At 47.8% G+C, this 288,358-nt stretch overlaps 4 protein-coding genes across 7 annotated transcripts in view; 2 read left to right on the forward strand and 2 right to left on the reverse strand.

Annotated features, from left to right (window-relative positions):
- Positions 1-8,342: 8,342 nt before the first annotated feature.
- On the reverse strand, positions 8,343-90,649 carry LOC147099003 (chondroadherin-like protein). The gene is made up of 5 exons (XM_085969523.1): positions 90,290-90,649; positions 63,548-63,724; positions 50,577-52,256; positions 22,775-22,941; positions 8,343-14,701 (listed from the first exon to the last, which is right to left on the reverse strand). Exons 2-5 carry the CDS (start codon positions 63,722-63,724, stop codon positions 14,458-14,460), a joined length of 2,268 nt encoding a protein of 755 aa, XP_085825649.1. The 5' UTR covers positions 90,290-90,649; the 3' UTR covers positions 8,343-14,457.
- A 9,165-nt stretch (positions 90,650-99,814) lies between these two features.
- Positions 99,815-171,551, forward strand: LOC147099004 (uncharacterized). The gene is made up of 4 exons (XM_085969524.1): positions 99,815-99,961; positions 151,675-152,128; positions 154,291-154,898; positions 162,713-171,551. The coding sequence occupies exons 2-4, from the start codon at positions 151,678-151,680 to the stop codon at positions 163,586-163,588; spliced, it is 1,935 nt and encodes a 644-aa protein (XP_085825650.1). The 5' UTR covers positions 99,815-99,961; positions 151,675-151,677; the 3' UTR covers positions 163,589-171,551.
- Positions 171,552-180,026: 8,475 nt separating this feature from the next.
- Positions 180,027-235,549, reverse strand: rangap1b (Ran GTPase activating protein 1b). Of its 2 annotated transcripts, XM_085969525.1 has the most exons (16): positions 235,389-235,541; positions 226,783-226,904; positions 224,067-224,194; positions 220,609-220,668; positions 216,917-217,096; positions 215,467-215,601; positions 211,795-211,953; positions 211,501-211,614; positions 209,692-209,791; positions 206,096-206,180; positions 196,354-196,543; positions 192,945-193,055; positions 191,251-191,353; positions 190,170-190,258; positions 185,421-185,542; positions 180,027-182,795 (listed from the first exon to the last, which is right to left on the reverse strand). In XM_085969525.1, the coding sequence occupies exons 2-16, from the start codon at positions 226,892-226,894 to the stop codon at positions 182,726-182,728; spliced, it is 1,758 nt and encodes a 585-aa protein (XP_085825651.1). In that variant the 5' UTR covers positions 226,895-226,904; positions 235,389-235,541; the 3' UTR covers positions 180,027-182,725. The 2 variants fall into 2 exon arrangements, with proteins under 2 accessions (XP_085825651.1, XP_085825652.1); XM_085969526.1 differs by lacking the exon at positions 192,945-193,055 and having other exon boundaries at positions 235,389-235,549.
- Positions 235,550-237,790: 2,241 nt separating this feature from the next.
- Positions 237,791-288,358, forward strand: part of zc3h7bb (zinc finger CCCH-type containing 7Bb) — an 82,590-nt gene continuing 32,022 nt past the window's right edge. The window contains exons 1-12 of one of the 3 annotated variants that reach the window (XM_085969529.1): positions 237,791-238,042; positions 247,578-247,683; positions 256,619-256,658; positions 260,391-260,588; positions 262,452-262,610; positions 270,189-270,269; positions 271,880-271,936; positions 273,759-273,801; positions 278,231-278,490; positions 282,253-282,502; positions 284,985-285,040; positions 287,501-287,660. In XM_085969529.1, coding sequence (XP_085825655.1) covers positions 247,610-247,683; positions 256,619-256,658; positions 260,391-260,588; positions 262,452-262,610; positions 270,189-270,269; positions 271,880-271,936; positions 273,759-273,801; positions 278,231-278,490; positions 282,253-282,502; positions 284,985-285,040; positions 287,501-287,660 — 1,378 coding nt within the window. In that variant the 5' untranslated portion in view covers positions 237,791-238,042; positions 247,578-247,609. Of the gene's footprint in view, positions 238,043-240,415; positions 240,633-247,577; positions 247,684-256,618; positions 256,659-260,390; positions 260,589-262,451; positions 262,611-270,188; positions 270,270-271,879; positions 271,937-273,758; positions 273,802-278,230; positions 278,491-282,231; positions 282,503-284,984; positions 285,041-287,500; positions 287,661-288,358 lie in introns of those variants that run through there. The other 2 variants (XM_085969527.1, XM_085969528.1) reach the window with 2 other exon arrangements.

Raw genomic sequence — 288,358 nt, forward strand, 5'->3', positions numbered from 1 at the left:
TGCTGGAGTTTGGGGCGGACCCAATGGTGTGGACAGGGCCCCTCTGTGGTTGTGGTCTAGCTCAGTGTATGGGGGTGATTTTATCAATGGGGACGTGATGGAGGCGGGACTGCTGCTTGTCGGGTTTTAGTCCCGCCTCCATCGACGTCCAGCCAGCCCACGCTATTTTCCCCCAATTGACCTTGTGAAGCCCGCCCAGCGGGCTCAGCAGGCCAATTAAGGGAAAGCCAGTTACTGGTGACGTCAGCGAGTGACGTTTCATCTGTCAAGATTTTTTGACCGATGAATTGTCATCGTTTGACAGCTCTGTGAAGCTGTCAAACACTGACAATCTGTCTTCTAAGTTGAGTCCTTTACTCAAGACTCAATTAGAAAGCCTTCCTGAGCAGAAAGCAGAAGGCTGCTGCATTTGAGAATGCAGCGGCCGTTCTGCTTTCTCTGCCGGTGAGCTGAGGGACTCCTGAGACCCGAAGGGATGAAACCTGGGTAAGTAAAGCTTTTAAAACACTTAAGACTCACCTCACACACTTACCGCTGCACACATGCACTCATCACCTCACCTGCACACCGGACATCTCGGCCCCTTCGACACCCGGAGACCCACGGCAAGGTTCAGAGCCCTCGGGAAGCCCGCAATTTAGGGCTCAAAATAGGGATTATCCAAAAAACTGTCGGTTAACTACCTGTTAACAGGCAGTTAATCGGCACTAATCCCCTTCCCGCCTCCAGGAGGCGGCTCCCAGCGCGGGTCGGTTACCCGCCTCTTGGGAAAATGGCACGGGGGCGGGTTGGGGGCAGGATGGGTACCCGCCCCCAGATTCTGCCATTTTCCTGGCAGTCCCGCCTGCATACCTGCCTCCCCAGGGCTGGCAAAATCGCCCCCCTATATTTTAGGATATCCAGTGTTGCTGCGAGATTTTGGCTGTCCTGGGTCAGAATTTTTAGATGTCTATCCCCCTCGTGCTGAGCAATGGGTGCCTTTCACCTCAGTCATTTCAGTCTTTGCCGGGGCGCGTGCTGTGAGTTTTAAAATGACTGAGATTTCCCCGGTTTATTTGTCTGGATTTTTTTTGCATAAGTAATGAACTGTTTTATCTTATCTGTAAAAATATATCAAACCTTTAAAAGAAAACATGCAGTTTATTTCAGAAATGGGAGGAGGCAGGCTAGTACCTTTTCATTTCAACTTTCCAGCATCTGCAGTATTTTACTGTTGTATGAGGCAACTACAGCATTAAAGAGGAAGGAAAGTCTTAAGGGGGGAGCTGGCTTTTTGTTCAAAATACTTGCCTGTTTTATAGAAAAAATTTCAATTGAGTCACTAACATGGAGACCCTTAAGATTCCTTGAAGGGAAAAATGCCATTAAGGAGATAAAGGGATCTGAACAACAACAGCAAAAAACTTGTATTTGTATAGCATAAGAACATAAGAATTAGGAGCAGGAGGTGGCCATACGGCCCCTCGAGCCTGTTCCGCCATTCAATAAGGTCATGGATGATCATTGACCACAAGTATTTCCCGCCCGATCTCCATATCTCTTGATCCCCCCTAAAGTCCAAAAATCTATCGATCTCAGCCTTGAATATACTCAACGACTCAGCATCCACCACCCTTTGGGGTAGAGATTGCCAAAGATTCACAACCCTCCGAGTGAAGAAATTCCTCCTCATCTAAGTCTTAAATGGCTGACCCCTTATCAACATAAGAACATAAGAAATAGGAGCAGGAGCAGGCCAATCGGCCCCTCGAGCTGCTCCGCCATTCAATAAGATCATGGCTGATCTGATCCTAACCGCCAATCCACTATCACAGAACCATCTCCTGAATCTAACAGAATTAGACACACGAAATAGCAGCAGGATCAGGCTACACGGCCCCTTGGGCCCGCTCCACTACCCACAGGGCCATGTCCGATCCGAACCTAGACTCATGTCCAAATTCCTGCCCGCTCCCCGTAACCCTTAATTCCCTTCTAGCAAACTGTCTATTTCTGTTTTAAATTTATGTAATGATGTAGCTTCTACAGCTTTTTGGGGCAGCATATTCCATGGACCTACCACCCTCTGAGTGAAGTAGTTCCTCCTCATCTCAGTTTTGAAAGAGCAGCCCCTTATTCTAAGACTATGCCCCCTAGTTCTAGTTTCACCCATCATCGGGAACATCCTCCCCGCACCCACCCGATCCAACCCCTTCACAATCTTATATGTTTCAATAAGATCGCCTCTCATTCTTCTGAACTCCAATGAGTAGAGTCCCAATCTACTCAACCTCTCCTCATATGTCCATCCCCTCATCCCCGGGATTAACCGAGTGAACCTTCTTTGTACTGACTCGAGAGCAAGTATGTCTTTTCTTAAGTATGGACACCAAAACTGTATGCCAAATCTCTGCCCACTTACTTAGCCTGTCTATGTCCCCTTGCAGGTTTTTTATGTCCTCCTCACTCACTACTTTCCGTCCCATCTTTGTATCATCTGCAAACTTTGATATGTTACACTCGGTCCCCTCCTCCAAATCGTTAATATAGATTGTAAAGAGTTGGGGACCCAGCACTGACCCCTGTGGAACACCACTAGTTAATGATTGCCAGTCTGAGAATGAACCATTTATCCCAACTCTCTGCCTTCTGTTAGATAGCCAATCCTCTAGCCATGCCAGAATATTACCCCCAATCCCGTGATTTTTTATCTTAAGCAATAATCTTTTGTGTGGCACCTTGTCAAATGCCTTTTGGAAGTCTAAATACACTACATCCACTGGTTCCCCTTTATCCACCCTATATGTTACTTCCTCAAAGAACTCCAGCAAATTTGTCAAACATGACTTCCCCTTCATAAAACCATGCTGACTTTGTCCTATTAAATTATGATTATCCAAATGTCCTGTTACTGTCTCCTTAATAATGGACTCCAAAATTTTACCTACCACAGATGTTAGGCTAACCGGTCTATAGTTTCCAGCCTTCTGTCTACTGCCCTTTTTAAATAAGGGTGTTACATTAGCAGTTTTCCAGTCTGCCGGGACCTTTGCTGAGTCCAGGGAGTTTTGGAAAATTATTACCAATGCATCCACAATCCCTACCGCCACTTCCCTCAAGACCCTAGGATGTAAGCCATCAGGTCCAGGTGATTTATCTGCCTTGAGTCCCATTATTTTACTGAGTACCACTTCCTTAGTGATTTTGATCATGTTTAGCTCCTCCCCCCCTATAGCCCCCTGTTTGTCCAGTGTTGGGATATTCTTAGTGTCTTCTACTGTAAAGACTGATACAAAATATTCATTCAGTGTTTTTGCCATCTCCATGTTCCCCACCATTAATTTCCTGGTCTCATCCTCTAAGGGACCAACATTTACTTTAGCCACCCTTTTTCTTTTTATATAACTATAAAAACTCTTACTATCTGTTTTTATATTTTTTGCTAATTTACTTTCATAATCTATCTTCCCTTTCTTAATCAATCTTTTTGTTATTTTTTGCTGTCTTTTAAAGTTTTCCCAATCCTCTATCCTCCCACTAGATTTGGCTACCTTATATGCCCTTGTTTTTAGTCGAATACTATCCTTAATTTCTTTACTTAGCCACGGATGGCTGTCTTTTCTTTTACACCCTTTTCTTCTCAGTGGAATATATATTTTTTGGAAGTTGTAAAATAACTCCTTAAATGTACACCACTGATCATGTATCGTCTTACCCTTTAATCTATTTTCCCAATCCACTCTACTTAATTCCGCTCTCATACCTTCATAGTCTCCTTTATTCAAGCTTAGCACGCTTGTTTGAGATCCAACCTTCTCACCCTCTAATTGAATATGGAATTCAACCATGTTATGGTCACTCATTCCAAGGGGATCCTTTACTAGGACATTTTTAATTAATCCTGTCTCGTTACACAGGACCAGATCTAAGGTTGCTTGCCCCCTGGTCGGTTCAGTTACATACTGCTCAAGAAACCCATCCCTAATACACTCAATGAACTCATCCTCAAGGCAGCCCTGCCCAATTTGATTTGTCCAATTAATATGATAGTTAAAATCCCCCATAATTATAGATGTTCCCTTATTACAAGCCTCAACTATTTCCTGATTGATACTCCGTCCAACAGAGTTGCAACTGTTCGGAGGCCTATAGACTACGCCCACTAGTGTTTTTTTCCCCTTATTATACCTTACCGCCACCCAAACTGTTTCATTATCCTGATCTTTTGACCCAATATCATTTCTCTGTATTACAGTGATTCCTTCCTTTATTAACATAGCCACCCCACCTCCCCTTCCTTCCTGCCTGTCCTTCCTGATCGTTAAATAACCTGGTATGTTTAATTCCCAGGCATTGTCACCCTGCAGCCATGTTTCTGTAATGGCCACAAGATCATACCCATATGTAGCTATTTGTGCCATTAACTCGTCTATTTTGTTACGAATGCTACGTGCATTCAGATAGAGAACTTTCAAATATGTTTTGTGACACTTAGTTCCTGCTTTTGCCCTTTTTATTACTTTACCTTTTACTCCAAACCTTCTGCCCCTTCCTGACACGCTCTGGTTTTTAATTTCCCCACTGCTACCTAAGTCTATGACCTTCTCTGTTGTCATTTTTATCCTGAGACTATGCCCCCTAGTTCTAGACACTCCAGCCAGGGGGAAACAACCTCTCAGCATCTACCCTGTCAATCCCCCTCAGCATCTTATATGTTTCAATGAGATCACCTCTCATTCTTCTAAACACCAGAGAGTATCGGCCCATTCTACACAATCTCTCTTCATAGGACAGCCCTCTCATGAGGAGAGATTGAGTAGATTGGGCCCATACGCCCCAAGACGCTTCACAGGAGCAATCATCAAACAATATTTAATACCAAGCCACATTAGGATCGGACGAAGGGTCATCAGCCAGAAATGTTGACTCTGTTTCTCTCTCCGCAGACGCTGCCTGACCTGCTGAGTATTTCCAGCATTTTCTGTTTTTATTTCAGATTTCCAGCAACCGCAGTATTTTGCTTTTGTCTGAATAATATATAACTCGTTATGGAACACTCAGCAGCATTTATTCAATATTTAACCTTTGTAAGTGCAGTGTTTTGTTTAAAGCTACACAATAATATATTGGTAAGAGGACCTGGGAGCCTTGTGCAGGTCAAGCACATTCTCTTACTGTTAGCTTAGTCCCATTAGCCGTGTGCTGTCAACGGCAGCACTTCAATGGCAGCGATGGCAAAGATTTTGTTCTTTAAATGTTCTTTAAGAGCAGGGAGGTTATGCTAGAACTGTATAAAACACTAGTTAGGCCGCAGCTGGAGTACTGCGTGCAGTTCTGGTCACCATAAACCAAAGTTTCCTGTATATAAAATTATGAGGGGCCTAGATAGAGTGGATAGGAAGGACCTATTTCCCTTAGCAGAGAGGTCAATAACCAGGGGGCACAGATTTAAAGTAATTGGTGGAAGGATTAGAGGGGAGTTGAGGGGAACTTTTTTCACCCAGAGGGTGGTGGGGGTCTGGAACTCACTGCCTGAAAGGGTGGTAGAGGCAGAAACCCTCATCACATTTAAAAAGTACTTGGGTATGCACTTGAAGTGCGGCAACCTACAGGCTACGGACCAAGAGCTGGAAAGTGGGATTAGGCTGGATAGCTCTTTGTCAGCCGGCACAGACATGATGGGTGGAATGGCCTCCTTCTGTGCTGTAAATTTCTATGATTCTATGGGCTGGATTTTGCCAATGGGGACGCGTTGGGGGCGGGACTGCTGGTTGTCGGGTTTCAGTCCCGCCCCCAACGATGTCCGGCCAACCTGCGCTATTTTCCCTTGATTGACCTTGTTAAGCCCGCCCTGTGGGCTTAGCCGGCCAATTAAGGGAAAGCTGGTGATAGAGGACGTCAGCGTATGACGTTTCATCTGTCAAATTTTTGACAGATGAATTGTCAGCGTTTGACAGCTTTGAGAAGCTGTCAAACACTGACAATCTCTGTTCTATGGTGAGCCCTTGCACGGAAGGCTCACCAAAACCTTTTTCATCTGAGAATGCAGCAGCCATTTTGTCACCTCTGCCATTGAGATGAGGCACCTCTGCATCCCCAAGAGTTGAAGCCTGCAGGAAGAAGCAAAGGTAAGTAAACTTTTTCTAACACTTTACACTCACCACTCATACTTGCCTCTCCACACTTGCACCCATCACTCACCTCCACAGCAGACTTTTCGACCCCTCTCACCCCCGCAGACTCACTGCTCGCCTCGCTGACCCTGGCGGGGTTTCCCGATGTCAGGAAGCCCGCACTTGGAGGGGTAAAATGGGGATAAGCCTCTTAACTGCCTGTTAACTACCTGTTAACAGGCAGTTAATTGGCTGTAATCTTCTTCCTGCCTCCCGGGAAGCTGGCACGGAGGCGAGTTGGGAGCGGGTTCGGTACCCGCTCCCAGTTTCTGCCATTTTCCCGGCAGTCCCGCCTCCCCAGGGCTGGCAAAACCCCCCCCTACGATTCTAAATGTTCCCTTTTCTCTTCTCCGCTCCTGAAGGCGCTGGCTCACACCAGTGGTCTGGCGGAGCAGGCTGGAGGGTCCGAATGGCCTACTCCTGCTCCTATTTCTTATGTGCACCCACTGAGCCTGAACACTATGGCCGCAAATTTAATAGCGCTGAGGGGGGCGGGATTGGGGGTGGGACTGCTGTCAAAATCGCAAAGATTGACAGCAGGTAGGAAACCCGCTGTTAACCCACCTCCACGCGAGTCTCCCAGGTGTCGGGTCTGTCAGCGGAGAACTGACCCGACACCAAGCGGCGGGGGAGACAATTCTGGTACTTAAATGACTTGTTAAGAGCCAATTTAAGAGAATTTTGAGGCTTACTTGTAATTTTACCTTCTGCTCCACTGGTTACCCGCTGTTCGGGGAACACGCCAAGCTCAACCTGATGCTCTGAGGTTTGTGAAAAGCTGACAGCTGCAGAAGTGGTGTCAAGGATGCCATGTTGCAGATGGTGAGTTTCAGAGCACTGAAAATGTTGGTTACTGCATTTTTAATACATGCCGGCTCTCTGCTAGAGCACTTCAGCGAGTCCCACTCCCCCCGCCCTTTCCCCGTAGCCCTGCAAATTGTTTTCCTTCAGGTACTTATCCAATTCCCTTTTGAAAGCCACGATTGAGTCTGCCTCCACCGCCCTTTCAGGCAGCGCATTCCAGATCCTAACCACTCGCTGCGTTAAAAAAAGTTTTTCCTCCTTCCTAAAGCACGGCGGACCAGAATTGGACACAATAGCCCCAGTTGAGGTCGAACCAGTGTTTTTATACAGGTTCGTCGTAACTTCGAATTCTTCAACTTAGTGGGTGCTCTCTCCTACCACCTGCTGGTTGAGAATGACCATGACAAGAACAACCGGCCGGCCTCCAGCTCACTCGGCACAAACAAGCTGCGGGTGGCACAGTGCCGGATCTCGAGATCCCTTGTCGTCAACTCGATCAGGAGGGGAGCCATTTTAAAAGTTGTGTGAAGCACAGTGTTGTGTTTGATTTTTTTTTTATAATATCTTTTCACACAATGTTTCAATGCTCTAGCATAAGAACACAATTCAATTCAATTTTATTTGCCATATGTAACCAGTACAAGTACAATTACAATGGAATGCTTACTCCCCGTAGGGACGCGTCAGCTATTCATACAGCGCCGCGTTCAGAAAGTCAATACAATGGCTTCCAGTGGCAGTGGGAGCACGATGTCCCTCAGCCGCTCCGTCCTCCTCGTCACCGCGGCCTCCTCCTCACTGTTGCCGGCTCCAAGTGGTGGCCTGCTTTCCTACTCACGATCCGACCTCTGGCTGCCATGCATGGCTCCCCTCCTCCCAGTCGGACTGCGAGCTTCCCGCCATGGAGCTGCCGGCCGACGTGCTGCAGCGGGACGTCGTGGCTGCTGCTGCTGCTCGTTGCGCTGCGCTGCCTCCGCCCGACTCACCGAACACATCGTCGGGATGTGAATGCTCAGGTCACTGCGGCCTCCTCCTCACCGTCACCGGCTCCACGGTCCGACGGCCCGGGGCCCGCTTCTCCCTCTCACGGTTCGGCCTCTGGCCGCCATGCTCGGCTCCCCTCCTCCCAGCCGGAATGCCTTCCCGCCGAGGAGCTGCCGGCCGACGTGCTCCAGCGGGTCGTCGTGGCTGCTGCTTGCCGCGCTGCGCTGCCTCTGCCCGACTCGCCGAACACTTCGCTCCGGTTGCAGGAGCAAGCGGCGAGAGCTGGCCGCCCGAATCAGGGAGAGCGCGCTCAGCACCGGACCGTCTCGGGCGCCATCTTGAACACAAAACATAACTGAGAAAAAAATACTCTGAATAAAGAAAATCGAAAGACTATGCAGGCAGGATATGAAGCAATGGTATGCTTTTTTTCTTTTATTCTGTGTATACCAAGTACGATTACAGTAGGGTCTAGATTAAAGAAACACCTGACCCCAGGATGAAACTCACATTTTACAGAGACCCGGATCCAAAGTATAACGTCTCTCGGTTCACCAGTTCTGTGTTCCGTTGGGATGAAGAGGGTTACTAACTCTGGTTGGGCATGTTCCTGGAGGATTCAGCACATGAGCTCCCAGTAAATCAGCCTTTTCCCCTCTAACCAATAATTTTGTAATTAATAAATGTAAGTGTTGAAAGAAATTGGTTTAAAAAAAAACTCATAATTTTTTTAATACACCTCGGAATTTTCTCCCGAGCTGCTCGCAACAGTGTCCTGGAGATTAATCTTCCATTCCCGGAGACTCCAGGCCAATCCTGGAGGGTTGGCAACCCAATGAAACATGTTAACATCTAACAGGACTAGACAGACTAGATGCAGGGAGGATGTTCCCGATGGCCGGGGGAGTCCAGAACCAGGGGTCTCAGTCTAAGGATAAGGGGTAAGCCATTTAGGACAGAGACGAGGAGGAATTTCTTCACCCAGAGAGTGGTGAACCTGTGGAATTCTCTACCACACAAGGCAGTTGAGGCCAATTCATTAAATATATTCAAGAAGGAGTTGGATATATTTCTTAAGGCTAAAGGGATCAAGGGATATGGGGAGAAAGCAGGGACAGGGTACTGAATTTGGATGATCAGCCATGATCTCATTAAATGGCGGAGCAGACTCGAGGGGCCGAATGGCCTACTCCTGCTCCTATCTTCTATGTTTCTATGTTAAAATGTACAGCATATACATATATTTTATAAAACGTCATAGAGACCTAACCCTAGCTTTCCCCCCAATCCACTCCACAAATGTTATTCCTCCAATTTTCTCCCCTCCCAAAGGCATTGATTCTGTTCAGGGGTGCAGTACGCAGGTGGTGGTGGTGGAACCTATCACCCCCCTGTGCTCGCTGACCTACATTGGCTCCTGGTTAAGCAACGCCTCGATTTTTAAATTCTCATCTTTGTTTTCAAATCCCTCCGTGCCCTCGCCCTCTCCCTATTTCTGTAATCTCCTCCAGCTCTACAATCCTCCAAGAAATCTTCGCTCCTCTAATTCTGACCTCTTGAGCATCCCTGATTTTAATCGCTCCACCATTGGCGGCCGTGCCTTCGGCTGTCTAGGCCCTAAGCTCTGGAAGTCCCTTCCTGAACCTCTCCGCCTCTCTACATTACAACAGTGACTACACTGCAAGAGTACTTCATTGGCTGTAAAGCGCTTTGGGACATCCTGAGGTCATAAAAGGCGCTGTAGAAATGTTAGTCTTTCTTCTTTCTGCCTCCTCCTCCTTTAAGATGCCTTAAAACCTGCCTCTTTTGGTCACCTGCCTTATATATCTCAAGAACATAAGAATTAGGAGCAGGAGTCGGCCATACAGCCCCTCGAGCCTGCTCCACCATTCAATAAGATCATGGCTGATCTTCGACCTCATCTCCACTTTCCCGCCCGATCCCCATATCCCTTGATTCCCCTAGAGTCCAAAAATCTATCGATCTCGGCCTTGAATATACTCAACGACTGAGCATCCACAGCCCTTTGGGGCAGAGAATTCTAAAGATTCACAACCCTCCGAGTGAAGAAATTCATCTTCATCCCAGTCCTAAATAGCTGACCCCTTATCCTGAGACTATGCCCCCTAGTTCTAGACTCTCCAGCCAGGGGAAACAGCCTCTCAGCATCTCCTTACATGGCTCGGTGTCAAATTTTGTTTGATAACACTCCTGTGAAGCGCCTTGGGACGCTAAAGGGCGCTATATGTGTGTCAGCTGTGGCTCAGTGGGCAGCACCCTCGCCTCTGAGTCAGAAGGCCAGGGTTCAAGTCCCACTCCAGGGACTTGAGCACAAAAATCTACACTGATACTCCTGTGCAGTACTGAGGGAGTGCTGCACTGTCAGAGGAGCCGTCTTTTGAATGAGACGTTAAACCGAGGCCCTATCTGCTCTCTCAGGTGGATGTAAAAGATCCCGTGGCACTATTTCGAAGAAGAGCAGGGGGGAGTTCTCCCCGGTGTCCTGGGGCCAATATTTATCCCTCAACCAACAGATTATCTGGTCATTATCACATTGCTGTTTGTGGGAGCTTGCTGTGCGCAAATTGGCTGCCACATTTCCTACATTACAACAGTGACTGCACTTCATTGGCTGTAAAGCGCTTTGGAACGTCCGGTGGTCGTGAAAGGCACGATAGAAATGCAAGTCTTTTTTTACATATAAATTCAAGTTGTTGTTGTCCATGTGGGTCAGGTCCACATTAGACTGGGCATTTACCAAATGAGCTATTGGAGAGGATTGTATATAGAATATTGTAATATTGACTTCTTACATTCCAGCAAATAAACCCTCAAAATTCGATGACCCACCTGTAAGGTAAGGTTGTATTCACTACAATTTAGAAGATTAAGGGGTGATTTGATCGAAGTCTTCAAGATATTAAAGGGAACAGATAGAGAGAAACTATTTCCGCTGGTTGGGGAGTCTAGGACTAGGGGACATAGCCTAAAAATTAGAGCCAGACCTTTCAGGAGTGAAATTAGGAAACACTTCTACACACAAAGGGTGGTAGAAGTTTGGAACTCTCTTCCGCAAATGGCAATTGATGCTGGATCAATTATTAATCTGAGATTGATAGATTTTTGTTAACCAAAGGTATTAAGGGATATGGGCCAAAGGCGGGTATACGGAGTTAGGTCACAGATCGGCCATGATCGCACTGAATGGCGGAACAGGCTCGAGGGGCTGAATGGCCTCCTCCTGTTCCTATGTTTCCTATTCCACAGATGACTGGGCAGGTTTACACACAATTTCCTCATTACTGGCAGTGATAAGAAGGAAAGGAAGAATGTCCCTTTCACATCCTCAAGATATCCCACAGATGTTTCACAGCCACCTTTGACGTGTAGTCACTGTTGTACGGTAGGCAAATGATTTTTTTCTAACAGCAGCCCTGCCTTCAAACAGCAATAGGTTCAAATTTCTTGAGTGTCGAGGAGCAGTCCCATCAGGCATTGTGGAGTTTGGGAGATTTGATTGGAATGAGCTGCTGACTGTTTCACACGCTATACAATGCACACAGAGCATGTGAGGGAGCTGGAGGGAGGAGACTGGGGGTAAGAGTCGGGGGCGATTTTAACCCTACTCGCTCAGGAGGAAGCTGGCGGGTGGAGCAGTTAAAATCGCCCTGGCTCGTACCCGTCCGAAAGCCGCCACGATCGCAACATCTGCAATTTTAATGCAGCAAGGACCCGCGCCCGGAGCCAACGGGGTCCTTCTTTACATGCGCATGTTGCGGCCCGCTGACATCGTTGAGACCCGAGTGTAATTTTAACTCAGGCCTGAGCGCGGAATCGGGGCCTAAAGAGTGGGGAGCTAGAGGCTGGGAGCCAAAGAAAGGGGGAAGTGAGAGACTGGGAGCTGGAGGGAGGCGAGACTGGGAAATTAGAAAGGAGATGGGGATGAATTGGAGCCAGAAAAAGAGGCGAGCAGGAGACCAGGAGCAGATTGGGGAGGGGGATACTGGGAGCAGGAGAGCAGGAGCAGGCCAGGTGTATTCCAAAGTGATTTAGCAAGACGGTCCATTGAAAAGCCCCAAGTTAGGAGAAAGAGGGACCGGAGGTGGCTTCCAGCAGAGTAACTTTGATCTTAAGATCAGCTGAATCTCACAGCTGATTAAGTATACTTAAAATGTGTTCCTGACCCGAGCTCACTGTCAGGGAGGATTCAACCTGCCTCAACCTGACCCGACCATACTATCGGACAGAACACAACCCAGCTCAACCCAACCCCACAATCAGGCATTACCCAACTCGTCCCAACCAGGTCATCAGAGGAAACCCAACCTGGCCCAACCCAACCCAAAGGGGATCAAGGGATATGGGGAGAAGGCAGGGACAGGGTACTGAGTTTGGATGATCAGCCATGATCTCATTAAATGGCGGAGCAGGCTCGAGGGGCCGAATGGCCTACTCCTGCTCCTATCTTCTATGTTTCTAACCCCACAATCAGGCAGAACCCAACCCAACCCAACACATCCGAAATTAACCTCGCAATCTAGACAGTACCCCATCTGACTCGACCCAACCCCACGATCAGGCAGAACCCAACCCAACCCAACTCTGCTGTCAGCCGGAAATATTAGCAGAGCAGCTATTTCAGCATCAGGGGATCTCGCTGACAGGAACTTGTCCTGTTGAAAGTCTCAGCATTTCGAGCGCCAATAGGATCAGCTTCTGTTGGGAAGAGAACCTAGTGCTGGAAAAGCTGATCTTGCAACTGATCCTTTGGCCTTTGTACCTGAGATTGAGATTGGGTCCAGTTCTTAACAGATCGGGGACACATTTTCCGCACAGCTGTGAGACTCGGATAATCTGTTAGCTGATTGGTCAAAATTGCTCCCTGGATGCCTCTGTCCCGCATTGCTGTGTATGAGAAAGGACCATTTGGCCCAGTGAAGATCAGCACACTGCTACCTTAACTCTGCCAGTATACCATCCATTTTGAACACTCCTAGCTGCCCTCCAGACAATATTTCCCCCTCCTGAGACTTAACAAGGATGTCCTCTGCCCTCTACATAAGCAAACGCTCAGAGATGCTGACACATGCAATTGGCAGAGCGCTTCCTTTAGAATGTTGAACTCTACTTGCTACAATGAATGTTGGGCCTGATGTCAATGCTACTTTTCCTTAACGGCTTCAGCAGCTTGAGGACTCTCCCCTGGAGGTGGGAGCTCACTGCGCACAGCAAGTAGTTTGAGGGTGGGAAGACATTTTTGTAGGTTTAAGCTTAAATGATGTTTCAAATCCTTTGAAAAATATCAGACATGCCGGCTTTGGTACTCTGCAGCCAGCGAGGAAACAAAGTTGGGGCTTATTTGCAGGTATGTTTTTTCAGTGGGTTGATGCAGTACATTGGCACTTCAATGCATCGTGCCACTGAGTGGTAGAGGGTAGGCTTGTCATCACAATTCCTTGTATGGCGAATTCCTGATCTCAGCTGAGCCATCAGGGAGCAGCAAGGAGCAGAGGTCTGAGGGGCAAAGGCCAACAAGCAGAGGGCAAAGGCCAATGAGCGGAGGTCAGAGGGCAAAGGCCAATGAGCAGAGGGCAATGGTCAGAGGGCAAAGGCCAATGAGCAGAGGACAAGTGAAAGGGTGGGGAAAGGTTTAGCGTCACTCAACTCTTCTCTTCTTTTCGAAACCTCCATGCTGGCTGGGGTTAGGTTCCTGCTGTCACCCCTCCCAGCCTGGCTATGAAACATGGGTGCAGGTGGAAAGGGAGGGCAATAGAAAAATATTTTTGCAGAAATGTCCAATAGAGGTCCCCTTGTGCCAAGCTGCTACATAAGTGTCATTGAACCTATATACAGATTAACGACATCCTGAGTGCAGTATCTCCAAATGTGTAATGTAAGTGGGTTCTGGGGAAGGGATTGTTAATGGGGTAATTATCGGGGTTCATAAAGAAGGATCATATAACCGTGTGTAGCAATATTGCAGATATGTTTGTTATGGTTGTCTCCATTCAGAATGTTGGCCTAAGCTTCTTTTCGATTGGAAGAAATCTTGGCAGACGCATTTACAACATAAATGCATTTACACGTAGAGACCGGAGGGATTCTTGCCCCCAGCTGACTTTTAAAGAAAGGTCCTGATCACTGCCGCCCTTTATACGTGGGATATAATGGTAAGACTCCTCTCTTTATAGGGATCTTGCTGGTGCTGTGACTCCCTCTTCAAAAGGAAAGAGTCATTCCGTAACCCGAAATAACCAGAGCCTAGAAATTACTGTTGTCACTATTATCAACTGTTCATTTCAAGCAAGGTCAAGCCTCCTTTAAAATACCAGACAGGAATGGCATACAAACTCATGAAATATTCATCCACTATTACAGCGACCATAATTTCTAAACTCAGAACAGCTGGAAATAAACACAAACCATTTTTTAAAACACAGTTAGCCCCCATCCCCACCCCTGCCCCACTCTGTTCAGCTCAGTCCGTCACTCAGTAGATTGCCAGGTCTGAGAAAGTCTATTGCGATTTGTTCTTTATATTCTTCTTCTCTGCTCTGTGTTGTGGCTTTGCTTTTTTCTTGTTGGCCTTTTTGTTCTCGACACTCTTCGGGCTCGCTTTACTTTTGCTCGACGCGCTTTTGCTTTTCTCAGGGAGGTTACCTTTGCAGTTCTTAAAAGGGGCGTCTTTCACATTCTGTCCCGTAACGTTTTTCGGGAGGTCGCAGACGGCCGTGACCTTCAGGTTGGTACTTTCGATCCACCTTTCAACGATAAATTATGTCAATGAAACAAAGCCACTGAATAAAATAAACACCAAGACAGGTGACAGTACATCTCTCTCACACAGTGGGACGCCATAAAAGAAAGACTTGCATTTTTTATAGCACCTTTCACGAACTCAGGAGACGTCCCAAAGCGCTTTACAGCCAATGAAGCACTTATTGAAGTGCAATCGCTGTTGTAATGTCGGAAACACGGCAGCCAATTTGCGCACAGCAAGCTCCCACAAACAGCAATGTGTTAATGACCAGATCATCTGTTTTAGAGATGTTGGTTGAGCGAGAAATATTGGCCAGGACACCGGGGATAACTCCCCTGCTCTTCTTTGAAATACTGCCATGGCATCTTCTACATCCACCCGAGAGAGCAGACGGGGCCTCGGTTTAACGCCTCATCCAAAAGACGGCACCTCTGACAGTGTAGCACTCCCTCAGCACTGCACTGGATTGTCAGCCTGGATTTTTGTGCTCCAGTCTCTGGAGTGGGACTTGAACCCACAACCTTTTGACTCAGAGGCGAGAGTGCTGCCCACTGAGTCACAGCGTTAGCCCAGAGGCCTGCAAGGTCAAATCCGAACCATAAGAGACTTTGGACCTCACCTGCTTGCTCTCCTTGGGTGCCTGTTTTGATGGACCTTTTTAAAAAAGAAATAATCTTGAAAGTGCTGACTCTTGTTGGGGTACAGATCCACAGGTACCCCAACTCCTCACCGAGGAAGCTTGGAAAGTGGTATGTCCATGGGATATTCAACACTGGAGCATCACGTCCAGAACCAATCATGTCCACACACATGCACGCACGCACCCAAGCAGGGGTCAGCATATACAAAAGCAGGAAGCATGGTTTCCCCTTTCTTGGCCCGCAGACACTGAGTCCAATTATAACAACCACTGAACCACCACAACTGAGATAAAGTTAATTCAGCACAGACCAAGGTTGGAACCCATCACCCCCTGTGCTCGCTGACCTACATTGGCTCCCGGTTAAGCAACGCCTCGATTTTAAAATTCTCACCCTTGTTTTCAAATCCCTCCGTGGCCTCGCCCCGTCCCTATCTCTGTAAGCTCCTCCAGCCCTACAATCCTCCGAGATATCTGCGCTCTTCCAATTCTGGCCTCTTGAGCATCCCTGATGTTAATCACTCCGCTATTGGCGGCCGTGCCTTCAGCTGCCTGGGTCCTAAGCTCTGGAATTCCCTCCCTAAAACTCTCCGCCACTCTACCTCTCATTCTTCCTTTAAGACGCTCCTTAAAACCTACCTCTTTGACCAAGCCTGCCCTGATATCTCCTTACGTGGCTCGGTGTCAAATTTTGTTTGATAATAGCTCCTGTGAAGTGCTTTGGGACGTTTTACTAGGTTAAAGGCGCTATATAAATGCAAGTTGTTGTTGAACCTGGAGCCTACCTAATATGCCTGGATTTGTACAAACACACGTGTACCCACTGCGCCACAGGAGAACACCCAAACTTGCATTTTATATTTACTGGTAAGTTATCTTTGTGGTGATAAATAATTAAAGAACAGTTAACAAAGTCCCTTCTACACGTGTCAATGATGTGCCTGGCAGCCATCACCATAGAAGAACATCACTGCTCTATCAGTGTCAGGTTTCATTTCCCACACCCGCTATGGTTATTACGACCTCTCTAAGTGAGACTGCTAATTCATTTCCAATTTAGGCCAGAATTGTTAGGTCCTTTGGGGAAAAATTGGGTTGATTTGCGCTAATGGGGCAAATCCCCTGGCGCCGGGGCACGGCGCCGCTAATGCCACCCATAAAATTCAGCAGGAGGTTAGCGGCGGCGGTAGCCGGTAGTGCCCCATGGCGCTGTGCTGCCGGCGATGACATAATCGCTGGCGGCACAGAGCTCCGCTCGCGCCCTGGCCGTAAACTTCCCTTGCGCCCCCTGACCTATCGCCGTACGATATTTCCGACAGGGTCAGGGTGACGTTTTTTGCAGCGGCGCGGCGGTAGTTAAATGGACAGGTGTCGGGCGGCCATTTTTATTTTGGCCGACTGCCAGCGCCTGCCCCCTTCCCCTTTTTTTCTCGGGGTGCCGGCCGCGATCGCTCGGCCCGGGACTCCTCTTGAGTGCCGGGCTTGTTTTCACGGCACCCCGCTCCCCGGTGGTCCCACAGGGCCCCGGTGCGCGCAGCGCTAGGCCCCTCCCCTTTAATCAGGGGAGGGAGGCCTGCGATGACGCGGCGCTACGTTCCGACGCGCGTGGCGCTGTTGCACGTAGCGCCCCAAGAAGGAGGTGGCGTGCTTCCATTAACGCCCTACCTCCTGCTTGGGGTGTTTGATGTGCCTCAATAAATCTGAGACTCAATGTTAGCGGAACAAAACAAGGCTTTTATTAACTTAGAAGGTAACACACAGTGGAGAGGTGTCTTCCATCCAGAGGTCTGCAGTACTGGATGTGAGGCACGCTGAGCCTGCTTACATAGAGGCCAGGTATGGGCGGAGCCCTACACACAATACAATACAAGGTGAGGAAACGGAACTGAGGTAAGGGAAATGAAACTGAAACTAAACCACAGTCACAGGCACAATCACACAGAGAATACAGATGAGTGATGAATGGCATATTTCATCACATTCACCCCTTCTATAGATTTAGTCTGTTCGGGGGTTTGATAGTCCTCTGTGACCGACGTGGCTGTTGTGGTGCCGCGGGTGTCGGCTGGGTGTCCCCGGTGGCCTCCTGGGTCTCTGCCGGGGGCGCCGCCAGGGTTGTTGAAGGGGTAGTTGGTGGGGGTACCGTTGGTCGATGTTCTTACGGGGGTGATGAAAGAGTAGTGGGTGGGTAAGAGTTGCTGTGATCGTTGTTGCTGCTGTTGTCGTGGTTGTTGTCGTTACCGGCTGGGGCGACGTCTTTTATGGACACGGTGTCCTCCCTTCCGTCGGCGTGCCGGACATACGCGTATTGGGGGTTGGCGTGGAGTAGGTGCACTGACTCCACGAGAGGGTCCGTCTTGTGGCCCCTCACATGCCTTCGCACGAATACCGGACCTGGGGTGGAGAGCCATGACGGCATGGATACGCCTGAGGTGGATTTCCGGGGAAAGACAAACATTCGTTCATGAGGCGTGGCATTAGTGGCAGTACACAATAGCGACCGTATCGAATGGAGCACATCTGAGAGGACTTCCTGCCAGCGGGAGATAGGGAGGCCCTTGGTCCTTAGAGCTAGAGTGACTGCTTTCCATACTGTCCCGTTCTCTCGCTCCACTTGACCGTTACCCCGGGGGTTGTAGCTGGTGGTACGGCTCGTGGCGATCCCCCTGGACAGCATGTACTGGCGTAGCTCTTCACTCATGAAGGACGCCCCCCTATCCGTATGGATGTAGCTCGGCATACCGAACAGGCAGAACAGGCTGTTGAGGCATTTAATGACCGTGGCGCTGGTCATGTCTGGGCAGGGGAAGGCGAATGGGAAACGGGAGTATTCATCCACAATGTTCAGGAAGTAAACATTGCGGTCGACGGACGGGAGGGGGCCCTTGAAGTCTAAGCTGAGCCACTCAAAGGGCCGTGTAGCTTTGATTAAGTGGGCTCTATCTGGGCGGTAGAACCGAGGCTTGCACTCAGCGCAAGTGCGGCAGTTCCTGGTCAGAGACCGAACTTCCTCAATCGAGTAGGGTAAGTTACGGGACTTTATGAAGTGGAACAGCCGTGTGGCCCCTGGGTGGCAGAGGTCGTTGTGGAGGGTCTGTAGCCGATCCCCGGTGGCGCTGGCACACATCCCTCGTGAGAGGGCGTCGGGGGATTCGTTAAGGGCCCCTGGCCGGTAAATGATGTCATACTCGAAGGTGGAGAGCTCGATCCGCCACCTGAGAATCTTATCATTTTTGATCTTCCCCTTCTGTTTATTATTAAACATAAACGCTACCGACCGCTGGTCGGTATGTAGGGTGAAGCGTTTGCCGGCTAGGTAGTGGCGCCAGTGGCGCACTGTCTCCACGATGGCTTGGGCCTCCTTTTCCACGGAGGAGTGTCTGATCTCGGGCCCTTGGAGGGTCCTCGAGAAGAAAGCTACGGGCCACCCCGCCTGGTTGAGGGTGGCCGCCAAGGCAAAGTCAGACGCATCACTTTCCACTTGAAAGGGAGTGTTCTCGTCCACTGCCTGTAGCGTGGCCCGCTCAATATCCCGCTTAATGCTTTTGAAGGCGGCGTGGGCCTCAGCAGAGAGTGGAAAAGAGGATGCTTTCAAGAGGGGGCGGGCTTTGTCGGAGTAGTTGGGGACCCATTGGGAATAATAAGAAAATAACCCCAAGCACCTTTTCAGGGCTTTGGGAGTGTTGGGCAGGGGCAGCTCCCGTAGGGGGCGCAATCGGTCGGGGTCTGGTCCGATTTCCCCATTCTCCACCACGCTGCCTAGTATGCAGAGGCGCGTGGTGTTGTAAACGCACTTGTCCTCGTTGTAAGTGAGGTTGCGTTTTTGTGCAGTTTTCAGGAACCCCTCGAGGTTCGAGTCGTGATCCTGCTGGTTGTGACCGCAGATGGTGACGTTGTCGAGGTAGGGGAAGGTTGCCTGCAAGTGGTGGTCATCGACCATGCGGTCCATCTCCCTCTGGAAGACCGAGACCCCATTCGTCACCCCAAAGGGGACTCTGAGGAATTGGTAGAGGCGTCCGTTCGCCTCGAAGGCGGTGTACGGGCGGTCCTCTGGTCTGATAGGGAGCTGGTGGTACGCTGACTTGAGGCCGATGGTGGAGAACACCCGGTATTGGGCGATTTGGTTCACCATTTCTGATATGCGGGGTAGCGGGTAGGCGTCTAGTTGGGTGTACCTGTTGATCGTTTGGCTATAGTCGATCACCATCCGTTCCTTCTCGCTACCCCTTACCACCACCACTTGGGCGCGCCACGGGCTGTTGCTGCATTCAATAATGCGCTCCTTCAGGAGCCTGTCTACCTCGGTCGCGATAAACCGCCTGTCCTCCCAGCTGTACCTCCTGCTTTTGGTCGCTATTGGCCGGCAGTTAGGGGTAAGGTTCGTGAATAGCGAAGGCGGCTTTACCTTCAGGGTAGCCAGACCGCACACTGTGAGGGGCGGCTGGGACCCACCGTAATTGAGCGTGATGCTTTGGTGGTGGCACTGGAAATCCAGGCCCAAGATCACGCTCGCACATAGATTCTTCATGATTAGTACTTTAAAATTATCGTATACAGTTCCGTTAACAGACAATTGTACCGTGCAGTAACCCATAATGGTCGATGTCTGGGTTTTATCAGCCATAGAGATGGTACCCCGAGTAGGGACCACCGTTAGGGAGAGTTGTTGTGCTAGTTCAGGGTGGATAAAACTCTCCGTGCTTCCACTGTCAATTAAACATTTAACCCCGCACCCGTTTACCTCGATGTCCACCATTGATTTGGATAGCGGGTGCGGCCTGGTCTGGTCCACTGTGACCGATGCCACTGTAGGGCCCTGATCGAGACAAGATGGCGTCCACGCTGTCTGCTCACAAGATGGCGGACCCCACGAGGTCGGGCAAGATGGCGTCCAAGATGGCCGCTCCCACGGCGCACACGCGGCGGTGGCGGGTTTTCCGGCGGGGTTCCCTCTGCACACCTTCCCGAAGTGCCCCTTCTTACCGCACTTAAAGCAGGTGGTGCCTTTCGCCGGGCACAGGTTTCTGGTGTGCTTCGACTGCCCGCAGAAGTAGCAGTTGGGTCCCCGATGCGTCGCGGCTGTCGTAGGGCTTCTGGGGGGAGAGCGGGGCCCCGACGGTGTCGGGCTGCCGGGCGGGGAAGATGCCTTCCAAGATGGCGGCGCCCTTGGTGCACACGTGGCGGCGTGGGCGGCGCGGGCTGAAGAGTAGGCGTCCGAGTTTCTCTGGGCCACATCCAGGGATCACGCTGTGTCCACAGCCTGTTTCAGGTCCAATCCCGTTTTTTCCAGCAGTCTCTGCCGGATGTAAGTGGAGCTGAGGCCTGTGATGAAGGCATCGCAAACAAGCTCATCAGTGTACACTGCGGCTTTTACGTCTTGGCACTTGCAGTCTTTGCCAAGCGTTTTCAGGGTGACTAGGAACTCATCCAGCGATTCCCCAGGTCGCTGTGCGCGAGTAGCGAGCAGATGCCTAGCATACACCTCATTCGTAGGCTGCTGGTAATGCGCCTTTAAGATGTCGCAGGCGGCCGGGTACGTGTCGGCGTCTTGGATGAGGGGGTAAACCCTGTGGCTTACCCAATTCCGCAGGATTCCGAGTTTCATACTTTCAGCGTCCGTAGCGCCTGTGACGGCTGCGGAATTGTCCAGGAAGAATTCCATACACATAAACCAGTGTCCGAAGCGTGCCGATGCGTCCGAAGCATGCTGGTCCAAATCCAAATGTTCGGGTTTCAAGAGTTGATCCATTGTGTTGAAAAGTAAGTTAATAAAATTGATGAGCCTCAATAAATCCGAGACTCAATGTTAGCGGAACAAAACAAGGCTTTTATTAACTTAGAAGGTAACACACAGTGGAGAGGTGTCTTCCATCCAGAGGTCTGCAGTACTGGATGTGAGGCACGCTGAGCCTGCTTACATAGGGGCCAGGTATGGGCGGAGCCCTACACACAATACAATACAAGGTGAGGAAACGGAACTGAGGTAAGGGAAATGAAACTGAAACTAAACCACAGTCACAGGCACAATCACACAGAGAATACAGATGAGTGATGAATGGCATATTTCATCACAGTGCTATAACTCAATTTCCGGCGGAGGGGTGCTAACTTTTTCGGGGCGCTAAAATTAGCACCCCAGCGAAGTTAGCGCCCTAAAAGGGGCACCACCCAATTGTTCCCCCTTTATGTTCTGTAATTTCACCCACTAGAAACTGGATTGAGATGGGCCCAAGCCCATTTCACCCAGGGCCTTGACTGCCAGCAGGGAGCAGAGACTGTCATCCCATCAGGTCTGGTCTGGATTCAAACTTAGTTCTCAGAGCTAAAAGGCCCGTGCGCCAACCCTTGGTATTAATCAGTCCCCTTCTCGCCTTTACATCACTTACTGTCCTTCCTGCAGTTTTCCTTTTCTCTGTGTCTCAATGGCTCACATAGCCCTGGTTGAGAGTGCAGTCACTCGTTGTGCAACTGATTCCCGGGAAGGGAGTCAGCTCCTGATCGCTTCCCAGTACTCCTGCTGCAAAGTGGATGTGTGCAGAGGAGAGGATTGGGCTCAGCGGTGATGCCCTGCATAGTCAAATAGCCTCCCACCACATACTGTCTGGGTTTACATATGAAGACTGGCCACTAGGGCAGGGTTCCAGAGAACTTCTGCCCCTGCAAAACTGTAGGAACATAGGAACAGGAGGAGGCCATTCAGCCCCTCGAGCCTGTTCTGTCATTCCATTCGATCATGGCTGATCTGTACCTTAACTCTACCTGTGTAGTGTATGTACCTTGAAGAAGGAACTATATTCTGCAGCCCCTGTATACTGCAGTACCAGTAGTGACCACCCCTGTATATAAGCCTGTGTAGTAACTTTGTATAGTAGTTCCAGTTTTGTCTCCATTCAGTAAACACCTGTTATAACCAACTTCTGCAGTCCGTGTCTCAATTACACACGGACGTTACAACCTGCCTTGGTTCCATATCACTTAATACCCTTGTCCAACAAAAATCTCAGTTTTGAAATTGTCAATTGACCCCCGCCCCCCCAGCCTCAACAGCTTTTTGGGGGAGAGAGTTCCAGATTTCCACTACCCTTTGTGTGAAGAAGTGCTTCCTGACATCACCCCTGAACGGCCTGGCTCTAATTTTAAGGTTATGCCCCTTGTTTTGGACTCCCCCCACCAGAGGAAATAGTTTCTCCCTATCTACCCTATCAACTCCTTTTAATCATCTGAAAAACACCTCAGTTTATCCAGGCACTTTAAAGTGAGGAGGAGAGAAAACTGAGGGAATCACCAAAAAATGTTGGAATTGCGAACAGGCCTAGTTGAGCAGACAGTATGATTCTTGGATCGAAATTGGATGCCTTGCCAGCGTTCTAAGAGACAAACCACAATCAGTGAAAGTCACAACCTTGTTACAGATGCTTGTTAAGAGGCTTTTACCTGCGGAGGTGAAGGAGCGGGCAGTCACAGTCCCAAGGGTTGTTGGAGAGGTCGATGGTGTGCAGGTTGGTGAATTGTTTCAGGGTGGGAATGTAGCTCAGCTTGTTATTCTCCAGGTAGAGGCTCTGTAGCCCAGCATTCAGTCCGTCAAAGGCCCCGTCAGAGATCTGCCGTGAGAAACCAACAGCCCAGTATTACAAGAAAAACAAAAAAGAAAGACTTGCATTTATATAGCACCTTTTACGACCACCCAAAGCGCTTTACAGCCAATGAAGTACTTTTTTTGAAGTGCTGTCACTGTTGTAATGTAGGAAACGCAGCAGCCAATTTGCGCACAGCAAGCTCCCACAAACAGCAATGTGATAATTGACATGAATCAGTCATTCATGATAATACTGAGTGGCCTACGGGTGGCGCTGTCCAGGGAGAGTATAAATACTCGGGCACGGGCCCAGCTTGCGCAGGACATTCTCAACAGGAACTAGTGAAGGACACAACTAGACCTCCATGTTGTAAAACAGTTGATTAAAGCTTTGTTTAACGCTTAGACCAAGTGCCTAGTAGTTTTCTTACGTCAATAATGACCAGATAATCTGTTTTAGTGATGTTGATTGAGGGATAAATATTGGCCAGGACACCGGAGAGAACTCCCCTGCTCTTCCTCGAAATAGTGCCGTGAGATTTTTTGCATCCACCTGAGAGAGCAGACGGGGCCTCGGTTTAACGTCTCATCCGAAAGACGGATAACTTTTAACAACAATAACTTTTATCATGACCTCTGCTCCAATTTTTTCGGACAGCAGGTGCTGGTAATGGTTCTGCTGTTGCCAATTCCAGCTCCTCTAGACCCAACTTTGGTCTCTTTACTTGTTCCATTACCACCCCCTTTTGCCTTGCACCATCATCCCTTTTAATCTCTCCTTCCTTCTACCCTATCACAGTCCTTCCCTGTTGTTCCTTCCTCCCCTCCTCCCTTTCCCTGCCTCTGTACTTGCTTAAGAACTTAAGAAATAGGAGCAGGAGTCGGCCATACGGCCCCTCGAGCCTGCTCCGCCATTCAATGAGATCATGGCTGATCTTCGAGCTCAACTCCACTTTCCCGCACAATCTCCATATCCCTTGATTCCCCATTGTAATGATCAATAACATGTCATTCTATAGTGGACACTAGGTGGAGCCGTAGAGCTGTATATAGCTGTATGTATAAGACTACACTACCCAGCTGTATGTATATTAAGACTACATTACCCATGAGGCACTAGGCTACCCACAAGGCAGCAGTCAAGATGGAGGCCTCTACAGATACTGTACCTAGTCCACATGTGCTCAATAAAGTAACTAGCAAAAGCTAGCTGTGTTCATAATAAGAATGTCTATTAATTAATGAACATAAGATGGTACCAGGATGGTGAAGATCTGCTGAAAATTGTGAAAAGCGACATGGAGAATTTGAAGCCACCAGAGCATTTGAAACTCACAGGAAACATCGACTACAATTGGCAGACTTTTAAACAACAATTCGAGCTCTACATTGCAGCCATCGGATTCGGTACGAAGCCAGATGCAAGGAAGATAGCGTTGCTGCTTACGGTTGCAGGCCCACAGGCAATAGAGGTATTTAATACATTTGTATTTAATCCAGAGGAGAACAGAGAAAAATTAGAAGATGTGCTAAAAAAATTTGATGCACATTGCTCTCCCAAAAAGAATGAGACCTATAAAAGATACATCTTCTGTTCTCGGACACAGCAGCAAAATGAGACTTTTGATAGCTTTATCACTGATCTGAAACTGAAAGCACAGACATGTAATTTCTCTGAGCTGAAATCATCCATGATTCGTGACCAGATTGTGTTTGGTATTCATGATAAAAAAGTCAGGGAACGTCTGTTGAGAGAAACCGAACTAAATTTGGAAAATGCGGTGAAAATATGCCAAGCCAGTGAGCTAGCTCGAAAGCACGTGAAGACTTTCAGTGAAATCAATAATGATGCGATTGTAATGAGTGATAATGCTGCTGTCGGTGCTGTGTCCTACGAGGGGAAGAAACGTGGGCAGAACAGAAATGAAAAGCAGTCGGAGGATGAAATTTTTAATTGTAAACGCTGTGGTTACAAACACCAGTTAAGACAATGCCCAGCGTTTGGAAAAATGTGCACAAAGTGTAATGGAAAGAATCACTTTGCCAAACAATGCTTTTCAAAAGTAAAAACTAAGAAAGGGCAACGAGTTAATATAATTGAGGACACTGATTTAAGTGAGACATTTTTTGTACGAATGGTGTCATGTGACGATATCAAAAAGGATACAGAAAATGTGCAGCCCTCAGAAATGGACAATGCTGAACATAACGTCAGTGCAGTAAAAGAGGACAAATGGATGATCCCACTGCAGATAAATGGAGCATTAGCTACATTGAAACTGGACACTGGGGCAAAAGCAAACTTAATCAGTATGAGTGACATAAAAAATATGAAAGAAAAGCCCAAAATACAGAAACAGTCAGTACTACTGAAGAACTATAATGGACAGAAAATAGATAGCTTAGGTGTATGCAGACTTAAAGTGACAGTCAAAGACAAAGTGCATCATCCCATGTTTTCTGTTGTGGCTGAAAGACTTGATTCGATACTAGGTGACAAAGCTTGTGAAGGCTTAGAACTGGTCAAGAGAGTCTACCGTATAAACTGTGCCATAAGCAGACTAGATGACTCAGGTGATGAAGCAGAGAGCCCATCAAGGATGAAAAGGCCAAAGGGTACCCATGTCTTCAAAAAGCCTAGTTTCTCCAAGAAGAAAGAAAAAGACTTGAAGGTCAAAGAGAAGCCAAAGGAAGAAAAGCACAAAGAGGAAAAACACAAGGAGAAAATGTCCAAAGATATAACCGCAGCAGATGTTGTTAAGCAGTGGAAAGAGAAAAAGAAAAAGAAGAAGCCTGCACCAGAGCAGGAAGCAGGCCAATCTTTGGTGTTCCATTAGCCGAGGCTGCTGAGAGGACTATGCTGTATGATGGGATCCAGCTGCCAGCAGTTTTTCGAGAGTGCATTGACTACATTGAGAGTTATGGCATGAAGAGTGAAGGAAACACTGAAACCCTCTCCAAGCAAAGATCGCAAGGAGACCTCGATCTATACAAGAGCAGATTGATGACAATGCCGCAGCTGCATCTTGTCATTCACCGCCAGAACAATCTCATGAAGACACATCAGACTTACCCGTGTTGAGAAGATCCACATGTGAAGTAAAAAAGCCCGATAGACTTAATCTTTGAGTACAATGTAAAGCTTTGAAAATGTGTTGACTGTTTTGAAAATGTTTATGTTTATAGAGCACTAACAAAAGTGTTACTGATATTATCTTTGTTGTTTTCTTGAAAGTTGATTGATATTGATTTTGTTAAACCTCAAAGAAAGGGGGATGTAATGATCAATAACATGTCATTCTATAGTGAACACTAGGTGGAGCCGTACAGCTGTGTAGAGCTGTATATATAAGACTACAGTACCCAGCTGTATGTATATTAAGACTACATTACCCATGAGGCACTAGGCTACCCACAAGGCAGCAGTCAAGATGGAGGCCTCTACAGATACTGTACCTAGTCCACATGTGCTCAATAAAAGTGTCTAGCAAAAGCTAGCTGTGTTCATAATAAGAATGTCTATTAATTAATGAACATAAGACCCATGAGTCCAAAAATCTATCGATCTCAGCCTTGAATATACTCAACGACTCAGCATCCACAGCCCTCTGGGGTAGAGAATTCCAAACCTGTTACATCTGTGGCTTTTTCCAGTTCTGACGAAAGGTCATCGACCTGAAACATTAACTCTGACTCTCCACAGATGCTGCCTGACCTGCTGAGTATTTCCGGCATTTTCTGCTTTTATTTCAGATTTCCAGCATCCGCAGTATTTTGCTTTTGTAACTTTGATTCTTTTTTGGGATGTGGGCATTGCTGACATTTACTGCCCATCCCTAGCTGTCCTGAGAAGGTGGTGATTCAACTGACTGGCTTGCTAGTCCACTTCAGAGAGCAGCTAAGAGTCAATGGAGATGTTGGTGTGGGACTGGATTTATAGAATGTCTTGAATGTAGGAAAACGTCCCAAGGCCCTTCACAGGAGAGCAATCAGACAGAAATTAACACTGAACAAAAGAAGGCGATATTAGGAGGGGTGACTAAAAGATTGGCCAAAGAGGTAGGTTTTAAGGCGGGTCTTAAAGGAGGAGCAAGAGGCAGAGAGGTTTAGGGAGGGAATTCCAGAGCTTAGGGCCCAGGCAGCTGAAGACACGGCTTCCAGTGGTAGAGTGAAAGGAATGGGGGATGGACAAGAAGCCAGAGTTGGAGGAGGGTTGGAGGGCTGCAGGGGGTTACAGAGGTAGGTCGGGCTGAGGTTATGCAGGCGTTTGAACATGAGGATGAGAATTTTAAAATGGTGGCATTGGTGGATGGGAGTCAGTGTAGGCCAGCGAGCACAGGGGTGTTGGACGAATGGGACTTGGTGCGGGATAGGAAACAGTCGGCAGAGTGTGAATGTAAAAGGTATGATCAGTAAGTTCGCAGATGACACGAAAATTGGTGGGGTGGTAAATAGCGAGGAGGGAAGCCTCAGGCTACAGGATGATATAGATGGGTTGGTCAGATGGGCGGAACAGTGGCAAATGGAATTTAACCCTGAAAAGTGTGAGGTGATGCATTTTGGACGGACTAACAAGGCAAGGGAATACACAATGAATGGTAAGACCCTAGGAAAGACAGAGGATCAGAGGGACCTTGGTGTGCATGTACATAGATCCCTGAAGGCAGCAGAACAGGTGGATAAGGTGGTTAAAAAGGCATATGGGATACTTGCCTTCATTAGCCAAGGCATAGAATATAAGAGCAGGGAGGTTATGATGGAGCTGTACAAAACGCTGGTAAGGCCACAGCTGGAATACTGTGTGCAGTTCTGGTCGCCACACTATAGGAAGGATGTGATTGCTTTGGAGAGGGTGCAGAGGAGATTTACCAGGATGTTACCTGGGCTGGAGCGCTTCAGCTATGAAGAAAGACTGGACAGGCTGGGGTTGTTTTCCTTGGAGCAGAGAAGGCTGAGGGGGGACCTGATTGAGGTGTACAAAATTATGAGGGGCATAGATAGGGTAGATAGAAAGGAACTTTCCCCCTTAGTAGAGGGGTCAATAACAAGGGGGCATAGATTCAAGGTAAGGGGCAGGAGGTTTAGAGGGGATTTGAGGAAGAACTTTTTCACCCAGAGGGTGGTTGGAATCTAGAACTCACTGCCTGAAAGGGTGGTAGAGGCAGGAACCCTCACAACATTCAAGAAGCATTTAGATGAGCACTTGAAACGCCATAGCACACAAGGCTACGGACCAAGCGCTGGAAAATGGGATTAGAATAGACAGGGCTTGATGGCCGGCGCGGACGCGATGGGCCGAAGGGCCTCTTTCTGTGCTGTATAACTCTATGACTCTATGGCCTAGAAATTGGGTATAGCCCCGCTTGGGGCGTTAGAATTGCCGCAGCGCAAAGTTTATAGCCAGACGCAACTTATCGCCACCTGGCGCGATATTGGGTTGCATCGCCCCTAAAGGTGATTGAGGCGCGAATTCAGGCATTACACGGGACTCCTAAGGCGCTAAACTTCCGGCGCAACCCAATATCGGAGCGGACGGCGCAGCGCAGGTGCTCTCAATTGCCGATGACCACGAGACTTCCAGGCACCGGCCGGCTCTTAAAGGGGTGGGTCAGTCAGCTTCAGCATCCACACTCTGCGCCTTGTAGGCCTCAGAATCGGCGCAGGCCCTTCTCTGGCGCTAAAAACTTGGACCAGATGGAGAAGGTGAGACAGAGAGCAGAGCGCTTCACCAATGAGGCTCTGGAGCAATTGGTGGCCGCAGTGGAGCGCCGGAGAGCTGTTCTCTACCCAGACAATGGCAGGAGGCCGAATCATAAGGACTACCGACGAGCTTGGAGGGATGTATGCCAGAGGGTCAACTCCAGCAGCATGGTGACCAGGAGCCCTGTCCAATGCAGAAAGAAATTCAACGCCCTCACTCGGGTCGTGAGGGTGAGTGTTGTTTCTGCAAACTTCTGCATCCCTTCATTTGCACCTGACTTTATGGCTACAGGGTGGGCTGTGCCCCATTGGCCATCTGCCAGCAAGCACCCATGGCCCTTTCTGGGCACACACATGCACATTTGACTCAAGGCGTCATGTAAGGGCTCTTGCACCATGGGGGGCATGAGATGATCACTCAGGGCATCATGTAAGGGCTCTTCCACCATGGGGGGCATGAGATGATCACTCAGGGCATCATGTAACATAACTTCCCCCTCCTTTCCCCTGCAGTCCAAGCTGGCGAGGATTCGCAAAGACCAGTTTTGCAACGGTGGAGGACCTCCACAAGTGGTCACTCTCACAGATCTCGAGGAGAGAGTCCACCAGATTCTTGGAGGACGTCTGAGTGGTCCTGTAACCACTGCAGCTGCCGACCCCATTGTCGACAGCGATGGTAAGGTTCTCACCTTTTACAACTGTCTCCTTCCACTTGTTCCCCCCGCCAGCATAGAAACATAGAAGATAGGAGCAGGAGTAGGCCATTCGGCCTTTCGAGCCTGCTCCGCCATTCAATGAGATCATGGCTGATCATTGAAATTCAGTACCCTGCCCCTGCCTTCTCCCCATATCCCTTGATCCCTTTAGCCTTAAGAAATATATCCAACTCTTTCTTGAATATATTTAATGAACTGGCCTCTGTGGCAGAGAATTCCACAGGTTCACCACTCTCTGGGTGAAGAAATTCCTCCTCATTTCAGTCCTAAATGTCCTACCCCTGGTTCTGGACTCCCTGACCATCGGGAACATCCTTCCAGCATCTAGTCTGTCCAGGCCTGACAGAATTTTATAGGTTTCGATGAGATCCCCTCTCAATCTTCTAAACTCCAGTGAGTATAAGCCCAATCGACACAATCTCTCCTCATACGTCATTCCTGCCATCCCAGGTATCAGCCTGGTGAATCTTCGCTGCACTCCTTCCATGGCAAGAACATCCTTCCTCAGATAAGGCGACCAAAACTGCACACAATACTCAAGGTGCGGTCTCACCAAGGCCCTGTACAACTGTGGCAAGACATCCTTGTTCCTGTACTCGAACCCTCTTGCTACGAAGGCCAACATACCATTTGCCTTCTTAAACGCCTGCTGCACCTGCATGCTTACCTTCAGCGACTGGTGCACAAGAACACCCAGGTCTCTTTGCACTTCCCCTTCTCCCAATCTATTGCCATTCAAATAATAATGTGCCTTCCTGTTTTTGCCACCAAAGTGGATAACCTCACATTTATCCACATTATAGTGCATTTGCCATGTTTCTGCCCAATCACCCAACCTGTCCAAATCGTGCTGGAGTTTCATGACATCCTCCTCGCAGCATACCCTCCCACCCAGCTTTGTGTCGTCTGCAAATTTGGAGATATTACATCCAATTCCCTCGTCCAGATCATTAATATATATTGTGAACAGCTGGGGTCCTAGGACCGATCCTTGCGGTACCCCACTAGTCACTGCCTGCCACTCGGAAAACGACCCGTTTATTCCAACTCTTTGCTTTCTGACCACCAACCAGTTCTCTATCCAAGTCAATACCTTGCCCTCAATCCCATGTGCCTTAATTTTGCACGCTAATCTCTTATGCGGGACCTTATCGAAAGCCTTCTGAAAGTCCAAATACACCACATCCACTGGTTCTCCCTTATCTATTTTACCAGTTACATCCTCAAAAAATTCCAGTAGATTAGTCAAGCATGATTTACCTTTTGTAAATCCATGTTGACTTTGTCCGATCCTGTCACTGCTTTCCAAGTGCTCTGCTATTACATGTTTTATAATGGACTCTAGCATTTTCCCCACTACCGATGTCAGGCTTACCGGTCTATAATTCCCCGCTTTTTCTCTGCCATCTTTTTTGAATAGTGGGGTAACATTAGCTACCCTCCAATCCATGGGTACTGTTCCAGAGTCTATCGAGTTCTGGAAGATGACCAGCAATGCATCTACTATTTCTAGGGCCACTTCCTTAAGTACCCTGGGATGTAGATTATCAGGCCCTGGGGATTTATCGGCTTTCAGTCCCATCAATTTTCCAAACACCATTTCCCTACAAATACTGATTTCTTTCAGTTCCACCCTTTCATCAGACCCTATGTTCCCCGGTATTTCTGGGAGGTTATTTGTGTCCTCCTTTGTGATGACAGAACCAAAATATGTATTTAGTTGGTCTGCCATTTCTTTGTTCCCCATTATAAATTCCCCCGATTCTGACTGCAAGGGACCTACGCTTGACTTCACCAATCTTTTTCTCTTCACACATATCTATAAAAGCTTTTACAGTCAGTTTTTATGTTCCCTGCTAACTTACTCTATTCTATTTTCCCTTTCTTAATTAATCCCTTTGTCCTCCTTTGTTGAATCCTGAACTGCTCCCAATCATCAGGATTATTGCTTTTTCTGGCCAATTTGTATGTCCTCTCCTTGGATCTTATGCTATCCCTAATTTCCCTTGTTACCCTCAGTTGAGTCACCTTTTTTGTTTTATTTTTGTGCCAAACTGGGATGAACAAATTCTGTAGTTCATCCATTTGGTCTTTGAATGTTTGCCATTGCCTATCCACCGTCACCTCTTTGAGGGCCATTCCGCAATCAATCCTACCCAACACGCTCCTCAGACCATCGTAGTTTCCTTTATTTAAATTGAGGACCCTTGTTTCTGAGTCAACTACTTCATTCTCCATCTTAATGAAGAATTCGATCATATTATGATCGCTCCGACCCAAGGGGCCTCGTACAACAAGATTGCTAATTAATCCTTTCTCGTTACATAATACCCAGTCTAAGATGGCCTGATCTCTGGTTGGTTCCTCGACATATTGGTCCAGGAAACCATCCCGTAAACACTCCAGAAATTCCTCCTCCACAGTATTGTTACCAATTTGGTTAGCCCAATGTATATGTAGATTAAAGTCACCCATGATGACTGCTGTGCCCTTATTGCATGCTTCTTTAATTTCCCTTTTAATGCCATCCCCAACCTCCGCCTTACTGTTTGGAGGTCTATATACCACTCCCACTAACGTTTTTTTCCCCTTAGTATTTCTCAATTCTACCCATACAGATTCCACATCATCAGAGCTAATATCCTTCATTACAATTGCGTTAATCCCTTCTTTAACCAGTAATGCTACCCCACCTCCCTTTCCTTTTTGCCTATCTTTCCTGAATATCGAATACCCCTGGATGTTGAGTTCCCAGTCTTGGCCATCCTTGAGCCACGTTTCCGTAATCCCAACCAAATCATATTCGTTTACCTCTATTTGCGCAGCCAATTCATCCACCTTATTACAAATGCTCCTCGTATTAAGACACAAAGCCTTCAGGCTTGTTTTTTTAATGCTCTTTGACCTATTAGAATGATTATTTACTGTGGCCATGTTTGATTTAAACCGTTGATTTCTCTGACTGCCACTTTTGTTTTTCTCCTTCCTATCTTTTGCTTTTATCCTTGTTTCCCTTTCCTCTGTCTCCCTGCTCAGGTTCCCAACCCCCTTCCATTTTAGTTTAAACCCTCCCCCACAGCACTAGCAAACAAACCCCCTAGGCATGCTTTCTCACTGTGGACCCATGTCATAGCCTTGCCGCAATCTGGCATCCCTTGCTGCCAAGCTGTCCTTTTGCTAAAGCCACTCTTCCACCTCCCTGCTTTCAGATGCTGCATCACCAGCTCGGGAGCCGGGCCCTCAAGCTGCCAGTGCCAGTGCCTCTGAAGGCTCAATGAGAAAATTACTGTCCAACAGAAGGTCAGCAACTCTCTCCAGCAACGATCAGAATGGCCAACCCAAATGGCTGCAGCTTTTATACTAGTGCTGTCCCCTTTAAATAGCGCCCCCCGAGTCCGAGAAGGGCCTGGGAATGCTCCATCCAACTGTCACTAATAGCGCCAGGCGGAACGGTTGCGGGCACCACCGAATATCCGGTCCGGGGCGCCAAAAAGGCGTTGCACACTGAAATGACGTCATGATCTGCCTGCGCCCGCGGGCGCGCGCAAAGTGTTAGCGCCGGCGCTAAAAGGATACTCAATATGGGAGGTGGCGCTATATTCACTGCGCCTGCCCGAAAATTGGGTAACGCCCCAATTCTCGGGCTCTTTAGGCGCTAATCGCTGGCGCTACCAACCGAATTTCTAGGCCTATGACTCTATGTTGGATGAGCTGAAATTTATGGAGAGTGGAAGGTGTGGTAAACCACTGTTTGTATTCCACTGTGTACATGCCTGGACATGCCTCGGCTGACTCCTCCCACAAGTCCTAGTATAAAGGTGACTGCTCCCCAGCCCCTTTGTATTCTGGACCGGTCGACCACTCGAGGCAGACCTTCATTCTTTTGTTAATAAAAGCCTTTAGTTACCCTCTTAACTCTGTCTTTTATGAGTAATTGATAGCGCATCAATTTTATTAACAAAATTTTTATAATGGAGAAGATCCTCACACCAGCATGCCTGGACTTAGATCATCAGGAGGCGGACTCATCCACCAAGTTTACTCACTGGCTTAAGTGTTTCGAAAAATTCCTGACCGCCTCCGCAGCAATCAAATCGGACGAGGACAAACTGGATGTCCTGACCTCCAAAGTGAACCACCGAGTGTACTCGGTCATCCAAGACGCGACCTCGTACGCGGACGCTATCAAGCTCCTCAAGGACCAGTACACGCGCCCAGTGAACGAAGTGTACGCCAGGCACCTTCTGGGGAGTCGTAAACAACAACCTGGGGAATCGACCGTGGAATACCTTCAGGCACTGTCTGTGCTTGGCCGGGCCTGTGGTTGTAAGGATGTAAAGGCCGCCGTGTACACAGAGGAACTTATCCGGGACGCTTTTGTAGCGGGCCACAGCGACTGTTGGAGCAGAGTGACCTCGACCTCAACAAGGCCTCTGAACTCGCACTATCATTGGATGCAGCCTACCGGGGCATGGATGCCTACTCCTCTGCACCGTGGACGCCGCGGGGAATGACAGCCTGGGACACGGTAGGACCGCCTCATAGCGCCGTGCCACCCCAGCCACACCCCAGCAACGGCCCAACTACCGCAGCAGTGTCCCAAGGCCAGACAGCAGTGCCCCAAGGCCAGAAATGCTACTTCTGTGGCCAGGCAAAACACCCCAGAGTGCGCTGCCCGGCGAAAAACGCGATCTGCTCGGGCTGCGGGAAGAAGGGACACTACGCTAATGTCTGCAGGGCCAAAGCCACCCCGAACACCAGCAGCGCCGCGTGTGGGCCATGCGGGCCGCCATCTTGGGCCTCCCCGGCCATGTGTGAACCACCGGTACAGCAGCCATTTTGGACGCCTCCAGCCACATGGGAATCATGGACGCCGCCATCTTGGATGACAGCCGGAACGCAGCAGGCCCCCAACACCGCCTCATCTGATACCCGCAGTGACACACCGACCCCTACGCTGGCATCCGTTACACTGGACCAAGCGAGACCGCACCAGCTGGCCAGTTCCACAATGGACATTAAGGTAAATGGCCACGATACAACCTGCCTTTTTGACTCTGGGAGCACGGAGAGCTTCATCCACCCCGACACGGTGCGGCGTTGCTCTCTCCCAGTCCTGCCTGCGCACCAGCGGATTTCTATGGCCTCCGAGTCCCAGTCGGCGGACATCGGCGGCTACTGCGTAGTGACACTCGTAGTAGACGGGACCGTGTACGATCATTTTAAACTTCTGGTCCTGCCCGACCTCTGCGCTGCCGTCCTGCTGGGGTTAAATTTTCAGTGCCACCTTAAAAGTGTTACGATGGCGTACGGTGGACCCCTACCCCCACTCACAGTCCGCAGCCAGCAGCTCCCAAATTGCCCGCCGCGCACCAGGTGCAACCTCTCCACACTCAGAGTCACCCCCCCCCCCCCACTGTTTGCTAACCTCACCCCCGACTGTAAGCCCATCGCCACAAAGAGCAGGCGATACAGTGCCGGGGACAGGGTTTTCATTAAAACCGAAGTGGAGCGGCTCCTGAAGGAAGGGATTATTGAGGGCAGCACCAGCCCCTGGCGAGCCCAGGTTGTGGTCGTTAAGACCGGCGAGAAGCAGCGCCTGGTCATCGACTACAGCCAGACAATAAATCGCTACACCCTGCTGGACGCCTACCCACTCCCCCGCATAGCTGATATGGTCAACCAGATCGCGCAGTACCGCGTCTTCTCGACCATTGACCTGAAATCAGCGTACCACCAGCTCCCTATCCGCCCTGAGGACCGCCAGTATACTGCCTTTGAGGCAAACGGCCGCCTCTATCACTTCCTTAGGGTTCCCTTTGGCGTCACCAACGGGGTCTCCGTCTTCCAAAGGGAGATGGACCGGATGGTAGATCAAAATGCGTTGCAGGCCACTTTCCCATATCTGGACAATGTGACCATCTGCGGCCGTGACTTGCAGGACCATGATGCAAACCTCGAAAAATTCCTCCGCACCGCCCAACTCCTGAACCTGACATATAACAAGGAGAAGTGCATATTCCGCACAAACCGCCTCGCCATCCTTGGCTGTGTTGTGGAACACGGAGTCATCGGCCCCGACCCCGACCGGATGCGTCCCCTTATGGAACCCCCACTGCCTCAAGGCCCTGAAGAGGTGCCTAGGGTTTTTCTCCTATTATGCCCAGTGGGTCCCCTACTATGCGGACAAGGCCCATCCGCTGATCAAGTCCACCTCTTTTCCCTTGACGGCAGAGGCCCGCTTAGCCTTCCACCATATCAAGGAAGACATTGCCAAAGCCACCATGCACGCAGTGGACGAATCCATCCCCTTCCAGGTGGAAAGCAACGCGTCCGACTTTGTCCTGGCCGCTACCCTCAATCAGGCGGGGAGACCCGTGGCCTTCTTTTCACGAACCCTCCAAGGCCCAGAGACCAGACACTCCGCTGTTGAGAAGGAGGCCCAGGCGATTGTGGAGGCTGTGCGTCATTGGAGGCACTACCTGGCCGGAAAACGATTTACCCTGCTCACTGACCAACGTTCAGTTGCTTTCATGTTTAACAACAAGCAGAGGGGCAAAATCAAAAATGACAAGACCTTGAGGTGGAGAATCGAACTTTCCACCTACAATTACGAGATCTTGTACCGGCCCGGGAAGCTCAATGAACCCCCGGATGCGCTATCGCGTGGCACCTGCGCCAGCGCGCAGATCGATAGACTGCGGGCCCTCCACAATGACCTCTGCCACCCGGGGGTCACCAGGTTCTTCCACTTCATCAAGGCCCGCAACCTGCCTTACTCTATTGAGGAGGTCAGGACCATGACCAGGAACTGCCAAGTCTGCGCTGAGTGCAAACCGCACTTTTATAGACCAGACAGGGCCCACCTGATAAAAGCCACTCGCCCCTTCGAGCGCCTGAGCATTGATTTTAAAGGGCCTCTCCCCTCCTCCGACCGCAATGTGTACTTCCTCAATATTATTGATGAGTACTCCCGTTTCCCGTTCGCCATCCCCTGCCCGGACATGACCAGTGCCACGGTCATTAAATGTCTGAACGACCTCTTCACCCTGTTCGGTTTCCCCAGCTATATCCATAGCGACCGGGGCTCATCGTTTATGAGTGACGAACTCCGTCAGTACCTGCTAACTAGGGGTATTGCCACAAGCAGGACCACCAGTTACAACCCCCGGGGGAACGGACAGGTGGAAAGAGAAAATGCGACAGCTTGGAAGGCCGCCCTGCTAGCCTTAAAGTCTAAGGGCCTTCCAACCTCCCGCTGGCAGGATGTGCTCCCCGATGCGCTCCACTCTACTCGGTCACTGCTCTGCACTGCCACTAACGCCACCCCTCATGAGAAAATGTTTGTCTTCCCAAGGAAGTCCACATTGGGGACATCGCTACCGCCATGGCTGACGTCCCCAGGGCCGGTCCTACTGAGAAGGCACGTGAGGACCCATAAAACGGACCCCCTGGTCGAGAGGGTCGACCTCCTCCACGCCAACCCCCAGTATGCTTACATTGCATACCCGGACGGGCGGGAGGACACAGTCTCCATAAGAGACCTTGCACCCTCGGGGGCCGCAGTAACCCACTACTCACTACCACCCCCCCCCACGATCCGATATCCAGCCCCGGCAGACGGCAGGCCTGGGCCCAGCCACCCGCTCGACATCTACGAGGACGACACGCCTGTGCCACAGCCTACGCGGGACTCGACGCCGGAAGCTCCACTACCCCTGCCGTCGCCACGCTGATCACAGCGGCAGACAAGACCTCCGGAGAGACTCCAATACACTAACTTTTAATACACTTCACCCCGCCGGACTCAATTTTAAACAAGGGGTGAATGTGGTAAACCACTGTTTGTATTCCACTGTGTACATGCCTGGACATGCCTCGGCTGACTCCTCCCACAAGTCCTAGTATAAAGGTGACTGCTCCCCAGCCCCTTTGTATTCTGGACCGGTCGACCACTCGAGGCAGACCTTCATTCTTTTGTTAATAAAAGCCTTTAGTTACCCTCTTAACTCTCAGTCTTTTATGAGTAATTGATAGCGCATCAGAAGGCCAGCTAGTAGAGCATTCGAATAGTTGAGTCTGGAGGTGGCAAAGGCATGAACAAGGGCTTCAGCAGCGGCTGGGCTAAGGCAGGGGCGGAGACAGGCGATATTATGGAAGGGCAAGTAGGCGGTCTTTGTGATGGAGAGGATATGAGGTCCCAAAGCTCAGCACTGGGTCAAATTGGATACCAAGGTTGCAAACAAGCTAAGACAGTGGCTGAGGAGGGAGATGGAATCAGGAGCAAGGGTGCGGAGTTTGTGCTGGGGGCCAGAGGTGATGGTTTCAGTCCTCCCAGTGTTTAACTGGAGAAAACTGTGGTTTTCCAGGACTGAGGAAGGATGTTCTTGCCATGGAGGGAGTGCAGCGAAGATTCACCAGGCTGATACCTGGGATGGCAGGAATGACGTATGAGGAGAGATTGGGTCGATTGGGCTTATATTCGCTAGAGTTTAGAAGAATGAGAGGGGATCTCATTGAAACTTATAAAATTCTAACAGGACTAGACAGACTAGATGCAGGAAGGATGTTCCCGATGGTCGGGGAGTCCAGAACCAGGGGTCACAGTCTAAGGATAAGGGGTAAGCCATTTAGGACAGAGATGAGGAGGAATTTCTTTACCCAGAGAGTGGTGAACCTGTGGAATTCTCTACCACAAAAGGCAGTTGAGGCCAATTCATTAAATAGATTCAAGAAGGAGTTAGATATATTTCTTAAGGCTAAAGGGATCAAGGGATATGGGGAGAAAGCAGGGACAGGGTACTGAATTTGGATGATCAGCCATGATCTCATTGAATGGCGGAGCATGCTCGAGGGGCCGAATGGCCTACACCTGCTCCTATCTTCTATGTTTCTATGTTACTATGACTGGATATCGGACGAGCAGCCTGAGAGCACAAAAGCATTGGCGGGGTCGATAGAGGTGGGGAGAGGCAGAGCATCTTTGGATGATGTCACCAAAGGACTGGGGTTTGACCCCAACGTTGACTCTATTTTCTCTCCATGGATGTTGCCTGGCCTGCTGAGTTTTTCCAGCATTTTCTGTTGTTATTTCGGATTTCCAGCATCTGCAGTATTTTGCTATCGAACAAATATAATTACAGGACTGCAGTGTGTGCACAGAGTGTCAAGTGGGTTCTTTTGAGGAAAAAGTATCTCTTAACGGCAATAGCCGATTACCCACCCTCCCGGGGGGGAAACACATTCACTCCCCCAATGCCAACCATCCTTTACACGCCGTTTTAGTTATGAAGGACTGTAAATTATAAGAAAAATAAAATGATTGGCCTTCTCCCATGACCAGAAGTGCAGTTTAACTGTAAAAATGACCCCACCATGCCTGACCAGGCTATTCACTGTGTTAATAGAGAAGACAATATTCTCTGCCTCTCAGTAATCTGCCGGCATATATAGAAGGAGAAATTCCTTTCATTCATCAAAAAATAATGTATCATTTTGACGTCTGCACAGAACTGGTTCAAACTCCTCCAGTCTGGGTCTCAGCTACACAGTAGGCTGCCTTCACTCCGCCCAGCTGTCAATCATCTCTCCTGCGTCCGTTCTTTCCCCCCCCCACTTCTATCTAAAACACGGTGGGCACGGAGAGGGTAGTTATATAAACTTCCTTCAAGCTGAGAAATTAAAGCTGACACATTAAGCTCACAGTGTGCATTACTCTGTACTAACACAGTGAATAGACTGGTCAGGCACGGTGGGGTCGTTTTACAGTTAAACTGCCCTTCCTGTCATGGGAGAAGGCCAATCATTTTATTTTCCTATAATTCATAGTCCTTCGTGACTAAAACGGCATGAAAAGGATGGTTGGCATGGGAACTGGCAGTGGCAGCGGCCATTTAAACTCAAAACAGGAAGGGGAGAAAAAAAAAGACATTAAAGAAATAAAGTGCTGGTTCTGGGAGTGTAATGCAACACTCGGCCCAAGTGCCAGTATAATCTCTGCTCGTGTTCCTGCCCCTTGACTCTAATACGGTTCCGAATGCAGTCTGTGGCCGTCCTTTACCTGGTCAGGATCGCATTGCTGTTTGTGGGAGCTTGCTGTGCACTACATTGGCAGCCACGCTTCCCACATTACAACAGTGACTGCACTTCAAAAGTACTTCATCGGCTGTGAAGCGCTTTGGGACGTCCTGAGTTTGTGCGAGAGGCGCTATCGAAATGCAAGTTCTGCATTTATATATAATAAATGCTGCATCTCCTGAATGCTGAAAGATACAGACCAGAAGGAGGCCATTCGGCCCATCGGGCCTGTGCCAGCTCTTTGAAAGAGCTCTCCAATTAGTTCCACTCCCCCCCCCCTGCTCTTTCCCCACAGCCCTGCAATTTTTTTCCTTTTCAAATATTTATCCAATTCCTTTTTGAAAGTTACTGTTGAATCTGCTTCCACCGCCCTTTCAGGCAGCGCGTTCCAGATCACAACAACTCGCTGCGTAAAAAAATGTTTCTGCATGTTGCCTCTGGTTCTTTCACCAATCGCCTTAAATCTGTGTCCTATGGTTACCGAACCTTTTGCCACTGGAAACAGTTTCTTCTTCTTTACTCTATCAAAACCCTTCAAGATTTTGAACACCTCTATTAAATCTCTCCTTAACCTTTGTGTGTATGTAACCTGTACCACCTTAAGAGACTACCTTAAGAGATGGACTACTTTCTCTTGGCTACTGTATATTGTAGTACCGGTGGTGACCACACCGGTATATAAACTCTGTGTAGTAATTTGCTAAGCAGTTCAGCCCTGACCTTCGATTAGTAAAGACCTGTTTAAGTTATTCTTGTTGTCTGTGTCCAGTGATTTAGAATAAGCATATCTGGAACACTCAGACTCAACAGTGGCGATGAGTCCGATCTTACCCTGCGGCAGTTTTGCATCCAAGACTACCCTTTCACTATTTACATGTTTATAAAAGACTTTTGGGTTCCCTTTTATGATACCCACTAATGTATTCTCATACACTCTCTTTGCCCATTTTATTTCATTTTTCAGTTTTCCCTTGTACTTTTTGTATTCTGCTTGATTCTCTACTGTATTATAAACCCAATATTTATCATAAGCTTCCAGTTTTCTGTTACATCTCTAGATCTTTAGTCATCCAGGGCGCTCTAGCTTTGGATGCCTTTCTTTTCCCTTTGTGAGAATGTGTCTAGTCTGTGCCTGAACTACCTCCTCTTTAAAGGCCCCCCATTGCTCATTTACTCTTTTACCTGCCAACCTTTGATTCCAATCCACCTGGACCAGATCCCTTTTCAACTCACTGAAATTAGCCCACCTCCAGTTGAATATTTTCACATTTGATTTTTCCTTGCTCTTTTCCATAACTACTCTGAACCTGATGATATTATGATCACTGTTCCCCAAATGCTCTCCCACTGAAACACGCTCCACTTGCCCCACTTCATTCCCCAGAACTAGATCCAGCACTGCTTCCTTCCTCATTGGGTTGGAAACAAACTGATCAAGAAAGGTCTCTTGTACACATTTCAGGAATTCCTCCCCCTCTTTGCCCTTTACACTACTGTATTAGTTTCCCAATTTATATTAGGATAATTGAAGTCCCCCATTATCACTACTCTAAAGTTCTTGGGCTAAAAATTGAGGGCGCTAACTTCGCCGGGGCGCTACTTTTAGCGCCCCAGAAAAATTAGCACCCCCGCGCTGGAACTTGAGTGGTTGCGCCCCAAGGGGGAAGCGGGGTGCTACTGGAAGCACCCTGCATCCCTCTTGGGGTGCTGCGAGTCAATATTGCGCTGTTATGTGCCGCAGCGCCACACGCTGTGGCATGTCGTGCCGCGGTATTGCAGGCCTTCCTCCCCTTCTTAAAGGGGAGGGGCCTTGTGCAGCATGACCTGGGGCCCAGCTGGACCCCCGGGGATCGGGAGTGCAGGCAAAAGAGCCCGGCACTCAAGGGAAGTGCCAGGCTCTTGGAGCGCAGCCAGCACTCCGTGGGGGGGGGGGGGGGTGGGGGGCATTTCAGGAGGTCTGGGACGGGAGCGGAGGCAGGTGCTGGCAGGCGGCCAGCAACAAAAATGGCCGCCCCGCACCTCGCCTTTAAATTGCGCCTCCCCAGCCGCAGGTACACCCCCCTGACCCCATCGGACATAGCGTCCGGCGGTAAGTCAGGGGGCGCTCCCAAAGATCGTGGCTGGGGCGTGAGTGGGGCACTGCTCACGCCAATGACATAATCGACAGCAGCACAGCACCGCAGGGCGCTACCGGTTAGCGCCACCACTAACCTCCCACTGAATTTTGCGGGAGACGTGGGCAGTGCCGCGCGCCCGGGCGCTAGTTGATTTGCGTCCCGTTGGCGCCCTTTTAAGGCGCTAACGGGAGGCGCAACCAACTGAATTTTTCCCCCCTTGTATCTATCTGTAATTTGCCTGCAAATTTGCTCCTCTATCTCCTTCCTACTATTCAGTGGCCTATAGTATACACCCAGCAGCATAATAGCTCCTATATTGTTCCTTACTTCTAACCAAATAGATTCTGTCTTTGACCCCCCTCAAGTACATATTTTCTTTCTAGTGCTCAACAGTCTCATTGATCAATATTTCCATTGCCCTCCTTTGCCTTCCTTACCTTTCCCCAATACATTGTAGCCAGTAATAATAAGCACCCAATCCTCCCCTGGTTTGAGCCAGCTCTCCGTTAGTGCCACTCTATCATAATCCCATCTGGCTACTTTTCCCTGCAGCTCACCAACCTTAAATACCACGCTCCGGGCATTTACACACATGCACTCTAAACCCATCTTAGTCTGCCTCGCATTTCCCCCTGTCTGGTCCCTCCTATTTCTGAACTACCCTTTATTCTAATATACTGATTGTCTCGCCCAGTTCTCTGTGCACCTTGTATCTCCTCCCGCTGCCACACTAGTTTAAACCAAAGGCATCAAGGGGTATGGGGAGAGAGCGGGAGTATGGTATTGAGATAGAGGATCAGCTATGATCATATTGAATGGCGGAGCAGGCTCGAAGGGCCTACTCCTGCTCCTATTTTTCTGTTTCTAATCCTCCCCCACAGCACTAGTTAACCTTCCTGTGGGAACATTGGTCCCAGTCCTGTTTGAGGGGGAAATAAATTCAGAATACTCTGTTGTTTATTTAATTTTTTCCGACGTCCTCCTTTCTTTACAAGTGCTGATGTCACTAATGTCCTTTAGGGAAGGAAATCTGCCGTCCTTACCCGGTCTGGCCTATATGTGACTCCAGACCCACAGCAATGTGGTTGACTCTTAACTGCCCTCTGAAATGGCCTAGCAAGCCACTCAGTTATCCGCTACAAAAAACTGCAGCGATTCAAGAAGGTGGCTCACCACCGCCTTCTCAAGGGCAATTAGGGATGGGCCATAAATAAGTAGTGGACAGGGGAATGTCTATGGATGTTATTTATACGGGCGTCCAGAAAGCATTTGATAATGTCCCACATAAGAGACTGTTATCTAAGGTAGAAGCTCACGGAATTGAGGGCAAATTATTGACCTGGTTCGGAAATTGGCTGAGCGGCAGGAGACAGAGAGTAGGGATAATGGGCAGGATGTGACTAGTGGTGTTCCGCAGGGACCTGTGTTGGGGCCTCAACTATTCACAATATTTATTAACGACTTAGATGATGGCATAGAAAGTTATATATCCAAATTTGCCGATGACACAAAGATAGGCGGCATTGTAGGCAGTGTAGATGAAAGCATAAAATTACAAAGGGATATTGACGGATTAAGTGAATGGGCAGAACTGTGGCAAATGGATTTCAATGTTGGCAAATGTGAGGTCATCCACTTTGGACCTAAAAAGGATAAAACAGGGTACTTTCTAAATGGTGAAAGGCTAAAAACAGTGGGAGACCAAAGAGACTTGGGGGGTCCAGGTACATAAATCATTAAAATGTCATGAACAGGTACAGAAAATAATCAAAAAGGCTAATGGGATGTTGGCCTTTATATCCAGAGGACTAGAGTACAGGGGGTAGAAGTTATGCTGCAGCTATACAAAACCCTGGATAGACCACACCTGGAGCACTGTGAGCAGTTCTGGGCACCGCCCCTTAGGAAGGATATATTGGCCTTAGAGGGAGTGCAGCGTAGGTTTACCAGAATGATACCCGGACTCCATAGGTTAAATTATGAGGAGAGATTACACAAACTAGGGTTGTATTCCCATGAATTTAGAATATTGGCCAGGACACCGGAGATAACTCCCCTGCTCTTCTTCAAAATAGTGCCATAAGATCTTTTCCCTGAGAGGGCAGACGGGGCCTCGGTTTAACATCTCACCCGAAAGACGGCACCTCCGACAGTGCAGCACTCCCTCAGCACTGCACTGGAGTGTCAGCCTGGATTTTTGTGCTCAAGTCTCTGGAGTGGGACTCGAACCCACAACCTTCTGACTCAGAGGCAAGAGTGCTGCCCACTGAGCCATGGCCGACACTATGGGCTGGATTTTGCCAATGGGGAGCTTTTGGAGGTGGGACTCCCACTTGTCGGGTTTTAGTCCCGCCTCCATCGACTTCTGGCCAACCCACGCTATGTTCCCTAGATTGACCTTGTTAAGCGGGCTCAGCATACCAATTAAGAGGAAGCCGGTTGCAGAGAATATCAACGTTTGACAGCTCTGTGAAGCTGTCAAACACTGACATTCTCTGTAGTTTGATGAGTTTTTGAATTCAAGACTCATCAAGCCTCTTTCTTTAGCAGAAATTAGATGGTTGTTGCATTGGAAAATGCAGCAGCCATCTGTTATTTCTACCGCGGAGATGCGAGACTCTCCGCATACCCACCGATTGAAGCCTGCAGGAAGAAACAAAGGTAAGTAGACTTTTTCTAACACTTTCCACTTACCTCACATACTCACCTCTCCACACTTGCACCCATCACTTACCTTCACACGCACTTTTGCACCTCTCCGACCCCCACAGACCCACTGCTCGCCTCGGTGACCCTGGCGGGGTTCGCAGCCTTCGGGAAGCCCACACTTGTGTGGGTAAAATGGGGATAATCCGCTTATCTGCCTGTTAACTACCTGTTAACAGGCAGTTAAGTGGCTGTAACCCCCTTCCCGCCTCCAGGGGACAGGACCTGGCACGGGTTGACTTCCCGCCTCCTGGCAAGATGGCACGGAGGCGGGTTGGGGGCGGGATGGGCACCCGCCCCCAGATTCTGCCATTTTCCCAGCAGTCCCACCTCCAAACCCACCTCCCCAGGGCTGGCAAGATCGCCCCCTATGATTCTAAGATTCTATGATTCTATGAAATAAAAAGAAAGGAAAAAGACTTGCATTTCTTGAGTGCTAACCACTGAGCCACGGCTGACACTTAAACTTAGTAAAACATCCCAAGGCACTTCACAGGAGCGATTATCAAACACATTTTAACACCGAGCCAAATAAGGAGATATTAACACAGCGGATCAAAAGCTTGGCCAATGCGGTAAGGTTTATGTAGTGTATGTACCCGTCTACCTTTAAGGGAACTATTGAATGTAACCGTTCACCTTTAAGAAGACTACTTTCGGTGTGGCACTATTTGTTTGGCTTCTGTATACTGTAATACCGATAGTGACCACACCAGTATATAAGTGTTGAGGCAGGATTGCTGGGGCAAATTCGCCCGGACCTTCGAATAGTAAAGACCTGTTTGTTTGTTACTTCTGAAGTCTGTGTATTTATTAACTGCACAACCCACAGACTTTACAGTGGCGACGAGTCCGATCGTACCCTGCGGCAAGACTACCAAAGCAAGAAGAGCGTCGAAGAGAGACAACCGCCCTCGTCGTGCTACCAAAAGAAAACACGAGGCTGCAACAACAGAAAGCAGGAAGACTAACAACAAAAGCTGTATCAGCAACAGGCACTGACTACCCTTCTGCCACGGTGCGGAGTGAGCCGACCAGCAAGAAACAAGGCGGCCGAAGAGACTGTGAGTAGGGGAAGGTGTAGAAGTATCCGGAGGATAAGGGCAGAGCACTCGACCTCGGTCGAGGGGGAGCTGTGCCGGCCAAAAGTCGGGTCCAACGGCGTCGGGTGACAGCCGGACCGCGATCGGCGGGAAAAATCCGGGCAGCGACCGCAGCCACGAAGTGCTGAGCCTGCGAGTAGGCGCGGGAAGAGAAACCCAGCCGCAGCCGGGGAGGGAAACACCGGTCTGCGAGAGGGCTGGGGAGGCGAGCGGGAACCGTGCGGGTGAGAGCCGGGTGCGGAGAGAGAGACTGCGAGGAGCCAGTCCAGCGGCTGAGCTGTTCTCCACCAACGGGGTGCTCAGAGCCGGCAAAACCGAACGTGCGGGAGTGGGAGAGAGACACAGCCGAAAACGGGGTGAGAGACTGCGCGAGAGCCAGTCCAGCGGCTGAACTGTCCTCCGTTAACGGGGTGTACCCAGCGCCGGTAGAGCCGTGCGGGCGGGAGGAAAAGACAGAGCCGAGTAAGGGGAGCTGTGCGGAAGCCAGCCCAGCGGCTGAACCTGTCCGCTGTGGGGAAAGCGTACCCCTTCCACCAGGGAAGAAACGCGGGAAGCCGCCATTAGGCGGGGAAGACGATTGAAGTGGGCGGGGCGAGAAGGAAAGAGCGGGAAACCGCCATTTTCGCGGGAAAACCGCCATCTTAGAAATAAACAAATAAATAAGAATACTTGAAGAAATACTTGTGTTGTACCCAAGGAAAGAAAGATGCCTAAGCGGGCGGACATCAACGAGTTCAATCCGGAGATAGAAGACTGGGCCACGTGCGTAGAACGTATTGAGATACATTGTAAGGCTAACAAAATAGCTAAGGAGGAAAAAGCTTTAACCTTACTTAACATGATGGGTGCGAAAACATTCGGGGTGTTGAAGAATCTTCTCTCACCAGCTAAACCGGCAGATCAGACTTTCGATGATATTGTAGCAGTGCTGAAGGATCACTTGAACCCCACACCGTTGATGCTGGCTGAACGATTCAAATTCTACGCAAGAACGCAGAGGAAAGACGAAAGCAATGCGGAATACTTGGTCGAACTGCGTAGGATAGCGAAATACTGCCAGTTTGGAGGGAACCTGACAGAGGCACTGCGTGACAAGTTCGTATGCGGATTGTCCAAAGAAGGAACGCAGAAGCGACTACTGGAAGAAAATGACCTCACACTGGACAGGGCTGTCCTCATAGCTGCATCGCATGAAGCCACAGCGAAAGGAACGGCGGAAATGCAGCTAAAGGCGGCGGCACTAGGGGTGGACCAAATTACTTCGAGCACAACAAAATGCTACCGTTGTGGGAAGACAACACACGACCAGAATCAATGCTGGGGTAAAAACCAAGAATGCAGGAAATGTGGCAAGATCGGGCACATAGCTAAGGTATGCCGGTCAGGAGCAACATACAACAATAAGAAGTCGCCACAAAAATGGTACGGAAAGGTACAAGAGGTGACTAAGAAGAGTCTGAGGGAACAGAAGTCGGTCTCACACTCCAAATGCAAAGGACTGGACAGTCTGAGAATTCACAACGTGAGCAATGAAGCTGACCGACAAACTATCTGGATAACGCTACAGATTGCAAAGGTCCAAGTAAAAACGGAAGTGGACACCGGATCGGCGTTGACGGTCATGAATAAGCATGACTATAAGAAATTTTTCAAGCATATTCCACTACGGGATACGGAACTAGTACTACAGACATACACGGGGCACAAAGTATTCCCCATCGGTATGATAGAAGTCAAGGTGAGATACAAGGATAAAGATCATCACCGGTTGGACCTGTATGTATTGCCTGAGGGAGGACCACCACTTCTGGGACGGGAGTGGATCCGAAAAATAAAATTGGACTGGCAGTCACTAAACACCATGATGGTGGATTCCGAAAAAGAGGATGTCAAACCTGAACGGTTGTCCAGAATATTGGACGAAGCTAAGGAGGTATTCCAGCAAGGACTGGGAACACTGCGAGGTATTAAAGCAAAGGTTAAGATTGCAGAAAATGCAAGCCCAAAGTTTTTTAAGGCCAGATCAGTACCTTACGCAATACGACCAGCTGTGGAGGCAGAACTGGAAGAACTTGAACTATCAGGGGTTCTGTCAAAAGTGGACTGGAGTGAGTGGGCCACGCCCATTGTTCCCGTCATGAAGTCCTCACCGAGTAATAAGCCAGGGGGACCGGGGAAGGTCCGTATCTGCGGAGATTTCAAGATTACTGTGAATCCGGTGCTTCACACGGTACAATACCCGCTTCCGCGGATTGAAGATATCTTTGCTTCGTTGGCTGGAGGGAAACATTTCACGAAAATAGATCTGGCTCAAGCATATCTACAGATGGAGGTCGAGGAAGAGTCACGCCAGTACCTCACCATCAACACTCACAGAGGCTTGTATCGCTACAATAGACTGGTCTTTGGGGTAGCTTCGGCGCCAGCAATTTGGCAGAGGGCCATGGAACAGGTGTTACAAGGAATTCCAAGCACGCAGTGCTACTTAGATGACATTTTAATCACGGGAAAAGATGAGGAAGAACACCTCACGAATTTGAAACTGGTACTCACCAGGTTGAAGGAGTATGGCCTTCGGGTTAATCGCAAGAAGTGTGAGTTCTTCCAAAAACGGATCTCACACTGCGGTCATGTCATTGACCGAGAGGGACTGCATAAGTCACCCGAAAAGATAGAAGCGGTCGTGAAGGCCCCCGCTCCAGGAAACGTATCACAGTTAAGATCATTCTTGGGGTTGATTAATTACTATCACAAGTTTCTGCCAAATTTATCCACGGCACTGCATCCGCTGAATGACCTGTTGCGGAAAGAAACACCATGGAAGTGGAGTGAAGAATGCAAAAAGGCTTTTCGCAGAAGCAAGGAGTTGATTACCTCTGAAGAAGTGTTGGCTCATTTCAACCCAGCATTACCCCTTCGTCTAGCTTGCGATGCTTCCCCGTACGGAATTGGGGCAGTACTCTCGCACAGGCTACCAAATGGCTCGGAAAGGCCAGTGGCTTTCGCGTCCCGATCATTGACACCCGCGGAGCGAAATTACGCCCAAATAGATAGGGAGGCCCTCAGTCTTGTGTGGGGCGTGAAGAAATTCAACCATTACCTACAATGTAAAAAGTTCACATTGCTGACAGACCACCAGCCGTTGGTGTCCATATTCAACCCAAATAAGGCCGTTTCCACCATGACAGCACAAAGGTTACAAAGGTGGTCCGTGTTACTTGGGGCACACCAATACGAAATTGAGTACAAAAGGTCTAAACAGCATGGAAATGCTGATGGGTTGTCACGCTTGCCATTGCCGATGGTAGAAGAAGCGAGTATAGTGGACCCAGTAGAGTTGTTCCACTCATCCATAGTGGAGTGTCTACCGATAACAAACTCAATGATTGAGAATGAGACAAGGAATGACCCGACTCTTTCACGAGTCTATGATGTAACGGTGGAGGGATGGCCAGCACAGAGCGAACCAACACTGCAAGCATTTGCACAGAGGAAAGAACAACTGTCAGTGTGTCGAGGAACCCTGATGTGTGGATCTAGAGTGGTGATTCCACCCAAACTCCAAAAGAAGGTGCTAAAGGAGCTGCACGAAGGACATCTGGGGGGAGTAAAGATGAAAAATCTAGCAAGAGCGTTTGTGTGGTGGCCAGGCATTGATGGAGACATAGAGGAGATCACGAAGAACTGCCTAGGATGTCAGAGGGTTCAGAACGCGCCACCCCAGGCTCCTCTGCATCCATGGGAGTGGCCCTCATCGCCTTGGCAAAGAGTACACATCAACTTTGCTGGTCCATTTATGGACTCGATGTTTCTAATAGCGGTGGATGCCCACTCCAAGTGGCCGGAAGTAATTAAGATGACCACCACCACGACGGAAAAAACCATCACAGTGTTAAGGACTATGTTTGCTCGGAATGGCCTGCCGGAACAGATCTGTTCTGATAATGGACCACAATTTGTGTCCGAAGAATTCAAGAAATTCTTAAAGAGCAATGGGGTTAAACATTACACGTCAGCCCCATACCATCCCGCCTCCAATGGATTGGCTGAAAGGTTTGTCCAGACCTTCAAGAAGGCCGTAAAGGCCATGAGTAATGAAAATATAAGTCTGCAACATAAGGTGGATAGCTTTTTGTTGGCATACCGAAATGCAACACATGCGGTCACAAATCAAACTCCCGCAATGATGTTCTGTAATAGACGCCTAAGATGCCGGCTGGATTTACTAAAACCAAACGTCAGAAGAGACGTAGAGAACCGGCAATTCCAGGGCATGAATGACAGGGTCACTAGATCTTTCCAGATCGGTCAACGAGTTTTGGCCCGGGACTACCGTACTGAGAAATGGCAGCCTGGAACTATTGGGAAAAGGCTGGGGCCATTGATGTACACCGTGGACATTGGAGACAATATAATAAGGCGCCATGTTGACCAAATCATAGGGTCCGCCACCAATGGGCAACCGACTTCACCACCTTCTCCGGGTAATGTTGAAACTGAGATACCCAGAACACCTACTTCCGATCTAGTGATACTGGAGTCAGCTGAACCTGACACGGCTTTTCAAGCCGAATCGACCTTGCCAGAAGCACCTCCTAGCCCGCCTGAAATGACGACACCACTGCGGCGTTATCCGGACAGAATCCGGAAACCCCCGGAAAGACTGAATCTATGAACTGTTTTACATAAACCTGTATATATGTTAGAATGTATGTTCACTATGGACTTAGTAAGTAATAAGCTAAAAAGGGAGGATTGTAGTGTATGTACCCGTCTACCTTTAAGGGAACTATTGAATGTAACCGTTCACCTTTAAGAGGACTACTTTCGGTGTGGCACTATTTGTTTGGCTTCTGTATACTGTAATACCGATAGTGACCACACCAGTATATAAGTGTTGAGGCAGGATTGCTGGGGCAGATTCGCCCGGACCTTCGAATAGTAAAGACCTGTTTGTTTGTTACTTCTGAAGTCTGTGTATTTATTAACTGCACAACCCACAGACTTTACAGTTTAAGGAGCGCCTTAAAGGAGGAGAGAGAGGCAGAGAGGTTTGGGGAGAGAATTCCAGAGCTTAGGGCCGAGGCAGCTGCTCTCAGAGCAAAGGCCAGGCACATTTAATCACGAAGATATCAGGGGAACAAATTTGGGGAATTTCAAGCCAACTCCAAATGAACATAAGTCAACAACACAAAATGGACCTTGCAGTTGGATCTTAAAAGCACCAAAACTATGTCTTACCTTCTCCAAACCCATGTCGTTCAACCATAAATGTTGGAGAGACGCTGCCACTGGAAGGAAGGCATCATCGCCTATCTGTTTAATGGGATTTTTAGATAGTTTCAGTTCATCCAAAATAGGCATCCTCATTAGAGCAATGGTGGGAACTGCTGTCAGTTTATTCTCATCCAAGAACAGCTTCTGGAGGTCCCCGATGGGGTGTAGAGCTGTTGGGGAAATGTAGGTGATGTTGCTGCCTGTCAGGTAGAGCCACCGCAGCTTCTCTGCCCCTTCCATGTTGTCGTCGGTCAATCGGGGAATGGGATTGTACTCCAAGTGAAGGGCAAAGAGGTTGGGCAGCAGCCTGAATGTTCCCTTGGGTATGAATGATAACTTGTTGTAGTCTAAGTACAGGTAAGTCAGGTCAGGCAGCCCCTCAAAGATTACTGGCTGGAGGCTCGATAGCTCGTTACCAGACAGATACAGGTAGATGAGCTTCTTCAAGCCACGGAAGGCCCCGGCGTGTATGTCATGAATTCTGCAGTTCTGCAGGTGAAGAGAAACAAGATTTTTCATATCTGGGAACGAGCCCCTAGGGACTAAGTAGAAGTCATTGTAGCGCATATCAAGAAGACGGGCGTCTGTGGGGAAACCCTTCGGGATCTTGCGCAGACCCTTGCCCTCACAGCTGGAATGTTGTAAGTCATGCTTGCAGTCGCAGTGCTCTGGGCATGGTAGGTTTTCTTGATTATTTTCTTCAGGCTTGTTCTCCAGCTTGGGCTCCTCCTCATCTTCATAGTCTGACGGGCGGCTTTCACACCTCAGATCACTTGGCCGCAGAGAATCCAACCTCTCCCCTCGAAATACACTTGGTGCGCTGCAGAACACCTCTGCTCTGGGTCTCGTGTAGTTGGCCATCCATTCCCTAAATGGTCTCATGTAACAGTTGCACTGGATTGGATTCCCTGTCAAATTGATCATTCTCAAGTTCTCAAGCCCTTCCAGGGGCTGCATAATCCGGAGCTGGTTGTAACGGAAATCAATAATCGATAGCGTCGGGCTGTGGACGAAAGCTGCAAGAGACACTTCCTGAAGGGCCATATTGTCCATGGTCAGATGCTTCAGTGAACGCATCCGGAAAGATTCTTCTCCAATGTACGTCAGAGGATTCCTGCCAAGATCTAGTCTGGCCACATTGATGAGCCTCGACAAGGCTTCGGTTGGCAAATACTGAAGTTCATTGCGGTCGAGACTCAGTCTCTTTAGCGTCCAGAGCCCAGCGAAGGCCTCGTCTGCAATATTGTTGAGCATGTTTTTGGACATGCGCAGATATTTAATTTGCTGGAGGCCTTGGAAGACCAAGGGAGGCAAGTAGACCAGTAGATTTCCTTCCAGGTTTAAGAAGTTTAAGAATCCCAGCTGGCCAAAAGCGCCGGGTTTGATCTCCTCAATCCTGTTGTTATCAATGATGAGCTGTTGGAGGGACATCAGCCCATCAAAGGTCTCCTGGTAGATGAATTCTATGTTATTTAACCCTAAATTGAGGTAGATCACCTGACCAAGGCCACGGAAGGCACCTTCTGCAAGATGGTTAATCTTACATTTCTGTAGATTTAAATGAGTAAGATAGGGAATAGGAAGGAAAGCTCCATTTGCAATGACGTTGAGGTTGTTCCCTCTGATATCAAGCTTCTTAGTACCCTGCAATAGAGATGTTAACACAGAAGTGTCATCTAGATTTGCAGACATTTGTTTAATTTTTCTCTAGTATTGCCCTTACATAGTGTCAATGTCCCATACTCGTTCCCCGCCAAAAGGATAGACTTGACGCTTACAGCTGCTCCTCTGTGAGGTTTATGTAAGTGGCTCAGAGTGACTGGCCCTCAATTCCACCCCTCCCCCCGCCAAATCTGAATTAATGATCAGAGTCTATACTAAAGGATGCTATGAGAGTGTAAGGATGGCACAGATGATTTGTGCTTCAGTATAGGAAAAACAGTTGCAAAATTTGCTGATGACACAAACCTAAGAGGTTTGGCAAACAGCGAGGGGGACTGGAAAGGGCTGAGTTTCCTGGGGCTTATGGAAATAAGCACAACATGTGGGTAGGGCACATAAATAGCGCTGTGCCTGACATCAGTACTCTGCCCCCGAATTTCGACTCGGGCCTAATCTGCATCTCCTGGGAATGACATAGGAGGTCGCTGAAGCCTCCGATTGGATGCTGTGATAATGAGCACATTGATGTAAAATGACTACTGAGCACTTGGCTTGAGTATAAAACAAGGCTCAGTAGTCATTTTACATCAATTTAATCAAATTGTTTCAAAACATGGAGGGTCTAGTTGTCTTTCACTAGTTCCTGTTTACAAAATGTCCTTGGGCAAGCTGGGCCCACGCCCGAGTATTTACACTCCTTGGACGGCGCCACCAGCTGGCCGTCCAGTGTTATTTCATGAGTCATTTCTTCATGATGATGAGATTCATAACACACATAATCTAGGCTGACACTCCCAGTGCAGTGCTGAGGGAGCGCTGCACTGTCGGAGGCGCCGTCTTTCGGATGGGACTTTAAATCGAAACCCTGTCTGCCTTCTCGGGTGGACGTAAAAGATCCCACGGCACTATTTCGAAGAAGAGCTGGGGAATTCTCCCCAGTGTCCTGGCCAATATCTATCCCTCAACCAACATCACTAAAAAGTACAAAAGCAAAACACTGCGGATGCTGGAGACCTGAAATAAAAGCAGAAAATGCTGAAAATACTCAGCAGGTCAGGCAACATCTGTGGGGAGAGAAACAGAGTTAACGTTTTGGGTTTGACGAAAGGTCAGCGACCTGAAACATTGACTCTGTTTCTCTCTCTACAGATGCTGCCTGACCTGCTGAGGGTTTCCAGCATTTTCTGTAATTACTTCACTAAAAAGTATATGATTACAGACTATTTATAGCACAGAAACAGGCTATTCAGCCCAACTCCACAGGAGCCTCCTCCCACCCCTATTCATCTCACCCTATCAGCATATCCTTCTATTCCTTTCTCCCTCATGTGTTTATCCAGCTTCCCCTTAAATGCATCTATGCTATTCCCCTCAACCACTCCTTGTGGTGGTGAGTTCCACATTCTAACCACCCTCTGGGTCAAGGACAAACCAGTGAATAATATAATGTCATTATCGCATTGCTGTTTGTGGGAACTTGCTGTGCGCAAATTGGCTGCCGCGTTTCCTACATTACAACAGTGACTACCCTTTAAAAAATACTTCATTGACTGTAAGTTGATTTGGGACGTCCTGCGGTCATGAAAGGCGCTATAGAAATGCAAGTCTTTCTTTTTAACCCAGGTAATAAAAGTGCATCTGTATCTTGGGTAAGTCAGTAGAAGCCAAAGGCAGGTGTTTGCTGCTCCCTGACAACCATGGAGGACATGGTGTATTGATTCACTCTGGCAAAGAAGGCATCCGTCACCGGGTGGCTGCACCTATGCCCTGCCGACTAACCCCAAACCCTCCAGTGGGGTACTTGACTATTCCAACGCACTCCTGGCCGGCCTCCCACATTCCACCCTACGTAAACAGAGGTCATCCAAAACTCGGCTGCCCGTGTCCTAACTCGCACCAAGTCCCGTTCGCCCGTCTCCCCTGCGCTCGCTGACCTACATTGGCTCCCGGTTAAGCAGCGCCTCAATTTCAAAATTCTCATCCTTGTGTTCAAATCCCTCCATGGCTTCGCCCCTCCCTATCTCTGCAATCTCCTTCAGCCCCACAACCCCCCGAGATATCTGCGCTCCTCTAATTCGGCCCTCTTGAGATCCCTGATTATAATCGCCCATCCATTGGTGGCCGTGCCTTCTGTTGCCCGGGCCCTAAGTTCTGGAATTCCCTGCCTAAACCTGTCCGCCTCGCTACCTCTCTTTCCTCCTTTAAGACATTCCTTAAAACCTACCTCTTTGACCAAGCTTTTGGTCACCCGCCCTAATTTATCCTTATGTGGATCGGTGTCATATTTTTTGTCTTAAAATACTCCTGTACTACAGTTCAGAGGGATCTGGGGGTCCTTGTGCATGAAACACAAAAAGTTAGCATGCAGGTACAGCAAGTAATCAGGAAGGCAAATGGAATGTTGGCCTTTATTTCAAGGGGGTTGGAGTATAAAAGCAGGGAAGTCCTGCTACAACTGTACAGGGTGTTGGTGAGACCACACCTTGAGTACTGCGTACAGTTTTGTTCTCCTTATTTAAGGAAGGATATACTTGCATTGGAGGCAGTTCAGAGATGATTCACACGGTTAATTCCAGAGATGAGGGGGTTGACTTATGAAGAAAGGTTGAGCAGGTGGGGCCTATACTCATTGGAATTTAGAAGAATGAGAGGTGATCTTATTGAAACATATAAGATACTGAGGGGGCTCGACAAGGTAGATGCAGAGAGGATGTTTCCCCTCGTGGGGGAATCTAGAACGCGGGGGCACAGTTTCAGAATAAAGGGTCGCCCTTTTAGAACTGAGATGAGGAGGAATTTCTTCTCTCAGAGGGTCGTAAATCTGTGGAATTCTCTGCCACAGAGAGCCGTGGAGGCTGGGTCATTAAATACATTTAAGGTGGAGATAGACAGATTTTTGCAAGATAAGGGAGTGAAGGGTTATGGGGAGCGGGCGGGGAAGTATCTTTGAGCCTAAGACCAGCCGTGATCTTATTGAATGGCGGAGCAGGCTCGAGGGGCCAAGTGGTCTATTCCTGCTCCTATTTCTTATGTTACATAGAAACATAGAAGATAGCAGGAGTAGGCCATTCGGCCCCTTGAGCCTGCTCCGCCATTCAATGAGATCATGGCTGATCATCCAAACCCTGTCCCTGCCTTCTCCCCATATCCCTTGATCCCTTTAGCCTTAAGAAATATATCTAACTCCTTCTTGAATATATTTAATGAATTGGCCTCAACTGCCTTCTGTGGTAGAGAATTCCACAGGTTCACCATTCTCTGGGTGAAGAAATTCCTCCTCATCTCTGTCCTAAATGGCTTACCCCGTATCTTTAGAATGTGACCCCTGGTTCTGGACTCCCCCGCCATCGGGAACATCCTTCCTGCATCTAGCCTGTCTAGTCCGGTTAGAATTTTATAAGTTTCAATGAGATCCCCTCTCATTCTTCTAAACTCCAGCGAGTATAAGCCCAATCGACCCAATCGCTCCTCATACGTCATTCCTGCCATCCCAGGTATCAGCCTGGTGAATCTTCGCTGCACTCCCTCCATGGCAAGAACATCCTTCCTCAGATAAGGTGACCAAAACTGCACACAATACTCAAGGTGTGGTCTCACCAAGGCCCTGTACAACTGCAGCAAGACATCCTTGTTCCTGTACTGTTCTTATGTTTTACTACATTAAAGGTGCTATATAAATACAAGTTGTTGTTTTTGATGTTGGGGTAGAAATTGAGTGCCGTGGTAATCACTGGCACAGGACCTCAGTGATTCCAGATCCTCTCCCAGCAGGTGGCGCAACTCACTGGAACCAAAACTTTCCCTATCCCTTTAAGGTCCAGAATAGATAGCCATGGTTACATAGAATTCCCTCGGATTTACAGCACAGAAACAGGCCATTCGTCCCAACTGGTCCGTGCCGGTGTTTATGCTCCACACCAGCCTCCTCCCACCCATGCTTCATCTCACCCTACCTACCAGCATATCCTGCTATTCCTTTTCCCCCCTCATGTACTTAATGGCCACAAAGCAGTGAGGTTTTCTCAGTGACCAAAGTTCTTGTACCTCAGAATTCTTGCTGGCTCAGACCCCAAAAGCTCTTGTTTTTTTTTTAGCCAGTGCCCCTGTTAGGAATGTGAAGAAATGCGTGGGGGGGGTGGGGGTGGAGTCAGCCAGCATTTGGGAGGGGAACCACCCGCACACCGAGGAGTGAAGGGGAAGAACGGATGACAACGTGCATGTTATTTGAAAGTGGTCCAAGAAGGGTTCAATAAACTAAGCAAAGGTATTGTGAATTGGACCAAACCGCGAGGGAACCTTTAAACTATGTTTTAAGGAGGAATGATATTTAGTTTATTGGGCAGGAAGGTTCCTCCAGGGCTCATGACCAAGATGAAATGGTAGAAACATAGAAATATAGGAGCAGGAGTCGGCCATTCGGCCCTTCGAGCCTGCTCCGCCATTCAATATGATCATGGCTGATCCTCTATCGCAATACAGGAAACTTTGGTTTATCCGGAGGTTGTATGTCCGGAAACCTCGATATACCGGCAGAAATCAGGAGCCGTTTTGTTAGGTTTTTTTTCTTCTCGTGGCTTTGTTATCAACAGTCGGGCTCTGGAAAGTCTCTCTGAAGCTGTTGCTAAGCTACAGAGATGCTTCCAAGGTACGGGCTGACTGTTTACAAGCTGTTGCTAAGCAACAGTGTTTGTTGTCAGATACGGAGATGAAAACCTCCGTATGCTTCAACATTAACTTTGTATGTCCAGCAGTTTTGATAGATCGGCAACAGCTCGGTCCCGTCGGTGCCGGATATAACAAAGTTTCCTGTACCATATTCCTGCTCTCTCCCCATACCCCTTGATGCCTTTGGGTCTAGAAATCTATCTATCTCCTTCTTAAATATATTCAGTGACTTGGCCTCCACAGCCTTCTGTGGTAGAGACTTCCACAGGTTCACCCCCCTCTGAGTGAAGAAATTTCTCCTCATCTCAGTCCTAAATGTCCTACCCCGTATCCTGAGACTGTGACTCCTCGTTCTAGACCCCACAGCCAGGGGAAACATCCTCCCTGCATCCAGTCTGTCCAGCCCTGTCAGAATTTTATACGTTTCAATGAGAACCCCTCTCATTCTTCTAAACTCTAGTGAATACAGGCCTAGTCGACCCAATCTCTCCTCATACGACAGTCCTGCCATCCCAGGAATCAGTCTGGTGAACCTTCGCTGCACTCCTCTATGACAAGTGTATCCTTTCTTAGGTAAGGAGACCAAAGCTGCACACAGTACTCCAGGTGTGGTCTCACCAAGGCCCTGTATAACTGTAGTAAGACATCCTTGCTCCTGTACTCAAATCCTCTTGCAATGAAGGCCAACATACCATTTGCCTTCCTAACTGCTTGCTGCACCTGCATGTTTGGTGGCACAGTGGCATAGTGGTTAGCACTGTTGCCTCACAGCGCCAGGGACCTGGGTTCAAATCCGGCCTCGGGTGACTGTCTGTGTGGAGTTTGCACATTCTCCCCGTGTTTGCGTGGGTTTTCTCTGGGTGCTCTGGTTTCCTCCCACAGTCCAAAGATGTGCGGGTTAGGTTGATTGGCCATGATAAAAATTGACCCTTAGTGTTAGGGGGGATTAAATACGTGGGGTTACGGGGTTACGGGGATAGGGCTTGGGTGGGATGGCTGTCGGTGTAGGGACCGGGTGCTAGGGTTTGGATGATCAGCCATGATCTCGTTGAATGGCGGAGCAGGCTCAAAGGGCCGAATGGCCTACTCCTGCTCCTATCTTCTATGTTTCTATGTTTGCTTTCAGTGACAGGTGTAATATTCCGGGGACATGGAACTTAATTGGGCACCAGGAAGCTACTGAGTGTAGGAGGCACGAACAGGAAATTGTACAACCACTTGGTATCTAACATCAGCGCCCTGTGTGATAATGGGGTGATTGACGATGGTTACTGTCAACCACCACAACAGCAGGCTCAGACTTGCTGTATGCAAATAAAGTTAAAGATGCAGTGAATTGAAAAAAACCCCAGAAAATGCTGGAAATACTCAGCTGGTCAGGCAGCATCTGTGAAGAGAGAAACAGAGTTAACGGTTCAGGTCGATGACCCTTCGTCAGAACTGGAAACAGCTGGAGATGGAGCAGGTTTTTAAGCGAGTGCAGGGGCAGGGAGAGCGGGGAGGGGAGGAAAGAACAAAAGGGAGGGTCTGTGATAGGGTGGAAGGCAGGAGAGATTAAATGACAAAAGGGATGATGGTGCAAGGCAAAAGGAGATGGTAATGGGACAGGTTAAGAAACAAAAGATGGCTCTAGATGAAGTGTAAATGGCACTGGCAGAGTGAAAGACAGCTGCCATGTGAGAGAGAAAAAAATGGGAAAAAAATAGGGGCCGAGGTTATGGTCTGAAATTGTAGAACTCGATGTTGAGTCCAGAAGGCTGTAAAGTGCCTAATCGAAAGATGAGGTGCTGTTCCTCGAGCTTACGTTGAGCTTCATTGGAACAGTGCAAGAGGCCAAGGACGGAGAGGTCAGAGTGGGAGTGGAGCGGAGAATTAAAGTGACAGGCGACCGGAAGCTCGGGGTCACCCTTACGGACTGAATGGAGGTGTTCCGCAAAGCGGTCACCCAATCTGCGTTTGGTCTCCCCAATGTAGAGGAGACCGCATCGAGAGCGGCGAACACAGTATACTAAATTGCAAGAAGTACAAGTAAATCGCTGTTTCACCTGGAAGGGGTGTTTGGGGCCCTGGAATTGAAAAGTCTGATTTGATTTAAAACAAGACTTCACCATTAGCAGCCGTGCTTTCAGCTGCCTGGGCCCCGAAGCTCTGGAATTCCCTCCCGAAACCTCTTCAAATGGCCTCTTCCTGTGTGGTAAAATTCTGTGGTTTTGCACCCATATGTATAATAAATTTATAAAATATATGTATGAGTGCACTCCTATATGTATAAAAGCCTCCTAAAATGTGAATGTACTGTCTTGAGAAAGCAATAAAAATTATATTTAAAGAAAGATCTTGCTTTTATATAAAGTTGTTTAAATAAAGTCATGGGCTCAGAGAAAAGAAAAAAGGATATATAAGGTAAATGATATGGAAAAGTAAAATCAGAAAACTATTTCTGTTTAAACTGTGACACTAGTACAAGGGGCAGAGGTTCAAACTGGTAAATGGCAAATTTTGGACTGGTACAACAACAACTTGCATTTATATAGTGCCTTTAAGATAGTAAAATGTCCCAAGGTGCCTCACAGGAGTGTTATCAAACAAAATTTGACACCGAGCCACATAAGGAGAAATTAGGGCAAATGACCAAACGCTCGGTCAAAGAGGTAGGTTTTAAGGAGCGTCTTAGAAACATAGAAACATTAAAAAATAGGAGCAGGAGTAGGCCATTCGGCCCTTCGAGCCTGCTCCGCCATTCAATATGATCATGGCTGATCCTCAATCTCAATACCATATTCCCGCTCTCTCCCCATACCCTTTGATGCCTTTTGTGTCTAGAAATCCATCTATCTCCTTCTTAAATATATTCAGTGACTTGGCCTCCACAGTCTTCTGTGGTAGAGAATTCCACAGGTTCACCACCCTCTGAGTGAAGAAATTTCTCCTCATCTCAGTCCTAAATGTCCTACCCCGTATCCTGAGATTGTAACCCCTCGTTCTAGACCCCCCAGCCAGGGGAAACATCCTCCCTACATCCAGTCTGTCCAGCCCTGTCAGAATTTTATACATTTCAATGAGATCCCCTCTCATTCTTCTAAACTCGAGTGAATACAGGCCTAGTCGACCCAATCTCTCCTCATACGACAGACCTGCCATCCCAGAAATCAGTCTGGTGAACCTTCGCTGCACTCCCTCTATGGCAAGTATATCCTTTCTTAGGTAAGGAGACCAAAACTGCACACAGTCTTAAAGGAGGAGAGCGAGGTAGAGAGGCGGAGAGGTTTAGGGAGGGAAGTCCAGAGCTTGGGGCCTTGGCAGCTGAAGGCACGGCCGCCAATGGTGGAGCGATTAAAACCATGCTCAAGAGGCCAGAATTAGAGGAGCGAAGATATCTCAAGAGGTGGGGTTGTAGGGCTGGATGTTCATCTTAACAGAGAGAGAGTGGACAATAGATGGGATGGACTTGTGGGAGTGGAAACCAACCCCCCCCAAATCATTAACTAACAATTGCATGCTGTGCCAGGGAACTGTACACTCTTCCTGAAGGGATCAGGAGCTAAAATGGGCCAGATCTGTATCTGTCTTGTGATCCTGGGAACGTAGAACATTCTGCATAAAATGTACTGTCCGGATGTGTTACATTAACCCAACGCAGACCTTTCAATCTGAGAAATGTTTTCTGAGGCCCAGGAATTAACCAAGTGCCAATGGTTTCAGGATAATGCAGAGGGCTGCTTGCAGGCTCCAGAAGCTTGAAGATATCACCCCCTACAAAAGACCCCAGTAAACGAAGTAATGAGCTACATGTGTGTTTATTAAAAAAGTGCAGCTAATTGTTCGGAAACCCGGGTTTCGAAAAGGTCAGAACCAGTTAAGGTCTGGGAGTCTTTCCTCCTACATTGTGCTCTTTTGAAATGAGCTTTTTCCTGAACACCCGCCTCTGTTGAAAGCTGAGTGCTCCCAGCAGGAACTGAGAGCCAAGCTCTGTCTGCCCCCAGTCCACAGCAGGTAACTCAATGAACTGCACCCAGCACCTCGAACTAAGTGGCCAACCATAAACCACTGCAGCTTCTGCCAAGTCACAGACTGGCTAACCATGGTTTGCTCTTGGGATTTTACCTGGGATTTATAACGCCAATCAGAAGATACTGTAACAAGATAAATACAGATGAGAATGGACCATTGAGTCTATCTAGAAAAAACCCCTACAAAAAACCCCTACACTCTCCAGGGAACTGTACGCTCTTCCTGAAGGGATCAGGAGCTAAAATAGGCCAGATCTGTATCTATCTTATGAGATAGAGGATCGAAGGGAGAGAGAGAGAGGATCAAAGGGGGAAGGATCAGAAGGGAGGGGGAATGAGGTCAGGAAATTGGAGGGGGAGAGAACTCATGGGGTAAAGAGCACGGATAGCACAGTGAGAATGGAGGAAGAACGTGATCCAGGTCTAAAGGAAGGGTGATGAGAGTGAGAATGTGATCCAGTTGGTAAGACGGATCACGTTCTTCCAGCCCCACCCCCCTTTACACTCGCACCACGGTTTCCCTCTCCACCCCCTAGACCTGGTTGATTTCTCCGAAAGCTCGGTGCGTGTGTAGCAAGTGACATCATTAGACTGGACGAAATCCGGAAGTCACGAGACTCACTATTCACTTCATACCCAATAAACCTGTTAACAATCCGTGACCCACATGCAATGCCCCATCTATGGAGGGGGAGGTCAGGAACTCATTGGGGGGAGAAGGTCAGGAACCCAGGGTGGTGGGGGGGGGAGGAACTTGGCAGGGGGAGAAGGTCAGGAACCGGGAGCGGGGGGGAAGAAGGTCGGGAACTCGGATGGGGGGGGCAGAAGGAGGTCAGGAATTTGAGCGGGGGAGGAGGTCAGGAACTCGGTGAGAGGGGGAGGTCAGGCACTTGCGGGGAGGGAAGGTTAGGGTCAGGAACTTGTTGGAGAGGGAAAAGGGCAGAAACTCAGGGGGTTGGAGGAAGGTGAGCCCTGCCTGTTATCTGTGAGCTCTGTTCTGTCTTGAGCCTGGCAGTCAGAATGGCTCAAATTACACTTTGCAAAGTAATTGATTACTTAGGCAGGCAGCATCTAATTACACATTCCAGAAAAACAGCTGGGTGTGGCTTGTCCTCCAAGGGGACCAATCAGAAATCAGCTCTTGTCCTCCAAGGTGACCAATCAGAAATCTGGTGTTGGAAATAAACACAACCATTTTTGTGCTCAAGTCCCTGGAGTGGGACTTGAACCCACAATCTTCTGACTCAGAGACGTGTATGCTACCTACTGAGGTACGGCTGACACCATGGAAAGCTCAAGTCTGTTCTCACAACTCGGGGCCCGGACAGCAACATGGCTCTTTTTTTTTATTCATTGATGGGATGTGGGTGTCGCTGGCTAGGCCTGCATTTAGTGCCCATCCCTAATTGCCCTTGAGAAGATGGTGGTGAGCCGCCTTTTTGAACCGCTGCAGTCCATATGGTGTAGGTACACCCACAATGCTGTTAGGAAGGGAGTTCCAGGATTTTGGCCCAGCGACAGTGAAGGAACGGCGATACAGGTCCAAGTCAGGATGGTGTGTGGCTTGGAGGGGAACTTGTAGGTGGTGATGTTCCCGTGCGTCTGCTGCCCTTGTCCTCTCTGAACTGCTGCCAGCACTTCAATATCTCCTGTCTGTTTTGGTGACCAGAACTGGAAACAGTACTCCAGGTGCAGTCTGATCTGACCACTGTACTGTTTGACCATGACTTCTCTAACTTGTACTGTGCTGTGTTGATGTTTTGGCAACGTAGTTTATCCAAAACTCTGCTGTCCATATCCTAACTCGCACCAAGTCCTGTTCACCCATCACCCCTGTGCTCGCTGACCTACATTGGCTCCCGGTCCGGCAGCGCCTCGATTTCAAAATTCTCATCCTTGTTTTCAAATCCCTCCATGGCCTCTTCCCCTCCCTATCTCTGTAACCTCCTCAAGCCCCACAACCCTTCGAGATCTCTGCGCTCCTCCAATTCCGGCCTCTTGCGCGTCCCTGATTATAATCGCTCCACCATTGGTGGCCGAGGCCCTAAGCTCTGGGATTCCCTCCCTAAACCTCTCCGCCTCTCTTTCCTCCTTTAAGATGCTCCTTAAAACCTACCTCTTTGACCAAGCTTTTGGTCACCTGCCCTAATATCTCCTTATGTGGCTCGGAGTCAAATTTTGTTTGAAAACACTCCTGTGAATTGCCTTGGGACGTTTCATGACATTAAAGGCGCTATATAAATGCAGGCTGTTGTTATGTCTGTTGTGCCAATTCAAACACGGACAAATACCAACCATTCATATTTATTCAGGAAGGTTTGGCATTTTTCCCCCCACAACATTTCTACCCCTCTTCTCCCGAAGGCGCTGATTCATATGAACGTATGAAGGCCGATGACCTTTCATGATGAAAGGCAATTGTGTTTCTCTCTCCACATGTGCTGCCTGACCTGCTGAATGTTTGCAGCATTTTCTGTTTTCCTTTCAGGCTAAGATACTCCGTCCCATCTCCTGGTCACTACAGCCTGGCAGCTGTAACTAGCAGTGGAGCTGCGAAGCCTGGTGTTAACTTGGAGTGAGTGCCGTCACCGTACCAACCTCTGGTATGGTGATGGGGACCTCTGTCAGCTGTTTCCTCACGCAGGTCACCACGCGCTGGATGTTGTCGCAGATGCAGTAAGGCGGGCAGGCCACGGAACCGGCCACAAGAGCAGTGAAGACAGTTACCAGGAGCCAGTGTGTACGGGCTTGGGCCTGGCTGGACGGTGAGAGCATCTGCAAAAAGGAAAACCATCACACCGTGAACCTCAATCAGACACTTGCGTTGAGAAAGAATCATTAGAAAATAGGAAAGAAAAAAATCACTGTCACTTGGTCATGGAGGCCAGGGACATGCCCAGGTTAGGAACATAGGAACAGGAGGAGGCCATTCAGCCCCTCGAGCCTGTTCCACCATTCAATATCATGGCGGATCTGTGGCCTAACTCCATATACCCGCCTTTGGCCCATATCCTTTAATACATTTGGTTTACAAAAATTGATCCATCTCAGATTTAAAGTGAACAATTGACCCAACATCAATTGCCGTTTGCGGAAGAGAGTTCCAAACTTCGACCACCCTTTGTGTGTAGAAGTGTTTCCTAACTTCACTCCTGAAAGGTCTGGCTCTAATTTTTAGACTGTGCCCCCCTAGTCCTAGTCTCTGTAGTGTATGTACCTTTAAGAGAGAACTACTTTTACAGCTCCTGTATACTGTAGTACCGGCAGTGACCACACCTGTATATAAGCCTTGAGCATGCCTCTGTACCCCAGTCTTGAGACTATCCTACTCCAGTAAACACCTGTTGATTGTTAAGTTACAGCATCCGTGTAGTTATTGAAAAACATCATACTCTCAGAATCACGGATCTAACAGTGGCGACGAGTGTCGATTCGAATCTACCTGCAACTCTGCATTTCCCTTCGAGGATTCGCTCCGGGAGGGCGGTGGAAGAAAGTCGTGGCCAGAAGCACGGGCGTCGACCACGAGCAACCGCCCAGTCGTCCGGCAGAGAGTGAACATCGCAGGAGAGGCTGTGGAGAGCCGGGCTTGGTTCCCCAGCCACGACGATCAGCAACAGACTGACGACAGGTACAGCGCAGACCCTTCCCGGACAGCGGCGGCTGGAGCCGACCGACGGCAGAGAAAAAGCCGAGCAGCGTCGACGGGGTAAGATAGAGGGTGAAGCGCACAGGGCGCAGCCGGGGGTTGAAAACCGAGCGGCGTCGAGGAAAAACAAAACGGAGAGAGAGAGGGTAAAGCAGCAGCTGGGTTCAGGACCGAGCGGCGGAAACGGGAAAGGCGCACAGAAAAAAAAAAAAACGCGCAGAGCACAGCCAGGGCTCAAAGGCTGAACAGTGTCCGCGGGGAGAAGAAGGGAGAGCGCGTGAAACGCCATTGAGCCGCGGAGAAGAAGGAAGAGCGCGGGAGACGCTATTTTTAGAAGCCGCAGCGGAGAAGAAGGGCGAGCGCAGGAAGAAAGGAAAGCGCGGGAGACGCCATTTTGTGCCAGCGGAGAAGAAGGGAGAGCGCGGGAGACGCCATTTTTGACAGTTAAATCACACCCAGGGATGCCGAAGAGTGGCAGTATCTCTACGTTCGACAATGAAGTCGAAGATTGGGCGACATATGTGGAACGTATTGAGGTGTACTGCTAGGACGTGAATGGATCCGGAAGATACAATTAGATTGGCATTCCATACAGGCACTGAAGGTTGAGGCCAAAAAGGATGACGACATCACACCTGGACGACTGTCAAAAATGCTAACTGACGCAAAAGAAGTGTTCCAGGAGGGACTCGGAACACTAAAAGGCATAACAGCAATGATTAAAATAGAGGAAAATGCAAGCCCAAAGTTTCTGAAGGCCAGACCAGTGCCTTATGCGATCAGACCAGCCGTCGAAGCAGAGCTGGAAGGGTTGGAACGTTCAGGAGTACTGTCCAAAGTAGACTGGAGTGAGTGGGCTACACCCATCGTTCCTGTAATGAAGAGGTCGTTGAGTAATACGAAAGGGGAACCAAAGAAGGTCTGCATCTGTGGGGATTTTAAGGTGACAGTGAACCCAGTCCTTCACACGGTACAATATCCGCTTCCACGAATTGAGGATATTTTCGCCTCGCTATCTGGAGGTAAATGCTTCACCAAAATTGATCTAGCCCAGGCGTACTTGCAAATGGAGGTAGAAGAAGCCTTGAAACAATACCTCACGATCAACACTCATAAAGGTCTCTACCAATACAACCGGCTGGTGTTCGGGGTAGCATCGGCTCCGGCTATTTGGCAAAGGGCGATGGATCAAGTCCTGCAAGGGATTCCAGGGACCCAGTGTTATTTGGACGACATCCTGGTCACGGGTGAAAATGACAGTGATCACCTCGCCAACCTGGAGAAGGTGCTCACTAGATTAAAGGAATATGGGCTACGAGCTAATCGCCACAAGTGCGAGTTTTTCCAGAAGCAGATCTCGTATTGTGGCCACGTTATCAATGAAGAGGGGTTACATAAGTCCCCTGAAAAGATTGAGGCAGTAGTCAAGGCTCCAGCACCGGAAAATGTGTCACAACTGAGGTCGTTCCTCGGGCTGGTAAACTACTACCATAAGTTCTTACCAAATTTGTCTACGGTATTACACCCACTGAACACCCTATTGCAAACAGGGGTACCATGGAAGTGGAATGACGAACGTAAACGAGCTTTCCAGAAGTGCAAAGAATTGATCACATCAAAAGAGGTGTTGGCCCATTTCAACCTAGCACTACCAATTCGTTTGGCATGTGATGCATCACCCTATGGTATTGGAGCGGTGCTGTCGCACAAATTCCCAGACGGGTTGGAGAGGCCAGTAGCCTTTGCGTCTCGGTCACTAACCTCAGCCGAGCGCAAGTACGCCCAGATTGACAGGGAGACCCTCAGCCTAGTATGGGGAGTAAAAAAATTCAACCACTATCTGCATGGGCAGAAGTTCACCTTGCTGACTGACCACCAATCACTTGTCTCCATCTTTAATCCAAAGAAGGGCGTTCCAGTGATGACTGCACAACGATTACAAAGATGGTCCCTGTTTCTAGGGGCGAATCAATATGAAATAGAATATAAAGGCACGAAACAGCATGGAAACGCTGATGGGCTATCACGCCTGCCACTGCCTACTGTGGAGGAAGCACCAGCAGTGGACCCTATCGAGATATTTTATTCGTCAATAATTGAACGATTGCCAGTAACGAACGCGGATATAGAGAAGGAGACCCGCAATGATCCGACGCTGTCTCGGGTATATGATTTGACGGTGAAGGGATGGCCAACACATGGCGACTCACTGTTGCCAGCATTCTCATCCAGAAGAGAACAGCTGTCAGTATGCCAGGGGACAGTGATGTGTGGATCCAGAGTGGTGATTCCACCCAAGTTAAGGGAGAGAGTGCTAAATGAGCTTCATGAAGGTAATCTGGGAGGAGTGAAAATGAAAAGCCTTGCTAGGGCTTATGTGTGGTGGCCGGGAATCGATCAACAAATCGAGGACCTAACCAAGAGCTGCTCAGGATGCCAGAAGGTCCAAAATGCACCACCACATGCCCCTCTACACCCATGGGAATGGCCCTCCTCTCCATGGCAACGGGTGCATATTGATTTTGCTGGTCCATTCATGGACTCAATGTTCTTAATAGTAGTGGATGCGCACTCGAAATGGCCTGAGGTGATAAAAATGTCCTCAACCACTACAGAGAAAATGATTGCAGTCCTATTTGCCAGGAACGGCTTGCCAGAGCAGATTTGCTCTGATAATGGACCACAGTTTGTGTCCGAAGAGTTTCGGAAATTTATGAGAAGGAATGGGGTAAGGCATTACACATCCACCCCGTATCATCCAGCCACAAATGGATTGGCTGAGAGGTTCGTACAAACCTTTAAAAAGGCGATAAAGGCCATGTGCGACGATGAAATTCCACTACAGCATAAGGTGGACAATTTCTTATTAGCCTACAGAAATGCGACACATGCAGTTACCAACCAGACCCCGGCCATGATGTTCTTTAACCGAAGGTTGAGATCTCGTCTGGATTTGCTCAGACCAAATGTGCGAAGAAATGTTGAGGATAAACAATTCCAGCACATCAATGAGAAGCCGACAAGGAGCTTCAACGTAGGACAACCAGTCTTGGCCCGTGACAACCGAACAGAGAAATGGCAACCCGGAACGATATGCACAAGGCAGGGGCCATTAATGTACACAGTGGATGTCGGGGAGAACATTGTGAGACGCCACGTCGATCAGATCTTAGCGTCACAGGAACGAGTCAACCCCATGTCTCACGTACCTGGAGATGAACCCGACATACCGGTAGCATTTACCTCAGAACCAGTAGCAGTGGAAACCGATGAACTAACCGACGAAAAGGGGCCAGAATCGCCTCCGCACCAAGAACAAGAACCTCAGGAAAGACGCTATCCCGAAAGGATCAGGAAGCCGCCCCAAAGACTGAGGCCTAGAAATGGACTATTGTTGTTTAATGTACATGTTAAAGTGTTAATTGTTATTTGAATATTATGGGTACTGCTAATCTAAAAGGGGAGGAATTGTAGTGTATGTACCTTTAAGAGAGAACTACTTTTACAGCTCCTGTATACTGTAGTACCGGCAGTGACCACACCTGTATATAAGCCTTGAGCATGCCTCTGTACCCCAGTCTTGAGACTATCCTACTCCAGTAAACACCTGTTGATGGTTAAGTTACAGCATCCGTGTAGTTATTGAAAAACATCATACTCTCAGAATCACGGATCTAACAGTCTCCCCAACCAGCGGAAATAGTTTCTCTCTATCTACCCTATCAGTTTCCCCTTAAAATCTTGAAAACTTTGATCAAATCGCCCCTTAACCTTCTGAATTCCAGGGAATACAACCCGAGCTTGTGTAACCTCTCACTGTGTGGTTCAATCACTGTGCTCATTGGCTGACCTTCGTTGAGCAGTGATAGGGACACTATCATCACCCTAAACTCCTACTGCTTTAAGGAAAAGAGATAAATTAAGCAGAATTCCCTCTCTTTATACAAAAAGCAAAATACTGCGGATGCTTGAAATCTGAAATAAAAACAGAAAATGCTGGAAACACTCTGCAGGTCAGGCAGCATCTGTGGAGAGAGAGAAACAGAGTTAACGTTTCAGGTCGATGACCCTTCGTCAGAACTGGAAAAAGTTAGAGATGTAACAGACTTTTAAGTAAGTGCAGGGGCAGGGAAAGGGGGGAGGGGGGAAAGAACAAAAGGGAAGGTCTGTGATAGGGTGGAAGGCAGGAGAGATTAAGAGACAAAGGGGATGATGGTGCAAGGTGAACTCTCTCTTTATCCCTTATTGGGAGTCCATGTTGGGTGAAGACAGCTTGACTGTGATGCCCTCCATGTTCAAAGAGTTTGCAGATACTCACTGCCCAGGCTCTACCACTGACCTTGGTGGCTCTGGCGTAGGGAAGGGAAGATCAGCCAATGTTCCTGTTCTTGATTGCTACATAATGATCCCTACTGGGACGTGCTAGAAATTGCACGTGCATGGACACTGGGTGGGGACAAGGTGGATCTCAGTTGTGATGCCCTCTATAGTTGGACAGCCTGCTGATGCTGTCAAGCCTCACACATGAATAATTGATACTTGAGCATAATACCTGAGGCATTCTATATATAACCCACCTGAGCCCCTCAATTAGATTCCAGCCTGTAACTCACTCCCGGGTATCCATTATTTATATATAAACCACCCAAACCTATCGATTAGATTCTAGCCTGTAACTCACTCCTAGGTATGCATTATTATTCTATATATAACCCCCCCCTGAACCCTTCGATTAGATTCCAGCCTGTAACTCATTCCCAGGTATCCATTAATCTATATATAAACCACCCTGAACCCTTCGATTAGATTCCAGCCTGTAATTCATTCCCAGGTATCTGTAATTCTATATATAAACCCCCCCCCCCCGAACCCCTCGATTAGATTCCGGCCTGTAACTCACTCCTGGGTATCTCTTATTCTATATATAAACCCCCGAACCCTTCAATTAGATTCTAGCCTGTAACTCACTCCCAGGTATTCATTATTCTATATATAATCCACTGAACACCTCGATTAGATTCCAGCCTGTAACTCACCCCTGGGTATCCATTAATCTATCTATAAACCACCCGAACCCTTTGATTAGATTCCAGCCTGTAACTCATTCCCAGGTATCCATTATTCTATATATAAACCACCCCTGAATTCCTTGATTAGATTCCAGCCTGTAACTCACTCCTGGGTGTCTGTAATTCTTTCTATATATAAACCATCTGAATCACTTTGTCCTTGTGAGCTCCTGTTTATGGTTTAGATGTCACTGCATCAGTAGCCAAGACCCACATGTCAGCAAGTGTTGTAACTATACTTAAGCAGCTCTTAACAAGACTGGTAATGGATGTCAGCACTCAGGTCTCAATGAGGAGGTCCTAAATTCCGTGTTGCATTAACCGATCCCAGGTGGGGCAGCAGATTGGCGTCAAAGCCCTTGGGTTTGGCGAGGCAAAATACCAGCCAGAGTTCCTGTGACTCGCATTGGGAATTTTACGCTTCTATTGGGAATGTCACACTCCTATTGGGAATTTCACACTCCTATTGGGAATGTCACACTCTTATTGGGAAGTTTTCACTCGCATTTTGAAGTTACTGCTTGTGGACATCAGGTGAAGATCGGAGTGGGCAAGGCCTTGCTGCACAATGGTCAGATAGCCTGTTGACATCAGGCTTGGATATTCCTCTATCATCCAACCCCAAATTAGGTGGGATAGCAGTGGAAAACGCAGGATCGTGGGGCCTAACACTATATTCCTGACAAACCACTGGGGAGGTGAGACCTGACAAGCTGCCCAATCTTTCTTCTATCGCCAACCTGTTAACCTTCGGCAGCCCTCAGGCAGCGACAGGAAGCCCGCTCTTTCAAATGTTGGAGGGGGAAGGTCGAGTAGTGGCCTCTCTCATCCGTCCTCATACTGTGTACTGAAGGGCCGAAGCCTGACTCAAAGCCTGTTCTTCACGTTGTTGTGGAATTTTTCAGAGTGCTTCTCCCTTTAATTTGCCTCCCCCTCTTTGTCCTGTTGATTAGGTGCCCCAGTGTGAAGGATGCCTCACTGCGGAGTGTGTCTCACAGTGGAGGATGTCCCAGTGTGGAGGGGGGCCCATTGCGGAGGGAGTCTCATTGTGGAGGGAGTCTCATTGTGGAGAGGGTCCCAGTGCGGAGGGGGTCCCAGTGCGGAGGGGGTCCTATTGTGGAGGGAGTCTCATTGTGGAGGGAGTCTCATTGTGGAGAGGGTCCCAGTGTGGAGGGGGGTCCCAGTGTGGAGAGGGTCCCAGTGTGGAGAGGGTCCCACTGTGGAGAGGGCCCCGCTGTGGAGGGGGTCCCATTGCGGAGAGAGTCCCAGTGTGGAGGGAGTCCCAGTGTGGAGGGGGTCCCAGTGTGGAGAGGGTCCCAGTGTGGAGAGCGTCCCACTGTGGAGAGGGTCCCACTGTGGAGGGGGTCCCATTGTGGAGGGAGTCCCAGTGTGGAGGGGGTCCCAGTGTGGAGGGTGTCCCAGTGTGGAGACGGTCCCACTGCGGAGGGGGTCCCATTGCGGAGGGTGTCCCAGTGTGGAGGGTGTCCCAGTGTGGAGAGGGTTAGGGTTAGGGTTAGGGGGGGTCCCATTGCTGTGCCAACTCATTTCGACTGGCAATGAATAGCAGTCCTGCTCTGACCCTCCTCTGACAGACAGGAAAATTCAGGCCTCGCTGTCTGGGCTCGTGGACAGTGATTTGCCAGGAGTGTGACTGAAGCGCCTTCCCAGCATGAGTGAGGAGAGGAGGGGAGAAAATAAGGGGATAAAGGACAACAAATGGTCTTTAAATATTACACCAGAGAACAAAAGGAAGATCTTAACACATCTCAGAAATGTCTCAAAGTGCTTCACAGACTGTGACTTACTCTGAAATGCACTCACTGTTATGTCGACACATGCGGCAGCCATTTAGTGTACAGCAGATAAAAGCTCATTACATTCTCACAATTCTGAAAGGATAAATCATTGATTTTTGATATCTTGGACTGGTTTAGGCCAGATTCAGCTAAATGCACATACACGGTGCCACGTGACTAACGGAGAAATGTGATTAGGGAGCCCCATTATCTGTCAGCCCTGTGCCTCAGTGGGTAGCACCCTCACCTCTGAGTCAGAATGGTTGTGGGTTCAAGTCCCACTCCAGAGACTTGAGCACAAAAATCCAGGCTGACATTCCAGTGCAGTGCTGAGGGAGTGCTCCACTGTCGGAGGTGCCGTCTTTTGGATGAGATGTTAAACTGAGGCCCCGTCTGCTCTCTCAGGTGGCCGTAAAAGACCCCATGACACTATTTTGAAGAAGAGCAGGAGAGTTCTCCCTGGTGTCCTGGGCCAATATTTATCCCTCAACCAACATCACTAAAACAGATTATCTGGTCATTTATCACATTGCTGTTTGTGGGAGCTTGCTGTGCGCAAATTGGCTACCATGTTTCCCACATTAAAACAGTGACTACACTTCAAAAAGTACTTAATTGGCTGTAAAGCGCTTTGGGATGTCGTGAAAGGCGCTATAGAAATGCAAGCCTCTATTTTTTCCTCGCTCTCCAATCCTGTCTTCTGCACTGTCCTGCTTGTTTCCAGGGCAACCCTGCAAAAGACATTAATTATGGTCGTTACGAGGTAGTTAGCTCATCATGTCTCTGGGGCAACTCGGAAGCGGGAAGGGGTTCATATCCCAGTAAGGAGCAACTTCTTGTTCAGGGCAATAAGTCAACCCAAACAGGTGGCTGAGAGCAGCTTTAGGCCCTGCTTATGCCTTTTTGAACACCATCTCTGGTCTTTACTGGGGTAGCGGAACTCGAATGGGGCACCATAAAAGATAATGTAGCCAAGTTTGCGGATGATACAAAGATGGGTGGGAAAGCAAGTTGTGCAGAGGACTCAAAGAACCTGCAAAGGGATATAGACAGGCTAGGTGAGTGGGCAAACATTTGGCAGATGAAGTATAATGTGGGAAAGTGTGAGGTTATACACTTTGACAGGAAAAATAAAAAAGCAAATTATTATTTAAATGGAGAGAGATTACACAATGCTACAGTTCAGAGGGACCTGGGGGTCCTTGTGCATGAAACACAAAAAGTTAGCATGCAGGTACAGCAAGTAATCAAAAAGACAAATGGAATGTTGGCCTTTATTTCAAGGAGGTTGGAGTATAAAAGCAGGGAAGTCCTGCTACAACTGTACAGGGTATTGGTGAGACCACACCTTGAGTACTGCGTACAGTTTTGGTCTCCTTATTTAAGGAAGGATATATTTGCATTGGAGGCAGTTCAGAGACGATTCACTAGGTTGATTCCTGAGATGAGGGGGTTGACTTATGAAGAAAGGTTGAGCAGGTGGGGCCTATATTCATTGGAATTTAGAAGAATGAGAGATGATCTTATTGAAACATATCAGATCCTGAGGGGGCTTGACAAGGTAGATGCAGAGAGGATGTTTCCCCTCGTGGGGAAATCTAGAACTCGGGGGCATAGTTTCAGGATAAAGGGTTGACCTTTTAGAACTGAGATGAGGAGGAATTTCTTCTCTCAGAGGGTCGTAAATCTGTGGAATTCTCTGCCCCAGAGAGCCGTGGAGGCTGGGTCATTAAATACATTTAAGGTGGAGATAGACAGATTTTTGCAAGATAAGGGAGTGAAGGGTTATGGGGAGCGGGCAGGGAAGTGGCTTTGAGCCCAAGATCAGCCATGATCTTATTGAATGGCGGAGCAGGCTCGAGGGGCCGTATGGCCTACTCCTGCTCCTATTTCTTATGTTCTTATAATTAACCTCAGTGCCCCTGAGGTGTTTCATCCTGGTACCCCTCCCCCACACCACTAGTTAACCTCCCCATGAGGACATTGGTCCCGGCCCTGTTGAGGTGCAACCCGTCCACCTTGAACAGGCCCTTCCTGCCCCAGAACAGGTCCCAGTGCCCCAGGAATCTGAAGCCCTCCCTCCTGCACCACCCGTTCAGCCACGCACAAACCTGCCTTATGTAACTGCTCCTATACTCACTGGCGCGTGGCACTGGGAGTAATCCCGAGATTACTACCTCCGCCGTCCAGCTATTTAGCTTTCCCCCTCGCTCTTGAAACTCTGACTGCAGGACCTCAACCCTTTTCCTCCCTACGTCATTGGTTCCCAGGTGGGCCATGACTTCTGGCTGTTCCCCTTCCAAATGGGTCAGTAGGCGTGCATACTCGCTGACCAACGTTCCCTACAAGGTACGCCACGCACCTCTCTGCCGGCCCCGTGCAGCCCGGGACCAGCTTTTTTCAATGCAAAGTTTCGAGTGCGGCAAAACTGTGAACGGGCTGAAAAAAAAATAATCGGGAGCATTGCTACTGACCCCTGCTAGATAATCCGCTTGTGTGCGCCTGTCTGGTGAGGACAGGGTTGGTGCCACCCACGACAAAATAAAACATGCTGAGTATTTGGCATTGTTACGAAGAATAACGGCCGGGATTTTTCGGGGGCCTTTGACCGCGGACGCACAGCGCACCGGGTCACGAGTGCCCCGCACAGGTTCCCGGGTTTCGGCACGCGATGCGCGAAAACCCGGAACTTGACCGATCGTACGAATGCGCAGGAAATAGCCATTCTCTGGCGCGGAGTTGGGGCTATTTGCCAAACTACTGCCCAGAGAATGCCCACGAAACCCTTCCCCCTGGCCTTTTTTTTTTACTGGTGTAAGGGTTTAAATAAATATTGGGCCAGGAATTCGGGTCCCCACGGGTGAGTACGCGCTGTGTACTCACGCGTAGGACCAATGAAAGTGCCGTTTTCGTGCATGCACTGCGCATGCGCGGGAAACCGGAACTTCCGTACCCTTGAAGGAAGGGGTTCGAGGGTCGAACACGTGCGTCTTTTTTACAGGTTTCTCCGGGAGGGTAAGTCTCCAGGAGTTACACTTTTAAAAAGCAGGCGCAAGGCCTGCCTTTAACAAGGTAAGTGGTGAATTAAGTAAAATTAAAACATTTTTTCCACAGGTTTATTATTTTTAAATACTTTAAAGAAAGGTAAGTTTATTTTTAGCCCCGTTAAAAACTGTAATTAATTTTTTTTTTAATTTAAATTATTGCTTAAAATAGTTATTTTATGTAATTTATAGTTATTTTAAAAATGTGATTAAAAAAAAAAATGTATTTGAAGTTTTAGTTATGTTTTGGGGCCGATCTCTATTCATAGATTTGAAAGGTCATCATGTCAAATTTATGAATAGAGATTCCCTGCTACCATTGGCTCCCCATGGCCCACGTGATCCCAGGGGACGCTTCGAACTAACTGCGCCCCTGGGATACGCGAGCACTGCGCGCCGGCAGTTGGAGCAGGCCCAGGATCGGAATCCCACGCGGGCCCACAGCATAATGGCCGGCGCACTAGGTAAGTGCAAGTCGGGGGTTTGCACCCGCAGGAAGCCTCCGACCCGAATTTCTGGGCCATTAAAATAACATTTTTAAAAATGATTTAACCATACAAAAACCTTTAAAATTAGTTTGGGTTATTTTTGGCACTTCATTTATTTTACAAAAAAATTTAATTTTTGTTTTAAATGTTTAACTAAATTGTATCTCAATTAATTTTGAACGTGTGATGATTTATTTTTATTTAAGTGCGGTCAAAGTGTGTTTTTAGGGAATTCTTATTCATGCTTACGGGGATTCCCGTACGTAAATGGGATTCCCGTAAACATAATGGGAATTCCCCCTTTGTGATTGGTTGGGCCCGGCCCACGTGATCCCAGGGACGCTGGCGAACCGCCTGCGCCCCCTGGGATACCTGGGCCTTTACGCAGCCGTGCGCCCGCAGGCCCAGGAGCGCAAGAGTCCGAAGCTACGGAGGCACCAGATAGGCACGGAGCTAACTTGCGGTTCGGAGGCATTCGCCCGCGGGACATCTCCGACTGCAATTTGCAGCCCACCATTTTTAATGGGCGGGAAGAGACCCGTGTGGAGCATAAACACCAACACAGGCCAGTTGGGCCGAATGGCTTGTTTCTGTGCTGTACATTCTATGTAAAAAAAATCAGCCAGGATTCCTGCTCATTGTCACTATCCAGTGCTGGGTAGTGTGTGGGTGCATGGACATTGGTTGAGGACCGAACCTGGCTTGGGTGTGACTCCCCCCACAATCAAATAGCCAGATGAATAGATACCCTCGACATCTAGGGAGTATTCGATTGAGTCTGTGTGTCAGCCGTGGTTCAGTTGGCAGCACTCTCGCCTCTGAGCCAGAAGGTTGTGGGTTCAAGTTTCCACTCCAGGGACTTGAGAACATAACTCTGGGCTGACACTCCCCCAGTGCAGTGCTGAGGGAGTGCTGCACTGTCAGAGGTGCCGTCTTTCGGATGAGACGTTAAACCGAGGCCCCGTCTGCTCTCTCAGGTGGACGTAAAAGATCCCACGGCACTATTTCGAAGAAGAGCAGGGGAGTTCTCCCCGGTGTCCTGGGCCAATATTTATCCCTCAACCAACATAACAAAAACAGATTATCTGGTCATTATCACATTGCTGTTTGTGGGAGCTTGCTGTGCACAAATTGGCTGCCGCGTTTCCTACATTACAACAGTGACTACACTTCAAAAAGTACTTCATTGGCTGTAAAGAGCTTTGGGATGTCTGGTGGTCATGAATGGCGCTATAGAAATGCAAGTCTTTCTTTCTTATGGCACCACGAGCAACACTGAAGTTAACGGTGGTCAAAGGGAAAACCGCCCATTAGCTGGAGTCATACCTGACACAAAGGACCATCTGGTTGTTGTTGTTGGAGGCCAATCACCTTAGCCCCAGGACATCACTGCAGGAGCTCCTCAGAGAAGCATCCCTAACCCAGCTATCTTCAGCTGCTTCCTCAATGGCTCTCCCTCCGTCATAAGACCAGGAGTGGCATTTTCACTAACAATTCCAAAGTGTTCAGCTCCAAAATGATGCAGCCAAGCAGCCAGCCTACAGCAGGAGCTCAAAGCCAGACTCGGGCTGACAAGTGCCAGGTAAAGATCAGTTCAAAGGAAAGAGAAAGCCCAGTCATCTCCCCTTGACCCTCAATAGCACCACCATCGGTGAACCACTCACACTCAACATTACCTGTACAATTACATAGAATCTACAGCACAGAAACAGGCCATTCGGCCCAACAGGAGCCTCCCCTCCACCCCTCTTCATCTCACCCTATCAGGATATCCTTCTATTCCTTTCTCCCTCATGTGTGTATCCAGCTTCCCCTTAAATGCATCTACGTTATTCGCTTCAACCACTCCCTGTGGTGGCGAGTTCCACATTCCAACCACTCTCTGGGTAAAGAAGTTTCTCCTGAATTCCCAATTGGATTTATTAATGACAATCATATATTTATGGCCCCTAGTTCTGGTCTCCCCCCACAAGTGGAAACATCTTCTCTACATCTACCCTATCAAACCCTTTCATCATTTTAAAGACCTGTTTTTTTTTTTAAGATCAGTAGTCACAAGTGGCCGTCATAACTTTGCCTGTAGATCGAGAGTGCCGTGCGCTTTAAGGGAAATGGGGAGTTCTATATTACTTTGCAGACATGAATGGAAAGCCCAGGGCCTAATTTTGCGCCCGGCGCAACTTAGCGCCACCTTCGCCGATATTCAGTTGCATCGCCCCAAGAGGTTGCTGCTGCGCTAAAGCAGGCGATGCACGACTATCATTAGGCGCTAAGCCGGCGATCCGGGGCGATAACACCGAGGGCGGGCGCAGCGCAGGTGCGGTGAGTTGCTAATTGAAGGCAGACAGTCAGGCGCCGGTCAGCTCTTAAAGGGGGAGGGCGGAATTGTTTGGCTGGCACGCCCTGCACACTGCAGCCCTGAAGCAAGGCCTGACCATTGCTGGTTCATCAGTTCTACGCCCAGGACCATGGAGAAGGCTGCTATTCTTCCAAATCCCATTGCACGCTCTTGCTGCTTGTCCAGGGTCATGGGGAAGGAGATGAACTGACGTCTCCTTCTGAAAAGGGCATTGGTCACCTGGCGGATGCAGCAATGTACCGCGAACTGGGAGATGTTGGCAATGTCTCCAGTAGCGGATTGGAAGGAGCCGGTGGCATAGAAGTTGAGAGCCACCGTCACCTTCACTGCCACCGACAGAGACGTCCTGCTCCTCAGCTGTGGCTGCAGATCTCTGCGAAGCAGGTGGCAGATCTCAGTGACCACCTCCCTTCTGAATCGCAGCCGCCAAACACACTGCTCCTCAGACATGTTCAGATATGAGAACTGCTGGCGGTACACCCTGGGTGGGTAAGGCCTCCTGTGCCAACGCCTGTTGGCCCTTCTCCGTCTGGCCATGACTGCCACTCTCTCAAGGTGTCCCTGAGCCCCTTGAATGCAATGCAGTAAGCCAACGTTTCCACCCATTGCAGCCCCCATTATATGTGGTGACTCAAGGCTGTGGCACTGAAAGTTAAATCCAAGTGCAAAGCTCTGGCCTGAAACCAGCAGTACCTGTGCGAGCGCTGAGTCAAAGCAGAAAGCTCTCTCCCTTTGTCTCTCTCCAAATATCTCTCTCTCACACAGAAGGATTGGCACAAAATGGCTGCCACTTATAATGCAGGAGGAGTCCCCTTTAAATAGCGCCCCCCGCGCCCCGAAGCGACTGGGAACCGTTCCCCTCTACCAGTCGCTGGGGGCGCCAGGCGCAAAGAAGGGCGGCGCCACTGAATTTCCGGTTCGGGGTGCACAAAGGGCGTTGCACCATGAAATGACATCAGGATCTGCGCGCGCAGCTGAGCGCGTGCAAAGGTTTTGCGCCGCCGCTAAATCTTAACTGAATTTCACGAGAGGCGCAGATCGTGCCGCGTTCGGGCGTTAGCCGCTTAGCGCCCCACTTCTCTTCCTCTTAAGGCGCTAGCGGCTGGCGCAAACAACTGAATTTCTAGGCCCAGGTGTTTGATTTGTAAGCAACAGGTAGCTGTGGCGAAAGAAGACACCGTTTGAAGACACTATGAAGTAAACCATGGTGAGAAATATGATAAGTACACAGGAAAATTAAAGGAAGATACATTTCCTGAATTAGCTCAGTCGATGATAAAGCAGCAATCAATGTTTACTAGTTCTCGCCACTTAAGTGACGCTGCTGTTAAGGCAAGCAATGAGAGAGAGGGCGGGGGTGGCGGGGAGCGTGTGGTGTGTGCGCACATACTTTTAATATACAACAACAACTTGTATTTATATAACGCCTCTAATGTAGCAAAACGTCCCAAGGTGCTTCACAGGAGTGTTATAAAATAAGATTTGATACCGAGCCACGTGGGAAGAAATTAGGGCAGGTGACCAAAAGCTTGGTCGAAGAGGTAGGTTTTAAGGAGCGTCTTAAAGGAGGAGAGAGAGGCGGAGAGGTTTAGGGAGGGAATTCCAGAGCTTAGGGCCTCGGCAGCTGAAGGCACGGCTGCCTATGGTGGGTCGATTATAATCAGGGATGCTCAAGAGGCCAGAATTAAAGGAGCGCAGATACCTCAGGGGGGTTGTGGGACTGGAGGAGTTTACAGAGATGGGAGAGGGGCGAGACCATGGAGGGACTTGAAAACAAGGATGAGGATTTTAAAATTAGATGCTCCTTAAAACCTACCTCTTTGTCCAAGCCTTTGGTCATCTGTCCTGATATCTCTTCTGTGGTTCGGTGTCAAAAATGTTTCTTTATTGATATCGCTCTTGTTAAGAGCCTTGGGATATTTTACTACCTTAAACGTGCAATATAAATGTAAGTTGTTGTTGTATAGTAACCATCTTTCTTTGTACAATTTTACACAGCTGGTAAAATGGGCACAAGTAATAAAGCAGAGGTACAAGCTCCTGAAAACGAGTGTGCTGATGTTTGACTTTGTACTGCAGTCCTGTTTCAACTGGGCGCTGCTGTCTCCAGTCAGCCACACGTATTTCGGTGGTATTGTTCGAGCGAAGGACACAGGAAACAGATGCAGTTGAAAACGTTAACAAAGATGTCAGCCTCGGCTCAGTGGGTAACTCTCGCGCCTCCGAGGGCAGAAGGTCGTGGGTTCGAGCCCCGATGCCAGGGGCTTGTGTGTCCAGCTGAGAATGGCACTTCAGTGCAGTAGCGAGGGAATGCTGCGCTGTCTTTACGATTAAAATGTTAAACTTGGTCCTGTCTTTCCTCTTAGGTGGATGTAAAAGGTCCCAGGCCAACCTTCCTCCCTCAACCAACAACACTTTCTTCTTTGACCGCAGTTCCGCAGCTGGAATTTAATTAAAATATTTGTTTTTAAAAACCCACCTGTGACCCCTCCGTCCTTGCAAACTACCGCCCCATCTCCAACCTCCCTTTCCTCTCCAAAGTCCTTGAACATGTTGTCGCCTCCCAAATCCGTGCCCATCTTTCCCGCAATTCCATGTTTGAATCCCTCCAATCAGGGCTCCACCCTTGCCACAGTACTACAACGGCCCTTATCAAAGTGACAAATAACATCCTTTGTGACTGTGACCATGGTAAACTATCCCTCCTCGTCCTTCTCAAACTGTCTGCAGCCTTTGACACGGTTAACCACTCCATCCTCCTCCAACACCTCTCCACCGTCGTCCAGCTGGGTGGGACTGCACTCACCTGGTTCCATTCTTATCTATCTAATCATAGCCAGAGAATCACCTGCAACGGCTTCTCTTCCCGCTCCTGTATTGTTACCTCTGGTGTCCCCCAAGGATCTATCCTTGGCCCCCTTCTATTTCTCATCTACATGTTGCCACTTGGCGACATCATCTGAAAATACAATTTCAGGTTCCACAAGCCTTTGTCTTCGGTCCCTATCACAAACTCTGTTCCCGAGCCGCCGACTCCATCCCTCTGCCTGGCAATTGTCTGAGGCTGAACCGGACCATTCACAACCTTGGTGTCATATTTGACCCCGAGATGAGGTTCCGACCACCATCCAACCACATAAGATAGTCATTCATAAATCCAATCGGGAATTCAGGAGACACTTCTTTTGCCCAGAGAGTGGCTAGAATGAGGAATGAGAAAAAGACCAGTCCCCAGTCCAAAGATGTGCGGGTTAGGTTGATTGGCTATGATAAATTGACCCTTAGTGTTAGGGGGATTAAATACGTGGGGTTACGGGGATAGGGTGGGATATGTGTTGGTGTAGGGGTTACGGGGATCAGGTGGGATATGTGTCGGTGCAGGCTCGATGGGCCGAAATGGCCTCTATCTGCACTGTGGGGTTTCTGTGATTTCTGTGATAGTGCGAGCAAGCACTGAGTGCGAGTCATCAAAGAGTGCTGTGAGTTTGGGTAAGTGTGAGAGTTCTTTAATTGTTATTTCTCTTTAAATCATTCTTGATAAGATTACTTAAGCAGTTTAAGTAAAGGGGAAAAGTTAAATATTTGGGATTCTGTTGGTTTAAGAAGAGTAAAACAAGGTTACACTGCAGTAGGAGTGAATTGGCACAGCAGGCAGTGGAAACCAGTTTTCTAACCAATCAGCAGGGGTGACTCATTTGGCTGTAAACAAACAAACAGTATAAAAAAACCAGTCCTAGTGCGAGCAAGCACTGAGTGCGAGTCATCAAAGAGTGCTGTGAGTTTGGGTAAGTGTGAGAGTTCTTTAATTGTTATTTCTCTTTAAATCATTCTTGATAAAATTACTTAAGCAGTTTAAGTAAAGGGGAAAAGTTAAATATTTGGGATTCTGTTGGTTTAAGAAGAGTAAAACAAGGTTACACTGCAGTAGGAGTAAATTGGCACAGCAGGCAGTGGAAACCAGTTTTCTAACCAATCAGCAGGGGTGACTCATTTGGCTGTAAACAAACAAACAGTATAAAAAGACCAGTCCTAGTGCGAGCAAGCACTGGGTGCGAGTCATCAAAGAGTGCTGTGAGTTTGGGTAAGTGTGAGATAGGGTAAGTGGGGTGTTAGGTGCTCTTTTCAAACTTTAACTCTGTGGGTTGTAGTTAATGAGGCCTTTCTGGTGCAGAGTGACTGTTGGTAAACCATTTAACTGGTGTAACTAGAGGGATTGATTTAATTTAAATCCAATTAATTAAAGGGGATACTAGCATCTAAAATCGGGCAGAGGGTGTCCATAACTAACAATAAAAAATTTAATTAATTACATAGAATGGAACAGGTGATGTGTTACTGTTGCGAGATGTGGGAGCCAGTGAACCCCATTGAGGCTCACGGTGATTACGTCTGTGACAAGTGTCTGCTGCTACAGGAACTCCAGCTCTGTGTTGATGAGCTGGAGTCTGAGCTTCAGACACTGTGACACATCAGGGAGGGGGAGAAGTACCTGGACTCTGTGTATCAGGAGGTGGTCACACCTATGAAGCTAATTAATTCAGATGTAGCCCATGGTCAGGGACAGGACGGTGTGACTACGAGTGAGGCAGGTACGGGGATCCAGGAGGTAGAGCTGGAGGAGCCGCAGCCCTTGCTCTTGTCCAACAGGTTCGAGGTTCTTACTCCCTGTGGGGACAGGAGCAGGGACTGCAGGGAGGATGAGCAACCTGGCCACAGCACCGTGGAACAGGGGGCCATTCAAGAGGGGGGAGTAAATAGAAATGTTGTAGTGGTAGGGGATAGTATTATTAGGGGGATAGATAAAGTTCTCTGCAGCCGAGAGCGAGAGTCCCGAAGGCTGTGTTGCCAGGGTTAAGGACATCTCCTCTGGGCTGGAAAGAAACTTGCAGTGGGAGGGGGTGGATCCAGTTGTCGTGGTCCATGTTGGTACAAATGACGTAGATAGGACTAGGAAGCCGGTTCTGTTAAAGGAGTATGAGCAGCTAGGGGTCAAATTAAAAAACAGAACCTCAAGGGTAATAATCACCTGAGCCACAAGCAAATTTGGCTCGGACAAATAAAATTAGAGAGTTAAATGCGTGGCTCAAAGACTGGTGTGGGAGAAATGGGTTTTGCTTCCTGGGACACTGGCACCAGTACTGGGGCAGGAGGGAGCTGTTCCGTTGGGACGGGCTTCACTTGGCCAGTGCTGGGACTAGAGTCCTGGTGGATCATATAACTAGGGCTGTAGAGAGGGCTTTAAACTAACTAGTGGGGGGTAGGTTCCGAGAGAGCAAATAATAAAAATGACAACAGAGAAGGTCATAGACTTAGGTAGCAGTGGGGAAATTAAAAACCAGAGCGTGTCAGGAAGGGGCAGAAGGTATGGAGTAAAAGGTAAAGTAATAAAAAGGGCAAAAGCAGGAACTAAGTGTCACAAAACATATTTGAAAGTTCTCTATCTGAATGCACGTAGCATTCGTAACAAAATAGACGAGTTAATGGCACAAATAACTACATATGGGTATGATCTTGTGGCCATTACAGAAACATGGCTGCAGGGTGACAATGTCTGGGAATTAAACATACCAGGTTATTTAACGATCAGGAAGGACAGGCAGGAAGGAAGGGGAGGTGGGGTGGCTATGTTAATAAAGGAAGGAATCACTGTAATACAGAGAAATGATATTGGGTCAAAAGATCAGGATAATGAAACAGTTTAGGTGGAGGTAAGGAATAATAAGGGGAAAAAAACACTAGTGGGTGTAGTCTATAGGCCTCCGAACAGTTGCAACTCTGTTGGACGGAGTATCAATCAGGAAATAGTTGAGGCTTGTAATAAGGGAACATCTATAATTATGGGGGATTTTAACTATCATATTAATTGGACGAATCAAATTGGGCAGGGCTGCCTTGAGGATGAGTTCATTGAGTGTATTAGGGATGGGTTTCTTGAGCAGTATGTAACTGAACCGACCAGGGGGCAAGCAACCTTAGACCTGGTCCTGTGTAACGAGACAGGATTAATTAAAAATGTCCTAGTAAAGGATCCCCTTGGAATGAGTGACCATAACATGGTTGAATTCCATATTCAATTAGAGGGTGAGAAGGTTGGATCTCAAACAAGCATGCTAAGCTTGAATAAAGGAGACTATGAAGGTATGAGAGCGGAATTGAGTAGAGTGGATTGGGAAAATAGATTAAAGGGTAAGACGATACATGATCAGTGGTGTACATTTAAGGAGTTATTTTACAACTTCCAAAAAATATATATTCCACTGAGAAGAAAAGGGTGTAAAAGAAAAGACAGTCATCCGTGGCTAAGTAAAGAAATTAAGGATAGTATTCGACTAAAAACAAGGGCATATAAGGTAGCCAAACTAGTGGGAGGATAGAGGATTGGGAAAACTTTAAAAGACAGCAAAAAATAACAAAAAGATTGATTAAGAAAGGGAAGATAGATTATGAAAGTAAATTAGCAAAAAATATAAAAACAGATAGTAAGAGTTTTTATAGTTATATAAAAAGAAAAAGGGTGGCTAAAGTAAATGTTGGTCCCTTAGAGGATGAGACCGGGAAATTAATGGTGGGAAATATGGAGATGGCAAAAACACTGAATGAATATTTTGTATCAGTCTGTACAGTAGAGGACACTAAGAATATCCCAACACTGGACAAACAGGGGGCTATGGGGGGGGGGGAGGAGCTAAACACGATCAAAATCACTAAGGAAGTGGTACTCGGTAAAATAATGGGACTCAAGGCGGATAAATCACCTGGACCTGATGGCTTACATCCTAGGGTCTTGAGGGAAGTGGCGGTAGGGATTGTGGATGCATTGGTAATAATTTTCCAAAACTCCCTGGACTCAGCAAAGGTCCTGGCAGACTGGAAAACTGCTAATGTAACACCCTTATTTAAAAAGGGCAGTAGACAGAAGGCTGGAAACTATAGACCGGTTAGCCTAACATCTGTGGTAGGTAAAATTTTGGAGTCCATTATTAAGGAGACAGTAACAGGACATTTGGATAATCATAATTTAATAGGACAAAGTCAGCATGGTTTTATGAAGGGGAAGTCATGTTTGACAAATTTGCTGGAGTTCTTTGAGGAAGTAACATATAGGGTGGATAAAGGGGAACCAGTGGACGTAGTGTATTTAGACTTCCAAAAGGCATTTGACAAGGTGCCACACAAAAGATTATTGCTTAAGATAAAAAATCACAGGATTGGGGGTAATATTCTGGCATGGATAGAGGATTGGCTATCTAACAGAAGGCAGAGAGTTGGGATAAATGGTTCATTCTCAGACTGGCAATCAGTAACTAGTGGTGTTCCGCAGGGGTCAGTGCTGGGTCCCCAACTCTTTACAATCTATATTAACGATTTGGAGGAGGGGACCGAGTGTAACATATCAAAGTTTGCAGATGATACTAAGATGGGAGGGAAAGTAGTGAGTGAGGAGGACATAAAAAACCTGCAAGGGGACATAGACAGGCTAAGTAAGTGGGCAGAGATTTGGCAGATGGAATACAATACTGGAAAGTGTGAGGTTATGCACTTTGGCAGGAAAAATCGTAGAGCAAGTTATTATCTTAATGGCAAGAAACTGGAAAGTACTGAAGTACAAAGGGATCTGGGGGTCCTGGTGCACGAAACTCAAAAGGTTAGTATGCAGGTGCAGCAAGTGATTAAGAAGGCCAATGGAATGTTGGCTTTCATTGCTAGGGGGATAGAATATAAAAATAGGGAGGTATTGCTTCAGTTGTACAAGGTATTGGTGAGACCGCACCTGGAATACTGCATACAGTTTTGGTGTCCATACTTAAAAAAAGACATACTTGCTCTCGAGTCAGTACAAAGAAGGTTCACTCGGTTAATCCCGGGGATGAGGGGATGGACATATGAGGAGAGGTTGAGTAGATTGGGACTCTACTCATTGGAGTTCAGAAGAATGAGAGGCGATCTTATTGAAACATATAAGATTGTGAAGGGGTTGGATCGGGTGGATGCGGGGAGGATGTTCCCGATGATGGGTGAAACTAGAACTAGGGGGCATAGTCTTAGAATAAGGGGCTGCTCTTTCAAAACTGAGATGAGGAGGAACTACTTCACTCAGAGGGTGGTAGGTCCATGGAATATGCTGCCCCAAAAAGCTGTAGAAGCTACATCATTACATAAATTTAAAACAGAAATAGACAGTTTCCTAGAAGTAAAGGGAATTAAGGGTTACGGGGAGCGGGCAGGAGTTTGGACATGAGTCTAGGTTCGGATCGGACATGGCCCTATGGGTAGCGGAGCGGGCCCAGGGGCCGTGTAGCCTGATCCTGCTCCTATTTCGTGTGTCTAATTCTGTTAGATTCAGGAGATGGTTCTGTGATAGTGGATTGGCGGTTAGGATCAGATCAGCCATGATCTTATTGAATGGCGGAGCAGGCTCGAGGGGCCGATTGGCCTACTTCTGCTCCTACTTCTTATGTTCTTATGTTCTTATGGAGTAGTTGAGGCGAATAACATAGATGCCTTTAAGGGGAGCTCCATCACCAAGACTGCCTACTTCCACCTCCGTGACATCGCCCTGACTCCACCCCTGCCTCAGCTCATCTGCTGCTGAAACCCTCATCCATGCCTTTGTTACCTCCAGACTCGACTATTCCAACACACTCCTGGCCGGCCATCTCTACATTTACCCTATCGAATCCCTTCATAACTTTAAAGACCTGTATGAGGTAACATAGATAGAAAGGAACTTGAGATAGAAAGGAACTTTTCCCCTTATTAGAGGGGTCAATAACCAGGGGGCATAGTTTCAAGGTAAGGGGCAGGAGGTTTAGAGGGGATTTGAGGAAAAACTTTTTCACCCAGAGGATGGTTGGAATCTGGAACTCACTGCCTGAAAGGGTGGTAGAGGCAGGAACCCTCACAACATTCAAGAAGCATTTAGATGAGCACTTGAAATGCCATAGCATACAAGGCTACGGACCAAGTGCTGGAAAATGGGATTAGAATAGACAGGGCTTGATGGCTGGCGTGGACACGATGGGCTGAAGGGCCTCTTTCTGTGCTGTATAACTCAATGACTATGACTCTAACATCTCACATCCGGCTACTCACCTGGGGTCAGCCAACAGCGCAGAGCAGGTGATGGCGCATGGGACATTTCTCGTCTATGGGCTCAGTATGACACCAGCCAGTGTCATCCGTGGCTCAGTGGGCAGCACTCTCACCTCTGAGTCAGAAGGTTGTGGGTTCAAGTCCCACTCCAGAGATTTGAGCACAAAAATCTAGGCTGACACTCCTTCGCAGTGCCGAGGGAGTGCTGCACTGCCGGCGGTGCCGTCTTTCGGATGAGACATTAAACCGAGGCTGCGTCTGCCCGCTCAAAGATCTCGTGGCACTATTTCAAAGAAGAGCAGGGGAATTCTCTGTGGTGTCCTGGGGCCAATATTTATCCCTCAATCAACATCACTAAAAACAAATTATCTGGTCATTATCGCATTGCTATTTGTGGGAGCTTGCTGTGTGCAAATTGGCTGCTGCATTTCCTACATTACAACAGTGACCACACTTCAAAAAAAAGTACTTCATTAGCTGTAAAGTGCTTTGGGACGCCCCGAGGTGGTGACAGGCGCTACAGAAATGCAAGTCTTTCTTTTTTTCAGTGCATACACACCCGGAGCCATTGGGAAGCTGAATAACATTGGAGTCTATGTTAGCCATCGGCACCTGGTTGTGTTAATCAGACAGTATTTCACCAGCACAGGAATCATTGCGTCCCACAGAGCACGATGCTCCACGTCCGTGGCCAGATCCAGTCCCTTATTTGACTTGGAATGGCTCTTGGCTCACAGAGTACTGACTTGGCCCTCACTCTAACTGACCGTGAAAATATCAGCAGAGGTTTGCCTTCCTTAACTCTACCAGTCGATGTTATCCTTTGGACCAGAATTCCCATAGGTTACACAGAAAGAAAGGAACAATTCTTAATCCGCCGAAGTCCTCTCACGATTAATTCTTTTCGAAAGTCCCAACACTGGCCCCAGACACTCAGAGAGCTCTGAAGACAGAGGCCGCCCTTTCAGAACGGAATTCTGAACTGGCAGGCACATTTTCATTATAAACGGGCTCCACTGTACTCGGGCCACAGGCAATCTTTATTTCGTTGAAAATAAATTCTGACTGCATTTTTGGACTTATGAAGCAATGTCGGTGTGGGGAATGGCACGCTTTCTCACCTTGTGTGAAGTAATCCTATGTCAAAACAAATACTGAACAGGCTGGGGCTCTTTTCTCTGGAAAAGAGAAGGTTGAGGTGTTGCCTAACAGAGTCATAGAGCTCCTTTATGATTATGAAGGGGGTCGAAAGGGTAAACGTAGAGTTTCCACTTGTGGGGGGAGACCAAAACTAGAGGGTATAAACATAAGATAACCATTAATAAATCCAATCGGGAATTCAGGAGAAACTTCTTTGCCCAGAGAGTGGCTAGAATGAGGAACTCCACAGGGAGTAGTTGAGGCGAATAATATAGATGCCTTTAAGGGGAAGCTGGATAAGTACATGAGGGAGAAAGGAATAGCAGGGTATGTTGATAGGGTGAGATGAAGAGGGGTGGGAGGAGGCTGGTGAGGAGCATAAACACCGGCATAGACCAGTTGGGCCGAATGGCCTGTTTCTCTGCTGTAAAATTCGATGTAATTCTAGGGAACGCTTTCATGCAGTGCGTCGATGAGCTGCATGATGGCGATAGGGGAAGATCTCCCCACTCCACAGGCCCTTCGACCCCTGGCTTACCATCGAGCGCGGGAGCTGAGGAGGGAGACCAGACACCTCCCTATGAGGAGGGAAGGAACCGTGGGCTTCTCGCTGGTGGTCGGCCACAGAGCAACAAAGCGCCAAACCACCTGGCTGGGGAAACTGGGATTGTTCTCCTTGGTAATAACAACAGAAAATGCTGGAAAAACTCAGCAGGCCAGGCAACATCCGTGGAGAGAGAAATAGAGTCAACGTTTCGGGTCGAAACCCTTCGTCAGAACTGAGAAAGGCAGGAAATGAAACAAAAGGCAGTTTGTGGGCTGGGAAATGGGGGAGGGGGTGAAAGAAGAGACATGAAGAGATACTCAAGGTGAGACGAGATGGTAATGGGACAGGTAAAGAAACAGACAATGGCTCTAGATGAAGTGTGAAATGCGCTGGCAGAGTGAGAGACAGCTGCCATGTGGGAGAGAGAGGAAAAAAAAGGAAAAGGCACAAACCAAAAGTGTGGATAAAAAATATAAAAATATAAATAGGGGCCGAGGTTATGGTCTGAAGTTGTTCAACTCGATATTGAGTCCGTAAGGCTGTAAAGTGCCTAATCGGAAGATGAGGTGCTGTTCCTCGAGTTTACGGTGAGCTTCCGTGGAACAATGCAAGAGGCCGCAGACGGTGAGGTCTGAGTGGGAATGGGGCGGTGAATTAAAGTGACAGGCGACCGGAAGCTCGGGGTCACCCTTACGGACTGAACAGGGAAGGTTAAGGGGAGAACGATAGAGGTGTTCAAAATCATAAAGGGTTTTGATAGAGTAAATAAGGAGAAACTGTTTCCAGTGGCAGGAGGGTCGGTAACCAGAGGACTCAGATTTAAGGTAATTGGCAAAAGTACCAGAGGCGAGTTGAGGAGAATCTTTGTCGTGATCTGGAACGCGCTGCCTGAAAGGGCGGTGGAAGCAGAATCAATAATAGCTTTCAAAAGGGAATTGGATAAATGCTTGAAGGAGACAAATTTGCAGGGATGTGGGGAAAGAGCGGGAGAATGGGATTAATTGGAGAGCCCTTTCAGAGAGCCGGCACAGGCACGATGGGCCGAATGGCCTCCTTCTGTGCTGTATCATTCCATGCTTCACTCTCTGTCAGACCGACCGGGCAGCTCCAGGGAGGAAAATGAGAAAAGATTACAGACTAGATGCAGGAAGGATGTTCCCGATGGTCGGGGAGTCCAGAACCAGGGGTCACAGTCTAAGGATAAGGGGTAAGCCATTTAGGACAGAGATGAGGAGGAATTTCTTCACCCAGAGAGTGGTGAACCTGTGGAATTCTCTACCAAAGAAGGCAGTAGAGGCCAATTCATTAAATATATTCAAGAAGGAGTTGGATATATTTCTTAAGGCTAAAGGGATCAAGGGATATGGGGAGAAGGCAGGGACAGGGTACTGAGTTTGGATGATCAGCCATGATCTCATTGAATGGCGGAGCAGGCTCGAGGGGCCGAATGGCCTACTCCTGCTCCTATCTTCTATGTAAAATTCGTGCAGAACAAAATTTCCCCGAAAAGCGACAGAGTTATCTCAGAACATTTCACACCTAATCAAGAGCCGTCTTTTGTCTCCACTAGTCCTATCACCATCTCGTCTAGTTTTGAATACCTCTTAATGTCTCTTCACTTCTTTTGTTCTATCGCAGCCCTGCCTTTCGATCTATTTCATTTCCTTTCCAGTTTTGAAAAAGGGTTTCGACCCGAAACGTCGACTCTATTTTCTCTCCACGGATGTTGCCTGGCCTGCTGAGTTTTTCCAGCATTTTCTGTTGTTATTTCGGATTTCCAGCATCTGCAGTATTTTGCTATCGTACAGTTATCTTTGAGTTACTTGGCTATGACGGTCAGCTGGTGACCAGCGATGAGTTGGGTGACCTCAGCTGGTGTTGACCAGTCGGGGGGAGGTGGTACCGGTGATCTCGGCACAACCCGCAAAGGCTTAAAATTAGCCCCGGGTTCCAGCTCCTGATTGGCACCCTACTGCCGAGTGTGCCCGCACGGATGGGACCCGCCGACACTCACCGCCTTAGCTCGCCCGCGCACAATAGCCCCTTCGGTGAGACGGTGAAGTCCGTGGAACTGTGCCCGGCACTCAGTCTACACCCCAGGGAGGATTAAAAAAAAGTTACTTAACTATTAAACAATCATTTTAAAAACACGTACCTTTCTTTATGGTGAGGTCTGTCCGGGAGCTTGAGCTGTGTCTGTGACTACCTCCAACTTAAGTTGAAAGAGAAGGGAGAGGGGAAAGGGGGGCAGGATGGGGTGGGGTGGGGAGGTTTCCGTTGACCGTGCTGAGATTTCGGGAGACTGGGTGAAACACACAGACCTGTCTCTGCTCAGGTTTTGCCCACACTGTGAATTCAGGAACAGAAACTGGAGCCTGCTTGAGAAATTCCCAGCAGGCGGCCGGAGCTGTGGTGTGACACTTTGAAGGTGACAGGGCTTGCTTGATAGTGTTATGTCCGGCCAGAGAGACTCGAATTCCACTGTCGCTGCGAGGTGTGGAGTTGGAGTTGTGCCTGTGAGGCTTGGGGGAGCGGAGGGGGTTGCCATGACACGACTGAGAGCAAGGACTGGGAATTTTCCACTGCCTGCAGAATCATCCAGGATTTTTTAGAAGCTGCTCTTGAAGCCGGAGTGGAGGAAACAAAGAGATCTTTCTCCTCCGCTGTTCATTTGCACTGATTGCCGAGCCCCAGAGCTGGCAGGGCACACTCCAAATACTAAAAGGTTCTGTTCAAACTCTTTCATGTGGGGAACTGGGACAGGATTCCACAGGCGCTGACAGTCCCCAGCCAAGTGGCCATCCTTCAGGTACAAGCTAAGACGTGCAGTTTTGGCGGACTATTCCACCGGGGAGAGCATCGCTGCCTCACCCAATATCCACATGTGCTCTTTCCAGCAGGGGGGGGGGGGGGGGCACTCGATAGCGATCGGAATATGGACCCTGGCTGAGTTGTTTCCTCCTCTCTGAAGCAGGGATGGGGAGGCCAATTGATATTCAGTGCACGCACCCAGGAGTCTTTGCTCAGTTGCCGAGGACAAATGGTCAGAATCGGAATCGGCCTCGTCGACTCCCAACAGATTCTTCTTCTTCTTCTTCTTAGGCAGTCCCTCGAACCGAGGATGACTTGCTTCCACACTAAAAATGAGTTCTCAGGTGACTGATGACTCCAATGCGGGACCTACAGTCTCTGTCACTGTTGGGGTTGTCCATGAGGGTCCTGACGATCCAGGTCCCGAACTTCATTTTAAAGGGGTGGAAGATGCCTGTGCGCGAATTCTTTTAACGTGGGGTGGCCGTTGCACACCAGCTACCACACGGGGCTTGACAGAGCACGGTCTTGGTCCAATGGCAGGGGATCCAAGACGATTTGAGACCAGGCTCTGCGACATCGGCCTAGCACACACACACACACACACACAAACAATCTGCTACTGTCCTCCTTCCCGCAGGCCCTCTCTGCCTGGGTTTCATAGGCTATAACCCTGTAGTAACAAAGGCATTAAACATTAAAAGATGCATCAAATGTTAAACTCAACAGGTGCTTCCTGTGGAGTCCAAAATAGTATTGTCTCTTTCCCACCCCACCGTCCCCCCAACCCACCCAATCACCCAAAACTGGGCAACCCTCAGCATCCTAATAGCTCCAGTCCCATCTGATGGTGTGTGTAACTCCATTGTTTATTATGGTTTAACTTGAATTATACCCGTGCAAGAAATTGAGCATCTAACAAACTGGAGATGAAGAAGCTTAAGGTTTTTCTACTTTTTTTAAGATCCCATTTCAGAATATAAAGCTCGAATTTTTTTTGCTCAAGTTTGAACACAGGACTAAACAACTTGGCACAAGATTGCACATTTCAGCTTTCCCCAAGAGCTGACTTAAAGGTTCAAGAACATCCTTCATTTCTAAGAAAATCAAACCTATAAACTATTATGAGCGAAGCTTGGCTCGGTTTCCATCTTGCCTATATTCTTCGGTGCAACTTTAAAATCTTAAAGCTGGAAAATCAATTTTGTGGTTGCTGCATATACACTTCATAAATTACGTCGTGTGATACTTGGTGCACTAAAGATGCTTACAAAAATATTTTAAATACATATATTCTATATCAATGTTACTTTAAAAAGGGCCCTTTTGAAAAAAAAGTGAACAATTCATCTGAAGATTTCAACATATCGGAGACAATGGGCAGGTTTTTCATTGGGCCGTGGAGGCGGGATTGGAGGCATGTAGGGGGTTAAAACCTCGAAATCGGGGGGCACGAACCCATCCCGCCCCAACCCGCCTCCATGCCAGTTTCAAAGGAGGCGGGTACCCGACCTGTGCTGGGAGCCGCCTCCCCAAGGCAGGAAGGGGATTAGTGCCAATTAACTGCCTGTTAACAGGTAGTTAACAGGCAGTTTTTAGCCTAATCCCTATTTTTATTGCTGAAGTGTGGGATTCCCGACGGCTCCAAACCACGGCAAGTTAGCGAGGCGGACCGTCGGGCTGAAGGGCTTGGAGGGGTCGAGATGTCTGGTGTTCAGGTGAGTGATGGGTGCATGAGTTCAGAGGTAAGTGTGTTTGGTGTGTGTAAAGTGTTTAAAGAAATTTTACTTACCGTTACTTAATAATGCAGCCTTCCTTCCTTCAGGTCTCGGGAGTCCCTCATCTCACCAGCACAGAAAGCAGAATGGCCACGAGCTGTCAAAAGTTGCAGCATTCAGCTTTCTGTTCTGGAGAGATCTCTAAATCATCCTGAGAGGAAGGAATTAACTTGGAGTACAGATTGTCAGTGTTTGACAGCTTCAGAATCGGATAACGAGGAGTCTGTTCGTTTTCCAGTCGGCGTGGGAAGGCGGGGCACTGCGAGGATGGACGTATCGGGCGACCAATGGGTTTGGAAGCCAGAGGTCATATGATGACGCCTCCAGGAATACGCCCAACCAGAGCTGGCGACCTTACCGCCAATGGCGGAGTGGAGGAAACATGCTCCTTTCTCACGTTCCTTTAGACGAGGTAGAATTGTAAGCCGGCCATAAGCTGTGTGTGTGAGCCTAGACTGTGGGGATGGGGTTCAGGTCCAAAACCTGATCCTGCCCTCACCTGACAGGTGACGAAGGAGCAGCACTCCGAAAGCTTGTGATTTCAAATAAAACTGTTGGACTATAACCTGGTGTTGTGTGACTTCTTACATTTGTCCACCCCAGTCCAACACCGGCATCTCCACACCATGTGTGTGTGTGTGTGAGACTCTATTGCTGACCAAATAAATTCACTGAACAACCGGAGGAAGCAGGAAAGGAGCCATTTAATAATATTGGCTAGATGAGGCAGACCCTGCTCCTTCACACACTCACTCCTGGACACCAAAAGAAACCTCCTCGACCGCGAGGTGAGATCTGACACGATTTAAGAGTGCCCAACAGATGGAGGGGGGCAGCGACATAGAGCTCGGGAGCCACAGAACGATGAGGTGCTGTTTGCGATCTCTGCTCTGTTGTTAATCTCAACTTGTTGACCTGCGTGTAGTGTTGCCAACTCTGCGTGGACGTATTCCTGGTAGTTTCATCACATGACCGCCAGCCTCCAACCGCCCTGCCCCCACACTCCCACCATTGGTCGCCCGGCACGTCTATCGTCATGGCGCCCCCGCCTTCCCCCAGCCAATCGCTGAGCGAAAGGACTCTTGGTTCCCCGATTGGATGATTTCTGACTGTCAGCCAAACGGCCTTTTTTTTTTCACATCTCCGATATTTTTATTACTAACAGCCAAAGTGTTCAAAGAATATTTTTTAAAAGCAAACGCCCCTGTGATGTTTCTCCCGGCGAGTGTCCCGGAAATTAGTCTTAATTCCTGGAAACTCCAGGGCAATCCTGGAGGGTTGGCAACCCTTAGAGTCATAGGGGAAAAAATTGGGTTGCTTTGCGCCTCCCACTGGCGCCACCCACACCTCCCGCGAAATTCAGCGGGAGGTTAGCGGCGGCGGTAACCGTTAGCGCCCTGCCGCACTGCGCCGCTGGCGATGATGTCATCGCAGCGCCCCGCTCGCACCCCAGCCGCGATCTTCGGTAGCGTCCCTTGACTTGTGTCTGACGGGGTCAGGGGGTCCTACCTGCGGCCGGGGCGGCGCAAATTAAAGGGGCGATACCGGGCGGCCATTTTTGTTGCTGGTCGCCTGCCAGCACCTGCCCCCGTTGCCTTCCCCGGCCTCCTCTGAAGCCCCCCCACCCCGCGGAGTGTCGGCTGCGCACTCTGATCCCTAGTGCCTCAGGTGGGCCAGAGGAGATTTACTCAAGTAATACCAGGGATGAGGGACTTCAGTTATGTGGAGAGACTGGAGAAACTGGGATTAGAGCAGAGAAAGTCAAGGGGAGATTTAACAGAGGTGTTCAAAATTATGAGGGGCTTTGATAGAGTCGATCGGGAGAAACTGTTTCCACTGGCAGGAGGGTCGGTAACCAGAGGACACAGATTTAAGGCAATTGGCAACGGAACCAGAGGGGAGATGAGGAGAATCTGGAATGCGCTGCCTGAAAGGGTGAAAGCTGATTTAATAGTAACTTTCAAAGGGGAATTGGATAAATACTCAATGGGGAAACAATTGCAGGGCTACAGGGAAAGAGCAGCGGGGAGTGGGACTGATTGGATCGCTCTTTCAAAGAGCTAGCACAGGCGCGAAGGGCCGAATGGCCTCCTTCTGTACTGTATGATTCTGGGATTATAGCAGCCATGTGGGCAAGGTACAGGAAGGCAATCAGTACTTGTGTGGAATTATAACCCGCAAGGGGCCAGCGTCTACGGGAGAGATGGAGAGAAAGCTGGATAGAAAATACATCTGTGGTAAATTGTTGACTGTTCACAGTTATGTAACATCAAGTTCCTGATGGTCTTTGGCGATGGTTAGCCATTGCTGCATCTCCTCTAATGCCCTTGAATGACAAGTTCAGAAATGCTTGTAAAATAAAGTTTGAAAGTTACTCTGAATGCATTGACAGTGGCTCTGTGTCTGTGTGTGCCGTACTCCAATACAGAGCATTGATTGTCCGGCTAACTCACTGCCCTCTCCCTCTAATTACTATCAGTGTGTTTGGGACAAATATCCGATAGCAAACAAATCGTAACTGCAGTCTGGATGAATGTGCTACACAGCCCATTCTATCATCACATGAGGGAGAAAGGAATAGAAGCTTATACTGGTAGGGTTAGGTGAATTAAGACAGACAGACTCGCATTTCTATAGCGCCTTTTACGACCACCGGACATCCCAAAGCACTTTACAGCCAATGAAGTACTTTTGAAGTGTAGTCACTGTTGTAATGTAGGAAACGGGGCAGCCAATTTGCACACAGCAAGCTCCCACAAACAGCAATATGATAATGACCAGATAATCTGTTTTAGCGATGTTGAGGGATAAATATTGGCCAGGACACCGGGGATAACTCCCTTGTTCTTCTTTGAAATAGTGGCCATGGGATCTTTTATGTCCACCTGAAAGTGTAGATGAGGCCTTGGTTTAAAGTCTCATCCAAAAGACGGCACCTCCGGCAGTGCGGCACTCCCTCAGCACTGCACTGGAGTGTCAGCCTAGATTTTTGTGCTCCAGTCTCTGGAGTGGGACTTGAACCCACAACAGTCTGACTCTGAGGCGAGTGGGAGGAGGCCCGTGTGCAGCCTAAACGCTGGCAGGCCGAATGGCCTGTTTCTGTGCGGCACATTCTATGTCATTACCCCCGAGTCCTGCTACAGGCAGCTGGGAGGTTAAGTCCTCGTTCAGGCTTCACTCTGTTTTCACTCAGCTTTTTAAGGAAAATAAGCTAGGAAGTGACAGGCCCAAGCGCCCCACTCGACCCCTAACCACCTCAGCCCAATGACTCGCTGAGGAGGATTGGCCTCAGCCTCACTGTGTCCGACTTTTGATCTATACACCTGCAAATGTTATTAAGGCCCCAGGAAGCCTGCTAACTTTTTGTTAAAGACAATTAAAAGATTTTTTCAAGGGAAGATACTTTGGCACAAGGGGCTGTCAAGGAGACTGGAGGGGGGAGTGAGTTTACACACTAACCTTTCACCTCCAAACTTGGCTTAGCCTCATTCCATAGATTACAATAGAGAAGCTACAGCACAGAAACAGACCATTCGGCCCAACTGGTTAATGTCATTGTTTCTACTCCACACTAATTACAGGAAACTCCTTTTTATCCGGCACCGACGGGACCGGCGTGGTGCCGGTTGATCAAAAAGTCCGGATTACAGAGAGGTATACTTACCAAGGTACAAGAGCCCCGTACACGGCCACAGGTGCAGGAACCCCGGTTACACGGCCACAGGTCCAGGAACTCCGGTTACACGGCCACTAATATAAAGTAAAACTTACCTGAACCTACTCCTGAATTTTGCCGGTTAAGAGAGATTTCCGGTTAGGTGCCGGATAAAAGAGAGTTTCCTGTATCTCTTCACATTTTGCCCGTCTGTATCCCTCTATTCCCTTCTCTCTTGTGCATGCATCAAGCTTTCCTCTGAATGTGTCGATGCAATCTGCCATCTCCACGTGGCAGCCAGTTCCACATTCTCCCCACTCTGTGTGTCAAGAAATTCCTCCTAAATTCTTTATTTGATCAGTTAGTGGCTATCTTATGGGCCCTTCTTCTGGAACAGTTTCTCCACATCTACCCTATCGAAACCCTTCATAATTTTAAAGACCTCAATCAGGTCTGCTCTCAGCCTTATCTTTTCCGGGGAATTTGGATGATCAGCCATGATCTCATTGAATGGCGGAGCGGGCTCGAGGGGCCGAATGGCCTACTCCTGCTCCTATCTTCTATGTTTCAATCTTCGCATCCTCTCAATTCTGGTAACATCCCTGTAAATCTTTTGTGCACCTTAAGAACATAAGCAATAGGAGCAGGAGCAGGCCATTCGGCACCTCGAGCCTGCTCCGCCATTTAATGAGATCATGGCTGATCTGATCTTGGCCTCAACTCCACTTTCCCGCCCGCTCTCTCCCCATACCCCTCGACTCCCCTGTAGCTCAAATTTCTGTCAATCTCCGCCTTGAATATATTCAATGACTCCGCCTCCACAGCTCTCTGGGGTAGAGAATTCCAAAGATTCACGACCCTCTGAGAGAAGAAATTCCTCCTCATCTCCGTTTTAAATGGGCGACCCCTTATTCTGAGACTGTGACCCCTAGTTCTAGATTCCCCCACAAGGGGAAACATCCTCTCAGCATCTACCCTGTCGAGCCCCCTCAGAATCTTATATGTTTCAATAAGATCCCCTCTCATTCTTCTAAACTCCAATGAGTATAGGCCCAACCTGCTCAACCTTTCCTCATAAGACAACCCTTCCATCTCTGGAATCAACCTTCTCTGAACTGCCTCCAATGTAAGTATATCCTTCCTTAAATAAGGAGACCAAAACTGTACGCAGTACTCCAGGTGTGGTCTCACCAACACCCTGTACCGTTGTAGCAGGACTTCCCTACTTTTATACTCCATTCCCTTTGCAATAAAGGCCAACATTCCATTTGCCTTCCTATTTACTTGCTGTACCTGCATGCCAACTTTTTATGTTTCATGTACGAGAACCCCCAGATCCCTCTGGACCGCAGCATTATGTAGAACTCTCCTCCTCCAGGGTTTCAATACCCTTTTTGTAGTATGGAGGCCAGGACTGCACACAATACTCCCAAGTGTGGTCTAACCAAGGTTCCACATAAATTTAACATTATATTCCCTGCTTTTGGATTCTATTCCTCTAGAAATGAATCCCAATCCTTTGTTTGCACTCTTCATGGCCTTATTAACTTGAGCAGTTTACTGTTGATGATTTATATATTTGTATCTCCAAATCTCTTTGCTCCTCTACCCCATTTAGTTCCTCGTCTTCCAAGGACCTCCTTATTCCTCCTACCAAAATGAACCACCTCACACTTCGCTATATTGAATTTTATTTTCCATTTTATTGGCCCACTCTACAAACCCGCTTCCGTCTTCCTGTACTATGGTGCAGTCAAGCCCACGATAAATGGGATGAATCTTGACTCTCTCGCTGCCCCCTGGTGCAGGACTGAACCGTACGGGTCAGAAGGAGGGGCTCAGCTTCGTTCCCCGGTCCGTGCCGCGGCAGCTGGTCTCAGCCACGGTGGCGGTGAGTTGTCACAATTGGCCTCAGCGTCGCTGTGCTCAGGAGGAGGGAGCAAATCAGCCAGGCCTCCTGCTCCTGGTTGCTATCCGGGCCTTCCTGCTGAAAAGTGCGGGCGTCAGATGAACACGAGATCAGGCTGGGTTGAGATACTCGTCCGTCCCACCCACCCAACCACCCAACTAGGGTTGCCAACCCTCCAGGATTGCCCTGGAGTCTCCAGGAATTAAGGACTAATCTTCAGGACACTCGCTGTGGGCAACACCCGGGAGAAAAATCACAGGGGCCGTATTTTTTAAAATCTTATTTGCGCACTTTTGATTACTAGTTACAAAAATATTGGAGATTGGAGGAAAGGCCAGTTGACGGACAGTCAAGAATCATCTAATCGGGTAATGAGAATATAAGAACATAAGAATTAGAAGCAGGGGTCGGCCATACGGCCCCTCGAGCCTGCTCCGCCATTTAATAAGATCATGGCTGATCATCGACCTCAACTCCACTTTCCCGCCCCATCTCCATATCCCTTGATTCCCCTAGAGTCCAAAAATCTATCGATCTCAGCCTTGAATATACTCAAAGACTCAGCATTCACAGCCCTCTGGTGTGGAGAATTCCAAAGATTCACAACCCTCTGAGTGAAGACATTTCTCCTCATCTCAGCCTTAAATGGTCGACCCCTTATCCTGAGACTATGCCCCCTAGTTCTAGACTCTCCAGCCAGGGGAAACAACCTCTCAGCATCGACCCTGTCAATCCCCCTTCAGAATCCTGTATGTTTCAATGAGTCCTTTCGCTTTCCAATTGGCGTGGGAAGGTGGGTCGCGCAGAGCGGGTTGGGCGACTAATGGCGGGAGTGTGGGGGGGGGTGGGGCAGTAGGCGGCCATGTGATGATACCTCCAGGAATGCGCCCTGTTATAAATCTCATCATCATGAAGAAACGACTCATGAAATAACACTGGACGGCCAGCTGGTGGCGCCGTCCAAGGTGTATAAATACTCAGGCATGGGCCCAGCTTGCCCAGGATATTTTGTAAGACAGGAACTAGTGAAGCACAACTAGACCGCCATGTTTTGAAACAAGTTGATTAAAGCCTTGCTTTATACTCGAACCAAGTGCGTAGTGAGTTTTATTACGTCACGCCCGACCAGAGTTGGCAACTCTAGCCCCCGCAAGAATTAAATCAGCTGCTCACACTCATTGTCTGGGTTTATAGAAGATTGGCCGCTTGGGAGAGATAGTAGAGGAGCCCTGTGCCACAGCAATGAGTCGGCACTTTTAGGAGAGGGAGGAGACAATGGGGGAGAACCGCCATTTCCCAGCAGTGGGCATGTCCTTGCCCTGTGTTGCTGTCCTTCACTGGATCAGTGCGTTGCTCTGCTCTCAGTTCCCCGCTGCACTTGACAAAGCAACAGAATCTATATTATTATTTCTCGCTCCTCTCCCAGGCCCTTAGACAATGGCAGGATGTTCTTGACTTCCTCGAGTTCCTGCCCTCGCACTAAGAGAGCTGCACAGAGACTTGCCCCACAGTTCGACGGACCATCCACTGGCCGCAGGAGCTGCTCCGACGGGCAGCACCCAGGGGCACTGGAGCAGCCGGATAGCTTCCCTTGCATTGCCTGCGACATTGAGCCGTTTGGTTCCCCGCCCACCCCCCAGAACTTGAAGGCTCTCTTGCTCTGCCTCCTCAGAGGTGAGTAGAATTGATTTGTTTCGTTGCTGCTTTCTGCTTCCATTTAATGCGGAGGCAAAAGGTTTTAATGCAGAATCGCTCCGGCTGTTGCGTCGAGGGCAAGCTGGGAGTATCGGCGGGAATTTGGTTTTTTTCTAACCCCCTTAATTTTGCCGCTGCTTCTCCCCCGTGTCAGCCGGGGCTCAGCGGGCAGCGCTCTCACTCTTCTGCGCCAGAATGTCGTGGGTTCATAGTCCCCACACCAGAGACCAGAGCACAAACTCTGGGCTGACACTCCCAGCGCAGTGCTGAGGGGGTGCTGCACTGTCGGAGGTGCCGCCTTTCGGATGAGACGCTAAACGGTGTCTCTTTCGGCCCTCGCAGGTGGAGGTCAAAGATCCCGCGGCATTATTTCGAAGAGAAGCAGGGGAAGTTCGTCCTCGGGGGCAGGGGGGTGGGGGGTTTCCTGGGCCAATATTTATCCCTCGACCATCATCACTAATGAGAAACAGATTATCTGGTCATTGAATCCACTGCTTTTAGTGGGGAGCTTGCTGTGCGCTCCGTTCTCTCTGGAAGTGTTTACTTTGTGATGGCGACACTATTTTCTTTTCCGTTAGCGAACAACCAAAAAAAAGCTTAAACTGCATTTCGTTGGCAGCAGTCGCTCCTGCGCGCAAATTGGCTGCCGCGTTTCCCACATTACAACAGCAACTACACTTCACAAAAAAGTACTTCATTGGCTGTAAAGCGCTTCGGGGGCGTCCTGAGGTCGATAAAGGCGCTGTAGAAATGTAAGTCTTTCTTTCTTGTTCTCCCTCTGACTCTCACTGAGGTACGGCTCTGCGGGTGGCAGCAGCCCTCCTATACCCCAGCCAAGTGCCTAGTCGTCCAGCGCGACCCTTAAGCGGTGAACGTCACGGCGGGGCCCAGCCCTGTCCTGAGCCGCCAGGCCACGAGGCGGCCATCAGGGGCGGTAACTGACGTAAGAAAACTACTAGGCACTTGGTGTATTAAACAAGGCTTTAATCAACTGTTATCCTTCACTAGTTCCTGTTTACAAAATGTCCCCGAGCAAGCTGGGCCCGTGCCGAGTATTTATACTCTCCCTGGACAGCGCCACCAGCAGGCTGCCCAGTATATTTCATAAGTCCTTTCTACATGAATGGCACGATTTATGTCAGTAACCCTTTGTGATTTATTCCTCCTCCCCACCCTCCTCCTTAGCCCGAGGGTTCTGAGTCAAATTGTCACCCCCACTGCCCGCCCACCAACTCCCTCTCACCTAACATGGCACAAAGCAGGGATCAAAGCCAGGACCTTTTATTGGTCGGTGTGGGTTGCCGGTATCTTTGGTTCCTGTTGGCGCGACTGACTCCTTCAGTTCACGCATTTCGCTCTGGTCAGACCCCCAACATACTTCAGGAACTGAACCCACCTGTTAATGCACTGTAACCCCCGTCACCAGCAAATCTGTGACGGACGGAGCCGTTTCCTGGGCACTGCAATTATTTGCACGGTCTTCTGTGTCCTTCTGTGCATGCGCCCGTATGGGGGGGATTGGGGGATGGGGGGGGCAAGGCCTAATCAACGACCCCCCCACCCCCCAGCCCCGCCCGAACCGCGCTTGCACGGCTCCTGGGCGCTTGCAAAATAGACGCGACCCTCGGTGAGTGTGTGTGTGAGGATCCCGGGGTTTGGGGCTCGGCCGCACCCCCCCGTCACCCCCACCCCGCCGCTCGCTCTGCTGCCTTTCATGCTCTCTGGCCCGGCGCGGGGTTGCACGCACGGCTCCTGGGCCCCGCCATTACCAAACACGTGTTCACGAGCGCACCTGCTCGGCGCTCTGGCCACGCCGCACTCGACTCCCACACAAGGTTCCGGCCTGAACCCACTGTCCAATCTACAACAATCCAGAGCTACAAATTCCGGGGAAACCTTCGGAACAGCACCTATGAGCAAAACACCCGCACACGGTCCCTTCATTCAGAAGAAACATCTTTTTAGCACTTCCAGAAGGAAAAAACATAAAACTCCAAAGAATGAGCTAACCCACTAATTAGAGTATAAAGTCTTTTATTTTACCAACCAAGGACAACTATAATTACAATTACAGAATATTATTAACAGAGGACCTTCACTACGCTAACTAGACTTCCACATTCTGTAGTCTGTATGACCGCACCCCCATGGAGTGGCCATCCCAGTTTGCCAGATTTAGTTGATTTCAGCTGGGGCAGGATTAGGAGTCCTACAATTAGCCTCAGTGCCGTTGGGCTTGATAAAGGGGAAACATGAGCCAGGGAGGACTTACTGAGACCAACAGTGCAAGGGGAGGTGGATTAGCAACAGTACAGACAGTCAGAATTGACTGACCACTTGTTTTTTGAGTGAGCCTAGTGTTTCAGCTTGTGCAACTCATGTGCATATGTGTTTGCAATGTGTGTTGGTGTGCATGTTTGAGTGAATGTGTGAGAGAGTGTGAGTGTGTGAGAGAGTGTGAGTGTGTATGAGTGAGGGTGTGTGAGAGTGAGGGTGTGTGTGAGTGAGGGTGTGTGTGAGAGTGAGGGTGTGTGTGAGTGAGGGTGTGTGTGTGAGTGAGGGTGTGTGAGAGTGAGGGTGTGAGTGTGAGTGAAGGTGTGTGTGAGTGAGGGTGTGTGAGTGAGGGTGTGTGTGAGTGAGGGTGTGTGAGAGTGAGGGTGTGTGAGAGTGAGGGTGTGTGTGAGTGAGGGTGTGTGTGAGTGAGGGTGTGTGAGAGTGAGGGTGTGAGTGAGGGTGTGTGTGTGAGTGAAGGTGTGTGTGAGTGAGGGTGTGTGAGTGAGGGTGTGTGTGAGTGAGGGTGTGTGAGAGTGAGGGTGTGTGAGAGTGAGGGTGTGTGTGAGTGAGGGTGTGTGTGAGTGAGGGTGTGTGTGAGAGTGAGGGTGTGTGTGAGTGAGGGTGTGTGTGTGAGTGAGGGTGTGTGTGAGTGAGGGTGTGTGTGAGAGTGAGGGTGTGTGTGAGTGAGGGTGTGTGTGAGAGTGAGGGTGTGTGTGAGTGAGGGGTGTGTGTGAGTGAGGGTGTGTGTGAGTGAGGGTGTGTGAGAGTGAGGGTGTGTGAGTGAGGGTGTGTGAGTGAGGGTGTGTGAGTGAGGGTGTGTGTGTGAGTGAGGGTGTGTGTGAGTGAGGGTGTGTGAGAGTGAGGGTGTGTGAGTGAGGGTGTGTGAGAGTGAGGGTGTGTGAGTGAGGGTGTGTGTGAGTGAGGGTGTGTGTGAGTGAGGGTGTGTGTGAGAGTGAGGGTGTGTGGTGAGTGAGGGTGTGTGAGAGTGAGGGTGTGTGTGAGTGAGGGTGTGTGTGAGTGAGGGTGTGTGAGAGTGAGGGTGTGAGTGAGGGTGTGTGTGTGAGTGAAGGTGTGTGTGAGTGAGGGTGTGTGAGAGTGAGGGTGTGTGAGAGTGAGGGTGTGTGTGAGTGAGGGTGTGTGTGAGTGAGGGTGTGTGTGAGAGTGAGGGTGTGTGTGTGAGTGAGGGTGTGTGAGTGAGGGTGTGTGTGAGAGTGAGGGTGGTGTGTGAGTGAGGGTGTGTGTGTGAGTGAGGGGTGTGTGTGTGAGTGAGGGTGTGTGTGAGTGAGGGTGTGTGTGAGAGTGAGTGTCTGTGTGTGTGTAAGTGTGGTGTGTGTGAGTGAGGGTGTGTGTGTGAGTGAGTGTGTGTGTGAGTGAGGGTGTGTGTGAGAGTGAGGGTGTGTGTGGAGTGAGGGTGTGTGTGAGAGTGAGGGTGTGTGTGAGTGAGGGTGTGTGTGAGTGAGGGTGTGTGAGAGTGAGGGGTATGTGAGTGGGGGTGTGTGTGAGTGAGGTGTGAGTGAGGGTCTGTGTGAGTGAGGTGTGTGTGTGAGTGAGGGTGTGTGTGAGTGAGGATGTGTGTGTGAGTGAGGGTGTGTTGTGACGTGAGGGTGTGTGAGAGTGAGGGTGTGTGAGTGAGGGTGTGTGTGAGTGAGGGTGTGTGTGTGAGTGAGGGTGTGTGAGAGTGAGGGTGTGTGTGTGAGGGTGTGTGAGAGTGAGGTGTGTGTGTGAGTGAGGGTGTGTGTGATTGAGGGTTTGTGAGAGTGAGGGTGTGAGTGAGGGTGTGTGTGTGAGTGAAGGTGTGTGTGAGTGAGGGTGTGTGAGGTGAGGGTGTGTGTGAGTGAGGGTGTGTGAGAGTGAGGTGTGAGTGAGAGTGAGTGGTGTGTGTGTGAGTGAGGGGTGTGTGTGAGTGAGGGTGTGTGTGAGTGAGGTGTGTGTGTGAGTGAGGGTGTGTGTGTGAGTGAGGGTGTGTGTGAGTGAGGGTGTGTGTGAGAGTGTGGGGTGTGTGTGTGAGTGAGGTGGTGTGTGTGAGTGAGGGTGTGTGTGTGAGTGAGGGTGTGTGTGAGTGAGGGTGTGTGTGAGAGTGAGGGTGTGTGTGAGTGTGAGTGAGGGTGTGTGTGAGTGAGGGTGTGTGAGAGTGAGGGTGTGTGTGTGAGGGTGTGTGTGAGTGAGGGTGTGTGTGTGAGTGAGGGTGTGTGTGAGAGTGAGGGTGTGTGTGAGTGAGGGTGTGTGTGAGTGAGGGTGTGTGTGAGTGAGGGTGTGTGTGATTGAGGGTGTGTGAGAGTGAGGGTGTGAGTGAGGGTGTGTGTGTGAGTGAAGGTGTGTGTGTGTGAGGGTGTGTGAGTGAGGGTGTGTGTGAGTGAGGGTGTGTGAGACGTGAGGGTGCGTGAGAGTGAGTGTGTGTGAGTGAGGGTGTGTGTGAGTGAGGGTGTGTGTGAGAGTGAGGGTGTGTGAGAGTGAGGGTGTGTGTGTGAGTGAGGGTGTGTGAGTGAGGGGGTGTGTGAGAGTGAGGGTGTGTGTGAGTGAGGGTGTGTGTGTGAGTTAGGGTGTGTGTGAGTGAGGGTGTGTGTGTGAGTGAGGGTGTGTGTGAGTGAGGGTGTGTGTGAGAGTGAGTGTCTGTGTGTGTGTGAGTGTGTGTGTGAGTGAGTGTCTGTGTGGTGTGGAGGTGTGTGTGTGTGAGTGAGGGTGTGTGTGTGAGTGAGGGTGTGTGTGAGTGAGGGTGTGGTGAGGTGTGTGTGTGAGTGAGGGTGTGTGTGAGTGAGGGTGTGTGAGAGTGAGGGTGTGTGAGAGTGAGGGGGTGTGAGGTGAGGGTGTGAGTGAGGGTGTGTGTGTGAGTGATGGTGTGTGTGAGTGAGGGTGTGGTGAGTGAGGGTGTGTGAGAGTGAGGGTGTGTGAGAGTGAGGGTGTGTGTGAGTGAGGGTGTGTGAGAGTGAGGGTGTGTGAGAGTGAGGGTGTGTGTGAGTGAGGGTGTGTGTGGTGAGGGTGTGTGTGAGTGAGGGTGTGTGTGAGTGAGGGTGTGTGTGTGAGTGAGGGTGTGTGTGAGTGAGGGGTGTGTGGTGAGTGAGGGTGTGTGTGAGAGTGAGGGTGTGTGTGTGTGAGGGTGTGTTGTGAGTGAGGGTGGTGTGTGGAGAGTGAGGGTGTGTGGTGAGTGAGGGTGTGTGTGTGAGTGAGGGTGTGTGTGAGAGTGAGGGTGTGTGTGAGTGAGGGTGTGTGTGTGGTGAGGGTGTGTGTGAGTGAGGGGTGTGTGAGAGTGAGGGTGTGTGAGTGAGGGTGTGTGTGAGGGAGGGTGTGTGTGGAGTGAGGGTGTGTGTGAGAGTGAGGGGGTGTGTGAGTGAGGGTGTGTGTGAGTGAGGGTGTGTGTGAGTGAGGGTGTGTGTGAGTGAGGGTGTGGGTGAGTGAGGGTGTGTGTGAGAGTGAGGGTGTGTGTGAGTGAGGGGTGTGTGAGAGTGAGGGTGTGTGGTGAGTGAGGGTGTGTGTGAGTGAGGGTGTGTGAGAGTGAGGGTGAGTGAGGGTGTGTGTGTGAGTGAAGGTGTGTGTGAGTGAGGGTGTGTGAGAGTGAGGGTGTGTGAGAGTGAGGGTGTGTGAGAGTGAGGGTGTGTGTGACGTGAGGGTGTGTGTGAGTGAGGGGTGTGTGAGTGAGGTGTGTGTGTGAGTGAGGGTGTGTGTGAAGTGAGGGTGTGTGGTGAGGTGGGTGAGAGTGAGGGGTGTGTGTGAGTGAGGGTGTGTGTGAGTGAGGGTGTGTGTGAGAATGAGGGTCTGTGTGTGAGTGAGGGTGTGTGTGTGAGTTAGGGTGTGTGTGAGTGAGGGTGGTGTGTGTGAGTGAGGGTGTGTGTGAGTGAGGGTGTGTGTGAGAGTGAGGGCTGTGAGTGTGGTGAGGGTGTGTGTGTGAGTGAGGGTGTGTGTGTGTGAGGAGGGTGTGTGTGAGGTGAGGGTGTGGGTGAGAGTGAGTGTGTGTGTGGTGAGTGAGGGTGTGTGTGGTGTGAGTGAGGGTGTGTGTGTGATGAGTGGGTGTGTGTGTGAGTGAGGGTGTGTGTGTGAGTGAGTGTGTGTGTGAGTGAGGGTGTGTGTGAGAGTGAGGGTGTGTGTGAGTGAGGGTGTGTGTGAGAGTGAGGGTGTGTGTGAGTGAGGGTGTGTGTGAGTGAGGGTGTGTGTGAGTGAGGGTGTGTGAGAGTGAGGGTATGTGAGTGAGGGTGTGTGTGAGTGAGGGTGTGTGTGAGTGAGGGTGTGTGTGTGTGTGAGTGAGGATGTGTGTGTGAGTGAGGGTGTGTGTGAGTGAGGGTGTGTGTGAGAGTGAGTGTCTGTGTGTGTGTGAGTGAGTGTGTGTGAGAGTGAGGGTGTGTGAGTGAGGGTGTGTGTGAGTGAGGGTGTGTGTGTGAGTGAGGGTGTGTGTGAGAGTGAGGGTGTGTGTGAGTGAGGGTGTGTGTGAGTGAGGGTGTGTGAGAGTGAGGGTGTGTGTGAGTGAGGGTGTGTGTGAGTGAGGGTGTGTGTGATTGAGGGTGTGTGAGAGTGAGGGTGTGAGTGAGGGTGTGTGTGTGAGTGAAGGTGTGTGTGAGTGAGGGTGTGTGAGTGAGGGTGTGTGTGAGTGAGGGTGTGTGAGAGTGAGGGTGCGTGAGAGTGAGAGTGTGTGTGAGTGAGTGTGTGTGTGAGTGAGGGTGTGTGTGAGAGTGAGGGTGTGTGAGAGTGAGGGTGTGTGTGTGAGTGAGGGTGTGTGAGTGAGGGTGTGTGTGAGAGTGAGGGTGTGTGTGAGTGAGGGTGTGTGTGTGAGTTAGGGTGTGTGTGAGTGAGGGTGTGTGTGTGAGTGAGGGTGTGTGTGAGTGAGGGTGTGTGTGAGAGTGAGTGTCTGTGTGTGTGTGAGTGTGTGTGTGAGAGTGAGGGTGTGTGTGAGAGTGAGTGTCTGTGTGTGTGTGTGTGAGTGAGGGTGTGTGTGTGAGTGAGGGTGTGTGTGAGCGAGGGTGTGTGTGAGAGTGAGTGTCTGTGTGTGTGTGAGTGTGTGTGTGTGAGTGAGGGTGTGTGTGTGAGTGAGGGTGTGTGTGAGTGAGGGTGTGTGTGAGTGAGGGTGTGTGTGAGTGAGGGTGTGTGAGTGTGAGGGTGTGTGTGAGTGAGGGTGTGTGTGAGTGAGGGTGTGTGTGAGTGAGGGTGTGTGTGAGAGTGAGGGTGTGTGAGAGTGAGGGTGTGTGTGAATGAGGGTGTGTGTGAATGAGTGTGTGTGAGGGTATGTGTGAGTGAGGGAGTTAGTGAGGGTGCGTGTGTCAGTGAGGGTGTGTGTGAGTGAAGGAGTTAGTGAGGGTGCATGTGTGAGTGAGGGTGAGTGTGAGTGAGTGTGTGTGTGAGTGTGTGTGTGAGATTGAGTGTGAGTGTGTGAGTGTGTGTGTGTTTGAGTGTGTGTGTGAGTGTGTGTGTGTTTGAGTGTGTGTGAGTGTGTGTGAGTGTGTGAGTGTGTGTGGGTGAGTGTGTGCGTGTGTGTGAGTGTGTGTGTTTGAGTGTGTGTGTGTGAGTGTGTTTGAGTGTATGTGTGAATGTGTGTGAGTGTGTGTGTGTGAGATTGTCTGTGAGTGTGTCTGTGAGTGTGTGAGTGTGTGTGTGAGTGTGTGTGTGTTTGAGTGTGTGTGTGTAAGTGTGTGTGTGTGTGTGTGTGTGTGTGTGTGTGTGTGTGTGTGTGTGTGAGTGTGTGTGTTTGAGTGTATGTGAGTGTGTGTTTGAGTGTGTGTGAGTGTGTGTGAGTGTGCATGAGTGATTGAGTGTGTGAGTGTGAGTGTGTGTTTGAGTTTGTGTGTGAGTGTGTGTTTGAGTGTGTGTGTGAGTGTGTGTGTGTGTGATTGAGTGTGAGTGTGTGTGTGTGAGTGTGTGAGTGTGTGAGTGTGTGTGTGTGTGAGTGTGTGTGAGTGTGTGTGTGTTTGAGTGTGTGTGAGTGTGAGTGTGTGTGTGAGTGTGTGTGTGAGTGTGTGTGTGAGTGTGTGAGTGTGAGTGTGTGTGTGAGTGTGTGTGTGAGTGTGTGTGAGTGTGTGTGAGTGTGTGTGTGTGTGTGTGAGTGTGTGTGAGTGTGTGTGTGTGTGAGTGTGTGTGTGAGTGTGTGAGTGTGTGAGTGGTGCTTCTAAGGTTTGCGCATTTCCAGACTTTTAACATGGCTCCACAATACTTTGTGAGTTATCTCTTGTGTAACATCACAAACGTGCAGAAGAGGCAAGTCAGAAACACTCGTTTCAGAACATCAGGAAAAGATCTTAGCAAGTTCTTGGTTAAGGTGCTTCCATTGGACTTAATTGTCTCTCAGTGTCTTTGACAAGTGCTGAATTTATAGAAAAAAGGGAAATCTTTAGTGGCAGAACTTGCAAATAGATTTGTATTAGATCATCTGTCACATTAAAAGAAAGACTTGCATTTATATAGCGCTTTTCATGACCTCAGGATGTCCCCATATCACTAGGGGGCATAATCTTAGAATAAGGGGCTGCTCATTCAAAACTGAGATGAGGAGAAACTTCTTCACTCAGAGGGTGGTAGGTTTGTGGAATATGCTGCCCCAGAAAGCTGTGGAAGCTACATCATTAAATAAATTTAAAACAGAAATAGATAGTTTCCTAGAAGTAAAGGGAATAAAGGGTTACGGGGAGCGGGCAGGAAATTGGACATGAGTCTAGGTTCGGAATGGTCATGGCCCTGTGGGTAGTGGAGTGGGCCCAGGGGCCGTGTAGCCTTGTTCTGCTCCTACTGTGTTCTAATTCTGTGTTAGATTTCAGGAGATGGTTTTATTCCTGTTCCTGGCTGGGGTGGAGATCGCCTTTACAGAAGGTAAGTACTGTAGAAAATATAGGGACAGAGTGATCTCCTGGACGAGTTTTGATCGCCTCGATGGGTCGGAGAGGAATTTCCCAGATTTTTTTCTCCCAAATTGGCCATTCGGTCTTTATCTGGTTTTTCGCCTCTCCCGGGAGATCACATGGGTTCGGGTGGATGCAGAGTGATAGAAGATTTGAGGTTAGGATCAGATCAGCCATGATCTTATTGAATGGTGGAGCAGGCTCGAGGGGCTGATTGGCCTACTCCTGCTCCTATTTCTTATGTTCTTTTATGTTCTTACAGCCAATTAAGTACTTTTGAAGTGTCATCACTGTTGAACTGTAGAAATTGCAGCAGTCAATTTGTGCACAGCAAGGTCCCACCAACAGCAATGTGATAAAAGACACGGGGGGAGAAATTCGGTACCTTAGCACCTCCCATTAGCGCCAGCAGATGGCGGTAATTGTGGTGTATGTGCCTTTAAGAGCCCCAGGTGTGCGTAATGCCGGTAATTGCCACTTGGGCTATATAAGCCTGTGTATTGTGTATATCCTTTAGAAACCCCCCCCAGACTTGCTTAGTAAATACCTATGAACCAACTCCTGTCTTCAGTGTCTTTATCTACACACGGACACTACAGTGGCGACGAAGTGGAAACGGACTTACCTGCAATTCGGCAGCACCTCAAGGACATCGATTCCTCCAGCGTCCAGAAGACTCAAGGAAGTAAGAGAAACTGTGGTTTCACCAGCTGGCCAAGCTGGTGACAGGTACTGCGCTAATCCTTCCTGGGCGTCAGGCTGGAGCTCCAGCGGCGGGCTCTACAGCTGAGACAGGCAGCGAAATCGGAGGCAAGCAATAACGGACTGGGAGGGTGCACTCGAGAGACGGCCAGCGCGGCAAGCAGGTCAGCGTTTAGACCTCCGTCGGGAATGAGTCTCCAACAGTGAATAAACGGAAACCACAGTAAAACAGCGTTGTTATCGGTAGCAGCGGCGGGAAAGCGCGGGAAGCGCCATATCGTTGCTACAGAGAAAAAAAAAAGCGCGGGAAGCGCCATATCTTTTCTGAAGTGCCTAAATCTGGTAATATTGAGGCTTTTGATGGCGAAATAGAAGATTGGACCACATACGTGGAAAGAGTAGAGGTTTATTGCACTGCAAATGGAATAACAGATGAGAAAAAAGCTTCAGTACTTCTGAACTTAATGGGCGCGAAGACATACGGGCTGTTACGAAATTTAATCACTCCAGCCAAACCAAAGGACAAGACTTTTAAAGAAATTGTTGATACCCTGCAGGAGCATTTAAACCCAACACCGCTGCTGATAGAGGAACGATTCAAGTTCTTCAAGAGAAATCAACACAAGAATGAAAGTAACGCTGATTACCTAACCGAATTAAGAAAGCTATCAAAGTACTGCCAATTCGGAGCAGGACTATCGGATTATCTTCGAGACAAATTTGTTTGCGGTCTCTTAAGTGAAGGAACACAAAAAAGACTGCTTTCTGAAAAAGATTTAACATTGGACAAAGCTTTCAGTATGGCTGTATCATACGAAGCAGCAGCAAAAGGAGCTGCAGAGGTACAACAAGAGACACAGGACTTCGGCACCCATAAAATGACACAGGAGTTCGGAAGATGTTATCGCTGCGGCAGATCCACCCATAACCAGAGGGACTGCTGGTTCAAGGGCAAAGCATGCAGGCAATGTGGTAAGATTGGACACATTGCACGGGTATGCCAATCTGGACAAAATAAATCCACTGACAGAAAACAAAAAATCAATAAAGAAAAGTACAGGAAGGTACAAATGATGACGGACAATAGCTCCGAAGGCCAGAATAGCGATAGCGACTCCGGAAACAAGAGACTAAGCTGTCTCAAATTACATAATGTACTTGCCAAAGAGGATTACCAAACCATTTGGGTTACCCTCACAATAGCAGGGTCCCCAGTTAAAATGGAGCTAGATACAGGATCAGCTCTAACCGTAATAAATCGACGAGATTACGAGAGGCTATTTTCGCATATACCTCTAAAAGACACATCCATTATCTTAAAAACATATACGGGGCAGAAAGTCTACCCCAAAGGAAAAATAAGGGTGCCTGTGGTATACAACGGCAAAGAAATACAAAAGTTGTATTTATACATTCTACAAGATGGTGGTCCACCGTTGTTGGGACGTGAATGGATAAGGAAGATACGTTTAGACTGGCACTCCATTCAGGCACTGACGGTGACCAGTAAGGAAAAAAACAATGATGACATCATACCTGAACGATTAAAAGACATCTTGGCCAACGCCAAAGAAGTGTTTCAAGAGAAACTAGGAACCTTGAAAGGTATCACCGCCTCAATAAAAGTGGAAGATACAGCAATTCCAAAATGTTTTAAGGCAAGACCGGTGCCATACGCAATACGTCCGGCAGTCGAGGCAGAGCTGAAGAATTTGGAAAAGGCAGGCGTATTATCCAAAATAGATTGGAGCGAATGGGCAACACCCATCGTTCCAGTCATGAAAAAAACATTGAAAAATAACTCTGAGGAACAGAAAAAAATTCGCATCTGTGGGGACTTTAAGGTGACTGTAAACCCGGTCCTTCACACGGTACAGTATCCTCTTCCGAGGATAGAAGATATTTTCGCCTCACTATCCGGAGGGAAACGTTTCACAAAAATTGACTTGGCACAGGCATATCTACAGATGGAGGTTGAGGAGACCTCTAAAAAGTATCTCACAATAAACACACACAAAGGCCTGTACCAGTACAATCGACTGGTTTTTGGAATAGCATCAGCTCCAGCTATCTGGCAAAGAGCTATGGAGCAAGTCCTGCAAGGGATTCCGGGGACTCCATGCTACCTAGACGACATCCTTATAACAGGAGAAAACGACAACGAGCACCTTGCCAATTTGGAGCAGGTGCTCACTAGGCTGAAAGAACGGGGCATACGAGCAAATCGCCCCAAGTGCGAATTTTTCCAAAATCAGATATCATATTGTGGCCACATAATTAATAAGGAAGGGTTGTATAAGTCACCTGAAAAAATTGAAGCAGTTATAAAAGCCCCAGCACCTGAAAATGTTTCACAATTAAGGTCATTCCTGGGATTAATAAATTACTATCATAAATTTTTACCGAACTTATCAACTATTCTACACCCTCTTAATGATCTTCTACAGACAGGAGTGATTTGGAAATGGAACGAAGACTGTAAACGTGCCTTCCATAAATGTAAAGACTTAATCACATCCGAGAAAATTTTGGCTCATTACAACCCATCACTACCAATCAGACTGGCGTGCGATGCATCCCCTTACGGCATAGGAGCGGTATTGTCCCATAGATTCCCTGATGGCTCGGAACGGCCGATAGCTTTTGCGTCACGCTCATTGAACTCAGCTGAGCGTAACTATGCCCAGATAGACAGGGAAGCACTCAGCCTGGTATGGGGAGTGAAGAAATTCAACCATTACCTACACGGACAAAAATTTACCTTGCTGACTGACCATCAACCCCTCATCTCCATATTCAACCCTAAAAAAGGTGTCCCCATTATGACGGCACAAAGACTACAGAGGTGGTCCCTTTTTCTAGGGGCACACCAATACAACACTGAATACAAAGGGTCAAAACAGCATGGGAATGCTGACGGTTTATCACGCCTACCGTTGCCAACGATAGAAGAGGCACCTACAGTAGACCCAGTAGAGATATTCCACTCTACCATAGTGGAATGTCTACCGGTGACAAATTCTGCCATTGAAAGGGAGACAAGAAATGACCCTACTCTCTCTCGGGTCTACGATTTAACAGTGAAGGGATGGCCAGCACATGGCGAACCACTGTTGCCAGCATTCTCGCAAAGAGAACAGCTGTCAGTGTGCCGAGGAACCTTGATGTGTGGAACCAGAGTGGAGATTCCACCCAAACTCCAGGATAAAGTGCTAAAGGAGCTTCACGAGGGGCATCTGGGTGGAGTGAAAATGAAGAACCTAGCTAGGGCGTTTGTATGGTGGCCAGGTATCGATGGAGACATCGAAGACATGACCAAGAGCTGCCTAGGATGCCAGAAGGTCCAAAATGCTCCGCCACAGGCCCCTCTACATCCATGGGAGTGGCCCTCATCTCCCTGGCAAAGGGTGCACATCGACTTTGCTGGTCCATTTATGGACTTAATGTTCTTAATCGCGGTTGATGCACACTCCAAGTGGCCGGAGGTAATAAAGATGTCCTCCACCACCACGGAAAAAACCATCACAGTATTAAGGACCATATTTGCCAGGAATGGGCTGCCGGAGCAGATATGTTCTGATAATGGACCGCAATTTGTGTCCGAAGAATTCAGAAAGTTCTTAAAGAACAATGGGGTAAAGCACTACACGTCCGCCCCATACCATCCCGCCACCAATGGATTGGCTGAAAGGTTTGTCCAGACCTTCAAGAAGGCCATCAAGGCCATGGGTAATGAAGACATAAAACTTCAGCACAAGGTGGATAACTTCTTATTTGCATATAGGAATGCAACGCATATGGTTACTAACCAAACTCCCGCCATGATGTTCTACAATAGAAACCTAAGATGCCGGCTGGATTTGGTCAAGCCCAACATCCGAAGGGACGTGGAGAACCGGCAGTTTCAGGGCATGAATGAAAGGCTAACTAGGGCCTTCCAGATAGGCCAACCGGTTTTGGCCCGGGACTACCGTACCGAGAAATGGCAGCCTGGAACTATCTGCACACGATTAGGACCACTGATGTATACCGTGGACATCGGAGACAGCATAATAAGGCGCCATGCTGACCAAATCATCAAGTCATCCGAAAAGGGACAACCTACACCACCACTCTATACATCTAACGATGAAGTAGAGATACCCATATCTACCTCCGATCCGGTGATACTGGCGCCCGATGAACCCGACACTGGCCTTCAAGCCGAATCAGCCTTGCCAGAAGAACCTACTACACCACCAGAAACTACTACACCCCCGAGGCGTTATCCGGACCGAGTCAGGAAGCCTCCTGAGAGACTAACTTATAATTAATTAATACAGCAATGTATATTATTTTGCATATAACATGTAATTAATAATTACTTAAAATATGATGTACTAGTTAGCTAGAAGGGGAGGAATTGTGGTGTATGTGCCTTTAAGAGCAACTGTAGTGTATGTGCCTTTAAGAGCCCCAGGTGTGCGTAATGCCGGTAATTGCCACTTGGGCTATATAAGCCTGTGTATTGTGTATATCCTTTAGAAACCCCCCCCCAGACTTGCTGAGTAAATACCTATGAACCAACTCCTGTCTTCAGTGTCTTTATCTACACACGGACACTACAGTAACGGGGCGCTAGGGCATTATCGCTGGGGCGAGGCGAATCCAACGCCGCACGCCAAATCCCCCCACAGCGCCGCCACTAACAGTTATTGCCAGGAGTCTCAACGCCAGGTGGATCGTGACATCAGTGAGTGTGCAACACTCACTGAGTGTCCGATCTGCGAAATTGATTGTCGCCACCTGCCTTAGCACCTGGAGTAAACAGCGACAGGGAGAGATGGCGTGAAGCAACAGGAAGCTGGCTCCAGGGATGTTATTTAAAGGGATCATCAGTAATGACTCGCAGCTGTCAGGTTAGTGGAGTTTCAGTGGTTTCTTGTCAGTTTCACATAGTGCAACAGTTTAATTCAGTAATTTCAAGGTTATTTTGTATGAGGAGTGTTGTGGCAACTAAAAGGTAGCTACATTTATTCTTTAAAAAATCAAACTGCTGCACTTGGTTACTTTAATGGGGGCTGTACTGGCAGTCGACCTCACCCTCCAGGATCTACGGTGGAGGGAGCGGAGGCAGTGAGAATGAAGGGAACATGTGCCTAGAGGGAGCAGGAGGGCCATCAGGGCTCTCAACAGGAGGCTTTACCCTCCAAGGGTATTCCGAGAGCAATTCTCCTACCTCCAATTAAGCGAGGAGCAGTGTATTAGAAGGCACTGCTTCAACAAGGAGGTGGTCACAGAACCCTGCCACCTCCTGCAACCAGACCCGGAGCCTCACATCAGAGTGACCATGGCTCTCTCAGTAGCAGTCAAGGTCACCATCGCTCTCAATTTCTTCGCCAGTGGATTCTTCCAGGCTGCAACAGTAGACATAGCTAAAATCTCGCAGCTCGCCGTCCATCGCTGTATCCGAGAGGTCACAGAGGCTCTCTACAGCAGGAGAAAGGAGGGGTAAGTGGGATGTGAGAAGGAGTAGGGATGAACATACCATTGTTGCCCCAAGGGGGTCAATGTCGCCGGTGGCCACGGCGCCCACCACCTGGCGCCCAATAATCTGCAGCACTCTATTCTCCAGCGCAGGCAGTGGTTAGGTGTTGGCTTGTCCCCCACCAGTGCACTCCTCCTGTTGTGAGCCACCTTGGCTTGCAAGAGAAAGGAAAGTGTGTGAGTGAGTGTGGAGCAATGTGTTTGGGTGATGTGCCTGTCATAGTCGAATAGCTGTCATTGTGTGCAAGGTGTGAAATGTGGGTGTGAGTGTTGGTAGGTAGAGATTGTTGGTGGGTGAGTGTTGGGGGTGTGGTGCTTTGGGCAGTGTGTGCAGATTGTGGTACAGATGGTAGTATGTAGAATTTGTTGAAACATTCACTCACCCTGACCACCCGAGTGGGGTCGTTAAATTCCTTCCTGCACTGTGCGTGGGTCCTGGGGACCACAGTGCTGCCCGAGACGTGCTGTGCTACCTCCCTCCACATGGTTCAGAAGGCTCGCAGCGAGGGCCTCCTGCCACTTGCCGGGTAGAGCCCTCCGTCCCTCCGCAGTGAACACCACTGCCTCCAATGCTTCATCGCAGAATCTGCGGGCTCTCTCCCTGGGGCGTGGATCAGCCATGAGTACAGCTGCTTCAGTCCTCCGGCTCTTTCTCCTTTCTCTGCTTCTGCTTGCTGAGGCAGCTGCACAGCCAGCAATGCTGAGAATGAGGTTCTGCAGCATCAATGAACCTCCCCTTTAAGAACTGGAAAAAGCCTGTGGCAACCATGACTTGCGGTTAGACTGCACCTGATATTGGTCCACCCATTGAGTGTAACGCCAATGAGCTTGGGCTTAAAGACTTGAATTAGCGCTCCAATCATTTCTTTGAGCAGTGAGAATGAATTTTGCGTATAGTCGAAAGCTTTAGCGCCTGGCGCTAATTCTTCTACTTTTCTAATTATACCGCCCGTTCCTGGGCTATAATGAATTTCGAGCCACAGATAATCTGTTTTTAATGATGTTGGTTGAGAGATAAATATTTTCCTGAACACCGGGGGAGATCTCCGCTACTCGTCTTTGATATTGTGCCATGAGATGCTTCTTACTGCACTTTAGCTGTTCGTATTAAGATAGTTTTCTCTCCATTAAGGCCAGTGACGTAAGAAAACTACTGGGCACTTGGTCTAAGCGTTAAACAAGGCTTTAATCAACTGTTTTTCAACATGGAGATCTAGTTGTGTCCTTCACTAGTTCCTGTTAAAGAATGTCCTGAGCAAGCTGGGCCCGTGCCCGAGTATTTATACTCTCCCCGGACAGCGCCACCAGCAGGCCGCCCAGTATTATTTCATAAATCATTTCCACATGAATGACAAGATCCATGTCAGCCAGTTTAAGGCCAAAAGAGGAGGTGCTTCGACAACATACTGCTTTAACGTGTTTACTCATTAGTGCAGTCAGAGGCATAGGGATATTGCAGAGCAAAACCACAGGGCCAAGGCGAAATCGGGAATGGAACACACTGTGCTGCATGAAGATTCTACGTTAAAAATGGGATGGTGTTGACGCAAAGTCCGATTCTGTCCTTGTGACGATGAGTAAAATGTCATCCAACTCAGACTGCACTGATAGCAACAAGTGACCCTGGCAGGGCAGTCTGGTGGAAGTGTTAGGCAGTGGAGACGGTGAGGATTTATAATGATCTGTCTTTGCATCTCCCCTGAAGTGTTTCATTCAATGGCTGCATGGGAGCAACTCCTGGTGAATGAAGTGTCATTTTTGACTTGGCATTTTATGAGGTGCCTATAAAGGTAAATAATTCTGCTCCGTTCAACTCACTTAGCGATGGCAAGGAGACTGGTGTGTTCTCCTCACCTTCCCAGTGGTGCAACAATCAACAGTCAATTGCAACATGTAACAAAAACCGCTCCAGAATAAAAAAGGACTTGCATTTATATAGCGCCTTTCATGACCACAAGACATCCCAAAGCGCTTTACAGCCAATGAAGTACTTTTTGAAGTGTAGTCACTGTTGTAATGTAGGAAACGCGGCAGCCAATTTGCGCACAGCAAGCTCCCACAAACAGCAATGTGATAATGGCCCAGAAATTCGGGTCTCCACGGGTGAGTACGCGCTGTGTACTCAACTGTAGGCCCAATGGAAGTGTCGGTTTCCTGCATGCACTGCGCATGCGCGGGAAACCGGCACTTCCGTTCCCCTGAACGAAGGGGTTCAGAGTTCGACCGCGTGCGCAGGAGAGGCTGCGCGTGCGCATCGAACTTAGGTTTTTTTTTGCAGGTTTTCCCGGGAAGGTAAGTCTGCAGAACTTACACATATAAAAAGCAGGCGCAAGGTCTGCTTTTTACAAGGTAAGTGGTGAATTCATTACAATTAAAACATTTTTTCCACAGGTTTATTATTTTTAAATACTTTAAAGCAAGGTAAGTTTATTTTTAGCCCCGTTAGAAAATAAAATTATTTTTTCAAAAATTTAAATTATTGTTTAAAATAGTTATTTCATGTAATTTATAGTTTATTTTAAAAATGTGATGTTTTTTAAAAATGTATTTGAAGATTTAGTGATGTTTTGGGGCCCGTAGTATTTATAAGTTTTGACAGCTCTTCCTGTCATACTTATGAATGGAGCATTCCCTGCTCCGATTGGCTCCCCATGGCCCACGTGATCCCAGGGGACGCATCGAACTAACTGCGCCCCTGGGATACACAAGCACTGCGCGCCGGCAGCTGGAGCAGGCCGAGGATCGGAATTCCACGCGGGCCCACAGCTCAACGGCCGGCGCGCTAGGTAAGTGCAGGTCGGGGGCTTGCACCCGCGGGAAGCCTCCGACCCGAATTTCTGGGCCAATGTTTTTTAGTGATGTTGATTGAGGGATAAATATTGGCCAGGACACCGGGGAGAACTCACCTGCTCTCATTCGAAATAGTGCCGTGGGATTTTTTACGTCCACCTGAGAGAGCAGGTTTAACGCCTCATCCAAAAGACGGCACCTCTGACAGTGCAGCACTCCCTCAATACTGTATTGGAGTGTCAGTCTAGATTTTTGTGCTCAAGTCTCTGGAGTGGGACTTGAACCCACAACCTTCTGACCCAGAGACGTGGGTGCTGCCCACTGAGACACAGCTGACATTTTTGAATCCAATGGTTCTGGGGATGGAGGATCTTAGCTACAAGGACAGGTTGGAGAAGCTGGATTTGTTTTCATTAGAGCAAAGGAGGTTGAGGGGTGATTTGATAGAGGTGTACAAGATTATGACGGGTTTGGATAGGCTAGACGGGGAAAGGCTGTTCCCACTAGTTAATGGTACAAGGACTAGGGGACACAGATTTAAGGTTTTGGGCAAGAGATACAGGAGGGAGGTGAGGAAAAAGTTTTTTACGCAGCGAGTGGTGAGGACCTGGAACTCGCTGCCAACGGAAGTGGTGGAAGCGGAGACACTCAATGTTTTCAAGGGGAGACACTTGAGGGAAATAAACTTGCAGGGCTATGGGGATAGAGCGGGGGAATGGGACTGACTGGATTGCTCTACAGAGAGCCGGCACGGACTCGATGGGCCGAATGGCCTCCTTCTGTGCCTCTATGACTCCATGACTATGACATACACTGAGGTTCAAGCAAAGAAAGAAATTGGGGGTGGGGGGGGAGTGGTAAACTGACTGGGGAAGGAAGAGGGAGCACCGAGTGTTACTGTGATCTGGATATTGACCTGTCACCTCTGCATCAGTCAATGGGGGAGAAATTGGGTGGAGCCGCAAACGGGGCGCCAAGCTCGCCTGGGCGCCAGATTTTGCGCTGCGATCGGAGCAGCAGCGATCGCTGGAAATTCAGCTTGAGCGCCCCAAGAGGGACACTGGGCGAGGCTCGAGCCGCTCCACGTCCCTCTTAGGGCGCTGAAACTGAATATCGCAGCGCAACGTGCCGCAGTGCCACACGCTGCGGCACGGCGCGCTGCGGTACTGCAGGCCTTCCTCCCATTCTTAAGGGGGAGGGGCCTGCATCAGCGCGATCCCCGATCGCGAGTGCCGGCAAAAGAGCCCGGCACCGAGGAGAAGTGCCGGGCTCTCGGAAAACAGCCGGCAATGCCACGGGGGGAGAACAGGAGGCCGGGGACGGAGGTGCTGGCAGGCGGCCGCCAAAAAAAACGGCCGCCCCGCACCTCCACCTTAATTTGCGCCACTGCCGCCACAGGTAGGCCCCGTGAACCGGGCGCGATTAGCAAGCGGCGCTACAGAGGCGGTCGCTGCCAAATATCGCGATCGGGGCGGTAGCGGGGCGCTGCGCACACCGATGACGTCATCAGTGGCGGCGCAGCGCAACAGGCTAACGCCGCCATTAGCGCCCCAGCTAAATATCGTGGGAGGCGCGGCCAGTGGCGCTAAAGCCACTGAGTGCCCTCTTTAGGTGCTAACTGGTGGCGCAGCCCATCGAATTTCTCCCCCAATATGTCAGTGGCCAACCGACTGTAACACGCAGTCCCACCACGACCAATGGGGTTGTATGGAACTAGCTTGAGGCCAGTCTCAATCCCAATTCCCAGCAGCACTTGGCCTTAAAACACATAATTAACCTTTGTTTACCTACATTTTTATAACAGTGACTGCACTTCAAAAAGTACTTCAATGGCTGTAAAGCGCTTTGGGACATCCTGAGGTTGTGACAGGTGCTATACAAATGCAAATTCTTTCTTTAATACCATTAAGTTGACACTAACTTGCCAATCACACCCGGATAGCACAGGTGGCTGCTTTCTTCTTCTTCTTCTTAGGCAGTCCCTCGGAACCGAGGATGACTTGCTTCCACACTAAAAATGAGTTCTCAGGTGACTGATGAGTCCAATGCGGGACCTACAGTCTCTGTCACAGGTGGGGCAGACGGTGGTTGAAGGGGCGGGTGGGTGGGGTGCTTGGGTTGACGTGCGCTCCTCCCGCTGTTTGCGCTTGGCTTCCGCTTGCTCCCGGCGAAGAGACTCGAGGTGTTCGCCACCTTCCCGGATGCTTCTCCACTTTGTGCGGTCTTGGGCCAGGGAATTCCCAGGTGTCGGTGGGGATGTTGCACTTTTTCAAAGAGGCTTTGAGGGTGTCCTTGAAGCGTTTCCTCTGCCCACCTGGGGCTCTCTTGCCCTGTCGGAGCTCCGAGTAGAGCGCTTGCTTCGGGAGTCTCGAATCGGGTGTGCGGACGATGTGGCCCGTCCATCGGAGCTGATTGAGCGTGGTCAAAGCTTCGATGCTGGGGATGTTGGCCTGAGCAAGAACACTGACGTTGGTGCGCCTATCCTGCCAATGGATTGGCAGGGTCTTGCGGAGGCAGGGTTGGTGGTACCTCTCCAGTGCTTTGAGGTGCCTGCTGTACATGATGGCTGCTTTAGGATGAAGAGGAAAATCACATCCTGCGATTCAGGATGAGACATCCCACTGGGGCAGGCTAGAGGGAGCCTTACTGTGCCCCACGTGGCCCTGGGAGAGCTTGTTGCCCCCAAGTGGAAAATTCCCCAGCACGGACGCCCCCCTGACTTTGGGGAGGACAACATCTGCAATTTGTGCTTGCGAGACAGGAACGTGGAACTGCTGCTATAACGTCACTGCTGCTGGCACCTTCCTGGGCAACAGCTGAGAGCTGGCCAAACGCTGAATCAGGTCGTGGCAAAAGAATAAAAGGACAAAGGCAGGAAGCCAGCCTGTAGCTGATAGTGCGCCGTAAACAAACTGGAAACGACCAGCTTCCCACATGATCCCCTGACCTCCGAAGCATGAAGTGTGCCCCTAAGGTCAAACATGGGACTTTCAAACGCAGAAAGAAAGACTTGCATTTCTATAGCGCCTTTCACAACCTCAGTACATCCTAAAGCACTTTACAGCCAATGAAGTGTGTTGGCCTTTATTACAAGAGGATTTGAGTATAAGAGTAAAGATGTCTTACTGCAATTATATAGGGCCCTGGTGAGACCACACCTGGAGTATTGTGTACAGTTTTGGTCTCCTTACCTAAGGAAGGATATACTTGCCATAGAGGGAGTGCAACGAAGGTTCACCAGACTGGTTCCTGGGATGGGGGGATTGTCCTATGAGGAGAGATTGAGTAGACTAGGCCTATATTCTCTGGAGTTTAGAAGAATGAGAGGCGATCTCATTGAAACATACAAAATTCTTACAGGGCTTGACAGGGTAGATGCAGGGAGGATGTTTCCCCTGGCTGGGGAGTCTAGAACCAGGGGTCACAGTCTCAGAATAAGGGGTCGGCCATTTAGGACTGAGATGAGGAGAAATTTCTTCACTCAGAGGGTGGTGAATCTTTGGAATTCTCTACCCCAGAGGGCTGTGGAGGCTCAGTCGTTGAGTATATTCAAGACAGAGATCGATAGATTTTTGGATATTAAGGGAATCAAGGGATATGGGGATCGGGCAGGAAAGTGGCGTTGAGGTAGAAGATCAGCCATGATCTTATTGAATGGCGGAGCAGGCTCGAGGGGTCAAATGGTCGACTCCTGCTCCTATTTCTTATGTTCTTATGTGAGTGTGTGTGTGTGTGAGTGAGGGTCTGTGAGTGTGAGTGTGTGTGTGTGAGTGAGGGTGTGTGTGAGTGTGTGTGTGCGTGTGTGTGTGTGTGAGGGTGTGCATGTGTGTGAGGGTGTGTGTGTGAGGGTGTGTGTATGTGTGAGAGTCTGTTTTTCTACTCTTCCTACCAAAGTGAATAACCTCACATTTCCCCACATTATACTCCATCTGCCACCTTATTGCCTACTCACTTAACCGGTCTATATCCATTTGCAGCCTTCTTGTGTCCTCCTCACATCTTACTTTTCCACCTAGCTTTGTATCGTCAGCAAACTTGGATACATTGCACTCGGTCTCTTCATCTAAGTCATTAATATAGATTGTAAATAGCTGAGGCCCAAGCTCTGATCCTTGCGGCATCCCACTAGTTGCAGCCTGCCAATCTGAAAATGACCCATTTATTCCTACTCTCTGTTTTCTGTCCGTTAACCAATCCTCTATCCATGCTAATATATTACCCCCAACTCCATGAACCTTTATCTTGCTTAACAACCTTTTATGTGGCACCTTATCGAATGCCTTGTGGAAATCCAAATATATTACATCCACTGGTTCCCCTTTATCTACCCTGCTAGTTACATCCTAAAAAAACTCCAATAAATTTGTCAAACATGATTTACCTTTCATAAAATCATGTTGACTCTGCCTAATCATCTTGGGCCGGATATTCCGATGCCTACGGGTGTGTACGCGCTGTGTACCCAGCCGTAGGGACATCGGAAATGCCGGTTTCAGGTATGCACTGCGTCTGCCCTGGAGAAGGGCCTCTGCGGGCGGGTAGTTCTGCTTTCTGGAGAACCTCCGCCCGCAGAAAACCCTTAGAATTCTTACGCAGCACAAGATTTGAAAAAAAAAATATTTTTTCACTCATTTATCATTTAAAAATACTTTTAAAAAAAGGTACGTTTATTTTTAGCCCCGTAAAATTTTTGTTTAAATTATTCATTGTAATTTCAACTAATTTTAAAAATGTGATTTGGGGGTGATCTCCATTCATATATTTGACAGGTCTATCTGTCAAGGGTATGAAGGGAGATTCCCTTCTTTGATTGGCTCCCCATGGCCCGCTTGCGAACCGCCTGCGCCTCTGGGATACGTGGGCCCTGCGCATTTGGGAGTTTGGAGAGGCCCAGGAGCAGAAGTGTAGGCGCCTCGGGAGCCCTCGGGTAATTGCGTGGATTTTTCCCAGACGGGAGGCCGCCGCACGCGGGAAGCCTCCGATCGGAAAATACGGCCCATTATGATTTTCTAAGTGCCCTGATACCACGTCCTTAATAATGCATTCCAGCATTTTTCCTCATGACTGAGGTCAGGCTAACTGGCCTGTAGTTCCCTGTTTGCTCTCTCCCTCCTTTCTTGAATAGCAGGGGTTACATTTGCCACCTTCCAATCCGCTGGGATCGTTCCTGAATCTAGGGAATTTTGGAAGATCGCATCTAATGCATCCACTACCTCTGCAGCCACCTCTTTTAGAACCTTCGGATGTAGGCCGTCAGGTCCAGGGGATTTGTCGGCTTTCAGTCCCAATCGTTTCAGAGGGGGAAAAATTTGGTGGTGCCCCTTTGGGGTGCTAAGTTCGCCGGGGCGCTACTTTTATCTACTTCCTTATCTTCTGAGCCAAGATCCTTTCTCACTACTGTCTGTCATGAATCTTATCATCATGAAGAAATGACTCATGAAATAACACTGGGCGGCCAGCTGGTGGCGCCGTCCAAGGAGTATAAATACTCGGGCGTGGGCCCAGCTTGCCCAGGACATTTTTGTAACCAGGAACTAGTGATGTAACTAGAATCTCATGGTTGTGAAACAATTGATTAAAGCTTTGTTTTATACTCAACCAAGTGCTTAGTGAGTTTTCATATGTCATCCTTAATTATCAGGGCTATGCCCCCTCCTGTCCCAGTCTGCCTGTCTTTTCGATAAGTCAGGTACCCTGGAATATTTAGTTCCCAACCCTGGTCATCTTGCGACCATGTCTCTGTAATGGTTATTAGATCACACCCATGTATCACTATTTATGCCACTAATTCGTCTATCTTGTTACGAATGCTTTGTGCATTCAGGTAAAGAGCCTTTAGTTTTAACCTTTTACCATTATTCCCTGCTTTCATCTTATTCACTGATGCACGATTACCTTTAAACACTCTGGGGGGAAAATTCAGTTGCTTTGCGCCTCCCGTTAGCACTAACTGTAGTGTCCGGGTATCAATAATACTCGGACTGCAGGAGAACAATAAAACAGGTATTTACTTGAACAGAGGGGAACTCAAGACTGACGTACAGAAGCCTGCTATGGCTTTATATACAGGGGTGGTCACTGCCGGTACTGCAGTATAAAATCAGTTCTTCTCTTAAAGGTACATACACAACAATTCCTCCCCTTTTAGATAAACAGTACATAACATTCATTTAACAACTAAATAATAACTAATTACAATTACAATTTTCTCTGTACTATATACATCAACTGAAATAATCATTTATAAGTTCAGTCTTTGAGGAGGCTTCCTGATCCTGACTGGATAGCACCTTTCTCGAGTATCCTGTTCTTGCGGCGGAGTTGATTCTGGTTCATTGTCATTGGTTGGTTCATCAGCTTCCAATACCACTGCTTCTGAGGTAGACGCAATCTGTACTTCGGGTTGATTACCAGGTGCACCTGCTCGTGGTATGGGTTTGGCTTGTTCCTGTGACTCTAGAACCTGGTCAGCATGGCGTCTCACGATGCTCTCTCCAACATCCACTGTGTACATTAGTGGTCCCTGCTGTGTGCATATCGTTCCTGGCTGCCATTTTTCTGTTCGGTAGTCGCGGGCCAAGACTGGTTGCCCTATCTTGAAGCTCCTGGTTGGCTTCTCATTTATGTGCTGGAATTGCTTATCCTCAACATCTCGTCTTATGTTTGGTTTGAGCAAATCCAGGCGACATCTTAGCCTTTGGTTGAAGAACATTATGGCTGGAGCTTGGTTGGTGACTGCATGTGTCGCATTCTGGTAAGCAAACAAGAAATCATCCACCTTGTGTTGTAGTGGTATGTCGTCATTATGCATTGCCTTTATTGCCTTTTTAAAGGTCTGAACAAACCTCTCAGCCAATCCATTTGTGGCTGGATGATATGGGGCAGATGTGTAATGCTTCACCCCATTATTCCTCAGAAACCTCTGGAAATCCTCTGACACAAACTGTGGCCCATTGTCGGAGCAAATCTGTTCTGGCAAGCCATTCCTGGTGAAGATGGTCCGTAGGACTGCAATAGTTTTCTCCGTGGTGGTGGAGGACATTTTGATGACCTCTGGCCATTTCGAATGGGCGTCCACAGCGATTAGGAACATTGAGTCCATAAATGGACCAGCAAAATCAAAGTGTACCCGTTGCCATGGAGATGAGGGCCACTCCCATGGATGTAGCAGGGCCTGTGGTGGAGCGTTTTGGACCTTCTGCCATCCTATGCGTCTCTTGGTCATATCCTCGATTTCTTTATCGATTCCCGGCCACCACACAAACGCCCTGGCTAGGCTCTTCATTTTTACCCCTCCCAGATGACCCTCATGAAGCTCATTGAGCACTCTATCTCTCAACTTGGGTGGAATTACCACTCGGGATCCACACATCAAGGTCCCCCGGCACACTGACAGCTGTTCTCTCCTTGGCGAGAATGCTGGCAACAGTGAGTTGCCATGTGCTGGCCATCCCTTCACCGTCAAATCATAGACCCGAGAGAGTGTCGGGTCATTTCGGGTTTCCTTCTCTATACTTGAGTTTGTAACAGGTAGACATTCGACTATGGTCGCATGGAATATCTCAACAGGGTCCACTGCAGGTGCTTCCTCTACCGTAGGCAACGGTAGGCGCGACAGCCCATCAGCGTTTCCATGCTGTTTCGTACCCTTGTACTCTATGTCGTACTGATGTGCCCCTAGAAAAAGTGACCATCTTTGCAGCCGTTGCGCCGTCATCACCGGAACGCCCTTCTTTGGGTTAAAAATGGAGACCAGGGGCTGATGATCAGTCAGTAGGGTGAATTTCTGCCCGTGCAGATAGTGATTGAACTTCTTCACCCCCCACACCAGGCTGAGGACCTCCCTGTCAATCTGGGCGTAGTTACGCTCGGCTGAGGTTAACGAGCGCGACGCAAAGGCTATTGGCCTCTCTGAACCGTCAAGGAATTTGTGTGACAGCACCGCTCCGATGCCATAGGGAGACGCATCACAGGCTAACCGAATCGGTAGTGTTGGATTGTAGTGGGCCAATACTTCTTTTGAAGTGATTAGGCATTTACATTTCTGAAAGGCACGCTTACACTCATCACTCCATTTCCATGTTACTCCAGTTTGCAGCAGGGCGTTCAGTGGGTGCAGAATTGTAGAAAAATTCGGCAAGAACTTATGGTAGTAGTTCACCAACCCGAGGAACGACCTCAGTTGCGACACATTTTCCGGTGCTGGAGCCTTGACTACAGCCTCAATCTTGTCCGGCGACTTATGCAACTCTTCCTCATCAATCATGTGGCCACAATACGAGATTTGTCTCCTGAAGAACTCGCATTTGGGGCGGTTGGCTCGTAGCCCATATTCCTGTAATCTCGTGAGCACCTGCTCCAGGTTGGCAAGGTGTTCACTGTCATTTTCGCCCGTAACCAGGATGTCGTCCAAATAACACTGGGTCCCCGGGATCCCTTGCAGGACTTGTTCCATCGCCCTCTGCCAAATAGCCGGGGCTGATGCTACCCCGAATACCAGTCGATTGTACTGGTAAAGGCCTTCGTGAGTGTTTATTGTGAGTTATTTCCTAGACGCTTCTTCCACCTCCATTTGTAGATACGCTTGGGCCAGATCAATCTTTGTAAAGCGTTTCCCTCCAGATAGTGAGGCAAAAATATCTTCTATCCGTGGAAGTGGATATTGTACTGTGTGCAGGACTGGGTTCACAGTTACCTTGAAGTCCCCACAGATGCGAACCTTCTTCGGTTCCCCAGGCGTGCTGCTCAATGATTTCTTCATTACAGGAACGATGGGTGTGGCCCACTCGCTCCAGTCCACCTTGGACAGCACACCCGAACACTCCAGACTCTCCAGCTCTGTTTCAACGGCTGGGCAGATCGCGTAAGGTACCGGTCTGGCCTTAAAAAATTTTGGGTTTGCGTTATCTTCGATTTTTATCATTGCCGTTACTCCTTTTAGAGTCCCAAGTCCTTGTTGGAACACCTCTTTCGCGTCAGTTAGAATCTTTGACAGTCGTCCAGGTGTGACGTCATCATCCTTTTTATCAGTCACAGTTAGCGCCTGAATGGAATGCCAATCCAATTGTATTTTTCGGATCCATTCACGTCCCAATAATGGTGGTCCTCCATCTGGTAGTATATATAGATACAGTTTCTGTGTTTCCTTGCCGTTGTATTCAACTGGCACCCTTATTTTTCCTCTGGGGTAGACTTTTTGCCCTGTGTATGTCTTCAATACAATGGACGTGTCCTTCAAGGGTATGTGTGGGAATAGCCGCTCATAGTCTCGTCGATTCATGACCGTTAGGGCTGATCCTGTGTCCAATTCCATCTTTACTGGGGACCCCGCTATCATGAGGGTGACCCAAATGGTTCGGTGATCCTCCTTTGCGATCACGTTGTGTAACTTTAGACAACTTAGTCTCCTGCTCCCGGAGTCCTTATCACTCTCCTGATCTTCCGAACTACTGCCTGTCAATTTCTTTACTTTCTTGTACTTTTCCTTAGTAGTTCTTGTAGTGTTGGTTCTCTTTCCCGACCTGCAGACTCTTGCTATATGTCCCATTTTCCCACATTGCCTGCATACTTTGTCCTTAAACCAGCAGTCCTTCTGATCATGGGTTGTTCTGCCGCAGCAATAGCACTTTTCTGCTCCATACGCCATTTTGTTAGCGTTGTATTCTTGTGGTTTCTGTTGTATTTCCGCAGCTCCCCGTGCTGCTGCTTCGTAGGATACTGCCACGCTGAAAGCTTGGTCTAGCGTCAGTCCTTTTACGAAAGTAGTCATTTCTGGGTTCCTTCACTCTGGAGCCCGCAGACAAACTTATCCCGTAAGGTGTCTGCCAGTCCTGCTCCGAACTGGCAGTGCTTCGATAACTTGCATAGTTCCGTAAGATAGTCAGCATTGCTCTCATCTTTGTGCTGGTTTCTTTTATGGAACTTGAATCTTTCTGCTATCAGCAGCGGTGTAGGGTTTAGGTGTTCCTGTACGATATTAACAATCTCTTCAAAACTTTTCTCCATTGGTTTAGCTGGGGTAATTAAATTCCGCAATAGGCCGTACGTTCTCACGCCCATCAAATTTAATAATACCGACGCCTTCTTTCCATCGGCCACCTCATTTGCCTTGCAGTACACTTCAATTCTTTCCACATACGTGGTCCAGTCTTCTATCTCGTTGTCGAAAGCAGTGATACTGCCACTCTTCGGCATCTTGAGTGATTTTAAATGGCACCTCCCGCGCTTTTCTTTCTTCCCCAATGGAATAAAATGGCGCCTCCCGCGCTTTTCCTTCTTCCCCTTGCTGCCACGCTGCTCCTAGCGTTCTGCAGGGTAATGGCGGCGACCCGCGGCTTCGGCACGTCTCACTTTTCCTTCCCCTCGTTCTATCCTCTCCATGCTGCCCGGTTCTTGAGCACCGACCGCGCCCTGTGCGCTCCACCCTCTCTCTCTCTCTTCCTCCCGACAACGCTGCACGGCCCCTTTGCAGAGCCGCTCGATCGAGCCCGAGCCTGCCGCAGTCCGGAAGGGTCAGCGCACTACCTGCTACCAGCACGACTTGCTGGAACACCTCGACTGGGGAGCCAGGCCCAGCTCTCCACAGCCTCCCCTGCAACTCTCCGATGGATCCCTGGGCAGTTGCCCGCGGTCGATGCCCGCCGTTCTGACTTCGACCTCCAAGAAGCTTCTCTTCAGGGAAAAGATCCCCGTGAGGTGATGCAGTACTGCAGGTGAGTTCGAACTTGCCCGTCGCCAGTGTAGTGTCCGGGTATCAATAATACTCGGACTGCAGGAGAACAATAAAACAGGTATTTACTTGAACAGAGGGGAACTCAAGACTGACGTACAGAAGCCTGCTATGGCTTTATATACAGGGGTGGTCACTGCCGGTACTGCAGTATAGAATCAGTTCTTCTCTTAAAGGTACATACACAACACTAACGGGGCGCAAAGAAAACTCGTGCCCGGGCGCGGCGCCACCAACGCTCCCGGTTAAGCAGCGCCTCGATTCAAAATTCTCATCCTTGTTTTCAAATCCCTCTATGGTCTCGCCCCTCCCTATCTCTGTAATCTCCTCCAGCCCCACAACCACCGCCAGATATCTGCTCTTTTCTAATTCTGCCCTCTTGAGGATCCCTGATTATAATCGCTCAACCATTGGTGGCCGTGCCTTCTGTTGCCTAAGCCCTAAGCTCTGGAATTCCCTGCCTCAACCTTTCCGCCTCACTACCTCTCTTTCCTCCTTTAAACCTAAATCTTTGACCAAGCTTTTGGTCACCAACCCTAATTTCTCCTTATGTGGATTGGTGTCAATTTTTTTGTCTTATAATCCTGTGCAGTGCCTTGGGATGTTTTACTACTTTAAAGACGTTATATAAATCAAGTTGTTGTTGAAATACATTTGAAGTGGAGTCACTGTTGTAATGTGTAGTCACCAATTTGCACACAGCAAGCTCCCACAAACAGCAATGTGATAATGACCGGATAATCCGCTTTTGAGATTGGTTGAGGGATAATTATTGGCCAGGACACGAGGGATAGCTCCCCTACTCTTCTTCGAAATAGTGCCATAGGATCTTTTACATCCAGCTGAGAGGGCAGCCTTGAGGGGCCTCGGTTTAACATCTCATCCGATAAGACGGCACCTCCGACAGTGCAGCACTCCCTCAGTACTGCACTGGAGTGTCAGCCTAGCTTTATGTGCTCAAGTCTCTGGAGTGGGACTTGAACCCACAACCTTCTGACTCAGAGGCGAGGGTGAGACACACTGAGCCACAGCTGACACTTTTAGCTGCAGGTAGGCCTGACAAACCTGCGATCCTCTGCTTCCTCCAGAAACTATCAGCAGGATTCTTCTTGTGAATCCCATGGCCCGAGCACAAACAACTGCAGTGCCCAAGCCCTTCCACAATCCCGACCCGAACCCATCGCGACCCCGTGCTCCATCCCGTACCCTAACCCGAACCCGTACCCCATCCCCACCCCGTACCCCAACCCCACCCCGTACCCAATCCTGACCCATTCCAACATGCCGACCCCATACCCGCTCCCGACCCCGTTCGGACCTCGTAACCCCCATCCCGACCCCGCACCCCAGTCAGTGGAGATAGAAAATGGAAAATATAGAGGGGGAAAAAGAAACAGAAAGCTTTGTCAAGAGTCTCACACAGGAAGGTGAAAGAAATCTAGAAGAATATAGAATGATTTGAGATCAGAACGTGCGATATAGAAGGTTTTAGAAGACAGAGGAGATCCGGTGCTTTGTACGTTCTATTGTCTCCTCATATTTCTCCCTTCCTCTTCTCATCTGAAAGTGCTGACTCTGGCAGGCTGCAGTATAACTGGCACTGCCAACCGCCCCCCCGCCAGCACCCTGCCCAAATGGCGATATTGCAAGTGCAAGACTAGATCTTGCCCACAACCAACATTAAACACTTTCCACCAGCGGGGCACTGCGGAGAGACCAGGAGCAGGAGAAGGCACATTGCCACCTTCCGTGGGCAACCAGCGACGGGCAATAAATGCTGCTTTCTCAGCGTTGCACACCTCCCAAGAACAAATGGCCAAAAAGTGGAAGCCTGGATGGTTCCCCTTCCTGGGGACGAAGAACCAAGGACAACAACCCAACTGTCGCTCTGCCTCACGTCAGGGATTGAGTCTGTGGAGAGGTTTGGGGATGGAATGCCAGAGCTTAGACCCTAGATGCCAGCCTTCCTCTAGTGTCAGCCGTGGCTCAGGAGGTGGAAATCTAGACTGACTCTCCAAAGTACTGAGGGAGTGCTGCACTGTCGGAGGTGCCGTCTTTTGGATGAGACGTTAAACCGAGGCCCCGTCTACTCTCTCAGGTGGACGTAAAAGATCTCACGGCCACTATTTCGAAGAAGAGCAGGGGAGTTATCCCCGGTGTCCTGGCCAATATTTATCCCTCAATCAACATCACTAAAACAGATTATGTGGTCATTATCACATTCTATGTCAAAATCAGCCAGGATTCCTGCTCATTGTCACTATCCAGTGCTGGGAAGTGTGTGGGTGCATGGACATTGGTTGAGGACCGAACCTGGCTTGGCGTGACTCCCCCCACAATCAAATAGCCAGACGAGTAGTTATCCTCGACATCGAGGGAGTATTTGACTGAGGCTGTGTGTCAGCTGTGGCTCAGTGGGTAGCCCCTCTCGCCTCTGAGTCAGAAGGTTGTGGGTTCAAGTCCCACTCCAGAGACTTGAGCATAAAAATCTAGGCCGACACTCCAGTGCAGTGCTGAGGGAGTGCAGCACTGAGGGAGTGCAGCACTGTCAGAGGTGCCAACTTTCGAATGAGATGTTAAACTGAGGCCCTGTCTGCTCTCTTAGGTGGATGTAAAAGATCCAATGTCACTATTTCGAAGAAGAATAGGGGAGTTATCCCTGGTGTCCTGGCCAATATTTGTCCCTCAATCAACATCACTAAAAACAGATTATCTGGTCATTATCACATCGCTGTTTGTGGGAGCTTGCTGTGTGCAAATTGGCTGCCGCCTTTCCTACATTGCAATAGTGACTGTACTTCATTGGCGGTAAAGTACTTTGGGATGTCCTGAGGTGAAAGGTGTATATAAATGCAAGTCTTTCTTTTAGATGGCTGAAGGCACGGCCGCCATTGGTGGGGCGAAGGAAAGCGGGGCTGCACAAGAGGCCAGAGTCGGAGGAGTGCGGAGTTGTTGTAGGACTGGACGCGGTTACAGAGATAGGAAGGTTGAGAGACCATGGAGGAATCTGAACACGAGGATGGCCAATGTCGGTCAGCGAGCACAGGGGGTGATGGGTGAATGGGGCTTGATGCCCGTCAGGATACGGGCAGCAGAGTTTTGGATGAGCTCAAGTTTATGCAGTGCGTTGGAATAGTCGAGTCTGGGGGGGAGGGTAACATGGACGAGGGTTTCTGCAGCAGCTGGGCTGAGGCGGGGCGGAGACGGGCGATGTTACGGAGGTGATTTTGTGATGGAGAGGATATGGGGTTGGAAGCTCAGCTCATGTCTTGTAGTCACTGGGCCATTCAGAGATTCAACATCTGTGTATTCTGATTCAATATCTGTTAATTGCACTAATTTCGAACACTGCATAAGGTTAAAGGTGATCCATTTCCTGTTGAATTCATCAGCAGGTCTCGGAAGCAGGAAAACGAAAGACACACTGTGCATCTCAGATAAGGGAATCCTGCCTGGGATTGTCCGATTGTCAGCTCCTGCCAAACCATTTCCTCCATCAGTTTCCTAAAGCTTTTCAGCACTTGATGCCTATTTGCTCGTTTGTGAGCTAGAAAATAGATGTTCATGAATATGCTGCTGCTTTGCAGTCGAGTCTCCCTCCACCACTTGTCGACTCAGATCCTGCGCGAGGACAGGGCAAGATTGGGGCAGGGCAGCGCAGGGGTTGGGATTTTGACCGAATGTTGGCGATGAAAATTCATCAAGGACATTCGTAACGAAATGCCTCCACATCTTAATAACAAGCATTTCCTTCCATTTTAAAACTCAGATTCTTTGTTTTCATTTTAGAAATACATTTTTGAAATCAATAAAAGGAAAGAAAGAACTTTCTCAACCTCAGGACGTCCCAAAGTGCTTTGCAGCCAATGAAGAGCTTTTGAAGTGTAGTCACTGTTGTAATGTAGGAAACGGGGCAGCTAACCTGCACACAGCAAGATGACCAGATAATCTGTTTTAGTGATGTTGGTTGAGGGATAAATATTGTTCCGGGACACCGGGGACAACTCCCCTGCTCTTCTTCAAAATAGTGCCATGGGATCTTTTACATCCACCTCGGTTTAACGTCTCATCCGAAAGACGGCACCTCCAACAGTGCAGCACTCTCTCGGTGTCAGCCTAGATTGTGTGCTCAAGTCCCTAGATGCTGCTGATATGATTACATAGGTAGAACAGAATCTGTCCCTGAGTCTGTAATAAATGTAACACTGAATTTTTTTTTAATTCGTTTTTGGGATGTGGGCGTCGCTGAGCATTTATTGCCCATCCCTAATTGCCCTTGAGAAGGTGGCGGTGAACCGCCTTCTTGAACCGTTGCAGTCCATGTGGTGAAGGTGCTCCCACAGTGTTGTTAGGGAGGGAGTTCCAGGATTTTGACCCAGCGACGATGAAGGATCGGCGACATACTTCTAAGTCAGGATGGTGTGTGACTTGGAGGGGAACTTGGAGGTGGTGGTGTTCCCATGCGCCTGCTGCCCTTGTCCTTCTAGGTGGTAGAGGTCGCGGGTTTGGGAGGTGCTCCTGAAGAAGCCTTGGCGAGTTGCTGCAGTGCATCTTGTAGATGGTACACACTGCAGCCACGGTACGCCGGTGGTGGAGGGAGTGAATGTTTAAGGTGGTGGATGGGGTGCCAATCAAGCGGGCTGCTTTGTCCTGGATGGTGTCGAGCTTCTTGAGTGTTGTTGGAGCTGTACTCATCCAGGCAAGTGGAGAGTATTCCATCACACTCCTGACTTGTGCCTTACTTGAATACAGAGAGGTCCATGCTCCTGTACTCTTGTGTTCCTTCCCTGTTTTTGTATTTTCCCTGGAACTTTGGTTTTCTTCACAGTACACCGTCCTGTTTTGATAGAGTAGAGAGAAAAACTATTCCCTCTGGCAAAAGATCTCGAGGGGAGAAGAGGAGACACTTTTTTCACTCAGAGTTGTCGGGATCTGGAACGCTCGACCTGAACAGGTGGTGGAAGCTGGTTCTGTTGAGTCTGTGTTTCCAAATGTAGTTATGCTGAATAACTGGACACAGACTACAAAAATAATTAAACAGGTCTTTAGTAATTGAGGGTCAGGGCTGAACTGGAATACACTTTGCTCCACAGGGTTTATATACCGGTGTGGTCACCACCGGTACTACAATGTACAGGAGCCATCAAAAAGTAGTCCATCACCTTAAGGTATCCTCTTAAGGTGGTACAGGTTACATACGCTACAATTCCTCCCCTTTTAGCTTAACAGTGTACACCCCAATTTAAACATTACATGGATAACATATATACAACTTTCACACAAAACTGTTCAAAGATTCAGTCTCTGAGGAGGCCTCCTGATCCAGGCCGGATAACGCCTTTCAGGGGTCTCTGGTTCTCGTTGCTGGGGTGACTCATCCATTTGATCTCCTATGGATTGAACATCATCATGTACGTTCGAGTCTGAGGTAGATGCTACAGGCTCAATAACTTCTTCAACTGGTGTCTCTGCCGTAGACATGGGGTCGACCCTTGTTCTCGATTCCACAAGTTGGTCAGCATGACGTCGTATTACATTCTCTCCAACGTCCTTGTCGGGCACGAATTGTTCCGGATTGCCATTTATCATTCCTATAGTCCCTGGCCAACACTGGTTGTCCTATTTCGAAACTCCGAGTGGCCTTGTTATTTACGTGCTGGAATTGCTTGTTTTCGACTTCCCTACGTACATTGGGTTTTAACAAATCCAACCGGGACCGCAACCTCCTGTTATAGAACATTATGGCAGGGCTTTGATTTGTCACTGCATGTGTGGCGTTTCGATATGCCATCAGGAAATTGTCCACCTTGTGTTGTAGTGGAATATGGTCTTCGCTCATGGCCTTTATCGCCTTTTTGAACGTTTGTACAAATCTCTCGGCCAACCCATTGGTAGCCGGATGATATGGGGCAGATGTATAGTGTTTCACCCCATTCTTTTTCATGAATTTCTGGAATTCTTCTGACACGAACTGTGGTCCGTTGTCTGAACATATTTGTTCTGGCAACCCATTCCTTGCAAATATGGTTCTTAGAACTGCGATCGTCTTTTCAGAGGTAGTGGTCGACATCTTAATCACTTCTGGCCATTTAGAATGTGCGTCTACTGCTATCAAAAACATGGAATCCATGAATGGACCTGCAAAGTCGATATGCACACGTTGCCATGGGGTTGAAGGCCATTCCCACGGATGCAGCGGTGCAATTGGAGGTGCGTTTCGAACTTTTTGGCACCCTGAGCAGCTTTTAGTCAGATCCTCTATTTGTTTGTCGATACCTGGCCACCACACATAAGCCCTAGCAAGGCTTTTCATCTTGACTCCCCCCAGATGACCTTCATGCAATTCCTTCAGAACTCTCTCCCTTAATTTAGGAGGAATAATCACCCTTGTTCCATACATCAATGTTCCTTGACATACGGACAGCTGTTCTCGTCTGGCTGAGAATGCTGGTAACAGTGGGTCGCCATGTGCTGGCCATCCCTTCACTGTCAAATCGTAGACCCGAGACAGTGTCGGGTCGTTTCGGGTCTCTCTCTCAATACCCGCATTGGTGACTGGTAAGCATTCGATGATGGTCGAGTGAAATATCTCGACAGGGTCAACTGCCGGTGCCTCTTCCGCTGTAGGTAGTGGCAGGCGCGACAGCCCATCAGCATTACCATGTTGCTTTGTACCTTTGAATTCGATATCATATTGATGTGCCCCTAGGAAAAGGGACCATCTCTGAAGCCTCTGCGCCGTCATAACCGGAACACCCTTCTTAGGGTTAAAAATGGAAACCAACGGCTGGTGATCTGTCAGCAGCATAAACTTTTGGCCTTGCAGGTAGTGGTTAAATTTCTTAACTCCCCACACGAGGCTGAGAGCCTCCCTATCTATCTGAGCATAGTTGCGCTCTGCGGAGGTCAATGATCTGGATGCAAACGCGACTGGCCTTTCCAAGCCATTTGGAAACTTATGTGAGAGCACTGCCCCGATACCATATGGAGAAGCATCACAAGCTAAGCGAATAGGCAGCGTTGGGTTAAAGTGAGCCAACACTTCCTTAGAGGTGATCAGTGCCTTGCTTTTTTGAAAAGCCCACTTACAATCATCGCTCCACTTCCATGGTATTCCCATTTGCAAAAGAGTGTTCAGCGGGTGTAACACCGTGGATAAATTTGGAAGAAACTTGTGGTAATAGTTAACCAACCCAAGGAACGACCTCAACTGGGATACATTTTCCGGAGCGGGAGCTTTCACAACAGCTTCGATCTTGTCAGGTGACTTATGGAGCCCCTCCTGGTCAATGACGTGGCCGCAGTACGAGATTCGCTTTTGAAAGAACTCACATTTCTGGCGATTAACTCTGAGCCCATATTCTTTCAATCTGGTGAGCACCTGCTCCAAATTCGCGAGGTGATCCTTATCATCATCTCCTGTAATCAGAATGTCATCCAGGTAGCATTGTGTGCCTGGAATTCCCTGCAATACCTGCTCCATGGCCCTTTGCCAAATCGCTGGAGCCGATGCTACTCCAAAAACCAGTCTATTATACCGAAATAAGCCCTTATGTGTGTTGATCGTGAGATACTGGCGTGACGCTTCATCAACTTCCATCTGTAGGTACGCCTGCGCCAGGTCTATCTTGGTGAAGTGTTTCCCACCAGACAACGAAGCGAAGATATCTTCAATCCGCGGAAGCAGATATTGCACCGTGTGAAGAACCGGATTAACAGTGATCTTGAAATCGCCACAGATGCGAACCTTCCCAGGTTTCCCCGGCTTGTTGCTCAACGAACGCTTCATGACAGGAACAATGGGTGTGGCCCATTCGCTCCAGTCCACCTTTGACAGTACTCCTGAACATTCTAGCCCTTCCAGCTCTGCTTCCACAGCAGGTCGTATCGCATAAGGTACCGGTCTGGCTTTGAAAAATTTTGGGTTTGCATGTTCTTCAACCTTGATGTTTGCCGTAATTCCTTTCAGTGTTCCCAGTCCCTGTTGGAACACCTCCTTAGCATCGTCCAATATTTTGGACAGTCATTTAGGTTTGACGTCGTCCTCTTTACAGGAATCTACAGTCAGTGCTTGTATGGAATGCCAGTCCACATTTATTCTCCGGATCCATTCCTGTCCCAGTAGTGGCGGACCTCCATCAGGTAACACATACAAGTCCATTTCCTGACTTTCTTTACCATTGTAGACCACATTTACTTTTATCTTTCCGATGGGGTATACTATTTGCCCCGTGTATGTTTTCAATACAATCTCCGTATCCCTCAGGGGAATGTGCGAGAATAACCTTTTGTAATCTTGCTTATTCATGACCGTCAATGCCGACCCAGTGTCCAATTCCATCTTCACTTGGACTCCTGCTATCCGAAGCGTGACCCAGATAGTTTGGTGGTCTGCTGTGTTACCCACATTATGTATTTTTAGACAACCCAGTGATATACCTATCAATTCATCCAATGAAAAGCGACGAGTTAAGAAAGTAACTATAGGTTTTTATTGGCTAAATAACAGAGCCCACCCTCGTGGGTGATCGGATCCAACAAGGAGGGATACCAGCCAGTCAACCACCTTTATACCTGGGCAGGTAGGTGGAGCCATGGGCGGAGTCAGCAGTGTGCAGCCCAGGTATAACAGCGTGACAAGAGGCGACCTCATATAGTGATACAACAGTGTGAACAGTGATAACGATATAACAGTGATAACCATAGTGTAACGATAGTGAACGACAAAAGTGGTTTACCACATTCACCCCTTGTTTAGATTTGAGTCCGGCGGGGTGAAGTGTACTACCAGTTCTGGTAAGTCAGTCTGTCCGGAGGCCTCGTAAGCCTTTCTGATCGTCGCAGCGGCTGTGTTGCATTCTCCGGTGTTGATGCTGGTGTCTGCGTGGTCGGCGAAGGCTCGTGGGGTTCCGGCGTGCCGTCTACCTGAGCTGGAATTGGGGGGGGGGGGGTAAAGGTGGTGTCTCCGGAATGCCCGAGGGTGCGAGGTCCCGTAAGGAGACTGTGTCCTCCCGCCCGTCTGGGTAAGCCACATAGGCGTACTGGGGGTTGGCGTGCAGGAGGTTCACCTTCTCGACCAGGGGGTCCATTTTATGGGCCCTCACGTGCTTTCGTAGCAGGACGGGCCCCGGGGAGGTCAGCCAGGTTGGTAGTGTGGTTCCCGTAGTCGACTTCCTGGGGAAAACAAACATTCGTTCATGGGGGGTGGCGTTAATGGCCGTGCAAAGTAGTGACCGGATGGAATGCAGCGCTGCTGGGAGGACCTCCTGCCAGCGGGAGGTTGGGAGGCCCTTAGACTTTAAGGCTAAGAGGACGGCCTTCCATACCGTCGCGTTCTCTCTTTCCACCTGGCCGTTCCCTCGGGGGTTGTAGCTGGTGGTCCTGCTTGCAGCAATACCTCTCGCTAGTAGGAACTGACGGAGTTCCTCGCTCATGAAGGAGGAGCCCCGGTCACTATGTATGTAGTTTGGGAACCCGAACAAGGCGAAGAGGTCGTTCAGGCATTTAATGACCGTGGTACTGGTCATGTCTGGGCAGGGGAAGGCAAAGGGGAAACGGGAGTACTCATCAACGATGTTGAGGAAGTACACATTACGGTCAGAGGACGGGAGGGGCCCCTTAAAGTCGATGCTCAGGCGCTCAAAGGGGCGGGTGGCCTTGATCAGGCTTGCTCTGTCTGGCCTAAAGAAGTGCGGTTTGCACTCGGCACAGGTCTGGCAGTTCCTGGTCATGGTCCTGACCTCCTCGATGGAGTATGGCAGGTTGCGGGCCTTAATGAAGTGGTAAAGTCTGGTGACCCCGGGGTGGCAGAGGTCGTTGTGGAGGGTCTGAAGTCTATCACTTTGCGCGCTGGCGCATGTAATTTGTGACAGAGCATCAGGGGGATCGTTCAGCTTACCTGGCCGGTACAAAATATCATAATCATAGGTGGATAGTTCGATTCTCCACCTCAATATCTTGTCATTCTTGATTTTGCCCCTCAGCTTGTTATTAAACATAAAAGCGACCGAACGCTGGTCGGTGAGGAGGGTAAATCGTTTGCCTGCCAGGCAATGCCTCCAGCGTCGTACCGCCTCCACAATCGCTTGGGTCTCCTTCTCGACCGACGAGTGTCGGATCTCAGGGCCCTGTAGGGTCCTTGAGAAGAAGGCCACTGGTCTCCCCTCCTGGTTAAGGGTAGCGGCTAGGGCGAAGTCGGATGCATCGCTCTCCACTTGGAAGGGGATGGACTCGTCCACTGCGTGCATTGTGGCCTTGGCGATGTCTCCCTTAATGAGGGAGAAGGCTGCGCACGCTTCCTCCGTAAGGGGGAAGGATGTGGACTTCATGAGGGGTCTGGCTTTGTCTGCATAATTGGGCACCCATTGGGCATAGTAGGCGAAGAGCCCCAGGGTTCTCTTCAGAGCCTTTGGACAGTGGGGGAGGGGTAGCTCCATGAGGGGACGCATTCTTTCGGGGTCGGGGCCGATGACTCCGTTCTCTACTACACAGCCGAGGATGGCAAGGCGCGAGGTGTTAAACACACATTTATCCTTATTGTAGGTGAGGTTCAGCCGTTGGGCCGTACGGAGGAATCTCTCCAGATTAACGTCATGGTCCTGCCGGTCGCGGCCGCAGATGGTGACGTTATCTAGGTAGGGGAACGTGGCGTGCAGCCCGTTCTGGTCAACCATCCGGTCCATCTCCCTTTGGAAGACCGAAACCCCGTTGGTGACGCCGAAGGGAACCCTAAGGAAGTGGTAGAGGCGGCCATTCGCCTCGAAGGCGGTATACTGGCGGTCCTCAGGGCGGATAGGGAGTTGGTGGTAGGCCGACTTAAGGTCGATGGTAGAGAATACTCGGTATTGTGCGATCTGATTGACCATATCAGATATGCGGGGAAGGGGGTATGCGTCCAGCTGGGTGTACCTGTTTATGGTCTGGCTGTAGTCGATGACCAGGCGGTTCTTATTGCTCTGTCCCCGGCGCTGTACCGCCTGCTCTTGGTCGCGATGGGTTTGCAGTCGGGGGGTGAGGTTAGCGAACAGGGAAGGTGGCGGGACTTTGAGGGTGGATAGGCCGCAGGTGTTACGCGGTGGGCGGTTTAAAATCTGTTGGTTGTCAACTGTGAGTGGGGGGAGGGGTCCGCCGTATGCTAGCGTGACGCTTTGGAGGTGGGATTGGAAGTCTAGCCCTAGTAGGATGGCAGCGCATAGCTGGGGGAGGACGAGGAGTTTAAAATTTTTATACTCCGTACCCTTAACCGATAGGGTCACAACACAGTAGCCGCTGATGTCTGTGGCGTGGGATCTCGATGCCATCGAGATCCGGTTGCGTGTTGGCAGGACAGGGAGGGAGTAGTGGCTCACCGTGTCTGGGTGGATGAAACTCTCTGTGCTTCCACTGTCGAACAGGCAGGTCGTGGCGTGGCCGTTTACTCTGATGTCCATCATTGACTTGGACAGGTGATGCGGGCGGGCTTGGTCCAGTGAGACGGAGGCTAGTGTATAGCTGAGCGAGTTGCTGTAGTCTGCGGGTGAGGCGGTAGTCGGGTCTAGAGGCATGGTGGCGGTCGAGCGTGGTGGGTAAAATGGCGTCTCCCACGAGGTTGGACAAAATGGCGGAGAAGATGGCTGCCCCCGTAACTCACATGAGGCACTGCTGGTGTCGGTTGCCTGTATCAAAGATGGCCACCCCCATGACTCACATGTGGGGATGCTGGCCTCTGTTGCCTTGAAGATGGCCGCCCCCACAGCTCGCATGAGGCACTGCTGGCCTCTGATGATCCACCTCTGCAGGCCTTAGCGAAGTGGCCTTTCTTCATGCAGTTTGAGCAGGTAGAGTTCCTGGCTGGGCAGCGCGACCTCGGGTGTTTCGCCTGGCCGCAGAAGAAGCAGCCGGCGGCCCGATCGCGGGGGTCCGATGTTGGAGCCGGTACCGGGGGTGGCGGTCTCGATCGGGTCCGGGACGCCGACGCTGAGGTAGGTCCCAGGGGGGTTGCTGCGGGGGGTATCGCGGTTGGGGTCGGTCCCAAGTCCCAGGGTCGCGAGTTACAGTACCTTGAGTATGCCTCGAGGTCCCGATGGGCCACTTCTAGAGAGAGAGCGAGGGCTGCAGCTTTGTCCAGGTTGAGGTCCCTTGCTTCCAGTAGTCTTTGCCGTGAGTAGTCGGACCGCAGGCCTTTCACGAAGGCATCGCGGACATTGTCTTCAGTATTTTCTGCCGCCGTTACCGCTTTAAAGTTACAGTCTCTGCCGAGTGCTTGTAGCACCCGTAAAAATTCCTCCACGGGCTCTCCTGGCTGTTGCGGGCGGGATCTTAGGAGGTGTCTGGCATACATGGAATTTACCGGGGTTTGGTACTGTCTTTTCAGCCGGTTGATGGCGTCCTCGTATGTTTTAAGGTCCCGGATGAGTGCGAATACTTTAGGGCTCACTTGGGCGTTCAGAACTCTTAGCATGGATTTCTGAGGCACGCCGGATTCTCCCAGGTAGGCTTCGAAGCAGCTCAGCCAGTGTTCGAAGTCGAGGGCTGAGTTTGCTGCCTGTGGGTTTAGGTCCAGGTACGGTGGTCTGAGGGCTCGCAGCCAGGCCGGCTGCTGTGGCTGTTGTAGCTGGGCGTCTGGCTGGTCGCTTGGCTGGTCGTTTGGCTGGTCGTTTGACTGCTCAAGTGTCGACATTTTAAAATTTAGCCAATAAAAAGCGACGAGTTAAGAAAGTAACTATAGGTTTTTATTGGCTAAATAACAGAGCCCACCCTCGTGGGTGATCGGATCCAACAAGGAGGAATACCAGCCAGTCGACCACCTTTATACCTGGGCAGGTAGGTGGAGCCATGGGCGGAGTCAGCAGTGTTCAGCCCAGGTATAACAGCGTGACAAGAGGCGACCTCGTATAGTGATACAACAGTGTGAACAGTGATAACGATATAACAGTGATAACTATAGTGTAACGATAGTGAACGACAAAAGTGGTTTACCACATCCAGTTCCTTACTGCTGGAGTCTGAATCCATCTTCTGTTCATCCGAACTGTTCTCTGTCACCTTGTGTACTTTTTTGTACTTCTCCTGCGGCGACTTTTTGCTGCTGGTCTTCTTTCCTGACCGGCATACTCTCGCTATGTGACCAAGTTTGCCACATTGCCTGCATTCTTTATCTTTGAACCAGCACTGGTTCTGGTCATGCGTTGTCCTTCCGCAACGATAGCACTTTACTGCGCCCAATGCCATTTCATTGGTGCTGAATTCCAATGGCCTTTGCTGTATCTCTGCAGCGCCTCGTGCTGCTGCCTCGTGCGATGCTGCAATGCTGAAAGCTTTGTCCAGCGTAAGATCCTTTTCCTCTAGCAGTCGCTTCTGGGTTCCTTCCCTTAGGAGCCCACACACAAACTTATCTCTCAGTGCGTCTGCTAGTCCTGTACCGAACTGACAGTACTTTGATAACTTGCGCAGTTCGATTAAGAATTCAGCGTTGCTTTCCTCTTTAAGTTGAATTCTTTTGTAGAATTTAAATCGTTCCGCTATCAGCAGCGGCGTGGGGTTTAAATGCTCTTGCAGGATAGTAACAATATCCGCGAAACTCTTTCCTACCGGTTTATCTGGTGTTACAAGGTTCCTTAATAACCCATACGTCTTCGCACCCATCGAGTTTAATAGGGTTAGTGCTTTCTTATCCTCCGGTACCTCATTCGTTGTACAGTAAACTTTGACGCGTTCCACATAAGTGGCCCAATCTTCCACATCGCTATCAAAAGCAGTGATGTTACCCGTTTTTGGCATCCTTGTTGAGTTTCCTTTCCTTTGGATATGATTATTATTTTATTTTATTTTTTTTCAAAATGGCGGCTTCCTGCGCTTGGCGGCTTTTCCCGCGCTTGTCTTCTTCCCCCGCCGACTCAAAATGGCGATTACCACGCTGTTGCCGTTCTCGCCTCCCAGCGGTCCTTTATTTTCCCCTACGCTGCTGCTCTTGTTCCCCGCCGCTCCCGCGGTCCTTGTGGACATAAACGCTTTTCTGGCTGCTGCGCGTCTCTGCCCCGATTGCAGTCCGGCCCCTGACACTGGCTGCGGTCGTGTTCTCTGCCCTTTTCATCGTTTCCCTCCCCTTCTCTTACTGACAACTTGGCCGACTTCCCCCCCGTGCCGCTCGATCGGGCTTACCCGCCGCTGTCGTCGAAGGGATGTTCACTGATGTTTGACTTTGTGGCCAGAAACCAACCCGGGTTCCCGATTGCCCCCCGTGCTATGCAGTGCCCAGCAGGATGTTGAGGGTGGATGTCCTTGATCGACGCCCGTTTCAGAGGCGAAGCTTCCTTTGATGCAACTGCCGCTAGGTAAGATCAGACTCGTCGCCACTGTTGAGTCTGTGTTTCCAAATGTAGTTATGCTGAATAACTGGACACAGACTACAGAAATAATTAAACAGGTCTTTAGTAATTGAGGGTCAGGGCTGAACTGGAATACACTTTGCTCCACAAGGTTTATATACCGGTGTGGTCACCACCGGTACTACAATGTACAGGAGCCATCAAAAAGTAGTCCATCACCTTAAGGTATCCTCTTAAGGTGGTACAGGTTACATACACTGCAGGTTCCATAAATTATTTTAAAAGTGAGTTGGACAGGTACTGGAGGATGAGGAACTGACAGGGTCACGGACAAAAAGCGGGGGCGTGGGACTGAGCACGATCGCTCTTTCAAAGAGCCAACACAGGCACAGCGGGCCGAATGGCCTCCTTTGTGCTGTAATTTCTATCATTCTAAGGCGGGCGAGAAAAGTGAAAATACAAATTATTTCTGACTCTTTTTGTATATTCTAAGTCACGTGAGATCTTTATCTAAAGTTATACTGCAATGCTTTATCAGCCCCCTCCCATTCCTCTTGAAGGGGTGACTCCACACCACAGTACAGTTCCACAGATCACTGGTTCAGGTCGCTAGTCACTGAAGTGTAAGCCTGAACTGCGAGTTGTAAAGTCTGTGGGTTGTTTAGTTAATTAATACACAGACTCCAAGAGTAACTTAAAACAGGACTTTACTATTCGAAGGTCAGGGCGAATCTGCCCAATAACTCCTGACACAGCACTTATATACCGGTGTGGTCACCGTCGGTATTACAGTATACAGAAGCCAACAAAGTAGTGCAACACCTAAAGTAGTTCTCTTAAAGGTGGACGGTTACATACAATAGTTCTCTTAAAGGTAGACGGGTACATACACTACAATCCTCCCTTTTTCGCTTACAACATACTGATTCCCCATTAAACATACATTATAACATATATACAACTTTATGCAAGACAGTTCACAGATTCAGTCTCTCTGGAGGTTTCCGGACTCTGTCCGGATAACGCCTCGGTGGTGTCGTAACTCCCGGCGGGGTAGCAGGTGCTTCTGGCAAGGTCGATTCGGCTTGAAGGACAGTGTCAGGTTCATCTGATTCCAGTATTACCAGATCGGAGGTAGGTGCTCTGGGTATCTCTGCTTCAACATTAACCGTGTAAGGTGGTGGAGTAGATTGGCCATTTGTGGCTGACCCTATGATCTGGTCAACATGGCGCCTTATTATACTGTCCCCAATGTCCACCGTATACATCAACGGCCCTAGCCTTTTTCCAATAGTTCCAGGCTGCCATTTCTCGGTACGGTAGTCCCGGGCCAAAACTTGTTGACCTATCTGAAAAGATCTAGTTGGCCTTTCATTCATGCCCTGGAATTGCCGGTTCTCTACGTCCCTTCTGACGTTTGGCTTAAGCAAATCCAGCCGGCATCTTAGTCGTCTATTAAAAAACATCATGGCGGGAGTTTGATTTGTGACCGCATGTGTTGCATTCCTGTACACCAACAAGAAGCTATCCACCTTATGTTGTAAGTTAGGGGTGGTATGGTATGGGGCTGACGTGTAGTGCTTAACCCCATTGCTCTTTAAGAATTTCTTGAATTCTTCGGACACAAATTGCGGTCCATTATCAGAACAGATCTGTTCCGGCAGCCCATTCCTAGCAAACATGGTCCTTAACACTGTGATGGTTTTTTCCGTGGTGGTGGTGGACACCTTTATTACCTCCGGCCACTTGGAGTGTGCATCCACCGCTATTAGAAACATTGAGTCCATAAATGGACCAGCAAAGTCGATGTGTACCCTTTGCCAAGGAGATGAGGGCCACTCCCATGGATGCAGAGGAGCCTGTGGTGGCGCGTTTTGGACCTTCTGGCATCCTAGACAGCTCTTAGTGATTTCTTCGATGTCCCCATCAATACCTGGCCACCACACAAACGCTCTTGCTAGGTTCTTCATTTTCACTCCACCCAGATGTCCCTTGTGCAGCTCCTTTAACACCTTCTGTTGAAGTTTGGGTGGAATCACCACTCTAGATCCACACATCAGGGTTCCTCGACACACTGACAGCTGTTCTTTTCTCTGCGAAAATGCTGGCAGCGTTGGTTCGCCCTGTGCTGGCCATCCCTCCACCGTTAAATCATAGACTCGTGAGAGAGTCGGGTCATTTCTTGTTTCGTTTTCGATCATCGAATTTGTTACTGGTAGACATTCCACTATGGATGAGTGGAACATCTCTACCGGGTCCACTGTAGTCGCTTCTTCTACTATCGGCAATGGCAAGCGCGATAACCCATCAGCATTTCCATGCTGTTTGGACCTTTTGTATTCGGTGTCATATTGGTGTGCCCCAAGTAACATGGACCACCTCTGTAACCTTTGCGCTGTCATGGTGGAAACGGCCTTGTGAGGGTTGAATATGGACACCAACGGCTGGTGGTCTGTCAGTAATGTGAACTTCTTGCCCTGCAGGTAATGATTGAATTTCTTTACGCCCCACACAAGGCTGAGGGCCTCCCTATCTATTTGAGCATAATTTCGCTCCGCGGAGGTCAATGATCGGGACGCGAATGCCACTGGCCTTTCCGAGCCATTTGGTAACTTGTGTGAAAGTACTGCTCCAATTCCATAGGGGGAAGCATCACAAGCTAGACGAAGAGGTAACGTTGGGTTGAAATGAGCCAACGCTTCTTCAGAGGTAATCAACGCCTTGCTTCTGCGAAAGGCCTTTTTACATTCCTCACTCCACTTCCATGGTACTTCTTTCCGCAACAGAGCATTCAGCAGATGCAGCACCGTGGATAGATTCGGCAGAAACTTGTGATAATAATTAATCAACCCCAAGAATGATCTTAACTGTGATACGTTTTCCGGAGCGGGGGCCTTCACGACAGCTTCTATCTTGTCAGGTGACTTGTGCAGCCCCTCTCGGTCAATGACATGACCGCAGTACGAGATCCGTTTTTGGAAGAACTCACATTTCTTGCGATTAACTCGAAGGCCATATTCCTTCAACCTAGCGAGCACCAGTTTCAAATTTGTGAGGTGTTCTTCCTCGTCTTCTCCCGTAATCAGGATATCGTCTAAGTAACACTGCGTGCTTGGAATTCCTTGTAATACCTGCTCCATGGCCCTCTGCCAAATTGCTGGAGCCGAATCTACCCCAAAAACCAGTCTATTATAACGATACAAGCCTCTGTGTGTGTTGATGGTGAGGTACTGACGCGACTCTTCCTCGACTTCCATTTGTAAGTATGCCTGTGCCAGGTCTATCTTGGTGAAGTGTTTCCCTCCAGCCAACGAAGCAAAGATATCTTCAATCCGCGGAAGCGGGTATTGTACCGTGTGAAGCACCGGATTCACTGTGATCTTGAAGTCTCCGCAGATGCGGACCTTCCCCGGTCCCCCTGGCTTGTCACTTGGTGAAGACTTCATGACGGGAACAATGGGCGTGGCCCACTCACTCCAGTCCACTTTTGACAGTACCCCTGATCGTTCAAGTTCTTCCAGTTCTGCCTCCACAGCAGGTCGTATCGCGTAAGGTACCGATCTGGCTTTGAAAAATTTTGGGCTTGCATGTTCTGCAATCTTAACCTTTGCTTTAATTCCTTGCAGTGTTCCCAGTCCTTGCTGGAATACCTCTTTAGCTTCGTCTAATATTCTGGACAACCGTTCGGGTTTGACATCTTCCTTTCCGGAATCTACCGTCATGGTGTTTAGTGAATGCCAGTCTATCTTTATTTTCCTGATCCACTCCCGTCCCAGAAGTGGTGGACCTCCCTCAGGCAACACATACAGGTCCATCCTTTGGTGCTCTTTGTCCTTGTATCTCACCTTGACTTCTATCTTTCCGATGGGGTATACTTTGTGCCCCGTGTATGTCTTCAATACTAGTTCCGTATCCCGTAGGGGAATATGCTTGAATAACTTTTTATAATCATGCTTATTCATGACCGTCAACGCCGATCCGGTGTCCACTTCCATTTTCACTTGGACTTTTGCAATCTGTAGTGTGATCCAGATAGCTTGTCGGTCAGCTTCATTACTCACATTGTGAATTCTCAGACTATCCAGCTCCTGGCCGTTTGGGTCTGAGTCCGAATTCTGTTCGTCTGAACTCTTCTCAGCCACCTTGTGTACCTTGTTGTACTTTTCCTGTGATGGCTTCCTTTGGTTGTTGGTCTTCTTCCCTGACCGGCATACCTTAGCTATGCGACCCAGTTTGCCACATTTCCTACATTCCTGGTTCTTAAACCAGCATTGGTTCTGGTCGTGTGTTGTCTTCCCACAACGATAGCATTTTGTTGTACTCGAGGTAATTTGATCCACAGTGAGTGCCGCTGCCTTTAGCTGCATTTCCGCAGTTCCCTTCGCTGTGGCTTCGTGCGATGCTGCAATAAGGACAGCCCTGTCAAGTGTAAGGTCGTTCTCTTCGAGTAGTCGCTTTTGCGTTCCTTCCTTTGACAACCCGCACACGAACTTGTCTCGCAATGCCTCTCTCAGATTCCCTCCAAACTGGCAGTGTTTCGCTAGTCTACGCAGTTCGACCAAGTATTCTGCGTTGCTTTCGTCTTTCCTTTGCGTTCTCGCATAGAATTTGGATCGTTCCGCCAACATCAACGGTGTGGGGTTCAAGTGATCCTTCAGAACAGCCACAATATCATCGAAAGTCTGATCCGCCGGTTTAGCTGGTGCTAGTAGATGCTTCAAGAGCCCGTATGTCTTCGCGCCCATCGAGTTTAGCAAGGTTATAGCTTTGTCATCTTCTTCTATTTTATTGGCCTCACAATAGATCTCAATGCGTTCCACATACGTGGCCCAGTCTTCTACCTCGGAGTTAAAATCGTTGATGTTACCCCGCTTAGGCATCTTCCTCTCTTCCTGATAACACCACGGATTATTTCTTTAAATTTTCTTTTTTTTTCAAGATGGCGGTTCCCGCGAAAATGGCGGTTTCCCGCGCTTATCTTCTCTCCCCGCCCACTTCAATGGCGGTTTCCCGCTTCTGTCTTCTTCTCCGCCTAATGGCAGTTTCCCGCGTTTCTTCCCCTGGCGGGAGGGGTACACTTTCCCCACGGGCGACGGCCGCTGGCTTTCAGGTTCACAGCCTGTGCGTCGGCTTCAGTGCTTTCCCTTTTCTCGGCAGGGCAACCGGCGCTGGGTACACCCCGTTGACGGCGAACAGTTTCAGCCGCTGGGCTGGCTCTCGCTCAGTTCCCCTTGCTCGGGCTCTGTCTCTCTCCCGCTCGCTCGGCTCTACCGGCGCTGGGTACACCCCGTTGACGGAGAACAGTTTCAGCCGCTGGACTGGCTCTCGCTCAGTCTCCCTTGGTCGGCTCTGCCTCTCCCGCTCGCTTGGCTCCCAATCGCGCCTCCCAGCCCTCTCGCAGTCCGGTGCTTCCCTCCCCGGCTGAGTTTATCTCTTCCCGCGCCTACGTTCCCGGTCGCAGCGCTTCGTGGCTTCGGTCGCAGCCCGGCCTTTTTCGCCGGTCGCGGTCTAGCTGTCTCACGACGCCGTTGCGTCCCCAGCCTGTCTGTACCGCGGCTTCCTTGCTCCACGCTGCCCCAGTCTCAGCGCCTCTGGACCCGACTTCTGTCCGGCTCTTTTCCCCCTCGACCGTGGTCGAGTGCACCGCCCTTATCCTCCGGTTATTCTTTTTACTTTCCCTTACTCACAGTCATCGTGGCCGCCTTGCTTCTCGTGCTGATCGGCTCACTCCTCACCGTGGCAGAAGGGACAGTCAGTGCCTGTTGCTGATGGAAGTCTTTGTCTCTAAATTCTTCCTCCTTTCTAGTTCTGCAACCTCGAGTTTTCTCCCAGCAGAACGACGAGGGCGGTTGCCTCTTCTCGACGCTCGTTAACTGCTTCGGAAGTATTGTTGCCGCAGGGTACGATCGGACTCGTCGCCACTGTAAAGTCTGTGGGTTGTTTAGTTAATTAATACACAGACTCCAAGAGTAACTTAAAACAGGACTTTACTATTCGAAGGTCAGGGCGAATCTGCCCAATAACTCCTGACACAGCACTTATATACCGGTGTGGTCACCGTCGGTATTACAGTATACAGAAGCCAACAAAGTAGTGCAACACCTAAAGTAGTTCTCTTAAAGGTGGACAGTTACATACAATAGTTCTCTTAAAGGTAGACGGGTACATACACTACACGAGTGTTAGCAAGGTATCTGACCAGTGGAGGCCATCCCAGCCCCGCCCTGCCCCCGCCCTGCCCTGTCCTCACCCGATGTACACTTACAGCATGGTTCACTCAGCTGAGCTGTGAGTTCAGATGCAAAGAGGTTTCAAGGTGATTTAGGCAAGTTGAGTGAGTGGGCAAATACATGGTAGATGCAGTATAACGTGGATAAATGTGAAGTTATCCACTTTGGTAGGAAAAACACAAAGGCAGAGTATTATTTAAATGGTGCTAGATTGGGAAATGTTGATGTACAAAGGGACCTGGGTGTCCTTGTACACCAGTCACTGAAAGCAAACATGCAGGTGCAGCAAGCAGTTAGGAAGGCAAATGGTATGTTGGCCTTCATTGCAAGAGGATTTGAGTACAGGAGCAAGGATGTCTTACTACAGTTATACAGGGCCTTGGTGAGACCACACCTGGAGTACTGTGTGCAGTTTTGGTCTCCTTACCTAAGAAAGGATATACTTGCCCATAGAGGGAGTGCAGCGAAGGTTCACCAGACTGATTCCTGGGATGGCAGGACTGTCGTATGAGGAGAGATTGGGTCGACTCGGCCTGTATTCACTAGAGTTTAGAAGAATGAGAGGGGATCTCATTGAAACGTATAACATTCTGTCAGGGCTAGACAGACTGGATGCAGGGCAGATGTTTCCCCTGGCTGGGGGGGTCTAGAACGAGGAGTCACAGTCTCAGGATACAGGGTAGGACATTTAGGACTGAGACGAGGAGAAATGTCTTCACTCAGAGGGTGGTGAATCTGTGGAAGTCTCTACCACAGAAGGCTGTGGAGGCCAAGTCACTGAATATATTTAAGAAGGAGATAGATAGATTTCTAGACACAAAAGGCATCAAGGGGTATGGAGAGAGAGCGGGAATATATATGGTATTGAGATAGGGGATCAGTCATGGTCATATTGAATGGCGGAGCAGGCTCGAAGGGCCGAATGGCCTACTCCTGCTCCTATTTTTCTATGATTCTATGTTTTTCTCAATAGCGAAAAGGAGCAGTAACCCAGGTTGATATTGTCCTCCCTAACCCAAGGACTCCGAGACCGATTGTAGTGACTCTACCTCTGCCCCAGCACAGACTGGAGATTAAACCCGGGCTCTTTCTGGTCTGCAGATGTTGCATTTACTGAGCTGTTGATGGAACAGTGCATTGCAGAGCGTCCCTTACACTTGTCGAAACGGCATTAGGGAAGATTTCCCCAGGCCTGCGTCCACCAGCAACAACTTGCATTGATATAGCACCTTTAACGTAGTAAAATGTCCCAAGGCGCTTCACAGGAGCGATTATCAAACAAAAATTAACACAAAGCCACATAAGGAGATATTAGGACAGGTGACCAAAAGCTTGGTGAAAGGGGTAGGTTTTAAGGAGCGTCTTAAAGGAGGGGAGAGAGGCGGAGAGGTTTAAGGAGGCAATTCCAGAGCTTAGGGCCGAGGCAGCTGAAGGCACGGCCGCCAATGGTGGAGCGATGGAGGTGGAAGATGCACAAGAGGCCAGAATTGGAGGAATGCAGAGTTCTTATGTACTAGAAGGCATGAGTGCAATGAATATCAGAAAATCGAGCGGATTCCCTTACAGAGAGAACTGGGTACAGAATAGAGGTATAGAGTACAAAAGTGTGGAAATTATGATGAACATGTGTAAAACACTGGTTCGACCCCAACTGGAGTATTGTGTCCAATTCTGATCACCGCACTTTGGGAAGGCTGTGAAGGCCTTAGAGAGGGTGCGGAAAAGATTTACAAGAATGATTCCAGGGATGAGGGACTTCAGTTACGTGGATAGACTGGAGAAGCTGGGGTTGTTCTCCTTGGAGCAGAGAAGATTGAGAGGAGATTTGATAGAGGTGTTCAAAATCATGAGGGGTCTGGACAGAGTAGATAGAGAGAAACTGTTCCCATTGGCGGAAGGGTCGCGAACCAGAGGACACAGATTTAAGGTGATTAGCAGAAGAACTAAAGGCGACATGAGGAAAAACTTTTTACGCAGCGAGTGGTTAGGATCTGGAATGCACTGCCTGAAAGGGTGGTGGAGGCAGATTCAATCACTGCTTTCAAAAGGGAATTGGATAAGTATCTGAAGGAAAAAAAATTGCAGGGCTACGGGGAAAGGGCGGGGGAGTGGGACTAACTGAAGTGCTCTTGCAGAGAGCCAGCATGGGCTCGACGGGCTGAATGGCCTCCTTCTGTACTGTAACCATTCTATGATTCTATGAACTCCCCTTATAAAGTCACTCACTACAATTGTGTGTCTTTGTTGCTTGTGAATTAACTGCTGTGTCCTAATATATGTGACATACATCGCTCACCTATTTCTCCTCTCCGTGTCTTCACAGAACATGGCATTCGTCGGGATCCTCCTGTGCTCGGCGGCCCTGACGCTGTACTTCACTCTGGCCATGGAACCTGCTGCCCATTCAGCGGGCGCCCCGTGCCCCAAAGGCTGCGCCTGCCGCGCGTACTCCCAACACGTCAGCTGCGCCAACGCCAGCCTGAGCGACTTCCCCGCGGAGCTGCCCCCCGGCGCCACGGAGCTGCAGCTGAATGACGGTCAGCTGCCAGCGATTCCAGCCAACGCCTTCCTCAACCTGTCCGGCCTGACCACCCTGCACCTGAGCCGCAACCACATCGTCAGGGTGCGGCCAGGCGCGTTCAACGGACTGAGCCACCTGCAGTTCCTCCATCTGGACAACAACAGCATTGAAGAGCTGGAAGTTGGAGTCTTTGAGAACGTGACGGCCTTGACCTTCCTCCACCTGGAAAGCAACCTCATTGCCAACATAGCAACGGGTATTTGAGGATCTTTACTCTTTGACCCACCCTCCTTCCGATTTTTGCTAGCAAGCCTTGAAGGAATAGTCCCAATGCCTGGGCACACCACAACTTGGCATTCATATAGCGCCTTTAACATAATGTCCCCGGGCTAACGTTCCCGCTAAGCTGTGCAGGCCGCTCACCAGCGTTTATGTAGAAGAAACCGCGCGTGCGCGAAAATTTGAATGGCCCGCACAGCCAGTTAAAGGGGCTGCGCACCTAAAATAAAAATTAGAACGAACATTGCCCAAGGCACTATAAAAAAAAAGGCTTGCATTTCTATAGCGCCTTTCATGACCTCAGTACGTCCCAAAGCGCTTTACAGCCAATGAAGTACCTTATTGAAGTGGCGTCACTGTTGTAATGCAGGAAAAGCAGTAGCCAATTTGCGCACAGCAAGCTCCCACAAACAGCAATGTAATAATGGCCAGATAATCTGTTTTAGTGATGTTGATTGAGGGATAAATATTGGCCCCAGGACATCGGGGAGAACTCCCCTGCTCTTCTTCGAAATAGTGCCACGAGATCTTTTACATCCACCTAAGAGAGCAGACAGGGCCTCGGTTTAACGTCTCATCCGAAAGACGGCACCTCTGACAGTGCAGCACTCTCTCGGTGTCAGCCTAGATTGTGTGCCACGCCGCCGCATTCAAAGGCCTTTTCCCTCCCTTAAAGGGAAGGGCCATCGCTGCAGGCTCTGTAATAGAAAAAGTACCGACCTGGACCACCAAGGCAGCCGCGATCCCACGCGATCAGCCCGGCGCTCAAGCAGAGTGCTGATCGATCGCGGGCAGGAACCCGCGAAAAAACTAGAACAGTAAGTTTTTTTTCCACCTACCTCGGCCACCTCGCCTTTAATCATCGCCCCCGAAGCGGCCGGCCGCCCGATGCGCGCCTCCTGCCGCTGTCGGTGTTTTTGACCGGTGCTGCTGCAGGGGGCAGAAGTCAATCTCGGGTCCGGGGCAATGCGTACGGTGAAGACGTCACGATCTCCGGGCGAAGGAGATCGGGGCGCAACGCCGTAGCGCCGCCGCAAAACTCCCGCCGAATATGGCGGGAGTCGATGTCAGCGCCGCGACCAGTAGCAAAACCGCCCCGTTAGCTAACGGCGCCCAATTTAACCCCCTTGCACTCTGGGGGAATCAAGGGTTATGGAGATCGGGCAGGAAAGTGGAGTTGAGGTCGATGATCAGCCATGATCTTATTGAATGGTGGAGCAGGCTCGAGGGGCCGAATGGCCTACTCCTGCTCCTATTTCTTATGAGCCTAAGTACTGGGTACGGGCAGGATACATGACTGTCAGTGGGAGGGCGGGGAAATCACACTCACCTTCGATTCTTCCTCCCGTCGTGCATTTTCCATCAGAGATCACTAGGTAGTGATCAAGAGTTGGAACCCTGGCTGAATTTAAGAACATAAGATCATAAGAAATAGGAGCAGGAATCAGCCACTTGGCCCCTCGAGCCTGCTCCACCATTCAATAAGATCATGGCTGATCTTGGGCTCAAAGTCACTTCCCTGCCCGCTCCCCATAACCCTTCACTCCCTTATCTTGCAAAAATCTGTCTGACGTAATAAAACTCACTACGCACTTGGTTCGAGTATAAAGCAAGGCTTTAATCAACTTGTTTCAAAAACATGGAAGTCTAGTTATCTTTCACTAGTCCCTGTTTACACAATGTCCTGGGCAAGCTGTGCCCACACCCGAGTATTTATACTCCTTGGATGGTGCCACCAGCTGGCCATCCAGTGTTATTTCATGAGTCTTTCTTCATGGATCATAAGATTCATAACAATGTCTATCTCCACTTTAAAAGTATTTAATGACCCAGCCTCCACGGCTCTCTGGGGCAGAGAATTCCACAGATTTACGACCCTCTGTGAGAAGAAGTTCCTCCTCATCTCAGTTCTAAAAGGGCGACCCTTTATTCTGAGACTGTGCCCCTGAGTTTTTGCCCTCAGTAACACAGAGAAATCACAAATGCCAGCTTCTAATGCTAGGACCTTCTGCTCTGTGTAGCCCAGTTATAAACCATCGTTGAGTCAATAGGGCAGCCCTACTTCTATCTTTCTAAGCTCAAGAGTTTTTACACTGAACAATTAAAAAAAAAATGTATTCCCCCCCCCTCCTCCCCCAGGTGTGTTTTCCTCCTTGAGAAAGCTGAACGCTCTCTACCTCAGCGACAACCGTCTCACCACACTCTTGGACGGTACATTCAAGAGCCTTTCGGCGCTGCGCTGGCTGTTCCTCAGCAATAACCGCATCACTGTCATCTCCTCAAATGCCTTTACTGGCAACAGGGCCCTGAGGAAGCTGTACCTCGACGGGAACAAGCTGACCGCAGTGCCAAGCAGTGCCATGCGTTCCTTGAAGAGACTAAACATCCTGCAGTTAAGCAACAACAACATCTCCAGGTTGAATCCAACCACTTTTGGCCAAAAGCTGAAGTCTTTGGTGGAGCTGTATTTGGACAACACGTTTTTGGATGAGGCGGCTCCCAGGGCCTTTTCCAGGTTTCGACAGCTGGAGGTGCTGAGCATGAAGAACAACCGGCTGGTAACCCTTTCCTCCTCCCGATCCTTCTGGTCCATCAAGCGGTTCGGACTGAGCGGGAACGCCTGGAGGTGCGACTGTGGCCTGATCTGGCTCCACGATTGGCTACTGAAGCAGAGCGCCATGGACCAGAAGGAGGTCACGTGCAGTTCTCCCAGTACACAGTCGGGAAAACTTCTGGTCAATGTGCAGGTAAAAAAGAAAAAATATATTAAAAAACTTACATTCCCATAGCACCTTTCACCACCTCAGGACCTCCCAAAGCGCTTTACAGCCAATGAAATACTTTTCAAGTGTAGTCACTGTTGTGATGTAGATTTGTGCACAACAAGATCCCACAAACAGCAATGAGATAATGACCAGATAATCTGATGTTGGCTGAGGGATTAATAACGGCCAGGGCACCCTGGAGAACTCCCCTTCTCTTCTGCGAAATAGCGCCAAGGGATCTTTTACTTCCACCTGAGAGAGCAGACGGGGCCTCGGTTTAACGTCTCATCCGAAAGGACGGCACCGCCGACAGTGCGGCACTCCCTCAGCACTGCACTGGGAGAGTCAGCCTGGATTTTTGTGCTCAAGTCTCTGGAGTGGGACTTGGAACCCACAACCTTCTGACTCCGAGGTGAGCGTGTCAGCATTGAGCCGGGTAATCAGAGGCCAGTGTGCTGCTAAGATTTTATGAAGTTGGAGCCCGGGGGCAGGGTGATATGGTGGCACCGTTCGAGTGGCACAACATCAGCTGCTAACCATCCGCTTTTCAGGTGTAATAACCGCTTTTCCAGCCTGTTTTCGCTGCTCATGTGGGTGTTGAGAGAAAAAGTCGCTGATTTGGGGATTGCTGGACTTGCCCCAATGCACTGTGGATATGCATCTTTCCTGCGTATAAAAGCCCTCCATTCGCACCCCATCCCCCCCCCCCCAGACTTCTTTCTCTCCTCACCTGAGGGCAGGTGGGGGCAGGTTGCTAACTCTGGTATTCCTGGAGGTTCCATCACATGACCACCTGCCGCCAACCGCCCCGCCCCCATAGTTCAGCGATTGGTCAATGCTGCAGCTGATTTTGTAAAGGGTAGGTCATGTTTAACAAACCTAATTGAAATTTTTGGGGATGTAAATAAATCAGTAAATTGGGGAATGTCTATGGATTATTGGAAAACTGCAAATGTAACTCCATTATTTCAGAAAGGTGAGAGAGAGAAACCAGGAAGTTATAGACCTGTTAGTCCAACACCTGTTGTGGGAAGTTATTGGAATCTATAATTAAGGGCAGAGTGTCTGAGCACTTAGAGAAATTTGAGCTGATTAGAGAGCCAACAAGGGTTGGTCATGTCTAACGAACCTAATCGCATTTTTTGAGGAAGTAATTAATGTAGACAGAGAAATGTCTATGGATATCATAGTCATAGAGTCATAAAGGCACAGAAGGAGGCCATTCGGCCCATCGAGTCCGTGCCAGCGCTCTGTAGAGCAATCCAGTCAGTCCCATTCCCCAGCTCTATCCCCGTATCCCTGCAAGTTTATTTCCCTCAAGTGCCTATCCAGTCTCCCCTTGAAAACATTGAGTGTCTCCGCTTCCACCACTTCCGTCGGCAGCGAGTTCCAGGTCCTCACCACTCACTGCGTAAAAAAGTTTTTCCTCACATCCCCCCTGTATCTCTTGCACCAAAACCTTAAATCTGTGTCCCCTAGTCCTTGTACCATCAGCTAGTGGGAACAGCCTTTCCCCGTCTAGCCTATCCAAACCCGTCATAATCTTGTACACCTCTATCAAATCACCCCTCAACCTCCTTTGCTCTAATGAAAACAAATCCAGCTTCTCCAACCTGTCCTTGTAGCTAAGAGCCCCCATCCCCGGAACCATTCTGGTAAATCTCCTCTGCACCCTCTCAAGAGCCTTCACATCCTTCCTAAAGTGTGGTGACCAGAACTGGACGCAATACTCCAGTTGTGGCCTAACCAGCGCTTTATAAAGGTTCAGCATAACTTCTCTGCTTTTGTACTCAATACCCCTATTTATGAAGCCCAAGATCCCATATGCTTTGTTAACCACTCTCTCAATATGTCCTGCCACCTTCAGGGACCTATGCACATTAACTCCCAGGTCCCTCTGTCCCTGCACACTCTTTAAAACTGTGCCATTAAGTGTATATTGCCTCTCCCTGTTCCTTCTGCTAAAATGAATCACCTCACACTTCTCTGTATTAAATTCCATCTGCCACTTGTCTGCCCATTCTGCTAGCCTTTCCATGTCCTGTTGCAGTCGATTGGTATCACCTTCACTGTTTCCCACACCCCCAAGTTTGGTGTCATCTGCAAATTTAGAAACTCTACTCTGTATTCCAATATCCAGGTAATTTATATATACAGGAAACTTTGAGTTATCTGGAGGCGAACCATCCGGCAAGCTGGAGCCACCGGCAAAAATCATGAGCCGTTTTTTATTCTTTTCGTTTGTTTTCTTTGCTTTTTTTCCCCAGTCAAGCACTGCAAGGTCTGTAGCTATAGCAACAGCTTTAGCTACAGACGTTTGCAGCTGCACCCGACTGTTTAGAAGCTGTTGCTAAGCAACAGTGTTTGTTGTCAGATACGGAGATAAGAATCTCCATATCTTTCAACATTAACTCTGGAGTGTCCGGCAGTTTTGAGGGAACGGCAGCAGCTCGGTCCCGTCGGTGCCGGATAACACAAAGTTTCCTGTATGTCATTTATATGGACTTTCAGAAGGCATTAGGTAAGGTTCCACATAAGAGACTGTTAGCTAAAATTAAAGCTCATCGAATTGAAGGCAAATTATTGCCCTGCTGAAGAGATTGGTTCAGCAGTATAAGTCAGAGAGTAGGGAGCATGGGTATATACTCTTAATTGGGAGGAAGTGACTAGCGGTGTACCACAAGGGTCTGGGCTGGGACCTCAACTAGCAACTATATTTATTAATGACTTAGATAACATAATAGAGAGCCGTATATCCAAGTTTGCCGATGACACAAAGATTGGTGGCATAGTAAATAGTGTAGACAGGAGGATAAAATTACAAAGAAACATTGATAGATTCAGTGAGTGGGCAAAACTGTGGCAGATGGATTTCAATGCAGGCAAGTGTGAGCTCATCTATTTTGGACCAAAAAAAAGGATAGATCTGAATATTATTTAAATGGTGAAAAGCTAGGAACAGTGGAAGTCCAAAGAGATTTAGGGGTCTGAGTACATAGATCACTAAAAATGTAGTGGTCAGGTACAAAACATAATCAGAAAGGCTGATGGAATGTTAGCTTTATACCTCGAGGGCTGGACTATAAAGGGAGGAAGTTTTGCCACAGCTATACAAATTAGCCCACAACTGGAGTACTGCGTTCAGTTCTGGGCACCACACCTTAGGAAGGATATATTGGCCTTGGAAGGAGTGCAGCGCAGATTCACCAGAATGTCACCAGGGCTCCAAGGGTTAGATTATGAGGCGATATTATATAAACTAGGCTTGTATTCCCTGGGATATAGAAGGTGGAGAGGTGGATTGATTGAGGTTTTCAGGATTTTGAAAGGAATGGATAGGATACACGGAGAGAACCTTTTTCTGCTGGTGGTGGAGTCTAGGACTAGGGGACATAACATCAGAGCCAGGCCATTCAGGAGAGAAGTTAGGAAACACTTCTTCACACACAGGGTGGTAGAAAGTGTGGTACTATCTCCCACAAAAAGCAGCAGATGCTAGCTCAATTAAGTAATTTTAAATCAGAGATCGATAGATTTTTGCTAGCCCAGGGTATTAAACGATATGGATCCAAAGGCGGGTATATGGAGTTAGGTCACAGATCAGCCATGATCTCATTGAATGGCGGAACAGGTTGGAGGGGCTGAATGGCCTCCTCCTGTTCCTATGTTTTGCATTCCTACAGCCAATTGGAAAAGGAAGACTCTTTGTCACCCAAATGGATGAATCTTGTTAGTGAAACAGCCTTTTTTCCCCCGTCTCCTATATTTTTATAACTAATAAATGAGTTCAAAAAAGTGAGAGAAAAAACGCAATTGTTTTTTTAAATGCGCCTGTGATTTTTCTCCCCCGGGATTTGCATGCAGCAGTGTCCTGGAAATTAACCTTCAATTCCTGGAGACTCCAGGGCAATCCTGGTGGGTTTGGCAACCCTACGGAGAAGGGGGTGGTGGGGGGGGAGGTGATTTTCACCCTCACCACTTGGGCAGTAAACTGATTGTCCAGCCATTGTAGAACCTGCCTGATTTGAAATCAACGGAAATGAGAATCAGGCGGGTTGAACAATGGGAGGACGGATCAACCTCACCAGCTTACCGTGCAAGATGAAAACGACCTCCATGTTTCAAGGCACTACCATCCCTCCACTACCTTGGCCAAGTGGCCACTCTTTGTGTGAGCCTAGACAGTGGGTGTGTGGCCGTGTGGAACATCACAGCGGCCCCTGGGCGACATCACTGGCAGCAACGTGAGTTTTCACACGTACGCTGATGATGCCCAGCTCTACCTCTCCTCCATCTCTCTCGAACCCTCCGCCGTCTCTATACTATCAGCCTGCTTGTCCAACATCCAGCACTGGATGAGTAGAAATTTCCAATTAAATGTTGGGAAGACCGAAGCCATTGTCTTCAGCTTATGCCACAAACTCCATTCCCTTTCCACTGATTCGACCTCCCTCCCCGGCAACTGTCTAAGGCTGACCAAGTCTGTTCGCAACCTTGGTGTCATATCTGATCATGAATTGAGCTCCCTACCTCATATCCGTTCTATCACTAAGACCGCCCATTTCCACCTTCGTACTATCGTCCGTCTCCGTCCTTACCTCAACTTATCCGCTGCTGAAAACCTCATCCATGCCTTTATCATCTCTAGACTTGACTATTCCAGTGCACTCCTGGCTGGCCTCCCTAGTTCTACCCTCCATAAACTTGGTCATCCAAAATTCTGCCGCCCGTGTGCTAACTCGCACCAAGTCCCGTTCACCCAGCTCCCCTGTGCTCGCTGACCTACATTGGCTCCCAGTTGAGCAACGCCTCGATTTTAAAATTCTCATCCTTGTTTGCAAATTCCTCCAGCCCTATAATCCCCATGACCTCAGCGCTCCACCTATTCTGGACTTTTGAACAAACCTGGTTTTTAATCGCTCCACCATTGGCGGCTGTGCCTTCAGCTGCCTTGGCCCTAATCTCTGGAATTCCCTCCCTAAACCTCTCCGCCTCTACTTCTCATTCCTCCTTTAAGACGCTCCTTAAAACTTACCTCTTTGACCAAGCTTTTGGTCATCTGCCTAATATCTCCTTATATGGCTTGGAGTCAATTTTTTTTTATATAACACTCCTGTGCAGCGCCTTAGGACGTTTTGTTACATTAAAGACCCTATATAAATATAAGTTGTTGTTGTTGATGTTGATGTCCACCTACATGCATTTTCTGGCGAGGGTCACTGGATGCAAGAATGGAAGCTCATTTTTTTCCCCTTCTTCCTAGCCCAGGGTAAATAAAGCCTCTTCTAGTGCCATGGCTGAGGCCACTTAACCCAGCATCGCTTCGGGTTTGATCCTGCTAGTTTCCTCCTCGGCTTGGCTCAGTAACAACAAACAGCAATTTGCATTTAATTTATGTAGCGCTTTTAATGTAGTAAAACGTCCCAAGGCCCTTCACAGGAGCATAATCAGAGAGAGTTTTGACTCCGAGCCACATAAGGAGATATTAGGGCAGATGACCAAAAGCTTGGTCTAAGAGGTAGGTTTTAAGGAGCGTCTTAAAGCAAGAGAAAGAGGTAGGGAGGCGGAGAGGGACTTACAGAGCGTAGGGGCCTTGGCAGCTGAAGGCACGGCCGCCAATGGTGGAGCGATGAAAACCGGGGATGCGCACCCCCCTTTTATATTCTTGCTTACAGCAACAAATGGAAGTCTATGCTTCAGCAAATTCAACTCCGGTTTGTCAGCATCACGTGTTTATTGATCAAAGGTCATCTGCCACGTCCAGAAACCATTCCCAGGCTCAAGCGTCTCCAAAACAAACTAGAGAAACCTGCAGGAGTAGAATCATAGAATGGTTACGGCACGGAAGGCGGCCATTCAGCCCGTCGAGCCCGTGCCGACTCTCAGCTAGTCCCACTCCCCCCGCCCTTTCCCCCCAGCCCTGCAAATTTTTTCCCTTCAGGTACTTATCCAACTCCCTTTTGAAAGCCATGATTGAGTCTGCCTCCACCGCCCTTTCAGGCAGTGCATTCCAGATCCTAACCACTCGCTGCGTAAAAAGGTTTTTCCTCATGTCGCCTTTGGTTCTCAATCTTCTCTGCTCTAAGGAGAATAACCCCAGCTTCTCCAGTCTATCCACGTAACTGAAGTCCCTGGAATCATTCTCGTAAATCTATTCTGCACCCTCTCGAAGGCCTTCACATCCTTCCTAAAGTGTGGTGCCCAGAACTGGACACAATTCTCCAGTAGGGGTCTGTTTTATACAGGTTCATCATAACTTCCTTGCTTTTGTACTCTATACCTCTATTTATGAAGCCTTTTTAACCGCTTTCTCAACCTGCGCTGCCACCTTCACTGATTTGTGTACACATGCCCCCAGGTCTCTGTTCATGCACCCCCTTTAGGATTGTACCATTTAGTTTATATTGCCTCTCCTCGTTCTTCCTACCACTTCACAATTTTCTGCGTTAAATTTCATCTGCCATGTGTCCGCCCATTTCACCAGCCTGTCTATGTCTTCCTGTAGTCTATCACTCTCCTCCTCACTGTTCACTATGCTCCCAATGGTTGCGATTTGCCCAATGAAGCACACACTCTCCACCTGGAGACATAAACTACTTACCTAAACCCAGAGAATCGAGGCACAAGAAGCGTAGTGCCCCCCCCAAATGTGTTCAGGGGTATTGCTCTAGTTCAACCAGCTAAAAGTATGTTGCTCAGTACCTAGCACTGGTTAACTTCTCACTGCTTGCTCAGCCAGGACCAGCCCACCTCCCCGTTGAGCACTGGTGTGCAGGGCTATCTGGAGCTGATCCCTTTTATATCAGCATCTTCTTCTTCTTAGGCAGTCCCTCGGAACCGAGGATGACTTGCTTCCACGCTAAAAATGAGTTCGCAGGTGACTGATGAGTCCAATGCAGGACCTACAGTCTCTGTCACAGGTGGGGAGTAGTACAGTTGTCGCTGTTGGGGTTGTCCATGAGGGTCCTGGTCCAGAACTTCATTTTAAAGGGTGGAAGATGCCTGTGCGTGAATTCTTTTAACATGGGGTGGCCGTTGCACACCAGCTACCACACGGGCTTGACAGAGCAAGGTCCTGGTCCAAAGGCAAGGGGATCCAAGACGATTGGAGACCAGGCTCTGCTACATCAGCCGAGCATACACGGAGTATTACTGTACAGATTTCTTACATTATAACTTGTAGGTGACAATTTGGTTAACACAGCTTCAATAAGCATTGTTTGTGTTGGCTGAATAGCATAGATGCCTTTACGGGAAAGCCAGATAGGTAGATGATTACAGGGCTTGATAGGGTGGATGCTGGGAGAATGTTTTCCCTTGGCTGGGGAGTCTGGAACCAGGGCCCACAGCCTCAGGATAAAGGGTAGGCCATTCAGGACTGAGATGAGGAGAAATTTCTTCACACAGAGGGTGGTGAATCTTTGGAATTCTCTACCCCAGAGGGCTGTGGAGGCTCAGTCATTGGGTATATTCAAAACAGAAGTCGATAGATTTCTGACTAGTAAGGGCATCAAGGGATATGGCAATAGGGCTGGTGAATGGAGTTGAGGCAGAAGATCAGCCACGATCTTATTGAAAGGCGGAGCAGGCTCGAAGGGCCTACTCCTGCTCCTATTTCTTATGTTCTTATGAGGGAGAAAGGAATAGGATATGCAGATCGGGTGAGATGAGTAGGGGTGGGAGGAGGCTCGTGTGGAGCAGGAACACCAGCGCGGTAGAGTTGGGCCGAATGACCTGTTTCTGTGCTGGAAATGTTATGTCTGTACCTGCTTTAATAACTATGTTCTCCTCCTCAGCTGCAACATCTGACTTGCCCTTCCTATAATCTGAATGTTTCTACCACACCCTCTATAACTGCCAAGAGCCACAGTTCCACTCCAAGAGGACTGCCTTCTCCCCAAAGTACTGCTCAGGCCACCCCATCAAACACGAGCGGCAGACGGGCCACGCTGAGGGCAAACACTTTGGACAGGGCGCTCCCTACCAGCCCCGACCCATGTCTCTCAGAAAGGATCAAAGAGATTGTCGTGAGTGAAATCACCGCGAGCTCCTTGCTGGTGAACTGGGATATCCTGGAAGATCTCGGCGACGAATACGAGCTTTGGTACAACAGTGGCACGGAGGTGCAAAACCTTCACATGATTGGTGGGGTCAGGGAGGTGGAACTGAGTCAGCTCGACGCTGGAGCGGTCTACAAAATCTGCGTCGTCCCTCAGAGCAGCAACATCAATAAGTGCCTTCGGCCCGCGGCCAATCAATGCACGCAGGCACAGACCCTGGGGCTGCCCGGCAACTCGGAGCCTGTGCAGTCTGGGGCCAAAAAGGGACAGTACGTGCTGGGGGCAGGGATCACCGTGATGGTGATCCTATTAATCATCATCGCTTTAATCGTTGCCTTCAAGCTCAAGTCAAGACGCGCCGGCTTCCAAAGACACTACGACGAGGACGCATCTGCGTACATCGAGCATTTTGAAATAGACCAAAGCAAGATGGACTTCGACCAAATTAACAGTGCTTACGAAAACATCATTGACGAGGGCAACATGTACTTTCATCGCATGGACCAAAGTTCGAGGGTCGAGGCCGAGAGTGCACTGGATTGCTACATGGCACCTGAAGCTAGCCTCGGGACCACATCCAGATATACGCCTTTAACCAACAACCTCTTATAACACATGGTGCCCTCACAGGCATCATTGAGATAGACAAGATTTTTGCAAGATAAGGGAGTGAAGGGGTTATGGGGAGCGGGCGAGGAAGTGGCTTTGAGCCCAAGATCAGCCGTGATCTTATTGAATGGTGGAGCAGGCTCGAGGGGGCCAAGTGGCCTATTCCTGCTCCTATTTCTGATGTTCTTATGATACAATACAGGCAATGGCTAACTAGTCCCAATCCGATTGCCAGACGTCCCTTTGAAAGGAAACGCGTGCCGGCACTAAAAAATAAAAATCATTTGGCGCTCAACCCTGCCCGAACGATGTAGGAATTTACTTATTGACGTAAGAAAACTACTAGGCACTTGGTCTAAGCGTTAAACAAAGCTTTAATCAACTGTTTTACAACATGAAGATCTCGTTGTGTCCTTCACTAGTTCCTGTAAAAGAATGTCCTGAGCAAGCTGGGCCCATGCCCGAGTATTTATACTCTCCCTGGACAGCGCCACCAGCAGGCCGCCCAGTATTATTTCATAAGTCATTTCCACATGAATGACTGATTCATGTCACTTATACATTGATCCGTTTCACAGGGGAATCTCTACTTTGAAGAGGGAAAAGAGGCAATCGCCACTTTTGCTCTGACGATACCACTCCGATCAACAATTTGCCTGCCGATGCGGGTTACTGCAGCATTGCGCCCAGCGGTAAAACAGAGGAAGGAAGGTCCGACAACCATTACTATTTAGTGTGTCCCGGCCAATATTTATCCCTCAACCAACATCATTAACACAGGTCATCGTCTCATCGCTGTTTGTGGGAGCTTGCTGTGCGCAAACATGGCTGACGCGTTTCCTGCATCACAGCAGCGGCGACACTTCAAAAAGTACTGCATTGGCTGTAAAGCGCTTTGGGACGCCCCCAGGCCGCGAAAGGCACTACAGAAATGCAAGGCTTTCTCCTCTTCTTCACTGGTGGCCCTGCTCCTTTTATAGAATCAATCTCTTGCTGATGTTGCTAGGTAACCATTTTCCATTAGGCACTGAAACTGCGAGGCTCTCCCGTCTTGCCTTTCGGGAGCGCACAGGCTTATTCACAGAAATAAAGCACGTTTTATGAAACTGCACGAGGCATTGGATCCTCCTGGTAAAGAACACCAAGAATAGGAATTCTACCAAATACTTCATTTAGAGAAATCGCATCTTGGTTACATTTAGTGAAAATAGTTCCTTTAAATGTGCTTGATTCTTAAATGCCTTCTGAAATGGCCCAGCAAAAGTTACTCAGTTGTATCAAACCGCTACAAAAAGGGATAAGAATAAAACCACACAGAACACTCCGCTTCGAGCTAGGCATTGAATTTGGACACAGTAAAGGCTCACCCAGCCCAGTCAACCCTGCAAAGTCATAGAGTTACACAGCACAGAAAGAGGCCCTTCGGCCCATCGTGTCCATGCCGGCCATCAAGCCCTGTCTATTCTAATCCCATTTTCCAGCACTTGGTCTGTAGCCTTGTATGCTATGGCGTTTCAAGTGCTCATCTAAATGCTTCTTGAATGTTGTGAGGGTTCCTGCCTCTACCACCCTTTCAGGCAGTGAGTTCCAGATTCCAACCACCCTCTGGGTGAAAAAGTTTCTCCTCAAATCCCCTCTAAACCTCCTGCCCCTTACCTTGAAATTATGCCCCCTGGTTATTGACCCCTCTACTAAGGGGAAAAGTTCCTTTCTATCTATCCTATCTATGCCCCTCATAATTTTGTACACCTCAATCAGGTCCCCCCTCAGCCTTCTCTGCTCCAAGGAAAACAATCCCAGCCTGTCCAGTCTCTCTTCATAGCTGAAACGCTCCAGCCCAGGCAACATCCTGGGGAATCTCCTCTGCACCCTCTCCAATGCAATCACATCCTTCCTATAGTGTGGCGACCAGTCCTTACGAACATCTGGGAACCAGTGCCAAAGTTGAGAGAGCTACTCCACAGACTAGTCAAGCAATAGCTGAACAGTCATACTCACAATCGTATCAGCCAACGTCCCAGACGTTTCCATCTCCATCTCATGGTATTTCCTTTCCCACCGGCAGGATAGGCCCACCAGATGGGGGGGGGGGGGCGGCGCGCAGGGTGTACAGTGGTATACAGTCAGGAGGCCCTGGGAGTCCTTACAATTGACTCCAGACCCCATGAAGTCTCGTGGATTCAGATCAAACATAGGCAAGGAAACCTATGAATTATCACCTACCACTTTCCCTCAGTTTATGGATCAGTACTCTTCCACGTTGAACATCACTTGGAGTAGATAGTGAGGGCAACAAGGGCACAGAATGTGCTCTGATTGGGGGACTGCCATGTCCCTCACCAAGAGTGGCTCGGTAGTACCACCACTGACCAAGCTCTGAAGGACACAGCTGCCAGACTAGGCTTACAGCAGATGGTCGCTGAAGGTAAGCCTGCAGGTGCAGCAGGCGGTTAAGAAGGCAAATGGTATGTTGGCCTTCGTAGCGAGAGGGTTCGAGTACAGGAACAAGGATGTCTTGCTGCAGTTGTACAGGGTCTTGGTGAGACCACACCTTGAGTATTGTGTGCAGTTTTGGTCGCCTTATCTGAGGAAGGATGTTCTTGCCATGGAGGGAGTGCAGCGAAGGTTCACCAGACTGATACCTGGGATGGCAGGAATGACGTATGAAGAGAGATTGGGTCGATTGGGCTTGTATTCGCTAGAGTTTAGAAGAATGAGAGGGGATCTCATTGAAACTTATAAAATTCTAACAAGACTAGACAGACTAGATGCAGGAAGGATGTTCCCGATGGCGGGGGAGTCCAGAACCAGGGGTCACATTCTAAGGATAAGGGGTAAGCCATTTAGGACTGAGATGAGGAGGAATTTCTTCACCCAGAGAGTGGTGAACCTGTGGAATTCTCTACCACAGAAGGCAGTGGAGGCCAATTCATCTATCTATCTATTTATATATATAAAAGGATACTTCTGTCTGTCATTCCGTCTGTCTGTCTGTCTTGAATAAACTCGAAAGTTATAGCGCGTACCTACACGTGCGTTACGTCGAAAGAAAGCGGACGATTCCAGAACCGTCATAAGCGTATTTACTTTTCAGTCGTACTAAAATTGTTCGCGCGTTATGCAAAAAACCTTCAAAATTAAACTCATTATCTGCTAATAGCATTGATTGACTGACGTCAAGGTCGACCAATCCTGTGCCGTCACAATTGACCAATCCTACAGTTCAGTCGCCTGATGGTTGGCCAATCACTGCGTCTGTGGGTGGGACTAATGCTTTTCAACTCAGGCATTGGGCAGCCATTGCTTCACTACTTCCAGCTCAAAATCTGCTGATCCAGCTTCTAAAAAGTTAGTATCTCTTTTAAAAATAACATCACATTTACCAAAAACGTTTTATAAGTACTTTCACTTTCATCTTTGAAGCTATTAAAAGGTAGAAATGTTGCCCGGCAGCAGATTCACAAAGGGACACAGAGACAGGCCCCAAAGCCTGGGACTCAATTTAAAACGTTGCCCGGCAGCAGATTCACACAGGGACAGACAGACAGGCCCCAAAGCCTGGGACTCGATTTAAACCGCCCGGCCCAAAACAGCCCTGGCAACGCCGGGCCCCCCCCCCAGCTAGTTAAATATATTCAAGAAGGAGTTAGATATATTTCTTAAGGCTAAAGGGATCAAGGGATATGGGGAGAAAGCAGGGACAGGGTACTGAATTTGGATGATCAGCCATGATCTCATTAAATGGCAGAACAGGCTCGAGGGGCTGAATGGCCTACTCCTGTTCCTATCTTCTATGTGAATCAACACGAGGGAATAACCTACTTGACCTCGTCCTCACCAATCTACCTGTTGCAGATGCATCTGTGCAGGATAGTATTGGTAGGAGTGACCACCGCACAAGTCCTTGTGGAAAGTTGCCCAGGTATGCCCTGTCCACAAAAAGCAGAACAAATCCAATCCAGTCGTCAACAGTGCTATCAAGCGGCACTTACTCACCAGTAAGCTGCTCACTGAAGCTCTGTAGTGTTCCACCAGGACCACTTGGTTCCAGACCTCCTAGGAACTGGTGACCTGGGGTCGTCTCAGCTAGAATGAGAATCTGAAGGGGTAGGTTTTACAACATAGTGCAACAGGCACCGACTTCTACTGGTTGGAAGCACTAATCAGATTCTCCTGTACGGTTAGCATGCTGGCTTTGCAGAAATTAATGGGCAAAACTTGGGAGGGGCTACAAAACAGACATTCTGATCACAGGAAAGTCAGTTTGAGCGAGAGAGAATGGCTGCTTTTACTGACCATTTACAGACTGTAATGATCAGGAGGTGGTCCCTATTCTTTCTGGGGACTGGCATGTGATTCAGCGAAGGGAAAAAGCCCCAACTGGAGATGTGCAAAGGAGATTGATTTGAATAATGCAGTCTGGAGCTTGTTACAACTTGCATATTCACAATTCATAAAAATGACCACCCCAATGGTGTGATGTTACTCCCTCGCACCACACTCCAGACCATGTTACAGGATGCAATGTACCCACATTTCATGTTACGCAATCTGATTCGCAGTAGGGGTGTGCGTCCTTCCAACTCAAAGAACCATTTGATCAGAAGTGATGTTGTGCATGTGGGTTGGACAGCAGAGATATGGAGATACAGTTCAGTGAGGGGTGTGGTAGAACATCTTATTCATCTCATCATGGAGCATATCCTCCTTAGCTCCTGCTGACAGACTGACCGACTCATACTGGGACACAGCAAGCACTGGTTTGCCTCCAGTACTTTTGCCCATTATTTGTGCACAGTCTACAATAATGAGTGCAGGAAGGCTGTCAAATGGTGGAGCCTAATCCTGCCCTCGCTCGACATCCACATAGCCAGTAGGACTCATTGTAGAGCGACACAGGGAACCTTGGCTTTCCCCAACGCTGGGGCACCACATACCACTACCCTGGCTGAGATCAGCTGACAGCACCAGGGATTGAACATACAACCTTCCTGGTCTACACGGCTCAGAGATGAAGTCTTTAACCGAGACGTCAGGGGAGTAACGCCCTGTTGCTGAAACATACTCCAAGCTGCATTAATCAATACTTGATCAGCAGCTTATTCACCACTGTAAACATCCACTCCCTCCACCACCGGCGCACTGTGGCTGCAGTGCACCCTATGCACTGCAGCAACTCTGCAAGGCTTCTTTGACAGCACCTCCCAAACCCATGACATCTACCGCCTAAGACAAGGACAGCAGGCGTATGGGAACACCACCTCCAAGTCACACACGATCCTGACTTGAACATGTCTCGCTGTTCCTCCATCGTACCGGAGTCAAAATCACACAACACCCTACCTACCTAACAGCACTGTGGGATAGCAAAATACTGCAGATGCTGGAAATCCAAAATAACAACAGAGAATGCTGGAAAAACTCAGCAGGTCAGGCAACATCCGTGGAGAGAAATTTGAGTTGACGTTTCGGGTTGAAACCCTTGAAGAAGTTCTGCAAAAAGCCAGTTTTGAAGAAGGGTTTCAACCCGAAACGTCAACTCAAATTTCTCTCCACGGATGTTGCCTGACCTGCTGAGTTTTTCCAGCATTCTCTGTTGTTATTTTGCACTGTGGGAGTACCTTCACTACACAGACAAGGAAAGGGCTCATCACCACCATCTCAAGGTTAACTCGGGATGGGCAATGAATGCTGGCTTTGCTAGCGACGCCCACATCCCAAGAATGAATTTTTAAAAATACGGCACAAGTGAAGCTCCTCAGGAATCAGCTTTGTTCCTTTTTCCACGATTCTTGCGGTGGGCAGATGATGTTGCAGCCAGTAATGGACTTACATAGGATATACGGCAGATACAGGCCATTCGGCCTATGCTAGCGTTTATGCTCCACACGAGCCTCCTCCCGTCTTTCCTCATCTAACTCTATAAGCATAACCCTCTATTCCCTTCTCCCTCATATGCTTGTCTAGCCTCCCCTTAAATGCATCGATACTATTCGCTTCAACCACTCCCTGTGGTAACGAGTTCCACATTCTAACCACGCGCTGGGTAAAGAAGTTTCTTCTGAATTCCCTATTGGATTTCTTGGTGACTATCTTATATTGATGGCCTCTAGTTATGCTCCTCCCCACAAGTGGAAACATTCTCTCTGTATCCACTCTATCAAAACCTTTCATCATTTTAAAGACCTCTATTAGGTCACCCCTCAGCCTTCTTTCTTCAAGAGAAAAGAGACCCTCCCAGAACAACGATAGTTTCCCTTGTCCTCACCTTTCACCCCACCAGCCTCCACATCCAACAGATCATCCTCTGCCATTTCCGCTACCTCCAAAGTGATCCCACCACCAAACGCATCTTCCCCTCCCCTCCCCTTTCAGCATTCCGTATGGACTGCTCCCTCCGAGATACCCTAGTCCACTCCTCTATCACCCCAACAGCCCTTCCCCTTCGCCCGGCACCTTCCCGTGCAAGCGCAGGAGATGTAACACCTGCCCCTATACCTCCCCCCTGTCCAGGGCCCCAAACACCCCTTCCAGGTGAAACAGCGATTTACTTGTACTTCTTGCAATCTAGTATACTGTATTCGCTGCTCACGATGCGGTCTCCTCTACATTGGGGAGACCAAACGCAGATTGGGTGACCGCTTTGCGGAACACCTCTGTTCAGTCCGTAAGGGTGACCCCGAGCTTCCGGTCGCCTGTCACTTTAATTCACCGCTCCATTCCCACTCGGACCTCACCGTCCTTGGCCTCTTGCATTGTTCCACGGAAGCTCAACGTAAACTCGAGGAACAGCACCTCATCTTCCGATTAGGCACTTTGCAGCCTTCCGGACTCAATATCGAGTTCAACAATTTCAGATCATAACCTCGGCCCCTATTACATTTTTACTTATATTTTTTTCCACCCCTTTGTTTTGGATCTTCCCTTCCCCCCCTTTCCTTTTTTTTCTCTCTCCCACAGGGCAGTGTCTCTCTTTCTGCCAGTACACTTCACACCTAATCTTGCCGTCTTTTGTCTCCACTTGTCCTATTACCATCTCGTCTGGTTTTTAATACCTCTTAATGTCTCTTTTGTTCTGTCGCAGCCCGGCCTTCGATCTATTTTATTTCCTTTCCAGTTTGAAAAAGGGTTCGACCTGAAACGTCGACTCTAATTTCTCTCCACCGATGTTGCCTGGCCTGCTGAGTTTTTCCAGCATTTTCTGTTGTTATTTTATCCTTTCCTGATATGTTTACCCTCGCATTTCTGGTATCATCCTTGTAAATCTTCTCTGCACCCTCTCCAGTGTCTCTATATCCTTTTTATAATATGGCGACCAGAACTGTAGGCAGTACTCCAAGTGTGGTCTCACCAAGGTTCGATACAGGTTTAGCATAACTTCCCTACTTTTCAATTCTATCCCTCTAGAAATAAACCCGTGCTTGGTTTGCCTTTTTTATGGCCTTGCTAACCTGCATCGCAACGTTTAGTGATTTGTGTATTTGTACTCCGAGATCCCTTTGTTCCTCTACCCCACCCAGACTCGCACCCTCCAAGTGATAAGTGACCTCCCTATTCTTCCTACCAAAATGTAATACCTCACATTTGTCTGTGTTGAACTTCATTTGCCAATTATATGCCCATTCTGCAAGTTTATTAATGTCCTCCTGTAACTTGTTGCAGTCCTCCTCAGTATTGACTATCCCCCCAATTTGGTGTCATCCGCAGTTCAACTTAGTGCAAACTACCCATTCAATTGGTGTTGATGGGAACAGGAGAAGCCCTCTATAATATAAATCAAGAACATCTCTGCTGCAGACCTCAAACAGAAATGTTACAGTATATTTTATGTTTTCTCGAGCGAAGCTGTGGTAATGAGACTTGTCAGGCAGGATGAGCCTTTCATGTGTTCCGCATTCCCTCGCTGTGGGGCAGTTGCTTCTTCCTTGTACTCCGATTGCGAATAAACATAGCTGTTGATAAATAATAGTTCTTTAAAGTTGTTTTCTTTACAGTTTTTGCTGCTGCTCTACGCTTCCACATACCCTTCACTATAGCTGATTAAGTATTGAAAACTACAAGCTGCATGAATCAATGATGTGGAGATGCCGGTGTTGGACTGGGGTGGACACATGTGAGAAGTCACACAACACCAGGTTATAGTCCAACAGCTTTATTTGAAATCATATCAAATAAAGCTGTTGGACTATAACCTGGTGTTGTGTGACTTCTCACGTTTGCATGAATCAAGATTTTAAGGGGGACAGATAGCGTAGAGAGAAACTATTTCCGCTGGTTGGGGAATCTAGGACTAGGGGGCATAGTTTAAACATTAGAGCCAGACCTTTCAGGAGTGAAATTAGGAAACACTTCTACACACAAAGGGTGGTAGAAGTTTGGAAAACTCTTCCGCAAATGGCAATTGATGCTAGATCAAGTGTTAATTTTAAATCTGAGATTGATAGATAGATTTGTTAACCAAAGGTATTAAGGGATATGGACCAAAGGCGGGTATATGGAGTTAGGTCACAGATCAGCCATGATCTCATTGAATGGGGGGGAACAGGCTCGAGGGGCTGAATGGCCTCCTCCCGTTCCTAACGCTTTCTATCGTACTGAAGTTTTCTTTTGCAAAAAAAATGTTAAACGTTGAGTGAAGGGCTGGGCGTACAGGACACCAAGTTTGACGAGACCGAGGGGTGTGGAATGGGAAGGAGTGGTTAAGGTGACGCCAAGATTGGGTTTTGAAACCTTAAGGAACGTAGAAGGCAGGGAGAAAATACAGATAGCGATGGTTGAAGCCCTTGCCATCCAGGCGGAGGCAGTTTCATCCACACAGGCAGAAGCTCTTCGTGCTTCAACACTCCCCAAAAGCTGCACCTCACTGCGATAACCAACTTTAAACTACAAATGGTTTGCAATGATTTATTTTTTAAAAACTGCTTTGGCTGCAGCCCTCAGATGTGATGCCCTCTTAATCCCAGGTGCCAGAATCCCAATGCCACGATGTGAACTAAAGTCAATTATAAGGTTTTCAATGCAGTAAAATTGTGCGGGTGCTGGAAGCGGGAGGAGCTCCGAAAGAATCGTCATATTTCTCCCCTCATCCTCTCCTGACGGTGTTGACTTGGTTAGGGACCACAACCACCTTCCGCTACCTTGCTTCCTTCTCAAAAGTTGACGAGAGAGGGTATCACGGCTGAACCCCCTTCTGCACAGGAGGAGTCCATTGGGCCCATGGTGCCAGTGCCGGAGTAGGAAGAGGTGCAACAATTGGCCTTGGTGCCCAGGATAGGGAGGAGGGGAGAAAATCAAATCAAGGTTCCCGTTGTCAAGCACTCCCTAGGAAAGTGCTCGCAGACAATAGCAGGACTGGGCTAAGCCGTGTGATACTCCCATGACTGAATAGCCAACTGTCACGACTCAATTTCATTTGAACCTAAAAGATTCGCATTAGAAATCACTCTAAAGAACCCCTGTCGCCTGAAAATAAGTTAAAGTTTAAAAAAAAATCAATTATAATGAATCTAACTGGCAAGAGAAATACTGTAATACATTTGACAGGTTCTGCTCATTGCATGTCGTTGCCATCTAGCGGCAGAAAACAAGTACTGCAAGCGTACAATAAATATTCCTGCAATTCCTTCCCCAAACACTAGGGCAGCATTTCAGGACCAAAATTGATTGAACACCTTCATTTTGTTTTTAAACATTTCAAGAATACGCCACCATCGGTTCTACTTTCTAAGCCTTTTTATCTCAGCATTTATTCAAGGTGTCGACTACTCGCAGGGGTAGTTCCACACGCTCACTTCAGTACCTCATCCGAGTGTCTACTCCTGCACTTTCACCAGGGGTAGCTGCATAGTAATTAGGAGCACAATCCGAGATGATTTTCCCCTCCGTAAACTCGGAGTGATGAGACAGCTTGCACTAACCCTAATGGCGCCAGCTAATTCGGCATCGACCAGGGGTTGAATGTGGGACGCTCATCTCTGGGTCAGCTTTTTTTAATATTCGTTTCTGGGGTGGGCGTCTCTGGCAAGGCCAGCATTTATTGCCCATCCCTAATTGCCCTTGAGAAGCTCCTCACCATCTAAACACACCGAGGTATGTGGAGAAGGGCAGAGGGGAAAAAAAGTAATCTCTCAGGGTTGGAAATGAATGAGGAGTGAGGTCAAATGGAAAATTCCAAATGTTTAGGTTAAGTAAGCCAACTAGCACACTAAAGACAAAGCAATGGAGATCTCTAGACAGTCAAACCTATGGCTTTCTGTGATTAGACGTATCTTGTCTGTGTGAATACTTTCATAGAATCAAACAGTACAAAAGGAGGCCAATTGGCCCACTGTGCCGTGTTGGATCTTTGGGAGGTCTATCTAATTAGTCCCACTCCCCTGCTCTTTAACTCAAAGCCCTGCAATGTTTTTCCCCTTAAAGTATCCAATTCCCTTTTGAAAGTTACTATTGAATCTGCTTCCACTGGCCTTTCAGGCAGCGCATTCCAGATCATAACTCGCTGCGTAAAAAAAATCTCATCTTCCCTCTGGTTCTTTCCCAATTACTTTAAATCAGTGTCCTCTGCTTACCGACCCTCCTGTCAAAAGTTTCTCCCTACTTACTCCATCAAAACCCCTCATAATTTTGAACATCTCAATTAAATCTCCCCTTAACCTTCTCTGCTCCAAGGAGCACAACCCCAGCTTCTCCACATCACTGAAGTCCCTCATCCCTGGTACCATTCTAGTAAATCTCTTCTGCACCCTCTCTAAGGCCTCGACATCCTTCCTAAAGTGTGGTGCTCCGAATTGAACACAAGACTCCAGCTGAGGTCTAACCAGTGATGATAAAGATTTAGCAGAACTTCCTTGCTTTTGTACTCCATGCCTCTATTAATAAAGCCAAGGATCCAATATGCTTCATCAATAGGCTCACTAACTTGTCCTGCTACCTTCGAAGATGTGTGTACATAAACTCAAAGGTCTCTCTGTTCCTACACCCCTTTAAAATTGTACCATTTAGTTTATATTGCCTCTCCTCATTCTTCTTACCAAAATGTATCACTTCCCACTTCTCCGCATTAAACTTCATCTGTCGTGCGTCTGCCCATTTTACCAGTCTATGTCCTCCTGAAGTCTGCTACGATCCTCCTCACTGTTTACTATATTTGAGTTTCAATGTCATCTGCAATGATGCCCTTTTTACCCAAGCTTTCCTGCTTGCTAAATGCTTGGAATAATCTGCTAGGAAAGGGAATAGATTCAAAGATATTAGGAGAGTTAATACTCTAGAGGAACAAGCTTTGTAGGGCCTCTTAATTACTTTGATGCCTCATTTATTGCCATCTTACAATCATACAGCACGGGAGGCCATTCGGCCCATCTCGCCTGTGCTTGCTCTCTGAAAGAGCGATCCAATCAGTCCCACTCCCCTGCTCTTCCCCCATAGCTCTGCAAATCTTTCCCTTTTCGAGATATATATCCAATTCAGCCTATCCCACCGCTGCCTCAATGAGGGAGGCTCACTTCAGAGCTGTGGACTCTCATTAAGAGCCAAATATTTTCAATTATTTTAGTTATTATTTTCTGCACTGCAATATTAAAAAAAGGAAAGCAGAAATAGGAAGAAGTGAAACAAGACTAAAAGGAACATGAAATGCAATCACCTACTCCTTAATAATCTTGATAAAAGGGAAGGATATACATATCACGTTCAGACATTCGACACCACACATTTAAAGCAGAAACACCCAAGATAAAGGGCGGCGGAAGGACAATGATAAATGTAGATGCAGTCTTTTAGCAAAAACAGGAAATCCAAAGCAGATCTACCAGTATTTGAAAAAGAAACAGGTAGCGTAATATTTTTATGTTTGACAAAGGGTGGCCACCTGAAATGCAAATCCTCTTCAGATGCTCATCCTGTTTTTTTAAAAAATAATTCAGACCACTCATATTTGCAGCGTTTCTTTTTTTTTTACTTCAAAAGCTGAAACTCGCAGCACGTGTCTGTGGAGGAGAGCCCATTGGCGGAACTCCCTCCCTCGATCAAACTCGGAGCCTGGTCTTGTGAAGGGGAGATCACAGAAACACTCTCGCCGCAGCAGAGATTGAAAGTCGGACTTGTGAACGGAAGGGGACATCAGCCTCCTCCGTACTGAGATGAAAATCTCGGACTGGTAGAGGGAAGGGGAGATCCCCGCAGCCCCCCGACCAAGGTGACACTCCGATCTCCCTCACGGTGTACTTTCCCTGCCTTTGCTCCTTGTCGCATCTTCCTCCGGTCCGTCTCCTCCACCTCTCCCCTCCTTCCTGGGTCCAGTTATCCCCCACCGTCTAACCATGCTTGGCTCGAAAGCTGTACATAGTCGAGTCTCCGTGTGCAACAGCACAGGAGAAGGACTAATAAAAAAAAATCTGTTCAAATCAAACGTTGATGGAAAAGCGGTACAGAGAGCAATCCTGCTCAATCTGCTGAGGATGCAAAGTATTTTGTTCCAATTTTGTTTGGCTATTTTTCTTCCCTCCTGTAACAGAAGGGGCAGGGAGACCATCTTTTCCAAGGAGTTTGCCTCTCTGCAAGCAGCTCTTTGGATATACCCAGAGCGAGTTGGGAAGAATTAGCTACTATTTTATTTCTACCAAGCAGGAGCACCTTAAGCAGGACCAGGGGGCAGGCAACCTTAGATCTGGTCCTGTGTAACGAGACAGGATTAATTAAAAATGTCCTAGTAAAGGATCCCCTTGGAATGAGTGACCATAACATGGTTGAATTCCATATTCAATTAGAGGGTGAGAAGGTTGAATCTCAAACAAGCGTGCTAAGCTTGAATAAAGGAGACTATGAAGGTATGAGAGCGGAATTGAGTAGAGTGGATTGCGGAAACAGATTAAAGGGTAAGACGATACATGATCAGTGGTGTACATTTAAGGAGTTATTTTACAACTTCCAAAAAGTATATATTCCACTGAGAAGAAAAGGGTGTAAAAGAAAAGACAGCCATCCGTGGCTAAGTAAAGAAATTAAGGATAGTATTCGACTAAAAACAAGGGCATATAAGGTAGCCAAATCTAGTGGGAGGAGAGAGGATTGGGAAAACTTTAAAAGACAGCAAAAAATAACAAAAAGATTGATTAAGAAAGGGAAGATAGATTATGAAAGTAAATTAGCAAAAAATATAAAAACAGATAGTAAGAGTTTTTATAGTTATATAAAAAGAAAAAGGGTGGCTAAAGTAAATGTTGGTCCCTTAGAGGATGAGACCGGGAAATTAATGGTGGGAAATATGGAGATGGCAAAAACACAATGAATATTTTACATCAGTCTTTACAGTAGAAGACACTAAGAATATCCCAACACTGGACAAACAGGGGGCTAAAGGGGGGGGGAGGAGCTAAACACGATCAAAATCACTAAGGAAGTGGTACTCGGTAAAATAATGGGACTCAAGATGGATAAATCACCTGGACCTGATGGCTTACATCCTAGGGTCTTGAGGGAAGTGGCGGTAGGGATTGTGGATGCATTGGTAATAATTTTCAAAAACTCCCTGGACTCGGCAATGGTCCCGGCAGACTGGAAAACTGCTAATGTAACACCCTTATTTAAAAAGGGCAGTAGACAGAAGGCTGGAAACTATGGACTGGTTAGCCTAACATCTGTGGTAGGTAAAATTTTGGAGTCCGTTATTAAGGAGACAGTAACAGGACATTTGGATAATCATAATTTAATAGGACAAAGTCAGCATGGTTTTATGAAGGGGAAGTCATGTTTGACAAATTTGCTGGAGTTCTTTGAGGAAGTAACGTATAGGGTGGATAAAGGGGAACCAGTGGACGTAGTGTACTTAGACTTCCAAAAGGCATTTGACAAGGTGCCACACAAAAGATTATTGCTTAAGATAAAAAATCACGGGATTGGGGGTAATATTCTGGCATGGATAGAGGATTGGCTATCTAACAGAAGGCAGAGAGTTGGGATAAATGGTTCATTCTCAGACTGGCAATCAGTAACTAGTGGTGTTCCACAGGGGTCAGTGCTGGGTCCCCAACTCTTTACAATCTATATTAACGATTTGGAGGAGGGGACCGAGTGTAACATATCAAAGTTTGCAGATGATACTAAGATGGGGGGGAAAGTAGTGAGTGAGGAGGACATAAAAAACCTTCAAGGGGACATAGACAGGCTAAGTAAGTGGGCAGAGATTTGGCAGATGGAATACAATACTGGAAAGTGTGAGGTTATGCACTTTGGCAGGAAAAATCGTAGAGCAAGTTATTATCTTAATGGCAAGAAATTGGAAAGTACTGAAGTACAAAGGGATCTGGGGGTCCTGGTGCACGAAACTCAAAAGGTTAGTATGCAGGTGCAGCAAGTGATTAAGAAGGCCAATGGAATGTTGGCTTTCATTGCTAGGGGGATAGAATATAAAAATAGGGAGGTATTGCTTCAGTTGTACAAGGTATTGGTGAGACCGCACCTGGAATACTGCATACAGTTTTGGTGTCCATACTTAAGAAAGGACATACTTGCTCTCGAGTCAGTACAAAGAAGGTTCACTCGGTTAATCCCGGGGATGAGGGGATGGACATATGAGGAGAGGTTGAGTAGATTGGGACTCTACTCATTGGAGTTCAGAAGAATGAGAGGCGATCTTATTGAAACATATAAGATTGTGAAGGGGTTGGATCGGGTGGATGTTCCCGATGATGGGTGAAACTAGAACTAGGGGGCATAGTCTTAGAATAAGGGGCTGCTCTTTCAAAACTGAGATGAGGAGGAACTACTTCACTCAGAGGGTGGTAGGTCCATGGAATATGCTGCCCCAAAAAACTGTAGAAGCTACATCATTACATACATTTAAAACAGAAATAGACAGTTTCCTAGAAGTAAAGGGAATTAAGGGTTACGGGGAGCGGGCAGGAATTTGGACATGAGTCTAGGTTCGGATCGGTCATGGCCCTGTGGTTAGCGGAGCGGGCCCAGGGGCCGTGTAGCCTGATCCTGCTCCTATTTCGTGTGTCTAATTCTGTTAGATGCAGGAGATGGTTCTGTGATAGTGGATTGGCAGTTAGGATCAGATCAGCCATGATCTTATTGAATGGCGGAGCAGGCTCGAGGGGCCGATTGGCCTACTCCTGGCTCCTATTTCTTATGTTCTTAAGCTCCAGTGTTTCTCCACTCTCCAATGCGTCACCTGGATGAGTTAGGAGTTCAGCATTCTGAAATACTGCAGGCACAATCCATATCTTCCCGACCCACAGGGTGCACCACCGTTGGACCCAGCTAAAGTAAACTACAGGAAACTTTGGTTTATCCGGAGGTTGTATGTCCGGAAACCTCGATCTACCAGCAGAAATCAGGAGCCGTTTTGTTAGGTTTTTCTTCTTCTCGTGGCTTTGTTTTCAACAGTCGCGCTCTGGAAAGTCTCTCTGAAGCTGTTGCTAAGCTACATAGATGCTTCCAAGGTATGGGCCGACTGTTTACAAGCTGTTGCTAAGCAACAGTGTTTGTTGTCAGATACGGAGATGAAAACCTCCGTATGCTTCAACATTAACTTTGTATGTCCGGCAGTTTTGATAGATCGGCAACACGCCGGTCCCGTCGGTGCCGGATATCTCAAAGTTTCCTGTATGAAGGTATTCCTGATTTTCCAGAAGCAGTTGGAAGCGGAGAGCAGAGGAGGGAGAATGTGAATGTAAAAGCAGGCGCAGGAGAAGTAGGGTGCTCTTAAGTAATTCGCGCTATAGTCACAATCAGCCTCACTACACGTGTTTCACTTCAATCCCGCACTATTTCGCAAATAGCTTCTGGGAACTGGTCAGATGTCTCAAAAGTCAGCAGGTTCTATGCTAGAATTTTACACAGAATGACATCGACTTTACAGCACACGAGCCTCCTCCCACCCCTTTCCATCTCACCCTATCTACAAATCCTTCTATCCCTTTCTCCCTCATGTACGTATCTGCCGTCCCCTTAAATGCATCTACGCGATTTGCCTCAACCACTCCCTGTGGGAGCCCATTCTACATTCCAACCACTCTCTGGGTAAAGAAGTTTCTCCTGAATTCCTTATTGGATTTATTAGTGACGCTCTTATATTTATAATCCCTAGTTTTGGACTCCCCCAGAAGCGGAAGCATTTTCTCTACTTCTACCCTATCAAACTCCTTCATAATTTTAAAGACCCCCCAGAGCCCCAGACTGCTCAGTCTTTCCTGATAGTTTTAACCTCTCAGTTCTAATAGTCTTTTTCTTTTTTTGCACATTCTCCAGTGCCTCTATATCCTTTTTGCAATATGGAGACATTTTGCAAACTGTTGGATGAAATGTTTACACAGGAGTATCGCAACCAAGTGTATTTTACAGCAGACCCTTTTTGTCTGCCAATGCTGGACTTTCTCTAACCTAAATGCACACAAAATTCAGTAGCCATAACAGTAGTCAGAAAAGGATGAAGAAATACTTGCATTGATGTAGCATCTTTATCGCCGTCAAAACATCTCAAAGCAATTCACACAAATGAATTCTTCTGAAGCAGTGACATGGCAGTCATTCTACACGCCGCAAACACCAATTAGATGAAGAGCCAGTTAACCTGCTTTTGGTGGAATAACGTTGGCCAAAACACCAGGATAATTCCCTGCTCCTCTTCAGTTAGAACTGTGGGATCTAGGACATCCATCTGAACAGGGCCGACAAGCCCTCAGTTTAATGCCACACTTGAAGAACTGCACCTCTGACGATGCAGCACTCCCTCGGCACTGCACGCAAAGTGGCAATCTAGATTATGAACTCAAGCCCTGCTGTGGGGCTCAAACTCACAAGCTTCTAATCCAGAGGGGAGAGTGCCATTAATTAGGTACCCACGGTGTAGGAGTGGCAGCTGAGCTAGCGTGGGGGTTGACTGCCCATCTTTAAAGCTGCAGATAGTGTGTGGCGCAAGCAGACTAGGGAAAGAGGGAACTGGAATAATACCTTGCACTGCTGTACGTTCTGGCTGCACTGCAGACAAAATGTAAGCATCTCCCCCTCCCCCAAAACTACAAATGTAGCAAGACCTGAGTTTCTGCATTCGAAAATAAGTCAAATAGGCAAGAGAAGGCCAATAAGGCCTGTAAATGACCCGTTGTCATCCGACAGCTCTACTGCACTTCATATTCGGATCTTTTAGGCAGTCATACTGATAATGTGCCTTTGCCTGCAGACAGAGCGCAGTCTGTAATATAAAGGAGGTGAACACTGTATCTGCGCACCCGATAGAGGCAATGGCATACGCGCGCTTCCGCGTTACTATTCAGGCTAAGCTAAAAAGGCGAGAGTGGAGGTATTGGGTCTCTGTGGGAGGTGCTGCTCTCTTAGAATCCCAACACCAATATAAAAGCATTGGGATCTTCCCAAGCTGCCGTTATGATTCCTAATTGGAGTCAATGCCAAAAGCTACCCCAACTTTGTGGATCAGTATTCAAGAACAGAAAGCAGATGGAGGGCCTCATTGCCCAGTGGTTTTACTATTTGGACAATCCAATCGCACTGCATGAAGCAGTATTTATATATTTATTCAAAATCTGGGGTAGGATTCACTCCACATCCTCTTCTAGGTAAGTGCTAGTTTGGCAGTGGGCTTTTCCATGGTTGCTCTCAAATCAACTCTGATCACTTGGCATGATGTTCGGTTAACTAGGCCCATTTTACCTCCTCCATTTTGAAAACTAAAAGCATCTCCTCTTTCAAAAGGCGCGCTAGAATATGTTAGGCTAGTACAAGACGTCTGTGGCTCTTTTTTTTTTTCTTAACCCCATTGTCTCTTTATTCTTCCCTCCTCTCCAGGAGGCAGTGATTCTTGGGAGGACATGGTTCCACAGAATCTTGCACCTCACCTAAGTGGCCATTCTCGAGTTAAGCGCCGTAGACGATCCCGATTCGGTCCTCACTGGACCTTGACGCACACATTCCCGCAGGAGCCACAAGAGTCAGGAAGGGGAACCCAAACGGATTCCCTCCCCCCCCCCCCCCCGCCCCCCCCCCCAATCGAACCCTGGGGTGCTGAGGCCAAATGTAGCAGCTCGACAATCTCTCCACGCCTATCTGACGCGGCACAGACTGGGGATGGAACCGGTGATCTTTTGGTCTGTACAGCTCAGCGTCACAAGGGCAAAGACCTTTATAAACTAGTCCATTAGGAGGGGAGAAACTACTGTTTTTAATTCTATTTTTTATTGGGGCGGGTAGGAGAAGAGAAGAAAGCGACAAACAAAGATGGAACTGCCACTAACTACACAGGCCAAAGCCTATGATTCTCCACACAGCAAATCCTTCATTTGGACAGTGAGGGGGGGGGGGGAGAAGGATAGAGGAAGTGATCCTGTATCAGCTAACAAGCCCTTCCCAACAGCCACCTGATTGGGATAGGAATAAGTAAATAAACTATTTTGTCCTATAAACTGTATTACCATGTACAGTTATACAAATCTGGAAGAACTTTATAAACCCATTTTACTTTGAGGTCTGTATGCAAATTAGCAGATGACACCATCAATACACTTCATAAACAGGATTGAGGTATCAGCCTGCAGCCTTTTCGGTATAAATGTTCGTCTTTCTCTCCAGGTCAGCTGGCTCAGACATGGATGAGAAGATACATAAATGTGAAAAATTCGCCGCTTAATTTTAGAAAGAAATAGGAGTCTGAATAAAGGGCCGCAATTTAAGCTAAAGCATGTGTCACTCAAGAGTTGTTCACAGCCATGGAACTTTGGCTATTCTCCACTCGCGCTCTCCCTCCCCACCACCAAAAATAGGCCGAGGAGACACAAGGTGAGCCATCAACAGCCTGTAAATCCTTTCTTTTTTTTTTTTTAAATCGCAGTCACTAAAATTTGGCTCCAATTTTGCTTTCCCTTGCAAACAGCTGAGAAGAATCTGGAGATACCTCTGGCCAGAGCCTGCTGTAAATAGTCAAGAACCCAGGGGTGCGAGCTTTGAGTTTAAGCTCCCGTCCAGACAGAAGCAAAGGATCCAGTCTGTAGCATGAAGAAAATGAAGCATTCGGCACTGTGCAGCCTGAAGCCATTCTGCAGCGGCTCCTCGGTAATATGTGGATAGCCTCTACAGTCCGTGTCCTCCGCTCGGTGCACCGGGTCCCACATCACAGCGATGGTACTAAAGATTCTTCATAGTCTCCAGTAAAGTGTATTTGGCATTTTGGCAGGTGTCAAAAGCACGATTTTGCCTATGTTAAAAGAAAAATTAAATGCAAGTAGAGCAACATTGCTAGAAAGAACAGAAATAAGAATCATACAGCACACTGTGCAGCCTGTGCCGGCTCTTTGAAAGAGCTATACAATTAGTCCCACTCCCCCGCTCTTTCCCCAAAAGCCCTGCAAATTTTCCCCCTCCATATATATTTATCCAGTTCCCCATTGAAAGTTATTATTGAATCTGCTTCCACCACCTTTTCAGGCAGCGCATTCCAGATCACAACAACTTGCTGCGTAAATATATTTTTCCTCATGTCGCCTCTGGTTCTTTTGCCAAATACCTTAAACCTTACCTCTGGTTACCGACCCGCCAGCCACTGGAAACAGTTTCTCCTTATTGACTATCAAAACCCTTCGTAATTTTGAACAAATCACCCCTTAACCTTTTCTGCTCTAAGGAGAACAACCCTAATTTATCTACCTAACTGAAGTCCCTCATCCCAGGTACCATTCTAGTAAATCTTCTCTGCACCCTCTCCAAGGCCTTGACATCCTTCCTACAGTGTGGTTCCCAGAATTGGCCACAATACTCCAGCTGGGGCCTAACCAGTATTTTATAAATTTTGTACTCTATGCCTCTATTTATAAAGCCAAATATCCCATATGCTTTTTTAACAGCCTTCTCAACTTGTCCTGCCACCTTCTAAGACTTGTGTACGTACATCCCAAGGTCTCTCTGTTCCTGCACCCCCTTTAACATTGTACCATTTAGTTTAGATTGCCTCTCCTCATTCTTCCTACCAAAATGAATCACTTCACACTTCTCTGCGTCAATTTTCATCCGCCACGTGTCTGCCCATTTCACCAGTCTGTCTGTGTCCTCCTGAAGTCTGTTAATATCCTCCTCACGGTTTACTACAGTTCCAAGTTTCATTTCATCTGCAAACTTTGAAATTATGACCTGTATACCCAAGTCCAGTTCATTAATATATATCAAAAAAAGAGCAGTGGTCCCAATACCGACCCCTGGGAACACCACTGTATACCTCCCTGCAGTCAGAAAAACCACCATTCACCACGACACTCTGTTTTCCATCACTTAGCCAGTTTCTTATCTATGCAGCCACTGCCCTTTAATCCCATGGGCTTCAATTTTGTAAACAAGTCTATTATGTGGTACTTTATCAAACGCCTTTTGAAAGTGCATATACACAACATCAACCCTGTTACTTCAAAGAACTCAATCAAGCTAGTCAAACACTATTTGCCTTAATCGTTGCTGGCTTTCATTTATTAACTTATTTTTCCAAGTGCCAATTACTTTTGTCCTGGATTAATGCTTCTGAAAGTTTCCCCACCACCGACGTTAGGCTGACTGGCCTGTGGTTGCATGGTCTATCCCTCTCGCAGTTTTTGAACAGGGGTGTAAACATTTGCAGTAAGTAGCACACAGGGCTAGAAATAACTAGATACACAAAATATTAGAATTGCTGGATAACTTGATTCTAGTGCTAGTCATCGTGCTATGTTACAGCTCAGAGCAATCTCACAAAATATTAAATTAAAATAATTTGCTTTCCTGACCTTGCAAGCAGTTGCTAATCATGGAACAATTACCCTCTTATTGACCCAGAGAGGTGCCTAGTTACAGCAATTACACTTGTGCCATTTTATTGGGAGAATACATTGTGCATTTCACGGCACGATGCTCCTTAATTCATAACAGTGTGTCTTCCAGCTTATCACGAGCAATGCTACAGGAGATCGGCTGGTATGAAATAAAAGCCAAAGATGCGGGAAATTTGCACCCCTGATGTAGCACTGAGCCATATAGACCTGTAGGCTCTAGGTGCCATTACCAGTTTGTGGCGAGTTGGTGGCTCTCAGTCATGGGAGTAGTTCGAAGCTCTACACTTGGCTGCATGGCAGTAGGACTAGCAAAGTCACGTGGGGGTGGGGGGGGGTGGAAATCAGCCAGGGCTCCTGCTCCAGAGGGTGCATGTGGATGTTGGTCGTGGCCAGATCAGCTCGGTATGATATCTTCCATGGTACAATAGTCTAACACTCACTGTCCAGGCTGACTCATTAAGACTGGTCACATTTGGGTATGTAACTGGACTAGGACTAATGATCCAGGGACATGAGTCTAAATCCCACCATGGCAGCTGGGGAATTTAAACTGAATTAATTAAATAAATCGGGAATAAAAAGCTAGTATCAGTAATGTTGACAATGAAACTACCGAACTGTCATAAAAACACATCTGGTTCACTAATGTCCTTAAGGAAATCTACCGTCCTTACCCGGTCTGGCCTATAATCGACTCCAGACCCACAGCAATGTGCTTGACGCTTACCTGCCCTCTAAAATGGCCACTCAGTTGTCACCACCACCTTCTCGAGGGCAATTAGGGATGGGCAATAAATGCTGGTCTTGCCAGCAACGCCCACATCCCATGAATTAATTTTACAACATTTTTTAGAAGCACCGAGGGCAGCTAGGATTCGTGGAACCATATCCCTGCAGGGATCACATTCTGGCTGCACCTTGGCACACAAGATTGTTGACAGCAAGAAGAACTGGCAGGTTCACTATACTGCAAGTGTCATTGAAAGAAAACAAAGACTGGCGAGGTGAATAGGAAAATCGTTGCTTACTTATGAATGAATGCACTGAGAATGGGGATCATGGAGCGTGGAAAGTAGTCCTTCTGAATCACATGGCTGATGACTGTCAGAGGCCCTATTAGGTTACTGATCACTTTAATCTTCTCTTCACTCTGGGGGGGGAAAAAAACAGAAAAAGTTACAAAAACACAGCATTTAAAGAGACAATATCACAGGAGGCGGACATTTGGCCCATCGTGCCTGCTCTTTGGCAGGCCCATCCAATTAGTCCCACTCTTTAACCCACAGCCCTGTAAATCTTTTCCCCTCAAGTATTTATCCAATTCCCTTTTGAAAGTTGCCACTGAATCTGTTTCCACCACCCTTTCAGGCAGTGCATTCCAGGTCACAACAACTCTCTGCTTAAAAAAGTGATACCTCATGTCCCCGGTGGTTCTTTTGCCAATCACCTTAAATCTGTAGAATCATAGAATGATTACAGCACGGAAGGCGGCCAATCAAGCCCATGCCGACTCTCAGCTAGTCCCACTCCTCTGCCCTATTCTCGTAGCCCTGAATTTTTTTTTTTCCTTCAGGTACTTATCCAATTCCCTTTTGAAAGGTAAAATTGAGTCTGCCTCCACCACCCTTCCAGGCAGTGCATTCCAGATCATAACCACTCGCTGCGTAAAAAAGTTTTTCCTCATGTCGCCTTTGGTTCTTTTGCTAATCATCTTAAATCTGTGTCCTCTGGTTCTCAACCCTTCCGCCAATGGGAACAGTTTCTCTCTATCTACTCTGTCCAGACCCCTCATGATTTTGAACACCTCTATCAAATCTACTCTCAACCTTCTCTGCTCCAAGGAGAACAACCCCAGCTTCTCCAGTCTATCAACGTAACTGAAGTCCCTCATTCCTGGAATCATTCTTGTAAATCTATTCTGCACCCTCTCTAAGACCTTCACGTCCTTCCTAAAGTGTGGTGCCCAGAATTGGAGCCGAACTAGTGTTTTATGCAGGTTCATCATAATTTCCACACTTTTGTACTCTATACCTCTATTTATGAAGCCCAGGATCCCGTAAGCCTTTTTAACTGCTTTCTCAACCTGCCCTGCCACCTTCAACGATTTATGCGCATATACCCCCAGGTCTCGCTGCTCGTGCACCCCCTTTAGGATTGTACCCTTTAGTTTATATTGCCTCTCCTCATTCTTTCTACCAAAATGCATCACTTCACACTTTTCTGCATTAAATTTCATCTGCCACGTGTCTGCCCATTTCACCAGCCTGTATGTTTTCCTGAAGTCTATCACCCTCCTCCTCACTGTTCACTATACTTCCAAGTTTTGTGTCATCTGCAAATTTTGAAATTGTGCCCTGTACACCCACATCCAAGTCATTAATATATATCAAGAAAAGCAGTGGTCCTAGAACCAACCTCTGGGGAACACCACTGTATACCTTCCTCCAGTCCGAAAAACAACCGTTCACCACAACTCTGTTTCCTGTCACTTAGCCAATTTCGTATCCAGGCTGCCACTGTCCCTTTTATTCCATGGGCTTCAACTTTGCTGGCCATTAAGCCTATTATGTGGCACTTTGTTGAGCGTCTTTTGGAAATCTATGTACACCACGTCAACCGCATTGCCCTCATCAACCCTCTCTGTTACCTCATCAAAAAACTCGATCAAGTTGGTTAAACACGATTTGCCTTTAATTAATCCACCCCTATCCAAGTGACTGTTGATTTTGTCCCTGATTACTGTTTCTAAAAGCTTCCCCACTCCTGAGGTTAAACTGACTGGCGTGTAGTTGCTGGATTTACCTTTACACCCTTTTTTGAACAAATCTGTGCCGTCTGGTTACCAACCCTTCTGCCATAGGAAACTGTTTTCTCTGATTAACTATCAAAACTCTTCATGATTTTGAACACCTCCATCAAATCTCCCCTTAACCTTCTCTGCTCCAAGGAGAACAACACTAGTTTCTCCAGTCTCCCCGCATATCTGAAGTCCCTCATCCCCGGTACCATTCCAGTAAATCTCTTCTGCACTCCCTAAGTCACTGACATCCTTCCTAAAGTGTTGTGCTCAGAATTAGACAATACTCCACACCTGAAGCCTAACTAGTAATTTATAAAAGTTTAGCAGAAGTTCCTTGCTTTTGTACTCTATACCTCCTAATAAAGCCAAGGATCCCATAAGTTTTCTTAGCAGCTTACTCAACTTATCCTACCACCTTCAAAGATTTGTGTATGCACACTTCCAGGTCTCTCTCTCCCTGCACCCCGATTAACATTGTACCATTTAGTTTATATTGCCGCTCCTCATTCTTCCTACCAAAATGCATCACTTCACATTTCTCTGTTAAATTTCATCTGCCATGTGTCTTCCCATTTTACCAGTCTATGTCCTCCTGAAGTCTGTTACAATCCTCCACACTGTTTACTACATTTCCAAGTTTTTTGTCACCTGCAAACTTTGAATTTATACCCTGTAGACCCAAGTCCAGTCATTAATATATATCAAAAAGATCAGTGGTCCTAGAACCGACCCTGGGGAACACTACTGTATACTTCCCTCCAGTCTGAAAAACAACCGGTCATTGCTTTTGGTCCCTTAGCCAATTTCGTATCCACGGTGCCACTGTCCCTTTAATCCCATGTACTTCAATTTTGCGAACAAGTCCAATATGTGGTTGTCAAATGCCTTTTGAAAGTCCACATACACATCAACTGCACAACCCTCATCAACCCTCTCCTTTACTTCATCAAAGAATTCAATCAAGTTAGTCCAACACTAATTTCCTTTAACAAATCCATGCGGACATCATTTAAAATGCCAATGAATTTGTTCCGGATTATCTTCTCTAAAGCTTTCTTACCACCGAGGTTAGGCTGACTGGCCCGTAATTGCTGGGTTTATCCCTCTCCCCTCTTTTGAACAGGTCTGTAACATTTGCAATCCTTCAGTCCTCTGGCACTATCCCCATATCTAAGGAGCATTGGAAGACTGTGGCCAGAGCCAACGTTCCCCTCTGCCGGTCCTGCACAGCCCGGGACTGGCTTTTCCAATGTTTCGCGCATGCATGAAACTGTGAAGGGGCCACACATCCCAAAAATATTAAGGGGAACATTGGCCAGAGCCTCTGCAATTTACCTCAGGAACCTCGGATGTATGCCATCTGGACTGGGTGACTTTTCTACTTGGAGTACTGCCAACTTTTTAATTACCTCCTCTTTATCTATCTTTATCCTCTCCAATATCGCCAGTACTCCTTTACTGTTACATTGGTAACATCTTCTCTAGTGAAGAGAAATGCGGTATTAATTTAGTGCCTCAGCCATGCACTCTGCTCCCATAAGAATATCTTTTTTTTGTCCCTAAATGGCCCCTACCCTTTCACGATTTATGTTTATAAGACTTCTGGGTTCTGTTTTATGTTAGCCACTAATCGATTCTCATACTCTGGCTTTGCCCCTCTTATTCCCTTTTTTAGTTCGCCTCTGTACTTTCTGAATTCAGCTTGGTTCTCTGTCATAAGCTTCCTTTTTCTGTTTCATTTTAACCTCCATCTTTAGTCATCCAGGGAGCTTTAGATTTGGATGCCATTCCTTTCTCCCTCCTGGGAATGTGTCTACTCTGTACCTGAACCATCTCCTCCTTGAAGGCCTCCCATTGTTCAATTTTTAAAACTTATTTATTCATTCCTGGGATGTGGGCATCACTGGGAAGGCCAGCATTTATTGCCCAATCCCTAATTGCCCTCGAGAAGGTGGTGATGAGCCGCCTTCTTGAACCGCTGCAGTCCGTGTGGTGAAGGTACTCCCACAGTGCTGTTAGGGAGGGAGTTCCAGGATTTTGACCCAGCGACGATGAAGGATCGGCCAATATACTTCCAAGTCAGGATGGTGTGTGACTTGGAGGGGAACTTGGAGGTGATGGTGTTCCCATGCGCCTGTTGCCCTTGTTCTTCTAGGTGGAAGAGGTCCCGGGTTTGGGAGGTGCTGCCGAAGAAGCCTTGGCGAGTTGCTGCAGTGCATCTTGTAGATGGTACACACTGCAGCCACGGTGCGCCGGTGGTGGAGGGAGTGAATGTTTAAGGTGGTGGATGGAATGAACATTTAAGATAATGGATGAGGTGCCGGTCAAGCTTCGAGTGTCGATGAACTTTTGAAAGGTCAACAACCTGAAACGTTAACTGTTTCTCTCTCCACAGATGCTGCCTGTATTTCCAGCATTTTCTGTTTTTATTGTAGAATTTAAGCTGCTTCGATAATTGGCATCAGTGGGATGCTTGCACCTGAAGCACAGGTCTTATACAGCTGGCAAAAGAAGAAAAAAGGTCTCCCTGGTGACCAGATTACATTAGGGTTGCTGTTGTTTGCTCGAGACCTCCACCTTGGGAGCACCACATCTTACATCAATTAATTACTTTAACAATCCCTCTGTACCAAGAGTCCCCAAGTCTCTTTGGGTGCAAAACACAGAATCTCAGGGCCACAAATGAAGTTTAAATCCATGTTCCATTAATTTTCATACACTTCAAATTGCTGATACAAACAGATTATGGTAGATCAATCTCAAATTGGAACAGCAAGAGGCAACAGCAATATAAACAACCCTTTGCACACCTCCAGACCCACACAATTTAAACAGTACAAATCGGTGAATAACTTAGGTGCAAGTAGGACTGAGATGCCTGGGCTACAACAGCCAGACTGCCATGGCTTGGGGGCCACATGCAGCTTTAGGGCCACAAGTTGGACACCTCCGCTCTATACATCAGATCAGTTCCTACCTTCAGTAGTCCCATATACACCAAGAGGGTAGTAATGAACACATCTAATTGAAATCCAGGCGTCTTGAATGCTTTCTGCAACAGGTCATCTATATTTGAGGGCGGGGAGGTAAAAAAAGACTTGCATTAAAAAAAAGTGTTATTCCAATATTCCCTATTTCCTGCTTAGTCTGTTGTTAATACTCATTCTTCATCTCCGAGGTGGACAGACGGAGTAACAGACTTCACTACCGCTCAGCTGATAACACGCGCTAGCCAGCGTGGAACAGAACGTTTCATGTCGCCTCCCTGGAAATGGAATCCTAATCAGAGGTGCCAACAGCTTTTCATTTTTGCAGGTATTAAGGATACTAATTGCGATTTAAGCAGTCGCCGCTTGCGATACTGGCTCGGTTCCTCGTATGCACGAAGGCCAAAACAAGCACTACGTTGGTACTGTACATACCGCAACTAACACGGCAGCTGCATTGTAGGCCAGAATGGCTCAGGGTTCAACTAAAATTTCCCACTGTACGCAGTAATCATTCCAAGCTATTACTGACTTGGGTCAATTGGATTAAGTTTCTCGGTGCTGGTGCTCAGATTTGCCTCAAACCTTGTTGCAAACCAACTAAAAGCCCATTTGGCTTCCAGATTTAATAGATAACAAGTCCAAAGTATGGACTCCACTGCCAGCAGAATTGGGACAGAACAGAAGTGGGTTATTTTTCTGCTGGGCAGTTTTATGATCTATGTACAGGAAACTCTCGATTTACCGGCACCTAAATAACCGGAAATCTCTGTTAACCGGCAAAATTCAGGAGTAGGTTCAGGTAAGTTTTACTTCATATTAGTGGCCGTGTAACCGGGTTTCCTGGATCTGTGGCCGTGTAACCGGGGTTCCTGCACCAGGGACGCCTGGATCTGTGGCCTTTACGGGGCTCTCGTACCTTAATAAGTATACCTCTCTGTAATCCGGACTTTTTGATCAACCGGCACCACGCCGGTCCCGGATAAAAAAAGAGTTTCCTGTACATTCCTAATTCAAACTGCCCGATACGCTAAATCAATACAGGGTAAACAAACAAGATGGCACCGTCACCTGCAGTCTCCAGTACTGCGGCCTTTGTTTCCTGGTCTTCCTTGTAGACTGCAGCTACCTTCAGAAATGTTTGGACGACTTTTTCCGCGTTTGATAGATCAGTCTGTGAGGACAACAGCCAGAGGAAAATTCATTCAGGGCAGTCACTTCTATTCACTCGCAATGTTTTCCCCACCCTCTCCTGAAGGCACAGGTGCATGCTTGGGTATGGCTTAACAGACACCATCTGCCCTGTGGTGCTGGTCATTCCTCGTGCAGGAGACTAGAGAGTGAGCATCGACAGGCTCTGTCGTCGTGTTTTAACCTAGTTAAATCCTCACATAACATCCACGTGGACTTTGCAGCAGCGAGCCCCATACCAATTAGTCTGACAAACCTGACCAGATCTTTTTCCCTTTCCCAGCCCAGGGATGTCAAGTCAAATTGTCGCACCCTTAACGCCAGCCCGGTTACAATCAGCTAACTCAGGACAGACAAGAGCTCGGAACAGGGACATTTCTGGTTTGCACTCAGCTGGGCGATGGTGCACTTACTCAATGAGTTTCAATTCTTCTGACACCTGAAGCTGAAAATATGAAATTGAATCCTAAACATGTATAGGAAAACTGATACAAACTTTGGCTGACTGCCTCACATTGCGCATCCCTGCAGGAGTGGGTTCATACAGAGTTCACCTTGAAGAATCAGACCCCTGATCACTCATCAGTCAGCCCTGTCTCAGTTGATGGCACTCTCTCGCCTCTAGGTCAGAAGGTTGTGGGTCCAAGTCTCACTCCAGAGACTTGAGCACAAAAATCTAGGCTGGCACTCCAGTGCAGTACTGAGGGAGTGCTGCACTGTCGGAGGTGCCGTCTTTCAGATAAGATGTTAAACCAAGTCTGCTCTCTCAGGTGGACGTAACAGATTCCATGGCACTATTTTGAAGATGATCAGGGGAGTTATCCCCGGTGTCCTGGCAAATATTTATCCCTCAATCAACATCACTAAAACAGATTGCTGATACAAACAGGTTATGCCGCTCCAATTTGAGATTTATCTACCTAGAGGCAACAGCGCTATAAACAACCCTTTCCACTCCTCCAGACCCACACAATTTAAACAGGACAAACCAGTGAATAACAATGTCTATCACATTGCTGTTTGTGGGCTCTTGCTGTGCGCGAATTGGCTGCCGCGTTTTACAGTATAACAGTGACTACTCTTCAAAAAAAAAAGTACTTCGTTGGCTGTAAAGTGCTTTGGGATGCCCTGAGGTCGTGAAAGGCGCTATAGAAATGCAAGTCTTTCTTTTCTTTTTTATTTGGCAAAGGCAGCCACACAGATTAGAATGCCCAGAGTTCATCCTTCAGTCTGAGCCGTGCTAACTGATCTTAGCCAGAATGTCTATAGGGATGCTATAAATTGGCCTCAGTACCCCGAGCTAGGGAAGAGGACAATTAGGTAGGATTCCCACTTCCATCCAGTGACACCTGGTGGAAAGTGACATTGGATGAGGAAAGAATCAGGCTCAGTGTCGTGCCCGCCATTGTCTAATAAGTCTGTCAACTTACTGACTAGCCTCATACATGAACAATGCCCACTTGAGTGAGGCATCAGTGTGCTGACTGCACCCGTGAAACCGTGCAAGAAGCATGCCGTCGGGGGAAGAGCGAAAAAAAATCAGGGGGAGAAAATTGCAAAGCTGTTCTCAGTACCTGCTGCAATAGCAGAAGTGACCGTTTGGACCCCAGTTTAAGGAGTTTGTCTGGAGATGGAAAAGCCAAGAATGTTGCAGCTTCTGATGCCGGGGCGATTGGGATGGTCATCTAGAAAAACAAAAATTAATGAATGAAAAGCATGGGACAGAACCAGAGGACAGACTGTGGCTTAGATGAGAACATGGGCTCCTTTTCCAGCAACAGTACAAAAATGTTTTAAAAAGAGATCGCTGTAGGTCAATAAAGATGCTCCACTGTCCGGCCTCCCATCCTCCATAAACTGCAGCATATCCAAAACTCTGCTGCCTGCATCCGATCCAGCACCAAGTCCCGCTCACGCATCAGCCCTGTGCTCACTGACCTACATGGGCTCACGTTCCCCCAGTGCCTCAGATTTAAAATTCTCATCCTTGTGTTTAAATCCTTTCATGCCACCCTCGCTAACTCTGCAACCTACCGCAGCCCTACAATTTTGAGAACGCTGCGTTGCTCCAACTCTGGCCCAATGTTCCCTCATTATTTTTTTTTTTGGTGAGCGGGCCTTTTAACAGGCTGCGCGGTTCATTCAAATGTTTGCGCTTGCGCGGTTTCTCATAAAAGCCGGACGCGGTCTGCGTGGGACTTCCAGAGCGCTGTGTGGCCAAGCGGCTTAATGGGACCATTGCTCTGGCATCACATCCCTCACCCAGCATTGGAGGCTGTGCCTTCAGCCGCCCAGGCCCTGTGCCCTGGAATTCTCCCCCTAAACCTTTTCGCCTCCCTCTCGACCTTTAACACTCTCTTTACAACCCATCTTTTTAGCCAAGTTTCCAAGTGATTCCTCGGGATCTTTTTTTGGCTTGGCATCCATTTTTGTCCAATTATACTTCTGTAAAGTGCCTAGTATGTTAAAGGCACTATATAAATGCAAGTTGTTGTTGCAATCGATGGAGGAGAATTTACTGAGACAGCAACCCAGGGCGTACTGGATATACAAAGGCAGTGAATGAACAGAGGTAATTACAAGATGATCTCATTGTACCCTTAGTTACTTAACTGACTCAATATTCAGTACCTGTCAGCGAGTGATGCACAATGGAACATTTGTCATTTCTGACAACCAGTGTCCGCATCAAGCATTTCCAGGTCAGGTATAGATGCAGAGTGAAGCTCCGTCTATTCTACTCTAACAACGTGCCTCAGCTCCAGCCCCTAATGCACCAGTATTTCTGTTCCACATACCAGCCATCCTGTGGCCTCTGAACGAGACTGCCAATTACAGGAAACTTTCTGGTATCCGGCACGGACGGGACCGACGTGGTGCCGGTTCAACAACAATTCCGGATAACCGAACGCTATAGTAAAAGATACGGACCTTAGAGCTCCGTATAAAGCAACAAACCCTGTTGCTTAGCAACAGCTTCAGAACAACGTCCACAAGTTGCAAGCGTCTCTGTAGCTTAGCAACAACTGCAGCCAAACCCTTGCCTTCCTCCATTTGTTGTTGTGCAAGTAATAAAAGTTACCTGAAACCGACTCCTGAATTTTGCCGGTTAACCGACATTTCCGGTTATTTAGGGGCCGGTTAATCGAAAGTTTCCTGTAATGTTGAATTGGGGGCAGCTCTCAGCTGTGAGCCCTAAAACTTCCTCAAAACAAAAAAACGGGTTAAATAAAAAAAGACATTGATACAGTTGAGGGGCTTTGTATTATCATTGTTTATTATGTGTGTGTGTGTTTTGGTCTGTGTGTCTGTTCCTTGGTGACATAATTAAGTGGAGAAGATGGCCCCAGGGATGCGTCAGCAGGTTTTCTTCACAAAGAATCAAAAGCCAGCTGGCAGAGGGTGCTGTGGTGTGGCAGCAGGTTACTGTACCAAGCCATTGTCATGTAGTAATAAGACTGGGTTTGTGCACCTAATTATCCGCTACCACAGCCAGCCTATTGAGGGGAGGGGTTGAACGGTTAGAGGTTTGTGAGTGATTGGGTGGGAAGAGGAACACACCGACTGACCTACGCACAGGTCACCTGCCTTCAGTCTTGGTTGCAGATTGGCCCGTGGCCTGCAATGTCTGGGGCAACTCTGAAGAAACAGGACTTGAAAAGTGGAAGCCATTACAAAAATGAATACGTGGTGTGGAGATGCCGGTGTTGGACTGGATGACCCTGCGTCAGGTGGGGTTACATGTAGCGTGACATGAACCCAAGATCTCGGTTGAGGCCGTCCTCATGGGTGCGGAACTTGGCTATCAGTTTCTGCTCGACGATTTTGCGTTGTCGTGTGTCTCGAAGGCCGCCTTGGAGAATGCTCACCCGAAGATCGGAGGCTGAATGTCCTTGACTGCTGAAGTGTTCCCCGACTGGGAACGCTACATATAACCCCACCCGACGCAGGGTCATCCAGACTCGAGTCGACATTGGCTTGTTCTCTCTACACAGATGCGGCCGGACCTGCTGTGATTTCCAGCAAAAAAAATGTTTTCTGTCTGTTTTTTTGTTTTTCATACAGACCCCAGCATCTGCATGTTCTTTGATGTAATGTTTTCCTGACTGACCTGTTTGGACACCATTCACACCTTCGACTGCTGTGATTATCTCTCTGCCGAGGTGCGATAAATGGCAGTTGGAAAGATTACCTGTAAACAGCTGACATTATTCACTGACTATATAAGCTGTGTCTTTATGCATTTCTCCACTTCACCTGACGAAGGAGCAGCGCTCCGAAAGCTTGTGATTTCAAATAAAGCTGTTGGACTATAACCTGGTGTTGTGTGATATCTTACAAAAATGAATACATACAGGTTTTAAAAAACATAGGTTAGAATTTCCAATTTTAACCAACCCAATACAAATCCTCCATCTGACCTTTTGGTCATTATAATCTCCAACCTCTTGGGTCATAATTCTTCTCGTGTCACGGTATTTGAATCGCTATAACTATGGTCAGTGTTCCTCCACACTTCACTCTTTTGTTCCTTTTATGATACAAATACATTTTATTTTCTTCACCAAGTAATGGAATCAAATGCCAGCCAGCAGAGGGTGCCGCGGTGCGGCAGCAGGTTACTGTACCAAAACATTATGCCATGTAGGAAGACGACTGGGTTTGTACGCATATTTATCCAGGCAGTTATCTCACGACCACAGCCAGCCTAGACACACTTCCTCCACCATGCAGCCTCACTGTGTTGAAATCAAGACTCATTTCCTAATGCAATATGTTCTTTCCCAGTACCTCAAGCCTGTGGAATCCTTGCCTCTCAGAATTCCTTGCCTCCTACATCTTCAAGGTTTTAAAACGCAAACTTGATATCACTTAGTCATGCCTTCTAATTACCCGACGTCACCTCTAATCTTCTGAACCTCGGTGGTATGATGGATTATGGGGGATTGCGTCTAGATCTCAGTTTCTCAAGAAGAAACTTACCAAAGATGGTTCAACTATCCGTTGGTGATCAATTGGTGATACTGTCTCTTGCTCCCGCTCCTCCTCTTCTGCTACGATTTCTTCATCATCCTCCTCATCCTCTAGCTCCTCTTCATCTTCCTCATCGTCGTCATCATCATCATCATCGTCATCGTCGTCCTCATCATCATCCCCATCACTTTCATCATCACTTAATAGCAAAGAGAACTACATTAACATTGCTCAACACAAAATGTGCTGCCTGAAAAAAGAAAGTCAAGGGTACAAAAGCCTATTTGACTCCATGGTCATCCTCTAGTATTTTAACACACCTATTCCAGTGTACAACTCATCCTGTCCTTTTCCCCCACCACCACAGCCCCACCCCCCGCAACCAACCTCAATGATTTTGATTCTCCTACCCCACTGGGTAGAAAGAACAAAGGATATCAGAATATTAAATTAGAAAACCAGGAAAAATAAGAGCCAACATTCCAAAACATTGGAGTCAGGATCGAACGGTATATTTGAACGCAAAAAGTATTCTAAACAAAACTGGGGAATTAGAAGCATTAACGGTGGAGGGTGTTGATATAGTAGCTAGGATGAAGATATGAGCTTAGGTTAGGACAGGGCTTCGATGGCTTTACCTGGGAGTACTTGATGTACTGGGTGCATGAAATGGGAAGAAGTTCCATTCTCTAGCACCAACAACTTTCATTTTGTATAAAAAAAATTGGAACCTGGGAGATAAGTGAGCCCTTTAAGAATGTTGTGGGAGCCCTCTAAGGTTTTATGGGTTAAGTCCGTGGTCCTGTGTGGTCTGTGCTGAGTTAGCGATCATAGTTAAGTCAGCAATAGTTGACGCTATAATTGGCCAAAGCCCCCAGGTTAGGAAAAAGGGACGGGCCAGACAAAGAGTCACGGCTCCAATTTTTGATCACAACTCAGTGGTTCCTGTGTACCTTTACAGACCGAGCACAAGGACAGAATTGGGCTTAGCTCTAATACCCTCCAGTACAGCTACAACACTGGCATCTATCCGACAATGTGGAAAACTGCCCAGCTATGTCCTGTCCACAAAAAGCAGGATAAATCCAACCCGGCCCCATCAGTCTACTCTCAATCGTCAGCAAAGTGATGGAAGGTGTCATCGACAGGGCTATCAAGCAGCATTTACTCACCAAAAACCTGCTTACTGATGCCCAGTTTGGGTTCCGCCAAGACCACTCGGCTCCTGACCTCATTACAGCCTTGGTCCAAACATGGACAAAGGAGCTGAATTCCAGGAGGTGAGGCGAGAGTGACTGCCCTTGACATCAAGTCAGCATTTGACCGAGTGTGGCATCAAGGAGCCCTAGTAAAACTAAGGTTAATGGGAATCGGGGGGGAAAACGCTCCACTGGCTGGAGTCATACCTAGCACAAAGGAAGATGGTTGCGGTGGTTGAAGGTCAATCATCACAGCCCCAGGACATCGCTGCAGGAGTTCCTCAGGGCAGTGTCTGAGGCCCAACAATCTTCAGCTGCTTCATCAATGACATTCCCTCCAACAGGTCAGAAATGGGGATGTTCGCTGATGACTGCACAGTGTTCAGCGCCATTCACAACTCCTCAGATAATGAAGCAGTCCATGCCCGCATGCAGCAAGACCTGGACGACGTTCAGGCTTGGGCTGATAAGTGGCAGGTAACATTCGTACCACACAAGTGCCAGGCAATGACTATCTCCAACAAGCGAGAGTCTAACCACCTCCCCATGACATTCAACGGCATTACCATCGCCGAATCCCCCACCATCAACATCCTGGGGGTCACCATTGACCAGAAACTTAACTGGACCAGCCACATAAATACTGTGGCAACAAGAGCAGGTCAGAGGCTAGGTATTCTGCGGAGAGTGTCTCACCTCCCGACTCCCCAAAACCTTTCCACCCTCTACAAGGCACAAGTCAGGAGTGTGATGGAATACTCTCCATTTGCCTGGATGAGTGCAGCTCCAACAACACTCAAGAGGCTCGACACCATCCAGGACAAAGCAGCCCACTTGATTGGCACCCCATCCACCACCTTAAACATTCACTCCCTCCACCACCGGCGTACGGTGGCTGCAGTGTGTACCATCTACAAGATGCACTGCAGCAACTCGCCAAGGCTTCTTCGGCAGCACTTCCCAAACCTGCGACCTCTTCCACTTAGAAGGACAAGGGCAGCAGGCTCATGGGAACACCACCACCTCCAAGGTCCCCTCCAAGTCACACACTATCCTGACTTAGAAGTATACTGCCGATCCTTCATCGTCGCTGGGTCAAAATTCTGGAACTCCCTACCTAACAGCACTGTGGGAGTACCTTCAGCGGTTCAAGGCGGCGGCTCACCACCACCTTCTCAAGGGCAATAAATGCTGGCCTTGCCAGCGACACTCACATCTCATGGACAAATAATTTAAAAAAAAATCAAAATTTGCCAACATTCAGTCAAGGCTTACGCATGGCCACTTGAGGTACCCAGAAATTGCTGCCACCAGTGGAACTTGTGCATCATTTAGGAGGGAGGGGGAAAAAATTGGATCTGAAGACTCTTTTGCAGGCTGTAAGAACTTGTACGAGATACTGCCCGTTTTGAAGATTTATTCTCTTCGCAGACAGACTGCATGGTTGCTCTAATCTCTAGTCCAATAGCCTGTATTACATTCTCCCGATGCACGATTTGGGATTGAATAGATGTACACCATAACATGCACCGGTACAGTTGACAATATAACTCTCTCAACCTGGTGCCTTACAACGCTACAAAGACCAGAAGGGCTCACATTTGATTAATGGTCTAACTTGAGTTAGCTTTCTGCCTGCCAGCAGTTGGGAGTGTTACAATTTGGGTTTTTTCTCCGTTCTGTTCATTATTATCCATTTAACGATTGTGACATAGGAGGAGTACATGGGAAAAAGGGAATGGAATTGCTTAGATGTGCACAGGACTCCGTCCTCAAGCAGTAGGCTAGCAGGTCTACAAGTGCAGAGGGGTTGCTATATCTGGTATGAGTAACAAAATAGATCAGGTAGAGGAACAGGTTGTCGTGACCACAATACGATAAGGTTTAAAATCCAACTGGAAAGGGAAATGTCAGTACACAAACTAGAACACCAGATCGGGTTAGAGCAGGTTCAGAATGACAAGAAGCGAGTTACCGAGGTGAGGTGGAAGGAGAAATTGACACGCAGAACTGTCGAGCAACAGTGGGATGTTTTTGAAAAACAGATTGCTAAGGTAAAGAATAAGTATATGCTAGTAAAAAAGGAAACTACTAATAGATAAAGAGGTTAGAAACCAGTTAAAATTGAAGAGGAGATCCAATAAGGACAAAAAGAATAATGGAAAAAGAGAATGAGAGAAAAGAGGTTACGAAAGGGACAAGTGCAAGAGTAAGGAAGTCTTGCTACAATTGCACAGGGCCTTGGTGAGACCACACCTGGAGTACTGGGCAGTGTTTTGGTCTCCTTATCTGAAGAAAGACATACTTGCCTGACAGGCAGACAACGAAGATTCACTAGACTGATTCCTGGGATGAGGGGGTTCTCCTACGAGGAGATTGAGCCTATACTCTCTGGAGTTTAGAAGAATGAGAAGTGATCTCATTGAAACATAAGATTCTGAGGGGGATTGACAGGATAGATGCTGAGAGATTGGCTGGAGAATCTAGAACTAGGGGGCATAGTCTTGGGATAAGGGGTCGGCCATTTAAGACTGAGATGAGGAGGAATTTCTTCACTCAGAGGGTTGTGAATCTTTGGAATTCTCTGCCCCAGAGGGCTGTGGATGCTGAATCTTTGAGTATATTCAAGGCTGAGGTAGATAGATATTTGGACTCTACGGGAATCAAGGGATATGGAGATCGGGTGGGAAAGTGGAGTGGAGGTCGAAGATCAGCCGTGATCTTATTGAATGGTGGAGCAGGCTCGAGAGGCCGTATGGCCGACTCCTGCTCCTACTTCTTATGTTAAAGAGATAGTTGACAAAAAATATTCAAATGAACACCAAAGGAAAGGAACAGTAAAGTATTTTACAAGTATGTCAGCAAAAAGGGACTTGTTAAAAGCCGTGTGGGACCTGAGAGCAGAGGACTGGCAATTTGTAGATGACAAAAAAATGGCACAGATATTCAGTACTTTGCACCAGTATTTACTAAAGAGAATAATACTGGAGAGGTGGAGAATCCTGAATTGGTTGAGGGCGAAATGAGCGATATTATGGATAAATGGAAATTTTTAGGTAAGTTAGTTCGGCTAAAGGAAGACAAAGCTTTAGACCTTGACTGGATACATTTCAAAGCATGAGGGAGGTGGGGGAGGAAATTGCCCAGGCCCTCAAAATTATATTTCAGGATTATCAGGTGTGGATGTGTGCCGCAGGACTGGAGAGTGGCCAATGTAGTACCCATTTTTAAACTGGGAATCAGATCTGATCTGTGTACTTACAGGCCAGTTACATAGGATATACGGCACAGAAATAAACCATTCGGCCCAACCAGTCCATGCCGGCGTTTATGCTCCACTCGAGCCTCCTCCCGTCTTTCCTCATCTAACTCGATCAGCATAACCCACTACTCCCTTCTCCCTCATATGCTTGTCTAACCGCCCCTTAAATGTATCGATACGATTCGCTTCAACCACTCCCTGTGGTAGCGAGTTCCACATTCTCACCACGCGCTGGGTAAAGAAGTTTCTTCTGAATTCCCTATTGGATTTCTTGGTGACCATCTTATATTGACGGCCTCTAGTTATGCTCTTCCCCACAAGTGGAAACATTCTCTCTCTATCCACTCTATCAAAACATTTTCATAATTTTAAAGACCTCTATTAGGTCACCCCTCAGCCTTCATTTTTTCAAGAGAAAAGAGACCCAGCCTGTTCATCCTTTCCTGATATGTATACCTTCGCATTTCTGGTATCATCCTTGTAAATCTTCCCTGCATCCTCCCCAGTGCCTCTATATCCTTTTTATAATGTGGCGACCAGAACTGTAGAAATAAACCCCAGTGCTTGGTTTGCTTTTTTATGGCCTTGCTAACCTGTGTCGCAACTTGTAGTGATTTGTGTATTTGTACTCTGAGATCTCTTTGTTCCTCTACCCCACCTAGACTCGCACCCTCCAAGTGATAAGTGACCTCCCTATTCTTCCCACCAAAATGTAATACCTCACATTTATCTGTGTTGAACTTTATTTGCCAATTATTTGCCCATTCTGCAAGTTTATTAATGTCCTCCTGTAACTTGTTGCAGTCCTCCTCAGTATTGACAATCCCACCCAATTTGGTGTAATCTGCAAATTTAGAAATTGTGTTTTTGATTCCCAAATCGAAATCGTTAATGTAAATTGTGAACAGCAGTGGTCCCAGCACTGATCCTGGTAGTTTTAACATGTGCGGTAGGGAAAATGTCAGAGTCCTGAAGGAGGAGATCGCCATGTATCTAATTAAAGAGAAAATCATTAGAAGTAGTAAGTACGGATCTTAAAAGGGACGACGAGCATGCTCGACAAACCTCAAAGAATTCTTTGAAGTGGCAATAGACATGGGTAGCTGGGGGAAATGCAGTGGATGGACTTTAGGAAAGCCTTTGACAAGTTACCACACTAGAGCAAATTAAGGGATATGGGAAGAGGGGGAAGATAGCAAATTGAATTAAATATTGTTAGAAGGGAGAAAACAGAACAGAAGTTAAGGTCAGCTTTTTTTCCAGTGGGTGTGGTGTCCTATGGTTCAGTCTGGGGTCATTTCTAATCACCGTGTGCATCAAGGGCCCAGAAATTCGGGCCAACGAAAGTGCCGGTTTCGTGCATGCACTGCGCATGCGCAGGAAACCGGAACTTCCGTTCCCTTGAAAGGAGGGGTTCACAGGCCGAACACGTGCGGCGGAGAGGCAGCGCGTACGCCTGGAACTTCCGTTTTTTTTTACAGCTTTCTCCAGGAGGGTAAGTCTCCAGCAGCTATACTTTTAAAAAGCAGTCGCAAGGCCTGCTTTTAACAAGGTAAGTTGTGAATTAAGTAAAATTAAAATATTTTTTCCACAGGTTTATTTTTTTTAAATGCTTTAAAGGTAAGTTTATTTTTAGCCCCGTTAAAAACTGTAATTAATTTTTTTTTAAATTTAAATTATTGTTTAAAATAGTTATTTTATGTCATTTATATAGTTATTTTAAAAATGTGTTTTTAAAAATTTATTTGAAGTTTTAGTTATGTTTAGGGGCCGATCTCCATTTCATAGATTTGACAGTTCTTCCTGTCAAATCTATGAATAGAGATTCGCTGCTACCATTGGCTCGCCATGGCCCACGTGATCCCAGGGGACGCTTCGAACTAACTGCGCTCCTGGGATACGCAAGCACTGCGCGCTGGCAGTTGGAGGAGGCCCAGGATCGGAATCCCACGCGGGCCCACAGCACAACGGCCGGCGCGCTAGGTAAGTGCAGGTCGGGGGCTTACACCCGCGGGAAGCCCCCGACCCGAATTTCTGGCCCCATTTGGGATTAGGCCTAGAATTGGTGCTGTTGAAATGTGCAGATAATACCAAAATAGGAGTTATTGTTCATTCTTTAGAAGAGCAAAGGGAAGCTACAAAGTTGCAGATGGAATTCAATGTCACGAAGTGTGAGGCGAAACATTCTGGTTAAAAAAAACAGCATTCATTATATTCTGAATGGAAGGTGACTCGGTGTTGTGAACAACCAGAGGGACTTGGGGGTACAGGTTCAAGGGCATTATTCAATTCTAGGTATTATCACGAGGTATCGAATTTTGAATGATAGTAAGTAATGACGAGCCTATATAAAACTTTAATAAGACCTCAGTTCGAGTATTGTGTGCAGTATTGGGCTCCACAGCATGGGAAGGATATTGAGGATTTAGAGAGGGTACAATGAGAATTCACTAGAATGCTGCCCGGTGTGGGAAATATAAAACTGGGGCTTTTTTCATTCGAAAAATGTGGCTTTTAGGGGGCGATAAAATAATAGTTTAAAATTATGAAAGGCTGGGACAGGGTAGACAGAAGCAGATTGTTTCCAGTAACTGATGGGCCTAAGATGAGGAGAGAGAGTGTAAGAGAAACTTCACACAGAGAATTGTGAGGCTGTGGAATTCTGTTCCAGGGTTAGTGGCGGAGGCAGAAACGATGTCAACATTGGCGATTAGAATGGATAGATGGATGAAAGAAGAGATGAAGGGATCTGGAAACAGGGCAGGTAAATGTGATTAGGACTATTTTCTCAGGTGGCGGGTACACACCAACAAGGACTGGTTAGACGGAATGGCCCGTTTTCTGTGTTGTGCATAGAAACTGCAGTCGGCCAATTCAGCCTCTCGAGCCTACTTCGGCAGCACGGTGGCATAGTGGTTAGCACTGTTGCCTCACAGCGCCAGGGACCCGGGTTCAAATCCGGCCTCGGGTGATTGTGTGGAGTTTGCATATTCTCCCCGTGTTTGCGTGGGTTTCCTCCGGGTGCTCCGGTTTCCTCCCACAGTCCAAAGATGTGCGGGTTAGGTTGATTGGCCATGATAAAAATTGGCCCTTAGTGTTAGGGGGAATTAAATACGTGGGGTTACGGGGATAGGACTTGGGTGGGATGGCTGTCAGTGTAGGGACCGGGTGCTAGGGTTTGGATGATCAGCCATGATCTCGTTGAATGGCGGAGCAGGCTCGAAGGGCCGAATGGCCTACTCCTGCTCCTAGTTTCTATTCCATTAGATCACGTTTAATCTGTACCTCAACTCCACATCCCTCGATACCCTTACCTAACAGAAATCTAGGAATCTCAGTCTTGAAAGCAACAATTGGCCCAGCGAAAGACTTTTGGGGGGGGGGAGGGGGGAAAGAGAATTCCAGACTTCTACTACATCTGTGTGAAAAAGTGCTGCCCTCCTAAATTGCCTAGCTCTAATTTTAAGGTTATGCCCCCTCATTTTTGATTCTCTTACCAGAGGAGGTCGTTTCTCTATATCTACCCTATCGAATTCTTTTAATATTTTAGACACCTTGACCAGATCACCTCTCAATCTTCTATACTCAAGGGAATACAAGCCAAGTTTATGCAACCTTCCCTCATAATTTAACCCTCTAAGCGCCAGTAGGATTCTGGTGAATCTACACTGTACCCCCTTCCAAGGCCAATAAATCCTTCCTTAGGTCTGGTGCCCAAAACTGAACGCAGTACTCCAGCTGGGGTCTGACCAAGGCTCTATAAAACTGAAGCATCACTTCCTCCCCTTTGCATTCCAGCCCCTTGAGATGAAGGTCAACGTTCCATTAGCCCTTTTGATTGCTTTTTGTATCTGTGCACGAGCTTGAAGTGATTTTTGTACTTGGGACTCCCAAATCCTCTGCCGTTCCTAGTTTCTCAGCATTTAGCAAAATCTCCGATTTATCTTTCTTGGGCCCAAAGTGGATGACCTCATACTTGCCCACATTGAACTCCATCTGGCTTAGCTTTCCCACTCACGTAATCTGTCTGTGTCCCTTTGCAACTTCCGGCTCCCATCTGAATACTATCTGTTCCTCGTAATTTAGTGTCACCTGCAAACTTGGACACACAACTCTCTATTCCTTCATCCAAGTCATTAGTAAATATGGTGACAAGTGGAGGCCCCAGAACAGATCCCCGGGGAACACCACTTGCCACATCCTGTCAATCCGAGTACATACTCTTTAGCCTCACTCTCTGTCTCCTACATCCCAACCAATTTCCAACCCAAGTCAAAAGGCCATCTCCTGTTCCATACATTCTCCTTTTTGCCAATAATCATTTGTGTGGGAATCTTATTGAATGCTTTCTGGGTGTAGATAACATCCATAGACATTCCCTGGTCTTCCTTATTAGTGACCTCCTCAAACAATTCAACTAGATTAGTCAGACATGACTTACCCATCACAAAGCCATGCTAGCTCTCTCTGATTTCATATTTGCTCAAGTGTTCAGTCACTATCCATGATAACATATTCTACTGAAGTTAAAATGATAGGCCTGTAGTTACCAGGTTTCTCTCTCCCACCCTTAAGTGAGGGAGTGCCATTAGCAATTTTCTAGACTAACGGCACAATTCTCAAATCAAGAGTACTTTGAAAGTTTGTAACTAGCGCTTCAGCAATTTCCTCACCTATTTCTTTTAATACCCAGGGGTGGAGACCATCAGGTCATGGAGATGTATCTATCCTAAGTCCCATTATTTTCTCCATTACCATCAATTTTTTTTGTACTAACATTTTCTACATTACAACAGTGACTACACTTCAAAAAGTACTTAATTGGCTGTAAAGCGCTTTGAGACGTCTGGTAGTCATGAAAGGCGCTATATAAATGCAAGTCTTTCTTTCATTGAATGCAAGTTTCTCCCCTTGATTACTTTTCAGTTTTCCTTCTATGTAATTCCTACGTCTTTCTATGAAGCTCCAGAGTGCTATCCAGTAATTGCCTAAGAGCGTGTCAACGTGGGGAAAGGATGGCATCAGGCTTTGGTGTGATGGACCGCACGGCAGCACTTGCCATCTAGGCTCATATATAAAGAATAGCCACTTGGGCAGACTACGGGCACCACTGGAATTGAAACCCAGCAATGATCAGCATCTTGAGGGCAGAAATGTATGTTTTGCTGTTGTGAGTAGCACTGGTAGAGGGTCCTGGATAGGGCTCGCCTATTAAGGAAATGGTGAGGATCAGAAGAAAAGCCAAGTTGTGCACTGCTCTTGAATCTATGAAGCTTGGTTCCCAACTTACCTGAGAGAGCCCAGCACATCACGCTTGTTGAAGCTGTTCATAACCTCCTTCAATTGTTCACAGCCTTCCTCTCCGAGGCAATTTCCTAGACAGAGAAAACATTTTCTTTAACAGGTTTAAATGTGAAATACCTGTACAAGTTTCAAAACACCTGAGTCAGCTAGCAGCTTCTAATATTATTTCTTTATAATTCCCCTTTTCCAATTTACCTCCCTGTCCTCTCCTAAAGGTAGTCTTTTTGGGGGACAGTTCCACGGACACCAGCAACCAACGATCCAGTTAAGCTGTGCGGCAGTCTGGAGGTCCCGCGCAGGCGGCTCACCAGCTTTTACATGGAAGAAACCGTGCAAGCGTGAAAATTTGAATGGGTCACGCAGCTAGTTAAAGGGACTGCACGAAAAATAAATTAGAGGGAACATTGCCAGCAACCCTCCTGTACTTTGTTCCTGTGGCCACTCTACTGGGTGAGCCTAGACAGTGAGCGCAGCGCAGGCAGGCGATTCACAGAATTTTACAGCCATTGCATCTCTCATTCCACTGCCATTTTCACATACCTTTTAAAAATGCTTCCTTTTTCAAATATTTATCCATTTTAAAAGCGATTATAGGTTCTGATCCCACGGTTTTTGCTGGCAAGGCATTGCATGTCTCAACAACCCTCTGCATTAAAAAAAATTCTCCTAACCTTTCCCTTCATTCTTTTGGTGATGTTCCTCAATTTATATGCTCTGGTTACTGACTCACTTATCAGTCCTCGTTTACCATAGAAAAATCTTTCAAATTTTGCACACTGACATGAATCTTATCATTCATGTGGAAATGACTTATGAAATAATACTGGGGGGCCTGCTGGTGGCGCTGTCCAGGGAGAGTATAAATACTCGGGCATGGGCCCAGCTTGCTCAGGACATTCTTAACAGGAACTAGTGAAGGACACAACTAGACCTCCATGTTGTAAAACAGTTGATTAAAGCTTTGTTTAACGCTTAGGCCAAGTGCCTAGTAGTTTTCTTACGTCAAACACCTCCATCAGATGGCCTCTTACCTTCGAGTTCTGACGAACGGTCGTCGACCTGAAACGTTACGTTTCTCTCTCCACAGATACAGCCTGACCTGCTGAATGTTTCTAGCATTTTGTTTTTATTTCAGATTTCCAGCATCTGCAGTATTTTGCCTTTTCTCTTAATCTTCTCTGCTCTAATGAAAAGAGCTCAAGTTTCTCTAATCTTTCCCATAGCTACAGTGTCTCATCCTCGTTGTCATCTTATTGAATCTCGTCTGTACCTTTTCATTGCCTTGACATCCTACCTAAAGTAATGCGCACAAAGTGGACAGAATATTTGAATTGCAGGCACAGCGGAGCCGGATTTAATTCTCCCCTGATGACCACACACATGGACATTTTCCAGGTGGGACGACAGGATAATGATCAAGAGTTCACTCTTCTTTAGCCCAGTTGACGCAGGTCAATTGCAGCCCTCAAACACCGCCTCAGGTGAGATCAGCTCACAGCCCATCATCTTGACCTTGCGCAAGCCATCTAAAACCTCTTAAAAGTTCACAACTTTCTCTCAACAAAACAGGGAATATTCAGATCTGTATTGTTCAGTGTTGTACCAGGTGGACCTTTCACCCACTGAACCAAAAATCAGCATTCTTCTCTTCCCGCCCCCACCAAGGAAATTGGGTTAATAGTCAATAAATAACACAATCCTGTCACCGCTGGAAGCAAACCCAACCACGATGGATGAAAAGTCTCATCCAAGAGGTGGAATATGTCCTAAGTGACGGGTTTATGTAGTATCATCCCAGTTCCAAGCACGAGTCCACAGTATAAAACTACCTATAATTTTGTCACAAAATCAGCACTAAACCAGCTATCTTGCTCAAAAAGTAGCAGCTGAATTTGACTGAGTTAAGGCTTACTGACGGTACAGACATTATTTTAGTTTTTAATAACTAATGTTCTTTCCTATCCCCTTCTGTCTGTCATTTGTTTATACAGAAGCTTTTTCTTTCCCACCCAACATTTTCAGGAATTGTATTGTTTATGTACAATAGGTACAGGACACTCTTTTATCCAGCACCGACGAGACCGGCATGGTGCCGATGAATCAAAAAGTCCGGATTACAGAGAGGTATACTTACTAAGGTACGAGAGCCCCGTACACGGCCACAGATCCAGGCGTCCCTGTTGCATGGCAACAGGTGCAGGAACCACGGTTACACGGCCACAGATCCAGGCATCCCTGTTGCATGGCAGGAACCCCGGTTACACGGCCACAGATCCAGGAACCCCGGTTACACCTCCACTAATATGAAGTAAAACTTAGCTGAACCTACTCCTGAATTTTGCCGGTTAAGAGAGATTTCCAGTTATTTAGGTGCTGGTAAAAAGAGTTTCCTGTATATTGTTTCTCACAGGCCTCAACCCAGGCTTATATACTCCTTAGTGGGTCCTGGACGTAAAGGTCTGACAGCAACAACCATGAAACAACACAAATGCCAGAAAGGCATAAGTAGGTCAATCGGCAGCTCAAAAAAAGGAAGAAAGGTTAATATTTCGGGCGGGATCCTTCAGCTGACTTGAAGGGTCATACGCATAATCTACCTTTCCCTTTCACACACTGACCAGCCTGCTGTTTATTTCAAAATGAAACAACAGGCACAGGCCAGCAAAAGCCTCTGGCGCTCCTCAATCCAGACGTTCTGGCTGTTACAAAGACGCTCGTTAAGTACTCAAAGATCCTTAAGTGAATAGATAAATTGAACCCCATTTGAACTGCAAGGGAGTCGAGGGGTATGGGGAAGAGAGCGGGAAAGTGGAGTTGAGGCCAAGATTGGATCAGCCATGATCTTATTGAATGGCGGAGCAGGCTTGAGGGGCCGATTGGCCGACTCCTGTTTCTTATGTTCTTATGACGTGTCTGAGATTGCCACTAACTCTAGAGGCGTGGGACGTGGACACGTGCTTCGAAGAGGGAAGGTGCATGGACGGTTTAGATCTAACTACTCTATGCAAGGGACGAACGACGTGCAGAACAGACTACCCAGAGGTGCAGTGGAGACAGATGGCGTGGAAAAACACGGACAGATATTTGAGTAAGCGGCTGAGGGCATTCGTTTTCAGGCCCTGCACTTTCTTATATTCTTGCATATTTAAACCAAAATGTGTTTCTGCAGGACAGGATGGTGCTGGATTAGAGAAGCTGATCTTGTTCTCAATCAGCAGTAGGACCGGGACTGCAATGCTACCAGCTAAGCTGAAATGAGCATCTTCCCAATGCAAAACAAGTCTCCCGTGGGGGTGGTTAGGGTGTCACAATAGAATCAAACATCCCCCCCACCCCACCAAAACAGGTAACTTAAAAAAAAAAAATCTGCAAATGGCTAATACGGGAACACACTTCCCTTTTGTTACAATACAATTCTCCTTAAAACAGGCTGTAAACTGTCAAACTAGTTTTTGTATCCATTCCCCCAAATCTAAAAGAACCACAATTCACGAAGTGGAAAACAACCTACTCTCCTTGTCTCAATTTGAGGAGCGCAGAACTAAAAGCCAGAAGTTAGAAAACACACAGACACATACATACCATTTAGGTCTAGTTTTTCCAGCAGGGATTTATGTTCCACGGCTTCAGCCACTGTGATCGCAGCATTCTTCTGGATCTCTCCAAACGAAAGGTTCAATTCCTGTGGACACACACCGTTAAACGGTGAAGCGGGAGAAAGGAATAGAAGGATACGTCGATAGGGTGAGACAAAGCTCGTGTGGAGCATAAACACCGGCATGGACCTGTTGGGTCACATGGCCTATTTCTGTGCTGTACATTCGATGTAACTTGAATCTGTCTCCTCTGGTTCGCGACCCTTCCCTTCAGTTATCATAAATCCCGTTAATCTGGTTTATTCATTTAACTCAAAAAAGTAACTAGCTCTACACAGGACAGTGATCTCAGCCTTACTAACATACTAAGTACAAGAAACTTTCGATTTACCGGCACCTAAATAACCGGAAATCTCGGTTAACCGGCAAAATTCAGGAGTAGGTTTTACTTCATAATGTACTTGCGTTCCTCCATCTGTTGCTGTGCAAGGGTGTGGCTGCAGCTGTTGCTAAGCTACAGAGACGCTTGGAACTTGTGGCCATTGTTCTACGCTTGTTGCTAAGCAACAGGGTTTGTTGCTTTATACGGAGTTGTCAGCTCTCTGTATCTTTTACTATAGCGTTCGGTTATCCGGAATTTTTGATGAACCGGCACGTCGGTCCCGTCCGTGCCGGATAAAAAAAAAAGTTTCCTGTACTAGCAATCAGAAGACATTTCAATGTGAACAGTCTCCATCCACAGTCTGTACTATAACCACAAGTCAAGCACACCATCACTTTTTATTCTGCTCACTGTTTTCCCTTGAACCAATTCATAATTTCCTGGCAGCAATCTGTGCCAAATTCTCTACAATAACTTGCATTTATACAACGCCTTTGACATAGTAAACTGTCGTTATCAGACAAAAGTTGACACCAAGCCAAAGGAGGAGACATTGGGACAGGTGACCAAACGCTTGGTTATAGAGGTAGGTTCTAAGCAGCATCTAAAAGAGAGGTGAGAGGCGAAGAGGTAGGAGGGAATTCCAGAGCTTTCTGCAAAAAGCCACTAAACATAAGGACATAAGAAATAAGAGCAGGAGTCGGCCATACGGCCCCTCGAGCCTGCTCCGCCATTCAATAAGATCATGGCTGATCATCGACCTCAACTCCACTTTCCCACCCGATCTCCCTTGATTCCCCATGAGTCCAAAAACCTATCGATCTCAGCCTTGAATATACGCAAAGACTCAGCATCCACAGCCCTCTGGGGCAGAGAACTCCAAAGATTCACAACCCTCTGAGTGAAGAAATTCCTCCTCATCTTGGTCTTAAATGGCCGACCCCTTATCCTGAGACTGTGCCCCCTAGTTCCAGACACTCCAGCCAGGGGAAACAACCTCTCAGCATCTACCCTGTCAATCCCCCTCAGAATCTTGTATGTTTCAATGAGATCACCTCTCATTCTTCTAAACTCCAGAGAGTATCGGCCCATTCTACACAATCTCTCCTCATAGGACAGCCCTCTCATCCCAGGAATCAATCTAGTGAACCTTCGTTGCACTGCCTCTAAGGCAAGTATATCCTTCCTTAGATAAAGAGACCAAAACTGTGCCCAGTACTCCAGGTGTGGTCTCACCAAGGGCCCTGTACAATTGTAGCAAGACTTCCTTACTCTTACACTCCAACCCCCTTGCAATAAAGGCCAACATGCCATTTGCCTTCCTTATTGCTTGCTGTTGGTATTGGCACGTCTAGGGATGGGGATGGGAGGGGGGAGAAAGAGAAAAAGAAACCTGAGTTCTAAATCACAAACCTTGAGTTTCTGTAATCCAAATTTTACTGCTTCAGCAATAGCAATAGCTCCTTCTGATCGCACCAGACAATCTCCAAAATTTATTACTTCAATGTTATGGAGGGTCTTTAGAGTCTAAAACACACAAAGAAATGACCAGTTAAACACCAGTCGTGTCATAGAAGTCTGAACTGATATGAAGTACGCAGAATGGCTGCCAGTGCGGAGACCCACCCGTAAGTATAGATCAATGGGGATAAAAGGAAAAAAATTGGAGGAAGAAAAAGAAATTCAGCACCTGCCTCAGCCGCTTACCTCAGCCATTGCAATAGCTCCTTCCCCCGTGAAGGTGTTATCGTTGAGGTTTATGACCCTCAGGTGCTGGTTTTCAGTGAAGGCCTTCGCCAAAGCTGTAATGCCTGGATGATTTATTCCATTCTGTGTCATGTGTACCTCCTCCAGGGTTCCTATGGACTGAACAAAATATTTTATTTGCACTTTGCTTTCCTTCATTTTCTGTTTCTCACCTTTCCTCACCCACAAACTTTTGATTTTCTAAGAACATGAAAATTGATTAGATTTGATATTCACTCCTCTCCCACGTCAAAAGTAAATGGGAACTCTTGTCCTTCAAAAAAGCAAGCTGCCCATCGATTGTCCTCGCTGTAGCTCAGCGAGATAATTCAGCACTTTCTCCGCTGGACCCCAGAATGTGCGCTGTATGCAGGGTTTCTTATTCATCCTTGTATCTTTTCTCACTCCAAAACGCCTGCTCCACCACACACACTATCCCCAGTGCTAAAGGCAGACCTGGTCTCAGGCTTCAGTCAGGTCCTCAGCCAGCAGTTTGCAGATACATGGGACCAATGCAACGTACATAACAAGTATTTACATCGCACCAAGTAAATAACAAGTATTTACATCGTTAAATGTCCCACGGCTCGTCACAGGAGAGTTAAAACAAAATTTGACACCAAGCCACATAAGGGGAAATTCGGGCAGATGACTAAAAGCTTGGTCAAAGAGGTAGGTTTTAAGGAGTGTCTTAAAAGGAGGAAAGAGAGGCTGAGAGGTTTAGGGAGGGAATTCCAGAGCTTAAGGCCTAGGCAGCTGAGGGCACGGTCACCAATGGTTGAGCGATCAAAATCAGGGATTCTCAAGAGGCCAGAATTGGAGGAGCGCAGATATCACGGTGGCAGGGGGGGGGAAAAAGAGAGGTTTGTTCGTTCATGGTGTGTGGGCATCGCTGGCAAGGCCAACATTTATTGCCCATCCCTAGTTGCCCTCGAGAAGGTGGTGGTGAGCCACTTCTTGAACCGCTGCAGTCCGTGTGGTGAAGGTACTCCCACAGTGCTGTTAGGGAGGGAGTGCCAGGATTTTGACCCAGCGACAATGAAGGAAAAGCGATATATTTCTAAGTCAGGATGGTGTGTGACTTGGAAGGGAACTTGGAGGTGGTGGTGCTCCCATGCGCCTGCTGCCCTTGTCCTCGTGGGTTTAGGCAGTGCTGCTGAAGAAGCCTTGGCGAGTTGCTGCAGTGCCTCTTGTAGATGGTGCACACTGCAGCCACGGTGCGCCGGTGGTGGAGGGAGTGAATGTTTAAGGTGGTGGATGGGGTGCCAATCAAGCGGGCTGCTTTGTCCTGGATGATGTTGAGCTTCTTGAGTGTTGTTGGAGCTGCACTCATCCAGGCAAGTGGAAAGTATTCCATCACACTCCTGACTTGTGCCTTGTAGATGGTGGAAAGGCTTTGGGGAGTCAGGAGGTGAGACACTCGCCGCAGAATTCCCAGCCTCTGACCTGCTCTTGTTGCCACAGTATTTATGTGGCTGGTCCAGTTACGTTTTTGGTCAATGGTGACCCCCCAGGATATTGATGGTGGGGGATTCGGCGATGGTAATGCTGTTGAATGTCAAGGGGCGGTGGTCAGACACTCACTCGTTGGAGATAGTCATTGCCTGGCACGAATGTAACCTGCCACTTAGCAGCCCAAGCCTGAATGTCATCCAGGTCTTGCTGCATGCAGGCATGGACTGCCTCATTATCTGAGGAGTTGCGAATGGCACTGAACACTGTGCAGTCATCAGCAAACATCTCCACTTCTGACCTTATGATGGAGGGAAGGTTATTGATGAAGCAGCTGAAGATGGGTGGGTCTAGGACACTGCTCTGAGGAACTCCTGCAGCGATGTGGGGCTGGAAGAGATTGCAGCAATAGGGAGGGGCGAGGCCATGGAGGGATTTGAAAACAAGGATGAGAAATTTAAAATCGAGGTGTTGCTTAACTGGGAGCCAATGTAGGTCAGCGAGCTCCGGGGTGATGGGGTGAACAGGACTTGGTGCGAGTTAGGACAAGGGCAGCCGAGTTTTGGAGAATGCAAGAATGTCTGAAATGAGAAAAGGTATTCAAGGCGACCGAACCATCTCCTCTGAGAATGTTCAATCAGCCTTAACATGGACTTGACCCTACATTTAACCTCAAAAATCCATGATCCTCAAGAGGAATAAAACCATCGCCCTTTTGTGGCTGAAAGAATAAGGAGTGGAGGTAGTTTTCATACAGGAGGAAGAGTTTACAAGATTCGATTCTAGAGATTGATCAAAGTAAGAAAATCTGCAGGTCCATTGTTTAATTCCTGGTCTGTGTTGAGTAAACTGATCTCAGCCAGTGCAGTGATGGGGAGATCACAAATGGCCTCAGTATCTCCCAGCTTGGGAAGCTCTTCCTGGAAAAACCATGACTTAATGAAATAGAGCAAGAAAGAAAAAGAGAGGGCACGAGAATTACAGCAAAAAGGGGCTGACCTGGCTGCAATCCCCAGACAGTTGAACAGATTGATGGTCACAGTCTGGGCTCATACACTGGGAAGCAATCATTACTCAATGCCTCCAAGTGAAAAGAGGGTAAAACTGGAGGGGGAAAAGAGAGGGACAGAGAAAGGAAGAATGGCAAAAATTGCAATACTGCTCCAGCTTAGGGAAAACTGATTTATGGCACTTAAAACAGTTGGCAGCGCTCAAAATGGAAAAGTCACCCAGTCCGGATGGGATGCATCCTCAGTTGCTGAGGGAAGTAAGGGTGGAAATAGTGGAGTCTTTCAATCCTCCTTGGATATGCGAGCAGTGCCAGAGGACTGGCGGACTGCAAATGTTATACCCCTGTTCAAAAGAGGGGAGCGAGATGAACCAGGTAATACAGGCCTGTCAGCCTAACATCGGTGGTGAGGAAACCTCTAGAGACCATAATCAGAGACAACATTTATTGTCACTTTGAAGAACATGGGTTAATAAATGACAGCCAACATAAGATTTGTTAAAGGCAAATCGTGTCTGACAAACTTGATTGAGTTTTTCAATTAAACAACAGAGAAGGTTGATGAAGGTAGTGCACGTGATGTGTATATGGACATTCAGAAGGCGTTTGATAAAGTGCCACTAACAAGACTTGTTAGCAAAATTGAAGCCCATGGGATTAATGGGGCAGTGGCTGCGTGGTTACGAAATTGGCTAAGCGACAGAAAGCAGGGAGTAACGGCGAATGGTTGTTAGCAGACCGGAGGGAAGTATACAGTGGTGTTCCCCCAGGGGTCAGTATTAGGAACACTAATTAGATATCTCTTTCAAAGAGCCGGCACAGACACGATGGGCTGAATGGCCTCCTTCTGTGCTGCATGACTATGTCACTTTCATTCTTGAAATTACTCAAGAATGAAAACCTTCAGTGCCAGTGGCACCAACTGCGGCACTCAGCAAGGAAAGCCCAGTAGCAATCTCTGGTGTTTCTCTCAACCCCCCACTCCACCAGCATCCTTGTTGGTGAATCTCTACAACATGGATGAGAACTCAGTGAGCGGACTGAACCAGTATCCCAACGCTCCATGACACAGCGTCATTGCTCCAACATCCTGTGCCATTTTCGCTTGCCCCAAGGCAGCAGCAGCAGGAAACCCACAAACACCTCAACGCCGCTCTTATACAGTCGTGTACCTTAAAAGCATCAGCCAATGCTATGGCACCTTCGTTTTCCAGACGATTCCTCCCAGCAATGAAAACTTTCAGTGCCATTGGCTTTCCCAGGGCGCTCGACAGACGGTGGCATTCACCGAGTGCCGCAGCAAGAATCTACAACAGAAACAGAAATCACGACAAACAGATGAGCCAACTTACAAAACATACCAGTGCACACTTTTAATTAATTGAGACAAACGTTGAAAAGAACTGCCCCGATAGTCCAGTGGGAAAAGGCACTTTCCAAAGTATTACAGGTGCAAGCCACTTATAGCAAACTGCTTCAAACGGACTTGCTTTGTCTGGTTTATCCACATGCCTGTTGTAATTGGGTCACTTAGTACTTAAAAGCCTAAATGTCAAGTATAATTTAGAAGATTAATTTATAGCTGCACTCTGGGTGATGCCAGGGAGAGGAAGCTATTGGTATGGACAAACTTTGCAAATGGAAGTTATGAACGCCCATGGCCTGATGTCATAGTACAGGAAACTCTTTTTTTATCTGGCACCGACGGGACCGGCGTGGTGCCGGTTTATCAAAAAGTCCGGATTACAGAGAGGTATAGTTAAAAGGTACGAGAGCTCCGTACACAGCAACAAATCCAGGCTTCCCTGCAACAGGTGCAGGAACTCCAGCCACAGACCAAGCATCCCCGTTGCTTAGCAACAAGTGCAGGAATTTCCTGTACTGCCAATTGTGGGGCAGAGACAAGCAGACAACACGAGAACACGCTCTATATCTCCCATTATTTTTTCTGGGAGACTTTATCTCGACTGCTCTGCATTTCATATCAATTTGAATTTCAATTCGAGTTATCACTAAAAAAAGTCTCACACTGGGATTTTCTGAGGAAGAGTTAGGATCGACGTTCCCGGTTTGTTCTGCGCGGCCTGTTTCTTTTAATGCGTGGTCCCTTTAAATTTGCAATGTAAAAGCCGGTGAGCGGCCTGCGCGGGGCCTTTCCCATTACTGCACGGCCGCACAGCTTAGAGGGAACACTGGCTAGGACGGCAGCTGTGTTGACAAACTGACAACCCTGGTCAAACAAAAATCATGAAAAAAGCTTCATGTGCAATGCAGTCCACTGCACTATGTCATATGGACCAGAAAGCCCCAAACTCAAAGCTGAGTGTGCTGAGTGAGTGGATCTCAGCTACAGCACCAGCATGGGTGCAATTGTTATCAGCATCAAAAACATTAATGAACCAGAGTTCCTGCGCCTGATCGTTCTCTAGTGACTCCTGCTAGAACGTGCATATCAGGGGCTTTGGGGGGAGGACAGGATTGGAGTTTACGATGGCCCTCAGAGTCGAACAGTCTGTCAACACTCACTGTCTCGGCTCACACGCGAATAGCCAGTTGGGCGAAGTTTTGGAGAGCTGCTGGGTAAACAGTCGGGAGAGAGTAGAGGGAATTTTAAATAAATACCTGGCCACCACCAATTCCCATGCCACAGTTATTCAGTCGCAGCTCCTGCAATGTGTAACACACGCTGCTCTTCAATAAGGGTTCAATGCTCCGGACTCCATCAGGTCCAAATGCATTGTCGCTCAGATCCAGCTGCGTCAGCTGAGCTCCCGCAGTCATCAGCGCATCACCCAGAGATATCTTCAGAATTAATAGAAAGAAAAAGGATCATTTTTAGGTTAGAAACCCCAAATACAGATGTCATGATAAGAACACTGCAACTCGTGATTGTCTGGGGTGTCGGAAGGGGTGGGGGCAGGATGTCTTTGGGGACACCCCTAGCAATGGAAGAGTACAACTGAAACTAACCCCCTCAGACAGAACTAGGAATCTGATACTTGACTTGGGACGCTCCACAGTACTCCAGGGCTTTGTTTCTGGATAAGATGTTAAACCGAGTCTGCTCTCTCAGGTGGACGTAAAAGATCCCATGGCACTATTTCGAAGAAGAGCAGGGGAGTTGTCTCCGGTGTCCTGGACAATATTTATCCTTCAATTATCACTAAAACAATTATCTGGTCATTATCGCATTGTTGTTTGTGGGAGCTTGCTGTGCGCAAATTGGCTGCCCCGGTTCCTACATTACAACAGTGACTACACTTCAAAAGTACTTCATTGGCTGTAAAGCACTGTGGGACGTCCTGAGGTTGTGAAAGGCACTATATAAATGCAAGTCTTTCTTTTTATTGTTGATTGGCCAGCAACCTGATTCATCAATGAAGGAATAGCCCTGTGATAAGACAGGGGTGGGAATCTTCTCTCAGCAGCAGGTGCCTCTGAAAACCAGTAACATAATTCATAGTTGTACAGCCAACCACTCTCTGTCGTGGTTACTCATGAATAATGCAAATTTGAGTGTGCTACTGGAGGGTAACTGCCATCTATGGAACCACACTCTGTAATGGAGTCAGCAAGTTCAGGGGAAGGAGGGAGCAGAGAAAATTGCTCCCAAAAGCTCTGGACCTTTCTTCACAGAAATCACAGAAACCCCACAGTGCAGCTAGAGGCCATTTCGGCCCATCGAGCCTGCACCGACACATATCCCACCCGATCCCCGTAACCCCTACACCAACACATATCCCACTCTATCCCCGTAACCCCACGTATTTAATCCCCCTAACACTAAGGGTCAATTTTATCATAGCCAATCAACCTAACCCGCACATCTTTGGACTGTGGGAGGAAACCGGAGCACCCGGAGGAAACCAATGCAAACACGGGGAGAATGTGCAAACTCCACACAGACAGTCACCCGAGGTCGGATTCGAACCCGGGTCCCTGGCGCTGTGAGGCAACAGTGCTAACCACTATGCCACCGTGTCGCCCACGTGTGTTAAGTAATGGCCAGTTATGGTGCCGCACTGAATGAAAGAAAGTAGCCTGCCCATTTTCTTGGTCAGAAATGGGGCAGAGAGCTGAGGGGGGGGGGGGGGGGGGGGAAAATAATTGTAAACTGTTAAGGAGGGGGAAGATGATGATCATGTCTTTGAACTGGCATGACGGGAAAGCACAATCGAGATTTTATCTACGAAACATTAAAAAATGTACCACTTTAGCAGTATCAGGGAACTTGGCCGCAATATTGTGTGAACGCACATCAAAGGAAAGCTGTTATTTTTGAACTATGCTATGTGTACATTTACTAATGTAAAGAAGGTTCAAGACCATCCTTTGGGTGCCAGTCCAAGCTGGTGACTGGATTGAGTAGTAGAATTAGGTGAAGAAAAAGGGAGGCGGGGTTTAGGGAGTTCCAGTGTGCAGATGGCACAAGGCTCTGCCAGCAGAAGGTGGAAGAAAGAGTAGAACAAAAGGGAAATGCAGAGAACACGCGTTGGCATGTAGGAGTGGAGGAAGTTGCAGAGCTTGAGTGGGACAGGACCATGGATGGATCTGTAAACAAGGACAAGGACTTTGAGTTCAGTGCGTTAAGGAACAGGGAGCCAATGGGGAGGAAGGGTGGGTGGCGGTAGGCGAGTGGAACTCCATGCAGGATAGGATGAGGTCAGCAGAGCTTTGAATGAGTTGACGTTTATATAGGGTAGAACTTGGAAGAAGGGCGAGGAGAGTTGAGAAGTAGAATCTCCAGGTGATGACAGTGTGGAGGGGTATTTCCAACTGTGGCTGGGGTGAGGGAAAGGCAGAGGCAGGCATTGTTGCGGTGTAGAAATGGTGATCTACCGTGGTGATTCTGGTGGGATTTGAAGGTCAGTTTCATATTGCACACCATCTAGTTCCAACTGACCTGAGCAGCCAGGGAGCAGAGTGCTACAGGAAACTCTATTATCTGGCACCAACGGGACCGGCGTGGTGCCAGTTTATCAAAAAGTCCGGATTACAGAGAGGTATAGTAAAAGGTACGAGAGCTCCGTACACAGCAACAAATCCAGGCTTCCCTGTTGCTTAGCAACATGTGCAGGAACTCCGGCCACAAGATCCAAACGTCCCTGTTGCTTAGCAACAGGTGCAGGAACCCGGCCACAGATCCAGGAACGGCCACTAATATGAAGTAAAACTTACCTGAACCTACTCCTGAATTTTGCCGGTTAACAGAGATTTCCGGTTATTTAGGTGCCGGTAAATCGAGAGTTTCCTGTACCAGGGGCCAGGTTACCGAGATTCCGGCGGGAACTGAACAGGACGACTTCAGTCTTGCTGATGTTAAGGAGGAGGAGATATTTCTGGCTCATCTGCAACTCGAGATCAGACAAGTAAGCGGATCGCACAGCAGCACTAGTGGAGGCAAAGGTGGTAAAACTGGGTGTTGTCAGCACACCTTTGGAAGCTGACCCAATGTCTGTGGATGAACGTGTTATGGGGCAGCATATAGTTGAGGAATAGGAGCAGACGAAGCTTTACTCCACCCTTACCTCTTGCTAGATTTGACTTTGGAAAGCTCGATAAAAGAGTTTGATTCCCACTGCCGATAACTCAGAGTACAAAACATACAGGAAACACTTCATTATCCGGCACCGACGGGACCGGTGTGGTGCCGGTTTATCAAAAAGTCCGGATTACAGAGAGGTATAGTTAAAAGGTACGAGAGCTCCGTACACAGCAACAAATCCAGGCTTCCCTGTTGCTTAGCAACAGGTGCAGGAACTCCGGCCACAGACCAAGCATCCCTGTTGCTTAGCAACAGGTGCAGGAACTCCGGCCACAGACCAAGCATCCCTGTTGCTTAGCAACAAGTGCACGAACCCCAGTTACACAGCCACAGATCCAGGAACTGCCACTAATATGAAGTAAAACTTACCTGAACCTACTCCTGAATTTTGCTGGTTAAGAGATTTCCGGTTATTTAGGTGCCGGTAAATCGAGAGTTTCCTGTATATGACTTTCAAAATACTCCACTTGTTATTTTTTTAATAAAATACACAATTTTACCGTCAAAAAATAAAGAATACCGGATAGTTTAAACTTTAAGGATATATGCAAGCTTTTTCCAGGAGGATTATGACCAGCACTGGAAAGTTTCTTTCCAGTTTTTGGCAACAAGAAAAAAAAAAGTCCAACCACGTGCCCTCTATCCCAAGGCCGATTCTGCTTCCCCATCGTTTCAAACACTCAATCGCTCTCACCACCCTCCAGCCGCAAAATTTATCACCCATCTCAATAATGTGAAGCTTAGAATGAGAGAAGTTGTTCTTACTTACCAGAGCAGATGGAATCTCGGACCGCAATCGTCCTGTGAACATGTCGCTCCAGTAGCATTTCTTTTCGGGGGGTGGGGGTAGGAAAAGAGGGGGGGGGGGGAAAAGGGACTTAATTTAACAAATGGTAAACTTATAAAAATTCTATTTCCTAAAAACAAAATCAAAATCCGTTTTCAATAAGGCAAATGATTAGTAGCTGAACAATAACCCACATTTTTACTAGCTCTGTGACTTTTAAAACAAAATTGCAGTAAATCGCAGTCCAGATGCCAAGTGCAGAAATTGATGGGATTTGTTGCACCACAACCACCACTTGCCCAATTATGGAGAACACCACAAACACTTACAGCCCAAGAGACCATTCAGCCCATTACTTCCGTGCCAGTTCTTTTACAAAACTCGTCACTGCCCTGCTCTCCCCATAGCCTGCAACATCCTCGGCTCCAAATAGCTATCCAGCTTTCCCTTAAAAGATGCCGTAGTCTCTGCCTCAACAACTCCCCGTGGCAAAGCATTCCGCACTCCAAAAACTGTCTGTGTAAAGAAATGTCTCCTCTTCTCGTTCTTGGTGACCACTTTACATTGACTCATCACTGACTCCCTAACCACAGGAAATATCTTTCATACCATCACAACTTTAAAAACCTCCAATAAATGTCCTCAGCCTTCTCTGTTCCAACAGAAAGGTTTTATCTCCGAGACTCACCTGCAAGATGCACATAAAGAATGTAGACAATTGCTTAGACCACACTTAAGAGTACTTTGCACAGTTCTGGTCTCCATATTACGAAAAAGGATATAGAGGCACTGGAGGAGGTGCAAAAAAGATTTACTAGAATGATACCAGAACTGAGGGGTTATACCTGTCAGGAAAGACTGAACAGACTGGGGCTCTTTTCTCTAGAAGAGAAGGCTGAGGGGTGATCTGATAGAGGTCTTCAAGGTTATGAAAGGGTTTGATAGGGTAGATGTAGAGAAAATGTTCCCATTTACGGGAGACCCCAGAACTAGGGGCCATAAATATAAGATAGTCATTAATAAATCCAATAGGGAATTCAGGAAAAAGTCTTTACCCAGAGAGTGGTTAGAATGTGGAACTCACTACCACAGGGAGTGGTTGAGGCGACTAGCATGGATGTATTTAAGGGGAAGTTAGATAAACACGAGGGAGGATAGAACAGTAAGATATGCTGATGGTGTTAGATGGAGTAGGGTGGGAGGAGGCTGGTGTGGAGCATCAACACCGGCATGAACCTGTTGGGCCGAATGGCCTGTTTCTGTGCTGTAAATACTATGTAAAATTAAAAGTTCTGTGATCAAGTGGAATCTGCCGAACTGATTTTCTGCTGCTGTTTAATTTTTACTTTCAATAAACTAGATTTGTAGTCCAAGTCACACTTGTCTCAGAGTGTTTATCTTTGGTATCCAAAAGCTAGAACACACAGGGCTAGCGTCAATTCCTGCGAGCTAATTATAGTGTTTTAGTTCTACCTCTGACCAAGGCTATATTACTACCTCCGCGACACCCTAGTCCACTCCTCGATCACCCCAGGCAAAAACTACATCCGCGACTCTTCCGAAGCCCTCCGCCACTTTAACAGTTTTCTGGCCCCAACCACCTCCTTTTCACTATGGACGTGCAATCCCTCTACACCTCCATCCCCCACCAGGATGGCCTGAGGGCGCTCCGCTTCTTCCTTGAACAGAGGCCTAACCAGTCCCCATCCACCACTACCCTCCTCCGCCTGGCTGAACTTGTTCTCACATTGAACAACTTCTCCTTTAACTCCACTCATTTCCTCCAAATCAAAGGTGTTGCTATGGGAACCCGCACGGGTCCTAGCTATGCCTGCCTTTTCGTGGGATGTGTGGAACACTCTTTGTGCCAGTCCTACTCGGGTCCCCTCCCTCACCTCTTTTTCCAGTACATTGATGACTGTATCGGTGCCATTTCCTGCTCTCGCCCTGAACTAGACAATTTCATTTACTTTGCTTCCAATTTCCACCCTTCCCTCACCTTCACATGGTTCATCTCCGACTCTTCCCTTCTCTTCCTCGACTTCTCCGTCTCCATCTCTGGGGATAGGTTATTGACTAACATTCACTACAAGCCCACTGACTCCCACAGCTACCTGGACTAGACTTCCTCCCACCCCGCCTCCTGTAAGGACTCTATTCCATTCTCCCAGTTTCTCCGTCTCCGCCACATCTGCTCTGACGATGCCACCTTCCATACCAGTGCTTCCGACATGTCTTCCTTTTTCCTCAACTGGGGATTCCCCTCTACTGTGGTTGACACGGCCCTCAACCGTGTCCGTTCTATCTCCCGCACTTCTGCCCTCACCCCTGCCCCTCCCTCCCGGAACCACGATAGAGTTCCCCTTGTCCTCACCTTTCACCCCACCAGCCTCCACATTCAACGGATCATCCTCCGCCATCTCCAGCGTGATCCCACCACCAAACGCATCTTCCCCTCACCTCCCCTTTCAGCATTCCATAGGGACCGCTCCCTCCGCGACACCCTAGTCCACTCCTTTATCACCCCAGCACCCCTTCCCCCGGCACCTTCCCGTGCAAGCACAGGAGATGCAACACATGCCCTTAGACCTCCCCCTTCCCACTGTCCAGGGCCCCAAACACCCCTTCCAGGTGAAACAGCGATTTACTTGTGCTTCTTGCAATTTAGTAGACTGTATTCGCTGCTCACGATGTGGTCTCCTCTACATTGGGGAGACCAAACACAGATTGGGTGACCGCTTTGCGGAACACCTCCGTTCAGTCCGTAAGGGGGACCCCGAGCTTCCGGTGGCCTGTCACTTTAATTCACCGCTTCACTCACACTCAGACCTCACCGTCCTCGGCCTCTTGCACTGTTCCACGGAAGCTCAGCGTAAGCTCGAGGTACAGCACCTCATCTTTCGATTAGGCACTTTACAGCCTGCCGGACTCAACATAGAGTTCAACAATTGCAGATCATAACCTCAGCCCCTATCACATATATATTTTTTATCCACACTTTTTGTTTGTGCTTTTTTCCCCCCACATGGCAGCTGTCTTTCATTCTGCCAGCGCAATTCTAGAGCCATCCTTTGTTTCTTAACCTGTCCCATTACCATCTCCTCTTGCCTTGAATATCTCTTAATGCCTCTTTACTTCTCCTGCCTTCCAGCCTATCACTGACCTTCCCTTTTGTTCTTTCCTCCCCTCCCCCATTTCCCAGCCCCTAAACTTACTTTAAAATCTGTTCCATTTCCTGCTTTTTTCCAGTTCTGACGAAGGGTCATCGACCTGAAACGTTAACTCTGTTTCTCTTTCCACGGATGCTGCCTGGCCTGCTGAGTTTTTCCAGCGTTTTCTGTTGTTATTTCAGGAAGCAATGGCTTTCTTACTGGAGTGATCTTTGGTGTTGAGCACAAGAAATATCTGGTGACCCCCTAAAAATAATCTCAAGTACATACCTGCAATTCTTTTTTATTAGCCAGACTCCTGGCGATGGCTTTAGCAGCTTCCACACCGATCGTGTTGCCTTCCAGGCGTAGTGCCTGCAATTGTTCAAATCCCTCAATCTCTTCAATAATCTCAGCAGCTGGACAAAGAATATATGACATGGGGAAACAAATAAGTCAAAAAAAAAATGACAGTGACCACATTCATTAGAATACAGCGGAAAAAATATTAAAGACCAAACAATGTTTGATTCTCTGTAGACTAATGGCCCCATTACACTATGGGCACTGGTTTTGTGTCAGCACCTCCTTTAGAGTTGATCGGATGGAGTTACTATGCAATATGGCCGAACACTTCTCCAATTATGGTTTGATCGAGTGACTGCATGTGGGGAAAACTCATTATAGTAATCTGGGATGTTATGATTAAGGTTATCCACCAGGTGGTGCTGTAGCCAATGCTGCTGCTAAGGTCAGAGGTTTGCTTCCTGTCAAGGTCAGAGGTTTGCTTCCTGTCAAGGTCAGAGGTTTGCTTCCTGTCAAGGTCAGCAAAGGTGAAATGCCAGGATGCAGGCATGATGTTTGTTACTCTGTTTCACAGAATCACAGAAACCCCACAGTGCAGATAGAGGCCATTTTGGCCCATCGAGCCTGCACCGACACATATCCCACCCTATCCCCGTAACCCCACGTATTTAATCCCCCTAACACTAAGGGTCAATTTTATCATAGCCAATCAACCTAACCCGCACATCTTTGAACTGTGGGAGGAAACCGGAGCACCCGGGAGGAAACCCACGCAAACACGGGGAGAATGTGCAAACTCCACACAGACAGTCACCCGAGGCCGGATTCGAACCCGGGTCCCTGGCGCTGTGAGGCAACAGTGCTAACCACTATGCCACCGTTGTTAATAAAGTTCTCGTGTTAATTCTACGATATCACCTCTTCGTGTTCTTGTTCCACTTAATGGATTTATCACACTCATCAACTCAAGTTTTTTTTGTTAAAAAAATATCTCTTGAACCAAGTTTTGAGATCTAGTTTCCTGTTAACACATCTGGGAACAGGTCACCTATTACAGGAAACTCTCGATTTACCGGCACCTCAATAACCGGAAATCTCTGTTAACCGGCAAAATTCAGGAGTAGGTTCAGGTAAGTTTTACTTCATAGTAGTGGCCGTTCCTGGATCTGTGGCTGTGTAACCAGGGTTCCTGCACCTGTTGCTAAGCAACAGGGAAGCCTGGATTTGTTGCTGTGTACGGAGCTCTTGTACCTTTTACTATACCTCTCTGTAATCCGGACTTTTTGATAAACCGGCACCACGCCGGTCCCGTCAGTGTCGGATAAAAAAAGTTTCCTGTAGTTTGTGTAGCAAATGTTTTTTTTTTTTTTAAATTTGCTTATGGGATCTGGGCGTCGCTGGCAAGGCCAGCATTTATTGCCCTTGAGAAGGTGGTGGTGAGCCGCCGCCTTAAACCGCTGCAGTCCATGTGGTGAAGGTACCCCCACAGTGCTGTTAGGGAGGGAGTTCCAGGATTTTGACCCAGCGACGATGAAGAAACAGTGATATACTTCTAAGTCAGGATGGTGTGTGACTTGGAGGGGAACTTGGAGGTGGTGGTGTTCCCATGCGCCTGCTGCCCTCGTCCTTCTAGGTGGTAGAGGTCGCAGGTTTGGGAGGTGCTGCCGAAGAAGCCTTGGCGAGTTGCTGCAGAGCATCTTGTAGATGGTACACACTGCAGCCACGGTGCGCCAGTGATGGAAGGAGTGAATATTTAAGGTGGTAGATGGGGTGTCAATCAAGCGGGCTGCTTTGTCTTGGATGGTGTCGAGCTTCTTGAGTGTTGTTGGAGCTGCACTCATCCAGGCAAGTGGAGAGTATTCCATCACACTCCTTACTTGTGCCTTGTAGATGATGGAAAGGCTTTGGGGAGTCAGGAGGTGAGACTCGCCGCAGAATACCTGGTCTCTGACCTGCTCTTGTTGCCACAGTATTTATGTGGCTGGTGTGTGTTAACTTTGTCCCCCTCCCGGGGGCAGTGGTGAATGTTGAGCTACAGTTCTAAGAGTGCTGCTAGCCCACCCAGTACCACCTCCAAGTAGTGGTTATTCTTCACACAGTCACATGCTGTTGCACTGTAGCGAAGCCAATTCTTCCTCACTCAACCACCACCCAAATGCATGGAAATTCCCAGCAGGGGTGACTGGATGGTAATGAAGAATAAATTCTTATGTTCACATTTCTAATGGAAATTGTTTCTATAAACTTGTCAGACTGTCTCAGTGGTGGCGCTGTAACCCATGAGCTGTGCATCTCAGCTCTTAAGTCTATATTGCAAAGAAGTTTTAGCAACAGATGCAGGGGCAGAGGAGGTGGGCGATGTTGTGGTGGTGGAAGTCTTTGTGATAGTCACGTCATCCACAGATATGAGGTCATCTTCCACATGCATGCTAATGAGAACCTGAGCGGAGTTTCCGACCACATATCGAACCAAAACTTTCTCCTGACGCCCTGTCAACATAATGTTAACCTCTGTTCTCTTTCAAATGCGGACTGACCTGTTACATTTCCAAAATTTCTTGATTTTATTTCAGATTTCTAGCATTTTCCTTCTTTTGTTCGTTTGTGTGCCTGACTGATTACCCCACATCCAAATACACCTCCTGACATTAAGCTTATCCAATCCTACTCCAGTCCCTATAGGATTCTTAGTTTCACGTACCAGCCTCAGCTGTGTCGAGCTTTAGGGCGCGGCCTTTGAAACTCAGCTCTCCGCCACCCACTTGAGTCTTTGCAAGGGAGTCCGCCAGCTGAGAGATATCCTCAGAAGCCATCTCCTTACACCTGGTGAGAAAGAGAACACATTTTAGACAGAACATCATAGGTTTAAAAAAAAACACAAAGTAAAGCTACCATTTGAAATAGCTTAAGTAGAGGGGAACATGATCTGCAGGAGATACACTACTTAATAAAGAATCATTGTTGGAGTTTAGTGATAATCAGCAGTGTACTCTAGTGTAGCAATGTGAGCAAGGGGATCTCTTATTACCCATGTAACCAATAATGTTAGACTGCCAACATATGTAGAGGGCTAGAATTTCTGTCCATTGACCATGAATGGGTGGAAATTCTGGCAGTGAGTTACGATATCACATCTCAGTGATGCCTTAGTCAAGGCCACATATTTCTCCTGGGCAACTGTCCACAGTGCTCAGACATTGAGGAACACAGAGCCTGCTGGAAGAGATTTTCTCTGCTCCCCCACATCTAGGGTTGAAGCACTCCATAATCATGAAGTGCTCCACCTGGGAAAACAACAACTTTGGACAATGAAAACCTCAGTCCAGCGCTGCCACAAGGCACGTACTTCTCTTTTTGCTTCAACCACATGCAAGGCCGGGAAGTTTAAGCCTGCAGTGCCGCTCAGAAACCCATTTCAGTGCTGCTGGCCAACAGGAAGGTTTTGTTCTGCAGGGTAAGCAACACCATTTCTTTCTCTTTTCAGTGTGGAATGGTGATCGACCAGGAAGTGTTTCATCCAGGAATCAAGCATTAGAGTAACAAATTATCCTGAGACTCAAACATACAGCCAGCAGGTCAGGAGGCATATCCTCTACTGCCTTCCCTCCCAGGGATTGCTTTGGGATTTTATTGGTTTTGGCTTCTCTTCCTGTCCCCGTACCATTACCTCCAGAGTCCCATCGATCTAACCCTGGCCTCTGCCTCTTCCCCCTACGTACTGCTCATTGGTCACATCATCCACAGATATAAGGTCATCTTCCACGCGCATGCTAATGAGAACCACCTCTACCTTTCTACCACCTCTCTGAACCTCTCCGCTACATCTCTACTGTCAGACTACTTGTCCGACATTCAGTCTTGATTGAGCTGCAGTTTCTTCCAGCTAAACATTGGAAAGACTGAAGCCAGTCTTCAGCTTCGACCACCGTCTCTGTACCCTTGACACTGACTCTATCCCCTCCCTGGCAACCGTCTCAAACTGAACCAGACCGCTCACAACCGCGGCCTCCTATTCGACCTGGAGCGGCGTTTCCGACCACATATCTACTCCATCACAAAGACTACCTACGTCCGCCGCCACAACATCGCCCACCTCCTCCACCCCTGCATCTGTTGCTAAAACCCACACCCATGCCTTTGAGACCTCCAGACTCAATGACCTTCTGGCTGGTCTCCTGTCCTCCACACACTACAGGAAACTTTCGATTTACCGGCACCTAAATAACCGTAAATCTCGGTTAACCGGCAAAATTCAGGAGTAGGTTCAGGTAACTTTTATTACTTGCCTTCCTCCATCTGTTGCTGTGCAAGGGTGTGGCTGCAGCTGTTGCTAAGCTACAGAGACGCTTGCAACTTGTGGCCCTTGTTCTGAAGCTGTTGCTAAGCAACAGGGTTTGTTGCTTTATACGGAGCTCTCAGCTCCATATCTTTTACTATAGCGTTCGGTTATCCGGAATTTTTGATGAACCGGCACCACGTCGGTCCCGTCCGTGCCGGATAAAAAAAGGTTTCCTGTCTTCAGCTCATCCAAAAAGCTGCTGCCTGTATCCTATCCCACACCAAGTCCCACTTACCCCTCAGCCCTGTCCTTGCTGACCCAACCTTGGCTTACGGTTCCCCAACAGCTCCAATTAGAATTCTCATCCTTGTGTTTAAATCCCTGCGTGACCTCACCACTCTGTCTCTGTAATCTCCTCCATCCCTACAACCTGCCCCAAACGCTACACCTCCGACGATGGCCTCTTGTGCACTCACCTCTCCCTTTGCCCCACCAATGGTGGTCGTGCCTTGAGCTGTCTAAACCCAATGCTCTGGAATTGCCTGTGTCTCTCCACCTCCCTCTCCTACTTTAATGCCCCCCCCTTAAAACTTTCGTCTTTGACCAAGCTAAACTTCATTCTTTGGCTTGGCATTCATTTGTTTTATGTCTCCATGAAATGCTTTGGGTCATTTTTCCACATTAAAGGTGCTACAGAATTGCGCGTACAGTACTTATTGGGGGGTGGGGGGGGTGGGGAGAGAGATAAGGGTTCGTTCAATTACTTCATTAGTGGAGTGACTCTCTTCATTGAAAACACTTCAGTTCCTTCGTGGTTCAATGGCCCAGAATTGAGACAGGAAACAGATGTGAGCAACAAACGTTAGCTGTTTGCTAGTACCCCCTCCTAAACATAACTAGTATTTTTTAGATATTGGTGTTTTAGTTATAGAGATCAGCATGGGCTTTATCTTGCAACAGCTCTCACCTCTAGCTTCATTCTATAACTGGCAAGAAATTAGGTTGATCATAAGAGCAGCTGCCAATTTACAGTACAAAAAAAAGACATTTCCTCAAAACAATCATTTTAGGAATATGGTACCACAGGTTCTGGCAATTCCTCCGCATCTCACCCAAGTGAACATAGGCAGTAAGCACCGATTAGCTAATTGACCATGGGAGATACGACGTCTAATCCCAATCTTATCCTCATCCAACGTCCACACAAACATTTTCCCCACAGGAATCACTGGGCACCGACCAAGAGTGGAAATACTGACCGACCTTTTCCCATGCTGGTCCAGTGGTAGAGAACAATTGCCCCCAGTGAGATAATTACACACAAACTGGGCATGGGACTTGAACCTTCCTCATCTGCATGGATCACTACCGCACCACGTGGTACACATATCCACTGATCCAAACAAGGATTTCGGTTGGCGTCAACTATTAGTCGCCTCTTTGTCCGATAAAATAGCGAGAAAACAATTACAGGTCTCAAAACTAACACTGCGCTGTTAGGAGTCGACAATCAGATTTAGTGATGGCATGACAGTGCAAGCGAGACCGCTGCATGGGGGCACCAAGGATTCCAGCGACAACTTATGCTCACTGCACTATGCTTCTATCTGCAAGAACTCTATCGTGTAGGTACTTTGCAAATGGAAACAAAGAGCACTAGTGTGCACAAGGCACAGATAAGCATCCGTCTCCTACTTTGACAATTACAAATTTTGTAACAATCCCATAAGTTGCACCTGTTTATGAGTTTCATTTCCAAGAACGAACTTGTGCAGTGTAGGCACTGTTAATGAAGGCAAATGTGCTTTCAATTTACACACAAGGTCCTACAAACGGCAAATGAGGTGAATAATCAGCTAATTTTTTTTGCTAGTGTCAGTTGGGAAGAAACGATGGCCAGGACACCAGAAGTCCCTGCTCTTCTTTGAATAGCGCCATGGGATCTTTTACGTCCACCAGATTAAACAGATGGGGCCTCGGAAAGTGAGCAGGTAAAACAATTCAACACTCCCTCCCTGGAGTGGGAGGAAGGTGGAGAGAATTCCAGAGTGTAGCGCCGAGGCAGCGGAGCGTTTAAACAGGTGTAGGCTATTTATTTTTTGGATGTGCTGAAGTTTATGGAAGGTGGAGGATAGGGGGCTGGCCAGGAGAGCGTTGGAATAGTCAAGCCTGAAGGTGGCAAAGGCACAGATAAGGGTTTCAGCAGCAGGTGGACATACAAATTCACAATCCTAAAAGGTTGACACAAAGTGTGTCACAAGCATGACAAGAGGTGCGCGCATACATCAAATTATTGTGTGAAATATGTGAAGACCCACAAATCCATCCACCTCTAGTACAATACTCTTAATTCATATCAAACTTCTCCGACAAGTACTACCAGTGACAGACCTGTACTTTACCCTAGCTTTCTACAACTCAAAGGCTCCCTCCAGACAACTCCAGCATCTACAGTTGTACAATTCAGGTAGACATTGAAGTACAACTTCACTTGCCTGTCATTATGTTACTGAAATCCTGCTAACAACACTGGTACTGAACATTTACAAAATAACCACATCTGAACACAGGATTTTACTGACGTTTGTACTGGGCAAAAATGTCCCTTAAAGGTATGTTGGCCATTCAGCCCCTCGAGCCTGTTCCACCGCTCGAGGGGCCGAATGGCCTACTCCTGCTCCTATCTTCTATGTTTTTATTCAATGAGCTCATGGCTGATCTGTGACCTAACTCCATCTGCCTGCCTTTGCCCTATATCCCTTAATACCTTTTGGTTAACAGAAATCCATCGATCTCAGATTTAAAATTAACAGTTGATCTAGAATCAACTGTTGTTTGTGGAAGAGAGTTCCAAATTCCGACCACCCTGTGTGTGTAGAAGTGTTTCCTAATTTCACTCCTGAAAGGTCTGGCTCTAATTTTTAGACTATGCCCCCTAGTCCTAGACTCCCCAACCAGCGGAAATAGTTTCTCTCTATCTACCCTATCTGTTCCCCTTAATATCTTGAAAACTTTGATCAAATCACCTTAACCGTCTAAATTACAGGGAATACAGTCCTAGTTTGTGTAATCTCTCCTCATAATTTAACCCTTGAAGTCCAGGTATCATTCTGGTAAACCTACGCTGCACTCCCTCCAAGGCCAATATATCCTTCCTAAGGTGTGGGGCCCAGAACTGCTCCCAGTGCTCCAGGTGTGGTCTAACCAGGGCTTTGTATAGCTGTAGCATAACTTCTACCCCCTTGTATTCTAGTCCTCTAGATATAAAGGCCAGCATTCTAGTATCCTTTTTGATTATTTTCTGTACCTGTTCATGCCATTTTAATGATCGATGTACCTGGAGTATCTTTGGGCCCCCATGGTTTCCAGCTATTCACCATTTATAAAGTACTCTGATCTGTCCTTTTTAGGTCCAAAGTGGATGACCTCACATTTGCCTACATTGAAATCCATTTGCCACAGTTTTAATTAATATCTGTAGTTTTATGCCTCCATCTACACTGCTTACAATGCCGCCTATCTTTGTGTCAGCGGCAAACTTGGATATGTGGCTCTCTACCCAGTCATCCAAGTCGCCAATAAATACAACGATTAGTTGAGGCCCCAATACATATCCCTGTGGGACACCACTAGTCACACCCTGCCAATCCGAGTACCTACCCATTATCCCCACTGCCTGTCTCCTGCCGCTCAGCCAATCTCCTAACTAGGTCAATAATTTGTCCTCAACTCCATGAGCTTCAACTTTATCTAACAGTCTCTTATGAGGAACTTTATCCAATGCTTTCTGGAACATCCATAGACATTCCCCTGTCCACTACTTCAGTCACCTCTTCAAAAAAATTCACTCAAGTTTGTCAGGCACGACCTACCTTTTACAAATCCATGCTGGCTCTCTCGGATCAGCTGGAAAATTTCAAGGTGTTCTGTCACTCTATCCTTAATTATAGACTCTATAGTAATTTCCTGACAACAGATGTTAGGCTAACTGAGCTATAATTCCCTGGTTTCCCTCTCTCAACTTTCTTAAATAGCGGAGTGACACGTGCAATTTTCCAATCTTAAGGAACAGTTCCTGAATCGAGAGAACTTAGGTTATAGTTAGGGCATCTGTAATGTTCTCACCTACTTTCTTTAAAACCCTGGGATGGAAACCATCTGGTCCTGGGGTGTTAACCCTTTAGTGTCATTATTTTCTTCATTACTATTAATTTGCTTACGTTAATTATGGCAAGTTCCCGTCCCGGATTCAAAATGAGGTTCCTTGGGGTGTCTGGCATATTATCCTCTTCATCTACTGTAAATACTGACACACAGTAATAGAAACATAGAAGATAGGAGCAGGAGTAGGCCATTCGGCCCCTCGAGCCTGTTCCGCCATTCAATGAGATCATGGCTGATCATCCAAATTCAGTATCCTGTCCCTGCCTTCTCTCCATATCCCTTGATCCCTTTAGCCTTAAGAAATATATCTAACTCCTTCTTGAATATATTTAATGAATTGGCCTCAACTGCCTTCTGTGGTAGAGAATTCCACAGGTTCACCACTCTCTGGGTGAAGAAATTCCTCCTCATCTCTGTCCTAAATGGCTTACCCCTTATCCTTAGACTGTGACCCCTGGTTCTGGACTCCCCCACCATCGGGAACATCCTTCCTGCATCTAGTCTGTCTAGTCCTGTAATTATTTAACATGTCCACCATTTCCTTATTTTCATTTACAATATCACCATTATCAGTTTTCAAGGGCCCACATTGCTCTTGACTACCCTCTTTTTCCGAAAATAATTGTAAAAAAGGTTTGTCGATTTTGATATCCCTTGCAAGTTTACTGTCTGATTTGTCACTCTTTGCTGTTTTGTATCTTTCCCATTCAGCAGGATCTGTGCTGTTTTTTTTGCACTCTTTTAGACTTTCTTTTAGTTTTGTTATCCTTTACATAGAAACATAGAAGATAGGAGCAGGAGTAGGCCATTCGGCCCCTCGAGCCTGCTCCACCATTTAATGAGATCATGGCTGATCATCCAAATTCAGTACCCTGTCCCTGCTTTCTCCCCATATCTCTTGATCCCTTTACCGTTTTTTTTGTCCATGGCTGTCTTAGCAAGTAGTGCTCTTGCCCCTCTGGGTTAGTAACTGGTTCTGTATCACTTTAAATTCTATTTTGAACACCTCCCACTGATCTGTCGTTTGACCCATTAACAGATTTGCCCAGTTTACTGTGGACAGACTAGGCTAGAAATACGTCTCGGGTGGTGACGCCAAGCGGGCAGTATCGGATCAGCCGCCCATTATACGCAGCACCTGATATTCAGTTTTATTGCAGTAAATGGAACTGAATATCAGGCGCTGTGCATAACAGGCGGCCGATCTGATACCGCCCATTCTTCGTCACCACACGAGACGAATTTCGGCCTTATCTAAATCTAGAATCTTAGTAGCTGTTTCTCCCTTTCAAACACAACATTGAACTTGATTATGTTCTGGTCGCTATTAGATCAATGTTTACGCACCGTTAGGCTGTTAACTAAATTATGTTCATTATTACATCTAGTATGACCTGCCCACTGTTGGTTCCAGGACATATTGCTGCAGAAAACTATCCTGAACACACAAGAAATTCGCTACCTTTCTGACACAAGTGTCAGCCGTGGCTCAGTGGGTAGCACTCTCGCCTCGGAGTCAGAAGGTTGTGGGTTCAAGTCCCCACTCCAGAGACTTGAGCACAAAAATCTAGGCTGACACTCCCAGCGCAGTGCCGAGGGAGTGCTGCACTGTCGGAGGTGCCGTCTTCCGGATGAGACATTAAACCGAGGCCCTGTCTGTTCTCTCAGGTGGACATAAAAGATCCCACGGCACTATTTCAAAGAAGAGATGGGGAGTTCTCCCCGGTGTCCTGGCCAATATTTATCCCTCAATCAACATCGCAAAAACAGATGATCTGGTTATTTATCACATTGCTGTTTGTGGGAGCTTGTTGCATGCAAATTGGCTGCTAAGTTTCCTACACTACAACAGCTACACTTCAAAAAAAGCACTTCATTGGCTGTAAAGCGCTTCGGGACTTCCAGTGGTTGTGAAAGGCTCCATAGATATGCAAGTCTGGATTTCTTCTTCACGAATTTGTCTGCTGATCCCAATCTGTAATGGAAGTCAAGATCCCCCCCACCCTCTGCCTTTGCTACACGCTTGCCTAATTCATACAGAGCAGCCAGGCAGACGAATCAAATCGCTACCTTCGGTCTCTGCCAGCACCATCTTGTCACCGGCTACCAGGATGGGCACAACACGATAATCAGATTCTGATCAAAAACAGCCGATCTGGTCATTTATCACATTGCTGTTTGTGGGAGCTTGCTGTGCGCAAATTGGCTGCCGCGTTTCCTATACTACAACAGTAACTATGCTTCAAAAAAAAAGTATTTCATTGACTGTAAAACGCTTCGAGACGTCCGGTGGTCGTGAAAGGCGCTATGTAAATGCAAGTCTTTCTTTCTTTCTTTCTATCCCCCCACCACACACTGATCAATGCACAGTGCAGACTCAGGAACACATCATGTGGGGAATTCAAGGTACAAACTCCATCCACCCCACTCTGACTCAGAGCTTCACAACATGTGGCCCAGAGAGGGAGGGAGGGAGGGAGGGAGGGGTTGTTTTAAGACTATTAAATTATTACAATCAGATTTATATTTTGATAAAATTGCCCTCCCCCCCAAAAATTAAAATTACAGAAAGGAACATTCTTGCACCTATCCCCCTTCCAAATGAGGGATCAAAATCAGACAGGAAGAAAAAGAAAAATTTTCTTTTATTAGCACTAACCAAAAAAATATTAAAATTATTGGCCGACGACCATTAACCCAAAGATCTCACTAAAATTATTGTTGGTTAACCGAGTCAAACAGACAGAGGCATTTTTGTTGCTGTCAAAATTTAAACTAAAATCATTGGGCGGCATTAATTCATCTCCTCAAATATAAAGAAAAAAATATCAGAAATTAGACGTGAAAATCGAATGAAAAGTTACCAGAAGTAGGGCGAATTTGAAGATTTTTAACTGAGCCGGCTCCACACGCCTAATTTTTTTTTGGACGTAAATGGCGGTCAACGCTTTTCAAAACCGGTCTCCAGTCAGTTCCGCCGTTTCCCTCTTGCGCATGTGCAAGAGACCCGGCATTGTGGGAGTTGTAGTTCGGATCGGCGATCGGCTCCGTCGGTTTTCATTGGATTGGTGGGGGCGGAGCAACTACAACTCCCGGTAAACATTGCACGAATGCGCGCCCCGGCCGCCCCCCGCCCTTTCCATTGCCTGCTAAAGAGAGCAGCGTTTGGACAGGAAGGGCGGGCCTGGTGGGTCGGTTTTTCCACAGCACCATCTACAGGCCGAGCGACCTACCAGCAGGTGCTGTGGTCTTTGCAAGGACACGCTCAAATTTCTGCACCTGCTGAATCAGTTCAATGAATTGCCCACTAAAACCTGGAGCTAACTAAACTCAGCTGCTGTGGGTGGCTCAGTTGGTTAGCACCCTCTCGCCTTCTTGGGTTCAGAGTCCCACTCCAGGGTCTTGAGCACGAAACATAGAAACAAAAAAGATAGGAGTAGGCCATTCGACCCCTTGAGCCTGCTCCGCCATTCAATGCGATCATGGCTGATCATCCAAATTCAGTACCCTGTCCCTGCTTTCTCCCCATATCCCTTGATTCCCTTTAGCCTTAAGAAATATATCTAACTCCTTCTTGAATATATTTAATGAATTGGCCTCTACTGCCTTCTGTGGTAGAGAATTCCACAGGTTCACCACTCTCTGGGTGAAGAAATTCCTCCTCATTTCTGTCCTAAATGGCTTACCCCTTATCCTTAGACTGTGACCCCTGGTTCTGGACTCCCCGACCATCAGGAACATCCTTCCTGCATCTAGTCTGTCCAGTCCTGTCAGAATTTTATAAGTTTCAATGAGATCTAGGCTGGACACTCCCAGTGCAGTGCTGAGGGAGTGCCGCACTGTCGGAGGTGCTGTTTTTCGGGTGAGATGTTAATCCGAGGCTCAGTCTGCTTTCTCAGGTGGATCCCGTGGCACTATTTTGAGGAGCAGGGGAGTTATCCCCAGTGTCCTGGCCAATATTTATCCCTCAATCAACATCACTAAAAACAGATTATCTGGTCATTATCACATTGCTGTTTGTGGGAGCTTGCTGTGCACAGATTGGCTGCCGCATTTCCTACATTACAACAGTGACTCCACTTCAAAAGTACTTAATTGGCTGTAAAGCGCTTTGGGTCATCCAGTGGTCGTGAAAGGCGCTACATAAATGCAAGTCTTTTGTTTCTTTTTGTGGCAATAGCAACACTACAATTATCCTTAATATCCTTTGCTGGGCCAGGGCCAACCCGGAGAGGCAGACAGGACCTCAGTTTAACGTTTCATCCGAAAGACGGCACCTCTGACAGTGCGGCACTCCCTCAGTATTGCACTAAAATGTCAGCTGGATTATGTGTTCAAGTCTCTGGAGTAGGTTTTGAGCCCACGGCTGTCTGGTTCAGAGCCAAGGCTGCCACTTTCCTTTATATAGCGCCTTTCACGACCTCAGGATGTCCCAAAGCGCGTTCACAACCAATGAAGTATGATTGTGTCGGCCGTGGCTCAGTGGGTAGCACTCTTGCCTCTGAGTCCGAAGGTTGTGGGTTCAGAGTCCCACTCCAGAGACTTGAGCACAAAAATCTAGGTGATGCTCCAGTGCAGTGCTGAGGGAGTGCTGCACTGTCGGAGGTGCTGTCTTTCGGATGAGACATTAAACCGAGGCCTCGTCTGCTCTCTCAGGTGGATGTAAAAGATCCCATGGCACTATTTCGAAGAAGAGCAGGGGAGTTATCCCCGGTGTCCTGGGCCAACATTTATCCCTCAATCAACATCACCAAAAAAGATTATCTGGCCATTATAACATTGCAGTTTGTGGGAGCTTGCTGTGCGCAAATTGGCTGCCGCCTTTCCTACATTACAACAGTGACTGTATTTCATTGGCTGTAAAACATTTTGGGACATCCTGAGGTTGTAAAAGAAAGACTTGCGTTTCTATAGCGCCTGCCGGAGCACTTTTACAGCCAATGAAGTACTTTTTGAAGTGTAGTCGCTTCAAAGACGCTACACAAATGCAGACATCTTTCTTTCTTTCTAGAGGCGAGAGGGATTAATGTGATGAGAAATCTTCAGATGTTGAGGCTGAGCTGGAAGATTTGAATAATCCCAAAATCTTCAGACGTTGAGGCTGAGCTGGAAGATGTGAATAATCCCAAAATCTTCAGATGTTGAGGCTGAGCTGGAAGATGTGAATAATCACAAAATCTTCAGACGTTGAGGCTGAGCTGGAAGATGTGAATAATCCCAAAATCTTCAGACGTTGAGGCTGAGCTGGAAGATGTGAACAGACAGACACCAACACACAAGCCTGAAGGCAGAATCGACTCTGTCTAGGACCTACAGAGGCTTTGCTTCCTTCTGATTCATTGAGGAGGAGGAAGCCTGGTGATGATGATGCTGGTGAATGAAGGCTAAAGGGGAAATGAAGAAACACTAACTCCAACGTTGAAATAAATTAAACAAACAAACTGATTTTTAATCCAGAAAGCTCAGCTTTCGGATGCAAGGGGGAGACAGAAGGAAGGGATAATTAATTCTGAAAGCGGTAAGTGGACTCATTGGCAAGATTATAAAATGTGGGGGAAAGGAATCATTTTAAGTTGGTTGCTATGGGGAATAGTTGAGGGAATAATTTTAGTTATTTTTAATGCTTCAGTTGCGGTGGAGAGCGGTTATTTTGAGGGTTTTTTGAGAGATTTGTTGCTTTGGGTTTCGCTCTCTTCCTCCTTTTTCGTCCCGATGTTTTATCGGCTTCACGTGGTCCCCGGGACTCGCTTATATCCCACAGCCGTGCGAGGCGCCGGAGGGGCGGAGGACTGATCTACGCGACGCCGGGGCTGCCACTTGTATTGTAGGCCTCGCCTGTGGAATTTATTTATTTTTATTATTGTATGTTTATTTTTTTATTGGAGGTAAGAGCGGGGAGGCAACCTGATTTAATCAATTAATAAAGTCCAAGCCCACATAAAATATGAAATCCTGTCACAAACTTGCTCTCCTCACAGCTTAACTTTGAAAAGAAAAACCAAAATCATATTCTTCCCCCATTTGTTTTTTTTGGTGACCTATTTTGTTGCATTTCACTCATAAATTTCATCTGTTCAAATGGGTTTGTGATCTGTCCGGGATCGCTCTTCTGACAGATCCCTGATCTTGAGAGCTGTCAAGTATTCAATTCGTTTTGCGATGATGATTGTAGTTTAATTTCTAGAGTGGAAAAAAAGAAAGATTTGCATTTCTATCATGCCTTTCACGACCGCCGGACGTCCCAAAGCGCTTTACAGCCGATGAAGTACTTTTTGAAGTGTAGTCGCTGTTGTAATGTGGGAAACGCGGCAGCCAATTTGCGCGCAGCAAGCTCCCACAAACAGCAACGTATTAATGATCAGATAATCTGTTTTAGTGATGTTAGTTAAGGGATAAATATTGGCCAGGACGCCGGGGAGAACTCCCCTGCTCTTCTAAGAAATAGTGCCGTGGGATCTTTTACATCCACCTGAGAGAGCAGACGAGGCCTCGGTTTAACGTCTCATCCAAAAGACGGCACCTCCGACAGTGCAGCACTCCCTCAGCACTGCACTGGAGTGTCAGCCTAGATTTATGTGCTCAAGTCTCTGGAGTGGGACTCGAACCCACAACCTTCTGACTCCGAGGCGAGTGCGCTACCCACTGAGCCACAGCTAATACTCCCCAAGTAACTCCCCTACTCTTCTTCGAAATAGTGCCATGAGATCTTTTACGTATACCTGAGAGGGCAGACGGGGCTTCGGTTTAACGTCCCATCTGAAAGACGGCACCTCCGACAGTGCAGCACTCCCTCAACACTGGGAGTGTCAGCCTAGATTTTTGTGCTCAAGTCTCTGGAGCGGGATTTGAACCCACAACCTTCTGACTCAGAGACGTGAGTGCTACCCACTGAGCGACGGCTGACACCAGCCGTGATTGGGTCAGAATGTGCAGATGTAATGCAGTCCCCATCTTAGTCGCATTCTGCCCTTAATCCTTATTTTTATACTTCCATTGTAAATTCCTATGTTCACATTTATAGAGGAGACTGCCTATGTAAATGTGTCATGCTGCAATTCCTCATTCCTGCCAGGTGAGGCACTGACGGGGTTTGGGGGCGATGGTCGGGAGGGTGTAATCTTGACAAGTTTCACAGAGGCATCTTCATTATAAATATAGACATAGGAATTTATAACGTAAAAAGTTGAGGGGAAGTACGTGCTTACATAAGATTTTTAATATAACAACAACTTGTATTTATATAGCGCCTTTAACGTAGTAAAACGTTTCAAGGTGCTTCACAGGAGTATTATAAGACAAAAAATTTGACACCCAGCCACATAAGGAGAAATTAGGACAGGTGACCAAAAGCTTGGTCAAAGAGGTAGGTTTTAAGGAGCGTCTTAAAGGAGGGAAGAGAGGTAGAGGGACGAAGAGGTTTAGGCAGGGAATTCCAGAGCTTGGGGCCTAGGCAACAGAAGGCACGACCACCAAAGGTTGAGCGATTATAATCAGGGATGCTCAGGAGGGCAGAATTGGAGGAACGCAGATATCTCGGGCGGTTGGGGTGCTGAAGGAGATTACAGAGATAGCGAAGGGTGAGGCCATGGAGGGATTTGAAAACAATGATGAGAATTTTGAAATCGAGGCGCTGCTTAACCGGGAGCCAATGTAGGTCAGCGAGCACAGGGGAGATGGGCGAACGGGACTTGATGCGGGTTGGGACACAGGCAGCCGAGTTTTTTTCTTTATTGGTTCGCCACCTGAAAAATAATCTGGGAATTTTCTCGGTGGAAATGAGTAGAAACTGATTTAAACGGTCCCTGTTTATTATTTTTAGAACTTTTTAGAAGTTCCATACAGGAGGATGTTGTCGAAGCAAAGAAATCACAGACTCCATCTAGTGGCCTTTGTTTGCAGCGCAGTTTCATTTTCCTGGGCTTCTGACGCCCTATTTGATGTGTAACAAAATCTCTTCCCCCGCCTTCATGTTCAGGAAACAGAAAATGATGACATAGAATTTCCAGCACAGGAACAGGCCATTCGGCCCAACTGGTCCGTGCCGGTGTTTATGCTCCACACGAGCCTCCTCCCACCCCTACTTCATCTAACATCAGCATATCCTTTGGGTAAAGAAATTTCTCCTGAATTCCTTATTGTATTTATGCGTGACTAGTTATTTGTATGGTCTCTAGTTTTGGTTTCCCCGACAAGCGAAAGCATTTTCTCTACGTTTACGCTGTCAAACCCCTTCATAATTTTAAAGACCTCCCTTCAGCCTTCTCTTTTCTCGAGCTAGGAGCCCCAGCCTGCTTTTACAGTGTTTATTTCTCCCTTCCCTTCCTTTACCGGACGCCCTCGCTGCTTACAGTATCTCGGATGCCCTCCAGGACCTGACCCGAACATGTGGGTGCTGAGGAGATTTACACTGGAACGGTACCAGGGGTGAGGGACTTCAGTTATGTGGAGAGAATCCGGAAGGTGTAATTGTTCTCTTTAGAGTAGAGGTTATTATGGGGAGATTTAAATAGGATTACACAGGATATACAGAAACAGGCCATTCGGCCCAACCAGTCCATGCCGGCTCCACACTCATTCTTCCTCTTCTAACTCTACCATCATAACCCTCTATTCCCTTCCCTCTCATATTGCTTATCTAGTACCTTATTATCTTAATAAAGGTATTCAAAATTTTGAGGGGTTTTAATTGAGTAGAGAGGGAGAAGCTGTTTCCAGTGGCAGGAGGGACGGTAACCAGAGGACACAGATTTAAGGTAGTTGGCAAAAGAGCCGGGGGGGAGATGAGGACATTTTTCTTTTTACGCAGCGAGTTATGATGATCTGGAATGCGCTGCCTGGAAGGGTGGGTGGAAGCAGATTCACTAGTAATTTTTAAAGGGGAATTGGATAAATAGTTGAAAAGGAAAAATTTGCAGAACTGCGGGGAAAGAGCGGGGGTGTGGGACTAATTGGAGAGCCCGTTCAAAGAGCCGGCACAGGCACGATGGGCCGAATGGCCTCCTAATGTTCTGTCTGATTTCTAATTCTCTAACTCTCCCCATAAGATATAAAGTAAAAATACGCTATAGCGTTCCCGGTAGCAAGCTAGAGAAGGAGTTCGATATATTTCTTGAGGCTAAAGGTGTCACGGGATATGGAGAGAAGGCAGGGACCGGGTACTGAGTTTGGATGATCAGCCATGATCGCATTGAATGGCGGAGCAGGCTCGAGGGGCCGAATGGCCTACTCCTGCTCCTATCTTCTATGTTTCTATGTTTCCGGTCAGTAATTCCAATGATCCTGACTGACTCTCTCTTAAGGAGGTCTCGTTCACTTCCTATCTGTTCTCCTCAAAGGTTCGACTCCAAAAAATCTTTCCCAGACCAATGTCACGAATACAGTTGTGTTTGGTATCCTCCATCCCATTCATTATAGTGAAGCCACAGTGTATTAACCTGCTAAGTATGCCTCGTGGCAACTCTGCATAGTATGGTGATTCGATTGGCACATTGACAGAGGGATCCTGATGTTGTGTTCCTGCTTCAGATGCTGAAGTTTGTGTTAAATAATATGCAATAGCAGTTTACATAGACAATAGCAAAATACTGCGGACGCTGGAAATCTGAAATAACAACAGGTAATGCTGGAAACACTCAGCAGGTCGGGCAGCATCCGTGGAGAGAGAAACCGAGTCACCGTTTCAGGTCGAGGACTCTTCGTCAGTTCTAATGAATGGTCCTCGACCCGAAACGTTAACATTTTACATACGTTCATCATTATTTAAGTGTTTGTTTAACAGAAGGTTGTGTGTTCACAGTCCCACTCCAGGGACTTGAGCACAAAAATCTAGGCTGACACTCCAGTGCAGTGCTGAGGGAGTGCTGCACTGTCGGAGGTGCCGCCTTTCGGATGAGACGTTAAACCGAAGTCCCGTCTGCACTCTCAGGTGGACGCAAAAGATCCCGTGGCCACTATTTCGAAGAAGAGCAGGGGGAGTTCTCCCCGGTGTCCTGGGGCCAATATTTATCCCTCAATTAACATCACTAAAAACAGATTATCTGGTCATTATCACATTGCTGTTTGTGGGAGCTTGCTGTGCGCAAATTGGCTGCTGCGTTTCCTACATTACAACAGTGACTCCACTTCAAAAAGTACTTCATTGGCTGTAAAGCGCTTTGGGACGTTCTGAGGTTGTGAAAGGCGCTGTATAAATGCAAGTTCTTGCAGTCTTTTTCAATAGTTTTAATTTTTACTGAACTTTGGTGGGGTCCGTGGTAACAGTGTGAAGCTACTTCACGGGGTGAAGCTCGCTATGGTCAAAAGAGGTACAAGAAACTCTCGTTTAAACGGCACCTAAATATCCAGAATTCTCTATTCACCGGCAAAATTCTCACTCCAAAAACAACACCTCAATAACCAGCAATGTTGCCGAGTCCGAGTCTCCCGCGGTGGCCGAGTTAGTCAGTGGGGGTAGTTCTCCAAACTGCCACTACTCGGCTTCTTGGCGCTGTCGGAAGTCGGAACACCTCAATAACAGGAGTCTGACTCTCCCGTGCTGCCGGTCTTCCGAGCCGCCATTTTGCAGGGGTACTGTGTGTCTCCCACGCTGCTGGTAGTTATTGCATTGCATTACCCTCAACTGGCAGTACTGTACTTAATCAAGCATCTTCCACCATCCATTTAACACAACATTCTGTAGGTGAGTGCCCAATTACTGTATACTGCACATTTCTAGATTTTTTTTATTTTTCTTTGTTAAAAATAGCCTTGGTAGATAGCCCTCTCTGTCATCCGGAATTTCTGATCAACCGGCAACACGCTGGTCCCATCGGTGCCGGATACCAAAGAGTTTCCTGTATTATCGGACTGAGATTAGCGCACTGCTTTGCAAGGCACGGTATTTGTATCAAATGGTTAATGTGTAATGGCAAGAATTTTCCCCTAGAGTGACCACAATTAGTTTTGTTCTGTTTTTGGAGCAACTTTTCCTGCAACAACATGCACAGTTTGTGCAGAAAAAACAAATGTCTCGGCACTTTAGAAGGGATAAGGAGATGGGGTGGAGGAAGGTGTCGTGGGCCACGTGGACTGAATGGGCTGTCCGGGAGCGGGCGGGGGGGGATTTCGACGAGGCTTTTGAAGGAAGGGTGGAGAAGTAGGAAAGTGAAAGGTTTTTGGGGGAGGGGGGTGGGGGGAGTGTACCAAAGTGCAGCAGCCTGGTGGCTGAAGGAATGGTGTGTAGAGGACACAACAACTTGCATTTATATAGTGCCTTTAACATAGTAAAACGTTTCAAGACGCTTCACAGGAGGTTTATCAAACAAAATTTGACACCGAGCCACATGAGATATTAGGGCAGATTTTTTTTTAATTCGCTTATGGGATGTGGGCGTCGCTGGCAAGGCCAGCATTTATTGCCCATCCCTAGTTGCCCTTGAGAAGGTGGTGGTGAGCCGCCTTCTTGAACCGCTGCAGTCCGTGTGGTGAAGGTACTCCCACAGTGCTGTTAGGGAGGGAGTTCCAGGATTTTGACCCAGCGACGATGAAGGATCGGCCGATATATTTGTAAGTCAGGATGGTGTGTGACTTGGAGGGGAACTTGGAGGTGGTGGTGTTCCCATGCGCCTGCTGCCCTTGTCCTTCTAGGTGGAAGAGGTCACGGGTTTGGGAGGTGCTGCCGAAGAAGCCTTGGTGAGTTTCTGCAGTGCATCTTGTAGATGGTACACACTGCAGCCACGGTGCGCCGGTGGTGGAGGGAGTGAATGTTGAAGGTGGTGGATGGGGTGCCAATCAAGCGGGCTGCTTTATCCTGAATGGTGTCGAGCTTCTTGAGTGTTGTTGGAGCTGCACTCATCCAGGCAAGTGGAGAGTATTCCATCACACTCCCGACTTGTGCCTTGTAGATGGTGGAAAGGCTTTGGGGAGTCAGGAGGTGAGCTTGGTCAAAGAGGTAGGTTTTGCGGAGTGTCTGAATGGAGGAGAGAGAGGCGAAGAGGTTTAGGGAGGGAATTCCAGAGCTTTGGGGCCTAGGCAGCTGAAGGCACGGCCGCCAATGGTGGAGCGATTAAAATCGGGGATGCTCAAGAGGCCAGAATTGGAGGAGCGCAGAGATCTCGGAGAGTTGTGGGGCTGTCTTCAGAGACGGCTGGTGTCATTCTCCACAGTGCCATCCGCCTCAAGCCTGGCAAAATCAGCCTGTCGCCTGGCACATTCCCCTGTTGGCTCTCCCGCTGCCTCGAGCTAGCTTTCCTCCCTCCCTCCTTCCTACTCCCTGAGATTCCCAAACCAGCTTCCTCTGAATTCACGTTTGGTGATGTATTATGTGACATGTTGGTGCAACACTTCTCGTAACTCTTAATCATAGGGAAATTCATTCTGCCCACACGATTAACTCCTTGCCCTCATTCCCCTCACTCTCAGTTTCCTTTTCTCAAAGGGCAGAGAACTAAATTCAAGCAGCCCACGAGCCCGCTCCAAGCTTGTGATAAAAGTAGCAAAGTTTAAGTTTTTTAAACAATTTTTACAAGTACAGGATACATTTTACTTTCTTCCCTCCTGCAACTTTTTAACAGATGTAAAGGAGCCTTTCAGATGAGACGTTAAACCGAGGCCCCGTCTGCTCTCTCGGATGGATGTATAAGATCCCGTGGCACTATTTCGAAGAAAAGCAGGGGATTTCTCCCCGGTGTCCTGGGGCCAATATTTATCCCTGAATCAGCATCACTAAAACCGATTATCTGGTCATTATCACATTGCTGTTTGTGGGAGCTTGCTGTGCACAAATTGGCTGCCGCGTTTCCTACATTACAACAGTGACTACACTTCAAAAAAGTACTTCATTGGCTGTAAAGCGCTTTGGGCCGTCCTGAGGTCGTGAAAGGCGCGACAGAAATGAAATCTTTCTTGTATTCCTTGTCTTCACAGAATCACAGAAATCCCACAGTGCAGATAGAGGCCATTTCGGCCCATCGAGCCTGCACCGACATATATCCCACCCGATCCCCGTAAACCCCTACGCCAACACATATCCCATCCTATCCCCATAACTCCACGTATTTAATCCCCCTAACACTAAGGGTCAATTTATCATAGCCAATCATCCTAACCCGCACATCTTTGGACTGTGGGAGGAAACCGGAGCACCCGGAGGAAACCTACGCAAACACGGGGAGAATGTGCAAACTCCACACAGACAGTCGCCCGAGGCCGGATTCAAACCCGGGTCTTCCTTACCCTTCTCTTTCTTTCACAGACACAGTGGGCTGAATGGCCTCCTTCTGTGCCGTGAATTTCTATGATTTCTATTTCAGCTACTTCTACAGCTGCCAACTCTGGTTGCTCATATTCCTGGCGGTTTCATCACATGACCATCACAAAAACAGATTATCCGGTCATTAGCACATTGCTGTTTTGTGGGAGCTTGCTGTGCACAAATTGGCTGCCGCGTTTCCTACATTACAACAGTGACTGCACTTTAAAGAAAAGTACAGGAAACTTTGGTTTATCCGGAGGTTAACTGTCCGGAATGCTCGATCCACCGGCAAAAATCAGGAGCCGTTTCGTTAGGTTTTATTTCTTCTCGTTGCTTTTTTTCCCACCAGTCAGGCTCTGCAAGGTCTCGCTGAAGCTGTTGCTAAGCTACAGAGACGCTTGCAAGGTACGGCCGACTGTTTAGACGCAGGGTTTGTTGCCAGAGACGGAGCTCAAGCTCCGTATGTTTCAACATTAGCGCTGGTTTGTCCGGCAGTTTTGATGGGACGACAACAGCTCGGTCCCGTCGGTGCCGGATAGCACAAAGTTTCCTGTACTTCATTGGCTGTAAAGCGCTTTGGGACATCCGGTGGCTGTGAAAGGCGCTATAGAAATGCAACTCTTTTCTTTCATTCAGTTGGTCGTATTTTCCCCTCAGATTAAGAAGGTTCTGGGTTCAAGCGCTATATTAAGAGCTTGGGCACAAACTGTAAGCGGCCATCCCAGTGTAGCCCCGAAGGAGTGCTGCTGGTCAGAGGCGCCTTTTGAGGACATGTCGAACTGAGGACCTTCTGCCTGTGGCATTATTACAGAGAAGAATAGCGTTCCGTCCTTCAACCAATGCCATCATGGGTCAAAATCCTGGAACTCCCTACCCAACAGCACTGTGGGAGCACCTTCACCACACGGACTGCAGCGGTTCAAGAAGGCGGCTCACCACCACCTTCTCAAGGGCAATTAGGGCTGGGCAATAAATGCTGGCCTTGCCAGTGACGCCCACAGCCCGAGATTGATTAAATCTAGAAAAAACTTTTCATGGAACGTACTGTGCACAAAATGGCTGTCTCTCTTGCCCATATAACGACCATCACTGCACTCTAAAGTAATTGTATGTGAAGCACTTGGAGATGTTTCTAACTATGTGACAAGGTTCTAGATCGATAGATTTTTGGACTCTAGGGGAATCGAGGGATATGGAGATCGGGCGGAAAAGTGGAGTTGAGGTCGATGATCAGCCATGATCTTATTGAATGGCGGAGCAGGCTCGAAGGGCCATATAGAAACATAGAAGATAGGAGCAGGAGTAGGCCATTCGGCCCCTCGAGCCTGTTCCGCCATTTAATGAGATCATGGCTGATCATCCAAATTCAGTACCCTGTCCCTGCTTTCTCCCCATATCCCTTGATCCCTTTAGCCTTAAGAAATATATCTAACTCCTTCTTGAATATATTTAATGAATTGGCCTCTACTGCCTTCTGTGGTAGAGAATTCCACAGGTTCACCACTCTTTGGGTGAAAAAATTCCTCCTCATCTCAGTCCTAAATGGCTTACCCCTTATCCTTTGACTGTGACCCCTGGTTCTGGACTCTCCCGCCATCGGGAACATCCTTCCTGCATCTAGTCTGTCTAGTCCTGTTAGAATTTTATACGTTTCAATGAGATCCCCTCTCATTCTTCTAAACTCTAGCGAATATAAGCCTAATCGACCTACTCCTGCTCTTACTACTTATGTTCTTATAAAGGCAAGTCTTTTTTACATTGCCTTGTCATTCTAAACCAATTCTTTTTCTTACTTGTATAACATGGTTCTTTGTTTCCACAGGCACGGACTGATACCACCGACTGCAGCTGTTAATGAATATGTCTAGTACCTCTCCCGGCACTCAGAAACGCAAGGAGGAAATTCAGAAGGGACTGCACTTTATTCAGTAAGGAATGCTAACCCCTCTTTTCTTAAAAGAGCACTTTAATGACAACAACAACAGCTTGTATTTACACAGCACCTTTAACGTAGTAAAACATTCCCAAGGCGCTTCACGGGAGCGATTATCAAACAAAATTTGACACCGAGTCACATGAGATATTAGGGCAGAAGCTTGGTCAAAGAGGTAGGTTTTAAGGAGCGTCTTCAAGGAGGAGAGAGAGTTAGAGAGATTGGGGGAGGGAATTCCAGAGCTTAGGGCCGAGGCAGCTAAAGGCGTGGCCACCAATGATAGATAGATTTCTAGACACAAAAGGCACCAAGGGGTATGGGGAGAGAGCGGAATATGGCATTGAGATATAGGATCAGCCCTGATCATATTGAATAGCGAAGCAGGCTCGAAGGTCCGAATGGCCTACTCCTGTTCCTATTTTTCTATGGTTTCTATGGAGCGATTAAAATCGGGGATGCGCAAGAGGCAGGGTTGTAGGGCAGGAGCAGATTACAGAGATAGGGAGGGGGCGAGGCTGTGGAGGGATTTGAAAAGAAGGCTGAGAATTTTAAAATCGAGGCGTGGCTTAACTGGGAGCCAGTGTCGGTCAAGTGAGCACAGGGGGCGCTGGGCGAATGGGACTTGTTGCGAGTTAGGACACAGGCAGCAGAGTTTGGGATTCAAGAGCTCAAGTTTACGGAGGGTAGAAGGTTATCTTGGAGACAGTGTGCCACTGGTCAGTACACACCAGAACAAGGGCTGGGCAATTATTTGGGCTGGAGGGGCCACTGAACATTTTTGACAAGCTGTTGAGGGCCGCACGCCAATGTTCCCCCTAATCCGTGCACCAATCGCGAGATCCAGCGCGGGCTGCTCACCAGCTCCTGCCGCTGGAAGAGAGGCGGCGCACAGGGGCCGCACAGCACATTTAAAGGGATCGGGGTGGGGGGGGGAAATAGGAGGGCACATTGCCGCCCAGATAAAATGAATTGTGTTAACAACAGCTACCATTACAATGTGTTGCGGCATTTATCACATAAAGAACCCTTGATGCTGTTTCCACACTTAATAAAAATATCAATACTTATTAACATGCTGTGTATGCAGTCTCTACCTTGCAACAACTCATCTCTTTGGTTAATGCAAATTTAATTTAATTTGGTTCAGCCACACAAAGGCACCTTCAGGCTTCTGTTATTTACATATGATGAATGTATTCTAGTTAAAGATGATTTTCTGATTGGGAGATGGTAGCTTTCTGCATGTTTTGCTAGGAACAGGTGACTGAATTCTTGTCGTGTACTGTAGATACGTCCAAAATAAATATCCAGTCAATATGAGTTTTGATGCTGCCTCAGGCCTATGAGTAAGTCACTGACTCCATCCCTCTCCCTAACATCTGTCTGAGGCTGAACCACACTGTTCACAACCTTGGTGTCATATTTGACCCTGAAATGAGCTTCCGACCACATATCTGCAGCATAACAAAGACCACCTACTTCCACCTCCGTAACATCGCCCGTCTCCGCCCTTGCCTCAGCTCATCTGCTGCTGAAACCCTCATCCATGCCTCTGTTACCTCTAGACTTGACTATTCCAACGCACTCCTGGCCAGCCTCCCATATTCCACCCTACATAAACTAGAGGTCATCCAAAACTCGGCTGCCCGTGTCCTAACTCGCACCAAGTCCCGTTCGCCCATCTGCCCTGTGCTCGCTGACCTACATTGGCTCCCAGTTAAGCAGCGCCTCGATTTCAAAATTCTCATCCTTGTTTTCAAATCTCTCCATGGCCTCGCCCCTCCCTATCTCTGTAATCTCCTCCAGCCCCACAACCCCCCTGAGATACCTGGGCTCCTCTAATTCTGCCCCCTTGAGCTTCCCTGATTATAATCGCTCAACCTTTGGTGGCCGTGCCTTCTGTTACCTGGGCCCCAAGCTCTGGAATTCCCTGCCTAAACCTCTCCGCCTCGCTACCTCTCTTTCTTCCTTTAAGATGCTCCTTAGAACCTACCTCTTTGACCAAGCTTTTGGTCACCTGCCCTAATTAATCCTACTGTGGATCGGTGTCAAATTTGTTGTCTTAAAATACTCCTGTGAAGCGCCTTGGGACGTTTTACTACGTTAAAGGTGCTATATAAATGCAAGTTGTTGTTGTTGTTGGTAGAGAAATGACAGAGGAACCATTTCCTTCCAGCACTTGCATTGAAAGCTGTCCACCGGGAGAAGAATCACAGGAGTAGAATGCTATTCGTTTCTAGTCCCTGTCCCCAAAACCACACTGTGTTAAAATAGTTAGTACCTGTACCTTGTTTTCCAGAGTGTCTGCTTGGCTCATTATATTGTTGTTTGCGGGATCTTGCTGGATACAAAATGGCTGTCACACTTGGAGCATTGTATTATTTTGAATTGTTTTGAGATGTTTAGGCACTGTTTAAATCCAAGTCTTTCAGAGTCAGATTATTGAGTGCCTTGTTTTACAGTGTTTGAGACATATACTGGGGCTACATTTTCCATCCATTGATTGTGAAAGGGCAGAGAATTTAACTATCTCCTCAACTCCAAACACCTTGGGACTTGCCCAATACACAAAGAAAATCACTTATCCCCCATAGGGCACATTCGAGTACGCGGTTCGTTCTGAGTACTGACGTCCGCCACTGGGACCCAGAGTCGCAGAATGGATCCTGTTCAGATCGGGCCGGGGCGAATCGCTTTTGTGAATTGATAAATCGAATTAAGCACTGTGTGTTCCCTGGCTGCAGTCTGGGTCCGTCGCTGACCCACGAGAAGTGGAAGTTCAGTGAAAGACGAATGTGCAGCTCGAGCTCCAGCTTGCGTTCTATTTCTGTCCCGTCCAGCGGGCCGGATAAAATGACTTGACAGGCCGGATGCAGCCCGCAGGCTATATTTTGCCCGCCACACTATTAGAAGGTCCCAGATTCGATTCTTGGTCTATATTGAGTTAGCTGATTTTATTTGGGGCACTGGTAATGCCTTCCATTGGCCTCAGTATCCTGGCTAGTGAAGCGGAAAAATCACCCAAGGCGATCGCTATCCAGTGACCCCCTGAGAGTGAGTGCGTTGAGATCTGGTGAGATGGGGATTTGGCTCAGTTGTGATGCGCCCATGGTTGAATATCCTAATGACACTCAGTGTCTCAGTTATTATTGGCAGCAGAGAAAAGTTTTTTTCATCGCCTCCGAATTTCACCCCAGTCCTCTTTGAAGACACTGGTGGAAAAATTCAGTTGCTTTGCGCCTCCTGTTAATGCCCTAAGAGGGCGCCAATGGGACGCAAAGCAACTAGCGCCTGGGCGCGGCGATGTTTGCGCCGCGCACGAAATTGACCAGACATTTTGCAGCGGCGCTAAACATTACCGCCACGATCTCCTGCGCCCGCAGATCGTGACGTCAGTTGAGCGTGCAACGCCCCGGTAGCGCCCTGGACCGGATATTGAGTGGCGCCCCCTGCCTTACCGCCTGCCGCTAGCAACGACAGGTTGAGGGGAGCGTTTTGCAGTCAAGAAGGGACTGGGGGAGCGCTATTTAAAGGCGACCGCTTCCTGCCTTTTTTTGTTGGTGACATTTTTGCACCACGCATTCTGAGAGAGAGAGAGAGAGAGACTTCTGGAGAGATTCAACGCTGTGTGAAGGAGTTTTGGATACTGAGCAGCACTTTGCAGGTTCATTTTGATTTGACCTTCCTTGCATCGATTTAGAAGAGACTGTGGGGGCTGCACTCTGAGCTCTTTCCCTGGGCCTCTCCATTGTTCTTTCCAGCAGATTTAATGTACAGGTCTCTCCAGGCCGAGATTCAAGGCTGCAATGAGCAGGGTGTGGATGGAGAGCAAGATCGACCCTCCCCTTTAAGAACTGGCCAGCGCCATTGTGTCTGTGTTCCATTGCTGACTGACATCACATGAGCTTCGCCAGCGCTCTGAGGTAGCGCCTCGCTCCTCGGCGTTAGCGCCTTAAGACAGGTGCGTAGCGCCTGATTTAGCGCTCCAATCACCTCCAGGGTCGATAGAAGCCACGTTTGCAGTCGGAGGCGATAATTAGCACCAGGCGCTAAACTTTGCGCCCGGCCGATAATTGCGCCCCAAATGGAGCAATACCGAATTTCTCCCCCACTGACCCTTGTTGATATATGGTTCCGAGGGAGCCAACCGCCCTATGGTACCTCACCTAAGTTGCTGTTCCTTTTGTGTGAGCCTAGACAGTGAGTGTTGGCAGACTGTCTACATCTTGACGGGGGGGCAGGGAGATGGCACAGTTGAGCTCGAGCCTGATCCTGTCCTCCTCCAACATACACACGTGTACCACTTCCATCATGTGTCACTGGATCAAGGTTTTTTTCCTACCTCCGAGGTACTGAGTCCAATTGCAGCTCCCCCGGAATGAGATTAGCTAACTCGCCACAGACGAGGGATTAAACCTGCGACCTTCCCTGTCTGCAGGGATCATCTTCACACCACACAGTGCACATACCCACTGAGCTATTCCATTTCAGTCTCTAATATCCACTCATAGAGTCATACAGCACAGAAAGAGGCCCTTCGGCCCATCGTGTCTGCGCCGGCCATCAAGCCCTGTCTATTCTAATCCTATTTTCCAGTACTTGGTCCGTAGCCTTGTATGCTATGGCGTTTCAATTGCTCATCTAAATGCTTCTTGAATGTTGTGAGGGTTCCTGCCTCTACCACCCTTTCAGGCAGTGAGTTCCAGACTCCAACCACCCTCTGGGTGAAAAAGTTTTTCCTCAAATCCCCTCTATACCTCCTGCCCCTTACCTTGAAACTATACCCCCTGGTTATTGACCCCTCTACTAAGGGAAAAGTTCCTTTCTATCTACCCTATCTATGCCCCTCATAATTTTGTACACCTCAATCAGGTCCCCCCTCAGCCTTCTCTGCTGTAAGGAAAACAACCCCAGCCTGTCCAGTCTTTCTTCATAGCTGAAGCGCTCCAGCCCAGGTAACATCCTGGTGAATCTCCTCTGCACCCTCTCCAATGCAATCACATCCTTCCTATAGTGTGGCGACCAGAACTGCACACAGTATTCCAGCTGTGGCCTAACTTAGCGTTTTGTACAGCTCCATCACTCAGACAGCTGGATCTTTGGATCTGACCATTAGATTTGCCACTTCTCTTTATTTTTGCGAGGGCATAAAGTCCAGTGTTTTTCATCCCGAACTCCTTTGCTCTCCCTGCTCTTTTCCGCCCCCCTCCCACCCCAACCCTGCCGCCGTGGCTGAGAGGACAGCTGGCCAAGGGAATAGAGGGTTACGCTGATAGTTAGATGAGGAAGGATGGGAGGAGGCTCGAATGAAGCAGAAACGCCAGCATGGACCGGTTGGCCTGTTTCTGTGCTGTATATTCTGTGTAATTGCTGGCGGTATGTTTACTTAGAATCACACAGCACGGAAGGAGGCCATTTGGCCCAACGTGCCGGCACTCTGAACAAGCTATCCAATTAGTCCCACTCCCTTGCTCTTTCCCTGTAGCCTTGCAATTTTTCCATTTTAAGTATGTGTCATGAATCTTACTTCATGAGTCATTTCTTCATGATGATAACACTGGGCAGCCAGCTGGTGGCGCCGTCCAAGGAGTATAAATACTCGGGCGTGGGCCCAGCTTGCTCAGGATGTTTCTGTAACCAGGAACTAGTGATGTAACTAGAATCTCATGGTTGTGAAACAGTTGATTAAAGCCTTGTTTTATACTCGAACCAAGAGCTCAGTAGTCTTTTTACATCAGTATGTATCCAATTCCCTTTTGAAAGTTACTATTGAATCTGCTTCCACTGCCCTTTGATGCAGTGGCTTCTAGATCATAACAACTCGTTGAGTAGAAAGTTTCTCCTCGCCTCCCTCCTGGCTTATTTGGCAATTCCCCTGGTTACCGACCCTCCTGCCAGTTTCTCTCCCTCTGCTCTATCACAACCCCTCATAATTTTGAACACCTCTCAAATCTGCTCATGAACTTCTCTGCTCTAAGGAGAACAATCCCAGCTTCTCTAGCCTCTCCGCATAACTGAAGTCTCTCATCCCTGGTACCATTCTGGTAAATCTCCTCTGCACTCTTGCTAAGGCCTTGACATCTTTTCTAAAGTGTGGTGCCCAGAATTGTGACTATCTTATATTTATGGCCCCTAACTTTGGACTCCCTGACAAGTGGAATCATCTTCTCTATATCTACCCTGTATTAACCCATTCATCATTTTAAAGACCTCTATCGGGTCAGCCCTCAGCCTTCTCGTTTCCAGAGAAAAGAGCCCCAGCCTGTTCACTCTTTCCTGATAGTTCTCAGTTCTGCTATCTTCCTTGTAAATCTATTTTTGCACTTTCTCCAGTGCCTCTATATCCTTTTAGTAATATGGAGATCAGAACTATGCACACTTGTGGTCTTGACCAAGGTTCTAAACAAGTTTATCATAACTTCCCTGGCTTTCAATTATATTCCTCTTAAAATGATCCCCAGTGCTTTGTTTGCATTTTTATTGGCCTTGTTAACTTGCGTTGACACCTTTTAGTGATTTGTGAATGTGTACCTCTAGATCCCTTTGCTCCCCTACCCCATTTAGACTCTTATTTTCCAAGGGGTATGTGGCCTCCTTATTCCTCCTACCAAAATGCACCAGCTCACATTTGCATATATTAAAATTCATTTGCCATCTACATTGATTCAGATGACACATTGGCCTGCAATTTCTTTAACGTCAGATCCTGTGAAACGGCCGGGAACTCCAGTCGAAACACTCTGGTATTTCTCACGCGTCCTAGGGCTAAACCTGCATCGAATGAATTATATACGAACAATGACAGACAGGTTAAGACCCTCTGGTCCATCCATTCTGTCCCACACAATTGCGACACCTTGTGTATCACAATATATACACCCCATACCCCACCCAAAACCATGGGATCTCCTGGGAGAGGTGAAAAACCAGATTAAAAATAAAAAAAAATCCAGGCCAATTTGGGGAGAAAAAATCTGGGAAATTCCTTTCCGACCCATCTAGGCGATTGAAACTAGTCCAGGAGCTCACGTTGGCCCTGAATTCCCTGCAGTGCCCACCTTCTGTAAGGGGCGATCTCCGCCCCAGCCAGAAACAGGTCCAGCTCTCGCTTGAAGTTATAGCTGTTGTTTTCTCTTTCTGGCAACTCTCTGAGGCTCCTCCAATCCTGGCCTCTTGCACATTTACGATTTTGATCGCTCCACCATTGGCGGCCGTGCCTTCGGCTGCCTGGGCTCTAAGCTCTGGCATTCCCTCCCTAAACCTCTCCGCCTCTCTCTCCTCCTCTTAAGATGCTCCTTAAAACCTACCTCTTTGACCAAGCTTTAGGTCACCTGTCCTAATATCTCCTTATGTGGCTTGGTGTCGAATTTTTGTTCGATAATCGCTCCTGTAATGCGCCTTGTGACGTTGTGAAGGAATAAGCCATATAACCTATTTAGAAAAATACACTTATCTTATGAAAGTATTCTGGCCTTATTTAAACATGACAAACTGGGTTTGGAAATTTAGAAACCTAACTATGAAAGAATTCTGGCTATTAAGATAAGACAGTTGTTGACCCTGAATAAATAACCTTATTGAAACAGAAGGTGCTTGACTCCGATAGGCTGACCTTTTGGGAACAACACAATGGTCCACCCTGGATAAGGTGTTTTAATTTAAACTTCGTATAGATGGCACATAAGATAAAGGAACATCTGCCCTCATAAAGATGACATAAAATAAGGAACACCTGCCCTTCACAGCGTTTTTATATGGTAAACCCAGAACACCTGGAGATGTGACAAGTTTCTGGAATATTACAAGCTGATGTGGCAGTAAGAATTGCAGAGGTCGGCAGAAAGATGAATAGGGATAATTAACTTGCATCAGCAGAAAACCTTAAAGAAAATACAACTGGAAAAGGGTATAAATATTGAAGTTTTAAATGAGATAGCAGAGTCGCTTTAATCGGGCAACTCTTTGTACCTCGGGGATCAAAGGTATTTGATATTGATGGATATCCTGTATCAAAAACTTTAAGAACTATAATACAGGAAACTTTCTGGTATCCGGCACTGACGGGACCGAGCTGGTGCCGGTCGATCAACACTGCCGGAGAAACCAGCGCTAATGTTAAAACATACGGCGCTCAGCTCCGTATCTAGCAACAAACCCTGTTGCTTAGCAACAGCTTTAAAACAGTCAGCGCAGCTTGCAAGCGTCTCTGTAGCTAAGCAACAGCTTCAGCTAGACGCTTGCAGAGCCAGGAATGGAGAAAAAAAGCAACGAAAAGTAAAAAAAGTTATCTGAACCGACTCCTGAATTTTGCCGGTGGATAGAGCATTCCGGAGATTTAACCTCCGTTTAAACGAAAGTTTCCTGTACTGTAGCAAAGTTAAGATTTAAAAGTAAGATTCATGAAAATAAGATCGTATTTTTCTCTTTTTAGAACTGTTAACGTTGCGATTGACTGATTCACCAACTGTAAATTGCATGTCGGATCTTTTAATAAATCTCTATATTTTTTTAGAATTGTCTTCTGTATCAATAACTTGCGAACTCAATCTCTGTACACTCTTTGGTGAAGAGTTACATAATTCTGAAGGAGTTCTCCGGACCCTCATAATATCCGGGATGTTACAGTCTAGCTAAACTTATTAAAAGCGCTATCTGGAGGACGGTAACATTCTCGGGTTGTTCCTTTCCTTTAGGGAGAGATAGTCCGGACCTTTAGATCCAATTAAGCGTCTTTAGGATTTGGCTGTTGAAAGTGAACGTCTGAGAAATACGCCTGATCCGGGATAACCCCAAAGGGGCTAGGACTAGTAAATATCCTTTCAACGTTTTACTACGTTAAAGGCGCTCTATAAATGCAAGTTGTTATATTAGTCACTATTGCGAAGAAATTTCACTAAAGTGTTTCATTTTTCTGCTTCCCCCCCCACCAGATCTCCATTACCTTATCCAGGAAGTCAAGATGAATATGAGGTACAAGTAATTCTTGCTGATTTCTTTTTTTTAATGTATATTTTGCTTAACCACCAAGTTAGTGGAAGCCGCACCCCTCCCTCAGTGGGAAGAGCCAGGTACCTACCCATCCCCACTGCTGTCGCTGAGAAGGTGTGCTTCAGCAGGGTCAGATGAGGAATGTTATTCACAACTTCCTCTTCTGTATTTACGTATTCATCTTAAAACTACATGCAGTGCACCACACATAGCCCTACAGCTGAAAACTTCTGTATAAAGGACTTCCCGGGAATGGTGAGCCAATCCAGATGTGAGGTTATTCACGTTTTGGTGGGAAGAATAGAAAAACAGAATATTTTTTTAAATGGTGAGAAACTTTTAAATGTTGGTGTTCAGAGAGACTTGGGTGTCCTCGTACAAGAAGCACAGAAAGTTAGCATTCAGATACAGCAAGCAATTAGGAAGGCAAATGGCATGTTGGCCTTTATCTAAGGATAAGGGGTAAGCCATTTAGGACTGAGATGAGGAGGAATTTCTTCACCCAGAGAGTGGTGAACCTGTGGAATTCTCTGCCACACAGGGCAGTTGAGGCCAATTCATTAAATATATTCAAGAAGGAGTTAGATATATTTCTTGAGGCTAAAGGGATCAAGGGATATGGGGAGAAAGCAGGGACCGGGTACTGAATTTGGATGATCAGCCATGATCTCATTAAATGGCGGAGCAGGCTCGAGGGGCTGAATGGCCTACTCCTATCTTCTATGTTTCTATGTTTATTGCAAGGGGGTTGGAGTATAAGAGTAAGGAAGTCTTGCTACAATTGTACAGGGCTTTGGTGAGACCACACCTGGAGTACTGTGCACAGTTTTGGTCTCCTAACCTAAGGAAGGATATACTTGCCTTAGAGGGGGTGCAACGAAGGTTCACTAGATTGGTTCCTGGGGTGAGAAGGCTGACCTATGATGAGAAATTGAGTAGAATGGGCCTATACTCTCTGAAGTTTTGAAAAATAAGAGGTGATCTCATTGAAACATATAGGATACTGAAGTGGCCTGATGGGCAGGGTCGATGCTGAGGTTGTTTCCCCTGGCTGGAGAGTCTAGAACTAGGGGGGCATAGTCTCAGGATAAGGGGCCAGCCATTTAAGACTCAGATGAGGAGAATTTTCTTCACTCGGTGGGTTGTGAATCTTCGGAATTCTGTGCCCCAAAGTGCTGTGGTTGCTTAGTCGTTGAGTATATTCAAGGCTGAGACCGATAGATTTTTGGACTCTAGGGGAATCAAGGGATATGGAGATCGGGCGGGAAAGTGGAGTTGAAGTCGATGATCAGCCATAATGTTATTAAATGGCGGAGCAGGCTCGAGGAGCTGAATTCTTATGTTCTTATACATGTTCCCCATTTGGGGGTGACTGGATAGTGATCAAGGGGGGGGGAACACTTTTTTTCCTGCTTTCTGACCCAGTTGGTTAAAACGAATTGTAGAACCCCATCTCAGGCCAGCTAACTCAGAACAGACTGAATTGAACCATAGGTGTTCCTGGTCTGGTTCAGTTCCGTGCTGATTAATGCTCTTCTGAACTGCGCCAACAGGGAAAGGAGGGGAATGACACTGTGGTAACCAAGCCAACCAAAAGTGAACGTTAGAAGGTTGAGGGGTAAATTGATGGAAGTTTTCAAGATATTAAAGGGAACTGATAGGGTGGATAGAGAGAAACTATTTCCGCTGGTTGGGGAGTCTAGGACTAGGGGGCATAGTCTAAAAATTAGAGCCAAACCTTTCAGGAGTGAAATTAGGAAACACTTCTACACACAAAGGGTGGTAGAAGTTTGGAACTCTCTTCCGCAAACGGCAATTGATGCTAGATAAATTATCAATTTTAACGCAGATATTAGATTATTGTTAACCAAAAGGTATTAAGGGATATGGGGCAAAAGCAGGCACAGGAAACTTTCTGGTATCCGGCACGGACGGGACCGACGTGGTGCCGGTTCAGCAACAATTCCGGATAACCGAACGCTATAGTGAAAGATACGGACCTTAGAGCTCCACAAGTTGCAAGCGTCTCTGTAGCTTAGCAACAGCTGCAGCCAAACCCTTGCTTTCCTCAATTTGTTGCTGTGCAAGTAATAAAAGTTATAAAAGTTAGCTGAAACCGACTCCTGAATTTTGCCGGTTAACCGACATTTCGGTTGTTTAGGAGCCGGTTAATCGAAAGTTTCCTGTATATTGAGTTAGAACATAAGAACATAAGAAATAGGAGCAGGAGTAGGCCAATCGGCCCCTCGAGCCTGCTCCACCATTCAATAAGATCATGGCTGATCTGATCCTAACCTCAAATCTTCTATCACTCTGCATCCACCCGAACCCATGTGATCTCCCGGGAGAGGCGAAAAACCAGATAAAGACCCAATGGCCAATTTGGGAGAGAAAAATCTGGGAAATTCCTCTCCGACCCATCTAGGCGATCGAAATTCTTCCAGGAGATCACTCTGTCCCTATATTTTCTACAGTACTTACCTTCTGTAAAGGCGATCCCCACCCCAGCCAGGAACAGGAATAAAACCATCTCCTGAAATCTAACACAGAATTAGAACACAGTAGGAGCAGAACAAGGCTACACGGCCCCTGGGCCCACTCCACTACCCACAGGGCCATGACCATTCCGAACCTAGACTCATGTCCAATTTCCTGCCCGCTCCCCGTAACCCTTAATTCCCTTTACTTCTAGGAAACTATCTATTTCTGTTTTAAATTTATTTAATGATGTAGCTTCCACAGCTTTCTGGGGCAGCAAATTCCACAAACCTACCACCCTCTGAGTGAAGAAGTTTCTCCTCATCTCAGTTTTGAATGAGCAGCCCCTTATTTTAAGATTACGCCCCCCTAGTTCTAGTTTCACCCATCATTGGGAACATCCTCACCGCATCCACCCGATCAAGCCCCTTCACAATCTTATATGTTTCAATAAGATCGCCTCTCATTCTTCTGAACTCCAATGAGTAGAGTCCCAATCTACTCAACCTCTCCTCATATGACCACCCCCTCATCCCCGGGATTAACCGAGTGAACCTTCTTTGTACTGACTCGAGAGCAAGTATGTCTTTTCTTAAGTATGGACACCAAAACTGTACGCAGTATTCCAGGTGTGGTCTCACCAATACCTTGTACAACTGCAGCAATACCTCCCTGTTTTTATATTCCATCCCCCTAGCAATAAAAGCCAACATTCCATTGGCCTTCTTAATCACTTGCTGCACCTGCATACCAACTTTTTGAGTTTCGTGCACCAGGACCCCCAGATCCCTTTGTACTACAGTACTTTCCAGTTTCTTGCCACTAAGATAATAACTTGCTCTATGATTTTTCCTGCCAAAGTGCATAACCTCACACTTTCCAGTATTGTATTCCATCTGCCAAATCTCTGCCCACTTACTTAGCCTGTCTACGTCCCTTTGCAGGTTTTTTATGTCCTCCTCACTCACTACTTTCCGTCCCATCTTTGTATCATCTGCAAACTTTGATATGTTACACTCGGTCCCACTTAGGTCACAGATCAGCCATGATCTCACTGAATGGCGGAACAGGCTCGAGGGGCTAAATGGCTTCCTCCTGTTCCTATGTTCCTATTCTGAGTGAGAGTGGCGTGGGATGTTATAACGACATGACAGCAGTCAAAAGGTTGGTACTGTTTCACCAGCGATCCAATGAAAAGTTCAGCTTTAATTCTTTTTGTTTTGTCCATGTGCCAAGGCTTTTCTGCACCAGCTTGTTAAAAACTTACTGGAAGAAGGGAATGGGCTGTACAGAGAGGAAGATTACAAACTGGCCCTGGTCGAGTACGTAGAGGCCCTGAACGTAGCACAATACGCACAGTCGGACGAGGTTGTAATCTCGCAACACTTGCTGGAGAAGCTGTACGTTAATCGAGCAGCCTGCTACTTCAGTATGGTGAGTATTATCGGGGTTTTTTAATTTATAGGCATCTTTAGTGCAAAAACATACATCTGTCTCGGGTATGGTGTCCTGGCCAATAGCTTACCTCCACCAGCATCACTAAAAACAGATGATCTGGTCATTTTATCTTATCGCTGTTTGTGGGAGCTTGCTGTGCGCAAATTGGCTGCCGCGTTTCCTACATTACAACAGTGACTGCACTTCAAAAAAGCACTTAATTGACTGTAAAGCGCTTTGGGACATCCTGCGACCGTGAAAGGCGCTATATTAATCCCAGTCTCTCTTTCTCTCATTCTCTCTCTTCTCTCTTTCTCTCTCATTCTCTCTTTCTCTCCTTTCTCGCTTTCTCTTTCTCTCATTCTCTCTTTCTCTCTCATTCTTTCACTCGTTCTCTCTCCCTCTCTTTTTCTCTTTTTCTCTCTCTCTCTCACTGTTTCTCTCCTTTCTCTCTCTCTCTCTCTTTCTCTCCCTCTCATTCCCTCTTTCTCTCCTTTCTCGCTTTCTCTTTCTCTCGTTCTCTCTCTCTCATTCTTTCTCTCGTTCTCTCTCCCTCTCTTTTTCTCTCTTTCTCTTTTTCCTCTTTCTCTCTTTCTTACACCCTCTTTCTCTTTCCACCCCTCGTTTTGTCTTTCTTTCTCTCTCTTTCGCTCCTTTCTCTTTTTCTCTCTCTCCTCTCTCTTTCTCTTACTTTTTCTCTTTCTCCTCTTTCTCTCTCTTTCTTACTCCCTCTTTCTCTCTCTCCACCCCTCTCTCTTTCTGTCTTTATTACTCTCTCTCCATTCTCTCTTGACTGTATGTGAGCTGGTGTCGTGACGAATTTGTTGTAAAATCATTCCGATGTTGATTTCACTGCAGTGATGGGTTGTGTTCTTGGCTACTTTATGGCCCCTTCTGTATTCTGCCAGATGCGCTGGTGCCCTTAATTGCTGTAATCCATCATTGCTGAATTGCCCCTGTTTATACAGTGAGCGGATTCTGCCACAATGGAACCACACCACGAGCACAAGTCTTCAATATCCACTGCCATCACAAAGTTTCATTCATGGCCTTTTCATTCTGGCCGATGGTGGAAGCCGGTTAGGGGATGGGAAAGGTCTGTCCGAGCCAGCCATGGCAAAAAAAACCAACCGCTGGCCTTTACGGGTAAGTTGAGAGGCACTTAGTACAGGTAGACTATCCTTTATCCGCACTTCTGAAAACCGAAAACCTCTGAAAACCGAAAGTTTTTTTGTGGAGCGTAAGTCGTGCGCACGACATAACCCGAGTGGCGCCAAACATGACCCGACGCGGCCGATGCTTTTCTGACCTGATTTGCGGGCCAGCTTAGCGTAGAAGTCAGCCGATATCCGGCTTTCCCACAACTGGCGGCGGCAGTCGAGCCCCAGACCCCCGCTAAGTCAAGGAATTCAGATACGGAGCAGGGGGAGCTGTAAACAGACTGGGAGCGGCAGCACAGAGCGGCAGGAAGGGGAATGAGACACGGAACAGTTGCAAGAGGTAGCCTGAACTTTTAAAATTTATATTAAATACAAATACTAATTACCAAATGAATTTAATGTTCAGAGTTTCCCAGTCTGAAATAATACCTTCTGAAATCCGAAAATTTCCGAAAACTGAAACACAGCTGGTCCCAAGGTTTTCGGATAAGGGATAGTCAACCTGTAGTAGAATGGCCACTTGGTTGAGGTATTGCGGGTCCGGTACCTGTGGAACTCGACCCCGGAAAGACTCGGTGCCTACAGAAAATTGGGAGGACAAACGAAACGAAAAAAGTGACTCTTCCCTTCCCGAGGGTAGGCCGTGGGGAAGAGATAAGCCTCCGAGTGGTGGAGATGCTGACCGTGACTCTTGTTGCAGGGTGCATACGAGAAAGCTCTGGAAGACTGTGAAAGCACGCTAAAGCTCAATGAAAACAACTACCGGGCACTTTATCGGAAAACCCGGGCACTGAACGAGCTGGGAAAGCATAAAGAAGCTTATGAGTGCATTGCCAAGTGTTCCTTCACTGTTCCCCAGGTGAGTATGTCTGTTTACGCTGCAGTGCAATGCTGGGTTTCATGTTTCCGCCTGGACTGGAAATTTATAAAAATTTACTTGGGAGTTTGGCAGCATTCCCTCCTGCCCTCCGCCCCGAAAGAATCTTACAGCACAGAAGGCGGCTGCTCAGCCCATCATGCCTATGCTAGCTCTCTGAAGGAGCTCTGCACTTATTCCCATTCCCCACACCCTTTGAAACTTTTCCTGTTTCAAGTGCCTATCCCCGTCCCTTTTAAAAGCTATTATGGATTCCACTTCCATATCCAGTTCTCGTGGGGCATTCCATGACGTAACAACCACCTGTGTAAAAACAAAAATAAAATAAAAAACCCTCCTAACCTCTCCCTTTGTTCTTTAGGTGACATTCTTAAATTGACGCCCTCTCATTACCAATGGAAATAGTTTTTTTTCCAATTTGCCCGATCAAAATCCCTCATAATCTTAAACGCCTCTCTTAGCCATGATCTACTTGAATGGCGGAACATAGGAACAGGAGTAGGCCATTCAGCCCCTCGACCCTCTTGGTCGCTCAGCTCCCGGGCCTGGCATAACTCGCCATCCGCAGGTCCAAGGTGCGTAAAGTCGATTGGGATGGGGGTGGGGGTCCCCTTCCAAGGACTCGCACATGCCCGGGTGACTCTGGTACGGGATTACACCATGCCCACCGGTTCCCTTCAAGCATTATGAGGGCAGCACGGTGGCATAGTGGTTAGCACTGTTGCCTCACAGCGCCAGGGACCCGGGTTCAAATCCGGCCTCGGGTGACTGTCTGTGTGGAGTTTGCACATTCTCCCCGTGTTTGCGTGGGTTTCCTCCGGGTGCTCCGGTTTCTTCCCACAGTCCAAAGATGTGCGGGTTAGGTTGATTGGCCATGATAAAAAAAAAATTGGCCCTTAGTGTTAGGGGGGATTAAATATGTGGGGTTACGGGGTTACGGGGATAGGGCTTGGGTGGGATGGCTGTCGGTGTAGGGACCGGGTGCTAGGGTTTGGATGATCAGCCATGATCTCGTTGAATGGCGGAGCAGGCTCGAAGGGCCGAATGGCCTACTCCTGCTCCTAGTTTCTATGTTTCTATTTCCCGAGCGACATTTCGCTGGACAGCGACTGGCAGAGAAGAATCATTTTTAGTTTGTTTCGAGCCAATTGTTTTAGTGGTGCCCTCCTTTATTATGTGGCAGTGCCACTTTATGTTCAAACTAATTAGAATTACATAAAATTTACAGCATAGAAAGAGGCCATTCGGCCCTCCTTGTCTGTGCTGGTGTTTATGCTCCACCTGCGTGTCCTCCCACCCTACTTCATCTCACCCTACCAGCATATCCTTCTATTCTATTCTCCCTCATGTATTTATCTAACTTCCCCTCAAATGCATCTATGCTATTCACCTCAACCACTCCAAGTTCCGCATTCTAACCACTCTCTGAGCAAAGAAGTTACACATCCATTCTGCAAGTTTGCTCACGTCTTCTTGTATTTTGTCGCAGTCTTCCTCAGTATTAACTGTGAGTAACATTGCACTTTTCTAAATTTGCCAAACACGGGCCCATTCCCCGACACATCGAGATCTGCTTGCAGTAGTTGAGCTTCCTCTACAGTCCTAACACTCACATGTAGCTTCGTATTGTCTGCAAACTGGCGATCATTCCCCCAACACCGCCATCTAGGTCATTAATGAAAATAGTAAAGAGAAAAGGTCCCAACACTGATCCCTTTGGGACACGACGGGTAACAGGTCTCCAAGCAGATCCAAATCCATTAACAACTTGATGCCTACAGGCATTCAGGCAATTCTTGATCCACTGCAGCAGATAAAATATTGTGGAATTAGAGGCAATCTTGTAGAGTAGCCTTTCACGAGGTACCTTTTCAAATGTTTTCTGAAAGTTCAGGTAGCCAATGTCTACCGGGTTGCCCTTATCCACTTACCTTAGTAACTTCTTCAAAATAATCAATCAAATTTGTAAGACGCAACCTTCTTTTCCAGAAGCCATGTTGAGTGTCCATGAGGACACATTCTCTATCCAAGTGATCATTATAGGGCATCTCTTAAGATATCTTTGAGCATCTTGCCTATTGGTGTCAGTGTCAGCTGTGGCTCAGTTGGTAACACTCTCACCTCTGGGTCAGAGCATAAGAACATAAGAAATAGGAGCAGGAGCAGGCCATTCTGCCCCTTGAGCCTGCTCCGCCATTTAGTAAGATCATGGCTGATCTGATCTTGGCCTCAACTCCACTTCCCTGCCTGCTCCCCATACCCCTCGACTCCCCTGTTTTTCAAAAATCTGTTTATCTCTGCCTTGAATATATTCAATGACTCCGCCTCCACAGCTCTCTGGGGTAGGGAATTCCAAAGATTCACGACCCTCTGAGAGAAGAAATTCCTCCTCATCTCCGTTTTAAATGGGCGACCCCTTATTTTGAAACTATGCCCCCCTAGTTCTAGATTCCCCCACGAGGGGAAACATCCTCTCTGCATCTACCCTGTCATGCCCCCTCAGAATCTTATATGTTTCAATAAGATCACCTCTCTTTCTTCCAAACTCCAATGAGTATCGGCCCAACCTGCTCAACCTTTCTTCATAGGACAACCCCTTCAACTCTGGAATCAACCTAGTGAACCTTCTCTGAACTGCCTCCAATGCAGATATATCCCTCCTTAAATAAGGAGACCAAAACTGTACGCCGTACGCCCTGTACAGTTGTAGCAAGACTTCCCTACTTTTATACTCCATCCCCCTTGCAATAAAGGCCAACATTCCATTTGCCTTCCTAATTACTTGCTGTACCTGCATGCTAACTTTTTATGTTTCATGTACGAGGACCCCCAGATCCCTCTGTACCACAGCATTCTGTAGCCTCTCTCCATTTAAATAATATTTTGCTTTTTTATTCTTCCTACCAAAGTGGATAACCTCACATTTTCCCACATTATACTCGCCATCTGCCAAATTTTTGCCCACTCACTTAACCTATCTACATCCCTTTGCAGACTCTATGTCCTCCTCACAACTTGCTTTCCCACCTATCTTTGTATCTTCAGCAAATTTGGCAACAGTACACTCGGTCGCTTCATCCAAGTCATTAATATAGATTGTAACTAGTTGAGGCCCCAGCACTGATCCCTGTGGCACCCCACTAGTTACAGTTTGTCAACCTGAAAATTACCCATTTATCCCGACCCTCTGTTTTCTGTTAGTTAGCCAATGCTAATATATTACCCCCAACCCCGTGAGCTCTTATCTTGTGCAGTAACCTTTTATGTGGCACCTTATCGAATGCCTTCTGGAAATCCAAATACACTACATCTACTGGTTCCCCTTTATCCACCCTGCTCATTACATCCTCAAAGAACTCTAGTAAATTTGTCAAACATGATTTTCCTTTCAAACTCTGCTTGATTGTATTATGATTTTCTAAATGTCCTGCTACTACTTCTTTGATAATGGATTCCAGCATTTTCCCAATGACAGATGTTAGGCTAACTAGCCTATAGGTTCCTGCTTTCTGTCTCCCTCTTTTCCTGAATAGGGGCGTTACATTTGTGGTTTTCCAATCCGCTGGGACCTTTCCAGAATCCAGGGAATTTTGGTAGATTACAACCAATGCATCCACTATCTCTGCAGCCATTTCTTTTAAGACCCTAGGATGCAGGCCATCGGGTCCAGGGGACTTTTCAACTTTAGTCCCATTAGTTTTCTCTAGCGATAGTGATTGTTTTGAGTTCCTCTCTCCCTTTTGCCCCTTGATTATTTACTATTATTAGGATGCTTTTAGTGTCTTCCACCATGAAGACAGATACAAAATATTTGTTCAAAGTCTCTGCCATTTCCCTGTTTCCCATTATTAATTCCTCAGTCTCATCCTCTAAGGGACCAACGTTTACTTTAGCTACTCTCTTCCTTTTTATATACCTGTAGAAGCTCTTACTGTCTCTTTTTATATTTCTTGCTAGTTTACTCTCATAATCTTATTTTCTCCCTCTTTATTTTTTTTTAATCATCCTTTCTAAAAATGTTCCAATCCTCTGGCCTACCACTAAACTTCGCAACATTGTGTGCCTTTTCTTTCAATTTGATATCATCTCTAACTTCCTTAGTTAGCCACGGATGGTTCATCCTTCTCGTAGAGTCTTTCCTTCTCACTGGAATATACCTTTGCTGAGAGTTATGAAATATCTTCTTAAATGTCTGCCACTGCTTATCTACAGTCTTACCCTTTAACCTATTTTCCCAGTCCACTTTAGCCAACTCTGTCTTCATACCTTTGTAATTGCCTTTATTTAAGTTTAAGACACTAGTTTCAGACCCAAATTTCTCACCCTCAAACCGAATGTGAAATTCTATCATGCTATGTTCACTCTTCCCTAGAGGATCCTTTACTATGGGATCATTAATTAATCCTGTCCCATTGCACATTACCAGATGTAAAATAGCCTGCTCCTTGGTTGGTTCCATAACGTATTGTTCTAAGAAACCGTCCCGAATATAGTCTATGAACTCGTCCTCAAGGCTACCTTTGTCAATTTGATTTGTCCAATCTATATGAAGATTAAAATCGCCCACGATTATTGCAGTACCTTTCGTATAAGCCTCCATTATTTCTTGATTTATAGAAACATAGACATAGAAGATAGGAGCAGGAGTAGGCCATTCGGCCCTTCGAGCCTGCTCCGCCATTCAACGAGATCATGGCTGATCATCCAAACCCTAGCACCCGGTCCCTACACCGACAACCATCCCACCCAAGCCCTATCCCCGTAACCCCACGTATTTAATCCCCCCTAACACTAAGGGCCAATTTTTATCATGGCCAATCAACCTAACCCGCACATCTTTGGACTGTGGGAGGAAACCGGAGCACCCGGAGGAAACCCACGCAAACACGGGGAGAATGTGCAAACTCCACACAGACAGTCACCCGAGGCCGGATTTGAACCCGGGTCCCTGGCGCTGTGAGGCAACAGTGCTAACCACTATGCCACCGTGCTGCCCTACTCTGTCCTACTGTGTAGCTACTGTTAGGAGGCCTATAGACTACGCCCACCAGTGACTTCTTGTCCTTACTATTTCTTATCTCCACCCAAACTGATTCTACATCGTGATCTTCCGAGCCAAGATAATTTCTCACTACTGTACTGATCTCATCCTTTATTAACAGAGCTACCCCACCTCCTTTTCCTTTTTGCCTATCCTTCCGAAATGTTAAATATCCCTGAATATTCAGTTCCCAGCCTTGGTAACCTTGCAACCACGTCCCTGTAATGGCTATCAGATCATACCCATTTATTTCTATTTGTGCCGTCAATTCATCTATCTTGTAATGAATGTTGCATGCATTCAGATAAAGAACCTTTAATGTTGTCTTTTTACCATTTTTCCCTACTCTTACCCTATTTGCTGGTGCAGTCTTATGTTTGTATGTTCTGTCCCTTCCTGTCAGACTCTGGTTATCATTACCCCTATCGCTACCCTGCACTATTGCCTTGTCCTTTCTCTTTAAATTTCTAAATTTCCCTTCACCTGAACCCGCCCCCCCCCACAACTATTTAGTTTAAAGCCCTATCTAAGGTTGTGGGTTCTCTCTCCAGAGACTTGAGCACAAAAATCTAGGCTGACACTCCAGTGCAGTACTGAGGGAGTGCTGCACTGTCGGAGGTGCCGTCTTTCAGAGGAGACGTTAAACCAAGGCCCGTCTGCTCTCGCAGGTGGACGTAAAAGATCCCATGGCACTATTTCAAAGAAGAGCAGGGGAGTTCTCCCCAGTGTCCTGGGGCCAATATTTATCCCTCAACCAACATCACTAAAACAGATTATCTGGTCATTATCACATTGCTGTTTGTGGGAGCTTGCTGTGCGCAAATTGGCTGTCGCGTTTCCTACATTACAACAGTGACTACACTTCAAAAAGTACTTAATTGGCTGTAAAGCGCTTTGGGACGTCCGGTGGTCATGAAAGACGCTATAGAAATACAAGTCTTTATTTCTTCGTACTGAAGTCAAACTAGTGGGCCTATAATTACCCAGCTCTGTCTTATCATCCTTTTTAGAAATTGGAACTAGATTAACATCCTTCCTGTCTGAGGGAACAGTCCCCGACTCTAGCGAGCTATTAAAGATTCAGGCAAGGGGCTGGTATAGCACCCGTCCATTTCTTGTATGGACCCTCGGGTGGGTGTCAGAAGCAGAAGGGTATAGGCATGAGTTTTTTTTCTCGCCTTCCCTCTTTTGAAAATATTGACACACTGGGGAACAATTCCGCAAGTACTGGTCCTCCTCCAGTGTTGTTATGAATTCTGAACAGGAGGAGGCCATTCAGCCCCTCGTGCCTGTTCCGCCATTCAGTTAGATCATGCACTATGTAAGTGCAAGTTCTTTCTCATGGCTGATCTGTATCTTAGCTCCATTTACCTGCCTTGGTTCCATATTCCTTCATACCCTTGCCTAACGAGATCAGCTAACTGGGCACAAACCAGGGATTGAACCTCGAAACATAGAAAAATCGGAGCAGGAGTAGGCCATTCGGCCCTTCGAGTCTGCTCCGCCATCCAATATGATCATGGCTGATCCTCTATCTCAATACCATATTCCCGCTCTCTCCCCATACCCCTTGATGCCTTTTGTGTCTGGAAATCCATCTATCTCCTCCTTAAATATATTCAGTGACTTGACCTCCACAGCCTTCTGTGGTAGAGAATTCCACAGGTTCACCACCCTCTGAGTGAAGAAATTTCTCCTCATGTCAGTCCTAAATGCCCTACTCCGTATCCTGAGACTGTGACCCCTCGTTCTAGAGCCCCCAGCCAGGATCCTCCCTGCATCCAGTCTGTCTAACCCTGTCAGAAATTTATACGTTTCAGTGAGATCCCCTCTCATTCTTCTAAACTCTAGTGAATACAGGCCTAGTCGACCCAATCGCTCCTCATACGACAGTCCTGCCATCCCAGGAATCAGTCTGGTGAACCTTCGCTGCACTCCCTCTATGACAAATATATCCTTTCTTAGGTAAGGAGACCAAAACTGCACACAGTACTCCAGGTGTGGTCTCACTAAGGCCCTGTTTAACTGTAGTAAGACATCCTTGCTCCTGTACTCAAATCCTCTTGCAATGAAGGCCAACATACCATTTGCCTTCCTAACTGCTTGCTGCACCTGCGTGTTTGCTTTCAGTGACTGGTGTACAAGGATACCCAGGTCCCTCGATACATCAACATTTCCCAATCTAGCACCATTTAAATAATACTCTGCCTTTCTGTTTTTCCTACCGAAGTGGATAACTTCACATTTATCCACGTTATACTGCATCTGCCATGTATCTGCCCACTCACTCAACTTGTCTAAATCGCCTTGAAGCCTCTTTGCATCCTCCTCACAGCTCACAATCCCACCTAGTTTCTCGGGGCCTTGTAGGCCTGTATGGCTCAACAACTCCCTGCGTAAACTCGCTGAGCCACCGGGGGAAGCACAGTGACTTCCAAAATGTCAGTAAGCTTAGCAGATAATTCCTTAAAACCATTAAGGCCGGAGGTGGAATAATGTATTGCCCTTTATTTGTTTAGGATGAAAAGGTAGTGAAATTGACGCAAGAACTGGCACAGAAGTTGGGGCTACGGATCCGTAAAGCGTACATCCGAGCTCAGGTGAGTGTCGTCGGCTTGCTGCCTGTCTGTTCCTCGCTTCGCCTAATGTTTATTTTTCCTCGGGGGTGGGGGAGGGGTTGTTGGATATTGCGAACAACGACGGACAGGAAATGACCCTCTGGGGAAAGAGATCGAGAGAGTAGGGCCAAAGTGACTGAAAGCTATGCCACTGATGTTGGAGTGGGTGATGGGGGTGGGGTACGGTGGAATGCAGAGGAGGCCAGAGTCAGAAGATCAGATGGCACAGGAGGGGGACATTGGGATTGGAGAGGAGTCATGCTAAACTTTTATAAATCACTGGTTAGGCCCCAGCGGTAGTATTGCATCCCATTCTGGGTACCACACTTTAGGAAGGATGTCAAGGCCTTAGAGAGGGTGCAGAGGAGATTTACTTGAATGATACCAGGGACAGGGTACTGAGTTTGGATGATCAGCCATGATCTCATTGAATGGCGGCGCAGGCTCGAGGGGCCGAATGGCCTACTCCTGCTCCTATCTTCTATGTTTCTGTGCCGGGCTTCAGTTATGTGGAGAGACTGGAGAAGCTGGGATTGCTCTCCTTAGAGCAGAGAAGGTTAAGGAGAGATTTTAATAGAAGTGTTCAAAATTCATGAAGAGCTGTCACAGGCACAATGGGCCAAATGGCCTCCTTCTGTGCTGTCATTCTATGCTTCTAAGTTGCTGAGGTAGAATTGGGTGAGGCCATGGAAAGATTTGTAGATGAGAGCGAGGATTTTAAATTAGTTGGGGGACAGGGCGCTGGTATTTGTTTATGGGATGTCAGCATCACTGGCAAGGCCAGCATTTATTGCCCATCCCGAATTGCCCTTGAGAAGTTGATGGTGAGCTGTCTTGAACCGCTGCAGTCCGTGTGGTGAAGCTGCTCCCACAGCGCTGTTAGGGAGGGAGTTCCAGGAGGACAGGATGATGTGGACAGGATATAGGCAGCAGAGATTGAACAAGTTGGAGCTTGTGGGGGTGAGAAAGCTACTCACTAGGGTGTTGAAGAGATCTAAACCTTTGGAGGGCTATGGGGAAAGAGCGGGGGAGTGGGACTAATTGGATCGCTCTTTCAGAGAGCCAGCACAGGCACGATGGGCCGAAAGGCCTCCTTCTGTGCTCTATGATTCTGTGGTTCTATAAATCACCTCATCATCTCCTCTGTTGTAACAAACACAGCAATTGTCTTAAATAAAGGAGAAGTGGGATGGGAAAATGTATCGGAGATGGCCATATAGCGTGCGTCATTAACGAATCGCCCAGTTGTGTGACTGGTACATCCCTTTCCCAGTTCTGATGAAAGGTCATCGACCTGAAACGTTAACTCTGTTTCTCTCTCCACCTGACCTGCTGAGTATTTCCAGCATTTTACTGTTTTTATTTCAGAATTCCAGTGCTCGCAGTATGTTGGCTTTCAACAATCCCTTTCACTTCTTGCTTTACTCATTTTGCCTATCCTTCAGCAAGCTCTGCATTTGCACAGATAGCAGAAGTTTGCGTCAAGTCAGGTGTTAAGCTTTTCAGTGCCGGCGGAGAATCCAGGGCTGCGATGAGGCTGGATACCTCCATCTCCGCCACACTAAGTCCCACAAATGTTCTCTTTTTTTCAGCATGACGTGGATACAGTGGGTCTGACCGCTATTGGCAAATCAGCAAACAGCAGTCAGGTAAGTGGACTCCTTCTTGTGTTTTTCGGCTGGTGAGAAGTTTCTACTTAAGGAACTTTGTCCAGCTGTATGTGTTTCTGTTGTAACAACTGTAATTTGGATGATATTTAATAAATCACAAGTGTTCAATGTTTCTGTAGGATGCAAAGCATGCTGGCTGGCTTAAATTCAGCATTGAACTAAAAAGCAATTAATCAAAAAACACTCACAAACAGACACTGTCTCTCTCATGAAATTCGCCATCAAACAAAAAGGACCCAGTCACACCCCTGAAAATATGTTTATCAAAGTCCTTTCAGCAATCATGCTGGTTCTCTCACTCCAGAGGTTTGAGAACAAAAATCTTTACTGACACTCCAGTGCAATACTGAGGGAGTGCTGTACTGTCGGAGGTGCCATCTTTCAGATGAGACGTTAAACCGAGGCCCCGTCTGCCCCCTCTATTCGGGGCACTATTTGAAGAAGAGCAGGGGAGTCTTGGCCAATATTTATTCCTCAATCAACATCACTAAAAAAACAGATTATCTGGCCATTATCACATTGCTGTTTGTGGGAGCTTGCTGTGTGCAAATTGGCTGCTGCGTTTCCTACATTACAACAGTGAATATTTCCTTTTAGAAAGTACTCTGATCTATCCTTCTTAGGTCCAAAGTGGATGACCTCACACTTGCCTACATTGAAATCCATTTGCCACAGTTTTGCCCATTCACTTATACAGGAAACTCTCGTTTAAACGGCACCTAAATATCCGGAATTCTCTATTAACCGACAAAATTCATACTCCGAAAACAACACCTCAATAACCGGAGATGTTGCCGAGTCCGAGTCTCCCGCGGTGGCCGAGTTAGTCAGTGGGGGTAGTTCTCCAAACTGCCACTACTCGGCTTCTTGGCGCAGTCGGAAGTCCAAACACCTCAATAACAGGAGTCTGACTCTCCCGCGCTGCCGGTAGTCTCTTCCGGTCCGCCATTTTTCTGTGTGTCTCTCCATCTTTATCGTAGATAACCCTCTCTGTCATCCGGAATTTTTAATCAACCGGCACCATCCTGGGTCCCGTCGGTGCCGGATACGAAAGAGTTTCCTGTACTAGTAATATCTCTTTGTAATTTTATGCTTCCAGCTACACTGCTTACAGTGTCGTCTATCTTTGTGTCGTCGGCAATATTGGATATGTGGCTCTCCATCCCATCATTTAAGTTATTAATAAATACGGTGAATAGTTGAGGCTCCAACTCTGATCCCTGTGGGACACCACGCGTCACATCCTGCCAATTAGAGAACCTGCCCATTATCCCTACTCTCTGTCTCCTGCCGCTCAGCCAATCTCCTAACTAGGTCAATAATTTGCCCTCAATTCCATGAGTTTCAACTTTAGCTAACAGTCTCTTATGAGGGACTTTATCAAATGCCTTCTGGAAGTCCATATAAATAACCTCCATAGACATCCCCCTGTCCACTACTTTAGTCACCTTTTCCAAAAATTCAATCAGGTTCAACAGGCATGACCTGCCTTTCACAAATCCATGCTGGCTCGCTCTGATCAGCTGAAAATTTTCACGGTGTTCAGTCACCCTATCCTTAATTATAGACTCTAGTAATTTCCCGACAGCAGATATTAGGCTAACTGGTCTATAATTCCCTGGTTTCCCTCTCTCACCTTTCTTAAATAACGCAGTGACAATTTTCCAATCTAAAGTCTTTCCTGATAGCTGTAACCTCTCGGTTCTGGTATCATCGGGTTATGTCGGGCTATAAAACAAATGGACAGTAGAAGTCCAGGTTACTTCGTAAGCCCATTTCACTTCTTTGTATTCTGCCACAGGTCTCCATAAATGGCACAAGTGGTATAGATGATATTGAATCAGGTGAGTTTCTTTTCTGCTTCTTACTATAGAAATGTGATTCTGTGCTGCAGCCAAAGAGACCAGTGGGTCACGGCCGACACTCCCCTCTCTTTGTGCGGCTGTAAGGATCTCGAGTGAAATGGGTTTGGATCGTCTCGGCCCAATTCCTTCTGGGAGCAGCTCCACAGCAGGAAAATGCTCCGCAGCTTGACGCCATAAACACCGGATTGTCCTTCTCACTCAGAGGAGGAAAGGTTGGAGTGTGAAGTCGAAGCTTCGCTATTTATGCAATGGATAACTTTCAGTGTCAGCTGTGGCTCAGTTAGTAGCACCCTTGGGTCAGAAGGTTGCGTGTTCAAGTCCCACTCCAGGGACTTGAGCACAAAATTCTAGGCTGACGCTCCCAGTGCAGTGCTGAGGGAGTGCTGCATTGTCGGAGGTGCCGTCTTTCGGATGAGACGTTAAACCGAGGCCCTGTCTGCTCTCTCAGCTGGACGGAAAAGGTCCCACGGCACTATTTCGAAGAAGAGCAGGGGAGTTCTCCCCGGTGTCCTGGCCAATATTTATCCCTCAATCGAAATCACTAAAACCAATGATCTGGTCATTATCACATTGCCGTTTGTGGGAGCTTGCTGTGCGCAAGTTGGCTGTTGCGTTTCCTACATTACAACATTGACTACACTTCAGAAAGTACCTCATTGGCTGTAAAGCGCTTTGGGGCGTCTGGTGGTCGTGGACGGCGCTATATAAATGCAAGTCTTTTTTCTCTCCCATGGGGCTGATGGGTTGAGGCACATTTCTGGTGCAGAGCAGAGGAATGATTTAACCCCTTGCTTCCTTTGTGCTGATACTTGGTGGCAAAAGCTGAGAAGTGCTCAAACTGCACTGGCATCTCTCTGCTTGATTTACGGTATTGGGCTTGTTGACCGTGGTACTGAGAAGCTGAGGCTCACCGTGCCGGACTCCATCACAAGAAAAGGGCAGTAGAGAAGATCAGATCAATCTGCAACAGCAACTAGATGGGACCACACTTGTAGCCAGTAGATTGTAGGGAAGACGAACATGGGAATGTAGGAACAGGAGGAGGCCATTCAGCCCCTCAAACTTGTTCCGCCATCGAATTAAATCACGCCTGATCTGTTCCTTAACTCCATCTACCCGCCTTGGTTCCGTAACCCTTAATACCCTCGCCTAACAAAAATCTACCAATCTCAGTTCTGAAATTTTCAATTGACCCCCCCCCAGCCTCAACAGCTTTTTGGGGGAGAGAGTTCCAGATTTCCACGACCCTTTGTGTGAAGAAGTGCTTCCTGACATCACCCCTGAATGGCCTGGCTCCAATTTTAAGGTTCTGCCCCCCTTGTTCTGGACTCCCCCCCCCCGCCCCCCCCCCCCCCTCCACCAGAGGAAGTAGTTTCTCTCTTAGCTACCCGATCAACTCATTTAATCACCTGAAACACCTCAATTAGATCAGACCGTAATCCTCTATACTCAAAGGAATACAAGCTCAGTCTATGCAACCTGTCCACATAAATTAACCCTTTTAGCCCCGGTATCATTCTGGTGAAGCTGGGCAGCAGGGTAAGCAGTTACATAGTGCTGAGGTTTCAGGAAGAATTGACTTAGAGTGGGAGAGATGGCAGTGAGTCTTGATTTCAACAATACAGGAAACTTTGGTTTATCCGGAGGTTGTATGTCCGGAATACTCGATCTAATGGCAAAAATCAGGAGCCGTTTGTAAGTTTTTTTAGATCTCGTTTTTTTTTTTTTCCCCCAGTCAGCCACTGCAAGGTCTGTAGCTATAGCAACAGCTTCAGCTAGAGACGCTTGCAGCTGCAGCCGACTCTTTAGAAGCTGTTGCTAAGCAACAGTGTTTGTTGTCAGATACGGAGATGAAAACCTCCGTATGTTTCAACATTAACTTTGTATGTCCGGCAGTTTTGATAGATCGGCAACACGCCGGTCCCGTCAGTGCCAGATATCACAAAGTTTCCTTGTACATACAATCTATGGTCATATTAAAACTTACATCGGCACACACTTGGTTGGAGTATAAGAGTAAGGAAGTCTTGCTACAATTGTACAGGGTTCTGGTGAGACCACACCTGGAGTACTGTGCACAGTTTTGGTCTCCTTATCTAAGGAAGGATATACTTGCCTTGGAGGCGGTGCAATGAAGGTTCACTAGATTGATTCCTGGGATGAGAGGGCTGTCCTATGAGGAGAGATTGCGTAGAATGAGCCTATACTCTCTGGAGTTTAGAAGAATGAGAGGTGATCTCATTGAAACATATAAGATTCTGAAGGGGATTGACAGGGTAGATGCTGAGAGGTTGTTTCCCCTGGCTGGAGTGTCTAGAACTAGGGGGGCATAGTCTAAGGATAAGACTGAGATGAGGAGGAATTTCTTCACTCAGAGGTTTGAGAATCTTTGGAATATATTTAATGAGTATATTTAAGGCTGAGATAGATAGATTTTTGGACTCTAGGGGAATCGAGGGATATGGAGACCGGGCGGGAAAGTGGGAGTTGAGGTCGATGATCAGCCATGATCTTATTGAATGGCAGAGCAGGCTCGAGGGGCCGTATGGCCTACTCCTGCTCTTATTTCTTATGTTCTTAAGTTCTTATGTGACACTGGGGAATGCGTAATGACAGCGTGACAAGTTTTATATGGACAGTCTCCATTAATAATGTGGACATAGGAATTAATAACGGAATACAAAAATAGGGACAGAATGTGTGGCTTTAAACTGGGAACTGAATCACCCTGATCCGATTATTGCCCCCCCCCACCATCTAATGCTGCTTCTTCTGAAGATTATATTTGGATTTGACTCAAGTCCTGCACCAGAGACGTAAGCACATAATCTGAGGGAGTGCTGCACTGTCAGAGGTGCAGTCTTTCGGATAAGACGTTAAACCGAAACCCCGTCTGCCCCCTCAGGTGGACGTAAAAGATCACAAGATTATTTAAAGATGGGCACGGGAGTTCTCCCAGTGTCCTGGCCAACAATTATCTCTCAACTGTTGTGTATGTACCTTTAAGAGAATAACTGGTCTCAGACTGCAGTACCGGCAGTGACCATCCCTGTATAAAAGGCGCTAGAGAGCCTCTGTTGTTTAGTTTTCGTTATTGACTTCCACCAGTAAAGATCTGTTTGTTTTCACTCCTGCTAGTCCGTGTCTCAATCATTCACGGACTTAACACCAACCATCATCTCTTTAAAATTGAGATGATCTGGTCATTTATCTTATTGCTGTCTGTGGGACCTTGATGTGTGCAACTTGCCTGCAACCTTTCCCTATATTACAACAGTAACTACACATCAGAAGTACTCCATTGGCTGGGACATCCTGAGGTTGTTAAAGGCGCTATATAATCATAAGTTTTTTCTATAACTTTATGTATTCCACATTCATTCATTTTGACTATAATTTTTCCCCAAACTTCTACAAGTATATAAAAACCTTCTAATATACATTTTTATCCCAATTTGTAATCATCTATATTCAGTTTATTATTATTACTATTTGGCTCCAACGTTACACTTTTCCCATTATACAATATCACCGTCCTATCCTTAGCAAACAATGTACTCTCCAGGAGATCAACTAGTATATTATTAGAGATCTTGAGTAGGATACTCACCTCTGTCCACAAACCCTATTTCTTGTTGGCAAGCTTTTTGGTCACGTTTTACAGTCACTATTTGCCATTGTGTCAGCTGTAGCTCAGTGGGTAGCACCCTCGGCTCTGAGGCAGGAGGTCGTGGGTTCAAGTCCCACCCCAAAGACTTGAGCACAAATTCCAGGCTGACACTCCCAGTGCAGCACTGAGGGAGTGCAGCACTGTCGGAGGTGCCGTCTTTCAGATGAGACTTTAAACCGAGGTCCCGTCTGCTCTCTCAGGTGGATGTAAAAGATCCCATGGCGCTATTTCAAGAAGAGCAGGGGAGTTCTCCCCGGTGTCCTGGCCAATATTTATCCCTCAATCAACATCACTAAAAACATTATCTGGTCATTATCACATTGCTGTTTGTGGGAGCTTGCTGTGCACAAATTGGCTGCTTCGTTTCCTACATTACAACAGTGACTGCACTTCAAAAAGTACTTCATTGGCTGTAAAGCACTTTGGGACATCTGGTGGTCGTGAAAAGCGCGATATAAATGCAAGTCTTTATTTTTATTGTAAATTGCTATGCCAACATGTCCCATTCAATTTTGCTATGTCAACTCTCACAGTCTAATTGCAGACTCTGGCCACTAGATGGCTCTGTGGAGTGAGTATCTGAAGTCTCTGTCCTAATCTTGTGTGTGTGTATAATATAAAAGAAAAACCTTACATTAATCAACGGACAACGCCACAAGCAATTTACTAGTTATATGTAATGATTACGTTTGTGATATCGCCTTTGGTCATTGTTGTGTCATTGCTTCTACAATGCAGCTTCGCCTTTGGATCTTCCATATAGCCCTGCTCCAGCCACCATTCCTCCTCCGGCCAGTGACGCTCCGGTCCCCGTTGCCTCAGTTTCTGTCAGCATCCAACAATCGCAGACAGATCCTACTCTGATGAAGCCTCCTGTTGGTGATGGGGTGTCTCTGTCAGTGCCTGAAACTACAGAGGAATATCCAGACGAAGAGATTATCGGCGAAGATCTGGACACATTGTTGGATTCTATAGGGGAGGCGAATGTTTTTCCAATGGTAAGAGGCAGGTGCAGATAAAAACGGATGTAATTTCCAGTGGCTGGGTGTGGGACCATGCCTATGGGGTAGGAAGGGAAAAATAGGCCAGGAATCCCACGCCTGACTGCCGTGGCTCAGTGGGTAGCACTCTCTCGCCTCTGAGTCAGAAGGTTGTGGGTTCAAGTCCCACTCCAGAGACTTGAGCACAAAAATCCAGGCTGACACTCCAGCGCAGTGCTGAGGGAGCGCTGCACAGTCGGAGGTGCCGTCTTTCGGATGAGACATTAAACCGAGGCCCCGTCTGCTCTCTCAGGTGGATGTAAAAGATCCCATGGCCACTATTTCAAAGAAGAGCAGGGGAGTTCTCCCCGGTGTCCTGGGGCCAATATTCATCCCTCAACCAACATCACTAAAAACATTATCTGGTCATTATCACATTGCTGTTTGCGGGAGCTTGCTGTGCACAAATTGGCTGCTGCGTTTCCTACATTACAACAGTGACTACACTTCAAAAGTACTTCATTGGCTGTAAAGCGCTTTGGGACATCCCGAGGTCGTGAAAGGCGCTATATAAATGCAAGTCTTTGGGGGAGAAATTCGGTGGGCTGCGCCACCAGTTAGCGCCTAAAGAGGGCACTCAGTGGCTTTAGCGCCACTGGCCACGCCTTCCGCGATATTTAGCTGGGGCGCTAATGGCGGCGTTAGCCTGTTGCGCTACGCCGCCACCGATGACGTCATCGGTGTGCGCAGCGCCCCGCTACCGCCCCGATCGCGATATTTGGCAGCGACCGCCTCTGTAGCGCCGCTCGCTAATCGCACCCGGTTCACAGGGCCTACCCGTGGCGGCAGTGGCGCAAATTAAGGTGGAGGTGCGGGGCGGCCGTTTTTTCCCCGGCCTCCTGTTCTCCCTCTGCGGCAGTGCCGGGCTCTTTTGCCGGCACTCGCGATCGCTCATCGCGCTGGTGCAGGCCCCTCCCCCTTAAGAATGGGAGGAAGGCCTGCAGTGCCGCAGCGTGTGGCGCTGCGGCACGTTGCGCTGCGATATTCAGTTTCAGCGCCCTAAGAGGGACGCGGAGCGCCTCGAGCCTCACCCCGTGTCCCTCTCGGGGCGCTCAAGCTGAATTTCCGGCGATTGCTGCTGCTCCGATCGCAGTGCAAAATCTGGCGCCCAGGCGAGCTTGGCGCCCCGTTTGCGGCTCCACCCAATTTCTCCCCCTTTCTTAACTCCCAACATTCCCCATGGATGAGTGACAGGATGTGGAAAAGGTCCAGCTTTATTTCGTAATTCAAGTCTTAGATTTATGACTCTATGACTAAGTGTTTTTGTATACCGTCAGTGTTAGCCCTGAGATTAATTTTGTGATGGGGCTCTAATGCCTAGAAGGAAAAGCTTGCATTTATATGATTAATGGATGATTTTAGGGATGTAAACAATGTCGTTAGCTAGTGGCCAGTGTTATATAGCACGGGGGAATGGGGATACAATGTCAAAATTTGCAGAAATCACAAAAATAGCTAGTGTGGTTAACTGTGAAGAAGACTTAAGTGACTTCAAGGAGACATAACACAGGGTGGATGCTGGGAGAATGTTTCCCTTAGCTGGGGAGTCTAGAACCAGGGGCCACAGCCTCAGGATAAAGGGTAGGCCATTCAGGACTGAGATGAGAAGAAATTTCTTCACTCTGAGGGTGGTGAATCTTTGGAATTCTCTACCCCAGAGGGCTGTGGAGGCTCAGTCATTGGGTACAGGAAACTCTCTCGATTTACCGGCACCTAAATAACCGGAAATCTCTGTTAACCGGCAAAATTCAGGAGTAGGTTCAGGTAAGTTTTACTTCATATTAGTGGCCGTTCCTGGATCTGTGGCCGTGTAACCGGGGTTCCTGCACTTGTTGCTAAGCAACAGGGACGCTTGGTCTGTGGCCGGGGTTCCTGCACCTGTTGCCATGCAACAGGGACGCCTGGATTGTGGCCGTGTATGGGGCTCTCGTACCTTTTACTATACCTCTCTGTAATCCGGACTTTTTGATAAACCGGCACCACGCCGGTCCCGTCGGTGCCGGATAAAAAAGAGTTTCCTGTATATTCAAAACAGAAGTCGAGAGATTTCTGACTAGTAAGGGCATCAAGGGATATGGCGATAGGGCCGGTGAATGGAGTTGAGGCAGAAGATCAGCCATGATCTCATTGAATGGCGGAGCAGGCTCGAATGGCCGACTCCTGCTCCTATTTCTTATGTTATAACAACCGCAACTTGCATTTATATAGCGCCTTTAATATAGAAAAGATGCTTCTCGGAGGCATAAGGAAAAAGTGGACACCAAGCCGAAGAAGGAGATGTTAGGAAGGGTGACCAAAAGCTTGATCAAAGAGGTGGGTTTGAAGAAGGGAGGAGATGGGGGGGTAGAGGGGGTTTAGGGAGGGTACTCCAGAGAATGGGGCTGGGTTGCTGAAGGTACACCTGCCTACTGCAAAGCAAGCTGGGTGATACTCAAGAAGCCACAGTCAGAGGAATGGAGCGTTCGGGAGAGTGACCGAAACAGAAGAATTTGAATTGGAAATGTGGAGCGAGGTGGGTGGACAGCAGGCTGGATTCGAGCAGAGGAGCTGAGCGGGGGTGTACAGCTTAGTTAAGGAAGGATATACTTGCATTGGAGGCAGTTCAGAGACGATTCACTCGGTTAATTCCAGAGCTGAGGGGGTTGACTTATGAGGAAAGGTTGAGCAGGTTGGGCCTATACTCATTGGAATTTAGAAGAATGAGAGGTGATCTTATTGAAACCTATAAGGTACTGAGGGGGCTCGACAGGGTAGATGCAGAGAGGATGTTTCCCCTCGTGGGGGAATCTAGAACTTGGGGGCACAGTTTCAGAATAAAGGGTCGCCCTTTTAGAACTGAGATGAGGAGGAATTTCTTCTCTCAGAGGGTCGTAAATCTGTGGAATTCTCTGCCCCAGAGAGCCGTGGAGGCTGGGTCATTAAATACATTTAAGGTGGAGATAGACAGATTTTTATAAGATAAGGGAGTGAAGGGTAATGGAGAGTGGGCAGGGAAGTGGCTTTGAGCCCAAGATCAGCCATGATCTTATTGAATGGCGGAGCAGGCTCGAGGGGCCGAGTGGCCTATTCCTGCTCCTATTTCTTATGGAAGAGTTTGCAGGGGTAGGGTCGGGCTTTTAAACTAGTACAAGGGCAATGTGCTGGAGGGTGAGGGCCCAGTGGAGGTTGGTGAGGAGAGGGGTTGATATGGGGGCAGAATATATACGAATACCTACGGACAGTAGTTTCAAATAAAATCAATTCCTTTGAAGTGCAGTGAATGTTGTTATCGAGGCTAAAACCCTCGCGCAGATTGTGGTCAAGTTTTCCTTTCACCGCCGGACGAGATATAGTCGGTAGCAGATCGGCTGTCCATTTTACACAGCACCTGACTTGAGGTAATGCCAGTTAAAATCTTAGAAACAGAAAAATAGGAGCAGGAGTTGGCCATTCGGCCCTTCGAGCCTGCTCCGCCATTCAGAATGATCATGGCTGGTCCTCTATCTCAATACCATATTCCCGTTCTCTCCCCATACCCCTTGACGCCTTTTGCATCTAGAAGTATATCTATCTCCTTCTTAAAATCTTGTCCTGTATAAAACGGATGCCCATCTGTCAGTGCCCCCTTCCCCCCACCCCATTGTGTTCACTGGAAACTGGTTGAAAGCTGTGGGTAGTTGGTCCCTGTTTGTGAAACGTTATTTATTTTTTGGGATGTAGCCGCATCACTCTGTTTCACAGGCATCGGTGGCGGGGACCATTCCGACAAACCTACCCGACGACATGTCGAGGCTGCTCAGCGTCTTTCCCACCGGTCCCCCGGTGCTTCCGTCTGCCTTGAAGAGCAACGTTGGCCCAAAGGCGTCGCTCCCGTCGGCCTATTCCGTGCTTCCCATGCAGAAGATGGACACCCTGGACAGCATCGGTCCCATCACAACTGTGAATAGTTTAGATTCCTTGGACCTGCTCCCTGGGACAGAATCTCAGCCTGGTAAGGGTGTACTCATACTTGACTCGTTGGCAACTGTGTAATCATACCGCCCACAGATTTTGTGGGGGGGGAAAACATAAGATGTTAATTTCTTTAGAACTTCTAAGGATAAGGATGAGGGGTAAGCCATTTAGGACTGAGATGAGCAGGAATTTCTTCACCCAGAGAGTGGTGAACCTGTAGAATTCTCTACCACAGAAGACAGTTGAGGCCAATTCATTAAATATATTCAAGAAGGAGTTAGATATATTTCAAAGCTAAAGGGCTCAAGGGATATGGGGAGAAAGCAGGGACAGGGTACTGAATTTGGATGATCAGCCATGATCTCATTGAATGGCGGAGCAGGCTCGAGGGGCCGAATGGCCTACTCCTGCTCCTATCTTCTATGTTTCTACCTATATACAGGAAACTTTGTTATATCCGGCACCGATGGGACCGGCGTGTTGCCGATCTATCAAAACTGCCGGACATACAAAGTTAATGTTGAAGCATACGGAGGTTTTCATCTCCATATCTGACAACAAACACTGTTGCTTAGCAACAGCTTCTAAAGAGTCGGCTGCAGCTGCAAGCGTCTGTAGCTGAAGCTGTTGCTATAGCTACAGACCTTGCAGTGGCTGACTGGGGGAAAAAAAAGAACGAGATCTAAAAAAACTTACAGAAAACGGCTCCTGATTTTTGCCGTTAGATCGAGTATTCCGGACATACAACCTCCGGATAAACCAAAGTTTCCTGTAAGTGACTTTGTGAATTGTACTACGTACAGTTCTTAGGAACCGAACCTTAGGAAGGAGTTCACCAGAATGATACCAGGGCTCCAAGGGTTAAAATTATGAGGAGTTACTACATAAACTAGGCTTGTATTCCCTGGAATATAGAAGGTAAAGGGGTGATCTGACTGTGGTTTTTAAGATTTTGAAAGGAATTGATAGGCTAGATAGAGAGAAACTATTTCTGCTGGTGGGGGAGTCTGGGACAAGAGGACAGAACCTTAAAATCAGAGCCAGGCCATTCAGGAGAGATGTTAGAAAATACTTCTTCATACAAATGGTGGTAGGAATGTGGAATGCTCCCATAAAAAGCAGCAACTGCTAGCCTGAATAATAATTTTAAATCTGAGATTGAGTGATCTTTTCTAGCCAAGGGTATTAAGGGATGTGGAGCCAAGGCAGGTGGATGGAGTTAGGATACAGATCAAAAATGGTCTCATTGATTGGTGGAACAGGCTCGAGAGGCTGAATGGCCTCCTCCTGTTCCCAAGTGGAATTGTCAGCCCGCATATTCAGGCATTTTTTTTATTCTCACTTGCATCTGGCCGAGAGGACAGGCCGGAAGCCTTCAGGTAGGCCCGGGCTGGTGCAGTAGCTGAGAGTTGTGTAGGAGCAGCCTGGTGGCGGTGAGTGCCGTGGTTTCAGCCGCCCTCTGGCGAAGTGGTTGCTTTTTTCAGCGACCGGGTTGAGATCAGCAAAATCACCAGGCGAGGAACCGCAGGCCCAAAGCATACCCCGCCGGTGCTCTGCCGTACAGCCGCTGGATCGTCCGTGATGTGGGAGAAGAGTGAAGCCAGACACACCAGCTATTCCACCGCAGCCTCAATGTGCGATCAGCGTCTTCAGCACTGATTCCAGAACTGAGGGGTTCTAAATATCAGGAAAGACTGAACAGGCTGGGGCGCTTTTCTCTAGAAAAGAGAAGGCTGAGGGATGGCCTGATAGAGGTCTTTTAAAATTACCAACAGGTTAAGAACATAAGAAATAGGAGCAGGAGTCGGCCATTCGGCCCCTCGAGCCTGCTCCGCCATTCACTGAGATCATGGCTGATCTTCTGCCTCAACTCCATTCACCGGCCCTATCGCCATATCCCTTGATGCCCTTACTAGTCAGAAATCTATCGATTTCTGTCTTGAATACACCCAATGACTGAGCCTCCACAGCCCTCTGGGGTAGAGAATTCCAAAGATTCACCACCCTCTGTGTGAAGAAATTTCTCCTCATCTCAGTCCTGAATGGCCGACCCTTTATCTTGATAGGGTAGACATAGAAAATGTGTTTCCATTTGTGGGGAGACCAATACTGGGGGTCATAAATATAAGATAGTCACTAATAAATCCAGTAAGGAATTCAGGAGAAACTTCTTTACTCAGAGAGTGGTGAGAATGTGGAACTCGCTGCCACAGGGAGTGGTTGAAGCGAATAGTGTAGATGCAATTAAGGGGAAGCTGGATAAGTACATGAGGGAGAAAGGAATAGAAGGTTATTCAGATAGGGTTAGAGGAAGAGGGGTGGGAGGAGACTCCTGTGGAGCATAAACACTGGCACAGACATGGCCTGTTTCTGTGATTAAAAATCTAAATAATTGAGGGGGGGGAGGTATGGGTGGAGGGAGAGGGAGTGAGTTTCATCACTTTTCTAGAAGTTTATAATTTTTAAAAGATGTAGCATTAATAATAGTGATAAAGATGATTTTTTTAATGCTTCACTAGCTTCGAGACCTATGACACCAAACAGCAATCAGAGCACATCAAGCAGCTTTCTATTGGTGAGTCTAAACCTTCACTTACACCTGTCCTATTGCAATAGTTTGGTCCTGTCAATCTTGGTGCTTTTATTGAATTATTCTCCACATGCTTTGCATATTGTTCTCCACCAGTCCACCTCCCCTTCCTTTGCCTGAAGGCTCTAAGCCATGCTGGGATCCAGTCCTCCTGCCACCTTGGTCCAGGTGGACACGTGCCATGCCTGGGCTTTGACGGTGAGGGCCAGCGTTCACGGCCAAGCTCAGTCCTGTCCCCATCCGACGTCCATTCAGTCTGCTTTCCAGCCAGAGGCACCGGATAGTGATCGGGAGTTGTTGAGGCTAGGAGGTCAGTTGAAAATGTCAAAACTGAGATGGGTCAACTTTTGTTAGGCAAGGGTGTTGAGGGTTACGGAACCAAGGCGGGAAGGTGGATTTCAGATACAGATCAGCCATGTTCTAATTGAATGGCGGAACCGGCTCGAGGGGCTGAATGGCCTCCTCCTGTTCCTAGGAGCAGGAACAATGGCTGCCTTTATTTGTTCCCCCCCACCTCTCCCTAGCCCAGGTTACTGAGACCAATTGTATTGCCCCTACAGCTGCCCCAGCTAACTCAGAAAAGATTGGGGATTAAGCCTGGGAAGTTCCTGGTCTCTATGGCTCAGTGCCACACCAGGCTGTGCATCTACCCACTAAGCCATTGAGACAATATCTTAATTGGGGAAGTCAAGGTCCCACAGACAGCAATGTGATAATCACTGACATGAATCTTGTCATCCATGTGGACATGACTTATGAAATAATACTGGGCGGCCTGCTGGTGGCGCTGTCCAGGGAGAGTATAAATACTCGGGCACGGGCCCAGCTTGCTCAGGACATTCTTTAACAGGAACTAGTGAAGGACACAACTAGATCTCCATGTTGAAAAACAGTTGATTAAAGCTTTGTTTAACGCTTAGACCAAGTGCCCAGTAGTTTTCTTACGTCAATCACCATGAAACTATCGGATTGTCGTAAAAACCCATCTGGTTCACTAATGTCCTTTAGGGAAGGAAATCTGCCGTCCTTACCCGGTCTGGCCTATATGTGACTCCAGACCCACAGCAGTGTGTTTGAATCTTAACTGCCCTCTGAAAGGGCCCAGCAAGCCACTCGGTTGTATAAGGTGGTTCACCACCACCTTCTCGAGGGCAATTAGGGACGGGCAATAAATGCTGGCCTTGCCAGCGACGCCCACATCCCGTGAATGAATAAAAAAAACTTAACCTGGTTTAGTGGTGTTGAGGGATAAATATTGGCCAGGACACCGGGGAGAAACTCCCCTGCACTCCTTCGAAATAGTGCCGTGGGATCTTTTACGTCCACCTGAGAGGGCAGACGGTTTAACGTGTCATCCGAAAGGCAGCACCTCCGACAGTGCAGCGGAGGCTCCCTCAGTACTGCACTGGGACTGCAGCCTAGATTTTGTGCTGGAGCGGGGACTTGAACTTACAAACTTCTGACTCAGAGGCCAGAGTGCTACCCACTGAGCCACGGCTGACGCCTGCGGTGCTCCGCTCAGCTCCTTTCTGCAGTGACGCAGCGAAGATTGGGAACTCTGCAGACGCTGCAGACTGTGCTGGCATTGACAATCTGGCGTACCTTGTTATCGCAGCACCTGGAGAGGTAGTTCAACTAGCATTAGAACTGTTATATGTTTGAAGTGTGTATGCAGGTAGCATAGTGGTTATGTTACTGGGCTAATAATCCAGAGACCTAGACTAAGAATCCAAAGAGCACAGGTTAAATTGAATGGACAGCACTTTTTTGAAAGGTCGGATTTATCTGACATGCAATCAACAACAATTGAGTGTTGCCAAATCATTTAGGTTGACCGTGTCTGATTGAACACTGGGGAAGTAATGCAAAATCTTGATAAACATGCAATAATTTATTAAGGAACTGTGCAATGGGATTCAGAACCTCTATATAATGGGAGTGAACGGCTCGTGCAATGGTTGAGTTAGTCAAGTACTGTCTTGCTACGCCAACCAGACCAGAGGATCCACGGTTAGATTCCCGATCTGTGCAGTTAGCTGGGACTGCAGTTGGAGGTGCGATATCTGGCCTTGTGTTACAGTGGTACAAATAAGCCAAGAGTTCCACTCCTGATCACGATCCGGCGAGCATTAGTGGAAAGCACACTTCTGCTGCTGTCAGGTGACAGGATCAGAATCGGCTGCGATGCTTCCCACAGTCGAATAGTCTGCTGACACTCATTGTCAAAGCTCACATATGTGCGTAGTGGATGTTGTGTGAGCCCCTGGAGGACAGCAGGGGCCCAGGGAACTGTAGACAACACGGAGACAACACCCTGAAGACAGGATGGTAGATAGTTGATGAGGGATTGTCTTTGTAATTCAGTGCGTTTATCCAGCAAGTAAGGCGATGCAGAACTTTGTTCTTTCCTTGACCGCCTCCTCCTCCTCCTCCTTTGTGCGGCAGGGTAAGCAAGCGAACAGCATGTCCGCGTCAGGCAGCCCCGCGACGCTCCTGGGATTAGTGCTTGGAAGCGGAGGATCGTTCCTGTCGTCACTGACGAAGAACCCGCTCGGTGACTCCCACGACCTGCGCCAGGCCTGCTCCGCCTGCTTCACTAAAACAGGTAAAGGGGGGACACTGCCGCCAGCAATCCAAACCGCTGCCGCTCCTACCATAGCAAAATACTGCGGATGCTGGACTCAATATCGAGTTCAACAATTTCAGATCATAACCTCGGCCCCTATTATACTTTTATATATTTTTTATCCACACCTTTGGTTTGTGCCTTTTCCTTTCTTTTCTCTCTCCCACATGGCAGCTGTCTCTCACTCTGCCAGCGCATTTCACACTTCATCTAGCGCCATCCTTTGTCTCTTTACCTGTCCTATTACCATCTCGTCTCGCCTTGAATATCTCTTAATGTCTCTTCACCCCTCCCAGACCTTCCCTTTTGTTCTTTCATCCCCTCCCCCAAACTTGCCTTTTAATCTGTTTCATTTCCTGCTTTTTTTTCTCAGTCCTGACGAAGGGTCTTCGACCTGAAACGTTAACTCTTGTTTCTCTCCCCACGGATGCTGCTTGGCCTGCTGAGTTTTTTTCCAGCGTTTTCTGTTGTTATTTCAGCTGCCACTCCTCCCGGCTTCCCCGCTCAAGGCCACGCGCCGTCCTCCGGCCTCGTGTGCTCACCCGCAAGGGTTGTCTGCTAGGGTGGGCCTCCTGTCAGCAGGGTCGGCTAAGCAGCTATGAAAAGGTCTCGTTTCTCTGGCCGGGTTGAGTGTCTGTCACTACTCGGGCTGCAAGCAAAGCCCCAGTTACGGCAGG

The sequence above is a fragment of the Somniosus microcephalus genome, chromosome 28, assembly GCF_052327205.1.
Source record: "Somniosus microcephalus isolate GS21.2 chromosome 28, FLI_Smic_1.0, whole genome shotgun sequence".
In the NCBI taxonomy this organism is placed as follows: domain Eukaryota; kingdom Metazoa; phylum Chordata; class Chondrichthyes; order Squaliformes; family Somniosidae; genus Somniosus; species Somniosus microcephalus.

What these genes read in the sequence shown, in the direction of transcription:
- rangap1b (XM_085969525.1), bottom strand. Translation starts at nt 226,894, where the DNA reads ATGGCTTCTGAGGATATCTCTCAGCTGGCGGACTCCCTTGCAAAGACT. An exon ending in GCTCGACACAGCTGAGGCTG is followed by an intron (nt 224,195 to 226,782) that starts GTACGTGAAACT and finishes TTCTTTGTCCAG; the next exon opens with CTGCTGAGATTATTGAAGAG. An exon ending in CACTTCTGCTATTGCAGCAG is followed by an intron (nt 191,354 to 192,944) that starts GTACTGAGAACA and finishes TTGTCCTCACAG; the next exon opens with ACTGATCTATCAAACGCGGA.
- LOC147099004 (XM_085969524.1), top strand. Translation starts at nt 151,678, where the DNA reads ATGGCATTCGTCGGGATCCTCCTGTGCTCGGCGGCCCTGACGCTGTAC. An exon ending in CATTGCCAACATAGCAACGG is followed by an intron (nt 152,129 to 154,290) that starts GTATTTGAGGAT and finishes CTCCTCCCCCAG; the next exon opens with GTGTGTTTTCCTCCTTGAGA. An exon ending in AACTTCTGGTCAATGTGCAG is followed by an intron (nt 154,899 to 162,712) that starts GTAAAAAAGAAA and finishes TCTCCTCCTCAG; the next exon opens with CTGCAACATCTGACTTGCCC.
- LOC147099003 (XM_085969523.1), bottom strand. Translation starts at nt 63,724, where the DNA reads ATGCTCTCACCGTCCAGCCAGGCCCAAGCCCGTACACACTGGCTCCTG. An exon ending in TCCCCATCACCATACCAGAG is followed by an intron (nt 52,257 to 63,547) that starts GTTGGTACGGTG and finishes TCTCTATTGCAG; the next exon opens with GGTACTAAGAAGCTTGATAT. An exon ending in ACGACATGGGTTTGGAGAAG is followed by an intron (nt 22,942 to 50,576) that starts GTAAGACATAGT and finishes TTCTCACGGCAG; the next exon opens with ATCTCTGACGGGGCCTTTGA.